Source organism: Rhopalosiphum padi, chromosome 3 (assembly GCF_020882245.1).
Source record: "Rhopalosiphum padi isolate XX-2018 chromosome 3, ASM2088224v1, whole genome shotgun sequence".
Classification (NCBI taxonomy): Eukaryota; Metazoa; Arthropoda; class Insecta; order Hemiptera; family Aphididae; genus Rhopalosiphum; species Rhopalosiphum padi.
Window position 1 is genome coordinate 52,837,936 of NC_083599.1, and position 244,054 is coordinate 53,081,989.

General features: G+C 27.2%; 7 protein-coding genes across 14 annotated transcripts; 4 read left to right on the forward strand and 3 right to left on the reverse strand.

The window, feature by feature from the left end:
- The first annotated feature begins 7,443 nt into the window (after positions 1–7,443).
- On the forward strand, positions 7,444–28,479 carry LOC132924510 (uncharacterized). Of its 2 annotated transcripts, none has more exons than XM_060988875.1 (19): positions 7,444–7,906; positions 14,571–14,656; positions 16,329–16,590; positions 21,455–21,736; positions 21,835–21,967; positions 22,047–22,189; positions 22,280–22,597; positions 22,778–22,885; positions 22,950–23,413; positions 23,486–23,610; positions 23,831–23,991; positions 24,091–24,269; positions 24,717–24,856; positions 24,942–25,178; positions 25,293–25,443; positions 25,513–25,671; positions 25,755–25,921; positions 26,473–26,634; positions 27,145–28,479. In XM_060988875.1, the coding sequence occupies exons 1-19, from the start codon at positions 7,831–7,833 to the stop codon at positions 27,374–27,376; spliced, it is 3,585 nt and encodes a 1,194-aa protein (XP_060844858.1). In that variant the 5' UTR covers positions 7,444–7,830; the 3' UTR covers positions 27,377–28,479. The 2 variants fall into 2 exon arrangements, with proteins under 2 accessions (XP_060844858.1, XP_060844859.1); XM_060988876.1 differs by having other exon boundaries at positions 22,298–22,597.
- Positions 28,480–30,176: 1,697 nt separating this feature from the next.
- Positions 30,177–35,455, reverse strand: LOC132925181 (uncharacterized). Its single transcript, XM_060989596.1, has 5 exons — positions 35,414–35,455; positions 33,749–33,877; positions 33,508–33,635; positions 31,514–31,801; positions 30,177–30,662 (listed from the first exon to the last, which is right to left on the reverse strand). Exons 1-5 carry the CDS (start codon positions 35,453–35,455, stop codon positions 30,431–30,433), a joined length of 819 nt encoding a protein of 272 aa, XP_060845579.1. The 3' UTR covers positions 30,177–30,430.
- Positions 35,456–40,192: 4,737 nt separating this feature from the next.
- LOC132924466 (filamin-A) lies at positions 40,193–148,442 on the forward strand. Of its 5 annotated transcripts, XM_060988800.1 has the most exons (41): positions 40,193–40,339; positions 40,437–40,601; positions 51,244–51,933; positions 93,130–93,280; positions 94,031–94,140; positions 94,226–94,323; positions 94,387–94,514; positions 94,611–94,749; positions 94,807–95,047; positions 95,119–95,319; positions 95,393–95,530; positions 97,165–97,422; positions 98,342–98,532; positions 98,603–98,710; positions 99,209–99,316; positions 99,914–100,076; positions 101,479–101,703; positions 103,258–103,839; positions 104,567–104,740; positions 104,818–104,982; positions 105,878–106,050; positions 106,698–106,854; positions 107,463–107,592; positions 107,932–108,091; positions 108,176–108,340; positions 111,492–111,622; positions 113,007–113,145; positions 124,097–124,280; positions 137,401–137,541; positions 139,036–139,164; positions 140,302–140,475; positions 140,622–140,786; positions 140,854–141,057; positions 141,860–142,141; positions 142,627–142,791; positions 142,858–143,097; positions 145,360–145,553; positions 145,740–145,965; positions 146,501–146,716; positions 146,860–147,069; positions 147,489–148,442. In XM_060988800.1, the coding sequence occupies exons 3-41, from the start codon at positions 51,552–51,554 to the stop codon at positions 147,671–147,673; spliced, it is 7,332 nt and encodes a 2,443-aa protein (XP_060844783.1). In that variant the 5' UTR covers positions 40,193–40,339; positions 40,437–40,601; positions 51,244–51,551; the 3' UTR covers positions 147,674–148,442. The 5 variants fall into 5 exon arrangements, with proteins under 5 accessions (XP_060844783.1, XP_060844786.1, XP_060844785.1 ...); XM_060988803.1 differs by lacking the exon at positions 103,258–103,839 and having other exon boundaries at positions 40,193–40,601; XM_060988802.1 differs by lacking the exons at positions 111,492–111,622; positions 113,007–113,145 and having other exon boundaries at positions 40,193–40,601.
- A 1,611-nt stretch (positions 148,443–150,053) lies between these two features.
- Positions 150,054–193,110, reverse strand: LOC132927615 (uncharacterized). Of its 2 annotated transcripts, XM_060992181.1 has the most exons (11): positions 192,653–193,110; positions 170,062–170,226; positions 169,881–169,991; positions 158,607–158,749; positions 158,128–158,310; positions 157,729–158,017; positions 156,064–156,218; positions 155,886–155,999; positions 154,406–154,570; positions 152,271–152,605; positions 150,054–152,194 (listed from the first exon to the last, which is right to left on the reverse strand). In XM_060992181.1, exons 1-10 carry the CDS (start codon positions 192,672–192,674, stop codon positions 152,276–152,278), a joined length of 1,677 nt encoding a protein of 558 aa, XP_060848164.1. In that variant the 5' UTR covers positions 192,675–193,110; the 3' UTR covers positions 150,054–152,194; positions 152,271–152,275. The 2 variants fall into 2 exon arrangements, with proteins under 2 accessions (XP_060848164.1, XP_060848163.1); XM_060992180.1 differs by having other exon boundaries at positions 150,054–152,605.
- Positions 193,111–202,352: 9,242 nt separating this feature from the next.
- On the forward strand, positions 202,353–230,075 carry LOC132924694 (E3 ubiquitin-protein ligase MARCHF2-like). 2 transcript variants are annotated; one of them, XM_060989134.1, is made up of 5 exons: positions 202,353–202,573; positions 217,565–217,699; positions 223,166–223,329; positions 228,004–228,227; positions 229,857–230,075. In XM_060989134.1, the coding sequence occupies exons 1-5, from the start codon at positions 202,546–202,548 to the stop codon at positions 229,942–229,944; spliced, it is 639 nt and encodes a 212-aa protein (XP_060845117.1). In that variant the 5' UTR covers positions 202,353–202,545; the 3' UTR covers positions 229,945–230,075. The 2 variants fall into 2 exon arrangements, with proteins under 2 accessions (XP_060845117.1, XP_060845116.1); XM_060989133.1 differs by lacking the exon at positions 202,353–202,573 and adding an exon at positions 214,713–215,107.
- Positions 230,076–235,023: 4,948 nt separating this feature from the next.
- On the forward strand, positions 235,024–240,569 carry LOC132927266 (oxysterol-binding protein-related protein 11-like). Its single transcript, XM_060991767.1, has 5 exons — positions 235,024–235,336; positions 235,462–235,617; positions 237,511–237,708; positions 237,777–237,930; positions 238,435–240,569. Exons 2-5 carry the CDS (start codon positions 235,483–235,485, stop codon positions 238,638–238,640), a joined length of 693 nt encoding a protein of 230 aa, XP_060847750.1. The 5' UTR covers positions 235,024–235,336; positions 235,462–235,482; the 3' UTR covers positions 238,641–240,569.
- Positions 240,267–241,715, reverse strand: LOC132925182 (uncharacterized). Its single transcript, XM_060989597.1, has 2 exons — positions 240,776–241,715; positions 240,267–240,720 (listed from the first exon to the last, which is right to left on the reverse strand). The coding sequence occupies exons 1-2, from the start codon at positions 241,061–241,063 to the stop codon at positions 240,586–240,588; spliced, it is 423 nt and encodes a 140-aa protein (XP_060845580.1). The 5' UTR covers positions 241,064–241,715; the 3' UTR covers positions 240,267–240,585.
- Between the last annotated feature and the right edge of the window lie 2,339 nt (positions 241,716–244,054).

Genomic DNA, 244,054 nt, shown 5'->3' on the forward strand with positions numbered 1-244,054 from the left:
TAGATAATAAATTCCTATAAATTGTCATTTCAAATTGTATTTTCCTGATTAATAGGTAATTATTAATTTTCCGATTAAGGTTTTTCCATAGTACAATTTTCCTGGTTATTAATTTCCTATATTTTACATTTTAAGTGTTATTTTTATATTTCATTATAATTATAAGAAAGGTTATTGTAGTATTAAATTATATTTATTTTGTTACTAGTAATTTCTAGATTAGAACGTTATGAAAAGGTTCATTATCGTAAGTAGCTTAAAGTGTATTTACATTTTTTTAAATAATTACCTTGTTGGCTTGTGTAAAGTAAATAATAATTAAATAATTGGTACCTTTAAACTATGAAAAGCTTTAAGTCCCTATGGTTATAGTTTTTTTTTAATTACAAGAAAATTAACGGATATTATTGTTACTTATCTTTCAAATAAATAATTAAAATAAACCTTATATGTTGAATTTTTAAATTGAAATATCTATAAAAAAATAATTAATTAAAGTAATTTGTACCTATTCATGCTTTTGACAGATATCATCATTCATCATCATTTTAACTTCAAATGCTTATAAATAAAACTGGGTCTTTGAATTTCGAAATTTGAAAATTAATTTTGAACGAAGACGGTCTATTAGACTATTATTACTAAATATATTTTATAATATATATATATTATTATTGAAATAATATTAATTTTACTATTGCTTATACGGTAAATTGAATTAATTTTTCAGAAAACATTGCACTATAATTATTCTTTAATATTAAAAAGACGTAGTACCCGCATGTGTTGTCTCCGTCTTACACACGTGCGATATAGCAAATTTCCATTCACCAGTTTCAATATTGTGCTGTTAGTTTTGATATTGGAGTGAACTGATCTATTATAAAATTCAAATGTAAGATTATTGTCCAGGGCCCCACGTAGCCTTTTACTGATATTATTATTTTTAAGTAAATTGTGATCTTTTTGAAACTGTAAACTTACAGCATACTATTATTGAAACTGGTAAACGAAAATTTGCTGTCACGCGTGTGTAAGACGGAGACAACACATACGGGTTCTACGTCCTCTTAAATAATATTTGATTATTATAAAATATGTAGTGTACCTGTATATTAATTGTAAAATATATTATTTTTATTAATTTTTGAGTGAATACTGCTTTATCGCTATGTGAATAGTATATGTTGGTTATGTAATTCATTGAGATATTTTTTTATGTAAAATATGATAATATAGAATATAGATACGTAAAAGTTTCAAGTTCCTATTAATAATAATTTTGAATTGCAACTAAATAATTAAAATGAGTAATCTCCATAAAATTTAAACTTCATATATCTATATAAAAAAAAAATAATGGTTATATATATTTTAGATTTTTTGGTTTCTGTATGAACCATTTATGAGAAATATTGTATTTATATAATACTATTATTTCCCATGGCCTCTCTACTGGGATTGATAACTCAAATATGTTTTTGTATAAATATTTATGTACATCATTAAAATATATTGTTAAAGATCATTGATGGTTATAATAAAAAAGCCTTTGATGGATTTTTTTAAAAAAATGAGTATAATATAATATCTAGACAATACAAAATATATGAATACAAGTCTCCATCCATAAGCAGTAATTCATTATTAAATTATTACAACAATAAAACAAACCCGATTTTGTTGAAATCAGGGTTTGCTTGAAAATTCCCGTTTTTTCTTTATTGTTTTTTTTTGTTGTTTTTGATTATTATGAAAAGTGCTTGTGATTTTTCACTTTTAACCTTATCAAATTTCCATAAGATTCTATTTACTATAGCAGAACCAACCTCAAAGGTTATTACCGAACTATCTTTTCTGATATAATAATAGTGTTTAGACAAAAAAAAAAAAACAACACGTCTTTATAAAACCAATACATTTACCTTTCTACACAGATTAATAAGTTTAGGTACAATAGATACTTAATATTATTATTAATAAATAATAATATAATAATATATATAATAATTTATTATACAAGGTGACCCATTCTTTTGATTTTGAAATTTTTTGAAAATACTATTTTTATATAATTTGATATTAATTTTTATACATTAAAGAACGCCAAAAAATATTCTACTATGAAATTAAAATTTGTGTTGTTAATCAAAAAAATTTAATTTTAGAAAATGATCAAAATTTAAAAAAATATTTTCTTTAAAAAACGTTATTTTACAATGACGTAAAAAAATTAGTATAGACGTAGACACTTAAATGAATTACCTTGTATATAGCACTATAATAATATTCAGTCAAACTATATTGTTTGTGTATTTGTTTCTACATATTTTGTTATTATAGTATTTTAATATTCAGTTATTCATTCCACCTATTATATTGTTCCATTACTTCGCAAGGTTATAGGCACATGTGCAAAATTCCAATGCCGACATATATAATGATTATAGAGTAAAACGAGATTTGTCGGAATGTAACTAATTATTCGGTCATTTAATTGACTTTTGTCTGAAAATATTCATTTTCAAATAGATTTGTGTGTTGCAGGGCCTTCAGATTTGGGTCTATAATATCACCAGAATAAATTACTTTGATTGTGCTTTTAATTACATCAAACAAATACCTAAACGAGTTTTAATTAGAGATCATGATTGTGTCGTGTTTTTAAAAAAATGACGAGTGACAAAAATTTAGTTTAATGAGCTTAATATAATATAGTATGTATAATTTATAGGAATTTTTTAAAATACAAAATAAATATTTATGCAAACTTTGGCTAAATGCTAAAAGATAGAACTAAGCGATATTCGTGAACTAGTATTATTTGGACGAGAAGGATCTATGGCTGCTATGGCCTACGGTTTTTGGTGTATCGGTGTAGAAAAACTAACGTAAATTAAATTATTGATATAGGTAGATAGAGTACGTGAATTGGTCGTATAAAACTGGTCGTTTGGTAAATTGATCGAAGTATATTTACTGTAGCCCAGGTAGAGAAGATAAAAGGCTCTATAAAACAAGAAAAATGCCTTAAAAATACGATTTAATGCATTCATAACAGAATTTTTTAAATGCTCTTAAAATTATTTAATTACTCGTATAATTGTATATAGTATATACTAAAGTTAGGTTAGTCTACATGTATTAACAATAATTTCATCCGGCACCACATTTATCTGATCGGTAAAAACATGATAAATAATAAAAAATAGAAGTACGAAATATTATACGATAAATGATATTTAATTTTATTCTTTTAGAATGAATGTTAAATAAATCTAACAACTCTTAGTGCTTACATAGAAATACAATTGCATTTCCAACAACACTGAATGTCTGAATATTAATGTTTGCTGTAAATTTATTTACTGTTTAAAGTAAAAAATATACTTAAAAGATCACTACACCAGTATTTGTTTTCTCTGTCTATCTTCCACATAATATAGGAACAAAGATACTCCGTATTTCTATGATTACGACTCTCTCGTTCAGTTTAGGGCAAAAGCACCTATTATATATTTTATAAAAAAGAGTATTTCCTGTGCATTGGCCGGATGGATTTTTAATATTTAATTTTTTTTATAAATATAAGCATCTTTTAATTTAAAATAATTTTGATTATTTTTAACTATTAATAATTTATTCAAAATTATAAATATTAAAAATCTATCCGGTAAATGCACAGGAAATGCTCTTTTGTATAAAATATATAATAGGTGCTTTTACTCTAAACTGAACCAAAGAGTCGTAATCATAGAAATACGGAGTATCTTTGTTCCTATATTATGTGGGAGATTTTATTGTTCTAATTATTATTTTGAATTGGGTTTATTATTTAACCGCGAAAGATATTGAAGTTATGAATATTTATTTTTATACTGATTGTTCGAAATATATTAGCTTGAGTTTAAATCAGATTTGGAGAATTTTAATTACTTTTGTCATATCCTTGAATTGCAGTGCAAATAATTGCAATTTAATTTATTCAAACCCTGCAGTGACCTGTGTAATGATATTTAAAAATGCATTAAAATTGACATTGCCCTATAAAAAAGAAAGCAATTTGCATTAATTAAGGTAGGCTAGGTTAGTACGTATTTAATGAAAATTAAATTAGAAATGATTGCAAACTTTATCGAGTGTAAAAATAATGGTTATTAGTTTGGAACACTATAATAAAATAAATTTGACTTATTTTTATTTATTTTATCAAGGATTAAATAATTAAAAAGTATATCTTATCTTTAAAATGATTTATACATTTACAAATGTGAAATGTTTTGCTTTTATTGGCAATGTAGTTTTCACGAATATTTCCATTACAACGATCAACGGCCAACAGCCCACAGCCATGGTGCAGTCTTTGTTCATTGTTCGCTTAGTCGCATTGCCATATATTTTTTTAACACAATTGATTTTAAGATGATTTTATTCAAACCACAACCATATCAGGTCTTAACTGCATTATTTACACTTTTCAGGAGATGCAATCAATATTTTAAACGCATATAGCAAAACTATAGACATTGATTTAAATATATATTTTTATTACTCAATAACGTAAGATTAATATTGATTTTCATTGTAATTTAAAAAAATACGATTATTAAATTCCAAAATTAAAGATATCACATATTGGAATTAGGCATACTATTATAAAATGTTAAAGCATATAATTTTAAGTTTAAATAAAAACTACCTTCTATTAAGATTGCCTAAATAGGTATAAAAAGTGTTGGTTTCAAGCAGTAGGTATTATTTTTATATAGTTTGCTAATACAGAGGGTAAAATTAAACATAAAGTAACAACTAATCATTTTTTTATTATATTTTGTTAGTCAATAGTTCTACTCATAGAAGTAGACACAAGAGAGGTAATACACTAACCTAACAGTAATTTATTATTTAAATAAAGAGAGCAATAAAAAGTAATGGAATAATAGTAAAACTATGATTCTAATAATACTATAAGTTATAACAGAAAAAACTTAAGAATACGTTATTACTAATTTATCATAGTAAAAAAAATTCGTTAAGATTTGTCCCCATTAATTTAGTATAAGTAGTTTTTGCTTATTTATATGGTATTAGTATTTATTATTGAATAAAATCGATAAAATTAAATATTATATTGTTTTTTAGTTTTGTACTACATATAAAAAATTGTTTATACCTTTTAGCTATTTCTTATAATAATATAAAATTACATAATTTATTGAATTATTATTAACAATAATAAATTAGCGTAACTATATTACGTATGTTGATGACTTTTGTGTTTTTCTTTTTTTTTATACAATTCTAAAAAGTTCTTATGAAGCTATAAATGCGTTTTATAAATTCTGGGCGTTTCGATATTATCAAATTTTTTGTATAAACGTTTGAAGTTATTTTTTTTTATAAAATTCGTAAATTGATTAATTGTTCAATCTTTATAGCTAATAGATTTTAAAATATAATACAAGATTTCTCACCAATATTTCATACTAAATTAAACAATTTAAAAAGTATATATACAATTTTTTTCATAGACATTTGAAGTTAAAATCGTTTTAGAAATTAGATATTTATATAATATGAAGAATAACGATTTTAGTTAAGGCAGAATTTGTAACTCTTATGTATATTACAATACTTTATAAAAGGCATTAAATTTAGAAAAAAGCATATAATAATTAATTGTAATAAGTCACTAATATTGTATAAACTGTTTTTTTTCCTATTCTAAGTATATATTTTTAAGTATATAATTGTATAAAACTCAAAGCTAATGGCCTATGCTGCCGAAGCTGTAATGTTCAATTAAAAAAAAAAAAAAATACTTTATAATATATTTAATGCTATTTTCAAAACATTTATTTTAATTTTAATATAATACGTTATACAGTAATTTCCTATTGACTCAAAAGTTTATAACTACAATATTTGATATAAATATTGTAATTGGTATTAAAATAACTAAATATTAAAAATAAATGTAATTAATGCAATGTTTTCGACAAAATTTTAATAATAGTAAAATAAACTATTATTATAGCAATATAAATATATGATAAAATAAACTAAGTAGTAAGCATTAAATTTCGTAAAAGTTAATTTTTAAAAGAATTAAAATATAGATACAGATACTTATTGAAAAAATATATTTATGATACGTATTTGAACACTCAGTAACTCGGTAAAGAAATAACATTTGAAAACTGCAAGTAAGAACTCTTTAAATAATATTTATAAATACTTTTACATTTTTATAAACAATTTTGTTTACCTATTTTAATGACTCAATAAAATGAACAATTTTTTTTTAGTTTATAATTGTTTGTTGATATTATTTTTTTTTTTGAAATTTTGTTTAACAGCATGCATACATAACTTATGAACGTGATTGTACAATGTCGCATTGTCACTCATTATTATTAATATATTAATACATCGTTCACTGCAGTACAGAACTACATCAGTATTGACTTACACTAACTTGTTATGGGTACCTATGCAAAAAATACAATACCAGGATTTGTGCGTAACGTAATTGTGTTATAAGAAACACCGGTTCGGTCGCATCTAGCGCGTATAATACATAAAATGTAATATTTTCCCAACATATAGGTATTCGCTAGAATAGATTATTACCGGCAAGTATACAGGCATATCAGCGATGTGATCTATAGGCACCGCCCAGATCCGCCCGCCCACGGCACGGCGTCTTGGTCTTGCGAGAACCTTAAAGACATAATTTCGATAGACGCTGAGCGTTCTTAGATGCGTGACGGCATGGCGTAACCGTGCTATTTCATTGGTAGACACGTTTGCCGCTCTTGACGTGCAGATAAAAAAAAAATAAAAACAATCGATCCACATAACATTATACCTATAAAACAACAATACTTACCCAGTGAAATACCGGAGATAACCGTTGCTGCAGTAGTTTTAATTTTTTAAACATATTTTTTTTCCGTTTCAGTCACCAAAAGAAAATTTTGCATATCGAAAAAATATATATTAAAACACGTTAGGATATTTTGTATTTATATTTTACTTTGAACTAACCATTTCTTAATCCAATTATTAGCCACGCCCCGGCAATAATAACCTAACCCATGCCCTCTCCTCTAAATACGGCTTACACACAGTAGTTTTATTACAATGTGTATAACAAGATATATATATATATATATATATACATATTTAATATTTAATGTATACATTTATGGACAGCGATGGAAATTCGTGCGGTGACAGCTGAATCGGTTCGACGAACTCACGATATCGGTCCCCTCTGCTATGTTCGTCGTACAAAAACCACATACATACACACACAAACGCGAGTTCACACCTCGCGGAGCCGGCGGCGCTATTTTCCCGGAAGTCGGATCTCCCGGACACAATAGTCGCGCGCACTTCCGGATTCGTGCGTGGACGTTGGCCCAAGGACAGTGGATATTCACCCGTGGAGATCCCGAGCGCTCGCATCACAGTTCACAGCGTCCGCCGATCTTTTAGCTCCGCGCCGTCGATCCGGTCGGTTGTGTTTTTCAGTCGTCCGAAATCCGACCCATCCACCATACGCCGCGTGTCTCCCGTTAAAGTCGTCAAGTACATAGTTTTTCGTTATTTATTTCCGCGGACATCGACGGGACATCGAACGTTTTTTTTTTGCCAATTTCGATACTTGATTTTTTTACCATCATATATATTTTATTCGATTGTACATCAGATCCACGCGCACACAACTCTTACTAGCGTGGACCGTCGTCAAACACTTGTTGTTCGTAGTGTCGGACACTCGGAACATGTGCTAGCACTTTTTAATTTGTGATTTACGCGAAAATGACATCAACAAATTATTTACCAAATATGGTTCAAGCTATCACGGTTCTCACTGTTTTAAAAATGCTAACAAACGGTATGTTGTAATGTTATAATATGTTCATACTTATTTAGTTATTTATTATTATATGATTATTATTATTGACATTTTTATATTTAAATTATGATATCTCGACAATTTATATTATTGGTACTATTATATACAGCTACATATATTTATGAATATTGTTGTGCACACTCCATAGGTATTACTAGCTACTGGAAATTGACACGTTTTAATCCAATGATATATAACTATAAAAACTATACATTATTTTAGGATATAAATTTCACGTGATAAAAATTTTATTGGATTTTATAGAATTATAAGTACGAAAACGGATATAATTTTGAGTAAATTGCGCTTATATCGCTCGGCATGTAAAATTTAACAGCGAATCCTAAGTATAAAATTTGGGTAGTTTTGTATAGTGTGTTCGAAAATTCGTTAACTCAAAATATGTTTTTTAAGTCTGGTTTCACTCTCCCCCTCAGCACACCACCGATAATATCCGTCGCAATTTCGCGGAATATACGCGCCGACTTCGAGGGGCTGTAGCTACTGGTCAACAATAGTAATTAGTCCTTCCGGTCGGTGCAGTCACAGTGGTTGCGCACATAATGCAAACTCAGGGTCCAATGGCCCTGTAATTAAATTACCAAACGATCCGTGGAATTCGAATAGAACAAAAAAACGTTCAATATCGTATACCCATAAACTCATTACACAATGTTATGGCTTGTATATGCATAGACACTGAGATTTTTAATCATTGTAATTATTTATCTGTGATTTTACAATGACGCGTTTGGGTGAAAGATTTGACGGGATGACGCGTACCACCACATCTGTAGATTATTTTTAAATACATATAATTTTCCATTTTTACGCATGCCTATACGATTTTCTACCGGGCTAGCCACGAATACAGGTTTAGCGAACCGGTAATAAAAAAGAAAAAATATGCAATTAGGGATGTAACTAGGTCCTTGACATAAATACGTATAAATTAATTAATTTTCATTTTGGTCGTTATTTTTGTTATAATTGCATCATGTTTATTAAATTTCTATTAGATATATTGATTTACGACATTATATACCAACAAAACAGTATTTAAAATTAATAAAATAGTATTTTTGGCTGTTAATTTGGTCATAAACAACAATAACAGTAATTGAAATTTTATGAATTTATATTATAATACGTGAATTCGTAATACCTAAGAATATATAACATACAAATGTATTGAAAAAATTTTTTTTGTTCAGATTTTGAATTTAGCACATATTTACTAAACTATAATTTAAACCTAAGTCTATTATCATGATTAAAAACGTTTTATTTATTCATCTTCTGTTGATATTATTATTTTGATTTTTGTTGGAAATAATATTATACCTTATTTTGTATCTATTTTCATTTTTTATTCAGTAGATATAAAGAACTTTTATTTACATTAGTACATTACACTATCATTGAGTTATTAAATTATATTCAGAGTATTTAAAATATACGAGTTTCGTTCTAACCAATAATCTTTATATTGTTTTTCTTTTTTTTCTTTAAAAGATCCTTAGTATTAATAGTATTAAAAATAATAATTTGTTTACACTTTAGTGTAACGTAAGTAAAAATATAATTTGTATCTTATACAATATAATAGCTATTATATGATTAAAGTTCGAGCTTTGTAAAACTATCCAAGCTAAATTTTAATAGTATAATACTATGATATTTTTAACTTATATAATCATATGATACATATGGTTATCATAAATGACATATAAAAATTTTTGTAGTTGGTAAAATTACATTTATGTCCACAGTAAGTTTTGCATGTATAACATTAAAGTTTATAATTGAGTTTTCTATGTAACGTTATAAGTACTCTAATGAATTTCACTACTATACCACATATTTATGTCAAAGAAATAAAAAAAGTTAGATCATATTTATTTTTAGTCACTGGGATCAGGTGAAAAATCAATCATTATACGATTTTATGTGCAGTGACGTTGTAAAGAATATTGTTTTTTAAGTTCAATTTAATATATTATTGCAATATCCAGTCAGATTTTTGGTCACAAATTTGAAACGCAGATACTAAATGTATTATGTTTAAATAAAATAATTTCATTTTCATACTTGCAGATTCTTCCTAGGCTTCATTTAGACCTAAATCTGGCAATCTACTAAACTAAATGATCTCAAAACCAAATTATGACACATAATGATATAATGTACACGAACGAAAAATTTTGAATATCACGATAGAAATATATGCATGGAAGTAGGTTTAAAAAGGTTAGACACAAGAAATGCACCCTGTTTAAGTCAAAAAAGTTATAAAAAAAAACCGAGTAAGTCGATCTGTTATATTGTAAGCATCAGAAGCATCAGGTGAATTTCGTATTGAGTAAATATTTGTTATAAATGAGTTAAATTTTAATTCAATAATAAATTATAATATGGCATATGTAAAATTATTCTGAGTACCTTCTATCAGTCTATATTACTATCAAGGATTTCATTGCATATTATTTTATATTGTTAAAGTAATTTATTTTAAATGAGTATATTATCTATTAAGGTATAGATCGAAAAATATTATTCAAAAAATAAATAGCATATATTTTGTTTTATTAAGTTATCATTTAATATTATATTGGTATTTAATTATACATAATTATTTTATATACATTATTAACTGTTAATAACTTTTTATTAAGTGTGAATAGGTAACATTATTGAATATTTTTAAAATATCAATGTGTTTAGTTAATGAAAATATACTTAATGGTTTTAAGTTTTCAAGTGCCAACGAATAATATTATTTGAATTAAATATTTAATTGTTATCAAAATTTGAACTTGAAATGTATATTAACAAATTGTGCATGTATTTTTGAAGTTTAATGATTATTGTAATTTTCATATGAAGAACTTTGTTAAATATATTTTTTTAAATTGAAATAATTACAATTTAAAATATTATAAATGTTTAACTACAAAATAATTTTCAAATTTTCGTGATTTTGACGTATTTTAAAAAAAGGATATAGCTTTACGCTAAACTTTTTTTTAAATTCCAGTAAGAAAAATTTATGAGTAACCGTACATTATATTTACATACCTTTTTACTCACAAACAAAAAATATGTGATCATACATAAAGTAAAGAATTTCAAAAGTCTATAAAAAGCCAAAATATTTGGAGTCATATGTTGTCTAGAAAATAGTAAATGACAAAATATAAATATTCGGTGAATATTCACAGCAATTTCTGTCTGCCAATTGTAGTCTATATATTAACTGCGTTAAAAAATTAATATCGGGCGAAATTCATTTATTGGGATTTACGATTAGTAGTTATATTTTATTTTCTTATCGTCTATAAATTACAATGTCGGCCAATAATATCTAAACTATTTCCCCCGTATTTCCACGTATTATAATATGAGATATATATATGTATACATAATATTGTGAATCGGTTCCGACTTTGCGAACGTTTCATGGCCGCCGAGAGTGCGTATAGATCGTAACGATAACACCCCGCGGTTCGTTGCACTCTTTTGTCGGATAGATCCAAACGCCACAAGTTATTGCATGAGTGATTCGCAATAGAGAACAAGTGTTAAAGGACCAAATTATTATAATAAGCTCCACACATATTATAACTAATACAGTACGTATATTATGTGTGTGTGTGTGTATAATTGTGTATGTTTACGAATGTATTGTGTTTATGAAATGCGAGTTTTTACATTAAATAAAAATTTAATAATTGTAAAAATTTGTTAAAACCAACACTGGGTATTACATTTTTTAGATATACATAGTAAATAAAAATCCGTGTTATATTTATGAACTCGTCGAAGGAAATAGGAACGCTCATGTTGAGTGCAGAAACGCGTCTTACTGATTATCGACAATTTCATAACCTCATATCCGTCACATCGATTCACCGGAAATGAGAACATTATGTACATGCTTATTTTGATATTATACGTATGTATAATGCCATTAGTTTAGATGTTTGACGATTAGTCACTGAAATTTGACACAAGATCAAATAATAATAAAAAAAAAAAAAATTGTAAAAATGTGTAAAACATATTTTGTCTGAAAGGACCTGTATTGCGGACGATATTGCAATGCAAAAATATAAAAGTATACTTAAAATTTTACCCAAAAAGTGACGCGATTGATTTCAATAAGATATCGTCAAGTTTTTATCACTAATTATATTGGAGAGTGACATTTTAAATTTTATTTTTTAATATATTATAAAGTATAGCAATAATAACTGAATAATTCGACGGTAAAGAAGTCGAATAGTTTTACAAATTGAATACAATTAATAATTGATTAAGTGAAGAATATGTATTAGACAATAATTTATAAAAATCACTGTTAAGTAAAAAAATATCTACATATTATTATGTTTTATATTTTTTCATACATTTGAGAGTCCATCATTTATTTTTTTTAGTTCATATATTATATTTTAATATTATAAAATCTCATTGATAAAATGTATAACATAATAATGACATACAAAATTAATATTTTACGAATACAAACTATACATAGTTTTTACTATAAATTCACCTTGTAGTATATTAATAATGTTTAATAAAATATTGAAATATTCTTTTAAACTTCAACTCAAACATAAAAAAAATTTATATATTAAGAAATTAAGAGGGTTGCGGGGGTCGGTACTGCTATTTCAGATCAAAAATTTCCCTCGATCGTTTTGTTCTCGTTGTGCTGTTATCGTACCCTCGAAATGTTCACTGCCACGAAAAACACTCGTAATTGTCCTGACATAATCTCAAATTCTGTTCAATTGTCTTTAATTATACGAGTAATTGTTACCAGTCGCGAAATTCGATCTCCGCAAACAATACACCATTAGATTATTATTGGGAGTTGTGACACATTGTGAGTAACCGGATTAACACACGGTTATGGTGGACTTTTGTGCACAATAACGGATTTCGGGTATTGTACTTTTTTACCAACGATAATGGGCCTGCCAAACTGTGTCAAATAACAATCGAACGTTGACTGGCGGTCTGCAGGAAGTCACGGTGAGTTTTCCTTGTTTCCGGTCCTGTTACCGCTGGGTTTACCAACCTCTGCACGCAGACATTTCCCCTCGTCTCCACTATTGACCTAGCCCAAACATTTTATCCAACATAGTAATTATTATTTAATATTAAAAAAGATTATGAATCCTTATTTTCATAAAGTCGTAACGATCATTGGACGACGAGTTAATTAATGCACTAATTATAATAATATTATTATAAAATAAATTGTCTTGAATAAAATTAACAACGATGCCTTACTCTTACGCGTATTACTTTTGCCTATTTGACACGCCGTCTTAAAACCAAAACGATTGTTAATTTTATTATAATTGTAATAGTAATTATTATTTTTTAAGTTAAAACAGATTTAATATTTAGCGTATAAAATTTCTTAAGCTATTTATAACTATCAAAAAATATTATTGATAAAAAGTTAAAGAAAAAGGTTGTTAGAAAATATATTATAGTATAATAAAAGTGTATACTAAACTGTTAAAATTTATTTGTATATTTTTATTTTTGTTGACATGTTAATAAAATGATAAGACAGAGAAAAAATTTTTTGTTAGCTCTCTGTCGTCATTTTTGTTGCATATTATGGAGCTAATTATTATTTTATCATAATTATGATATATTGATCGACATTCGTCAATTTATTATCAGTTTGTTGATAATTTAATAATAATTATGTTTATTAAAATAACACCAAAACTGTTCAAAACGTAAAAATTTAAATGTATTAGTAACAATTCAGATATACTATAATATTTTTAATGCTACTTTTGATAACCTCAATTTAATGATAATGATAGTTTAAACATATTTCTATATTCTAGCGTATTCTATTGCATTATTTACAGTTTCACCAAGTAATAATGACAATCGCGATATCGCATTAGTTTTAAATTACATATGTATCGATAATTTAATTGATAAATTGTACTTGACACAAATTAATAACCCCCTACTCACTAAAACCCACACCATAACTGACACGTATGATTTGCATTTATTTATTTTTTCATACTATTGAAATTTTATCGTGGACGGAAAGGACATGTATAAAACCATAACTAGTTCGCGTCACACTATGACGATGAAAACATTATTTACTGTTTTTCGATTTCATATATGATTATAGTATACCTATCGCCTCTGCGCGCATATCTACATATTACCTATATAGTCTCCTATATCACTAATTCTCGTACAGTTTCAGTATTTCGTCGAGTGATGTAAATTTTTCATCGTTACAAACGATTATCCATCAAATTTTTATAAGTTTTAAAAATTTAATTTAATTTCAACACAGAACTGCATGCATGCAGATCTGATTTAATATTCATTCGTACATTGTGCAATCATGATAACAAAAATGAAGCGAACTCATTACGTGTCGTACGTAATGAGTCTTATGCTGTTTTCGGCTGCACATTCCGCCGGTAAATACGACTGCCGTATAAACGCGCGATTTAATTTTAATTTTAATATTATTTAATATTAAGGCACATACTAAATCATATTTTTATAAAATAAAACGGTTATAATACGTAGCTCTGACAATATTGTAATGTACTTGAAAATTCATTTTTTTCAGCACAAACAACGTGCAATCAAGGCGTCGGCCGAATTGTTTACGAAAGATTACCAGACCAACAGTTACAAGGATTCGACGACGACGTGGTGAGTATATATTATTAGCTTATAATCTACATTAATTGCGTAGGAATGATGTAAAAAGGTTCCACTTTGATTTTTTACTTATAGTCACTTTTTAGAAATTGAGATTATATTTCTATTATTGACCTATAACACTTCTATAAAATTATTGAATTCGTCAAAATGTATATAATATATAATTATAAATTACCTATAAATTATTATAAGCGTACACTTTGTTTTTAATTCATAATTTTTCAAAAATAATATTATACAATAGATATACAGATATATATATATAAATTAAAAAAAAAACAAATTATTCAGAAGATTGGTAACTATTATAATATTTTATTTTGAAGCTTCTTCATATTGGAAGCTATTGTTCATACTACATACCTATGATTCCATACAGCCTTAAACTTATAAAAATTAAGTTAAATTTAATTTGTAGAAATTATCCATACATTTTTTATTGTATTTATATTTTATTATTTACTAATTCATAATTTCAACTTCATTAATGTATTGTTTATTTAAAAACCATTATGATATATATATAATTTATATTAATTAAACAATACATTTATAATAATATATAATTATAATAGCTATAATTTATCAAAAAAGAAAAAAAAAGTGCATATTTAATCCAAAATAATGATTTACTGTAATAAGTGTTATTAAATATTAGTACATTGTATCGTTTATAGTTAATAATTTTAAAGATTAAATCTACCTAGTGGAATAAATAGTCGACCAAAATTATATAAATTTATTAAAATTGATTTACAGCATTTTTTTGTATACCGAGACTAACCAAAATGTCGTTTATATTTTCATGTCTCATTTACGAGAAAAAAATCACCACGTAAAATTAATTTTATAACAAAAATTATAACTAAAAAATCTGGAAATTCTAAAATCTCTCTCACAAACTAACAAATAGTTTGGTGGGTATATGATTAATAATATAATAGAGTTTACATAACTTATACAGGATAATGAGAACGACTAAAACCAGATTGAAAATGTAAGTATTGTGATTTTAATTTTAACGGGTAGGTAACAAATTAAATTTCAATAGATATATGATGTACATTAACTTTGATTCATATTTTGTGAACTTTATTTAAATCACATAATTGGTAAACAATTTAGTTGAAAAAAATTATGTATAAGTATAATAATTGAGTTTCGACATAATTGATTTGCTCATTTCAGATTTTAAAATTGTTTGCAGCTATATTTTACAAATTCGTTTTTATGATTATTAAACCTGGACATACATACAGTCTCACATAATATAGTTCTTGTACTTCTACTAATTACTCGGAGATACCACGGATAAAGGCTCTTAACAATAAAGGAATATAATTATAAGATATTTTTCATAATTTTGTTATTAACATTTTATGATGATTTTTTAAACATTCATGTAACATGAAAATTATTAAAAAATAAAAACGAATGAATAGAATGGTACAAGTCGGTAATTAATTATTCCATAGGGACTTAAGCAACGATCTATGCGACTGTACCTCCACCCCCCACCCCCCATTCGCCTTAATAAAATGACTATGATCTCGACCCAGGCCAGTGTAAGGGTGTGAAAATTCTAATTTCGGCCCCGTAATACACTGCGGTACGTGTTCACCTTCGACGTCATAAATTTATACTTAATAATATTGCACAGGTACGCGACACGGCCCCGCCATTCCGAGTACTGGAAAAGTGCCAAGAGCTGTGCTTGCGCGACCGCACGGCCACCAACAATCTTGTACGGACATGCACATCATTCGACTTCCAGCCGGGCAGCAGGATCGCGTCGTTTAGTGGCACGGTCGAGTACGAAGAGTCCACGTGCTATTTGACAAGGGAACAGGCGCACCCCGAAGGCATCGGCGTTCTGGTGCTGGTGCCCAACAGCGTGCACTATACCGAAGTCTGTCTGTCGTGTAAGTACTCAAATATACACAGTGTAATATTAATTTTTTTTTTTATCACTGAGCCCTGTCTTACGTATAACTGCTAGCCGCGAACGCTGAACTTTCATTAATACGTATTATAATCGATCACCCGGGAAATAATTTAATAATGTTACGGTTTAACTTTTATTTTTTATTAAGATAACAATGGCGCGTGATTTCATAATATTATACCTACAATAATGTTCAAAAAATAACAAATACGAATAAGTATAAGAACAATTGTTTGACGGCTAAAGACAAAATTATGAATTATCATAGGCAATCTTAAGTAGGGCGGAAAACGGGATAATTCGAAAGATTGTTAGATGGAGATAGAGAAATATGAATAGTAACATTATTTTTATATGCGACTTGTGAGGGCTCTGAAACTCTAATTTTAGCTAGTAAAGAAGGGAAATCAATAAAATTAGAAAGGAGTCTGGAGAGAAATTCAAATCAAATACTTGACTAATTAATATCTATTATTAAATTAAATATTATAAAAATATAATAATAACCATAGCAATTGACTTTGGACGAGATTTTAACACGAATCAGCTTAATCGTTTTGTAGTAGTATACGCCATTGGCATTCGACAACACGACGATTTGATAATAGAATTAGCTTCTTTTTGCCTACACACCTATATTATACAATAAAAGCTCGAAAACACACAGGCTTATTGAATTTGTTTCAAGTAATTTCGGTTTAGAGTTATACAATTTTCACCAGCAATACGAAAAAAGCGACTTCTCAAAATTTTTAATATTATCTATTTCACTCGTTGTTTGTACCCGTCGTTTATAATTAATTTAGTGATCTGTTTTTTATTATACTCGTTTATTATGATCAAGGTTCTTATATCAATAGTGGAGGACGATGTCACGTATAGCTATAATTTTATAATGTATAAATTATTGTCACCTCTCCTGGTTAATTAGACATGCTCATGCGCAGTGGATAGATTATAAAATAATTGATATTTATATATATTGTATAACAGCCCACCTATCGCCAATAATCGATTCCGTGTACGTGATGTTTAATACCGGTAATAAGTACATACTATGTACATATATTGATATATTATATTATTATTACATCGTTAGCTTCGTTTTTTTTTTTAAATTCGTATACAATTTTAGCTGTACAGTGTTGTTGTTATATTATAGTCTTACAATAACCATTAATAAGTTTAAATATCTTACTTATTTTTACAGTTTGATTTGTTTAAAAAATTTAAAAAATGTCTACATAATTGCATAAAACGATAATATACTTATGATTTCAATACCTACTGTTTATGTTAAAATGTTCTAATTATTATTAGTAGTAGAAATTTAAACATTTCAATCATGGTATAAATTCATTTTTAAACAATTGTTGACAATTTCTAATCATTAAGTTCTGTACACATTTTTAAAACAAAATACCGCTATGTATTGACATTTTTTTTTTTTGTTATTGTTAATTTTTCGTTCAAAACTGTATTATTTAAAATATGTACATTTAGTCAACTGAAAATATTAACATATAATGATATTATAAACTTGATTTCTAAATTTGATATGAAATAAAGTATTATTTAAAATATTATTAACTGTCGTAAATTTGAAGTCGATATTGTTAGGTTACTGACAATAGCGATAAATTAGCTTCATAGAATGATTTGATTTAGATATTAAAAAAATAAATAAATAAAGGAAAGGAAATGCTTAAATAGTCCCAAGAAAATAATTTTTTACTAATTACGTAATTTTTAAGTGACCTTTTATTTTTCTCGTTATATTTTAGGGCTAAATATAATTTAAAATATTGTTAACTAAAATGTTACAGACTAATAAATTTGTTCAAATATTGGTATTTACTTATTTATATAATGTTAATTTTAAATTTATTTCAGAATATATTACTATTACTATTGTCTTTATAGAGTTAATATTTCAAAACTAAAATATATTTAACTCTTGCAAATTATCAGTGTAAATACCACAGATAATAAAAATAACTAAAATATTTTACAGTAAATTGTAATATTCCAAAACTATAATGGCAGGTACATGGTATTTATTTTATTAGGAATAAGTAGACTTTTTAAACATAAGCAAACATTTAAACAAAATATTAAAATACTGTGTACGAGTAGTTTGTTTAGCCGTTTAGTCTTTTCATAATATATTGATATTATTTATAATATGGTTTACCTATTTTTCCTGATTTTATCAATATACGTACAGTACATTTTTTACCTTTAAACATAAAATAACCAAATCTGATTGCAGAGACGATTTAATATAGGTACTCGTATATCTCTGCATATTATACTAAAATAAACAATATTACACTTTTTCCACAGAATTATATAAACGTGATTATATCATTATATAAACATACATAGTTTACGTGATGCTATATATTAAAATATGCATTTGGATCCTCTAATATCCCATTGTATTCCATAAGTTCAATTTTTATTTTTTACTTCGACCTCGATTGACGGATAAATTATCTTTGTTCTGGACAATAATAATCACCCCCGGTCAAACACACCATGTGCAACCAACCATAATGTTGCGTTATGTGATCGACATGAGGTTAATGACCTCATATGTGATACCGATCGCGATTTAAATTGCTGGGAAGTTCAATTTAGATCATTATTTTCAAATACATATAAAGTTATTTTTTTACTGACATAATAATTATGATTAATAATTAGATAATTTGAATTGAATAAAATTATTGTTTAGAAACACATTTAAAAGGTATGCATATAATAATTATAATAAATAAGAATGTAGCTGCATATAAAAAATTTAAAAATACACTAAACATACTACATAATATTATAACTGTTACATATTATGGGTTTTTTTTGTTCTTCAGTAAAGTAGAATGAATAAAATAGTTTGATGGCATTTAGTAGATATATTACATACTACACATCAATGAAATTTGTTATTTTATAGAGTTGAAAATGCATGCATATTTTAAATTTCCTTTGAACCATTGAACAATAAATTAGATTTGTTTTTATAATATTATTCGGTTAATTTTTTTTTCTTAAAAATAGTCTCTTTACTTTTTAATCGTTAAATAGGTGTCTATACCTTGCAGTAGAAAGATTTTTTAATTAAAAAACAATTTTAGTCTTTCGGCTATTTATTTATAGACAAAATTGTATATATTATTTTATTTACTTTTATGTTTTTGAACAAATATATAACATTCTTTAAAAATAGGTATTATAAACTTGTATGCGATCATGGTATAGCTAAATTTATTTTTTTGATTTTCTATACATATATGCTATGTAATAATCGCATATTCATGTTCAGCTTGACTTTTCTCTGCCTGTCATGTAATATTATAATTAGATTCGTAAATTATACTTTATTTTTACCATTAAATTTCTGCCCATAACTTATTTATCATATTTTACTTCAATGTAAATATTAACTATTAACAATTTTTCAAGAAACGTTAGACCAGCACACATTAACACTGTTATTTTTATTATTATTATTGCATTTTTGGTAGACGTTTACGGGTGTTTTCAAATGTTTTATTAAATGTATACATTTCTAGGCCGTAATGCATTTTTATAAATAAAATAATACTTATTATTAGTGGGACTGATATTTTGAATATATAAATTATATAAATAATAAATAATAAATACCTATACATCAATAATGAAAAACGAACAATTATTGTGCTCTGAGTCTAAGATTTTTCGTACACAACAATTACTTAGATTAATAGTTTAAGAGACTGAGATATACTCGTATGAATAAATTAGACACATTGTTTTTTTGTTTCTAGATTAATTTTCGGCTTTGATTCTACACCTCCCTCCCACCAAATTAAAACTGTAAATACGAAAGCCACAAACCGATTTATTTTTTTATTATTACTTTTATAAAATGTAATATTAATAGATAATACTTATTAGCTATAGCTTTAAAATTATAAATTATTATGTAACTTTTATAAACAATCCTGATAGACAAATATAATAATAATCAGTCTTCAACTCTTGAAGTAAATTTTGTTAAGTATATTATTTGATAAATACTAAGAAATACTTTTAAATTTAAGAACCTATTAGGTTTGTGTTATTTTTGTTAGTTATATAGAGTCGAGGATCTTTTTATTAGTTTTACATACGTTTCAGAAAAGACTCCTTAACACCATTATTAAAATTAATTGTACATAACTGTATCATCAGCACTTTGTACAACAAGATTTTTTTTCACTAACAAGTTATAAGATATATTATTAATTATAATATATAATAGTTACAGTCTATACTCTATAGAATAAATATATAAATGTACCCATCGATTTAAATTTTAAATAAATTAAAAGAAGATTTAATACTTATTATACGAGTTGATATACAAATATACAATAGATACATACAAATGTTAAAAGCCACAAATCACAACTTCGAGTAATAGTAATGCACATTGTATTTATTATTTACATTGTACAATTATGCATTTATATTATATTTAATAACTATCAGTGAATTTACAAAAAAAGGCTATAATAGTATTAGGTAAATTAATTGTTTATTCCATTTGAGTTGATTCCAAACATCAAGATAAATATAAACATACTAATCTAACACTAGATTTACTACGCACCTAATTTAAAATAAAATCAAATTATTAATAATTAACTAGCTACCTACCTTTTGCTTGTTATTAGGTAAAGTTATATAATATATATTATAACTAATAGTAGGAATACAATTTAAATATACAACATTTTACTAACTCAAAATTTCGCTACTTCACACAATTGTAGTAACAATCAAGTTGATGTTATGCCTTTTATTTACAGCTAGTAGAATTGAAAGAGAATGTGCGAACAGGCATTATGTTTTCGAAAGACACACCAGAAAGAAACTTAAGTTACCATCTAGTGAATACAAGGAAATGATAGCAGCCAACCGTACAGATTGCGAAGATAAGTGTTTAAATGAATTTACGTTTGTTTGCCGATCGGCTACTTATGACTCAGCCTCCAAGACTTGTTGGTTAAGCCGGTTCACCAGAAGATCACATCCGGAATTACTAGAAGAAGATCCTAGTTCCGATTATTTAGAAAACACATGTCTCAATGGTAAATAGGAATTGTTTTTAATAAATATTATTTTAACTGAAATATTTGTTTAATAATATTTATTAAACCATAATATAACGAAATTTGTATATTTACAGTTGAAAGACGTTGTGATGGTCCGGTTATATTTGTAAAAGAAGAAAATAAACGATTGGGTGGACCTTTTGAAGTGGACATATTCGCCAATTTATCGTTGATCGAATGTCAAGCGCAATGTTTACGAGCTGAAAAGTGAAAAAAACATTACGATTTTTAATATCTTATTAAAATCAAAATTAAATAACAATCGCATTTTTTATTGTTCGTTTAGATATTTTTGTCGGTCAGTGGAGTACGACGAACAAATTCGTCGATGCATTATATTTGAAGAGGATTCGATGTCACAGAAAGATGATTTGAGAGTGAGCAGTAGTCCAACACACGACCTATACGACCTAGTCTGTTTAGACAACCGTAAGTCTTTATGATTTGTTTAACACCCCCCCACTTTTATAATCAATCACCTACCCAATGTGTGTGCGCAAATCTCTAACGAAATATCAGGTGGTGATTTGCTTACAGCCAAGGGAAACGAGTTCTCGGACAACACATTGACGTCACACCTTTTCGCTGATGGACGACGACCAGATACGGCATTTCAACGGTACAGGAACAGCAGACTTGGCGGTGAATTTCACTCGGAAATTACTGGACGGTCGTTGAGTGAATGTCTGGACGAATGTTTGAGACAAGTGAGCTTCCAATGCCGATCTGCCGTCTACAGCGAACGTTTTAGAATTTGTAGACTCAGTCGTTTCAACCAGAGAGACGGACATCGTGTGATATATGACGCAGATTACGATTACTACGAAAACTTAATGAGTGAGTACTAACAATTAATAAACTCAAATATTACTTGATTTGTATATATAATATATACCCTATTATATAATTATATTTAGTAATACTACACTTTAACATGATTAAAATATTTTCATTTTAAAATTAATCAATAATACTTATCTATGGCATATATTTTTACATAAAAAAATGTATTTCTAGATGGAGGTGCTACGTCACCGCCATTTACAAGGCCTGATCCTTTAGGCCAAGGATCAAATTTCCTAGGCAGTGGTAAACCACCTTATCCAACACCTGGGAAACCAATAGGTGAGTTTTAAACTAACTAACTAAAATAGTAAAATAACGTGAATAATAATTAATGTAATAATAGGAGGCGGTTTTGGTGGCGTTTATGGAGGAGGATCGTATCCTGGTTATTCTAGTACTGCAGGAAGTGGAATTGGTGGAGGAGTAGGTGGAGGAGGAGTAGTAAGTTCAAGTATTGGACCCTATCCAAGTGAAGCACCTGGAGGATATTGGGGGCATGTTGGAGGTCATGGAGCGGACATACCTCCTTTTCTGGGACAAGGAGGTGGAGGAATAGGTGTCAATAATTATGGATTTGGATCTACACCAGCTGTTATTGGATCTTCAATACCACCCTACACACCTTCGGCTATACCAGGTGGATTACCACCAATTGGAGGATCACCTCTTGGACCTCCTTTAGGTATACCTTCTATACCGGGATATTATGGCGGAGGTGTTGGTGGAATTGGCGGAATTGGCGGAAATGGGATCGATGCTAATAGACCATTCAACATAAGATGTGATGACACTGATGGATTTAAACAGGTTAAATTCCAAAATATATTGAATTTATATTTAAATTGAATGTGTGTTAATATATTTTTCGATATATAATAGATGGGTGTGCGAATGCGAATGGCAAGAGGATTGATCAAGCGTTTTATTACTGCACCTACATTATCACATTGTGAACGTGAATGCTCGATGGTCAGAGACTTTAACTGCCGATCATTCAATTACAGGTGAGTAACGTGCTTTATATTTTATTTAATAATTTCTATTGATCAGATAAAACCCACTTGTTGAATGATTTCAAAAATAAATAAATAATAGTGACCTAAAATAATATAATAGAGAAACAGACTATTTCAATAAAACCGTCGAACTGGAAAATTCGATATTAGAAATAGTTTATTATTGAATTCTGTATATAGGTTATTAATTTTCTATTGACATTTATAGAACCGCGCCATATGGGACACAAAGAGAAAATTGTGAGTTGAGCGACCAGGAAACGCGATTTGTTGATATGGGAAATCCGGCATTCTTTGAAAACGCGCCAGAGTACGATTTTTACGAAAAATCAGCTATGGGCAGTAGAAGCAGTCAAGAATGTTTGGATGGTACATTTTTTATTCACTTCTACCAAAAACAAAATTAATTTTCATCGTATTAATTTACGCGATATTTATTCATTTTCCTATGGTTTTCATTGTTTACAGTGACCCAAGTATGCAGCGAAGACGGAATGGAATTTACGTTGCGTACACCGGAAGGATTCTTAGGGAGAATATATACGCATGGATTTTACGACAGATGTTTCTACAGAGGAAATGGCGGAACTGCAAATGTTTTACGGATCAGTGGTGCACAGGGATATCCAGATTGTGGAACGCAACGGGTAATATTATCATGATACATTTATTTACGCTTAATTAAACGTATACATATTGCACACAACCCGTGTAATCTCAAGAAACACGAGAACTATAATGTCTATAATAATATTATTATTTCGATTTCCTATAGTGTTATCACATATCAAACATAATTCGTACAATAACAAATTATTACACTGACTCTAAAACAATATTTATAATTATATCGTATAACATTTTAAATTTAAAGTCTATAACTTATAACTTATAATTGCTTAAGTTACTTATAAGTAATTTATGCTTATAAGTTAAGTATGATATTGAATACAATACGAATTATTAATATTAAGAATATTTTCTAACAAATGTAATTTTATGCAATTCTACTATTTACTTCGTTTTTTCATTCTTTATGAATCATATTTTAAATAAAAAATAACTTATCTGGCACTTATAATTGTTCACTTTAGTATGGAGATACAATGACCAATATAGTTGTAGTACAATTCAGTGATTACGTACAAACCAGCCGAGACAAACGATACAACCTTACTTGTTTATTTCGAGGCCCAGGGGAGGCTGTCGTCACTTCGAGTTACATGACTGCAAAGTGAGTGGCGTAATTTCATACACGACGAGAATCTATATCGTGTACGTTACATAAACCTATCTGAATACTTGATTTCCATTTACAGTTCTGGAAGTCCGATTCCAATTGAATACTTACCAGCAGAGAATTCGCTAAGTTCGCGTGTGCGGCTGATGATACTATTCCAGGGCCGACCTACGCAAACAATTGCTGTGGGAGATCCGTTGACATTCCGGTTAGAAGCTCAGGATGGATACAACTACGCTAGTGATATATTCGCCACTAACGTCATCGCTAGGGACCCATACAGTGGTAGAAGTGTGCAGTTGATAGATCGTTACGGGTAAGTCCTATAAACAGTTCTCTCTAGAAACTAGTACTTTAGACATTAGTTTTATTATTATATTGAAAATAATTCAATAAAACACGAAATAATTGTTTCGGTTTTTATTCTTAGATGTCCTGTGGATAACTTTGTATTCCCCGGGTTGGATAAGGCTCGGGAAGGTGATGGATTGGAAGCGAGATTTAACGCTTTCAAAATTCCAGAATCGAATTTTTTGGTATTTGAAGCGACTGTCAGAACATGTCGCGACGGCTGTCAACCGGTAATAATATTTTAATCATATTATTGTCGACGTAATTATAACGGTGACATATTTATGTAAACTTTACAGGCGTATTGTACATTGCACGCTGGGCGAACAGAACCGTCATTGGGTAGACGCCGTAGGGACGTGGGTGGTACCGACAAAAATAAAACGGCAGTGGAAAAACCAAAAGAATCAGCGGAGACGACACCAGGCGAAGAAGAGAAAGTGCGACAAGTCATTGAGGTGCGTTTTGGTGCAAACATTAATCGTGTTAAGCCTATAACTATTACCTATAACACTTTTTACGCAATTGGTATATTTTCCAGGTATATGAAAGTCGATACGACATGCCTTTGGAACAACTTCTGACGTCGGAACCGGCACCTCAGAGCGTTTGTTTGACGAGCAGAGAATATTATAGTATGGTATTTTCGCTGTTCATGTTTTTCGTACTCTTGATCACGGTATCTATGTCGGCCGGAATATACTACAAGTAAGCAAATTACACTAGTCGCGATTATAATTTTATTATGTATCAACTTTTAATGAACTTAATTTATTCTAAAAAATGAAGACAAAATATTCTTAGTTTTTTCTCACGGTTTTTTTTTTATCAAAATCTATATACGTAATTATCATAGAATCTTCAAAACTTACATACATGTTGTAAACAGATTTTATTAAAGATTAAAATAAAACATAAACTTTGTAATTTAATTAAAAAATTAAATAAAATACTGTCCAAATGCGTCCTCATTAAAAAAGTAGAGTACCTACGTTTAAATATCTAAAAACTTAGTTGAGGTACTCCATCCTCCTGTGCCTCCCCTCCCATCAAAGTCAAGCCCCAAATTGCTGAATTTGACTAATGATTTATCATTAAGTTGAAGTGTACTTCTACAACTTATTAACATGTACAATGGATATTTTTATCATATACTTATGCCGAAAAACTCGGATTGCAATTAATAGCCATTTCAACTGTACAGAATGTGTACTGTGTTATATTATATTTATAATTATAATAATTGCCATTTATCACAGGCGCTATTGGCTGTTGACGACTAAAAATGAATTGGCGAACAATAGTTGCCTAGGAAGCACGACCAACTGTAGCAACGAGTCAACGGGGAGAATGTCGTTTTCGGGCCGTAGCTTCTTCTCGAACATGTCCTTTGGAAAACGCAAACCGTTCCTAAACATAAGGTTGGTACTTATTATATAGTAAAGTTATTAGTATCGTTTATTGGTCAAAATTCAACCATTAACCTAAACCTACAACCTAAACCGTTTTAGTTCTAAAAATCTAAGATATTGCATTTCTTATCGTACACAAATTTATATGGACGCAATTTGTTTGTCGCATAATAATATTAAATGCATTATTTTATATTACACTCTCGGCAACCAACTTTTTTATTTGAATATGAAATGTTTATATATTTTAGAAGCGAATGCAGTGTATAGTATAAAATACATATTTATTAAAATGTTTGAATGAGTTAATGTAATATTCGACATGTGGCATATTAGAATTATGACCCTATAATATTTTTTTTAAACTACAGTTGTTTTGATATAATTCATATCTATCAACGTGCTTATACCTTTTCTTATTTTTTTTCAAAAGAAAGTCGTTTTGTTACTATCAATTCGTTTTAAATGTTGTTATTTTTAATTTATTAAATTCCATTTGTTATTATTTTCGCTCCATAGAGCTCCGGTGGAATCAATGGAAACGGGATCGACCAACCCGACCGCGATGATAGTGGGTGGCGGAATCAGTAGCGGTGGCGGCGGTGGCAACGGCAGCAGAAAAGGATTCGAAGACCCGAGCGAACCGATTTACACAGACCCGTCGCTTTTCGAGCGATCTCGGAGCTTGCGCAGCATCGCGTACTCATCGGCTGGTCAAAACGTATTCAAAAACGAAGCCTTCTGTCACTGATGCCGATTACATCCATTTGATTTATATAGATTTATACCTACAAATTATTTATATATTTTTATAATATGTAACTTTTTTTATTCAATGCGTCCAAATCAGATCGTCCACGTCATAAACGCTATACCGGTAATGTGACGAGTTACCTCCTATTCGAGTTTCGCCGAACCTATCACAACAGTGTAACACGCGTACTATAATATACCAAATATTATGATCATAATAATATTGTTTTGTCCTTCCTCGCCTATCTAATTGTAATCGAATGTAATTTTTTTTTTTTTGTGAGTGTGTGTGTTTTTATCTGTCGATATTATTTTTTATCTCTTAGGTTTAAAAATTAATCGCACACGTCGTTTTGCTACTATTACTTAAGTTTATTCGCGCAATTTTTATTTTTATTTTAATTCTTAGATTTTTTTTTTGGTAGTAGGTTAGATATATATTTATGTATAGGTACACAGTTTGAATTCAACTTACGCATGTTCGTTATCACGTTTTTTAGTCATCATCTCTATCGAAATTGAAGCTTTCATTGTAATTGAATACATAAAGCTCAGTTTTAATGTCACACGTTGAATAAAAAATACTCTTAACACAATATTAGATTTAAACGATGGTAGATTTAACGTCGTGTATCCGTTATTATAATAATAATAACTTTTTTTTTTACTTATTTAATAATTTTCACAATCAATTATTTTTCGTATGATTTTAGTTTTGTTAAGGTGGACGTCAGGGGTGTCTCAGTAAAAAGCACATCGTGTGGAGATAATACACTTACATTTGCCGATTAAAAATACATGTTTCTATACGCAACAGCTTTAACTATATTTCATTGGTCCATCGAATATTTTCTTAATATATCTAATACCTAATGCTTTTTCTTTATCCGGGTAAACATAATATGTACGTAACGTACATTTATGAATATATTATATATTATTAACTTAACATCATGTACTACACGACTGCTTTTCACTGAGGTACTTATGGATGTTATTACTTATTATAATATTGTTTTTTACATAAATATTACCATAATTTATAACTATTATTATTTATTATTATTAATACAACTATATATTATAATTGTTTATTCCTTATAGGTTATTTATTTTATGAATACTTTAGTTAGGTAACCGTCACAGTTATTAAAGCCAATAAAATATATCTTTAAAAAAAATATTGATTCGTATTTTTTGTTTATAAATACTTAATAACTCTACATTTTTACATAATAAACTATTTATACTTTGTATAGCAGACACTATTAATATCGACAAAGTAGATATTAAGTGGATAATACATCCATAAGTATATGTAGGTATGCTGCTGTGAATAAGAAATGTGGACAATGTGATAAGTATATGATACATGTTAATAAATTAAAAACTTTTTAACATTTTCTAGTTAATGTTAAATGTGTTAACATGTCAGCACAATAAGATGGCATACTTTAAAAAAATGTAGTCTATAATATATATATGCATATTATGTATACAAATATAAAATTGTCCTTGCCTGTCCATTTATTTTGACTTTGTCCATTAATACTCAAAAACTAAACCATTTTTAATAAAAAATTATATCAATAGATTTCTCGAGACTAGCGTGATAGCTTATTTAATTGACTCCTCTAAGTTGCTTTAAGGGGAATCAAACAAGAATTTGGTTATGACTAACGAAAATCGAATATTTTTTTTTTTTTTGATTTAAATTGTTGTCATTGTTTACAGATTTTATTAATATTTATATATCTATTGAAAATATTATGGCATTTTACAGATTTGTTAAAAATAAAAACCATTCATAAAACGAAATACTTATGAACAAAATTACAATGATTACCTTTTATGATTTGCTTTCTCAATTCTGGACATATTTAAGATGTAAACACAATAAGATGAATACCAATCTTAACAATATTATATTTTCGTTGATTATCAAACATTTGTCAAACATGTTTCCAGTTTAATGTTTAAATAAAAAATAGGTGCAGAATTAAGAAATAGAAAATATTGTATAATTAATAATTTATTAGTATTTAATTATTATAATATATATTTAATATGTATACCATATTTCATATAACTCGAAATTTAATTTAATTCATTATAATGACAACGTTGCATAATAAAATTATGCGGAATCGTGTGTGTAACTACAATAATATTTATTAAAAACTTCACGATTTAACAAATTTTCAGAATGGTTCAATGATTCAATGCCGTCTGTAATCACTATTTAAATAACGTATTCGGATATTTTTAGAAGATATATCTCGTATATATATATTTGACTGCTGATTTATCCCAATTTTATAATGGTTAGAAACTAACGTTTATAGTTAATGAATCATAGCCTATAGTCAAATATAGAAATAAATATTTATGTAGTGCCTATAATAAATAATAGTCATAGTAAAAATTATATAAATAAATTGATTGGAAAAATTTGTTTTGTCACAATTTTAATATGGTTTTTTTTGGTTTGGAAACATAAAAAAAAATATTAAAAAAATATATCCAGAATTTGTATTTGAATATTTTTTTAAAAAATAATTTATAAATTATTGAATTTTTATTTAAAATAATTCTTTACAAGACTGTAACAGATCGTATATTGCTTATCAAAAAAATATCGACGATATGTGTTTGCAAATCGTTTATTGATTTCTATATAGTTTTTCTAAATATTTTACTTAGTACCTTTCACAAATAAACGATGTATAATGTATATAGTAGGCATCATCAATAAGTACATATAATATTATAATACGTCACGACTCGTCTGTATACATTATCATTAATATCGTTATTATTATTATTACCGTCGTCGTCTTTGTCATTCGTAGTAAAACCTATACCCATCTATCTGCATATGTGTGTTACACGTTTATAATATGACATAGCACCCATGCAAGGTGCCTAGTGAATTGGGGTGTAACAGCTGTGCATATGCATAACGGTAGGTACAAGACGTATGATTGTGCAATAATTAATAATATTATCACGAGACGACGGGCGGCGCTTGCGGCCTGCACACCGTGGACCGTCAGAAAAACGACACCTCGTCGCACTCGTTGAAACCGGTGTGATAGCCGCCGTACCGCACCATGAACTTGTTGTGCACCTCGTAGTGGATGCGACTGCTGTTCTTTTTGACGAAGAAATGGTGATTGATGCCGTGCGACGCCGTGCAGTCCACTGCGTCCGAGTACAGATTTATCGTGCCGACGGACGCCGAAGACCGGATCTCGAACTTCTCGCGCCCGTCCTTGATCACTCTGCGTTAAATAAATAATATTCCCGATGTTAAGACTGAAGGACTACTGGGACTAGAAACTACAATCTTACAGAACTATGGAGGAATTTTTTTTTTAACAAATTTTTTTAATGCGTTTTCAAATTTTCCAAATATTTGATAGCATTTAAAATTTTTTTTTATAAAGCATTAATTAACCACTCGCCCATTACGAGTAAAAGTGATATTTTTTTTTTTTTTTAAATCGTAATTCATTATTTTTATTATAAAATAAAATAACGCAATCAATTTATTTTGTATTTTTTCCAATATTGGTCTTATTTCTAAAACGGCAATGTCAATAATCGGTGAAACTCATAAAAATGAATACTTGTAATGTAATGTAATATTATATTATTTTATAACTGTTGAGCCCAGATAAAGGATTTTCCCAGGAATAAGGATGTTGAAATTGATTATATTATATTAAGGATTAAAAATTCAGTTAATTTTTAATTATATAATGGCGTATAGATATATAATAAGTCATAAAATGGTATAAAAAAAATGAAACCATTTCAAGAATTAAAACCAAATTACAGGAAAAATAATCACAGCTCGTAGAATCGTCAGATTTTGATATTGATATTGATCATAATATTTTTATTTGAAAGGGAAAACTTTATTTGGTCATACACTCACATTGAAATACAAGTTTTATGACACCCCCCCTCCATTACACTCGAGAACATGTCCCTCACTCCCTTACTCGCTTACGCCTTTATCTAGGCTAATTCATTGTCGAAATATTATTAAACCAAATATTAAAGTACCGAAATTTTGATTAAAACCATAACGAAAAGTGAAAAAAAGATAATTATGTTTTCTACATACCTGACAAAACCGTGAACGTTCTCTTGTACGACCGATACGTCGTACAGTTTCCATTCTGTACCGGTCTCGAGCACTGTGCACTTGATGTCCGACAGCAAATCATTGCACACATTCACGTACATGGCCCCGTGACGACAGTCTTTGTACAGCACATCCAACGTGATGTCTCGGTCCATGCGCATAAAGTTCTCCGAGAAGTTCGTCCTCACACCCGCTTCGTCTACCAAGTACACCAGCGGGCTTTTGACGGCCTTGAAGTGGATGCCCGTAGGCCTTATTTTCGCCATCCTCAATGGAAGGTAATACAACACGCGTTAATCGCAAAAGTGTACGTTGGGTGGATTATATTATAATTATTATGTATAGATAAATTAGTTAGGTATTACATTTTACGATTTTATTTTTCGTGTCAGGTCTACCGACTAACCTTTAACCATTGTATAATGGTGTATTGCAGTGTTTGGAAAAAAACGCGTTCGTATATTCAGCGAACGACACGTGTACGTCACTTATTTAGATTAAATAAAATGTGAACGCTAATAATTTTTTTTAAATGAATTTTCAATATTATTATTTATTATTTTGTTATTTTTAACGACATTTTATCTAGACTTTGGTATTAAAAAAATTCATATTTCTATTATACAAAAAAGTTTCAAACAAAGGTATCGTTGAGTAATTTCCATATAAACTAAAATTAGTTATTCTTTATATTTTAAGATAAATAAAAAAATGCCTCAAATAGTAGATAAAAAGAGTGCGTTATAAATAAGCGAATAAAATAACAATATCAAATACTAGAAAAAAAACCCAACAGATAAAATAATAAATAAAAATTCGAATAAGATCACATCAAATAATAATAGGAATACAAATTATAGAAAAAGCAAATAGATAAACCTGAATACTTATACTTAGCTACTTTCATGAATTATTTACTATACTATATAACATATAATATAATAAAATATGGTATAATATTATATACAATAAAAATCACTACAACGAGCATTTTTTTTGAACGAGTTAAATGCCAAAGTGAGTAAGATACATCGAATTGTAGAACAAATTTCAGGTTATTACGAGTAAATCGTTATCTTTTCCTATTATATACAATACCTATGCATACATATTTAGGCAAACCTGCTCATTATATTTTACAGATAATATATATTTTATCCATAATTCTATTAATATGTATTATTTACATATTATGTTTTGTACTTTTGTGTTATATAGATAAACGTAATTTTTACGAGTTTTGTCGTTTTCAAGTGTATAATAATCAATAATCATTATTTATTAATCAGTTATTACGAATAGCGTCAGTTGTGTTTCGTACGAGTGGTAAAATAAAATCATCTGTTTTTTACTATTTACAACGAGCACTCGTTTTGAATGTATATACCAGCCTATTAGTTAAAACAAAGAAAATTCGTTGGTCCTTGAAACTTATTGTAACCGATTTCCACTGTATTGTGTTTATTTGATTAATTAAAAACCTATCAACTCAAAAATTATAATTAAATACTTATTTGGTATATTTAATGCATGTTATAACTATAATGTATACTGATTAAATTAGGTACTAATAAGTAATAACTATAGAATGGGGACAATTTGATTTACGACATGTATAATATAGGTACACTAATATTTTGTCTATTGACTATAAAACAGATAAGTGATGCGGATCAAATTTATAAAAAACTACATAATATGATTTTCTCTAGGTAGATTTGAAATCGACTTTTCCACTATTTTGAATTATAAAATTTAACCTCTGCTATATCTGATTTCAATATCTTAAATTAAAACATGAACCTATTAATAGAATTTATATGAAATTATTGCAAAAAAAAGTCGTTTTAAAAGTAAAATTAATAATGTATTCATTGCCATTTCCGGAAGTCTCGTTAATAAACCATAAAATCGATATGGCGTAGTTATAGTTTAAATATTTTCATCACAATTTACCAAATTTGAGTTCTTACTTGTGATTCCCCAAGTGAATGTCGTTCGCCTGTATGTGTACGATTTCGTCTTTTTTGTACATAAAACCGACAGGGTGCATAACGGCCGATATGTTGCCGGATGCATTTACGGCTGCCACAGCGTTCGCCTGCAACCGTCGTAATAAGAACAGGTAAGTATAATATTGTTTGTTTGGTTTTATTTTTAAATCGTTGTAAGTACGAAAATGATTTAGTCATTTATTTATTGTATAGGCGTTACCGTTTTATTGGTCACTCTGATCGATCCATCAAGAGTAATGTCTACGGAAATCCCGTTTTTGAATTGAAATGATATTGTACCCTGTGCGGTATTCTTAACAATATCACCATTATTACTGTTTTTCAATTTCTAAAACGAAACATAAAAAAATTACGCTTTGCCAATAGATATTTTGCCGCGATGCGCTTACTATGACTGTCGTCATCACACACAATTACTTGATAAATTTAATAACAAAAAATATTAAGACGAATATAGAACAATTTCGAAACGATTTTTTTGTGTGACTTTTGTCACTAATTATCGATACAACACGTAACCATAACGATTGGTGATATTAAATTAAATTTAATGCACTAAACGTTATAATATAATGGATCCAAAAATAATCTGTATTTTATATAAAGATAAAGCTTACCGCTATAAATACTTTTAAATGTCATGTTAGCTAAGAATTGTTGGGATTTTCTCATATAAATTGTTATGAATTCAAATTTCAGACGAAAAATTAAAAAATTATAAACTTGTAAGTTATAATACATATTGCATCATAAAAATACGATGTTCAAGTTATATAGGTACATTTAAATATAAAAATAAAATGATATCGTTATTATTTAGATTTTTTTTTTCTTAAGTTGTATTGTATATGTGCCAACAAATAATAATAAAATACGAATATTGTCAAATAAAATAATATTCACATTTAATTTAGGTCAGCAAAACAGATGAGCTGAGATAGCAAAATTTAATTAAAGGCCGACACGAACTAGGAGTTCTCTAAATTGTAGTAAGTACACACTATTTAATTATTTTTTTTGAATTGAATCTGAAATCGATCAATTCGTGGTGGTCGATGATTAAAAATTTAAACGGTGAAGGTAGTCTTATTGACTCTTGAGAGCTAAACTTTACAGTAACTATACTCAATATTTACTCTCAGTAGTACTCAGTTAAGTCAATCAAGTGTAGATATAAGTGCATCAACAAAAAAATATTAGTAGTAGTAGTATTTAGTAGTAGTTAGAACTTTATAAACACTCAATTACTTATACTACGAACTATTATGGTCATAAGTCATAACAAAAAATATTTTTTCAGTCCGTTAAATAATTAATATAGCCCAAAAAGTTGTAATCGATATCAACTTCTAACCGTGAACTAAAAAAAACATTCAATATTTTTTGAAAAATATCTATTTGTTTTTAATATTAAATCAAATAATAATTGGTAATGAATTTTTAAGGATGTATTAGATTATTATTTTATTACCAATACAAGATGTTACAGTTACGCGCGGGTACTTAATATGCTGAAAAATCTAATATCGAATTTTGAGTTAATAAAATGCCCAATATATTGGTACTTACATCGATTTGAAAAAGCCGTATCTATAAAAAAACTTCACTCAAAATCAATTCGCTGTTAATGTGAAACATTTTTAATTTCGTCAAATCTGACCAGAGAAAGTATTATTTACCTTCAATAATATTGTTTTTAATTTTTAAGTATCATAATATCATCCACGAACGCCGTGCGGTACAGCTAGAGTTCCTTCCCCAGTGGTTTGGTGTGAAAACATGAGTGTAAGACTAGTTGCCTACACCAAGACATTTCGGGCGTATGTAGTTGTAATAACGGTTATATGGAACGACCTCCTCTCACCACCAAAATGAACGTGCCTCCGATGAAAGGTATAAATACCATGGTACAATGGTACATATATAGTACTTAATCTAGGAGGCAGATAACATTAATAATAATATTATAGTTTACAATAACCTTCTCTATTATACCTACCAGTTACCATATTATACACTGTAACGATATTATAAATTTGACAAGTTAGTAATTCTTTTCAACTATATAATTAAAGTTAATTGATAATGTTTAATAAAAACAAAGTGTAAAAATAAGAATAATTTATAATATAATATGAATATTTTTAATTAATTTTCGAATTTTACTACCTAATATCATCGCTTTTAAGCACAATACTCGTAGAGCTTGGTTTTTGTAAATAAAACTGTTAGTAACAAATATTTTTAAAATTATGGCTGCAGATGACAATGACGTATCTGAATCTCTGTTCAGTGAGGTTAAAATTGTTTTATCAGTCATTGGTACAAAAGGCTCCTTGACCATGTTTCACATTAATCTATTTCCTTTCTATATCGCTCCTTTTCAGTAAAATCTGAAAATGTTAGTTAAGGGTATTATGTTTTTATTGCATCACGCCTATTAGGTTCGTACCTATAACTTAACTATAGATTTCAATCTTTCTTAAAATACTAAAACACAAACATTTGAATCGTGATTTTTGGAATTTCATCTCAACACTTACCACATGAAATTTTTTCTTTTAGAAATTGCACAATTTTCTCTCTACTCCCACTTTAAAGTTAAACAGTCGACTATAACCTACCTACAATATTTGTAAATAGTTATAAATCAGTTGTAAGACATTTACACTGCAGGTTCCTAACTCAAAGTATATAGGGGTGCTAATGTCACGAATATCACAGCATCACATTACGTATCGTATCGAATTCCTATTTACGCGGCGAGTTTCTGTTTTTCGATCCAATTTATGTTGTATACAAGACTGAAGGTTCTTTTACTTGACACGCGTTTACGTTAATTTCGACGGAATGATGACACAATGTTGTCTCACAAGCAGACGGCAAACCGCCAAACTAGCAAGTCGTAATATAATATATTGTAGAGTGGTCGGTGGATGGGATTGCGAACATTTTGAGGCCAACGCACCATACACGGACCCTGTACATTTCGACGTGGGCATTCCAACGCAGAGGAGGAGGGCTAAGAACAAAAACTAAAACTCGAATACTGAGGTTTAAATTATGTAATAACTCGCGGATCAATGCTTTGCAGTGTATGTTTATTATTAACAAATGGTTTGGTGGCTTATTATTGGTGCAAAAAGAGTAAATGCAAATAATGAATATTGTTAGGCAATTTAATTTTAAACAGACCAATTAAAAAATCAAAATCATAATAGTTATGAATAATAAATATTATTAATATTTGACGTTAGCCAAAAAAACGCGTTAGAATAAACAAAAAACAGATTTTTAATAATTAAACAACCAAACTTTTTTTATTACAACCTAATAATAATATCAAATCGCAAATAATTTTGGTAACTTATTATGATAAACTGTTATCCAAATAGTGAAATTCGTTTAAAAAAAAAATATAACTCGACACTTGTTGCGTTAAATAATTTAAAAAAAACTTAACTTTTTTGCTGAATTTTTAACAATTTTTTTTTTAATTTTTAAATTAAATTTATAATTTGTACCTTTTGGTACAATTAATAAATGCAACACAGGAATATATACATATCAGGTAATAAAACAATTAGAAAAAAAAGTTTACGATTATTACTTGTACGCAACACATGAATCATTTATCATTTGTGGAAAGCAGCCACCCATTAGCGACACTTTCGGATAACAGATAACTTTCTAACAAATTAAAACACTAATAAATAAAAAAAATATACGATTATAGAAAAACATTTTTTTTTAATTATATCACATTCAAGTTTGTGGACAGTGACTGCGATGTATTTAGTCATGACGCCTTTACAACTTTCATCAAATCAGTCAAACACACTCAGCCGTGCAATATATAATCGAATAGGCTATACATACTAGTTACAAAGATAACTACAAAAAAAGGTAAAACTCTAATAGCAGTCCGGATTTATGTATGTTAATATATCCTAGTTGCAGCCCGATAAATATATTTTACCAATTTAAGATGTATATACGCTATTACACCTATAATATTATCGTAGGCCGTCTAATAATTATGACCATCGTGAGAACTACTAATAGCTGCGAGGTTTTGTGCAATGGCTTGTTCTACAGTGCACGAGCAAATATTTTTGTGATAACCGATGTTCTGAAAACTATATAATATAAGATACTTATTTATTCGTAAAACCAAGAATCATTCACTTAAATTATTACTGAACAAAATATGTAATAGACAAAACATTCATAAGAAACTCTGTCACAATTAAAAGAAAACAAAATTTATAAATGTGAATTAAAAAAAAAAATGTTATTATTAAGTTTTTATCAGTACCATAATATGACATAATCAAAAATAAAATGAATATAAAAATATAACATACAATATTTAAATAAAAATATAATATTTTTATCTTACTTGTAGTAATTACATTAGCATTATGTTACATATACAATCCTAATTCTATGTAAAAATGGGAAGAAAAATTAAGTTTTGAATAATATTAAACTTATATATTTATGTATATTAATTTATAATTTTTATATTATATTTTTAATACAAAATTTTTTATTTTTTTTATGTTTTTATTTTTCCACAACCATCTTAAAATATAAATATTTAATAAATAATAATAGATTAATTTAATTTAATTTATTTCATTCATTGTGTCAACAATTATTAAACAATTTTAATATAAATAATTTATAATCATTGAATAAAAAAATTAATCAATTGTGTCTCATGTGCAATATAATAAGTAATATTTTTTTTATTAATGTAAGATGAAGTAATATACATCATACTGATGTAAAGCTTATGTTTATTACTCTAATTTAAAATGTTATAAATGTTACTTTAAATACTTATAATTCATAAGCTCTTCATTCGAAAGTTGGTTCCATATTTATCGAAGTACGGCAACAAATATTTTCCTTTGGAATAAGAAATCAAAAATTAATATTAGCATTGTAAAAAATAAAAATAAACAATTTTAAAATTGGCAACGATAAAAAAAAATGTTGTTTTTTACCAACTTAGAATAATGTAAAAAAATATTTTTAAATGATAATAATTTTGTTTGAATAATAAATGTCTTACGTTTAATGGATTATCCGATAAATATGTTTTTTTTATATTGAACGCTTTTTTTTTTAGAGAGACAGTAGGTACATTCATCATAGCCCCGCGTACGCTCGTCATCGTGACAATCGATATCAATGATAGTATAGGCTGCCGACCTTAATCATATGTCGTATAATGTATACTATAATATAATAATAATATTTATATATATGTGCATATTATAGGTACCTTCACACACACACACACACACACACACACACACACACACACACATACACACACATAAATATATAAATTATAGGCCTATTTTGAAACGGTCCGGCAGGCAGGTCGCTAAAGTATGTTTCGAGACCATATTTGGCCGTGTAGGATTTGTAACTGTTTGCCCGGACCTGGTGCAATGTTCAGCATAATATTATAATTTACATTATACACATTCACATTGGTACAACTTACACGTGTATTATACTATTAAACAGTTTGTAATGACGTAGGAAAGTGGGTGTCGTTGTAGCACGTGTGCAGCATTGTAAGCAAGGTATAATATACCTATATACCTAATAGTCAATTGAGTAAAAGTGCAGTTTAAATATAGTACTTATATTATTATTCATTGGTGTTATAGGTACTTTTATAGTGATTAGGTGAAGTACTCATTGCCATTATCCAGTTGTTGACCACAAGTACACAAAGAAGTATTTCCCCGGAATTTAATTAAAATTTTTTTTATCATTTTGATCAAGTGTCCACTACCTACTATATTATATATTTTATCTTAAACAATTACAAGTAAAAACTTTTACCTTAATAATATTTTATACTTACGAGATACCTATTTCCAAAAAAAAAAAAAAATTACATTAGGTTATGAAATATAAGTTTTACAAAAACATTTGGTGAATTATGAATAAAAGGTACATAAACTTAAGCTGTTCAAGAACCTTTTTTCTTCCAAGATAATATACGAAATTTAACTTGGAAAAATAGCGTTGGTACGCGGTAGCCAGTCAATAGGATCTTCTCAGGTATTATTAGAAACAGAAAAATGCTATGCTAGTATTGTCAATATTGTTCTATAGATAATAAATATCATCTCAAAAAACATTAGAACATTATGAGAAATTACTACGAATCTCAAAGATTAAAGCGTCACGCCGTGGTGGTGTATTATTCGCCAAAACCAATTTATAGTAAAATTTGTGTATCTATTTGAAAATTGGACGCTTCGCTCTACTACCCTACTTTCAGTTCATGTTATGCAAATTATAATATTTATATATACATATATACATTATTGTTATTATTGTAAACATTAGGATGTGACGGTGGTCGTCCGTGGAATTGCGTTGAAAATTACACACTCGAGTGAGTGTGTCTAAGTCCGTTTCTTGGTGTGAGTCCGCCGTGTGTGCGTGCGCGTCCCGTGAGAGTCACAGCTACAGCCGCCGCCGCCGCCGCCGCGAAGGATTTATTTTTAAATCTCCCGCCGCCTCCGTCTCGCAGCGGCCATCAAAACATCCCAAAGCCACGCGACTTTGGCGGGTCGACGACAACCGTACACGGCCGCTCCTCCTCAGTGTCGCACCAGCAGTAGCTACAGCAACAACAAGAACAGCGACGGCAGCACCGACTCACTGTTCTCGTCCAAAGACAATCGAAATATTAAAGAAAATTTAAGTTGGCGTCGCGTTTTTCGCGCTAATTTATAACATCTTTTGAACGGTATTACGCGCGCGCCGTCAACGCATCTCAGAATAAAACAAAACCGTATCGATTTCGTATATTTTATTTGCTTATCGTTTTTTTTTTTAATTTTTAGTAAACTTTCTTTCAAAACTACAACGGTCGCGATTGACTTCGTATGATATAAGTAGACGTTTATAAATTGTTCCGTCGGCACTTTCGACAGGGTTTTAATAGCACTGTTGGCACTCAGCAGAGATCCGGCCGGAGCCGAACACAGACCGTTTCACGGGTCTTACCGGTACGTATATGTGATTAAATGAAATCATATATTATTATAATATAGTTTTGTAACCGAAACTGTAGACTGATCGATAACAAAAAAAAAAAACCGATTGCGACAGTGAATATTGATTGGTGTACGAATTATTGGCTTTAATTAAATCGGTAAAAACAATTATTAACGTTGTGGAACATCACATATTTTTTTCAGTTATTACATATTTTATTATCTTAACTGTGGTAAATTATACGTAGACTCACGTGATCAAACTTATAACTATAAATAATTGTGAGGCACAACGCTGCTCGTTTTTCAGTTTATAATCCCATCAGGTGATAATGATGGCCTTCTAGTTTTTTTATCTAGATTCCATATGGTGTTACGACCTATACGCAACTTAAATATTATTTTCTACAACAGTCTTTCCAGAAAAAATTTGAATTGTATACAACAACATCAAAACTTTACTTTCGTTGATCATTAAAACGCCTTTTCGTAACTATTATTATCTCATGTGCCTATATTATATACCTAACGTTAACATTATAATATAATGTATAAAGTACCTACTCTACTATGTATATATTCAATATTGTATTACAGTTATATTTCGATTTCGATTGATCAATATTATATTATCATGTACGTATGCAATACTTAGATAAAATAAGTCATAAAAAAATATGTCTGAAAAAATCAGATGTGAGCAATTGTGAAACTTTTAATTCTTAAAATTTAATTTGTCATTTTATCTGTATAACTACCATCGTAAGCCAGTAATTATTATTATACATCCACTCGTTGTTTGCACAGGCGTTAATCACCATTAGAAAAAAAGGTTATATGTATACGTATTAGATAATAGGTACTTACTAAAAGCAGATAAGGAAAGAAATGTATGAAGAATGCAAGAATAATTATAATAATATGGTATGCGTATGTGCTAAAGCCATATTGATCATTACTGCAAGTCTGCAGCAATTATTGTGTGTTACATAACTTTCGTACCAGTGTATTACACATGCAACTATACTATCAATTTTTAGTACGTTAACTCGTGTTTAGATTTATCATATTATCATACTACATACAGGATAAATCATAAACCTAACAATATCTTAAATCAAAGTACAAGGCATACCTAAATGTTAAGTTAAAATACTATAATATCTCTAACCATTAAACAATTTAAAATAAAATCCGATCTTAATAGGATGACAGGGCATTGTCTTCTCTCGCTAGCCCACATACAACATACCTAGACAAAACGTATTCACGCAATCATTATTTTTTTTTTATGTGTTTTTGAGTAATCTAAGAGTAAGATCATCCATTACAAAAATTATAGAGAATAATATTGTTGAAAGTATAACATATAGATTTGTGTCAATATTGTTTCAAAATAATTTAATAATAATTTTTATTTTTAAGTCAAATAAAAATTCAAGTAATAATTCAATATAAAACTGTTAAATCAAACTTTGAAAAATATTATCCCCTTTAATTTGTTTAATAAAATTGATTATTTTACTTTAAGATTATTAAAAAACCACAAAGGACGATTTTATATGCAAATGTATTTTATCTATGCTGCGCGTGAGTCTGAAAGAGGAAATAATTAATATTATGCAGACATCCTCTTAAGTTTAAAAAAATAAATATTTTGTGTCATCTTAAAGTATATTAATAAATAAAAATAACTATCCGGCATCCTGTATATTATATATTTATATTTAATACTTTTACATTCAGAAGTAACCATATCGGTACAAACGGCGCGCGTGTTTTCTCCCGGAGAATTATTTCTACGGTACCCATATATACATATATATATATACATAAGTGTGTATAATTATATATTAATACAGCATACGCGTACAATATATATTATAACGTCGACCTCGGATCACCAATAATATGAAACCATGAATAGACATATCATGACCAATACACTAAATATTAACGTTACGTCGCTACGTATTTCTGTTTAGGAATTGTCAAGACGTATTCGCGTCCATATATGGACAATAATATTATACACCAAACGCTCTATGTATTTAGTTGACGGGTTTGCACTGCACATTGCGTCACGCATAATATATTTTCGTTTGGGCATATAAATAACATTAACAACATTGTACGCGGCGCCGCGCCATAGGTACACATTTAGTCTTGTGTGGTGCGTAAAGTGACGATGAAATCGCCTTCTCCATAACTGCCGTAACATAAAATTTTTTTTTTTGGTTTTATAGTATTTTTATTTTATTTTTTGAATAATTATAGAATAAAAATAAATAATAATTTAATTATTGCAACTTTTTGTAAGAGTATTTTATTGTGATTTATGAGTATAATTTATACTCAATGATATAAATATTCGTAATTCGTATAATATATATATTGTATAAAGAATACGTATATTATAACTGAGCACCAACTGCAGCTTAACTTGTATACTAAATTATAAAGTTAGATAGTTAGTCTCTAATTATTATTTTATTCTAAATTATTTATGAGTAAAAAAAAAGTTATTTTCAGTAGTGAGTGCACAATTTATAATAACAGACTCGCCGCTAGAATGCTGTCCGTCTGCTATATTTAGTGACTATTTTCGAATTTTTACTAAAGATACGATAATCATCACGTTTTTTCATTTCGTCTATATTTAAATCAGTATTCAACAAATGTATACCGTGGCACATCATCCGTTTGCAATTGTAAATTATAATAGTATAAAAAAATATTGGTGATGGGTCAATAACTACTCGAGGTTGATGAGGGTTAACGTGCAATTAACATAACAATATTATTGTGAATTACTGCTCAATGAAACAACGTCAAAACTTATCTATACAACGATATTAATAATCGCTCATTAATGATTAGTCAGTAACAAAATATTCACGATTTACATAAGTAGCGTAATATTATAATAATATAATCCTATATATATTGTTAAACTGAACAGATGGCAATTCATAAGATTATATAATTGGTTATTAATATAAAGTTATTTAATTTATGATAATATGTGTTCATTGTGTCCAGGTAACAATAGAAACTATTTTTAAATAAAAACTTCCCTTAATACTGTAGTAATTTATACAATGTTTTTCAAAATTTTAATGTACACCTAATTCAAAATTCACACAAATAGTTTTTCAAATATTAAAATATTTATACAAAGAATAATGGTCTCTTTAAAAATGAGTTTTCAAAAATATGTAATTGGTACATGTGATGTTGGATTTAATATTTATAAATGTATAATAGTAGTAATTACGCTATGTTTTTAAAATACTTGCAACATTTTTAAAATTATAATTGTTAATAGACTATTATTAATCACTAAAATTTTCTAATCATACCTTCATATTTTCCAAGCCCATTATCAAGAACCTATTATTCATAGATCGTAGCACAAAAGTTACTTGTTCAAATTCTGAATTGTTGATAGTCAGAAAAATTGTCCGCTAATAATTTACAGTACAACAACAGTTTTCATTTGGAAACCAAAAGTTTATGTATCCACAAGATACTCTTTAAGTTTTAAGTAATACAAAAAATTTCAAGAATTTTAAAATTTGTTCTTAAAGAATATTATTAAAAATTCCAAAAATCAGATTTTGAATAATTGCTGCATGTGAAGTTTTTCTTCCTTTTTTTAGGGGCAAGCATGGTTAGTGAATCACTCTGTTTATAATAACTATAGTGTATTTTATATATTTTCTGCACTGCGTATTATTAGTTATTTGAAATGCACTTGTGGTATTTTTTATTGCCCAATTTGGATTTTACTGTCCGTTGGAATAAGGTGTATTTAAATAATTTTCCCACAATCTAATTTACTTATCCGATTCTTGTTGAAAATCGGTGTACAGGTTAAAATTGTCTTGGAAACTTCTCTTATTTTCTGTTAGTTTATGTATCCCGCTTTTATATTATGATAATACGTATTTACGGATTTAGGTATATGATATAATATGATGATAATATTATCATGTTTAGTAATAATTTAAAATATTATTAGGTATTCGATGTTAGGTGATTTGTAGGAATTTTATTGTGCTGCAGTGTTACGGCAACGAAATACGTATATTCATAAATCGTCGGAAGTCTTAAACGGTCAAAACTTATCGTTTATCATTCGTGTGAGATATATTTTAGTTTATAAACGCATATTAATTAATCATCGAATATATTATGGGAATCGAGTATTTTGTTTAAAAGAAGATAAATTAATATACCTTTACATGTACACTTGTTTACACAATATGGCTGCTGTTTGTTTAACATATGTTAGTGTTAAAACGAATTGACGCTTTAAATATTTGTAGTACTAAAAAAAAATATATCAATAAAATAGTTGTTATATTTTTTTTTCTGTGTTTTATGGAGTCGTATGTAACAAACGCCGAGTATACGTCCTTCTACAAATGTAATTATATTTAAATTTAAAAAAAACGACCATTTATTTCGCCTGCTGGTCAGACTTGTATAAGGGTGGGCATTAAAGTGTTAAGAGTTAAACGAACTCAATCAACATTTATTGTTAGACCCATTTTTATCAGTCCTTTATAAAAAAAAAAAATATTATAAACTTGTGACTTTATGAGTTAATAATTAATATTATCAAACAATTAATGATATTAAAAATTAAATTACAAATATTTGATTTTACGATTAGTTACACTTTACCGTTTGATTGGTTCAAATACATATTTTTGTGAAATAATTTATATATATTAATTTATTAATTATAAACATATTAAATTTTCTACTGCTTGACTGTAATACTATAGATCTATTTTCATGATTATTGAAAATTGTATGATAATTGTGAATTAAACAAATAAAAATGGCAATGAGGATTGAATTCAAAAAACCATACCAATTCCCTTAAATATGGTCGTGTCTGTTTCAAAATCGATTTAATATACGTATACATACATTAAATTTCTGTGTCATTTTTTAATCACATTAATTAAATCAAAAAAGTATTGTACAAAATAAAAATAAACTGTTGTTAGTTAATATTAAAGTATTTACAAATTTACAAAACTTTATAGTTTTTGGTAATGTCTCATTTTGTTTTAGTTGTCGGCTATTAAAATTTTGCTCTCGCCTATAAAAATTGTATGAAATTATGAACTATTTAGGTTCTGCAGCTAGTTATAAATAATATAATTTGTTAAAAAAAAAGCTTATTTATAAACAAACTATATTATAACTGTTATAGATTTATTATTATGGCTTTATGAACTTGTAATATATTTTTGCAGGACTCAAATTATTTAATTTAAATTCAATAAGTTAAACAATAGAAAAATGTCGTTCCAATGACCTCTATGGACCGTGTGGTACCTAACTTATTTAATAACGCGGATGGTTAAAGTTCGTTCAAATATTGGTTTAATTGATGCAAAATCTTTCGGCTGACCGTTAAATCGTTTTCATATGTTTCCTAATTGTATAAGAACGTATACAGGTAAAACTAAAACTTAAAAGACGTAAACAAGAATAAAAATTCAAAAAATGCCAAAAAGTGTTATAAAAAAAGCACGGCACTTACAAAAATATAAACGTTGTTTAATCAGTATTATTCGATATTCATCAAAGTAAATTTGTTGTTATCGGCTATTGAAAGAGAATCTAATATCGGCAAAAATAGATGTTCCAAATTAAAAAAAAAAAACTTCTTGCGTTATATATGAGTATATTACAAAGTAGTATTAACGATTTGAAACGCTGCCAATACTCGCATTACCTTAACCTCCTTTGTCTCCCAAAATCTCGCGTTCAAATTCATGAACGTTCGATGTTTAGAAACACACATTACACATAACAAATGTCACGTTATACTAAAAGCGCAAATCTCAAAATTTTAAATTTACTGTATTCGTATATATCAGTTTAATCGTTTGGTACGTTTACATTTGTAAATTATTAATCATAATACTCGTAATGGTGATAAAACATTATTTAATTCATTATTTATTTAATTTATTAGTACTAATTTAGTATTTTATACTCACTACATTTTTTAACAATAATAAACCTATTCATAGGTATTTTTTAAAATGTCTTTTTATATATTTTTAAAATAATATAAACTTAAAAATATGGAATACAAAATCTGTAAAAATGTAAGCCATTTTGGAATATTATTCTTCTTAATTAGAATTATTAGATTCCGTTCAAACCCACTGTCCCACAAAAGCTAAAGGTTATATGTTATAACAACATATCATAATATCTTGGATATTTATATGACACTTTGGTATCATTTTTTTTTTGTGTTTTTGTGTTTTTGAAGTTAAGAAATAAACAAATTATGGCTGGGTTATTAATAAAAAGTACGTAAAATTAACGTTTTAAAATAATTTGTATAGTTAAAAAATTAAAATCTGAATCTGAATCTAAGAGTTGGAAGCGGACCGATTTTAAGGAGTTTAATATAGGCAGCATTACGTACGTATGTGTATGATGTGCGAACGAGAGTGTAAATAATATAAAAAAATGTAATAACAATAAATAATAATACGAGTGGAACCTGATTTATCGAACACCTACCTATTTATAAGGAACACCTCTTTTAATGTACAAAACAGACAAGGTTCCTACGATATTTTAACGGTTTTTACCTGTCTATAACTGCCTCTTTAAATAGACAGTAATATTTTGCACAGTTTCAACGGTATGTTAACGGACAGTATCAGTTCAAACTCAAATTGACTTAACGAGATCCAAAAAAATTCGTATATTATAAATATTTAAACTATTATGTACAAAGTATGAACAATCTTATTTTATTCAAAAATAAACGCCATTATATTATGTATAAAACGAAGACTTCTTAAAAAAACTATTTGCAATTATTATTTTTCTAATACACCATAATATAGATTTTTATTTATTAGTATTAATTATTAAATTACATATGCATCAATTATAATAATATATTAGGGATATTATATACGTATATGTAATTCTTATATATTTCAAAAAAACATTTTCATTACATATTATGTACAATTGTACACATACATTTTACTATAAAAACTGCCTATATAATGGTCACCTGTCTATAAAGAACTACATTTATAGTTCCGTGAGTGTCCGTAATAGACGGATTTCATTATAATTTATAATAATATGATCATTAGTGTTTAAATGTGTGTGTGTACAGTTTTCAACCAACGCATAATACTTCGTAAGTCATCAACGATGTGTGTAGAAACTAAAAATATATTTTGTTCTAGCATGACCATGAAAAATAAATAGTGGGACAAAAATTCACCTAGTTTCGGTTATACGATTCTTATTAAAATAGATAGGATTTCTTGTCTTGGACATACAGGTGGTTAAAATTATTCAGGAAAACTGTAGGTTTTGTAAAAAAATAAATGAAAAATGTTTTGGATCATAGATACTACACTCCCTCCCTTATTATTCCATATTAAGGATCGTAGCTTGATTTAAAATTTGAAATCGTACTTTTAAAATTATATTTTGGCTTATTGTATTAGGACCATCAATTAACAAACGTAATAAACAATTTTGAGTTAATGTTATTTAACTGTACGTTGTAAAAAATTATTCCGGAATTTGGTTCGTTTTTACGAAATCGTAAAAACTATATTAACTATGAAACCGATAGTTACGAAATCACTTAACTGCCCGTGGTTACATTCACCTACAGCGAGCTTGGCCACAACTAATAAACGCGAAATAAAATCCCCTTGTGAGTTTTGTTAATATATTATTCAATATAGAAACATTAAAAAAAACTGAAGTTAAAGTTCAAATATATTCATCCAAGTGTTGAAGTGTGTACCTATATTATAATATTATATAGTTTTAAAATCATTGAGTTCGGATAAAGGGTATCTTAGTCGTTATTTATGAAGGGCTACTAGCTACAAAGTAGGACAATTTATAATAACGTGGTGTGGTGGATATACACATTTTAGACGTTTAGACTCTAAAGTCTAAGGGAAATCTAGCGTTTTTAATCATTCATTCCACTATATCTTCAAGATAAGTTTCAAATACATCAGTTGATCAATATTATTACGTATTTAATGACATAAAAATATAATATACAATAATAAACATGTGATTGTAAGCTAATTTTACAATATTTGAAAAGTCTGTGCCAATACCAAAATTTTTAAAGGGAATACTTAAGCTCCTCATAATATTGATGAAAGGAATGCGTAGTCCCCACCACATCCTTTTTATAGTTATTGACATACAAATACAAATTATATCATTTATATTCAATGTATATTTTATCTATATTAAACAAGTAGTCTATAGAGTAAAATATATTCAGCTGATAAACACACATATGCTGCGGTAAAATTTTAAAAACATTTTCTACAGAAAACACAAAGATTCTTATTGTCTGTGTATTTATCTATTTAGAAATACCGTGGATACCACAGAAACAACAATTTAATTAATTTTGTTTTTCAATGGATTTATAATTAAAAAATTGTAGAAAAATAAAGATATTAATTTAGTAATTTTTTGATGATGACTTGATTTGAGAGAACTTATTAACAATTTTGGGTCTAAGTTCCCCCTAAGACCCCTAGTTTTTTGCAATACTATGCAAATATGCAATGTAGAATCTATGTAATCGATATGATTGTGAAGAATACTAATCCCCCTCGGCTGTTTTTAATATTATATTAGCTGACGAAGTGTCCCGTTGGCGCTCAATGTGTAATATTTTTATGTACATAATTATAATGATTTTTCATGTCGTAACTCGTTATTTTAGTACATCTCAAAACCCAACACATCATAAGAAAATATATTTATAATAAATGTTGCACCAAGGCGAACAAAACGAAATGGGCGCCAAACTTTTTATTTTTATAAATGTATTAAAAAAACATTGAAACAATAATATTGTTATGACTGTTACGAGAATACTTACGTTTAGGCTAAACGAAACAAGAAAAAACTATTAACAGCAGTGTGGATATCTAGAATTAAAATAATGTAATAATGTTATAAAAAAAATATATATTACTATTATTATTGCTCAATAATATTTTAGATTTTGAACTGAGCGATAAATGTATGGATTTAACAATTAAGTGTTAGAATTACAAATTTGAAGGACATTTGTAGCAAGTATAATTTATAATTGTAATACTTTTGGGAGGTTAAAATTGAAAATGTTCAGTATCTATACTTGTTAAAGTAATTTGAAAAAAAAAACGAACATTTGTTAGAATTGTAACGTAGTTATTAAAATAGCTGTTTGGTAATCTGATTAGAATTATTGGTTAAACTGTCTGTTTTTTTTTTTAAATATCGATAGCAATTTTTTGGCTCAGTCAAAAGCTAAATGATTGAACACAATATTTTTTATAAATTCTTAATTTAATTTTTTTTTTTAAATGTATTTTACCATAATAATGTTTTACTGTTCTACGAGTGTTTAATGATAAAATAATTTTGATGAATTTCTTCAAAATCGAAAAATTTGAAAATTATTTTTTATATTTTTATAAATATTTTTTTTTACATAATATTACATTAAATTAAATTGTCATTACAATATTAATATTATATAATGTTTTAAACATAAGGTTTGAAAATTTAATAAAAAGCCTCATAAGTTTAGTTAGTTGGTTCACGTTCATTACTGACATTAAAAAAAAAAATTGATAAATTTTAATTTAAATAAACCTACCATGATATTAATAGTAAAATAAATTACAATCAATATCAATACAATTAAATTCAATATTAAATAATATAGCTTATGAATTCGTTTTTATATGCAATGATTTATCATTGAATTACAATTTAATACATACATTTTAGTGACTTACTCAATATCTACTGGATAGTATTTACCTACTTTTTAATAATTTTATTACTGTACGAATAATAAAAAATAGTTAATAAAATTATTGCATTAAAAATGTAAAAATATATAACTAATACTCGTATGACGTATGAATGCTCTAATAATACATATAGTTTGACAGTACAGACTGATAAGTATGTAGGAATATAATATGTGTCAGATGTATAAAAAATAATAATCAATATTTTAATATAATTTATTTTCTATTGATATAATGAAAAATCTAATGGTATAATATAATATATACGAGTACTTTTAGGTAGGTATAATTACTATGAATACACTGTTTTTCGATGTTATAGGCAGATAGGTAGTGAAATAAGTTAGAATAGAGCATATTATAGTTGATTCTAGAGTATATCATGACGTTCAAATTTGTGCTGATTACGTAATTTTGCAATATTTACTGCCAAGTAGGAAATAGTAGTTTGTGGGAGGAGATACATTTACTTGCACGATAGTCCTCTCAGTTTATTTATTTTTTTTTTTGTCATAATACCTAAACTAACCACCTAGTTAACTACATACCAATATATATAATATTGCACACTAAATATTTAAAAAATATATATATTATATTAAATCGTGGTAGCGTAGAATGTAAAACGCGATGGTTAGTCGTAGCCGGCATTCCACTTTGGTTGGCGTCGGAAAAATAAATAAACTGTACATGAAACGTCTTTAATAATATTAATAAATATAATATTCAATTATTGTGTCTTTGTATTGTTATTATTTTATTATTAATATTCGATTATATCACAGGTACGCCACCGGCAGAGGGCGCGGTACACGCAGCCCGACGGCGACAACGACGACGACCATCACCACCACCACCACCACCGACCCACCACCGACAAGACCCAACGTCAGTCGGTGTCGTTTTTTACGAATATAATAATAATAATAATATAATACCTACCTACCTGCATACCTATATATTATTATTTGTTTCGCGTGTCTACGTCGAAATCTCGTAATCATATCGTACACACGCACAGGCGCTCGCATACGCCCGCACACCTCACACCAATACTAGCGCACGCGCACGCACGCACACACGCGAAACCGGTATGTCAGCTGTAGCGGCAGTGGCGGTGGCGTCGGCGGCGGCGACCGCGACGGACGACCCGGACGGATACGAAGCCGGCAGTCAGGAGGACGACATGGGAGCCGCCGAACGGGACTTGGCCGAGGACGCGCGCTGGAAGCTTATCCAGCAGAACACGTTTACCCGATGGGCAAATGAGCACTTGAAGACGGCCGGTAAGGCCATCGGCAATCTGGAAACAGACTTAGGCGACGGACTTCGGTTAATTACGCTCATTGAGGTGCTCAGCGGCAAACGATTACCCAAGCACAACAAACGGCCAACATTCCGGTCGCAGAAGCTGGAGAACGTGTCTGTGGCGCTCAAGTTTCTCGATGACGAAAACATAAAGCTGGTCAACATAGGTATGTACAGCACAACAATAGCAATAATAATATAGGTAAAATATTTAGCTTTACCGGACGCCTATTTTTATTTTTTTGAACGATAAGAATTTGGCAGTAGGACGTAGTTTTAAAGTTTTAGCGATTCAATTCGAAGTTCGTTATGGATTCTGTGGATTTTGTGTTATAAATATAATATAGTTAGTGCTGGATTTTAATGCAGAGCATTAATTTTTGGGTTGTCTGATTCTAATTACATAATCCGTTTCATGTAACAGATGTTTCAAATTAAAACTTTAGTTTAATTTTTCTGTGTTTTTCAATTTATAGAGCATTTTTTTTTTTTGCATTTTTGTGTCATCTTATTAATTTGAATTCATATTAAATTAAAATATTGTACAATAATTTAATGTAAATTAAGAAAATCAAAATATTAATATATTATAACAAGAAATATTGTTTTTATAATTATGATTTGCTATAATATAGTTTTTAGTTATTTTTCGTCCGTACCAAATAATTTCAATTGGTATACAACATTTGAATGTGATAACTTTTTTTATCTATCTCTTGCATTTATCGGATGTAGTATCTTATACCGAACCTCAAACCAAATTTAACGGCTATAATTGGTCAGTTAAATATAGGTAAATTTGTTTAGTTAAGTATCAAGTAAATAATCTGAAAGTTAATTCGTTGTTTTTTTACCACTTGCATTGGTTTTTTTTAAGAGCATTATTGTGTTGAAAAGGCTAAAAGGCTATTCTTTGGGTATTTTTGTTATTTTAGTTAAAATTTTGCAGACATAGATAATACCTAGAAAACTTTACTATTTGCATACAAATATAATATTTAATTAACCTTCTTTTCGATTTCAATTGTCCACCGAAACATGAAATTCGATAATATTATTGTGCATTATTAAAGCTATGATGTCGCTCTGCTGTAGATATCATGCTTGAGTCATTGAGTAGTAATAGTAATTTTGTAAATTTGAATTCAATGATAAATTATTGCGTACAAAAATAATTTTTTTTATTTATCGTTTAAATACCAAATTTCGTAATTATTTGTATTGAATTGCTATAAAAAAAATTACCATTTTTATAAAATACTAATAAACAACAATTTTATCTAAATTTCAAACATCTACCTACTGTTATTTATTTTTGAATTGTACAAAATCGATTTTGTCAGAACTTGGAGCTGTGTATATATTACTATTTTTCATTATTTTTATTTTTACCGATTTTAATACATCCATTGATCCGTTTGAAGTCTAAAACATGTTTACTGATACGAGTATGTTAGTATCTTGTACTATACTTGTATCTATAATACAAATGGTCTTGTTAAAAAAGTCCCACAGTCCCATTAACTTCCCACGACGTATCAAACATAAACAGTGTCGAGGTCTGCTCGATGCCTATAATATAATACACATTGACATCGAGTAACTGCTATCCTTAAAAATGGGACAAGGATTTTTTTATGTTATCCCTAATTCTTTGTACTTCCAAATTTAAATATTTATTTTAAAAATAATATGTTGTTAACTAGATGGTTGATTGTATGGACATTTTAAATAATTTTTAAATAATTAAAATAAATTGTAGAACAATGATTTTTATACCTATTAATACAATTACAAATAAACAAAAAATAATTCCATTTACAACCAACATAACTATAATTATTTTACCAAAATAACTTTGGTAATTATTTCGACTTTTAAGTCATGTTTTTTTTTTGATTAATAAGTATTTGAATACACAAAATCACTTCTTGTTATTCTTTATATAGTTATTAGATATATACTGTTTTTTGCTTTGTCAGTTCCACGATTATAAAATATAAGATACCTAGATATATTTATAAAAATATACAATTTGTAAAATATTGGAATATAACATAAAAAGTTTTAAAGTACTTTAAATAATTAATAAGACTAAATATAACATAATCCTAACTTGATAAATACTAAATTAATGCAATTTATGTAAAAATAAGCAATTAAAATGTTCAAATTTTCATTTACAACCTTATGAAACGCATTTTGTGCTTATCCAGCATACAATGTACCGTTGATCAGAAAATAAATGCAAATGAGCAAATATGTATGAAAGTCCTTGCTCTAATTAATAACATAAGTGAGTACACGTAAAAATTTGTTTGTATGCCCATGTATGTGTTAGTAGAATGCGTATTAAAATGTAAATGAGTATACTAATAGTACTAACTATTTTTTTTTCAAATTCGCTGTATATTTTTGTCTGCAAATAAAAAGATTTTACATAGGCGATATTATAATATTACCTAATGTAATATGTCAGCTGTCAACGCAACAAATTACTTTTGGATTATGCAGGTCATTTTAAGGGCGTTTTACAAATCAGTGGTGTTAAATGCTAACTTTAAACTCTTTTAAGTAACCTATCTTTATTTTATAGTATATATATGTTTATGTGTTTATATTATAAATTATGCTTTTTAATTTTATTATCCAAACTCACAACGTTCAAACTTGTATTTGCAATACTTTTAAACGCGTTTATTATTTCATCAAGAGTTCAAATATTGTTTTTAAAACAAATCATAGTGGACATTTGTATGTTTATTTATACTACTATACAGTGTGATGTAATATGTCTTTCCTTGCTGTTTAAAATCATACAACTACGTAGATATATTATATACTATATAGGTATACAGAGTCAATCATGGTCAATCACTTCGAGACCCCTCTCTATCTATATTAAGTATACATTTGAACAATAAAAGTATCATATCGTTGGGAAAGCCAAATTTTGAATGAAAAGGTTCATTTTGTTAATCGGCAATCGGGACCCCTCGGTTGAACAACGGTGATGTAGAAAACTCTTAATATAAAATTCGATTTTTGAATTCTCTTATAGTCTTGATTAAATTTTATTGATTTTGATGATGCGGTAGGTTATTTAATTTGTGATTCCATATTTCAAAGAAAAACGTTTTATTTTTAAATATTAACCTATACAATACAATTATAATTTATAATAATTGTTTTTATTTACGAGAATTCATAAAATTTAGGAAAGGCGTGTGAAGTGATTGTGTAAATTATATAGTATCCACAGTTTTGCTGCTCTACTTCTCCAAAGGTCTACTTAGACTTTCTTAAAGTTATTCATAACTTATTGTATTCTAAACAATTTTAATTGGACGTTGACATTTTTAGAAAAGTGTACTGATAAGGTTGTGTTACCAAATCCATATACAAGTACACAACTAGACAGGGATAACGATTGTTTTATTTTCCAAAATTTTATTCTTAATAATATAATCATATAAACCATATATTTTAAACTTTAAAATATGGTTCAAAGTGCTATACTAAAATTAACGACTAAAACAATAAATGTAGCTTAGCAGTTTTGTTACAAGCTATGTACTTTCAGGGCTGAAGGCAAAATTCAAATTGATTATTTGTAAAATATACAGCTAAGGCGTGTTTCTACTGCAGCATTCGATAGGTTCATACTGAAAATATATTTAAATGCCTATATTATATGTGTTCTAGACATGATTAATTTTTACCCTTGAAGTTGTTTCATTTATATTATATTATAGTGGGTAGTATACCTAATGGTTATTTTTAAAGGCACTCTAAAACACTTTGTGGAAACAAATCGATAACAAACAGCTATTAAAATTTAGCTTGTAAACCGCCGTTATCATATATCACTTATTATGTATGATGGTAGTATATGTTAGTAGTTTACGCTGAGTTTGTTTGTTTTTACGATATTTTACGACGTCATAAAAAAACTACCCAGCGCACATACATCGATGTTTATGTTGTATACAGTTTTTCGCGCGACTTGTGGTGTCCTCATGGCTAGGTAGGTGTATTTAATACGGCTGATACTACAGCAAGCTATTCTGCGCTATGTCGCAAATAAATATTTGCTTTTTCGTAAAATCAATTGAAGAGAATGTCACGTCGTAAATGCCGCGATAATAATAAATTAATAATACAGATGCATTTTTGTGGGTATAATAAATTAATAAACTTTGTTATAATGTTATATAATATATATCATTTATAATCTTATATTATTGCGTTTATACTTTATATTATTTGGTGTGGCATAGGTCACCGGTCAAAGGTTATTTATTTTATCATTTCTCTGTTGACACACGCTGTCGTATACGTCGTAAGTATGAATTTTATTTTACTCGATACTTATCGGTCTACAAATAAAAATACCATATTACCTCTTATTATTGTTATCGTATCGTTATTATAATAATGCATGAAAAACTTACGTTGTTATAACATTGAAATGTACAAAGATAAAATCACAATATTAGTTGTACACATTTAGAACATTTCTATGTTTAAAATCATGCATTACCTAGGTACAACGTTGCTTAAGATTTACACATTTTTGTAGATTGGTATATGGAGATTGCCATATTTAAGGGTAGGCATAAATGCATGAGGTAGGTAAAATACTGTTCATACTATTCTAGTATGGTGCGAATCTTATATTATTATAGAGGCGGGTACGCATCGTTTAACTGGTATCGACAGGTGCAGATCGGAAATCTAGCGATCCGAGACGGTAGCGCAATTGCTCGAAATGTTCGTAAATCTACGACTTATTTTGTTTTTCATAATATAGATACTTGAAGTTACAAGTTAAACCGTTTACTCAATGGCTACACATTTTTAGAACAATTTTACTTTTTGTTTTATCAACTTAAAACTATAGATTAACTAAAATTAAAATCTAAAAAGATCGATATATTATTTTGATAACAATATCATACATTTTTTTCAAAATACAAAAATTAGAGCATTGTATTCACCTATTAAACGTTTATATAATGTATAATATGATACCATTAACCAGGGAATGTACGACGTGTATAATATATATTATTTATTTTATTATATTAAAAAAAGGATTGCACTAGTATAAAAAAATGATATTATAACTCATAAAAATTTATAGGTACAAATAAATTGTATATACAAATTATAATTATTATTGTGTATTTTAGCCGAAATATTCGCAATGCTTTTTCACTTTCCATGCTATTATAAAGGTACCACTACAAACGGTCTATGACTACGGCATTGCGCGCACAATAATTTAAAATGATGTATATTTATATCAGTACACAAAGGGACATAATACATAAGGCATATAATTACATACCTAATATTATATTATATATCACATCTTTTAAACTTTTGATTCGTTTTTTTTTTCGGTCACCTAAAATTGTTATCTTTTGTTCGATATTTCTATAACAAATGGCACAGCTACTTATTATCAGCTTGGTGTATAAATGTATAATATTAAATATGTACACCATTCATATTATTTTTACAACCACAGAATATTATAATAGAAATTTATTATTTTTTCTAATCTTAGCACATTATATTTTTACCCGAATTCTAAATAAAACGTCGCCAACCGGCATTGAATAATTAAAAAAATATATACATGGTATATGCAGACTATATGCTGCAGTGCCTGAAAGCCCGTCCCAGAGTAGGTGGGCGCCATTTGTTATTGCTACTTTTCCGTGTTTTTTTAAAAAAAACGGGCATGATCTCATGATTTATACGTCACACAGTTACTACATACATAACTCAAAAATATGACGTATTGCTCATAGTAATATTTTTATACTTGTAACTATAATATTGTTACAAAAATCTAAATAAAGACAAAATATTTTAATACATCATCTAGACGGCGAATCGTTGTAATAAAAATAATAAGCTAGATACTATATAGTCGTAGTAGGTTAGTATATAGGTACCTACGCTCTTCCACGGTAAATTATTATCATATTTAAGTTACATATTATGTACTCATAGTAGTTAAATCTAGATATTATGTAAACATTCAAACAAATTGTCATGATTCGAAAACAAACAATATTATTATATTGTTGCTTACATAATAGATTAGACACTTAACAACTGCACACATAAAAAGTAAAATTAAGTATATATTATAACATTTGTAACAAGTTTAATTTGGATTAACAATTCTCTTATTATACCTATTATTTATTTTTTTGGATTAACTTGCCTTCAATGAATTATTCAAAGTTGTATATTTTGTTGTCACCGTGATGAACACACTCTCTGTATCCAACCGGCGACCGTTGACTTAAATAATGGGTTGAGAAAGGGGGGAATTCGTCTGGATCATATACCTAAACTTTGATTATCTTTGCTGTAATATTATTCTTTCGTTTTTTCTGTTTATGTGTTATGTGTGGCTAAATTCCTTATGGGAATATTAATTTCTCCCTCAAGCTTCTTAAAATCATGCAAGCTTTGCATCACACACTATACAAAGTAGTTAGGTAGGTACTGTTTAATATGTATAATAGTCAATAGATAGTTATATAATACCAAATCCAGTTATAAATCAATAACCGTATAATCATCATCCATATGCCAATTGTTTAATTCAACCATCGTCCCCAGAGTCATAAACTCATAACATATATACGTATACACATTTAATTGCGTATTTTCAGCCATTTTTATTTTATTCGTGTAGCTATTAACCACAAAAATTTAGACATCCGTGAACGTGACGAATTTCTTAAGGGGATTCGATAACGACTGTTTTTATCTTTGTTTAACACATGTGGAACATAGAAATTTAAGTGTTTTTTTCCAATGTTCCGATTCATATAGTGAAGTGATAAGAAATTTGAAAACAGATTTGGATTTGTTGTTAAGTCTACTTGAGATCGATTTTCCGAAATTTTTTTTTTTTGCTTATAATTTCTTCAATATATCAATTTTTAATTTCTACTTTTTTAATATATATATATTTTTGGATTTTTGATACATTAAAAAATGTGGGAAAGTTGATCTCAAGTAGACTTAACGGTAAATTCAAATCTGTTTTCAGATTTCTTATCGTTTCACTAGATCAATAGGTACATTTAGCAAAAAAACTCGTCTTAATGTCTATGTTTCACGTGTGTTAGACTAAGACAAAAACGGTCGATATCGAACTCTCTTAATAACAGTTGCAAAATTTATTTGACCATTCTCGGAATTTGTACTATTGTCAGTAATAACACACATATATAATCACCAGTGACAATATATTATGTACGTCACAAATTATTTTTAATTTGCGAAATATATTAACTATTTGCGTTGTTTTTAATTTTTAAACATTCGAGGCAATTTTCTTTCAAATAAAACTTATATTTTAATTTTTTATTGTTTTAACAATAAAATACGTTTTCATTTTGGACATTAATCGATTCACCAAAATAGTGGCAAATCCGCAAAAGACTATGAAATAACTATCGAAAGTTAATGTTTTAATTAATAAATCATTAATTTAGAATCTTGTCATTTATAATGATCCCACTTTAACGTGGTATAGACGTAGAGTTCTCGAATGATTTCAAAAATGTATATAGATATAACCGAAACAAAAATCGGTCTTTGAAAAGAAAATTACTTGTTTATATAAATTATTTTAAAGAAAACTTTGGATAAGTCTATGAAAGCAGAAAGTATAAAATATTAAATAAACATTTTGAGTTAAATATAGGTATATCGTATATATATATAATATAATTGTTTTACTTACATAACTTATTCGCAATTTATTATCTATTATATGTATATTATTGTATTGTGATATTATGCTAGTTTATGATTACTAATTCACCATCATACCCACTATTGGCGTATAATAATAGAAACTATTATAATCTCATCGTATAGTAAAAATTTAATATATTAATATAAAATGAATGTATTCAACATCGAAACATTTTCTAACAAATCAAAACCAAAAACTTAAGGCCTATACATTATAAAATAATAACTATTAATAATAATATCAATAGTTGTGTTACACACTTACATTTTAATTTGATCAGATCTCGTGCGTACGAGACTCGATCATGAGCACCCGGTGTTAAAACATTATAAATTTATAACGCATACATGCTAGTCTCATAAATCATAAATTCATCATAAGTAGATTGGTACCTATAGGGCTATAGATATGAAGTAATGACAAGTGGAATATTATTGTGTCATAATACAAGATGAATGTCAAATAATCGTTAATCTATATTTTATTCTTTGGTTTTTAAACACGGTTCTTTGGCCTTATTGAGAGCTCAATTTTTAATCCATTCAATCATCGTAAGTAAATTGAAAACCAAAGTCAGCCATTAACTTACGAAAAAAATATTTCATAATACCAGCTTTAGTAATGTAGGTGTTAATTATTATTGACTATAATATAGTATATTACTCGTACACGAACACGGCACACCTAAATGTACTTTTATTAATTGTTTATTATATTATTTCTTCAATATTATATACATATCTATATGATAACAAACAAGTCACAAGTCTGTATTCCGATTTTCAAGATCCGTGTTAGTTATTATATTTCAATCTCAATTTGGTATTGCTAATATTAATATTAAGTACCATATTTTACGATGAATTTTGAAAATTGTTCATTTTAATCAATTTATTTTACGTTTTTTAAGGCTATTTTTGAAGTTATAATGAATAGATAGGTAGGTATAGTGAATAATTATTGAGATACTAATTTTTACGGTGTTTATTATACTTATTAGGTATGTCGTATAGAGATATGAAATATATACACCAACAAGTGCGTTCGTAAATCTCTCGGTTAGTATATGTCTAGTGTAGGTACCTACATTTTTTTCTCACCAAAATTTTCGGTTCTTCGTCTTTGTATAACACACGCATTCGTGTTTCGTCACGTTTAGAAATGATTACGGTTTTTGTTCGCAAACCATTTCAATATGATATTGAATTATTAATACAACAAATTATTTTTGTATAATGTGTGTGCCACTCCTACAATACTACACACACCTATATAATAGAAATATATCATAACAATAACTACGGTAATAAATAATAATTTTCATAGGATTTATTTTGTAATGCATAATCATAAATAATTTAGAACAATTCATTTTTAAGATACGAAAAAGTAAAAATGTAATATTATTTATGTATATTATTATAATATAAATGTGTGTAATATATGATTGTATGACTAAGAGTTAAATATTTTGGAACATAATCAAAATATACAAACGATAAAATTGTAAACGAAACTTGAGATATTTTCGTACTTACTAGTATTTATAGTTAAATTTAAACAGATCGACTAAATTTAGTACATTATAATATAATCTATATTATTAGAGCGTGGAGTGTAGATGCAAGTAAAATATAATATTCGAAAGTAAAACCCTAATTTTCATACCTTAAACACTAAACAATTTTCTACAAATTTATATTTCAATCTACGTTTTAAATTATATTTGTATTATACAATTTAAATATATTTTAAGTGAAACCCTGGATTTTTGGACTAACAAGGTTAATGCAAGCACCTCGTAGATGGATGCATAATAAAATATTTAGAGCTGTCTGTTGTTTACATATTAAAACCTTTTAAGTGGTTTCCAATTTTTTTGGATGTACACAAATCATAAATCCACGGGTTTTCCATTATCTTAATAATCGTTGTTGAATAGTGTGTATAAGGTATCAATAAATATATTTAAAAAATATTTTTCTGATAGCAATTTAAAAAAACCTCGCTTATGGCAGTTATCGTTACTATTAGACTATATACTATATATTTACCTACCTAGTACCTACTTATTTATTGGCGAACACTGTTGAATCGGGTATTTGGCGTAACTATTTTCTTCTTCTAAAAAAAGACCACTGACTGCCAATTTAATAATATAGAACCAAGTGTACGAAAAAAAATATAAGATGAATGTCTTGATATGTGTTGATAAGTTGATGTAATATTCACACACAGACAATGTGGCGGGCATAAGTAATGTCACGTTGTTCAGTATTCGCGAAATTGTAGCATAATAATACTAATACGTATGTCAGTATAATATGATATAATATATATAGCCATATAGGTAATAGGCTTAGGTACATATTATTATATTATGTATAAACCGATTAACGAACGAAATGTATATAATATATTTACGCAAAAACTATTAACCCGTGACCATTTGTACTGCTATAATCGCAGAGCAGTAATGTGTGTGTGTGTGAAAGAGAGCGAGTGTATCGAGAATATGAAACCCGATTTTTTTTTTTTTTTATGGTTCACCGCAGTTTGCTGGTGGTTCATAAGCATATATGTACATAAATTTATAGTTTTATTAATCTTAAATAAGACGTCCTTAACTTATTTTCTATCTACATGTACAGATACTATAGTAAGTTTTAAATTTGAATTTCACTAGAACATGGTACATCGTGTGGATTAATGAAAACCGTTTTATGACCACAATCTGTTGACGAGTATATGTAAATTAATATAATTATCGTACATTTGTCACCGAGTATGATTATTGTTGCCGTCAATGAATAATGACTTAAAATCTTACCAAGTGTTATTAAATATTCAACATAATTATTAAATTAAAGTACTCCAAAAATAATCATTGTCAGTAAGGTTATATTTGCAAAGTTGTTAGATGGAAAAAAGTGCTACTGTGTTGATGAAGACAAAATATGTTGCAAGATATAATTTTGCGCATAACATTAATATGTTTTATTTTAGTGTAATCGACGGGAAGTAGCTGTTCTAATAATCATTATTTTACGAAAATGTTGATGAATAAATATAACAAAACATTGTAATATATAAATATTGATCAGTTTTTGATGATTATTTCTCTACACGCAGTCAAACTCACATTATATTGGTATGCGCTTAACGGTTTTTTAATGTCATCCAAATACCTTAACACGGGCGTAGTCCCTAAATAATATAATACTGCAGTTAGGTATTTTTCATCCAAAAAATTTGTTTTTATCGTACAACATTTAAACGATAGTAATAATACCACATTCCGCGTAATACACATATGTTTATAATTTAATATATTTGGTCTTTAACTTTACTATCTTTCTTATATTTTAATATAGTATTAACCTACATAAATTCATAATATAGATATACATAGCAATGTTTAAATTACGAAATTTAGTAAGAGATTTTGCTACGTTACAGCGTTTAATTGATATCGTATTTATTTTTCATCCGTTTGTCTAATAATGATAGATAGTACCTACCTATATAGGTACAACTAGGAAACGTTTTTATCATACAAAAATATTTTCTTACAATTTATTTTCTGGAACATTTGGTAAATGGTCTAAATGTGATAAATATTATTATGATGTGCTATTTGAATTTTTCCTTTATTACCTTCATGAGATTTCCAAATTTATAAGATTATAATAGCTATTCATTTTTTAACAGTGATACCTATACTATAATTCTGTGTAATATGTTAGGTAATATTTTTGTTGACCTTTAGTATTTTTATGTTTATAGAGTTCTATTATAACCGTGATCCTAGTATATCTTTATCCTGTGTATATTATGGATATTAGTTTAACTCGTAGTGATCGTACGTATCATAATATGCTGCACATTAATGTAGGCATTAGTCTTGGTCAGATTCTTGCAGCCTCACGACATTATAGTATATTATTATAATATTACAGTCGTATATGTATAGCCGAAACGCTGGTAGGTATACAAAATAAAATTATAACATATTATTAAACAGTTGGCACATATTTGTTAAAATCGCTTATTTAAAAAAAAAAAAATTACATTAGTAGTATTTGCTACAGGTCAACGCGCCGAATAGGTTTTTTTTTTCAATTTTTCGTCTGTTGTCTTCTGCCGAGTGCTAGCCGACTAATTCGCTGTAAGCCAAACTATTATCATATTATTATGTTTGGAGGTTACCTACCTACCTATATTATTGCAGACCGGAGTATTTTTCTATTTCGTTCTCCCCGCGCCCCGTTACCCATGCAAAACAAAACACCTAATCGTTTCCATTGTATTCAGCTTCGTCGCGAGACTGTCTACCACGCGCGTGTACTGATGGCGGGAGGGGGAAGAAAGTTTCTAGATAATTAGACGCACGCGTATACTACATAATATACTTGCATTATTGTGAGTTTTTAAAACGTCATGGCCCACAGGTACATGTATATTATTATTATTATTGTTAGGATGTTTTTACTCTACAAGACTTAAAAAAAAAAAACAATAGTTACCTATAAATAAAACATCAAAAATCATTTCAAATGCTAAAAAGCAAAAAAAAAATAATTAAAAAAAAAATTATGATTTGACTTAAAATTATATGGTTTTGTGGTTTTTAAATTATGAAATTAAAATATAATATACTTAAATGATTTATAGTTTATATTATACCGTAATGTATATAAAAAATAAATACAAAAATAAGATGTTTAAAAATGAATAGGTATTAACTAAACGTTTTTAACCTTTAAATAGATGTTGTAAAGTGACAATTTTATATAAACGAAAGTGATCAAAGTGCTAAGTGTACAACATTGTATTGTATAATTTTTTGTGTGATGGTGTATTAATAATAATATTTTACATTAGTATGTCGTGAGCTCAAGATGATATTCGTTATATTGCGTGGGTGGCAGTAAGAGTGTAATTTTATAATTGGAAAATCGGATAGTGCTCACGATATTAGCATTGTGTTTTGGAATTCAAAATGCCATTACAAATATTCAGATGAATTGAAAAAAGTCTAGTTAGTACGCCTATAAAAATAAGATAATATTTACTACCGAAAGGTGCTCGTATGTATATCATATTATTATTGATGTTATGGATTTGAGATTATCGCTTTTAAAAAACGGTGAGGGTCATAATTCGAGTTCAGTAAGTTTGCTTACTTTTTTTGGAAGTCTTTCTTACTCTATCCCCAGGGGAATTATGTTACAATAATATAAGAAAAAAAATCATCATTATATTTGCAACTTGGATAATAATTATTATACCTATAAGTATGATATTTTGTACTCTGTATATTTGTACAGTATTATAGATCCATCGAGTGAATTTAAATGATCAATTGTAGAGTGCTTGTATAAGGCAGTTAAAAGTTGAATCCTAGTTATAATTTATTGATATTCGTATTTTTTAATCACAAATCAATTTTACTATGATAAAATTACACCTAAATGAAAAATCGTGTAGACGTCTTATGCAAATTTGATCATATTTTTATGTTTTTATTTGAGAAAAGAGATTATTATTTTTTATTTTTTTTTCTATTTAATGTATTGAATAAAGTTTATGATAAATATATTTATTTGGTTATTTTAATCATCTTAAATCAATAATCTTAGAGTTAAATCGACATAATCTCTGATTATTTTATATTCATATAATTAAATTATATTATGATAATATAATAATTGGTATAGCGTGGTTTTTGTGCGAAGTATTGAAATTATCATTAGGTATGATTGTTATGTTTAACTTGTCTTTTCTCAAATGTGTACCATACAAATTACTAATTAGTACATGCTAGTGAAGTAGTGAAATGGTGAAAAATCCAACTACATATAGTTGTGGTAAACTTTTGTATGGTTATCAAGTTGAGTTATGCCTTTAGTAGTGAAGTATAGGTATTATGTATCAATGACCATTGGTATTATAATATATGGATTCGGCGACCATTTGACATTTCACTAACCAGTGTTGTAATTACTTTCATTTAAAACCATAATATCTCTATTCTACCCCTTAATTAATTATTTAGGTTGAACTTGAAAGGTACTTAAACTGCGTCACGGCTTAATAAAAATGTTTCGCAATAAATATGACAGTAATAAGTATAATATATTTTCTTATAATAGGTAATTTTATTATTATGTAAAATCATTGGTATGTACACAAATTTACTTTCGCGATCAGTGTTTATTTCAGGGGGTGACGAAGGAGATGAAATATCCCCCTCAGAGAAAAATGTATACCCCCCGCCCGTTAATCATACAATTAACCAAAGTTAGATTTTTAATAGTTTATGTATTTTTAGGTATCTGATACCAATAAATTAAGCTTAAAATTATATTTTTACTTCCCTTAATTATGTTTTTCTAAGGCATACCTCATTGAAAATGTACGATACCCCCCCCCCCCCGGTATAGAAGGTCTGAATTAAACACTGCTCGCGATACAACCGGTGTTGGTTGTATGCTATGTTATATAAACATCATCGTATACCTACAATAGTTCTTCCGATATCCTTCAAAAAAAATATTTTTATGACTTATCTTTACCTACTAAAGTTAAATTTAACTTGGTCTATTGATTGAAATAATCCAATGCTACAAAAGTTAATGACTTTAAAATACTATTTCCATGTAAAAATAAATCTTATACATATTTATAGTTAATGATGTATAATATAATATGACGTAAAAGGTACAACCTTCATAAGTTACGTCTTTGTCACCGCCTTTATTCGTTTTTTAAATTTTCATTTTCTTATATTAAAAACCGTGACAATCATTTTAGTTACTGAAGAATTTTGGACATTGATAAATGTCAGATAATGAAATAATTGATCTAACACTACTTGGAATTTACATCTATTTTATAATTCTATTATTGTAGACCAAATACTTAAGATTATAAGCTTGTATTGTTTAAAATACCTACAACGTAATTTTATTATAGACACAATATAAAGAAACATAAGTAGATACTTAACTAAGACGTGTATTACATTTTTGCATGATAAATGTTAATTATTGATTGTAAAATAAATATACCTATACTACCCTTTGTTTAATTTAATTTGATCTTTTTGAAAATAAATTGTCTTCTTATTTAACAGTAAAGTAGTACATATTGTAATCGCGGGAGGTGAAGGACATTTTAAGGCATTGTTAACATTTCTTGTTTATTTTTCATTTTTTTTTTAACGATAAATAATAATAACTAATATGAAATAATAAATCGTAAAGTAGACATGCTCGTCGAATTTTGTAAATTTTCTTCGATTCTTAGTTATTACTGCGTTGTTTAAAATCGTAATAATGTGTTTTGCTCAACGACAAAAATAAAAACAGTAGAGTAGGGATTAAACGGGAATGATACTTAGTGCTCGGATGAGAGCGAAAGTGAATACCGTGACCTTGCAGAAGCCGAAGAATCGGGCAACTCGAATATTGTAATACAATTTTATGACATAATTATTCGCATAATGTCCCGATGACCTCGAGAATTTTTCCATTTCAGTCTGCCTAGCCGTCTACGTACACTAATCGATGTATATATAATAAAAATATATACTTCGTCTATTACATTTTCGGCATTTCAACTCGTTAGTCGCGCGGACACAGACTTATTATTATTGTATAATAGGTATATTGTTTGTATCACAAGTCACACGCGCTTCGAAATTCACATAATAAAAAAGTCTGCACCACGCCGAGAGAGTACATAAAAACAACACTTGTGTTGTGAGGGATGGTGACGAGGAGGGAAACTGCGACTACAAAATATAATTTTTTTTCTTCATCTCGTCCGTATGAAATCATTATTGCCTGTATTATACGACACAGAGGTATAGAAATCTAACCTATCTATACCTGTGATATTATATATTATTGTGCAGATCACACCGTGGTTGGGTCGTAGTGAATTTTTTTCCGTTTCACTCCGACGACCGACCGGTCCGACCGAGGTAAATGTGTAATAGATACGCGTGTGCACGGACCAAAAATGGCAATCGTTGCGTATGATGTCTTAGATCCACAATGTTCCAGGTAAACGCGACAAGAACGTCGTGGTCGTTGATGAATTTTGCCTCGTCTGTGTTTTTGTAATTATATCTGGTTATCATCTATATATATACCGTAGTATTTATGCGACACGTATCACCGGCGCCACCGCTGCATCATCCGTTGACGGTCATGTCCCAGATTATCAGTGTCGACGGATACGGTGGATATCGCATGGTAGTAGACCTATATATACCCAAACTTACCACGGGGCTCGAGGTTTGAGATTTCACCGAATCTGGTATGTTCTCGCTGGTCGGAATTGCTTGGTTAGGCTCATTCTTATATATTCTTTTATCAGTAAATTAAAATGATAACAACAGAAACGGGACAAAATTATTACTGAACTGTGGTTGATCGATTTCCAACAATGGTATATCATACCTAGCTGCAGAGTCAAGCGTAGAACCTATGTGCCACGAAGAAAAACAATTAAAAAATTTCTCAGACAAACGGTTAAAGATCATTTGCATCCATGATTACCCAAAATGAATTATCAACTGATGCATCGCATATGTCTTGTTTGTGTAATCTAAATTTGTTGTTGCGTCTCATCAGACGCGTATTATTACATAATATTTAAGATCAATATTGTGCGCGGTCTTCTGTTCTGTAACCTTTTACTTTTGAGCTATAATTTAGTAACTGCTCGTCTTATACATTGAATAGTTTAAAGTTTTATCCAAGTTTGGTACGTCAGAAATGATAAAATAGATAGACGCGATCTGCATTAATAGTTTGCTCCTGATGCTGCATGTCAAACGCATATATTAATTAACTAACTACGGCAAGCCATCCACGCAGTTAATACATGGTAAATGATTTTAGGAGCTTCGTCATATAATAATATTCAAACTATGCTATTTATTTGGGTCTATTAGCTTAAAAATAATTATTTGTTTATCATATTATATAAAAAGTGTTAAATAATAATAAACAAGAATTTTTTTACTAAAATAACTATATAACTACAAAATAAAATGTTTAATATGATAGGTATGCACTATGTATCACTAAACTGTATAATATTAAATTATAATTATAACACCAACTAAAAAAAAAAAAGCTACTCATTATTATATTAAACATTCTAATACTAGATATAAAAAGTTACACAAAGTATCTGCGGAATTATAAATGATAAAATCGATTTCAAAAAATTATACATTGACGGTTGGAATTGTTACAATATATATTTTTCTACGGACAATCAAGTCCAAATATTTATTTAGAATTGATCCATTTTTTTCTTTAAAATATTTTTTTACGATTATTATGTGACGATAGTTATTATAATATCAAGAATTTACGCCCCTTTTCGTGTATGAATGTAGCCACAGACTAAGTAAAATACTTTTGAAAAATTAATTGAAATAATTACTAGAATACTTCAAAAAACTAATAAATTATTTAAAACACTATAAAAGTATTACAAAACTTATTACTATTTTTCGTCTTGAATAATAAAAAAAAAATGATTCTTGTATTTGAAAGTATTTAAAATTATATCCAATTTTAAAATATATTGCATTTTATAACCGTGATAATTTATGATGTAAGATATACAAATATTAAAATAAAAATCGAATTTTAAGGCTATAAAAGAATTCTGAATAAAATATACACACACTTTCAACTAAAAATGTAGCATTTTAAACGTTTTGGGAAATAGTATTCTATTTAATAATAATTCTAGCTACTTTCCAAGTAGGTACTATTAGTTTGATTCTGGCTAAAAAATTGTACACAAAAATCGACATTGCCGTCCGTTTCCGTTTTAACTGCCGGACGCGACTAGCCGAGCTTACCAATTCATGTCGTCCCTCTCCCCTTTTTTCGGCGGATGATATATAGTCACGACAGCGTTTATAGTCACAACCGGATTTGTTTTCGTATCGTATATTATTATAAGCGTCGAGACGCCGAGGTAGGTATACAAAATATGCTAATGCTGTATTGTAGAAACTATTGCACCGCCGTCGTCGATTTTTTTTTCCTTAGAACAGATGAGCTCAGACTGGCGGTGCTAACCATCATGTAGCACGAAAAAAACAGAAAAGAAATCGCATTGTAATTTGTATTATTTTTATATCATTATTTGATTGCTCGCGAAAAGAAATTGGTGTGCGCGTGTACATATTCTCGATCATCCTGTTTCTCATTTTTTACCATCTTAGAATTTGGGTCAGAATACCACGACGTGTACCTTTATATTATTATAGCCTTATCACCGCCGTCGACATTTTTTACAACCACTCGATAAATGCATCTCAGTGTGAATATTAATATCTTTATATTATGTACCTACTCGTATTATATAAAGTTTATCGGACGCGCGTCAACGTTTAAACCGGTCAATCTCTAAAAGTTATGATGTGAGAATTGAGTGAGCCGTCATCACGATGTAATGCTACTAATACGCCGTGGCGGGTGTTACGTTTGATAAACAATACATATTAATAAAATGCTTCTTATCTGATACATTTTTTTCTCTAGGTAAATAGTTTTGAGTAAGCCAATGATAAAAAAATAGTCAATCTTCAACTGATCCACTAAATATTCAGAGCACTTTTCACGGCACTTAACCAAGTTTTAACTTAAAATTAATTAAATTATTGCTTATAAAAATAATTCAGAAAAGCCTATTCTGTTGTAATCATACTAAATTTCTGAGTGTCTTTACGCATTTTAAATTATAATTTATAATTATATCGACTAATTGCTCAAACTTATGTATAGAAACCTAAATAAATTAAATATTTTTATTTACTTACAGAGTACCTATGAAATGACAGAACATTTAAGAAATTCTTAAAGTACTTACTCATATTTTGGCATTAATTAAATATTTAAATATTAAATATTAAATATTTTTAAACATATTTTATATTAAATTCATATATTTTGGTTCTTTTTTTAATATCGACTAAAAACTTTAAATTTGGCTTGATTTGAAATGATTATACATTTTTTTCATAATACATTTAATATTAATTTCAATATTTACCATTAGTTAAATATATTTTTCTTTTTATGAGGTATCAATATTCAATAATAATAATAAATAAATGGTAAATATTGATATCGGTAATCACAAAAACCTACCGATTGGATCGTTAGGCAAACAGACAGACAGCTGTGGGGATGTCAGGTGTCTCACTATGTTTAGAAACAATTAATATTAGAGCTTAGTTCAAAATCTAAAAATTAAAATATTAAATATTGATTGTGCAGTAGTAAACGTATTATTGAATTGGTATTTCAGTGATGGTACAATAAGTGTAAACGTGTATTTATAATGTTAAATCGACTTACGTCCAATTATTGTTTTTTTTACGAAAGTTTATAAATGGCAATGCATTCAAAATAATAACTATTAATACTATACTTAGCTGGACATAGATACTATTTATTATTTTATTATTTAGGTAAATCGATTGTACTTTTGCTCGAAACAATAATGCCGCTTTAACGTCCTATTTAAAATTTTTAATGTCACCAAAGAATTACAACGCACAATTAACTTTAAAAAAAACTTATATTTTGAGCAATTCGTAAACTATAAAAATGACTCAACGACGTTATTAATTTAAATCAAAAATATTTAAATAAGATAATATATTATAACATATTATTTAACTAATTTGTCCATATTATTAATTATAGTTTGAATACAAATTCGTAGTATGTTTTGTTAATATTGGTTTTGAATACGAATACCTAAAGTTCGGAGCAATAATTTTGATTCTATTATTCTAAGTCTAATTTAAAATATTTCACATCTGCGATTGTCGATTTCAAACGCATGTTTTGTTTATTTTGTATACTAGAAAAATCTACTAACACGCAACATCAAATATCGGTTTGGGTACATTTTCTTAATTTCTTATAGATAGAATTATGTCGTTGAGTGGCTTTACATCATATCGAGTACATTATTATACATATTATACTGAAATTATATTATTATTATTTTTATTACTTTATTATACTGAACCATATTTGTAAATAATATAATTGTACGTTTACTGCCATATACGGATTAAGAAGTATTTCCTTTTACGATTTATCGATATAAAATTTGATCGCGAGATTAGACGCACATCAATAATAATAAGTATGATCATTATAATTTGTATTCTATATTATTTGTATTATTGAGGTATTGAATTTGATCGTTTTCTACATAGATAATTATTGTAAATTACATGCGTTACGTGATTACCTATTGTAATTTTCGTAGTTATAACGAAATAAATAGATACTGTGTGGTGATGACATCGTTTGTTTTATTTGGATTTTCGGGTTTAAAAAAAAATATTTTAAGTTTCAAGTTACTATTATAAATACACTTATTAGTAGATCAAGTTAAGCCACGTGAGTTAACTAAATTAATTTTTAAAACTTATCTATTCGGCACAAAACACAATATTGTGTAAACTACAACCTTGCACGAATCTATGCAACCTCCTAATTTTAATGACGTGCTAAAAACAAAGAATTTTACCGACCCGACATTATATTTTAGTCTCTAACGAAGTAGGTATATAGTATAATAGAAGTACATGTATAGGTGTGTTGACATGACGTATACAATGGACACGTATTTTTTTCTTATGATACGAATTTAAAATTTCCGATTACTACCTACATAATAATAATATATTATAGAAATGAAGTTGAAATCGAACACTATATTATAATATAAATATAATAGCTTAGTATAATGCTAAAGAACTGTACGCTTATCAACATGCATTATAACGTGATCTGCCCTTGTTGAAAAAAATATATTATATTATTATGGTGTAATTAATATTTATCATTTTTATTTTTTTTCGCGTCATAGCAAGTTTTTTATACATATAAATATAATTTTATATTATAATTATATAATGTACAAAGATACTTCCAGTGGCTTACATATAAAAGGGTGGCTTGGGATTTTAACTACAATCTCGTCGGAATGTCATATTATAACATAATAATAGGATATAATACACTTTTTTTTAGTAGAAAATGAGAACAATATTCACTTTTCTTTTATCCAAAGTAAAAGCCTTACCTTATGCTTACGCTTTGATATGTCCAACACATTATATGATCCAAACCTGCCCGAATGGTACCTTCTTCCAAATTTGACGTGCGCTAATGTCTGCTGTTGTAAATATAACATAATAGGTATATTATTATATAAATGTGATTACGCGATATGCGACGATATCAATTTATTGAAAAAGTGGTTTTTGATGTAAATTTTCGTTCTTCTGTATAGATAATTATTCTCTTTGAGTCAGAATATCATATTTGAGACAGAATATAAGTTATAGTTGAGCCGTTGAGTGGTCTAACCTTTTGTAGTTGGTGTGCCACTTCAAACATATTAAAATAATGCATAAGTTATCAGTTATCACATTACAGATCAATATTAGTATTTCATTATGATGATAAGGTTACTTGGGTATATTTTGAATTTTGAATTTAGATAATTAACTCGATGATTGACATTGTTTTTCAGATCCCAACTTTTCATTATCAATCAAACACCCCGTGGTGATTAATCTGATGCATCATTTTAATAACGAATTGTCAATACGGTTTCTTAATTTAGATTTTATTAAATTCATAGTAGAAAATGTTGATTCATAAATATACGTGCTTCCAAATAATGATAAAATTCCAATTGTTATTTATTATTGATTATATTATGTATTACATAACACATCTTCTAGGTGACTAGGTAGGCCAAAAAAAAAAAGGCCTCGAAGGTTATAAGCTTATTATTGTTATATTATATCAGTGTAGTACCTATATGTATCATAACACATTCCCTGATTTTATTTCATTTTCACAGCTCATGAATTTACATCATGATGACAGTTGTAGTTATTTTCAACTAGGTACGTTAAGCGGTCGTTCACTCGACCCTTATAAATATTATCGTTCGTTTTATTTTTAATCTCGTATAATATGTTACACAAACTTAAGCACAAAAAATGGTCCACAGATAAACTTCAAACAAGTATATATATTTATAAAAAAGAAATAGTACCATAGTTTTGTAAAATACGTACGAAAATATTAATTGCAGCGATAACAATGTGTTGTTAAATTCAAGTTTTGGATACAATCCAAAATCACATAAATATTAATATATATTGTATTTATTATAGTGAAATTGAACGTTTATAAAAAGTTGTATTATTGTTTATCCGAATAGTACGTACGCATAAATACGCGTATAAATAGGTACATACATAGAGTGATGCATCAAAAATGTTTACACTATTTTTTTCATTTAATATTTAATAGTATGATAAACTCTTACCCCGAGTTCTAATTTTTGAAGTTTTAGAAAATATAAATATATATTTAAGTATTATTAACATCATTCAAAGAGTGACCTATGGTGATAATAAAAACGAAATTATCTTTTTATAAATGAATTTTTACTGTCAATTATAAAGCAGATGATTTTCTTGAAAATGTCGATATATCCAAATAGACATTTTAATTAGTAGTTAAATTAGTAGCCTCGAGAGACTCATTGATTGACGTGAAAAATCTACGTTATAGGTCTATAATACTTAAACATTTAAAAAGTCAGAATTTTAATTAATTTATTGTTAAATGTAAAATGGATATAAGTATGCTTGTCGAATCATTCAGTTTAATATTATACAGTCATAATACAATTATATAGGCTATAATATTGCTATTTTTTTTTAAAAAAGATTTTAAACTGACCGTTTCTTTTATAATTTATAAATATATGATGAAAATCCCACATTTTGTTTTCCGGTTGTTTATATATCAAGTTGGGTTAGGTTAGGTAGGTACTTACCACGAAATATCGTGCCCGAATATAAGGCTAAGATAGATAGGAAATACAGAGAAATCGTCTATCGTCTGATGTTTTCGCGTAGGTCATGCTATAGCATCGCAACATTTTTACTGGTTTATTTTCTGTTTTACGTGAAAATATTGACGACGATAATCGCATGGTAAACAAAAATCTGACGTTTTGGAGGACGCGTAAAACAGTACGGGACATAATATAATATGTCTATGTGGTTTATTATGTATAATATATTTGATATATAATATATTATTTTTTTTTATTATTATTATTATCGCCGTTTCTGTCGCCGTCTCGTGATTTTACTTTCGGCGTGACCGTGATTTTTTTTCCATTTCTATTGTCTAAAATAAACATGTAAAGCATAATATACAGAGTGATTCACCAAAAATGTTCAACCCCTGTTTTTCTGAAATAGTGAATTTATTTAAGTTCTGATTTTGGTGATTTTTAAATGTACTTAAGAATCGTATTTTAAAATTATTGAATTTTTTGTACTACTTAAAACCTTCTGTTTTTCAAACAAGAACCCTCTTTTTCTATTATAAATATTATTTAGCGGATAATTTTTTTGAAAATTTTGATATTCCTAACTCAGAATTTGAACGAGTAGTTTAATAATTAGAATGTTTATACTAAGGATAATAGTCCTTAAAAATGATCTTACAAAAGTATAAAATATACGTAATATTAGATTTGGAATTTAATATACTTCGATCATTTTTAAAAATTATTAATGTTGATAGATTAATATTAATTACTAACATTTTTTAAATCCATTATCATACCTATTATAATTATCTTTAGTAGGTACATTAAGTTAAATAATTCAAAAATTACTCGTTTGAATTTTAATTCTGGTATGTCAAAATTTGTAGAAAAATTATCTGCTAAATAATTTACAGTAGAAAGCAGGTTTCTCATTTGAAAAATAATAGTTTTTCTGCAAGTACACAAAAAATTCTAGAAAATCGTAAGAACTTGAAAATGTGATATTAAGGTAAATTTAAAATTGTCCAACCATCAGATTTTGAATAACGGTATTATTGAAGAAAAAAAGGGGTAAATATTCTTGGTGATTCACTCTATATAGCTACGTCTAAAATAGGATGAAATTTCTTTTACATCGAGACGGTTTTATTTTTACATTAAATTCAATAAATCTATACATATGAAGTGTGTATTATCACCTGATCGTGGTACCGCTAATAATTATAATACAGCACACAGAATAGAACACGACAAAGGTTGTCCTCGCTGCGCCGATCACGCGCTGTTGAGAGGTATATTATATTATAGGTAGGTCCACGGCCGAGTATTATTGGCTCGGGCACGCGTATTGAACAACTGATCAAGAGTTTCGATTTTTATTTTTTTTTCCACCTGTACACACACACATGCACGTAACTACTGTGTCCGTAGCCAGCATACGGTAATCCTGTTAATAATATTTAAGATTAGATCATCGTTTATTTCTGGTAGCCAATTCGTGAGTTGTGATGACTAATGCAATATTTCAACAGATATTTCAATGATAAATCGCGTTCTGTCATATAGCTATAACTGCAATCTACGGCGAGCGCAGTGCGCCAGTGCCGTTAAGAGGATGCCAGCGTAGTATTTGTTATCTCTCTCTAACCCACGCGCAACACGGCAAATTTTACGTTCACAAAAATGACTATAACCATATTAATTTCTCAAATTAGAATGAAATGACCTATTATAGAATTAAAAAACCTTAAAGAACATTATTTAGGGTATCTCATAACCATTTTATTATATTTTTGTTTTAAAGCGAGTTATGAGTTTTTTAAGGTGTATAAACAATTTACAATTTTAAAATACTCATATATAAATACTTTATATAGTTTTCTTGAAATTATTTTTATTCATATTAACTATTAAGAATTAGGGTAATTGGTATTTACTTATATGCACACTATTTTATTAAATATTATTAATTTATGATGAAAAATTGGAGACAAATAAAACAAATTTCAAGTCTCGTGACTCGTGGGTCGTGGCCCCCACTACCCTTCCTCTAAATATAGCTTGCTATTACTATACTTATAGTATTAGTTTGGTTCTACCTTTTTTTTTTATCAAAGTAACTTGTGTATATTTTTAAAGTTACTTAAATTTAAATAATTTATGTATTTTTTTTATTAGCTATAATTAGCACGATTTAATAAGTAGTATAAGTACTAAGTACCTATTATAGTAAATAGTAATAGAAAGAATATATACGTCAACAGACAGCTCATATAGCCTTTACTGACTGGTATATGTATTTAATCAACTATATTGCCTGTATACTTGTTTTCATTCTCAAATTTATTTGACATAACTTACAGTCGATTATTTAAGTTAATTAAATATATTATATTAATCCGAATTTGAGTAATTTGTAGCTTGTTGGTGGTTAGATTATATATATTATAAGTTATTACATGTATACCTAATGTCCATGCAAGAATGCTTCTAATGGTCGTACGTTACTTATTATCTAATTTATTTTTATTTTTTCCAATCTCTAAATCATTATGTGTTTATGTTAAACATATTTTATTCATTTCAAGAATTTAAACAAATAGTTATAGCCGGTATAGGTAATAAATAATAAATTAAAATAGCATTTTTTCAATGTTTTTGTAAAGCTTTCATTCGCGTTTCTATCGACGATTGGTTTTGACGGTAACTCGCGTGGCTATTTCGTGCGTCAATATATATATATATAGCTAACATATTATTAAGTTCGTTTATTCGTCTGACATTTTGAACATTTATCGATGTGGTAATGGATCAACGACGACATTTGAGTCAGCTTTTACACCGGTTACCATACTATAATATAATTATTGTGAAGTCTATACTTTGACAACGAAGACCCCAAAGATAATTGTGTATACTAACGGTCAGTTTATTATTTAGTAGTCGGTCGATAAGTCAGAAAAAAAAAGTAATACATGGCGCGGTGCCGCGAAGTTTATTTCAATCATCGAAACGTTTGTTGTTTGTATTACACGTCACTATAATATATTATAGTCTAATTAAAAATATTAGTATACCTACTGTAGTCGCCGCTTTTAGATTCACAGTCTGGTCTTGATTTACGCATTTGCGCAAACTTATAGGAAAAAAATCTTAAAAATACTACATTTCACCGAGTTTTAAACGAACCAACGATAATAAACTATAGTATATTTTATAATTATTATTATTTTATTGTGTTTTACTAAAAATTGTTACACGTTACGTTATTATCTTATCTAGGTTTTCCTTGAATTTTAAAAACCTACCCATATTATAATATGTAAACACAATAAATTCTAATTTATAAATAACGGTCGTAGAGGAGTTAAAACTGTTTCTGTAGAGAACCTGTGAATAATTTAGTTGACTTTGTTCAACCTACCTTGACGAGCTATCTGTCGCATTATAGTTCTCGGAAAACGGTTAGGACTTGTTTCATCGTTGCACAGCACTATTAAATTATATTACACTCTCTCAAACAGTGATGCGAAAACGGTAGGTTATTAGTGATTCGCTACTGAAATATTATCGCATTCGCGGAAGCAAAAAATATAGAAAAATAATGGATTTTATAAGTGATGTTTTTTAGCTCTAACCTGATAATTCTGACCACACTCCATATCTTTACAAAGATCACTTTTTATTTTTCAATAAGATATTGGCTTTTGCAAAAATTGTTCAAGATATATTTCCGGGCTAAATGTATACACAAATAAACTTAAAATAAATTAAGTTTAATTACCTACACAGTGTAAGCTACACTGAGTCTTTTATCTGACTTAAAAAAAATTGTGTAATCTGCTTCGCACAACCTTTTCACTTAATTACATAACTTTAGAATGTTAAAAAACCTCGGCCTTTAGTATAACAAATTTAATTGTTATTACATAACACATTAAACAATTAAAAAAATTTAAATAAAATTTAGTAAAAATAATTTAAGCTGCTATTTTTATAGATAATTTAAAGTAGCGACCCGTATAAACTTGACATTTTCACCAAACATTTATATGTATTAGTATTTTTTAGAAATTTTATAATTTCAAAATACTATGAACTAATTATAAACATTTAATGGTTGTGAAATTTTTAATTTATGTTTTTTCATAGCAATAAAAATATATTGATAATTATATATTATAGTCATAATTGTTGTCAATAATTTTTTTATTATGTTATTATTATTATTTATTTTTATTCATATAACGGAATAGGGTTTTTTAATTTGTAATATTGGATTATAATATTATGTGTCCGATATTTCTAAAAGAAAATGTGAATATATTTTTTTCAAAATATTTCATTTAATATGACTTGTAGGAGTTAACATTATGTAATGTTAGATTTAACACTTTATAATACACTATGTCTTGTGTGTATTAGGTAATTACCTACCTATTTTACTATTCCTCCATTTTTCGTTTTTAATGAATACCTATGTACAATCATAACCATAATCATAATACTAATCAAGTCTTACCCCCAAAACACTAAAAAACTAATTACACAAACATTTGTAGGTAATTTAAAATATTTCTAAAAATAAATTAATGTTTAAATGAATGTCGAGTACATAAAAATTATTTGAATACATCATATCTGTATTTTAGAAATTCTATATCTAAACATATCATAGTATTTTTAATGATTTATAGTTTATACGTATAAAGTTATTAATATGTAAAAGAATATTGCGAAAATATTGTATGAACATCTATTATCAAACATTATTATTTATTAAACTTATATATTGGTGATTAAGTGTATTAAGATTTAGATTTTAGTATCTATTGCACAAAAATATTTTTCCGATAATTTAAAAATATTTTTGATACTACGAGTATATTTTTATGGTAACAAGGATTCTGCAGTTCGTTAAGAGTTCGCCAGTAAGCAACATCATACTAGGTATACGTATTAAAACACAACAATTATTATTGTACCCGGCGTTTGCTCCTGTGATTAACGTTATATTATCATAATATTATATGGACTAATTGATTGTTCTATTGTTGTCCAATGAGTTCGTGTCAGCAAAAAGTTCTTATCCGTGCACATTTCTTCCGATTATTGTTATTGGCACGTGACGTCAGCTGTCGTGGAATGCGTACGGGTCTGCTAAAATAATAATAATATTTAAAATCGGTACACATATTACACGACTCGATTTGAAATAAATAGAATTTAATTATGTCAATACGAATTATAACGACAAAAAATATTAAATATCACTTTCTTCATAAAACACGTATGAATTAAAAATATAATATTATGATAATAACATTGTTTAAAAATAGGATCTTAAACTAGATGACCTAGAAAAATTAGAAAAACTCTATAAATTGACATAACACTCAAACAGTGTATATTTTACTGTGGAAATTATTAAAATAAATTAAGAAACATTATTTTATATTTTATACTAAAATTTATTTTTTGCACATATAATATTATTATGTAAATATTTTTATCAAATTAAATTTATTTGGGTTTAATGAATAGTTAAATTATATTTCAAATTATATTCTACACACAAAATTCCATTTGTATTTTTATGCTTATTTAAAATAATTAATAACAATTTAATATACATATACTCACAGAAGTATAAAAATTAAAATGTATTGTACGATCAAATTATATAAAAAAAAATAACTATAAAGCAAAGGTTTCCGTAATAAGGTAAAATAAAACTTGTGCCATTAAATTCCAATTATATACTCTATGAATCTAATTCTATAGATATCAGTCATCAGGTAGGTATTATAGAGGGAAAAAATATAAATACATTAAGTATCAGATTTTATTAATTGTAACTTAAAATATACAAATGTCACCAAAAATAAATTACGTTCATTATTAATACAATATTCTTTACAATTTACAGACAGTAATTTATCCAATTCAGGCTAACTAGTAAAAAATTGATAATATGTATAAATTCATGTTTGTGATAATTATATGTATATGATATTATATTTGTATAATACATATTGATACTGAAAATCAAATTATTCTATTCATTCAAAATTAAGATGCAAATATCGTTTTTTAGAGTTCTTATATTTTTCGTTATCCTTTCTCTGTTACAAACGTACTATTAAGTTCCTTTGTTCATAAAATAAAATATGCAAATTATAAGCTTAGTTATCTATATTATAGTTTCTACAGAAAGAAATAAAGAATTTAATAGTAAAAAAATGTTTGAAGTACATTTATGTAGGAATGATACACATTTTAAATTATATTATTATTTCTAGTAACTATTAAAGTGATGCTTTAATAATTATAATACTTTTCCAGGCATCAGTAGTTTGGTACCACTTATTCTAATTGTATAAATTTAAAACTTAAAATGTATGTCAATGTGTTTTTTATTTGATATTTTTTGAAATTTTAACATAATATGATTCAATCCAAAGGTTAGGTTCATTTAGGATTATACAAAAAAAAAAATGAATGTAATTAGAATATTTTGGGAAAAAAACTTAGCATTAAAAGGGTTAAAAGTTAAAACGTTATACTTCTCTAACATAGCCTTTGTTATCGACCGTTACTCGAATAATCACTGCAGACGAGTAATTGATAAATTACCCTTTCGGCGTACCACACAATAACTAAACACGTTTTCTCAATGGTTACTGATTCGACACGATTTACGCGTAGGTTAAGTTATGGTTAGGAATTTAGGATACACACGCCGCGCAAAACTATTACACGGGTGTGTAGTATACTAAAATAATGCGTTAGACTAACGTAAAATCTGACGCGGATCATTCGAATAATTTCCGTCGTACGGTAATCGTGCTTGGGATAAAATAAAAAATAAAAAACAGAGTCGTCTAATATAATCGGCACATTGTTGCGGGATACAGTTTCTGGTTCAGCAGTATAAGGAATAATAGAGAACGAGACCAAGATGAAGAAGAAGAAGTAAGTAAAGGGAAAAAAATGAATAACCTGTTATTCGTAGAGCATTCGTACCCCTTGGGCAATTTTTATATCTTCGACGTCGAGAGCAGTCAGACGAGAATTATCTCATTTAAAGTATCTAAACGTTCCTCTACCGGCTAAATCGTATTGGTAACTATATAATCATGATTGAATTTTATTTATAAACGGACCTATTAATTTATTTTCATCATTTGGCGTAACAGCTTGTTTGACAAAAATTTCTATTATCAGATACTATTTCATATTATACAATCCACGAAACAGTGGTGCGAATTGTGTCCAGTGCAAAATATCTACAATATGATAATATATACTCGATGAGCAAACTGAAATAATACAATATTTTCTTTTAACAATTTATTATAGTGTCTGTATTTTATTCAAACGATCTTAAACCATTTGATGTATACGAAATACTGTGTTTAAATAATAGAAGTTACAACACGTTAGAATGTATTTTTGCAAGAATTTCGAGCGCTTTTATTATGAAATTATATCATCAACGAAATGTTGCAAATAGGTTCTGATCTAAGAAAGTAAAAATGACATCGGAGAACGATTTAAGGTTGAATAATGTATACATATATATATTATATTAATAATTTTACGGTCTAATATTTTAATACTATAATCGACTGATAGATTAATAAAACGATTCAGTTATCGAATAATGTAACAACTGTTTAAACATTTTGAACATTAATTTATCATGAATTACTCGTATAATAAAAATTAAAGTTTCTAATAGAAAAAAAATATCCAATTTCCAACTATGTAAATTAAATATTAGAATATTTATTTTTGATAATATGTTTTCTTAGAGGTGTCAAAGTTTTAACAACTAACATAAATAATTGTTACGCAATATTAAATTTTAATTTTAATAAACCTTTTTTTTTTAATATGATTTGGAACCTTCTCATGGTCTTTGATGTATATTTTAATAGTTATAAATATATCGTCAGTTTATGAATTGTATAGGTAGTAGGTATATAGGTTATGAATTACTATGGAATTTAAAGCAACGGATTATTGTAAAATGAATAAATAACTTGTAGGGCTTATAAATTTAGGTTAATTGAAGTATTTTATTCTTTTAACTCTGTCAAGTTTTATAGTTTTAGTAGAGGTACTCAATATAATAATATTGATATTTTATTCGCAATCTTTAGTAAAAAAATTTAAATATTAAAATCTGTTAAATTTTCGGTTTAGAAAGAATTTTATTTTTTGTATGTATAACCCGTTAATATATATTCCCTTTTAAAAATTAAACTTGACATAAAACTATTAATTCATTTTTAATACAATTTATGAACTTTAGATTTAAGTAATATATTATCAAATATTTACATTATGTTGATCGGCAAAATGCCATCGAAATGTTAAGGTAATCATATTGAGTTACGTAAAACGAAATAAAACTAATTATGTTTACTTAATTATTTTGGTATTTCATGCTATATGACTATTATTATTATAAGGTCTTTTGGGACTAATTCAAGGTTTAAGTCAAAATAACGTTAAATTTTTTCAAATGTACAATAAATTATTAAAAGTATGTCAAATAAGAAATATATTTTAAAACAATTTTCATCATTTAATTGCATTTTTACATTTAAAAAGAAAATGTACAGTCAATTTGAAAAAAATATTACATTTTTTGAACAATTTTAAAATAAATTGGAAATTGAACAAAGGCATTAACGGATATTTTGTTGAATGTGTAAGACCTAAGACCTGTAAGAGTGCTTTATACGTTCATCTGTTATTAAATGAAAGCTGCAGGCTTCAAGTTGAAGGTTACTAGTTGTTTAAATTGTATCATGAGTTATGCTTAGGTATATAATATATTTATATATATATATATATGTACATTTAAATAAGGTAAATAAATAAATAATAAGTTATAATATGCTCATTGTACTGTATACTAATATATCTATCATTATTATTATAAATGTTATGGACGCGTACTAAACCTTAGGAAAGGGGCTAGAAAACGTCATCTTAAGAGTAGTTTGACCATCTCAAAATCCACCCCCTCCCATAGCAATCAATGACAGTAGTACTTATTAGTTAGTTATTCATTATAAAAAAAATATGTTTAGAATTTTCCGAAATACATTTAAACAGCAATATCACGCACTATTCAAGAGATACTCGTATATTATAAATAAATGATGGTATTAACCAAAGCATTGCCTATATAGTTTGTTCAGTATGTTGATCTGTAAGCAATTTAATATTATATAAACAATTATATATTATATCTTTATTGTACCGTAATCCATTGCGCACAACCCAATTAGAAGTCGTGTATTATTGTAATAAAAAATATTTGTACACATTTAAATTGGTTACACAATGCTGTGATTGACAAAAATATTATGTTTAATATTGCCTGAACACGACCCGCGACCGTCCACACTCCACACAATATATTAGTCTCCGCTGAATTAAATTATGTTCGCAATCACACAATCAAACATGGGTACTTAACTATTATTGACCATTATCTATATATAAAAGAAGTGAATAATTTCTCGTTTCAAAAATCGATTGTCAAAAGGACGATCTACGCCGATAAAAAAAAACATGATTATAATTTATAATATTTCTCTGTCGAAGGATAATTATAGGGTAATTCTGCAAGTGGGCAAAACGCTGTGAGTATAGGCACTAATGTATATATTATAGGTATGTATCTACTATTATACACGAACGCAAATGCTTCTCACAGTTGTAGTCTTCTTATAAGCTATTTTACATGGCCAAAATAAATATTAATGCTAACTGTTAATGGATCATTCAAATTTAAAATAATTACATCAATATTAAACGTGAAAACAAAAATTTCAATTTAACTATATTACCTAGTACATAAAAATTAAAAAAAACCGTTATAAATCAAATTCATATTATATACCTATTGTGGAAATACAAGAATTGCTCATTATTTTTCAAAAGTATTAATGTTAAAAAATATTGACTGTGACGAACTATTCACTTGTATACATTAATAATAAAAATAATATAATATTAGATATGTAAAGTGTCCATATATTCCGGTTTGCCATGTCCAGCAGCGTAGCCATAAGTTATAAATTATACCCATAATATTAATTGTATACATTTTAAATGGACATTTCTCAGAATTCGTATCGAATGATTACAGATGTACATACATCAACGTAATTGCAAAATTATAATAGGCGAGTATATTATTATATACTCAAACTTATTATAATATTATGTAGGTAGCGTATAAAACAAACGATTGGCCATTATTGACAATATAATCGGAACGGTTGTCACTCGTCAGATGTTAACAACAATAAAGGGTTTGGAAATTCCTAGTTGCAAATTACCATTCATTTAATATACGATGTAGGTATTTACCGTTTCAATGAATTTTATATTATCGATCGGGTATAGGCTTACCGAAATTGTATGTAGATGTAGATCTAGAAATATGTAATATAATTCGAGAGAGGCAGGGCGGGAAGACCACGTTTTTCAGAAAGTCAACAAATATATTATTTTAAATATTTAAATTAGATATAACATATTTTTCAATATAATGACGAATTTGTAAATTTAACTGAAATACTGTATAAGTATACGAGATGTAAGCGCACGATTTTCTTCTCTCTCTGGCGCACGTACAACAAAGCAACTTTGGGTTCGGCAAAATCAATCTTATGTTGTAAACTTTAATACCAGAGTGAATTGACCTATTATCAAACTCAATATTAGTAACATTATAATATATTTGTGTACGTTGTTTTTTTAACGAAATTATAATTTGTATGCAATTTATTGATATGTAAAATATTATACTTAAAAAATGTACAGATAATATTCATAACATACATACGTTTTCTATGTAAGTGAGAGAAAATAAGTGCATTGATATATCCTCTCGATGAGTTGTATTTTGGTCAGTCTTTAACTTTCATCCGTCTTTGATGGTAGTTGACGTATAAGAAATCCAGCCGTTGTTCAATCTCAATTATTCATATAAAAATGGAAGTAGTGAAATCGGAAAAAAAAATAACTTATCATGGTTTTACATAAACAATAATTATAATCTCGATTTGTCAATAATCGTCCGCTGAAAATGGCTCTCAATAAATTTCTAATAAGTTTTTTATCACTTCAAAAGGTAAATACATTATATTATAGTCTATTAATTTAGATCAGTGATAAAAAATAACATATTTAAATATTTTTAATAATCTTACATTATATTGTTTATTATTATTATATCACTAATAAATCTTTTTTTTATTAAAAAAAAATAAACAGACTTTTTTTCGTTTAGTAATTTTATGGTCGGACTTTTTTTTCTGAAAAATTAAATCAGATATTTTTTTAAACTCTCGTGTACGGTGGTATACATGTAACATGTTTACAAATAATATAATATGTACACCATCGCGGGAGTATATTATTATTATACGAAGTTTATACGATTATAAGATTGTATTTTAAAATATCGATGTGTGATATCGGTAGGAACTAACATGATATTATAATATATAGTATGACGTCGTCCTATATACGACGAGGTGTAATATGATGTTGTAATACATTATACAGTAATATTTTGGTCCGATAGAACATATTATTATTATTATTTTAGCGTAGGTACTAGATAGGCGAATAATTTGCCTATGACTGTGTAGTGGCACTTCCATACATGAAACACCGAGTTTTACATTATTTTCGTTTGTTGCTGCACCGCTGGTCAGCGGATTCTTTTTGGTAACTATACCGGAACAATACACACATAGCACGTTTTGTACACACTCATACTGTTATGAATGTAACAAGTACGCGTGCGCAGGTCTAACTATGCGTCTATGCGTCCGATAAAAATTACCATAATACGTATTACTGGTTGCGGTCCGAAAACCAAACCCATATGGTATAATAATAAGTACCTACCTATACGATATACGTAATATATATATATATATCGTGTACTATGCAGGCATACATTAATATCATATTATTATTATTAATAATATATACGCAAGTCGTCGAATGTAACGTTATTGTGACGATAAAGATTATTAAATTTTGATTACTTGTCTATCGTCCCATAGCTATGTATAGCGAAACCTCTGAATACCGGACATTTTCGGTCAGAGGATTTAGTTTGTAGTATGTAGTTTTTATCCAATAAAAAGTCAGGTGGCCGTTATGGGAGGTATAATTATGTTATACTGGTGGAATTTTGTGGCTCACGGAACGTTAAAACTCAGAGGTAGATATGATGGAAATAATAGTGGTTGAATTGATTGAAGCTCCGACACTTGTCAACTAGGATGATATGATTAACTTGTTATAAAGCAAAATTTTAAATCGGTCCAATAACTCTGAATAAATGAGTATAATATACTCAGAATTAGGTCGGTCGTAATTTTTTATTTTTTACTTTTTAAGATTTCAGTATTTGTAGTATTCAATTGTATTGTTATGGAACTTACACGGCATGCGTTTTAAATAATAATAAAAAAAAAATTATCAACGATTAGGTGTACAAAATTAAACTTGTTGCCATTTGAACTTTGGAGTCTGCTCCTGTATAGTATAATTGAAAGTAAAAACAAATGGGTGCATTATTTGTAGAAGTAAAAATAATAATAATTTTCATATTAAAATTTATTTTTGGACCAATCAAAAACGGTGGCAATTGATGTTAGTGTATTGATTATGTAATCTGTTGTATTAGTACCTATATGTAATCTTAACTTAACCATATACTAAAAAGATGTTTTACAGAATATATCAAATATAATATAAAGACGTCGCGATGACTCGTCGTTTTGCTGTTTTAAAAAAATAATGAAAAAAAATGTATACGTTGTAAGCGCGTAATTACATTTTTTTATGATTTCTGTTATATTATGGATATTATGCTTGTTAATATTATATAAAACTTCACTAGTCTTACGGTGTTTTATCTTGTTTATCTCCTATACGATTTATACCATTCATTTATCATCACTTCAACCTACGCCTCTGTTTTCTTTTTAACTGGATTTCATAGATATTATACCGAATTCAAATTATTCTTGTTTCTTGTACAGTGATACATGACTTGGATAAAACCTGAATCGTCGCACACACAATCGTATTCTTCCATATAAAATAATATATACCTAGAGGGTTTGTCGTTGTTTATTCTCGAACATACGACCCGCAAACTACTATTATACTAAGATGTATAAAATATATTAACCCTTCCTGTCGGTTAGTTTTAAAACCTTTAAATTTTAAGAAACACGAAATAAACTGTTTTTTTGACGACTTTAGTGTCGACTTTGATGACTTTACTAACGACAAAAACATCGCCATAAAACTGAACTCTTTTAGTCCTCAAACCTCTAAACCTCTAGTTAGTATCACTACTATCACTAGTAGTTATATTATGTTAGTTGTTATTCTTTTTTTGATACCGAGTACACTTGATCTTTGTATGATATTTTTTAAGAAATGTATTTTTAATTGATAATGATTTTATATCGCATTAAAAAATCTTTACAAAAATTCAAGTACTTGTATCTATTTGGTTATTTACATTTTTATTGAAAATATTAATACAATTTTATAGATTAAGATCGGAATTGAAATTAGCTATTGTATAATAATTAAAAATCAAACCACTCTATTTACATGTCGAATACGAATTGAGTGTACACTGTACATAGTATAGTTATAATAATATGCACTATATTCGACGAGCCACTTTCTGCCAGGTTAAAAGATTTAATTAGTTTACGTCTGACGTTTGATTTACTTATAATTTTAAAAGGCTATTACAATATTATAATCATCAATTATAGTTAAAACGATTTCAAAATGATTTGAATTTCAAGTATTTCAATTATAATTTATAAAACATGATTTTTATTTAGTAGATATTATACCAAAAATTAGTTATTTACATATAATTATAATACTTAAATCAAAAGAATTTGGCTTGAAAATGACTTCTTATAATATAGTTCGTTTTAAATATTTCGTTATATTTACGAAGGTTCTACGCGATAAAGATTTTTTCTAGTTTCGTGCATGAGGGTGAAATATTGAAAAATTTGATTGCAGTAAAAAAAACTTATTGCTATATAATGTAATTGTATAAATAATTCAAACATTATATTATTGTTCAGTGTAAACCCTCGAGTATGATGTATTATTGCGTTATTAAACCTAATAATCCACACGTGTTTTATTTTATAGGCGTGCATATAATTTTTGTTTACAGTTATCTAAATATATATAAATATGAAAAATACTTATCAATAAAATTTCGTATGGCTTATACATATATATATACATATATATATTATGGTCGTATTATAGATAAAATTATAAATTGCTAGTTATTTCCCTATTTTTGTATGTAATAATATACATACCTGCAATATTTTAGACACACGCCATCGATTGTTGGTGACTTGTATGATATTCCATATATATATATAAATATTTAGCGCACTTTAAATAGGTATATTACGATTTCTTCCCTAACATTTAACAACGATTGTACTATATATTACTACTACGTCTACGTGTATAGTATTAGTACTATTAGTAGACTAATATTATGCACAAAACAAAGTAATTTTGAAATGATTTTTCCATCTGGGTGATTGGTTACGAATAATTAATAATAATCTATAGAACAGATTAGATTCCACAGATAAAAGGTCTTATGGCCGATCAGAAATAATTCACCACTTATAGGTATGTGGAAATTTAAAAAAAAAACAGTAAAATGCACTTAACACTAACTAAATATAATTTTACTTGTAAGTTATTCTGGTTTCGTGATTTAGTGTTTGTAAATCGGTCAGTAAATTCGGTGTATACTAATTATTTATTAAATTAATGATAAAATGTTTATGACTAGTAAAATACAATATTGTATAATTAGACTTAAATTAGTAAATTTATAAGGGTGTATAATAAGCATAACGGATAAATTAAACTGCAGGAAGATCCATTTATATTAACCTGATACACTACCAATATAGTTTTACTGATTAATTTTTTAAATATTTTTCGGGTTTTCTTTTAGCTATATAATATTATTATATACTAATATGCGTTTAAAGTGTAGATGAGACTGGCACTTAATTTATCCTCTGACGTTTAAATTAATTATTATTAATAAAAAAAAAAAAATGCTTATTATAATTGTCTTTTATTCATTTATGCGTTAAAACTTCCAAATATAAATGAATTGCTGTTTCGGCACACAAGATAAAAAAAATATATATATAAATCATGGATTGTTAAAAACGAATAGAATGGCTGATTGAATGAATTGTAGTATTACATAATATAATTATACGTACGGAAGAAGTATACTTCACAATCTGCACAAAGAATGAGACAACAAGTGTATAGCATGTCTGCAGGTGATGGATAAACGGATCACCCGGTAGGTTCGGCAGATACTTATATATATATATATAATATATAAGGTACGCGTATGGTTTCGTTGTTTTACATATATTTATAATATACCTTAACGTGCATAATATATATATATATATTGTACATAGTAAAAAATTACGTGGTACCTATAATACGTACACAAGCGCGCGCGCGTTACGCTTTATGCTTCAGATACCAGAGCATCGAATTCTCTACAGTATGCAGTAACTATATATAGACGATATTTTTTTTTAACTCGCACCAAACCGTCATCGAACCGATTATGATGTCATGCCGCTTCGCCGTTGTTCCATTAGTATAGGTACCTCCTACCTATGCTTTTGAATAATTTTTGTATTATTGTTTTTACATACTATAGGTATTGATAGATACTATTATTACATCACTGATTAATTCCACCATGTGTCTATAACAGTATATTATTATGCAGTCATACCTAGGAACGCAAATCATATAAACATTAATCACATATTAAATGCCTAGTCTTGAAAAGTGATGAAATACAAAAAAAATACTGTATATTATTGCAGGTAGATACTATACATGTATAAACATATGTATACGCCTATTTTTATAAAATATCTATAGACTATAGAGAGGTATCTTTAAAATAGTATAGGTATCTACTACCCTTTGCGCTTACTCCTGAGTCGTACTTATTCGTTACCCTTCCACCTGATGACGGGAAAATATATTCACTTCACAAGCTATTCTTTTAAATTCAAATCAGTGAAAGTGTTTATAAAATGTAAGATATACTAGTATTAATATATTATCTACCTACCTAAATATTAAATAATATTGATTATACCTATAAGGTTTTTTTTATCGGTACAATATAGTCGAGTTTAATGTCTTATAAAAAAATTAGTTTTTATTGTAAAACAAAAAAAATCTATTTGAATTAGTAAGTGTAGTGTTGACATCTACATTATAATTTAAAATACCTGCGAATCTGTGTTATTAGAGTGTAATAATAAATTAATACTCTTATTATATTAAACTCTTATCGCAGAACCACTTTAAATTCAGATGAAAATAAAATATCTTGACAGTATTATACATGTGATATTATATTATGTAACATAATTTATGTTTATCAAAAGGGTATTGGAGATCCAATTTGATGGCTAAAATGTTTTTAAATAGCTTACTTATATGAAAAATACCTATTGAATTAAACTTTAAAGGACATTTTGGTTTTATTTTGAAGGTTAAAAGTTGTACCGAATTTGATTTTTAGCTTGTATATCTAGTAAAATGAGCTCAACTGTAAGAATCGTTGATAGGTATAGAAAATAAAAATTTTTTATTGACAGCTGAGACTTATCAGTTTATAGTTATTCGTTAATATTTGCAGTGTTAGGTATTAAATACAATTTGATAATAAAGTTTTATACTTCTATAGTGTATATAAAATTTAAATGGAAAACAAAATTTGAATAATTACATATCATAATAAAGGTATAAAAAACTATAATCAATTGAAATAAATGTAGTTCTTTTGATAAAGACTATAAATGTCTTATGAGTTACGAAGCATTGATTTGGAGAACGATGGTAATACCTATGTTTTAAATGTCATCGTCTAACGGTTTTATAGTAATTAAACCCACGTGGTAGATATCACATAAAATGAGAAAATAAATATAAAAATATTATATATACCTTTATTATAATATATTATTGTTTTAAATCAATATTGGACTTTGTACATATAATTAACAGTTATTTTTTGTTTCTATAATATAATAGCATGCATGTTTAATTTAAATTATTTCGTATAGTCGTTAATCACATTTTGACAATTTCTTTAAATTTAAAATAATATTATTTTACCTCTGTTGATATTTCTATACGTTCTACGTACAATAATTTTGCCTACACTAATAATTTATTACAAGCAGTGCGTGTACAGCGAATGCCGTCTATTATTAAAGTCCATCAAAGAAAATGACTTTCGATATTGCATTATTGTCATATTTTATGTTTAAAACACGAATATTATTTATCACTGTCCGCTCAATTAACTATTGCATGCCGAATATGGTCGGTTAAGGAATTACCAAGAATGCGTGTGTCTGCCATATAATACAATATTATTGTATAAAAAATATATCATATTATTATACTATTGCTGTTAAAATATATTTTATGGTATTAAACCGTGATTATGTGTTTGACATATCTTGTTTTATATGCGTTTATCGCTACGTTAAAAACAAAATGACGTTTAACATTGACTCGTGCGCATTTTTTACACCGAACATTATTATTTTTTATTTCTTTAACCGTAAAGTCATTTAATGTTGATTTTAATAACGTTATATTATTATATGCTGCCAGTTTTAAACGGGAAATTCAATTTCGCCGACGATATAACTAACATTTTAAGCATAATATAATAGCAAATAAAATTATGCATTACTACCATAAACATTACACAACTATTTATAGGCGATTATTGTTAATTTCATTAACTTATAACGTAAATTTAAATAAATATTTTTTTAATTGTCTAGTAAATTTTTCACAGTAAAATTATATTACGATTGTTACATTATTATTTTTTCAATATAATAACGGTGTCTGTTAGTTTTTGGATTATGATTTTGTTCTGAAGCGATAACGTTAAATTTGAAAAACATCGACGATTCTTACTTATTTATAAACTTTTTTAATACCTATCTAGTTATTTTCGAATAAATTGCAGAAAATGAATAACTATGAATAATAAAATATTTATTGAAATGTTGATTTTAAAACAACCGTACGTGTTTAGTTATGATAAGTTTTCCGGAATTTCCCACCTGATAACAATCATATTTTTGATAACCAAATAATCAGACAATTTCTACCAATCCACAATTATAATTACGAAATAATATAGTAATTTAAAAGTAGCATACCTACAGTTAAATTTAAAAATTACTTATGAAATGTTTGATTATTAAATTAATATTTTAGTTAAAAAATCATAACGCGAAAGTTTTCAGATAACGGTACCTATTTAATGTTATTTAATAGAAATAATAATATTATTATTAGTCACGTTTAAAATAGTACTTTGTAATATGTAGAAACAACTATTATATTATATAATGAAAATATTTTCTTAGTCTTAAAATAATATTGTATTATAATTATTTTACAGATTCTTCCGATATTGTCGATTGCAAATTGAAATTGATTTTGGGATTAATATGGACGTTGATTTTACATTACTCTATATCGATGCCAATGTGGGATGGCGAATTTGGCGGCGAGCAAGTACCAAACGAAAAAGGGCCGACACCGAAACAAAGGTAATATACAGACACACAATATAATTTAAATATAATATTCATAAAAATTAATCACTTTTCTCTCTAACACCATACTTTTCTTATTATTGTTGAACAAAGTTTAAACTATGTGTACATATTTGGAAAATTAAATTTTCTTTTGCCTGTAGTTTTGACTTTTGAATCCAAATATTTTGTTAGAATTTTGTTTCATTTTTATAAATTTCTGTCTATGTTGTACAGTATAAAAAACGAATAAAAATAAAATCAAGGTCGTGCCGGTATAAAAGAAACGTAAATGTTTTTACATGTCAAGATGCATGTATTATGCCCTAACTGTTATAGAGTTAAGGGTGCAGACGGTGTGGAATGTTAAGTAGATAGGTAGTGTACAGATACCAGACGAATAAGAACGCGTACAGTCGAAGGGTGGTGTTTTGAGTATACGAAAAGATGAAAGGATTAAAGCATTGTTGTCTGCTTCGACTAAATAAATATAAACTCAAACCCTGTTATCGTTTGTAGACGCTTTAAACGTTAAAATGCACTGGACGAAATGAAATGAATAAAAAAAAAAAATTAACGGATTTAATGCGTTTTTCGTGTAAGCGGTACCTGGGGCATTATAATATCTGGGATACTGTAGCTATGATTAAATCTAACAAAGGATACATAATATGTATACATGTAACGACGAATCGACGAATTTTATTTTTTTTATTGTAGACGCAAAGAAATATATTATAATACTAAAATATACGTGTCGTTTAGGTTGCTGAACTGGATCCAGAGTAAGGTACCGGATATACCGATTTCGAATTTCACTACAGATTGGAATGACGGAAAGGCCGTCGGTGCTTTGGTCGACGCTGTGGCTCCGGGTAATTTTGATAAGACAACGTCATTATTTTGCAAAAAAAATATTCAATGGCCTTTCAACTTTTAATTATTATTATAAATGTATAGGATTGTGTCCGGACTGGCAGGATTGGAAATCCGACAACGCACTTAAGAATGCATCAGAAGCTATGGGCTTGGCTGACGATTGGCTTAACATAAAACAAGTAATTTGTCACAATGACGTTTGAACGAACGTTTCAAAAATCGTTAATAAACTATTTTTGTAGCTTATCAAACCTGAAGAATTGGTCAGTCCTAACATGGACGAGCAATCTATGATGACCTATCTATCTCAGTATCCGAACGCAAAGTTGAAACAAGGAGCACCGATTAGATCGAAAACCAACCCAAGCCGGTATAAATATTATTGTATTTTATTTCGATTTAGTAAAAAGGCGTTTTTAAAGTTCAAATATTCTGAATGTATAATATTATCTTTATTTCCGTTTAGCGTTCGTGTGTATGGTCCCGGAATTGAACCCACCGGACCAGTTGTGGGAGCCAAAACGAATTTCACCGTCGAAACGTTTTCCGCTGGCAAAGGCACAGTCAATGTTACTGTGGAAAATCCCAAAGGAAAAGCTGAACCGGTAAGCACCTCATCACCACTCAAATTGTGATTATTCATAATTGAATATATTTTTAAGGTTGATCTGGTTTTCAACAATGACCGAAGTCAAACTTACACAGCTACGTACAAGCCGGTTGTCGAAGGACCGCATAAAGTACATGTGAACTTTTCCGGTGTCCCGACTCCGAAATCTCCGTATCAAGTTAATGTGGATGCATCGGCTGGTGATCCAAACAAAGTTAATGTATTCGGGCCTGGTATACAGCCTGAAGGTGTATTCACGAGCAGACCTACTTATTTCGAAATTCATACAAAAGGTAAATATACTTATTTTTTAAATTATTTATTATATTAAGATCGTTAAAATTTAAACATCGTGTTTTTTAAGATGCCGGAAAAGGTGTTCCTGAGGTGATAATTCTCGATCCTGCTGGCAGAGAGAATACGATACCGGTGAAACTCAAGAAAGAACCTAACGGAGTGTATATTTGCGATTACACGCCGGTCGTTCAAGGAGTGCACTCTGTTAATGTTTTCTTCGCAAATCAACCTATCCCGCTGAGTCCATTCGCTGTCGGCGTATCGAATGGTATGGAATAACACATTAGGAAATATTATTATTTTTCAATTTGATTTAAATATTTGTATGAATTTTTGTATAGCATCGGATGCTAAACGCGTAAGGGCCTTTGGGCGTGGTATACAACCGCATGGCCTTAGAGTCCAAGATGAAGCTAAATTCAAAATAGTCACAGACGGAGCAGGCGAAGGCGTTCCCGAAGTGAACGTAATCGGACCGGGTAAAAACTTTATCAGTGTTTATATTACGTTAATTCCTAATTTCAGGTTAAGTCCACATAATAATCTGCCAAATATGAGATCAATATTACTTTCGTATTAAATTATTTTTAATTATCAACTGGAAAATAATAAATGTTAGTTATTGCCAGCATTTGAATTTTTGCAAAATAAATTATTAAAAAGTATTGATTTCTAAAAAAAAATTACAAAATATAAAATAAAATGAGAAAATTAATAGCAAATATTTGCTGTGTATTAAGTGTTGTTATATTTACTTCATCATTAAGTAACTCTATGAAATGTTAAATTTTCGATGATAAAAATAATTTTAATCAAAATTATTGCATAAAAAAAACTATTCTGATCGAAGAAATTCTGTCAACCTATATGGCTATATTACTGGGTATATTTAATAGTATAAATGGTATAGTTATTAAAATAAGTGATTTATTTTACTATAAGTAATACGGTAGATTTCATTATTAGTAATACGATACATTTTTGCCAAAAACAATGTATTTTTTATTCTATTATAATAATTAATTATTATAATAGTGTAATATATTTAAATCATATACAATTGTTATTAACTTATAAATTAAAACCAGATAGCTGTAAAACAATAATAGATTTGTGGTAAAATTGCATACAATTAATCTTCATTTCTATATTCAATTTTGTATAAATTTTAACAAATATCTACATGTAAAAAAAGTTGTTACAATATTTATTGGTTATACTATATAAAATACTTATGATAAATCTTGTGTTAAATTTTCAACAATGCTTATATATGAAAATTAAATATTTAATATATTTTTAACTACAAAATTATTTACAAATTGTGTAATTTTAATTAATTTCGTCAATATTTAAAGTTCAAATTCTTATAAATAAAAATCGTGACTTTAATATTTATAAGTGACAATAATAATAACTTATAAAACATCTTGTACTAATTTTTCAAGCACTTTTACCCATTATTTTTAACATTTATAGGAAAAAAAACGAAAAAAAATTGAAAGCTTTAAATAAATAGCATATAAGAACCTTACATTTTTAAAATACAAAATTAAATTACCATCCTTAGTAAATTTAATATAAACATTTAGTGAAAATTGTTAGTATCAAAAGTTATTTGTTTTTGAGTTACATCAAATATATTAAATGTTAAATACTAGTTTTGTTTAAAAATTTTCAGTTTTTTTTCTGGTTATATTGAAAATTATTGAGGATATTTCAGTTTAAAGTCCAGCATTAAAGTTTTGAAAGAGTTTATTGTCATAAATTTCGACAGTTATAAAAATAAAAATAAACATCGTTTTAAAAATAATACATTCAATACTTCGCTTAATACCTAAAATTGGTGAAATATTCGTGAAATTTGTGTAAAAATAACAAAAAAAGAGACATTATGCAAAAAACAAAATAAAGTTAATAATACTAGAATAATTTGGACCAAAATAATTAAAATATGATTTTGCTTTTGAATTTAATCTAGGAATGTTTACTTTTCTAAACAGAAATTACCCGTAACATAAACAATACATTTTTTCTAGATTCTTATTATTATTGTAATAAACTTAGACAAAGAGAGTGTAGCTAATAAACAAAATAATTGATTTATGCGTAGGTGGAGTCAAAGAACCTGTAAACATGAAAAAACTCGACGCGCACACGTATGAAGCTACATACTATCCAAGAAAAGTTGGACGGCATGTGGTTATGGTGACCTTTGGAGGAGTGGAAATTCCAAAAGCACCGTTCGAAGTTCACGTAAACCCGTTCAAGGAGACTTTGATTCGTGCTTATGGTCCTGGACTTACTGATGGCGTAGTTTCGCACCCAGCGATGTTCACAGTCGAAACCAACGGAGAAACTGGTTCGCTAGGCAAGTAAAAAAATCAGTAAAGGTGCTTTTGTAGTGGTGCACAACACTTTCCCAAAAAAAGTTTGAGACGAGGTCTTAGAGAATAAATTAAAATTAGCTAAGATCCTATATTATATTTAATAATATTATCCAAAAGAATATCTATAACTCGTCAGTTTAATTTTCAAAATTTGTATTTTTATTTTTGCGTTTTTGTTATTATTTAAATTAAAATTTATAATTAATTAAATTTAAAAATGTTAATGATTGTGTAAGAAATAATAAATAATATATACGTTTATAATGGCTATATCAAACCTCCAGATACGGGCTATCAACAGTGTTAAAGTTATATTATTGTATAGTGCAATTGAGTATTTTGTGGATGCTTAACTAAATTGGCATCATAATTTATAATAGGCAAATAACTAAATTATTTTTTTGGCGCTCCACTGATTATTTCTATAAGAAAATTGCTACATATCACAAATCTATGCAATATTATTGAAAAACATGTGATAAAAATAACATGTTACAAATTCTATAATGTAATTGGGTATTAGTCATAAGCGGTAGATGATTTCAATTTATTACTTTTTATAAAATGTACAGTTTTTGAATAGACGTATATACTTATATTTTTCTTTTAATTTACTATTTCTGAGTTCATTGTTGGCACATTACTTAGTAACGGGTTAAATTTGAATACACTTATTTCCCAATTACTTTATAATATAACAATACAATATCGATGTCACTATAAATACTTGAATTTGAAATATTGTTGTCTTGAATAAATAAAAACAACAAACAGACTATTAGATCCAATAACGTGACTTCTATGTTATTAAATATTACTAATACACTATGTAGTATGTATTAACAATTTATAACTGACATATTACCTGTTCATTTTGTAATGAAAAATATTGCATTTCAGGATTCAGTATTGAAGGACCATCAAAGGCGAAAATTGATTGTCAGGACAATGGCGACGGATCGGCGGATGTCAGGTATTATCCGATGGCGCCAGGAGAGTACGCCGTGCATATATTATGCGATAACGAGGACATACCGAAGTCGCCCTACATGGCAAACATTGTACCTAGTACGGATTTCTATCCTGACAAAGTAAGACAACAATTATTATTGATAATTATTATGTTATTATAAATTTCTAATATATTGATAACGTGTACAGGTGAACTGTTACGGTAGTGGACTGCAACCAAATGGTGTCATACAAGGAAAACCGGCCGAATTTGTCATAGATACGAAAAAGGCTGGGGTAGCTCCACTTGACGTAAAGGTAATAAATTCTAGAAAAAAAAATACCTGTTCAATATATTATTATTTTTAATATTTAAATATATTACGAGTATACTACATGTGATAATAAAGTCAGTTGCGATGATGTTTTTATTTAGCTTTTCTTTAATTTGGTTTATCGCTGTAATACACTTATTAACCCATACACCTGACAAATTTGTCATCCACAGTTTATACTACTACTTGCGAGGAAAGATTATGTACAAAATAAGAAATATTAAATCAAATGTAGTTAATGATTTATGCTTTAAAATTAACTTATAAATTATTATTTCCTTTTTCTACAATCCCCTTCGTGTTGTTATTTATATATAAAGTTACTATATGATTGCTATGATATGCTGATCGCTACAATAGTACATATAATCATTAAAAAAATATTCAAATATAAATTAGAAAATTGTATGCAATCATATTTAAAAAGTAAAAATAGTTAATATTTTGTTCGATGCAACACTTTTAAACTTTGATTTTACAGGTCATCGATTCAAGTGGCAACTTTGTAGAACCCATTTTGAAAGACAACAGAGACGGCACATTTTCGTGCAAGTACGTTCCGAAAGCGATTGGTAAACACACGCTACAGGTAAATCATAAAAATAACAACATACTTTATCAAAAAAATGATGTCTAATCTATTAATAAAGTAAAATGGCAGTTTACTAATTACGCTTAAAATTATATTTTAATATATCGATTGCGCTAAAAACATTTTACAATACCTGAGTAAAACTTATTAGTTAGTATAATAATTATATAATAAATGAATACACTTACCGATTATTTTGTGAGTATTAATACATAATATAATATAAATAAATAATTATTTTTCTTCACATTTAACAATTGACTTTACTTACGTGATTTAAATGTGCGTAATAATAATAACGTTTCATACATTTCCCGATACTGTTACAAAATATATATTATAACCAGTCACTCAAACCAGTAATAAATAAATAAATTAATTAATAAGTTTTTAATTTTCATATAAGCGTATTAGTGTGTAAAATTTATGTTTATGAAATTAGATCGAACAACAATATTTTTATATTTGAAAGTAGGTAAATTTGGATTTAAGCGCATTGGTACACTGATCTTAAACAAAAAAATTGTTTTAGGCACAATTGTTCCACGCTAAAAAAAATAACTATCGCTCATGTTTTGTACTGTTTCTATATAGGTGAGTTACGGAGGCGTTGCTGTACCACAAAGTCCATTCCGCGTTTTCGTGTCACAGCCATTGAACGCGAACAAAGTACAAATATTTGGACCCGGTATCGAATCCGGCGTCAAGACCAATAAACCCAATCATTTTACCATCGATTGTTCGAATGCCGGAATTGGTAAATTTGCGTAGAGATCATAATAATATATTATTATTTTACACAATACGCGATTGAATTTTACTTGGGACTTCACTTCTTTACATTGTTATAATGACGCAATCCATATTATTATACTATGCAATGCCTTCTTAAACATTTCATTCAAAATGTTATTTGGAACCGACTAAAATCAAATTAACAAATTCATACAGTATTTTTAATTTTTTACTTGTAACTTATCTGATGAAACAGATGATATTATTATTCATTAAAAATTAGGCCATAAAAAAAACAATTTCATGATAACGATAATTATTAGTTTATGTCATTCATTTATCTAAGCGTCTGGATTATTAAAAAAAAAAGAATGTTGTCTAAAGAATTTTATAAATATTATATTGGTAGGTATTATAATATATGGTTAAATTAAAGAAATTACAATGGTAGTAAAAAACAATTCTACTGATAAATATTAATGTAACTGACAACTAAGCTCTACAGAGTCTTATGCAACATATTTGTAATATAATATAATAATGTGCTTTATTTTCAAATTGAAAACAACGATTATGCAACATTGTGGAAACTGGTATCTATTGTTGTACCGTTTTAGTTCGAAATAGACATCACATAATAATATTTGAGATTCTAGAACCTTGTAAGATAACATTAATAATCTTTAGAATGTTATTATGGAGCAGTCGTGATGCAATTTTAGATTACTAAAAATAATATAAATTTTTTTTTAAATAAAACATTAATTATGTTCAAGCAAATTTACTACACGCTTATACCAAAGTCGACGACCCTGGCTCGGTAAAACATTTTTCACATTAATCTCTGCGAACATTTGTTTTTATAAATAATTAAAAATACAATCAAATAAACTGTGTGCATATTAACGATGAGAAAACTTCCAACGAAGCAACTTAAGTCAATATAATTTATAACAACCATGTTTTTGTTTAAATACCTTTGCATATAACATAATTTGTTCTTATTATTGAACCATGAATGAAAGTTTTGTACTAGCTGACATAAGCACAACAAGAGGGGGGGGTATTAATATGAAAATATTTATTAGGTAACAAAAATAAGAGAAAATAGAAACTTGAGTAAATTAGTATTTTTTTTTTTTGTATGTGTTATATTTTAAGTGAATATATAGGGGTGTGGGGCAACGCCCCCATGGGTTACTTTTCATGTAATATCAGGTGGCGGCTATAGCACCTCAAAATTTTAGCCACTGCCTGCTGATATATTTTAATGGAATTATGCAAATATGTTTACCTAACAATATTCATAAGTTGTAAAATGTATACTCAAAACAGTCAAAACCCATAATGAGAACGTCGTATTGTACAATAATATAATACAGTAAATGCAAATTATAATTGATGTGAGTTTATCAATTTCTTAGGCGAATTGAACGTAAATCTTGTCAACGAAAAAGGAGTCAACGTGCCATTGCAAGTCAACGACAACGAAGACGGTTCGTTCCTTATTGACTATGTCCCGACCACTTCAGGTGTTCATAATTTGAATTGCACTTATGGTGGAGTGAAGGTGCCTGATTGCCCAATCAAGATCAATGTACAATCTCCGGTAGACTTGTCCAAAGTAAAAGTGGATGGTCTCGAAACGCGTAAGTTATTTCAAACGTAGAGTGATTTTATAATGTATTATTAAGAGATTTTTATCGATACATTTGTTTAAAATCTAGCGTTATAGCGTTTATTACTTAATGATCTCTATATGATAGGTACCTATTTATTTCTGCTTTTTTACTATATTAATAATATGTATTGTCAATTTGGTGCAAGTGTCATGATATATGTTCATGTGCAATGGGAAAATACATAAAAACACAAAGCTGGGAAAATGATGATTACGAGTTAATAAGTAAATTTTAATTTACTAGCATAATTCATCGGTATAATATTTTATTAATTTAACTGTGATTTACCTAATTAGATTTTTTGCCTCTACGTAAATTTAAATTCAACTTATAATTTTCTATGTTAGATCATATTCAAAAGGTTCCTAATTAATATTTTATACTTAAATAGTTAAATGTGATTACTTATTATAAATTTACAATGTCAGCATAAATGTAGATTTAATTGAGTTTTATTGAAAGGACTAGAATATTTCTACATAAAATGGGCGAATTAATATAATAACCTAAAATAAAATAATAATAATTTTAATTTTGGACAAATCAGTGATCGTTTCTCTTGTAACTACATTTTTTATCATTAAAATGGTTTGATTTTATTCATTTATACAGATTATTCTATGGCTGCCGTCCCATGTAACTAGAAATTGTCTGGTTTTTTGCCCCTGAATAAAAAACCGGCTCCGACACAGAGGTCACGAGAAAAAATATTTTTAGCATATTTGAGTACATTTCAGGGGTATTTAATTTCGTTAAAATAGTGTATCGTATATTGTAATTGTGGGTAAAACACTAATTTATTTTTATACAATACAAGAAAAGTATATTTCGTAGGTTTTCTTAGAGAATATTAGCTGCATACCTTCTACTTTTTAGTATACAAATCCGGACTTTTGTCATATATTTGCTTATATTAAAACTATAAAATATATAATCAACACGTGAATGTCACGGTGAAAAAAAATATTGAATGTTAATATTGTATAATGACTTTTAAAATTTGAAAAAATAATTACACCTGTATACGTCTGAAACTTGTGTTTCATTATGTCATACACGTAAAAGCCTTAATTACAAGGCAGGAAATTGACAAATAAGTTAATTTATTTTTAATACAAACTACGTACATTTAAATATACCTTATTTTGTATAAATTATTTTTTTATGGATAAAAAATAATAATCGCAAAAAGGTATTATTTATAAGTGTTGTAAATAATAAATTTTGTATTGTCCAAAAATTGATTGTACTATTTCTGGATTTCATTTGGGATTAACATAAACTAACATATACATACCGCTGCCCAAATAATTGTCCATAAAATATCGATCCTGCCCAATTGGTTAGGTGATTATCTAACCTACCCAATTCAAACCTCACTATACAATAAAACTATATAATACATAACCCAGTTTAAGTTAAAACTGAACTATAATTAATAGTCTTAAAAAACTTATTGAGCTAATTATTATTATTATTATTATTATTATTACTATTATTCGTCTTCGGGTGACCACGCAGTGGCGCCGGTCAACAGTCTTCAGCAGTTTCGGGTGATAACGCGGGAAGCGGGTCGTGCGGAATTCGCGGTGGTGATCACCAGCCCGTCCGGTGGTTCGGTAACGGCGCACGTGGTGCCCGTAGTCGACGGTTACGTGGTCAACTTCACGCCGACCGAGGTGGGCGAGTACCGACTGAGCGTGACGCTGGGCGGCGAACCGGCGGGCCGCCAGTACCGGATGACGTGCACGCGGGCCAGCGACCCGACCAAGGTGACGGCCCGCGGGCCCGGGCTGGCCGGCGGTCCGGTCAACCGACCCGCCGAGTTTACCATCGACACGAAGCGCGCCGGCCAGGGCGGCCTGGGCGTGACTGTCGAGGGCCCGTGCGAAGCGGCCATCAATTGCCGGGACAACGGGGACGGCACGTGCTCGGTGGCGTACATGCCCGTCGAGGCCGGCCACTACGTCATAAACATCACGTTCGACGACCACCCGATTCCAGGGTCGCCGTTCAACGCGCTGGTCGGTGGCCGGGCGGCCGGCGATGCGCCGCGTCCGCCCAACAACGTTAAGGCGTCCGGCAACGGTCTGCTGGCCAACGGTAAACACGTACCACAAGTCGTCGTCGCTAACCGCAGTGTTCCAAGCGTGTTACCGTGTGTCCGCGATGTGTGTGCCGAGCGTGTTCGCGTGTTGTGCGGTTTTTTTTGGTTTTGATTTGCGACCAGTTTTTTGACTTTAAAGCTTATAATATAATGAATACGCCAGGCTGACAAATAAACAATTATTAACATGTATTTTTTTTTTTTTTATTAATCGTTTACTACAGTTTGTTAAAATGTGTTACTATTTGTCTGTATTATCGTTGTACATACGTTCTACTGTATACAATACATCGATGCTTTGAAAAGCAAAATCTCGTGACCATTAACATCATAAGTAGATTCGGAAACATCGAAAACGTAACTACATTACTGATGCTATTCTACTTACTGCTACTATACCTACTGCCACATTAACCATAAATACGGTGTATTATTATTATATTCCAGTGTGAGTGAAATGTACCTAAGCCGCGTATAAAATAAATGTAATTATTACTATTTTTTCAGCTTAGACCTTTCCGTAGTTAATTGATCTAATAGATTATTGTGTTATTTTTTTATGCTGTTTAATAACTTGCTATAGCAATACAGAGTACACTCTGTGTATCATTATAGTTGATTTTGACTTTTTGTTTGATTTTGTAGTACTTACTCGTTTTTGATGGATTTTAGTTGAATCGCAAAAATCAGTAATTTATTATTTTTTTTTTAAATTTAATTTAGGCGTATTTTTGGGATCGCCGACTGACTTCTCCGTGGATTCACGAGCCGTCGCCAAGTACGGCCAAGGAGTTGTTACGTGTACAGTTACTAATCCATCTGGCAGCCGGACCGAAACGTTCATAACGCCTCAAAGCGACGGAACATACAAAATCAGTTACACCCCGTTCGAAGAAGGTATTATTTTCGTCTTAACTCTTAATCTTTGATCATGTTATACAATAATACGTTTAAATTTGTTTTCAATTTTATAGGACCACATACCATTGACATTTATTACGATGGCGTGCCCATAGTTGGCTCACCGTTTTCCGTGAACGTGAAACGAGGTACTGACGCCAGCAAGTGCAGAGCGTTCGGACCTGGTCTGACTAAAGGAATAATCAACAAAGTCAACGCTTTTACCGTCGAAACAAAAGGTGATTCGTTTAGGATTTTTTTGATTGTTTTCAAATCAGAAATCCTATCGCCTTTAAAATACAAATTTTAATTTAAATCATGCAAATATACTGTTAAGGCCATAGGTTGTTGCGTAATATCGAAATTATATAAAAATGCATTAAATTTGTATTAGAGCTTAAACACTTATTCTAAAAAATATCGGACAAATTGACTGATTCATAGTTTTTTTCAATAATATTAAAATTAACTATTATGCACCATCTTGAAAATAATATAAGTTATTGTTCCAAATATTGTTTAAATTAAATAGTTTAATTTGTGATAATTAAAATTATTGCCATATTGTATTATAATATTTTCTATAATTCAATACTTTATTAGAGTTATCTAATATTTTTTTTAATTGTAAATCTTACGTACATTAATGTTATTACACATTTACACATACTATTGACAAAAGTTTAAGCAAATCGATATTTTAAAATGTTTATTATTTGAACCTTAAACGGCTTAAATATATATTAATTATTTCGCATTTTATTTGTTACCAATATTATACTATATTAAAGTATGAAGTAGAAAAATAATCCGTGCTCACAAAAGCAATACATTATTGTTTGTATTAAAAATGTATTTGTCATTTTGCTTGAATTTTATTTCACTATTAATATATTATATTATTGCTATTTAATCATGTATATTATGATAAAAATGTAATTTAATTACATAACTCTTTAAAAATATAACTAAAGTAATAAATTACATCTTAAAACGAAAATATTAAAATGATTAGGAATGATATAGTTAGTCTCTATGTCAACTTACTGATATAACCGATACGAGAATACGTAATGTAACTGTGTAAAAATTGCTTTTGAAAAACTTAAACATAATATTTTTGTAATTATATAGGTGCTGGCACTGGAAGCTTAGGTTTGGCCATCGAAGGACCGTCTGAGGCCAAAATGACGTGCAAAGACAATCGTGATGGTTCATGTTCGGTTGAATATACGCCTACAGAATCTGGTGATTACGATGTGAGCATTCAGTTTGCTGAAAAACACATTCCTGGATCACCATTTAAGGTATTATTCAAATGTTAACTATAATTTTATTATTTATTAACCATCGTTAGTCAGTATTTGTCCCATTTTGATCTCAATTTAAACACAGCAAATCTTACATTAACAAAACCTCAATAATTTCGGATGATATAAAACTATTGGCTATATAAATATGTATTGTTGCGTGTCAAATATATCAAAGACTGTACACTTTTTCGAGCTGACCTCAAGCAACTGCTGGAATTTTGAACTGATTTACTCGAGCTTATACTCAACGTTGTTTTCACTCAGATTGTGATAACTACTTAGTCTGAGAATAAAAATCCACTAGTATAAAACGAATTTATACAAAAATTTAACATTTGCTATCATCATTTTACTTAAACACTGAGTATTACCGTTGGATATTTCCGTAATCCGATTTTTTGTACATTCGAAGTTGCATAAGATTATATAATGATGACCCCTATTCTATATTACTTGTTGTCCTCAGTTTCGTGGTACCTATTTTCATAAAATCACATTTTTCTAACAAATATCCTACAAGTTAATTTAAATACGTCAAATATTAATAATTGTACCTTAGTACATATTAGTAAGACTGTACATTTTACTCCAACCTGTGTTAGTTATTATAATTTTGTTATTGTTTAACCTACGAATTACAGGTTACAGTCGATCGTCCTGCATCTGTAAATGATATCAAAGTGAGCGGACCAGGCATCAACCCGAAATATTGTAGAGCTAACACGCCCATCACGTTCAAAGTGGACGCAACAAAATCTGCTAAAGGAAATGTAGACGTAAAAATGGTTACTGATAAAGGTAAAATCACACAGTTCGTTTATTTATTAATACTTAGACTATAATGTATTATTATTTGAAACGGTTCTTAGGAATATAATAATTAATATTCACAACACAGAAAAATATAATTATATAATAGTAGACAATATTTTAGGCAAAACAATAATGTATAGCTTCTAGTTTAATTGTTTTGTTAGTTGTTGATATAATATAACCACCTTTAGTTTATTGTTCAATAATTTGTTTAGTTAAACAGTTGTATATTATATTATGCATTATGCATTAAACTATTATAAATCTGTTAGTGGTATAATTAAAGAAATATCGAACTTAAAATTTAAATGTTCACAAATTCCAACTCTAATTTCACTTTTTACTCGGAGTACCTATACTCAAATTTCAATATTATTTGCATTTTTTATGAAATTTTGAAATTATTTGATTTAAAAAAATATATTCATAAGAATTAAGAAGTTTTAAAATTAGTAATTTAGTTTTTTATTATGTTGAGCTTTTTATATTTACTATTTATTTATTGATTTTTTAAACTTTAAATGTGTACCTATTAGAGTAAGTTACATGATTTTTTTTACATTATCATTTAATGCATTACATTCATTCACCAGGTCCGTTACAACAGAAACCGATTATTCGAGACAATGAAGACGGAACCTACGATGTAACTTACACTCCTAATCCAGAAGGTGCTCTACTTACAGCTAACGTATTGTACAACGGACATCAAGTACCAGACAGGTAAATATAATATATATCACAATTTAATTTAATACTACTCATACGTGTACTAGCAGAGCGTGCGTAGACATATTATAAACATATTGATACATTTATACTTATATTTCGAGCGTCACAACCACATAAGTTAAATAAAACAAAATAGTAAATATTACAATTTTAAGTAAATAATAAACATATGAAGTGGATTGTGGATAGTGTTAAATTATAATAATACTTAGCGGGTGTAAATTTGTGATTCGTTTATAAATTATAATTTATATTAATATATACAATAATATAGGTACGTAAGGCCATTTTATAATAGGCGTCTATATTTTTGTTTTTTTTTTTATTCAGCCCTTTCAAGCTTAGAGTTCGACCAAAATTCGAATTAGATAAAATCAAGATCGAAGGCCCCGGCGTTTCCGACTCTCGAGGTGTTAAAGCTTCTGTTCCCACGTATTTCGTTGTGGACGCTACTGACGCGGGTTCCGGAAAACTGGATTTAAGAATTATGGTGAGCTATAAAGAGAGTATTATGCATGTCATATGTTCGTAGATAGATATGTATTGTAAAATCATGAGACCGTAAATTTTGCAGGGACCTGATGGTTTTCCTAGGCCTGTGGATATCGAAAAGAAAGATAATTTATACAAAATCAAGTATACTCCAGATGACTGTGGTCGGTACACGATTGAAGCGCTATATGACGGAAAATCGTTACCGCAATCGCCGATTCACGTACAGTCATACTCCACTGGAAATGTAAGTTTATTGTTGCACGATCACTGTAAAATTCTAACGCTGAACTTTTTACGCTTATATATAATATTATTGAACTAACTATTTAAGTATGCGTGCATTGTTGTATATCACACGACGTTACAATAATATTATACTACAGCTTACTAACGCATTTTTTATTCGAATTAAGTGCAGTTATTTTGGTGACTAGCTGAATATTTTTAGAATATCGTTTAGCAACTATATACATAGGCGTGCGCACGGGATGTACAGTGTATTCAGATGATACTTTAAATTTTCGATTTATTTACATGCATTGTAATAATAAATTTTGAATTTTAAGTAAGATGTAAAACATAATAGGTAACTGCTCACTGCTCAGCTACACAGTAGAATTTGAGCATACCTCGTCATTAAGTAGATTACTGTAACGTATTCTTTTTTCAATTATTTTAAAAATGTCTACAAACTAGATTTAATTTTCTATCAAAAATGTCCTTTAGACCTAACACAAATTGATGATTGAAGCATTTTTTATAGCAGAAAAAATAGAAACTAGACACAAAAAATACTTATCATTATAAAATCAATACGTTCATCATCGCTCTTCTTAGAATATAAAATACCTATTTAACATAAAAAAGTTAAAGAAGAGTTTTCTTACTAAAATTACTCTGTATCATTAACTAGCGCACGCCTATACGCCATATCATATTATTAAGTATAGTGTATTTTTTGTACAAAAAAAAAAACAATTTCCGTTAAATGATTTTATTTTTATTCAATTTATTACCGACAATATTTTAAAGCTAGTTGTGCACACGTGGGTGATCCACCATTGTCTGTTGAAGTTTTTACAAACTATGTTATGCCGTTATGAGCTAAACATTTTTGAGAGGTGTTTGTAATAATAATATACCTTTAGTTCGGTATATGAAGAGCGAACTCAAATACTATTAAAAATATATTTATAAAACGTATTATTGTTCGGTGTCACGTGTTTCGACTGTAAGTGTTTTTTAAACGTGAAAAAAAGTTACTACAGTAACCGAAGAAGAAATAAGTATTAAAATATAAATTGCAATTTGGAGAACATCAATCATTGATTTATTCGATATGATTCCCGATCACCTGAAAATGATACATACCAGCGAATAATGGACAGAGAAAAAACAAACAATTTCAGTCTTATAATGACCATCATTTTTGAAAATGCCACACAGCTTAACTGAAAACGATATAAAAAAAAAGCGACACATACCATTAAAATACGTGTGGTTTCTTCAACGTATTGTTATGAGACACGTGTACCCAACTATGTCGTGCAGTACCAGTAACCATAGTGCACATATTATATCGTGAACTATCTAAAATATTATTAACGAGTAGAACATAACAACTCGAACATAATATTGCAGGTATAATATTACGTACTACATCAATATAATATCATATTATTATACACTTTCATAATACTTAATGTATGTTTTCGTTTACGCCTCGTTTCGCTTGTTTGATTTGATTTGTTTTCATTAAACGTTTGTTGTAGGTAAATGGTTTTATTTTTACTAATGTTTTGACATCGATTGTCGGCCATAGCCGAAGGCGCGTGTTCGCAGACCACCAACGCTAACGGTATCGATACGTCATATTCTAATAATGTATAGCAAAAATAAATGTGTGATCGATATTTTATTTATAATTCTTATCTCTTATGCAATTTTGTATTATATACTTGACAATTGAATATTTTTCGAGAAAAAAACAGTAATACCTATAGAAATTGTATTTAACACAATCCCACAAAACTATTTAACGCTTCGAATTGTGTGTTGTGGTTGTCGATTTTAAACAATACGTGGAGTGTTGTGCATATTATAATATTAGACTTTTCATCAGTACACCGAACTTCAGCTTCTTCGTACTCATCATACTATTTTAATATATAATAATATTAAATTATTATGTTATAAAATTGACTGATTACGACGGAAGTGACGGTAAAATTAACTCCGAAAAAAATATCTCTATTATAAATTATCTCAACAATATCTCATGGATAATAGAAAATCTTCAATTAAAAAACGTTCCTAAAAATACATATAATTATAACGTTAAAAATTGATATATTTTGTAAATTATTAGTAAAAATATATATAAAATAGGTACGAAAAAAACATTTTAAATAACTACCACTTTATATTTATTATTAAATAATATGAGCAAAGCCTCTCAAATATAATCCTTCATAGAAATTTTTTTAAGACTTAAGATTTCCAAGACTTATTTCTTATTTTGCTTAGGTATCTAATCGAACTTTCAAGTCCACCAGTTATGTATATATATATATATATATAATATCGAATATCTATAAATAAATTATTCTCAGCTATGCTATTTAATATTTGGACTTGGACATATGCTATTTGATAGCTTTAGAGTACATATACCATAGTAGTAACTAATAACTTATTTTAAATTTTTATTTTTTTTATACATAAATATTTTTTCTTATATCATAGATAGGTATACATAAATTATAAGTAAAAGTATATATTACCGCTGTACAATCTAAAAAAAACTTAATTATGCAGTATAATACAATTGGATTCAAAAATATATATTTAATGAATAAAAACCTCAAAATATGTAAAAAAAAATATAAAAATATCCAACATATAGTTTTATTTTTAATTCTTTAGGGTGTAATTAAACTTTGTAGCGTATCTATCAAATTTTCAGACCATGCAAATAAAAATATGGATATTCATGAAATTTTGGGCTTTAATTATAATAAAGCATTGTTCCATTACGTTTATTGAAATTATTTTAAAATTTTCAACAATAATTACAAATTATACTATACTATGTAATTTATAGACTACTTCCTCTACCATATTATTCTCAGCCTTAACATTTCTCTAGACAGTTAATGTTTTTTTCTTTAAAATGTTTATACATTCCCGAATGTAAGCTGCACAAGATTATCTCCATCAGGTGCATTATTAAACTGAAATGTGCGATTTTTCAATCAGGATATTTATTTGACCAGACCTTTTTATTCGGAGTTATTTTCACCGTGAATATAATAAATAATAATATATTATGACCATGGTGTCGTCGTCGTTTTCATTTTGTTTTAATTTGTTTTTTTCCGTGTAACCGTCCGAAGGCGGACAATTGTCGTATCATGGGGAACATAGAGAGCCGAATACTGACGGGTAAAAACCACAGCATCAACGTGAACGCCAGGAACTGCGGTGATGGAAATGTGACGTGCCGGATAAGACCGGTAGACGGGCAGTAAGTCCGAATCATATCCATCAATATGTACAAACACGATAATAATAATCAAGGCTCGAAACTTTAAGTACTAAAAATGACTGGATTATGTGTTTATGTATGCAATAAAAATTGAGATAATATGCAAAAATATGCAAACTTTGAACTTAAAAATAAATGAATTGCTAAATCTGAAAGGGCTCACCTTAAAGTTTTTATCAAAATTGACTTTGCCGCTTATTTCATGCATATATATATATATCAATTGATGTTTTGGCCCGTCGCCTATATCTGGTTGAATATGTGAATTGCTAAAACAACACAATTTGTTTCAACAGAAAATTAGTTTTGTGTTTTTTAAGAATTCTAAGTTTAAAATTTAAATGGAGAAAATTGAAAATTGAAATTTTAAATATATTTTAGTTAGAAAAAATATCGACATAAAAATAATTAAATAATAAATAAACAAATTAAAAAATGGAGTATAAAGTAAAAATCTGTATTACATATATATATATTATAATATTATATAGGTGTGTACTAAGTACATTGTACTTATTTGTCTTCATTTCTTCTTTTTCTTGTATGGGACCTACCTACGTAAAACTAAACTCTTATCGACTTTTCGTGTTCATAAAAAAATTAGATGAACTACCGTAGAGTTCTAGAAATTAATATATTATCAAATCCATATTCAAACAAGACTGAACAGAAAGGGTGTTTATAATATTGGTACGATTACTCGCGATCACTATTAAAGATTATCTTATGAGTTTTCGATAGAATAGGAACTCATATATGTACACATATAATTGCGGTTGCAATAAAACAAATAACTTTTGATAAACAATACGAAAAAAATAAATACTTAGCCGTTTTATAATTTTTTTTAAGCCTGCCCATTAATCTGTGTATTTGAATTGATTTTTTTTTAATTTTTCTGTACCCTTTATATGTTAGTGGCATATAATATGTATGTCACTTGTCAAAAGACAGTGAATACACAGTACTGTCAGAATTGTTTTTTATTAGAGCTGTAATACGAAATTTTTTGCACAAAAGTAACTGAATATATAAAATTAATCGATACAAATTTTTTATACTTTAAATTTATATCAAACCGAAATGCTAATACTCACTTTCCAAGAATATATATGAATAAAATAAAATAAAATAAAGTTCCGAGCTTTGATAATAACAAAAACAATAAAAATAGATTATTGTTATCGTGTTAGTGTATAATATTATATTGTTTTCTTTTTCAATATTATACCCACCACATCAGAATTTATGCGCCTAACACCCCAACTTTAATTTATAATATAGTATTTAAAGTGTGTGGTTGCGAAGAATTTTGCGAAATATTTAAGTGACGTTGTATGTTCGCGCGTCTGTATTATTTCAGTTATTTCGTAAACACAGAAGTCGTGCCGAAAAACGATGGCACGTACTTGGTCAACTATTCGATCAAAGAGCCCGGGGACTACACGTTGACGATGAAGTACGGTGGTCAGCCGGTCAATGACGGGTTTTACAAATTTACGGTAACGCCATGAACAAACGAAAAATGTATAACATAAAAAGAAAAAAATAATAATAATCGTATAATATTATTGTTCATTATTATATCGTACAAAATATATATTATAACGTAGTCGGAGGGTCGACGATAATATTGGATCACTTCGTGTGGAGGGAGCTGTATTATAATATTATTGTGACGATGATAATAATATTGTTTTTTTATTATTATAATTAAATCAGGCACGTCTACAGGAGGGGTTTGGGGGTTAACCCCCTTCCCCCGAAATTGTTTTCTGTATACGTGCCTGCATTAAGTCATTGCTTTTCATGTTGCTTGGGCATTATAATGTTACATTTAAGTTAGTATAACGGAGCATGATGGTGTTAAAAATATATACATATTAATATTATATTATTATTATTATTACTTTTTATTCTTTAATTATTATTATTATTACTATTATATATCATTATTAATAACGGGAGCACGCAGCACACTATACATTTGTTACAATAATAATATTATTAATATCGATTTATATGCATGTATAATTTACATATAATATTTTCTTTTACCCAATATCGTCGTAATCTGGTGTAGGTAAAATTGTTGACAATCTACACGACATTGATGTACGATTTAATAATATTATTAAATAGAGTTAATAAAGTCTAGTCATTATGATATTATGTATTAACCGCATATATTTTTTTTTTTACTCAACGTGACACACGGGCGTTGTTGTTTTTTCTTTGGTAAATCTGCAGTGTGTAAATGTTTGTATTTTGGGATTTTTTCTATAGAAAAATTGTTTTTGAAGATCACTGGAAATACTACACTCTCCCCAAAAATATTTGACAAATCGTTTAAAAAACATATGTAAAAGTAGCACTCAAATAATTAACAATACCTATTATTATATAAATACATTTTTACGATATTTTCGTTAAAATTATATCGCCTATTTTATAACTTAAAAAAATATTTACCTAAAGAAAAAAACTTCACAAAACAGCTTGATACGTTTGGGTGCTTATGTAAAATTGTATAAATATAATATAACATAATATAATGTTGGAATATTAAGTATCTTTTAAAGGTCGAAATGTACTTATTATACCTACCACTACATTATCATAATAGTGTGCAGAACATTAGTGAATATTATTGCTTACCTATTGAATAGTCTATTCTATAATCAATGGTAAATACTTAAGCAAATAAATTGACATCCTACAGAAATATTTTCAGCAGTGTATAGCAGTGTTAGTCAAACGTAAAGATTTTCAATATTTATATACGAAATATTCCGGTCTTAAAAGAGGATGCCACACACCCACCAAATATTTGTAAAAACCATTTCTTACGAAAAAAAAAAACAATTTAGATCGGCCAACTTATTCGTATTTAGATCTAGTCTCAGATAACAAACCAAATTTATACTCTATGCACAACTGCAGCCAATTATCTGTGGTTTTATCATGTTTTTTTCATCGATATAAAGAAAAGTTATTATTGTTATAAAATAGTTCGTTATTCCTATGTTTTTCACACTCCATAATAGGTATAAATGGTATAATATTTAAAAAGTATAAATGGACCCGGAATATATTTGCTTTTGTATCGTGCATAAATTTGGTTTCTTAACAAACGATTGTAGTAATATTTGTACCTATATAGTCTTAGTCGTTCTTTTTCGCGAGCTATTGTTTATTTATATTATAATCTCGTAATTACACAACAGCCAACAATGGCACTGAAATGGTACCACTTGTAAGTTACTTTGAACAAGTATTTAAATATAATAATTTTATTATGGATTAAAATTGTATTTCTTGTCATAATTTCTCTAAAACCATTTACACCAAAGCTCATAAAATGCGAATTGTGTCTTCTTAATTAAATCAACACAAATAAATCTACATTTGTCTTTCATCCATTTGCAGTTAGTAGGTACGTTTAAGAAGGTACTTATAATAAATACAACTATATTATCGTAAGATAATTACTTACATTAACTATATCTTACTCATTCTATACTATATTATCTTAAACAATAATGACAGTATGTGTAATGTGTGGTATCGATGAGAATTGTCAACTGCGCGTCTCTAACTTTAGCGGATACACCTGGAAAACATACTTAAAACGAACAAATTTACTCTACAAACAACATGATCAGGTCAGTTTGAGGTGGTATAATATATATATATATATTTCTTCAGTACTGTGTTGACTGACTATGACTAACTTTTGTTTCGCTTATGTTATGTAGTAGTGTGGAGACTAAACATACTGTAGGCATATTATTATGTTGTTTAATTATTGAAATTTGTAATTTTGTTATTTTTACGCCTCTTGTTCTTATATTACATTATTATATTATTTAATAGATAAAGGACTTTCGTGCACAAAAACTATTTAAATTTACGATCAAATATTCAAACTGGCGTACCTATAATTTTTTAGGTGTCCGACTGTTTTTCTCTGCACTTCGAGAGAATAATATTGAACATCTTAAATACAAACCCTTAAAATACTAATTGAACGAAACATTTCCATTCGAGATAGATAGGGCTAGGCCCGAGACATCGTACTTAATTTTCTTAACAGGATGTAGCTATTGGCTATTATAAGTTGCAACACGTCTAATTATAGTAATTACTGTATAATATAATTTGATTACATTTATTTTGAGGTACAACCGCTGTGATAAGCTTCATGTGGATCTTTCATTTACCAGTAATAAATTAATTTCGAGTTTTTTACGTTTTTGTAACATACTATACGTGATTCACCTTATTATTTCTTCTATGTCGGAGTTAAATATTATCGCTGCATATTTTATTATAATATTAATAGCTATTAGCTATAAAACGTAATATAATTTATTGTAGCTAGCTGTTAACAATATTACAACCCACAAAATTTTTACTACAAATTCTACTTATTAAACAAAAGAAAATGTTTGTAAAATACCAAATAATACTAACATAATAGCATAGTCGATTAAATATTATTTTATCATAAATACGTAATTTTGATTTAACAATTCCAGTGAAAATGCTCTGTGCACAATGTACGTCGTGTTTTTATTATGGTTTCTTTCATTATATTCGATTATAAAAAAATTACAATTTAATTTGTTTTTCACTTATAATTCAACTATTTATGAAATTATTTTTGTAAAATAAATTTGAACACCTAATTATTTTTTAAATAATCATTCTTGATTCATGTAAATTTTTCGATATTCTCGGCTACTGCAGGAGTTACGTTCCTGAAAATTGCCCAATCTTATAATATAACACTAATTTTTTAAAATTTTTTTTTATTGTTGTAAAACAACTGATTATAGTTATTTATTATCACAAGGATAGTTTTAATGATTTGGACCTGACCGCTATTGTGTTGAATCATCAGATTTTTTCAAATATTCTAATATTTGTAATATTGAGAACTGATAAGATATTATATTAAATATTACTTATTATTATTCTATATAAAATATCAAAACCTCGTTGTAAACATTTTCGAACTTTAGCACGAAAGTCCTATGTCATGGTTCGTGATGATCGCTGTATTATATAATTCTTTTATGTCGAATAATGTTTGTTGTATTTAAAAATATTATAATTATAGGTATTATGTAGGTAATTAGATCGATTAAAATCGCAATTTGGTTTATCACACGATGTGATATAATTACTACCTAAGTAATATATTATATTTGATCAAAAAATCTCAATTATCTAATTGAAATATTATGCCATTAATTATTAATTGGTTATAGTGAATTGTTTCGATATTTTCAGAAATCACGTTTCATGAAATTTTTCATAGTTGTAATCTTTTTGGGGGTATTTTTTTAAAATATATTTAAAAGAACGATTTTATTTATTTATAAAAATAATAATCTCCGATACGGTCTTGTTCTAATGATTCGACACTTCGACCTACTTTTGTTTACTATTGCGCTGAACAACTTTAATCGTAAATAAAGATATTTTTTAAACATACCAATATTAAAAATTATCGAAACTAATGAAAGTTATCGTTTTAAATATAATTATTTTGTGCGAAATACCAAAAGCATGTCATAAATATTTTTGAATTCGTGAACGAAAACTCTAATTCTGGCGCGTGATAATCGCCGTGTTATATATTATGCTATTATTACGCGTGATCGCGGGCGTGTATTTTCATTTTGACGTCAGTCCGTACGAATAAATAACCGTCGTCGAAAAAACTAAAACTTGCGCCGAACGAGAAAACAGACAAAACGGTATTTACAGTCGTCGCCGTTTCGAGTACACATTATATAATTATTAATAATTATTAAAGTGCACGGTTTCCCGACAACCAGACGTAATTAATTATCATTTTTATTCAAACTACCGTCGTTGCAGACTACCAGGCCTCGTTGAAATAACAATACCTCAAGTATCCTTGAATAGTTCTTTTATTTTTCGCTTTTATAGTGAAACGAATATTATTACTGAATAGTCGTGTAAGGTCTTTTTTTTAAATTCTTTTCTTTTTTTCTTTAGATCCGCTATAGATTATATAATTTTGGGAAAGACGTGGCGTCCACATTTTTAATAATAATAATAATAATTCACTGTCAGTATCCCGGGGAGCACAATATATTTATGCATTTCAACGCTATCGTCAATTTCATTAGAATTTTATTATTAGCAACTTTTCTCGTGTAGTGCTTCATCAGTACCTATTCGCAATTTTTCGCCGTTATGGCCACTTTATTTATAAATAAATAAACAGTATATCAGCATATCACAATGGTCTGGCGTATTCAAATGTAATTTTAATTGCCATATCTCCATGATACACCTATATATATATATCGTTTATACAAATAGTCCAATATAATAGAAGACGTAGTAGTGGTCGAATTCATAATTAGGTTATAACGTTGGAGTAAATTTAAAGTTACTTAGAGAGTTGAATATTTTTGTAAATAATAAATAACATCTAAAATATATACCTAGTTTTATTGATAATAAGAAAAGTCTCAATTTTACTTTCAATTAACTTGGTGAACAAAAAAAAAATAATAATTAAGTCACTTAATTTTTTTCTATTACAATATCACTAAAATTATATTTAAACAACTTTCAGCATATTAGGTATATCGTATACGATATTGTATATTTTATGTAGTTTTGTTTCAGTCAGTTTTGAGTGTATAACTTTTAAATTGTATTTACTTATAAATACGATTCGTTTGTTTGTTAATTTACTGTGGATAATTGTGAAATAAACCGTATAGGTATATTTACTAAGCGTCAAATAAATCAATAAAGACATTCAACAAATAATAATAGTAAACATTTTGAATAATATAGCAACATAATAATAATATTATATTCATAGTATTGAATATTTTAAATAAAATATATTATTAGTTGTACGCACAGATACTTGATTTATGTAACAATTTCGTTTTCCAATAAAGACTTTATACTTTATAAAATATCAATATATATTTTGTGATCAATTTTAATTTACATTGAATACATTATTATATGATTTATTTGACACACGTTTTATTAATTATGATATTAAATAATGTGTTAATGCTATTAGTTATAACTATACATCCTAACTTGCAGGTTTTGCTACTATTACCTATTCTGTAATATCATACCTTATTTACTTATTATTAGAGATTGAGCGAGTATGTGGCACTTGAGAGGGCGTCACACCCGTATGTGTTGTCTCCGTCTTACAAGTTCGCAACATAGCAAATTTACGCTCAGCAGATCACGTTTAGCTCCGTGTTAGTTTAAAAATTAGAATGCATTGATCTATTACGAAACTTGATTATAAGAACATTATTCGTGTTTGAAATATTGGTTTTTATGATAGTTTAATTTTTTAGCAAGTTATGCGTATATAATGTAAATTTGCTATGTTACCTAGGTATACCTGTAAGACGGCGACAAAACATACGGGTGTGAAGCCCTCTTAAATACGCGAGTTTTAAGCTTTGATTCATTTTTTATTGATTTTTTATCATCAATATTTTGTTGTAGTTGTCTATATTAACACACATGCAATAAGACGGTCATGTTTGTTTCTACTGATATTTTCCATCGTAAAATTCATAACACAACGTGCAGATCGCGATTACGACTTCTATATTTAAAATATGGTCGCGAATTATGGAAAACACGTGGTATATAGTTCGTAGAAACGCTTAAAAATTAATTTTATTTCGTAGTAATTCGAACCACAATGCATACGAAGATCTAAAATTAGCACTTGAGATATTTTTTCATCATATTTGGTCTTTGGTTAGAACTATACAATAATAATATACAAGTTTTACTATTGCCTTAACGAACGATTTCACGATTTACCACATATTTTGTTTTTTTCGGTTCTACAGGCTAGTTGAATAAACAAAATCATGATATATACAATGCACCTAAACAGTTTCATTTCAAAATTGTTTCGGTGATATTTATTGCATTGTCATATTAGATTTTGGTACTCGAGATAATTATATTACTACAGTAAATTAGTGACAATAATATTTTTTAGAATTTTTTTCGCTTGAATATTATTATATTTTAATTACATTTTAGAGAATATTCAACGGACAAATAATTTATTAAATGGTTAGTGGGTAATGCGTGAAATATAATATACATAAATCAACGATAGTGTTTTTGGTTTAGGTATAAATCCGTTAAACCTACTTAATGTTGTAACGATTATAAAAAAAATATTACCTATTTAGACATTTAACGTTTTGTGTTCTTCAACATAAGTTCACTAAGCATAAACATTTTCGATTTCACTCGAAAATAAACGTGCAAATAAATATTATAAATGTGCTTTAATCTAATTAATTTTTTAATACGTTGAATTTAATTGTTAAAAATTATAATATGCGTTCGTTAAATTAAAATTAGATGATAATAATAAAACTCTTGGACTTAAATAATTTTTAAATTGTTCCTTTTCTCTTGGCATATCAAACCGTAATTAAAAACGTGTGTCAAACGATGTCAGCTATTACGCTCGTTTACCTTACGTGAAAATAATTTGTTTATACAACTTTTGTTTATTATTATTTATTTGTCTTACACTCGTTTACGGAAAAATTAAGATGCCAAAAGACCATCTTTATCCCAAATAACCGTTAAAATTCCATTTAATAATAGTTCATCGCGCATAAACGTTATAAAAACCGAAACCATCGACCTGAGACATTTATTAGCCAATAACTTCCTTTAAACGCTATATAAATTTTAGTAAGTGGCAAGCGCTTAGCTTCGCGTTTGGCGTTCATCCCATAATAATATAATAATATACTACCATTATAATAATATGATAATACTATTCGTCATTTGAGTGCCTGATATCTACTTATATTGTTGTGGTCGTGGCTTAATCGAAATATTACAATAATTTAATACTTTGTGAACATATAGCTATAGATTGCAAATACGTTATGTAATTAAAAAAAAAAATTCAACAGGATACACCAAAGGCGGATGTATCAATGCACTCAAGTTAAAATCAGCAATATAATAACTTAAATAATAATATAATATACTGTTATTTTATATACATTGTTGTATGAATTTTTTAATTTACAAATACTATGTCCAAGAATTTAGATTTTAATTAAAACACTTTTTCCCGTATTCGAATTTCCAAACCGAAATCTTGTGCAGAACCGCCACCGTTCTCGTGTTGTATCTCACGTTTATCGACAGTAGGTACTTTTTAATCGGATCGGAAGTCGGAACATTTAATTTTTAAAAGTTTTATTAAAATATACTGAATATAAACATTAAACACGTTCCTCGGGTGTTTGGTGCAGCTTATAGAAATTGTTTCTAAGAAATATAAACTGATCACACGATCTCGTAAAGTCATAAAAATAATTAAAAAAAAAAAATGAATAATTATTAAAACTGATATATAATATTTTTAAATTTTTAACTGGTTTTAGTTTTGTCTTTGCATCTCCAATCGACACAGATTATGATAGGAAAGGCACATCGTTAAATATAACAATAAATATTACATTCATAATCTAAAACCTACTAATTTACCTATTACGACAAGAGGTTTGGAATTTTTGGTTGAAATTCACATGAAATTCACAATCGAAGTTTATATATTTTGTAATTTTCATCTAACCCATAGTCTACTAGGTTAATTCAAAATTATGTATTGAACTACATTAAAATTATACCTATAAGACACTTCAGTGCTAAATACTCCCTGGCACATTCGTATAATATGTGCTCTAATGGCGCTGACCGAAATTCGTATTGTGTAGAGAACGGCGGCGGCGCTGGAATCGGAAATAACGTCACCACCACGGTCTTGATGTGTAAAAATAATAATTCGTCGGGCCATGGACGGTTTGGGCGATTGCCAGCGACGGTGGCGTTCTGCACGGACCGTCGACGACGTCTCCTCGACAATAATAATAATAATAATAATAATAATAATAATAATATAATCTCGTGACACCCACAATCCTGCTGCAGCTGCGTATCCACCCACCTCGGTCACACCATGGCCTGGATCATTAACACCACTCGTCGGCCCTTCTTCTACTATGTCGGAGGATAAAACGCGTATCCATCTCGACACTCGACACAACGCGTCATATTATATATATATATATATATATATACAGGGTGATTCACCTCACATGATCACCCTCGCCCTATTTTTAATAATAAAAATCCAAAATCTAATTTTCAGGATTTTTAAACATTCTCTAAAACCATATTTTTAAATTCCTGAATTTTTACTAATTAGAGCGTGTTTTTTGGAGTTATAAACTTTTGTTTTTCAAATGAAAACCATCTTTTTCTACTATAAGTTATTTAGTGAATAATTTTTCTGAAAATGTTGACGTGTACAAATCAAAATTTGAACGAGTACCTAGTTTTTGAGTTATTTAACTTTTTGTATTTAGGATCATAAGACCACAATATATATATACTTTATGCGTTTGAAATATATGGGAGCTATGGTAATTTTAAAATGTTAATCTATATCTTTTTATAATTTTTAAAAGTGGTCCATCTAGTCCAAGTATATAATACTAGATCCAATTTTACATATATTCTATATTTTTTTAAGACTTTTTTTAAAAACTAATATTTTTAGTATAAAGATTTTAATATAACTAAAAAACTAAAAGTTTGAATATTTTGAATTAATTATATAAAAATTTTAAAAATATTACCCACTCAATGATTTATAGTAATTATTTGAAAAAAAAATGTTTATATTGCCACAGAACACTCCAAATAAGTAGTACTAAAAATCTCAAAAATTCAAAAATCTGGTCTTTATATTCATAAATTCCAAAAATCATAATTAAATTGAATGCATTATTAAGGTAATACATGGGGGTGCTCATGCTTGGCAATCATCCTGTATGTATAATAATATACAATGATATAGTATTATAAAAATATCACACGCACAACAATATAATTACGCCGACTCGGTGGCACTCCGAGCCAGCTCCTCAAAGCCGTGTATAATATTTATATAAATAAATTGCATACAGCTTTCCACCGATTTCGTTAATGTTTTTCTCCCCATTTATTTTTGCTTTACACATTTGATTTTTTTTCTTTCTTTATTTTCCGTTTTCTCATTCCTCTCCGTCGCGATCTAGATTTCATTCGAATGACGGCCCCTATAGTAATCCCGTAACCGAGTACGCCGTCGTACGCTGCACTCGTCTGCCGCAGCACAGCAAAAACGAAATAATAATAATAATATTAATAAATTGCCGACGACGCCGCCGCAGGCGTAACTCCATCCGGAAGAATTGCCGAGTCGTCGTCGCCGAGTCCGTCCGCCACGCGTACACCGTCCACTTGTATAATATTATATAGTACATCGCTGAGACCGAATTTCCGCGCCGGCCGATAACATAATATTATCATCGCCGAAAACCCAGTGCACTAGGTGAATATTATATTATTATATAATGTTATACTTATCGTTTTTTGTGTGTTAAACCATTTTACGACTAGGTGAAGTAACCTTATTGAAAAATAACACTACAATTAATATTGATCTAGCCCAACTGTAGTTGGCCCACTAACACCACAGAACATACGAGTTTGGTTTTAACTGAGTTTTTCGATTTTGTATTTTTTTTTTTTGTATTTTGATCGTACCGTCGGTGCATATAATATTAGGTAGATCTATAGAGACCGGAATTATATGCACTAAAAAGTTACATACGCGATATATATATATATGCGTTATAAAAATATTAAATTTAAATATAATTTAAAAATGAAAAAATATGTAACAGTATGCACTAAAACTTTCAAAATATGCAGTATTTTATGGAATAAAACATTTATACAAAATTAATGAACACTGATAACAAGACAAGAACAACCAGAATAAACCAAAATATGTCTGTCATAAGTCATGGCAGCAACTGTGTAATCATTTCTTTTCTATGATATCAATAAAATCAATATTAAATAAACATAAATATTTTTCCTAAAGTAAGAAATATTATTTTTAATTATCAAAAATGACGTGGTTCATGATAATTTCTAATTAATTTTTGACTGACATATTAGTTTTTGTCAAAATTGTCAATAATAAGACGAGGAAATAGTTTCTTTATTTACTAAGAGTGTATAAAATATGCAAATTGTAAATTCAATTAGGTTTATGAAATCAGTTTGATAATATGAAGCACTCACACTTCAATGCCCTCATAGTCATGCATGTAATTACGGTCTCTAATTATTTATGTGAAATATGTAATGGGCTTGTAATTATTTCCAATCGATAATAATGTAATAATATTGTAATATCAATTAATTATATTATCTTCTCCTGGCACCGCTGTCCGGTAACCGCCGCACTTGTGGCTTATGTTTGCTTATTATTAATGAAATCACATTTTTATTACCGTTTATCGACAGGCCACCGAAGGAACGGTCGGAGCAAAACGGTTGCCTAGAGACTTTGCCGAGCAACTGCGCTTCGACGAGTACGCGCAACAGACGACCACCACCACCTCGACAACCACCACAACCAACGGCAACGAGTATAGACCCGTGTCTTTGGACAAGATACCGGTACCTTCGTGCGGTGGACATTTGACAGGTGAGAATTATTGAATAATAAATCGTAGTGAAGGTGTACGATAATATGCATTTCATTTACGTGCGAGGAATCGAACAGCATTTAAATATTATATTTATTCAGCCGCGTGACGCAAATCGAGTCCGACAATGGTGTGCAAGTTTTCGTCGCAGAGCTAATGAAGTAAATTAGACGAATGGCATTCTCGCGGTTTTCGGTGTAAATGCGGAGGCGAATATAAATTATATTATACACCTAACGATTTATTAACGTACGCCGCACATAAATAGATTTAACTCTGTCTTTTTTTTTATATTTCATACCTTTGGACTGAGTCCTCGCGTATTATTAATCTCGTTGTGCTCTCTCTCTCTCCTCTTTATTTCTTTTAAAAAAACAAACATTAAACTTATTTTATATCATCATCGTAGTAGGACATATATTGTTGTAACAATATTGTATACATAGGTCGAGAGAGGGTCTGTGATTTTTTTTCGTTTTAAAAAATTACGGAAATTGTTCGTGCGACGTCCACCACAGACAATAATATAATGCGGCGATATTACATTTTAATATATTTTATTCTCCTAGGCTGTATCATATAGCGCGTGTTGGCACGTAAAATCGTGTATCGTTTTCGAATCGGAACAGCCTCGTACAGCTGCAAGCCTCGTATTCGTCATGATATATTATATTATTATTAGCCACGATGTGAAAAGATAAAAAATAAATAAACTCGTGCATGTGTAACATTTAGCAGCTCTTGTTTACACGGAGAGCAGTGACATTTGGCACATCTTCCGGCGTGGCAATATATTTAATCTATATTTTATAATGTATTATAATAATATTGAGTAAATAAAATAATACGCATGTCGTTACACGTACGGCATAATATTGTTATAATTATTAGCGGTGACAAATCCGACGTGTTTCTATTACGAAAACCTGTTTCACAGGAACAGTAACTCCTGAATGTGTGTTTGTTTTTTTTATTTTGTTTATGTAATATACACTCTATACACACAATAATTAGTCAAAAAATACTTCGATTTTCACCTATGAGCGTGATTTTTAAAAGAAAATTGTATTTAGTTTATATTTTGAACGGGTAATAACTAATAATGTTCAGTATTTTTAAAAATAATCTGGGAAAAAACAAATAAAAAATTACGCAAAATCAGTTTTTGAACAATTGGTGTAATTCAAAAACAAATAACTGTAGATAGGTACTTCCTATTTTAACCTAATATCTATGTTATAATATCCTACACATAGTATTATTTACCAAGTATTTTAAATCTTTTTGAAGTAATAATAGACTTTTAAATTCAATGTCTATAGTTTTTATTTATAAATTTCGATGAAAAAATGTATTGTTAGGTAAAAATGATTGAAAATTAAGTATAAGATCAAAAATAATTATTCTTATATCTGTATAAAAATAAATAACCTCTTTTTTGATATGTATTTGAAATTAAAATGTTGACAAAATTCGTCAACATCACGATAATTTATAAACTATATGAGTAATTTTTAGTAAAATATTTATAAAAATCTTCAATTTTAAAACTACGGTTTGGAAATGTAATAGGTACAAGTAATTTTTACTGGAACCAAATAATCTAAAAAATATACAAACATAATTATTTTTTATATTTATTTTAATTTAAAATGTATATGAAATTTCATATTCTAACTATAATAGATGATATTCATTATTTTGTTATAATTCAAAAATATTATTAATTGGGTTATAAGACTTTTACATATATTTTTATACATCCGATGACATTTTCAAATGCAACGATTTTTTCAAAACTTAATTCAACCTACCATATTGTTAATAGTAAAATAAATATTTAACCTAATAGGTAGATATATTAAAAAAAACATAACCAATAAATATGCAATATAGGCTAGTAATAGACAGTTTTCACTCGGAGTCGTTTTTGTTTACTATATAATATGTCATTGGATTTAAATTTAACACATCCATTAAATTCGCGCTTATTGTATAGTACAGTGGTACCCAGATGCCCATCTTTTTATTTGAAAGGGTCTTCAACTTTAAAATAATATTCTATTTTCAGAAGTCGTACTGAAGTTTATAAATTTACTAATTGTTGAATATTTTGATGTATATATTTCTGGCGTTATTTACAGTTAATTGAAAAATAAATGTTCCATTATGAGACCTAAATCAATTTTTCCTCTTTCATATAAAAATAATCAAAATTTTGCGAAGCGTAATAGTTTTTCTTGCTACGTAATGTTTAATTATAATTTAATTTTCTAAAAGGATTATTTTTAGGCCGCCATATCGCGTAAATAAAAATTGTGTGAAATAATCGTTGTGGAGGTGAGGTGCAATGATATCGAGTAATTATTAACTGCCAGTCATACAATACACCGCACAACAAAATAAACATCAAGCCAAAAACAAATGTTTAGGAAAAACAATCACGCCCTGTAAATTATTCTCCGGATATTGATTTTTTTTTTATATATAGGAATAGGTGATAGAGCTTTTTTATGAGAACAAAGACTTCGTGACAGATTTAGAAGTATTACGATAGTTGGGTTGGTAGATACAATTGGTGATAGATATACAATATATATTAAATTTGGTACAAATTTGAAATTATTACAACCGATTGAATTTCTTTAATCAAATTCCGATACTTCATTCTCTAAAATATAATATTCTTTCGATTTTATTTCAATTGTTATAACTTTAAAATTACATTAGACATATTCAATCTGCGTCTATATAATAACACTGTGTTAATGCATGTTCTATATAATTTTTAGTTTCGCGCAACAATCAATAATGATAATACAATTGTATTCACAAGCAAGTTATTTAACATATTTAATTTTAAACTTCGTTGAAATGGACTTTGTTAAACCATTTTATAACGCCCATGAAACGTAATGATATTAATGATAATAATGTATATATTTTTTAATATCGATAAATTTTTAGTTTTTCTCGTAAATATGCGCTCCCGTGACTGAGAAATATGAAGTATATTCATAATTTAACTTTTATAAAATGCACAAAAGTATCCATCCAACAATTAACTTAAGTCTAGTCAAAAAATGTTTTTAAAAAAAACATCTAATATTTTACGAATATATTATATTATATGCGAATAACCAATATTATATAGTTTTATTGGTCTTAAATTAATTATGTGTAACAACACATACCATTTCCCTCCTATATGTGATAAAGTAATAACAATGCGAGACGAATTTTCGCTCAATATCCGGTATTTGTTTCCTGTCCTGTTTTCATTTCTCTTTAGGCGATATTCGATGCAATTCGTAAAATAATTTAGTACCCGTTCAAATTATAAAATATACCTAAAATTTAAATTTTGAATTTTAATAAAAGTCCTTCAACCATCAAAACTCAATAAATCATTTTATTTAATCTATAATATTGTATGTATCGGCGTGATAAATATGTTATTTAAAAATAAAATTAATAGAAAGATTAGTTCAGGCTTATATTATAGGAACATACAACATATTTGAAAAATTGTCGTTTTTAAAATGAAAATTTTTGTTTACAAACTTAATATTGTGGTAACATAATTATAAATTGTTGCTGAAAAAATGGCTAACCATTATAATTGATCTAAGGGGCTTTTACTCTGCATCGTTGAATTGACAAAACATTTGATTTCACACGGAAATCTACTAATTATTTGAAACCAACCGAATCGTATAATTATTGTTATGTGCGTAACTATATTATTACGTAGACTGTCGAGATTAATAAATAGACGAAAATTTGATTACATTCCAAATCATATATATATTTACGAAAGAACAATTCGCAAATAGTCAAGTTTCGAGGTTGTTCTATTTTAAAAAGCAATTTTCCCTAAAATGTTTGAGAGACATTTAAATGAAATTAGATACATATTATAAGTTTTACCTAGCTGGTGTGTTTTTATAAATTTTAATTTATTTATTTATATTTTTGATACAATTTTGACAATTTTGGTGATAATTTGTTATCGATCTTCACATTTTAATTTTTCATTTATTTTTTTTTTTTTTAATAGTACGGTTTGTTGCTCAAAATAATTTAAAATAAAAATAAATACAACAATAAAATATAAGTGGTTACTTTATTACCTAATTAATGTAACCATAAATTCTTTATAAAACTTGTAAATTCAAACTTGCCTCATACAGATATTATATTCCTCATATTTTTAAAACCCTGTCCATGAGCTTGAATGCTGTATAATAATATGGTACCAGCCGTTTTTCCCGACGGTTATTTGTTTCCTTAAAAATTTTTTTTAAATTTAGGTATGCATTATAATTTATCGATTTTAAAATATTTAATGATAACACTACAGTATTTATTATGTTATTAATTTTATTAACTAATTTTTATTTTTTATATATTGTATTATAGTTTATCGTTTTTAATGTCGATTGGGGTAAAAGGTGTTCAGGAAATAGTTAATTTGAAAATTTTGATTCGGGAAAAATACCGGTAACCGTATAATATAGAAATTTGTAATTCTAAGGTTGTATGACTAGTACTTAGTAGTATGTATTTTTATGTTCATAGCACTTTTCAGCAAGGAGATTTTAAAAGTTTAAGCAGGAATATCCTCAACACCATTTATTGTTTTTGTATACCACAAAATTATAATAATTTTGAAACTACATTCTCAAACAAACCTTTTTTTCAAAATTGTTATGATTTTGTGTTATACGGAAAAAATAAATGGTTTTGAACCGGAAATTTCTCATTGGATTTTTAAAATTTCTCTACTAAAAAGTGCTGTGAACATACAAATACATACTACTTGGACCCGATTCAAATTGTATGAAAAACTATTATCACAATGACCTCGTAATCTAAAACTCGTCTTAAGTTCTTATATTGATACGGTTCAATTTCTAATAGAGAATACAAAATATTATCCAACGAAATTTTAATAAAACTATATAAAAAATAAACTATTCAAATTATTTATTATTAGAATATATTTTAACTTTGATTAATTCAATAAACAATTTCATAAATACATAATATTTTTTGTCTGTTTTATGAAATTAATAATAGAAAATATAAAAATTATTTTTAAATTGGGTCGCCTTGAAATATTTCTAGTAGCTCGCCACTGCATAACATTAAACAACGTGTCATGATATCAATCTTGAGTAGGCGATTTATAATATTAATTTTATTATTATGATATTATCAGATTAAATGTAACATTGGTTGTTAATTTTAGTCGAATCAAACAAACAAAGCGAGTCATAATTATTGAAATATTTTATGTTTATGAATTGACGTAATATTGTGAATATAATTTTACTACTTTTACTATTACTCGAATTATAAGTCTTATTAATACCTATAAGTTAAAAAAAAAACTTCTACCCACAACAAACGAGCCATTTATGTTTTATATTTTAATGTTTACTATATTTTATTTTAAAAAACAATGTTGTATAGGTACGTTTATGAAAATACCAATTAGCAAAACGTGAAGTATAATTATTTTATTAGTTTGTAGGTAGGTACTTTTCACAAACACTTACATTTAAATTGTTTGCCCAACATTGTTTCATACACATTATATTATTATTTTAATAGAATACGCGTGTTATGAACTACGTTTCAGTGTTTACCTTTGAATTCTATGCCAAGAATTTTTTTTTATTTATCATTAATCTGAACGGATTTTTTCTTACCATTTTTTTATGAGATAGTTTTAAAAATAATGTTTTCTTTGTGACAAAAAAAAATACAAGTTTCATTAAAATTATAAACATCTTACAATTTTATTTTTACAAAATATGTTATTTATATTTTTTCATGCAATCTATTTAATATTACCTAATAAAGTATAGTATTATAGAAAAAAAAAATATGGTTTTAATATTAGCGTTAGTGCGAATTACTTTTGAACTACGATGACTTCATAGACTAAATGACAAAATCATGTTTAGTATTTTACAGTGGATGTATGTAATTAATAATATATTTAAATTTAAATAAATACATTCAAAAAATACCTGAAATATTTTTAATATCGATGAATAACAATTATAATTTTATACAAATATTAACGAATACAAATTGTATTAACAGTATTTACATACAATGTATAGGTATTCTTTAAGCAGTCGGCCCTAAAAAATATTTAAAACCTTATTCTAATTTTTAATTGGCGTAAAAACGTAGAATGTAGCTAATGTATCTGTTCAAGTATAAATCAATAGTTATTTGTCATATTTTAACTTTTCTGCCAATATAGTTTATTTTCCAATTTAAATAATATACAAAATATACATATGTATATAGGTAAAAAACAGATTTTTTAGGTACATATTTAATTTTAACACTGTTATTGATGAATTTAAGTTTTAATATTTTAATTTAGTTTTGAGTTATCTATAGATATTCTTTTGTATATTAATAATTATTTTTAATGTATTAGGAAGTTAATACTACATAATTTGCTGAATAAATAAAAACCTTTTATAAATATACGTGACTTGTGGATACAATTGTATATTCTATACGTCACAGTTTTGAAATGTATACAAGGAAACATCACATTTTAAAATTTGAAAAATTATATTTAGGCAACTGCAAATAAACCGATTAATATTACACAGACATAATTAAAAAACAAGTTGTGACCTATTATTTCAATCAATTATTACGAGTTTATTCGAAACTCATATTTATTTACAAGTATATACAAATAAAATACTCAATAGATGTTAATGTTTTACTTCAAAGTGTGTGATTTAACACAGAATCTCACAATAAATAATTAAAAAGTATTTTTCGAATAAACATTTATAATACGTTCATTAATCTTTGTACCAATAAAAAAAAAAGCAAAAAATATTTTAGTAATTAGTAAGTTAGCAATTTGTATTTATAAGAATTTATCTCAACACCATATGTTATTTTTATTCTTTATTTCAATAGTCAATAACCATGTGTCAAAACAATAATTAAAGGCTATACATCGAGTTATTTATTTATCTAATTGTATTGGTGCAAGTGTAGATATATTATGTTTTTATGATTTATCGTATACAAAAGACACGACATATTGTATTGGTACAATACACATAACATCCATAAAATACCTATGGTATTTTTTTTTCAAACAATAATCTTTAATAAAAACAACAATTTCAAAATACAGTAAAAAAAAAGTTCTACATAGTTGTGAGTAAATTATTTTTATGTTTTTGCTAAATAATTTATATAACTACGTTACATAATAATGTGTTTTTCTTTAAGTTTGACGCTCCTTAAAAACTAAATGCAATCGATCGTAAACAAAAACTAATAATAAAAACAAACAACAAGTGTATACATTTTGGAACAGTTGTCGCGGTGATTCAATTATTGTTATATTGTCCCAACACTTGGGTGTTCCGTTATTTGTTCCGCTCTGAGATTTGGCATCCATATGACCAATATGACGTTATGATAATTGCGGTTTTCAAGCGTAATACTTAGGTATTTTTTTTTCTACTTCACCATCGTCACCGTTTTATTTTTTCATCTCATTATATGTATATTAAATTTTTTACGTCTCAGAAATGTTTAACGAGCGATGAAAACATCAACGGCTATTAAACAATTGTTCTGACACCAATGTGTTTATCCTCCGTAACCAATAAATTTACTATACTTTGGAATCGGTACACAATTATGTATTGGCGCCATACAGAGTATTCTATTTACTGTACATTATTATTATATTTTCGATAAAAATACCAACAGTTAAAAATGTACTTAAAAATAATATTTTTAGTGTTTACAAACAACATTGTTGATTTGAATTTCATTTGTTTTGTTGTATAACAATTCTGCAGTAATTTGATTTGACGTGCAAGACAACAAATTATACCTTTATATTAAATAAATATTTAATACATTATAATAATATATTCTTCGATTTAATTTTTCTTTAGACGAAACACAATTTTCAAAACATTTGCACTGGTCGTATTATAAATGATGTATTCTATGTTTGTTTTAATGCACAAGGTTTTTCTGGAAAAATAGTCATCAAAATCTTAGAAAAAAATTGGAAACGCATACATTTTTGAAAGTTTTTTTTAATATCACCAAATAACATTTTCTATAATCTACTTTTCAAAAATAAATCGTCGTTTACATCTTAACAGTCAATTGAATTGCTATTTCAAATTTAATATCTAAAATAATTTGAGTAAATCTATATACACTGATACCCTTTGTTTCAATACATAATGACATTATTTGATACATATCGCTATCGTCCATCGAGGAATGATTAAAAATTAAATTAAAATTATTTACGTTAATCAAAATTAAAGGTGCTAGCGCGTTTTTAACTCAACTCAAAAGCTTCGTGCAACTCCTTGCACATGGCTTTTGGAATACAAACAAAACACAACTAATCACCAATTTTGTTTTTACGAAATTTACTTAAATTAGAGAGGAATAGAAGGATGGGGCATGCTATATATCTCTAACAGCTACAACTTAATAACCTCTTGTAACTTGTATAGCTTTTGGTGCAAAAAATGAAATTCCCCGGTACAAACGGAGCACGACCAATCGCCCCGTGTTTTTAGAAAAGCTCAAAGTGGGGGCGACGTGCAGCAAACGTCCGTGTCGTACAGATCATTAAACAATCGCGCGTGCGCGCGTTGCCGAATATAAATTATCATTATTATTTTTATCGTCTTCGTCGTCGTTATCGTTATGATTATAAAAATATAAATTTTACACGCCCGGTCGTGTATTCATTCGGACGTGAAAAATAAAAACTCTGTTTCTCTCTCTCTCTCTCTCTCTAAGTCTTTCTCGAGGCGACATCGTTTTAAAATTAGACCACTTTCGCCGGGGCACACGACATATTATTATATTAATGTCACATAGGTGTGCGTGTGCATTACGATATACGCAATTATCCCTATTAATATGTCGACCGCGACCCCCTCCCGTTTTTCCTTTTTTCCTCGTTGTTTTTTGCGCCGAAAAAAAATAATAATAAATTTAAATTAATAACTCGCCGCCGCGGCCGCTATTGGCTTTTGGCCCGCCGAATTCCCCGGTGTGACCCTCCTTTTGATGTACCGGCCGACCCTTCGAGATAAGGCGATAATCCGGTCCAGATATCAGTCGCACCGCGGACACGCTTTTACACGCTTCGCAGACATTTCCGTCACCGTCGTCGCCCTGTACCACGCGGTATTCAGTTTATATATATATATATAGCGTAATATTATAATATCGCATACCGCCGTCGCTTCGCCGTAACAACATTATATTATACCGACGACATGGTATACCTGTTCCACTTCGAGCTGCCCGTGGAGGAGGCCACGTGGACGTGCCTAGCCACGGCCTACCGGTCGTACCTCAAATGCCTGACCGTCAGCGAAGTGGACGCGTGCGCCGCGGCCGTGATGCACCTGTCCCGGGGCTACGACCGCGTGAACCGGCGGCCTGGCCCGTCCGGGGACGACGAGGGCGGCGGCGACGACGTGGAATGCAAGAGCGCGTGTAACGGCGCCGACGACGACCAATCCGAAATCACCTTTTTGACGTTTTACTACGTTAACACCAAAAAAGGTATAATCGCGTCGTCACGGCATTTGCGTCCGTCGTCGTCGGTTCGTTTGTGTTTGTTGATTTGTTTGCGCGACACGCGGACACGTCGCAGTAGTCGAAATTAAGACAGTACCTATACCCATCGTGTGCACGAAATAGGAAACTTGTGTGCTATGCATTGCTGGACTTTGAGGGAGTGCAGGTGGTGCAGAGGTAAAGTCTCGAGGCTGAGTTTGTTTTTCGGGGTCTCGGGTCGACGATTATGTCATCGATTTTCTTCAACTCCGTAAAGTGATCAATTTTTAAGAATATTGACAAATGATGGCTGTGAAAAAAAAGTGTTTTTAGTAAATTACCTGACGGTTTGGCTGTCGGCCTGCTGTGCAGACGGCGATACGTGCACGCGTCGAAACCATTAACTATGTTGTCGGGCGATTACGATCGTGACGAAAAATATACGCGTACCTATACATGATTGCGACGATGCGATCTCGTAATGTTATCTGAGTCACGTCCGATTTCGTATGTGGCGACAGTATCCGGCAATGCGAATGGCCGAGCAAGAGCAATTTTTGGCCCGACACGTTCTTTTTTTTTAATTAAACGCGGTCGTTACAAGACTGAGTACAATAATCGATACATCCGATGATAATACACAATCGCCAATTTATAATAATATTCAAGTCAATAAAAACGTCGGCAATTTTCAAAATCGGTCACGTCATATTGTGTGTTTAACAATTTAACCAATACAACTCCTTATGCTAAATTTTGCTCTTTGGGCATTTAAACATATTTATTTCGTTATAATTGTTGTTTACGTGTTGTTATAATATATTTCAATCAAAGTGTCATTTTATTATCACATCTGCGGACTGCGGAGTCGTGTATAAACCCGAATTTTAAAAAATTGTTTTTTTTTCGTTCGATCCACATATTTTTGCATTTCTCACTCTCTATTTTTTCGTTTTGTTTTTGTTTTCCGATTGAAATGCCAAGGGAAGGGAAGCTTTTGCTGTCAAATTTATGTTAAACATTTTTTGCAATTCAAAGTTCTATATGACTATCGTATATCAAATATAATATGCAAATTTGCAAATAGTTGAAGCTTTTTTTTTTGAAAATATACTAGTATTCGCCTGATAACAAAAAAATTTACGTTTGTACGTTTGTTGATAATAAACTTTTATTTAGGAATTTTATTTTTAGTACATGGTAAAAATAAATGTTTTTTAACTCTACGCATAAACGTATTGTATTTCTGACATGCATTGTAAGAGTTATAAAGACATAAAAATCATATAATAAAATATACTTTAGATTTGACGAAGCATATTTATACTTTATATTCTGTATTTGGTATATTACACTAAATAATATGGTACATCAAATTTATTATTTGAGGGCTAATTCCAAAGTTCGAAAAACATATTTCTAAAAACGAATTTGTTAGACCTAACCTCTATTATTGTTTATTGGTAATAATTATTTGAAATAAATTATTTTTTAATGAAAACGTTATAATACCCTATTCTGTCTGGTTAGATTATTATAAGTTAAGACACCAATACCTAATCCCCTAATTATCAACCACAGGAAAACGTTTTATTTTCACGTAGCTATTTGAAACTTATTCATCGACTAATTAATACCTGAACATTATCGCAAACAACGTTATGTCTAAATAACAATATATTATATTTGTTTATGGTAAAATTATAAATATCGACACGACAATATTCGAAAACTTTTTTTTGGACAGATTTTAGACATTTAGCGGGGTGTTAACAATCAACATCGTTTTCCACTGACCTATAGAGATAAGAGATCGAATATTATATATTATGATCGCACAAAATGTATGGCATTCACATCATCGATCAATCTCCTATTCGCCAATTTTGGCTATATTATTATACAGTTAAATCAAATTAAGCCAGTAAAATCATATGATATTCGTAATCAATGAATCATTTGAAACATGCTTTTTTCTAAGAAAAACACACTTTTGTCTGCAATATGTAAGTGCTGACAAACCTAAAAATAAAATATTCACGCGTCTAATGTTGACATATTAATATGGAGCTATTTGTCATTTCCACACTTAACATATAAAATATAAAGTGTCAAAGTTTGTTCAGAAAACTAACAAAAATAAAAAAAAACCCAACAATTTTTTATTTTAAGACGAAGTGAATATTTCTTCCCTAAATATCTAAGAGTTACATAATATTCTACTATATTATTTTATTAGTTATTATAATACTTTACTGATGAATAAATGTATTTAATCGATATGACTTAGTTCATAGTTGAGTCATTTATATCATGGTTCGACAAGAGCACACCATTTGATATAACAATAAAATATTAAAATATATTATAGACAATATATAGATAATATACTTACATGGATAATATTCATTGGATGAACTACATAGTGAAATTTAATTCAAAATAATTTAAATTTTTCATTAATCGTCATAAGGAAATTAAAAAAAAAAATTGAATTTAAAATATACAAATAACTATTAGATACAAGATGATTCACCAAACATGCTCAACACGTTTTTTTCTTCTTTGATTATTCAAAATATAACTTTCGAAATTTTTAAATATACTTGGAGATCATATTTTTCTAAATTCTTGATTTTTTTTTTAGTTATTTTCTAATTATAATTTATAAGGATTTTCCTGTGGAATTTCTGTTTTTCAAATAAAAATTGTTCCTTTCTACTGTAAATTATTTAGCGGATAATTGTTTTGAAAAATGTTGACGTATAAAATTCAAAATTCGGACGATTAGTTTTGTGTTATTTAATTTTATATTCTAAGGATAATAGATCCATGATAATACATTTAAAAAATATAGTAATGTTAATTTATAGTAATATTTAAGATGTATAAAAAACGGTCCAAGTATAATAAATATTATAACAACATTAACAATATTATATATGTTTTAGATTTTCATAAAACTATTTTTAGAATAAACATTTTAATAATTGAAAGACTATTTATTCAAATTTTTATTAATAGATAGATACATTACAATTTTCAAAAAGTTATTAATTAAATAATCTAAAATACAAAAGGTGGTTTTTATGTGAACAACTTTATTTTGCCAAAAGACACTTCTTAAATAGTGCAAAAAATTCAAAAGTTTGAAAATATGAACTTGAATTATATTTAAATATTCAAACATTTTAAACATATTTTCAAAAATAAGAATTTGATTAACTGCATTACAATTGAAAAAAACAAGGTGTGGTAAATATAATTGATAGATCGCCTCTATATGTACCTATAATACTTCCAAGTATTACATTTGGATATTTTTCGTGCGTATTTTAATAAACAATTGAAACTATAATTCAATCTATATAAAATTCAAGTATATTTATTTAATATTTTAGTCTATTTTTAATATCAGTTAGTATTTAAAAATGCATATATTTATATTTGAAAATGAAAAGCTTAAAATCTTAACTTATTTTCAATTTAAATTTTTGCTTTCAGCTGATATTACGATGCCGAGTGGTAAACGAGATCAACCGTCCGTCGAGGATAATCACGATGGAACTGTCTCACTTAAATATGATCCCAAGGAAGAAGGCTTGCACGAGTTATTCGTTAAGTACAATGGAGAAAACGTTCAAGGTAAACCCGTTGCAAACTTATTATTGTCATCGTTCAAAATCATAGATAATAATATATAGCTGAAAGCGTCGCAGTACTATTGTGTGGATTTTGAAAACATTTTAATAATTTGTATAAAAAAAAAATCTAATTTTAGATGTGTTCCTTAAAATTTATTCGCTCAGCTGACGGTTTTGAATTCTATTTCAATTTCATACAAAAATACATTGCGCATAATATTGTATGACAAAAATTTAAAAAAAAAATGTATATATAATAATATACACGTTAAATTCTTGCAGAGAATTATAACCAACGTCCCCTACACTTTACGTCATTAGTTTTTATTATAATGATCACTCTCCGCGAACGAAAATAAACTTAGTATTGTCTATCCGATCGCAATAATTATCATGCATACACTATTATACATCAGACTCCCATGGCTTAATTTTAGTGTTATTCGGGAAAAAGATGCTATAGTATTCGTTGCCAATTTTTAAGGTTCGCTTTTGAATATCAGAAGTGTCATTTAAAAAAAAATATATCGTATACAATAAATCGTAATTTTAGAATATACGATGGATCTAATTAAAATCAACATTTTCCACCTGAGTATTATTTTACATGTATTTATGGAACTCAGATGTGAATATTATATTATAAAAATAACCTATAATTTATTATGAAATCTTAACTAATTTAGTTTATTTTTATCACAAAACGTATATTATACAACCTCGTATTTGTAACCGTTTTATGTACAAGAAAAATGTTGAAAAACATGTTTTTCTGAAATCACCTAAGTATTAAATTGGACGATTTATTTAGCGTGTTAAGTTTTTGACTGCAGAGGCCAATATACTGGCAATATAGTCACTATAATGTACTCATACACGATCATAAAAAAAAGGAAACTTTTCAGAATTCATCTGTGTCACCACAAATTGAACGTAAAAACTAAAAACATGTGACAGCCAATTTTTTTTATATTTTTTATGATTTTTCTGTCCTTTCAACTTGATTGTATAAGAGTGTGTAGATCTCTAAGTAAAAAGAAAAAAAAATATGTAATTATAATCAGAAATAGTTTTTATCATATTTCCTTACTAATGGTCAAGAATAATAGTGTAATTAATACCTACATTATTATTTTCATAATTTTATTTTATTTGCAAATTCAATTGAAAATTTGTTTTATATTGTTTATGATGATCGACAACAAAAAATAGTTTTCACCCACTTTGTTTTTATTCTTACGATTAATTCATACTATATATCATCAAAATACAATTTTATAATAATACGAAAGAGGTCACCAAAAATATTAAATACATTTACGTCTAGTGTTTTCAGTAAAATAAAAATAATAAATAATATTTTTAAACATCATCATTGCAAAAACGGTGTCATATTTTATTTGTAAAATACGGCTTTCCATGAAAAATATTTAAAATATGAGCAGTGATCAGATCAAATAGTAATTATACAATAAACGTTTTTATCATCAAACAGGTTCGCCGTTCAAATTCCATGTCGACTCAATCACTAGTGGACACATAACAGCGTACGGACCGGGACTCACACACGGCGTCAGCGGAGAACCGTCGGACTTCACCATATACACGAAAGGAGCCGGAGCCGGTACGTACATCTTCTTATTTAATCTATTTATGATAAAGATAACTTAAATAAATCGACTGCCGCTATATCATACGAAGCTAGTGGCGAATTTGAGTGGGTGGCTATATTATATTAATATGCTGTTTTTTTGGACTTTTTTTTTAATCGTTAGTCGCACTAAATCGATATTCAGCATAATATTATAATATTCAGTATCTTAATAATTCGATTAATAATAGTTGTCTTAAAAAGTTTAAATTAGGCACAAACAGATTCAATACTAAATCATTTATTTTTAATTTTTTGAAATTGCTTTATTGATTTGGTCTTTTTTCCTTTGTTAATTCTATTTTTCTCCAAAATTTTTTAAACTTTCCGTCAATTAAAACAATTTACATACATTTTATAAACTGTTTATTAATTTTTGTTTTAAAACTATTTTTATATCATAATACTTTTTAATATTTATTACCTACATGCCTAATTTATTATTTTTAAAGAACCATCTAAAAAAAAAATAAATATGTTTTCTTTTTTTTACAAGCTATATAAAATAACTAAAATGTCTATATAGAAATTTTCTTTTCAATAAAATTTGGTAGATAATTAAATTTTTTGAATTTTTATATTTTAATGCATTTTATATCAATATTTAATTACATTTTTAAGATTTGTTATTGCATTAAATTCACTGCTATAATAATATATAAATATTGAAATTTGTGACGTACAATTTAAGCAACATTTTGTAAAATTATTTGTACCTGTCTGGCTGGCTACCTACCTATGTATAGGTACATAATTAAAATTTGGGAAGAAAATTAATGGAAACTTATTATTTGAAATACTTATAAATCTTTTTCGATCTGTACCTAAAGAATTCTTTAATTATATAGATATCCAAGATTGTTTCACGGGGAATATACCGAACTTAATACCTAAAATTTTTTAAAAGTTAGAAAAAAATATTTATTTAAACATAAAAATATATATAAGCGCGTAATATATTAAAAAACTTCTGACCTTTTCTACCAGAAATTTGGTTTTAGTGTTATAACATTGTATAGTTACCTATGTTAACTGTTTTCACTATACCGTTAAATTAACTACAGATCCACAAAAAATTCATTGATTTAATTGTCTTTCCGTTTACTTCAGGTGGACTTTCGTTGGCCGTAGAAGGTCCCAGCAAGGCTGACATCAGTTGTCACGATAACAAGGATGGCACAGTGTCCGTCACGTACCTGCCGACAGCGCCCGGCGAATACAGGATTTCTGTCAAGTTCGGCGACAAGCACATCAAAGGAAGCCCATACAATTCAAAAGTCACAGGTTCGTATTGTCCTTTGAACAGGACATGATCCATAGAATACGCGTTCAGTTGTGCATAATATATGCTTATATCTCCATTGTACCACTTAAATATATATTATAAGATGTACTTTAAAATAAATATTTTTATTTTTGTGTACTTACAGGCGAAGGCCGAAAGAGAAACCAGATATCCGTGGGCTCTTGCAGCGAGGTATCGTTGCCCGGCAAAGTTCTTGACAAGGACTTCCGGCTGTTGAACGCATCGATCCAAGCGCCGAGTGGTCTCGAAGAACCTTGTTTCTTGAAACGCCTGCCAAACGGAAACTTAGGTATGCCGTTTGCTGGTCTCGAGACTCGCAGTGAACCCCTTTTACACTTACGCGTTTACGTTTTCAGGTATATCGTTCACGCCGAGAGAAATCGGCCAACACGTAGTGTCTGTGAAACGAATGGGCCAGCACATCGTCAACTCGCCTTTTAAAATCACTGTAGGTGAGCGAGAAGTCGGCGACGCGAAAAAAGTCAAAGTTACTGGCAACGGATTGAAAGAAGGCAAAACACATATTGAGAATTTGTTCACAGTGGATACAAGAAGCGCCGGTGGGTGATGTTTATGATTAAATGTTGTTTTGATAATATTATATTTCATAACATAATATTATAATATAATAGTATATGTTTAGTTCTTGTGTTTAAAACTCGTTAACAATATTTATTCTTTATTATTTCAAAATCAAAATAACAAAAATAAATACAAAATATACTATAATTTGTAATAAGTAAATTATATTTATACGTTTTACATTATTATTGTTGAGCCGATAAACTCGTTTAAACTAAAACGTTACGTGTAAAAATTTTTTATGCGTTTTGACCATAATTATCTTTATTTATTAGGAATTAATTAATAATATATAAATAGATTATGCCGTTATCATTATAATTCATCATTTTATAATCGTAATTACAAAATCACTTTTACTAAAATTTTAGTTTTATAATTATTAGTTCAAATTACATAAAAGAAAAAAATAAATATTAAAAAAATACGTGGGTGTGTTGTATATATTATATATTTATATTAGTAACCATTACTTAAAATTATTCATAATATAACCATAATCAATATCAGTTTCTGTGTATATTTATTGCTATTTTTAAATCATTACAAAACAGTTGAAATGATTTTGAATAATTCTAAACATGCAAGTATTAAAAAATGTGATATTTAACGTTTAATTTAATTTGTACGGAATCGTTCACTAACATATTTTATATATTTTTTTTTCATTTAAACTTAATAATACTTAATTTATTCGTTTCATTGTATTGTTCTAGATTTAATTCTTTGCATATTGTCTGTATAATAATATTATATAACCGTATCGTTTATTATGTATAGGTTATGGTGGATTATCGCTTTCCATCGAAGGTCCTAGCAAAGCAGAGATCCAATGTAAGGACAACGAAGACGGTACATTGAACATATCGTACAGGCCAACAGAACCAGGATACTATATCGTGAATTTGAAATTCGCCGACCATCACGTCGATGGTTCACCGTTCACCGTTAAAGTCACAGGTGAAGGAAGCAACTGCCAGCGTGAGAAAATTGAACGGAGGCGAGAAGCTGTACCTCTTACCGAGGTGGGCAGCAACTGCAAACTTACGTTCAAGATGCCGGGTAAGCTATAACATATATTATGTTTCTTTAGAATTTTTATAGCTTTTGGAATTTTTTTTTTTTAAGACATACTCTAATTTCAAAGATCCAAAATGTCTTGACATGCCCTACAGTGCATTATTTACTAATGAGATTGATTCTACATAAACATAGATTAGTGGTGTGTAAAGTGTTGCTTAATCGAAAAACTTGATATTAAGTGTTTATTTCAAAATAAATATGAATAATTATACATTTTCTGTCAATTTCCAATAATAAATAATAATTTTCACTGTATCTTTACCACATGCAAATTTTAAAGTATTAAATAAATAAATTATTAATTTAAACATCTTTTTGTGATTAGAATGTTTTTGCTTATAATTATTATACAGAGTTTGTCAAATAGTCTTGTTACACCTTATATATTATGTATATTGTATATGTGAGTTGTCTGTCTCTAACTTGGCTTTTTAAAATATAATTGATTGACCCGTATATTGTAGGTGTGTTGCCATATGATTTATCGTCGACTGTGACATCACCTGGTGGCATCACGGAAGATGCCGAAATCAACGAAATCGAAGATGGACTCTATGCCGTTCATTTTGTACCGAAAGAATTGGGCGTACACACGGTGTCGGTCCGGTATAAGGAAGTCCACATACCCGGTAAGTTTTAATTACGACCGCTGTAATTTTCGATTTGATCGATGTTGACCGTTTATCGTATTGCAGGATCGCCATTCCAATTTACCGTCGGTCCTTTGAGCGATGGTGGAGCTCATCGTGTACATGCTGGAGGTTCTGGTCTAGAACGCGGTGAACAAGGGCAACCGTGTGAATTTAACGTGTGGACTAGGGAAGCTGGCCCGGGCTCATTAGCCATATCAGTCGAAGGTCCTAGTAAGGCGGAAATTGATTTCAAAGACCGCAAGGATGGCTCATGTTATGTCAGTTACGTCGTAGGTGAACCAGGTTCGTCGATTAGTTTCATTAAAAATATTTATTTTTTGTATATCATGCTATATTTATCGGAAACGACTTGTGAAAGGAAGTTTGAATTTATCAAAAGATTAGGTACTGAATAATTTTTTTTATTTTAATATTAGATCCATAAATATTTATTATTTTATATTTAAATATTGTTAGTAAGTTAAAAAAAGCGGAGAGAAATTCAAAAACAGAAAAGAATATTATGGTCTGAAATAAAATGATTGAAAAATTCAAGTCAATTTTAAAAATAAATTATTTTTAATTAAAATATAAAATAACTTAAGAAAAAAAAAATATTGTACTTTTGATAAGCTACAAATCGTTACTAACAGCTGTTTACGATATAGTCTATAATAGTCTATACATAACCGATATTTTGCGTTGAATAATATTATTTTTAAATAATTATTTACATTACTTATCATGGACCCATCTTATTGACTTCAATAATGACTAAAGGTTTCAAACTATTTACGTTTTTAATTGAAGTGAATTACATTTTTAATTTTGGAATATAAAAAAAAATATAAAGAGGAATATTTTTTTTATAGTTTCAACATATTTATTTAATCCAATTCTAATATAAGTATTTTTTACAATTATTCTAAATACAATTATGGGTCATTCGCATAAGACTCGTAACTTCTATACAAGCTATACATAATTTTCAGAAAAATAATTTATAACATTTATTAAAATTAAAACGATTAGATGTACTATTTTCTAGTTAATTACTAATGTTATAAATTAAGTTGATTGAATTTTTTTATTTTTGCTGTTGCACTCCAATTAATATAAACTTTAATGCAAATTGTAACGGATTTATGACTTGGTACTTTGCCATGGACTCCAATTACATATTATGTGGTCTAAAAATGTATGGAGTTGAAATAGGAGAAACATTAGTTATAAAATAAATTTCAATCGTTAAACCCATTTAACGGTGTTTTTAGTCCAAATGATCCAATACTTCATAAACAAATACAACTAGTGTATTTTATTTATTTATTTTATCTAAAAACGCGTCTGAAGCTTTATAATTACTTTATAACTTATGCTGACACGTATACGAAAGTTTGAAAGTGCATTAAACTATGATCTTTGTCCAATCTACATAAAAAAGTATCTACAATTGTTGCATTCGATTCAAACATTCGATATTTAATATATTTATTTACTGAGAAAAGTTCTCAAACAACAATTTGAATAGTATAGTATTTAAATTATTAAGCTTTTAAAATACTAAAGAAAATTGTTCTTTATAATTTTTTTTAGATAAAATTAAAAATGAATGTAATAATAGTTAATAAGTAATTATATTATACTTGTTTTTAAGTTTGAATTTCGATTAATAGACAATACTAGTTTGAACAATTACATTACTAAATTAAAACATTGTAGTAAGACCTACTAAATACATCGCCCATATAAGATAATAAAATCACATGCAATAATTGTACGTATATAATTAACTATAATTAATATTTGGTTCCTAGTGTTCCTACCTGATTTCTTAATTAGTAAGACTTTTCTAAGATATACAAATTATAGAAAATTTAATTTAAAATTAAAAAGTAAAATTATATTGAAAATGAGGTAGGTACGATACAATTTTTTCTAAATGTAATATAATTATTAGTATTACTTTTTTATTATTATTGACGAATTGGGATAGACTTTATTTATTACATTTTAGGATATTAAAACTTACAATATTAAATAAAATACAAATGTTGATACCTACTAATAGAATGTAATATTAAATATATAATATAATATTAATCTATTAAGTCAATATATTTATATTTATATTTAATCGCACAACATAATGAATTATCTATAATAATATATTTAGACCAATAATAAAGTGATTAAATCAAAATTTCAGTTAAATTAGTTGATAATATTTGAATAATATTAGAACTATCTAGTTTTCTAGTTTCGATTGTAGAAGTACCGAGTTAGACTTGTAGACTACACTATTATAAATTTATAATGTATAAGGGAAATGAATAAAATAAAATATTATAAGCATTACTAGTTCATATAACTGAAATTTCAAAAAAATAAAATCATCACATGTAGTAAAATATAATTACAAAAACATTGAATTTGTATGGAACATTTTACGAACACTTTCTGCTATAATTCGTTGAAGTCAGGATAATAATATGCATAAATGAATTTATTGTAATTATGTCACTTCATAAAACAAATGTTCAAAATATTTTTTCTGTTCTACAGGAGAATACCGAATTGGTATTAAGTTTAACGATCAGCACATACCTGACTCACCGTACAAGCTGTTTATATCGCCAGCAATGGGTGACGCGCACAAACTTGAAGTGGCGCAATTCCCGACGTCTGGAGTCCAAGCCGATTACCCCGCACAATTCATTGTTCGCAAAAACGGCGCTGTCGGCCAACTCGACGCGAAGGTATTTATGAATAATAATATTATTATGTATTATAATTATTCACTAGATCAAAGAATCGATATTATAATAATAGTTTTTGGGCGTTTAAAATATTTATATTTCTGATTTTTACCGACGCCGCTATTACGTGATTATCATAATACACTATAACGGACTGAAATAATTGTCGCGATCGTTATTTTGCAGGTGGTGTCGCCGTCCGGAACCGAAGACGACTGTTTCATCCAATCAATCGATCAAGACGAGTACTCTGTTCGTTTCATGCCCCGCGATAATGGCGTTCACAATATACACGTCAAATTCAACGGGGTTCACATTCCAGGATCGCCGTACCGCCTAAAGGTTGGCAAAGGAGACGCTGACCCAGCTGCCGTGCACGCCACTGGCAGTGGTTTGGGAGACGTCAAGACAGGTATCTTATCATATATATATACAATAAATAATAACCTATAATACCCGAAAATAAATACGTTCTTAGTCTCACATTAGGGCAAAAGCATCGTAATATAATTAATTTTAGTTTGAAAATCAAAATTCCTTTTTACTTTCCGTTGACTTTTTTTTTTTTCCGGTCAACAAAATATAATGATTAAGATTAACACAGACACACAGTAAAAAAAACGTCGATATTTTTAGATCAAACTCTTTTTTTACGAATATTAACTGCTAATTGAAATATTTTACGGATTTATCATGCTCTTCGAACATTAGTAAAATATGATGAATGATGATAGGCAGTTAAATTATTTTAGAATCTGAATGGAATGTGTATTATATTAGTTTTATACTTCTATAGAGACGTTTTTATTTTTATTTTCACAAAGTGTTTTTTTTCCGAGAACATTGTTTCGCATTACCTGCTTGGTTTTAAAAAATATATATATTTATTCAATTCTAAGAAAAAATTGGTCGAAATTCGTTAAACTCATTATTGGTAAATGTTATAGGACACAAGACGGATTTCATTGTGGACACTTGCAACGCGGGTGCCGGTACATTGGCTGTAACCATAGACGGACCAAGTAAGGTTTCTATGGACTGTACCGAAGTCGAAGAAGGCTACAAAGTCAGATATACGCCGCTGGTGCCAGGCGAATATTATATCAGTTTGAAATACAACGGATATCATATTGTCGGTTCGCCGTTCAAAGTCACCTGTACTGGTACGTTATGTGTAATACGATTAAAGTTATATCGAAACATATTATTAACGATAAGACTGTAGTCTGTAACTAATGCAATATTTTAAACAACAATTAGAACATTTTTATTGAAACAATTAAAATAATGTTTGATCGCTTTTCAGGCGAGGATTTGGCTGAGCGCGGACCACAAGAAACAAGCTCGGTGGTAGTGGAAACCGTACACAAAGTGTCTAAAGGTCACAAGGGTGGATCCGGTGTTGTTCTACCACACTTCAAGTCGAACGCCACACTCGTCACAAGCAAAGGAATGGGCTTGAAGAAAGCGTACGTGGGAAAACAAAATCTATTCAGCATAAGTGCTACAGATGCCGGTAAGTCACCATATACAATTGATTGTATATTATATCGGAAATATGTAGTCCAATATAATGCATGACTTAAGCGAAATCGTATATGAGTAGACATTTTGAATCTCAGTTGCCCAAAGAGAAAGGGCCTTGCGCTCCCAAATTAACTAAATATTAATCTCCAGAGACATTAAGATACTAAAATTACTATATTAAGTAGATAATATTATGGTGAGCGGTCAGATTATCTAATAATTTGACTAATGAAGTAATGACAATATTTACTCGTACTCATATTATAATATAGGGTATAGAATAAATTAATTTTCTGTTATTTTATTAGATTTTAAATGGTTTTTCTCGTTTATAATTGATATAATATTATTTCATACGTACATTTTATTGTTAAATCTACTAAAATGTGTCATGCTTTTGTTTCACAGGCAACAATATGTTATTCGTTGGTATTTATGGACCTAAGGGACCGTGTGAGGAGATATTTATCAAACACATGAAACAGAATAATTTCCAAGTGAGCTATATCGTCCGAGAACGTGGTGAATACATTCTACTGGTCAAGTGGGGCGATGATCACATACCTGGCTCACCGTTCAAAATCGAAACCTAAATTTAAAGAAAAAAATGAAAACAAAAAAAAAATACAAAAAAAAAACAACAAATGGTTCGAAGCTAGATTACGTCGATCTTATCAATCTATGATATGGACAGGTGAACTCAATCATTATCATCACCATAATCACAAATAAGAAGAAACAAGAAACAGGTGTCCGTCCATCGGAATAAAATTATGGTTCTACCAGATTTATTTGCTGCAATTTATTATAGTTAGCTTCCGACTTAATATTATCATTTAAAACTTGTTTACAAAAAAAAAAAAAAAAAACACTTTCATTATAGTTTTAGCAAATAATTATTTACGTTCATTCGAAATTTCGAATCTTATCTTATTTATTTTATATACTATACTCATCGTGACTATATTATAATGTTCATTAGTCAGAATATTAATCATTTTATTTATTTATATTATATTATTAAACAATATATTATTATTATTATTATTCAACATTGTAATAAGTTAGTGTTCAACGAAACGTTCCGTAAGATTTAATATTGATTTGCCCGAAACATAATTATCTAATATTATTATATACCTACTTCGAAATAGTTATAATAGCATTCGTCGTCTAACCAATTATTAAACAACATTCAGTGTGGTATAAGGTATTTAACTTATAGCTAACCACTTCGTATCTTCGTTATGTGTACTGTGTACTGATTCAATATGATTTTATACAATATACATTAATATTATACCTAAATATATTTATACAAAATGGGATGCCTGTAAATAAAGATTCTATATCATTACGTTATATGCCATGTATTATTGTGTCAATGTATGATTATTACTACGTACTCCGGTCGATCTTTCCTATACATATTATTATATAACATTATAAATTATAATATACTTTAGTAGCAGGTAAAGGAATTATATCCTAAGTATTTTTCGTGTCACTCAAAATAGATTTTGGCGATTTGAAATTCCTTATACCCGAATAGATAAAACAGCAGTGGCGGATTTACCGGGGGGTCATGGGGTCTGATTCCCATCCAGACAGCATCCAGACGCTTATATAATTTATAATAAATACAAATACATATAATAAAATATAATTTTTACATATTATTTTTTAGGACCTCCCCCCCAAAAAAAATGTTGAAAATCTACCACTGCAAGATAGTAAAGAGATTTTTAAAATAAAGGAGAAAAGCAGATAACCGTTTTTATGTACAGTAGAAGACGTCTACTCGTCATTGAGTCACTGTAATAGATGCGTTAAATTTGAATAGCGATAAATAAATGTATACAATAAAACGATTGTAAGCTGAAACAGTACGTCATCAGCTTATTACCATACAAATAAATTGCTACCTATTATAATTTTGTATTATTATATTAAAGCAATTTATATATTATAATCATTTATATCTAGACCAAATTTTAATTTCAAATGTCAATGAAAAAAAAATTAAGTTAATATATGTTTTACACTTTGCAGGTTCCTTAAGAATTAATTGTGAAAAACCTTGGATTACATTTTCAAGTCTTAGCTTAGTGAAAAATCTTCCCGATAAAAAGTACTGTAAATGTACAAAGTCATAGGTTCAACTTAAGCACATGAATAGCTTATTAAGAACCTATTGTATTTGGTTTTAAAAATGTTTAGCCATTTATTATTCCACATAAATCGACTGTATGGAAAATGTCAAACACCTTAATATAGCTCAAAATATTTAAAACTATTATGCGGTATGGAAATGCGTGAACACTGGAATTAAAAATAATATATTATTGTCATTGCCTATATATAATTATATTATTCTAACTATTCAATTGTTTGAGTTCAGCATAATTTTTAAAGTAAAAAAAAAAAGATAGGAAAACTAGAAGATGATGAAAATTATACGAATAAATAATACCCGAGAATATCAACTTATATAATTAAACTAATATTTTCAATGTCAAAAATAATTTTAAGACCTTTTTTTTAGTACATTTTTAAAAAAATGTCTGTTAGAGTGCATTAATACATATAATAAAGCTTTAATTTATTTTTTTTAACAGTTACGCGTATTTTCAACAGCAGATCTGGACATACCAATTTTTTTGATTAATTTTGCACTTTAAAACCAAAATCGACTGATTTACAACCAGCTCAAGTTTTAATTTATATGACTAAGTTATTGCATTTTTCAACGACCATTCTTTGATTTTCTCTATTTCCACGTGATTTCATTTATTTTTAACCTAACCCGTTATAACTCAATCACTAATTTCGGATACACAAAGAAAAACTGTTTGCTGGCACTTTTTACACAAACACCGTCCATACCACCGTCTCATAGGTAGTTGTATAATATTATAAAATATAAGATACGTGTACACAAGTCACAAGTAGTAACAGAAAACGTTCACAGTATAAAATGACAAAAATCATTTTTATTCAAGTAGAATATATAACAATAAAAACATATCAAAAGTACATGACAATATACAAACGAATTGATCATTACTCATCACATTTATTTGTACACCAAGTTATTCAATGTTGTCGCATTCGCAGAAAAAATAAAAACACAGACGAAACAAACATATTAAAAAAAAAAAAACATATTCGTAGTTGTTCTATTACCATTTTCATTATTATTATTATAACAGAAGTAGTACGTATAGTTATATTAAAGACTCGATTTCCGCGATCGGCGCGCCGTTTGGCATTCGATCCGTGTGGCACGCGACGGATGGTAATTTGCATTTCTCAAAGCATAAGCGTGCGCACGGCCGTGCAGCGAATGGTGTTCTCACCTTTCGTTGCACCTGTCAGTTTATTTCGGATTTAGTCGACACCGATGAATATAGCTTATCTGTAATAAAGCTTACCGTATATATTACGGATAGTTAAAAAAAAAAAAATAATGAATTTATAATAGAATTGAAATATGGAATGTCCGCCAATAATAATATGTTAATCAAACGAAAAGTAATACAATTATTTAGCAATTCGAGATGTCTAAAAATAGATGGATTTTTTTATTGACAGACGTATTCACGCGTATACCGTTTACACCAGGAGCGTCCTTGACCCATTTGAAGGAGCGGTGAAAACTCAAGATATAAACTCAGTCTTTGCATATTATAGTTTTTGATTGATTATTATAAAATATATATTTGTTTTTATAAATAGACTTTAATGGGAGTATGGGACGCCGTACCCACATGTATTGTATTCGTTTTATTAAAGCATATCAAATTTTACGTTCAGAATAATTCATTTTACTCTGTTATTTTGAATTTTATAGTGAGTTGACCATTCATCAAATAGTTAAGCGTAAAAATATTATTTAATGTCAATCGTAAGCATTTTTTTTTTTTTGATATTCTAATTTTAAAACAAGTTATGGATGGACGAGTATTTTAAAATTAAAAAAAAAATGTACATTTTTTAAAACACTCATAACATGTTTTAAAATTAAACTATCAAAACACTCTCTTCCGGTGCCGTAAATAATATTCTTACCTAACCGGTGAAAATACCATAATAATATAATATTAAAAACAACAGAATAAAATGGATTATTTTAAACGTAAAATTTGTTATGTTGACTTGTGCGTTAATTAGACAACGTGTGCGTGTACGACATAACGTCCTCTCAAGAGGTTACGGATAGACGATTTTAACCTCTCGCTCAATATTATAAATACAACTAAATAAAATATAATATCTATTAAAATGTAATAATTTAATTTGATTATCACCTATATAGTAATTCGTATGGATAGGTACGCATTAATCGTTCTCGATATTATTATCGTATTTACATTGACATATAGTAAAAAACGGTTCAGTTACAGAAAAATTAACTATAAACACTAAGAAATTTCTTAAAAACCTACAAGGTGTGCCACAGGAGTCAGGACGACTGGCCACATATCCCACCCCACGGAGACACCCCTGGCGTTGGGCCATACACAACCGTGTACATCGCTCAATCAGCAGTAACGACACAGCCCACATAAATAGATATCATCGAAGGCGTAGCTAGAATTTTTTGATGGGGGGGGGGGGACTAAATACTTTTAACTTGAGTTATTGAAAATAAAAAACAGCAACAAAACAAAAATGCTGATAACATATTAACATTGATTTGTCGTTGACGTATTTATACTATTTTAAATAACTAAAATTTTCATGTTTAGATTTAAATGTTTTAAAACAATATAAAAAATACGGGCCTTTGGCCGTTTGGCCCTCCCTCCCTTGACTACGCCACTGGATAGTATTATAATATCATCTCGTCTATAGACTATAAATTAGTCACAACCCGTTTTTACCTATATAATATTATAATAAATGCGTCTCGATACCGAAGGACGCGTTTTCGTCTCCGCGAAACAGCCGAACGCGATAAAACGAGCGCATCGCGTTTACCTCGCGCACATTTCGCCAGTGTCAAAATGAGGAAAACCGGTGGGATCGCGAAGTCCTGCGCACGCCTATACGTCTTATATAGAGTGAGCGCCGCTGTGCGTGTTGTTTGCCTACGAAGTTTGGGCGTAACTCTACAACAACATTATAATATTATATGATATTATGAGAATAATAATAATAATAATGTCATTGGTTTACGGCAATTACAGTGTTTATGGGTTGTACAGCGACGGATCGTTGGCATATGATCCTATTTGAGCGTACATGTTCCGCACGTCGTAACGCATAGTCTGTCCGCGATTGTCGTGCTCTTCGTTGGTGTCGTTCGGTAGATGACCGTTTTGACGCGGCACCGCCGGCCCCGTAACCGCGTGCCCCGCCACCGCCGCCGTCGACGTGGTTCGCTTTTCCGTGTCCCGGCGCGGATCGGTGTCGTCGTCGTCGTCCCGATGGTAAACCGGAAAATTCTCTCCCTTCATCGTCTCCACCAGAGTGCTGATGAACGTCTCTTGCACGCGCTTGTCGTCGGTGTTACCGTCCACCTGAGTTATTAACACACACACACAGTATATGATATTGTCATCGTAACAAACGCATACATAATATATATTAGGTATACAGTGATTCTTTTATCGCGAAACACTCATTATTTCAAAATGTATTCATGTTTTTTAAAACATTTTTTTACATAGTTTCAAGTTGTTAAAAAAACAAAGTTTTTATTAAAAAAATTATATTTTTTTAAGTTTTTTACTTTTTTGAATGACAACATAGAATTTTAATTTCATATTCCAAAGCAGATTATTTTTTTGAGTATTTTGATGCATTATAATCGAATTCAGGGCAAGTAGTTATGAGTTATAAGTATTTAAAGTTTCGATTCGCAGAGTGGAGTGGTACGGGGTTACCCCGCAAAATGTTTGTCCACTACTCCGCTTGTCTAAACTTTAAATACGTACAACTCATAAACTACTCGCCCTAAATTCGATTTTATATATTGAAATACTCAGAAAAATATTCTGCTTTGGAATATGAAAAAAAAACTTAATAAAATATAAGGATAAATAATATTTAAAAATATAATTTTTTAATAAAAACGTTTTTTAACAACTTGAAACTATGTAAAAAAATTTTTTTCAAAAACATGCATACATTTTGAAATAATGAGTGTTTCATGATAAAAGAATCACCCTGTATATATGGCATAGGTGTTAAACTACCATTAAACTATAAGGATGAAATATTATCAAACAATATTATTAAATTACAATAAATAATTCATATTATGCACGATAATGACAATAAGTGTGTATACTAAGTATTATACTTTAATGATACATTTATATTTTCTAATAAAAAGGATACTCTTTTCATTTTTTTATATTTATTTAAAAATTGAATGATACTTTTTTTTTAGTAATTGGGAAAAACGAAAAAAAAATAAAGAAAAACGAGATTTTCACGCAAATCTAATTTTCGACAAAATTAATTTTCTTTTTAGTTTCTTTTTTATACATTTTAATAAAAAAAAATTTACTAAATAATTTTTGAAAATTCAATACATAGATTATTCTTATATATTGTTAATTTCTTAATTAAAAAATTTTGAAAATCTTTAATCATAATATTTTTAGTAATTATGGTTAAATCACAACATGATTGCACAATTTTTAATCCATTTATCAGCAAAAATGGTTTACATGTGTAGGTAGCGATAGGATATTAAAAAAAATATGAGTATGTTCTTGTCAGTTATCCTTTTTACCAATCTCATAAACAACACGAATATGCGTCGAAAAATACTATCTATATTTTTAAATTCTCTTGGCCGATTACTATTCTATATGATATTTTAACAATTGAATATTGATTTTATTGACTCAATAGAGTTGATGTTTAAATATAAGATATTAATTAAAGAATATATGTATTTTGGTTATTAAAAACATCACTTTCTATTTTATTATACTCATTTAAAAAAAATAAAAAAAATAAAAATATTCTAACTAAAAGTAAATCGTAAAAAAAATCAGATTTTAATATAATCAAGTAAATTCTATAATATATTTTTTTTTTTAACACAAACATTGGATATTTTAATATTTACAAGAAGCTTAAAACCATTAATATTAAGGGAATCATATCATATTTGACTTTTCTTCAATTTGTAGACAACAAATACGAGCACTTTTAAATTGATTGCTGTCATAATAATATTTTTATAATCTTTATATTGTTTCTAACTTGCTTTCGCGAACCGACTAAACTCTAATTCTCAATTTTTTTTCATACCACAATAATACTAAAAAATCGCATGTTTAATTTCAATAATGTTTACTCACTACGGCTAAGCGGTTGTCTTTATCCAGTGCCTTGAGCATCGGTAGAGTTTGTTCGCGGAAACTCTGCAGACGCCGGCGAAACGCCGACACGCTGTCGTCTAACCTTCCGCGACCTAACTGCAACTTTGAGCAATCCAATAGTATCAACTTCGGCCGTTGAGCATACTGAAAAATAATTTCGTTCACATCGTCAAACATACGAACAACATCATAATATTGTTATTTTCGTAGGTATATAGATAGTTTCAAAATAACATATTATATTAAATATATAAACTATATTAAATTGTTATAATTTACGTAGATATAATATTATTATAATAAATTCATATTATAAACATTCGTCTAAAATATTATTATGGCGAAAATTCAAAATTCATATTGACAAATTACCGAAACAGCGTTTAACTAAACAGGATGATTATTGAACGATTTTAAATCATTAAGGGAGTGTTTTAAACATATTAATTTAAGAAGTGAATCGTTCGAATTATTTCGAAAACTTTTGCGTAAAATCATTTAAATTACTCTTTGATGCGATTAAAAAAATTTTCATTTGACAAAAAAAAACCGTAATTATTGTGAAACCATTTGAAAATATATCGATTCACCAATAATTGAATAAAAACATTTTACACATATTATGATTTTACTTATGTTTACAGCAGTGAGGCAGATTGCAGATAACAGGTTAGATGATACATAAATATTTTGTATTCCTACCCGTCAGGTAGGCGTGCAACACGAAGGTAATCAAAACCAAACTCTGCGAAACTAACCACAAATCGGTAGTAAAATGTATCATCGAGTGGATGAACGAAAACCTAAACGCTTAGTATATTTATTATTCAATAATAATAATGCATTTAGGAAAACTAGGGACAAATTTGCCTTGGTATATTCAAATATTCTATCAGCCACCCAAGTATTTTGATTATAGATGAACTTGAACTCGTAACTAAAAGATATAATCTGTAAGTCGATCTTAGTCCTTCAAAATTATTGAAAATAATGACTGAATCTCTGTATAATTATTGACGACTGTTGGGAATCAACTATCGTTAGTCTATCAAGGAAGGATTTGGAAACAATCTTAGTTAAGTAAGATTAATTATAATATATTGATTGTAACAATATTACTTTATCACGATTAATACAATTAATACTATTTGCATTTTTTTAGCTTACTGCAAAACGTAGTTTTCAATGGAAATTTTTTACAAAATTTGTCGGCCAAATTATTTTACAAAGTGAGGTATTATACAGACATCGATTTTCGTGAACTTGTGAACTCGTTTTTTGAGATATACTAAAATAGCAATAAAACGATCGATACATATTATGTATTCGTATATTTTTCCTGACTAACAGTAAGTATAATATATATATAATAGATTAAATAGATTAAATAATTTATTTAAAAAAAATACATTTTTATTATTCTATAATAATATTATAATGTCGTTATCACGGTAGGTACCTTTTTTTCAAAATAGTTGAGCTGTCCAATATTCCTTGGATAACCATCGATCACTATACCCTCTGCATTATTATACTTGAGTAACTCTTTATCTAATATTTCGTGAACTATCGACTGTAATGATATAAAAACAACAATATATAGTCAGTGATATGAATAGAGATAATATTGTCGTCACCTCTTCGAGGATGTATCCACTGCTTATCGTTTCTTGCAGCGGCTCTTGAGACGACGCCAGAGATCTCATTAAAGGTCCAACGCTGACATGCCCCCAACCGGCGTTGGCCCTAAGCACTTTTTGGCACAGTGAACTCTTGTTGCTGCCGGGGCCACCTGTGTACATCAATAAATTAATCAATGATTTGCGTCTAAAAAATTGAAGTCCGAAATAAAATAACATAGTATAATATAAAGTAGTAAAGGGCAAAGGCTACAAAAAAATTTCGTTTTAAAATAATTTTTAAGCTTATGAATTATTCTTAACACATAGAAAGGTTGAAAAATTGCTTTTATTAAACTTTTCTAAAAATATAGATTAGTAATTTTAGTCTACAAAGCGAAATCATTCTTATAAAAATCGATTTCAACTATATTAATCAATAGGTTATCGGTTATCATAAATAATATCAGAACATACTTTGAATATATTATACTTAATCATTGAATGCAAGAACCTTTCTTAAACTATAAATGGCTTTGGCAATAAGAATATTTTTATTCTAAAAAAGGTAGGTAAGTGAGTATCGCTCTTCTGTACATAACGAATTTAAATTGATATAAACTCGTATCATTGTACACGATTTTTATTGGAACCGGTCTTATCAGCCTATATCACTAAATGATAGTGTTTTTTTTTTTTAATATAGTTAATAAAGTTATTTATTTTATTTTATTATTATAATAAGTCGATAATACTGCATTTATTATTTTATTAATATGTAATTAGATATTATAATAAAATATATTTATACCATATTATATCAACTTAATAATCCAAAATTGAATAACATCTTTTTTTAAATTTCGTAACACAGTAAAAATAGATTTAAAGTAAAATTAGATAATATATTTAAAAAAATTAAAAATAACATTACATGTAGTACAATTCATAATAATATAATATTTGTAAGTTTTAATTTTTCACAAATAATGTTTTAAAATTATAAAAACATCGTTAGGTATTTATCGTTTAATAATTAAGTAATATAGTTTAAATTTTACATTAATAAAATAATTGTATTTATATATCTTTTAGATTTTGTGGTTTCTGTTTGATTTCGATTTTCCAAACATAGATATAAAATGAAAAAATGTATGCATTTCTAACTTCAAATGCCTTTATATACTCCACCGTGTAATCTATTATCTGTTGTATTTTCTATTTGATCACATTATCTTTGCCAAAGCCAATAAATTAATGATTACATAGAATAATAACCTGATTAATGATTAGCCAGAGAAACCTTTAATATTTTAAACATTTCATCATTAGTAATTTTTGATAATCATTTTATCACTGTAACCAAACATCGATAAGTTAAATATTTTTCAATTTAACGGTAACGCCTATAGGTTTTCCAGGTTTTGATAAAATACCTATACTAAGAAAATTAACCACAAAACTCGGTAACCGATTTAAACACTGGTACCTATTTTAACACGACGTGCTAAATTATGGATGACATCAAGCTAGTGTTTAATCGTACCTCTGAGGTATTAATTTGGCAGATTGTATATATTATAAACAAATTATAACTGTCGAACTGGCACTAAATGTCAAAAATGCGAACCGTTCATAATTTCGTATGGTCTACGACGTTTTTGTTATTGCCAAAGCACTCACCTACTACGAAAATGACTCGCGGAAACGTTTCCGTTTCCGAAACGTGGTCCGCGACCCGTGGTTCCGAGACGCGGTCTGTGGCCCGTGGTTCCGGCACGAGATTGACAGAGAGGTGGCTGTTTGGACGCTCGGCGGCGTCGACTTCCGGTTGTTCGGTACCCGGATTGTCTGCAGGCACGGTACCGTTAGCCACTACAACTGGCGCAGGGCTTTTGTAGGCGCTCAATATTTGCAGTACCGAAGACCGGAAGTCGTTATACACTTCCGTCGGACTCCGTTCGCCGTTCACCTTCGAACATGACAACGTGTGGTCACGACATTATAATATACAAATGCCGATCTGCGATCTGCCATTATATTTATAATTAATATATCTATTTGTCTCGATTCAACACTCACCGAAATGAGCATTCCCCTCTGGTCGTAAAAGTCCGACACCGGAGTGACATTTTTGTAGAAGTTGTTCAACTCCATTCTGGCCAGACTTAAAACGACATGCCCTAATTTTGCACCGTAATCGATTTGTCGTTCCAACACATTTTGATTCCACGATATTAGAATAACGCCGTTTACGATTTTGATCTAAATAATACGAACATATAAATAAATAATAGTTAATAGAGTTCTCGTAATTTATTAATGTTCGTTTGAATATGTTTTGTTTAGTCTATTGGAATTATATTATGTACGTTAATTTTAAAAATTTCAAATAAACTGATAGATCCCACCCTATATATATATATATATATTTCTTTTACTGATCACAGTAGATTAAATGCATCTACGCCAATATTATTTTCAAGTTTAAAAGAATACTGAAAAACTACTCAAATAACTTAATACAATTTTAAAACAAAATAGAGATTTTACTACAATACCTTATTTGTGTATTCAACTACATCGCGCATATTTCTTGGAAATCCCGATACCAAAAACGTTTTGGCTGCAGGAGACATTTTCAACTCCAACATCAATACTTCAGTAACTGTTTTACTGGAAAGTTTGCTGAAGTCTTCCATATCTAAATAATGATTAGACAAACATATTTATGCGTACGTTGCACAAAATACATTAATTTATAAAATTAATATTATTCAGACAAATTTTTGTGTGAAAAATTCAAATGGTTTGTAATTCAAAATAAAAATTGTTAGTACATGCAACGTGTAGTTTGACGCTAAAAAATATTGTGCCAAGTGGATGAAATATTTTGTGGTGAACTTATATATTAAAAATTAGGTATATTCTAAGACATTCCTCTATTTCAATGATATTTTACTTATTTCAATAAGATTCACAATCATTTTAAAAGTGTTTAAATTCTAAATACAACTAAAAATTAATTTTAGTAAAAGATAGATACCTAAAGTTATTCTAATTCCAAATATAATGCAAAAATATTTTTGATTTAAATTTTTAAATTTTAACTTTGATAGCCCACAACATTGGTACTAATAATAAACATTTTGTTTTGTAATTATTAATTTACTATCTTTGTTCGATAACTTGTAGTCTGACAGCACTGTAATGACGCGTAACTATTACAGTTTAATTGTCGCGGATAATAAATAAATTCAAACGTACAATAACTACAATATTACCTATAGTTACATGAAAAATGCTGAATCATATTTATTTTATTTGTACAAACATTTTTTTTATTCAAATATATATATATATACATGTTGTATAGTAAATTTGATATCAAGTATTTTATAGTATTGTAAAAAAATATATTAATTTTATATAATAAATTAGTAACACACAGCCCGGGAACCATTCTGTGGAATGACCATTGTTGTACCTATTCCTCAATATGCAGTCGATGCGCTGTATATATAAACCCCTCTGGATGAACAATATTACTTGTATAATATAAATATTCTATAATAATAATGATACAATTAAATTAAATTATCAGTTTATTTTTAGATGTATAATATAATTATTTCTATTGGTCTACATTATAATATTATGAGCAGTCGTTAGTCGGGTTTTTTTTTTTTGTAATACAATGAAACTTGTGAAGGATTTCACACTCCAACAATGTAACCGTCAATTGTTTTAATAAATTATAATATGCGTTTAATGTCCAAAAATGTATTTAAAATAAATTGTTTTACTTTTTCATAAATAATTATAATGCAATTATTAACAATAGTATTTATATTAGTCTAATGCGCCATATTTTTCTAGCCATATTTTCTATATTTTCTTAAACAGATACTTCTATGTCACAGTGAATGTTCAATAATGTTAACCCGTTAAGTTGATTTTCACTTATTGTATATTTGTATTCCTCAAATATGTTTTCAACCGCTTAAGAGTCGAAAATGATCTTTCACTAGTTGCAGTATAGTAATTGGTAAATTAACTCAAATAAGTCTAAATATAATAAGTCTATATATTGAAGTATATTAAATTCAGCTAAAGCAGCTACTATATTTTTATGGATTTTGTTTTAATTTGTTCTTTTTATAATGAAAATTCCCCCAAAGCCGATATAGTCATTAACTTCAATGTCAACTACGTATGTTTTCAAAATAATATAGTATTACGCGAATTAAAATTAATATATAAATATCTAAATTCGTGGTAGTGTGGTACTATACTAAATGTATAACTAATAAGTGTGAATCAATCGTAATATTATGACACATGATAAGAAGTGTGCACTATTTATATCTTAAACCTAACCTACGGCATAACAGAATACATTTTTCCACGACCAAATTGGTTATATCCCTGTATTGTATAAACATTATATTTTTGACGTAAATACGCCGAGGAAGGGGGTGTTCCAACACTTAAAACGCCCCCAGGCTAAGCCACTGCCTCTCTACGACTCAAATTATATTTCATTAGTTCATTACCGTCATATCTTCATGTAAATATACCATCTCGAAAACAGTAGATACCCTTTATTAACGTAAACTAAGCTAACGCTAAGCTTTTTCATTGTCTCAGTAAATAAACATTATACTTTAAAACTTATTACGTGTTATTATTTACTTCAAACTTCATACCACCGAAGCAGACCTACGAAAAAGTGGACTTCGTTCTATAAATCGTGTTGAGCCTATCTTCACAGAGATCGGCTCACTACAATGTCTATAAATAAAATTGGTTATTTTTAAGGGCATTATTGTATTGAAAATTCATTTTTTAAGGAACTATTGATTATTTTTTATTATTTAAATCCAGAATCTAATAATAGGTAAATAATACTTAATTAAAAAAAAAAGTGAATCTCAAAATTCGTGTTTACTTGTGAGTTATGGGTTAAAATCGCTTTAAAATCGAATTATCTGCAACAACCTATAATGTGTTTATTTTCAAAACACCCGAATACAACATTCAGGTCAAAGGTATTTATTAGAATATTATTTAATATAGAAACGTTCAGAGAAACGTTTAAGTTCAAATCAATTTGTGTAAGTGTTGAAGGGCGTACCTAAATAATATTTCATAGTTTTATAACTGTTAAGCTCGGGTTAAGGGCATCGGTGCCTACTATTTATTAAAAAATTAAAATTTAGGACAATTTTAGTTACACTGCAAATTTACTATACAATCGGTTGTATGGTATACAAAAATTATACCATCTCTATAACCAAAAATTAAATTGCAAGAAAGCCCACACCTCATACGTAGAATACTCTGATCATAACTTTTTTTTTAAGAGGAAAACTTTATTCAATACGATTTAAGATCCAAATTCTAGTAAAATAATCAACAACATGTGATAAATGTACTTTTTTTGTATTCTGAAAATAATATTTTTTAAACTGTAGTTCAATATTACCCGCATGAAGTAAAAAAAAAAAAATAATTACTTATAAAAATCTAAATATTTCATGAAGCTTAAGATTTTTCCCTATAGACGCGTTTTCAAACTAAATATGTATCAGTTACTCTAAACCAAAACTAAAATACATTTTTATTAAAAATATATTTATTAGGTATATCATGTATTTTGCAGTTAATTTAATTTTATAATTAGTTAAATTTAATCATCATTAAATTTGAAAATAAGTTATTTATTAGTTTCTAACTGAACTTAACTTCTTGATAGATAATACTTGATTGAACGTTTCACTGGAATTTGCAAAGAGTGTCGAGTATAAAAAATACTAACGAAACTTAAAGAAAAATTTTAATTTAACAATGAAAATACATCTTACTAATATTTTTTTTTTTTTTTTTTAAATAGCGTTTATTGAATATTTACAATCTATACAAGTTATGTACAATGAGTAAATTGGAAGAGGGATGACAGTGATAGGGCAGTGAAGGAAAGCTCACAGTTGAGCTACCTTTTAGTGAGTCTTAAATCTAATTAAGTAAGTAAAGTATTTTGGATAAGGTCTCTCGACCAATTTCTGTTAAGTCGGCGAGTGGGGTTGCCGGGAAGATCTTACTAATCTAAAAATGTTTACAGGTGATTTGATTACTTGTCTTTACTCTGGTTGGTTATTAAGCAAAATTACAAAATCATATACAAAATTCACCAAAAATAGTCATGTAGATACGAATCGACTATTATTATACTAATAAATTATAAGATAAATATCTATTTATTATTTATTTCCAAATTAGGTTGGTACAAAAACTAATTTAATGTATGTGTAAATAATATATATTTAATTAGTTGTAACAATTTGTTTATGCACTATATAGTATATATTTATATAAATGAATATTTCATTATTTCCAAAATATTTTTTTCTTTGTTTAAATTGTTTAACTTAACATGTTTATCCTGAATTAAAACAACTATTAAGTGATTACAATATTCTCTAAATGTGATCTTTTTGCCAGAAAATAACGTTTTAACAAAAAAAAATGTATTTAAAATACCATCAATTATCAGAATAATTGTAAACATTTAAAATTCAATAATAGCTCTTACGGTATTGGTATACAAATGCTTTTATTTATGCATTTTACAAGATCAATTACTATTCAATAACATTATATTATTTTATCAATATCATAATCATAATTTAGCTTAGATATTTTACTCTCACAATTTGCACCTACTGTTAATTAGTATATAATAATGAGACTCCGAACAAAAATGTTTCATAATATTCTGTTGTTATATAATACACTTCATTGTTTCATTTTTTTATTTTTCATTTTTTATTTTGTACAATATAATATATAAAATATAAATGACCCGTTAAAACAATTCGTTGCGGGAACTGCTCCACCCGTCTTATATTTGATATATATCTTAAAATTATAGACTGTCTGTTTGAGTGTTTACTTAGAGTTTCGTAGAAACCGATATGTATTACGATCAAATATTTTTCATTCATACATTACCGTCAACCTTGATTAAAACTTTATATTTACCAAAGCCCGGACTTTGGGTACTATTATATTAGTGTTGTTTTTAGTTTTTACTGTTTAAAGGAGTAGAGACCTTTCCAGACCTTTGGTAAACACATCACATTTAATTTTTAAACCAAAACGCCGAGCTGTTCCCAATTCAATTTAAATAGGTCAGGGACAACCATAGGCACATTATAATATTATTACGGCCTGATCGATAGGTAATTGGCCTTCGTAAAAGTAAAACGTTTGGTCACAATCAATATAAGAAATTCATTATTTTATACATCCCATTTTCATTTTTAAAACAGCCGTATAAATGTAACGTGTTGAAAAATTTTTTTTCTAAAAATATTTAAACTCAGAGATAAAGAAAGTGTCCTCAAAAAATATTTTTTAAATTTTAACATAATTCAAATTTTTTGGAAGAAAACTGTTTAAAATCACGCTGACAAAATTTATAGAATGGAAAATAAAAACCACCCTTATAATTTTCCAATAAATTTAAACGACCTAAAAACCTAAAATGTTTTATAATAGTATCGTAAAGATCTCGATATTTTATTGTATAAATTATTATCAAACAATTCGAATTATGGTTTTTAAAAAATCAATTATTAGTGGAACTCTGTCAAGAGTTAAGACCATGGGATCGCGGTTTTTATATTAATGGAATATGTTTAATATTTTTCGACGGTTGTTATATGTTGTTATTATCCATACTTTATATGAAAAAAAAACCTATCTTAATAATCGAACAAAAGTCTTCTCAAATATTGATAAATATAAAATCAATGTTATTGAATATTTGAAACTAATTGACAATTATATACAATTATTTTCCCTTGACTACGATTAGTATACGACGATGAAAAACTTTCTCGGAAAAAAATTTCACTGCTACCAATTATACGTTTTATCTATTAATCTTTCATCTTTATATTTTATAGAATTTATAACAATATTGCTTCAGAATATTAATATATTTACCTATTGAGATACAGTAATATCATTATACGTCACACAGACATACATAACATAAAAATCATTTTTATACATTTGTAGCTGACTGTTCTATTTGTAATTATCACTAGCCACAAAAAATGTAATTTCAATATGATGATATGAACCTAAGTACAACACAACTTTTTTACAGAACTACAGCTGATACACACACACACACACACTGACTCTAGTCTATCCCCACTGTTCAGTAGAGTTTAACAGAGCCGATAGCGTAATAATATTAAGTCTACTTGTTCTGACATGTCAAGGTTGGCTTAAAGTCAATGGACACAATAAATAGTTGTATAGTTCCATCATTGATTTATTTCTATATTTCGTATTATTATCATTGATTATATTAATAGCATAGTTAAACTTTTAAAATGCATAATAGTACGTCGATGAATAATATATGAATCGTATATTTTATCGATTTTGAACAAAAAATTATAATTCATTTATTTATTTGATCTTATCATTTTTATTTTAAGATTTTTCAATTTATTTTATTTTACTCTATTGTCAAAATATTAATTTAAAAACACATTTCTGTATGGGAAAAATATTGTTTAACTATTTTTCTTTGTATACTTTTTTCTTTTACTTTAGGAGCAATGGCTTTGAAGAACGTAGGTCATTAGCCTTTCACATTTTTTTTCTTTTTTATATAAAAGTATTTTTCACAACTCCTATATATTTTCTAATGGCCACCTTTCTTTATAATTACATATTCGTAAGCATAATGTTTTCCAGAAAATATTTACGCACAATAACTAATTAATAATAACATTTTAAATGTTATTATAAGCAGTGAAATGTTGATGAAAATCGGTGAAATAATTTTTAATTGACATTTTATAAAAAAGAAACTAAAAAAAAATTGTCTAATGACTATAAGCTTAAATATATTTTTAAAATTTTATCGTAAATATAAAATAATAATATAAACATTTAGTAAAAGTTTCAAATATCTACGGTTATTCGTTTTCAAAAAATCGAAATCGATTTTGTCAAAATTTTAATAAAATAATTATAGGAATGTAATATAATAATTAAAATTTAATATAATAAAGTAGTTACAAATATAAAATTAAAAAATTAAAAAACTGGTAAAAACTTGAACGGAAAACCTAATCTTTTTTTGTGTTATTGATTCATACCAACCGTTTGAATTTTTCTCCACCAATTTTTACCTAAATGAAAACGGCATCCTTTCATATAACTGATGGTCACGCAATTAACGATGATGAGTGTATTGCTTTTTCAAATTCGGCAAATATTATTTTAAGTGAAAAAAAATAAATAAATAAACACCAGTGGTGTTATTTTTCAAGCCATGGATTGTAAAAAATTGTGTAAACAGTTTTGGGCAACTTTTAAAAGTTCCATCCCCATAATATATTGAATCAACTTCACTTAAAAATTTTAAAAACCGGACGCAATATAATCGTTTAGATAAAGCTGGACGCAATTCGTGTACCTACTTATCAAATTTTTTAATTTCGGAACGCAATTCGTGTGTAGCATCTATTACAGCAGTACATACACATGTATATTATATTTTTGTTAATATTATTTATTTAATACCCTTTATTTCTTTGTAGTACAATTATATAAATATAATCAACTGGATTTTGACTAGTGGTTAGGATATTTTTGTTTATAGCATGAACCGGTGAACCTATAGGTTCAAATATAGTTCAATTATAACACCGTACATGAATACATATTATAACAAAGGTATAGTGATGAATACTTAATCACCGTTTTGTATTGTTTAAATTATAATACCCATGACTTACATATATATTATATTTATATACAAGGTGTCAAGGTGTCCCGTGAAGATTTAACCATTGTTATATCTCTTGGTATAATGGAGATATCATAATTTTGATTTTTTAATAAGATTCACAAGGATAAGAACTTCAAATATTTCATATTTTAATGTATTTTAATGTTTTGGTAAAAAAGTTAAAAAATATATTTTTTTTTATTTAATTATTTTCAAAAAAATTTAAGATAGCCATTTTATATAGCTTATTTTTCTGAAAATATTGACGTTTCAACATTTTAATTTCATTAATCTCTTTATTTTTAAAAATTTTCCTTATTTCGAAATAATAAACTGCGAATTATTTAATACGATAGCGGTATCAATGTATCCAACATGTGGCCCGCGTGATCGTACGGCCGGCGAACGCTTTTAGTGTAATTCGCAGTTTTTCTCGAAACTAGAAAAAATATTAAAAACCAGGAGATTAATGAAATTAAAATTTTGAAACGTCAATATTTTCAGAAAAATGAACTCTACAAAATGTCTATCTTCATTTTTTTTGAAAATAATTAAATAAAAAATATATTTTTTAACTTCTTTGCCATATCATTAAAATAAATTAAAACATGAAATAGTTGTAGTTCTTGCTCCTGTGAATCTTATTAAAAAATCAAAATTATGATATATCCATTATTTCAAGAGATATCTCAATGGGTAAATTCTCACGGGACACTGTTTATATATTATATATAATATATATATATTTTTACATAATATATAACAGGGGTGGCCAAACTTTTTTTGGTCACGATCTAACTAAAACTATACTTTACCTTTGAGGATCGAATTCCATCGAAAATTTTATAATTATTGAATAACTATAATTATTAAGAAACAATAAACATATTTGCATAAAGTGTGTATATATATACAAAAATAATTATATAGTAATTACTAAAATAAATTCTAACATGATCAACTTTGAAATTACCCACGATCAACCGTTTGGCCGTCCCGAAGGTTCAAACTATTAAAAATAAATGTATATTTAAAATAATGAAAAACTGTCGATTGATGTTTGATAAAAACAATAAGTATTGTTATATTTATTTCAGTGAAATGACTTTATATCTTTATAAAGTTTCTCAATTATTAATATTAATATTACATATTAGATTTTGCATTTTATTTAGCCTTGTGATATTGAAATTTAAATTATGTAATAATAAATTAAACTTGGAAAACTTTTTATTTTGTTATATGAATATAAAATGATTTACATATTTTAATATGGTAAATGTCTATCTAAATAAGTTAAATAATCTATTTATATATTATATTTGTATGATAAATATAAACATAAAAAAATATTTTTTATAATAAGAAATTAAACTTTTATATTTCTAGACATTTTTTCAAAATAATTTCAATGCATATTATAAATGTATTGATATTATACAATATTGTATGCTTTTTAATATTTTTTTTTTTTTTTTTTTTTTTATTGTTTGCCTAAAGATACTTTATTCTAAAAGAAAATAAACATTTGAAGTTCTAATTTTTATGAAATTGGATATTCAATTGAAATAGATTATTTATTTATTTATTAGAATAAACGTTTACAACTTTTTAATAGTAATATGATTATTAGTTCAATACTAAGATAAGTAATAAGAAAAAAATATGGGCCAACGTTTTTTTTAAAACAAGCAATAACAGAGTGGTCTTGTGGTTCAATAAATGTTAATCATAAAGACTTGTAACTTTCAGAGAAACTGCGAATTATTTATTAACCTAAAAAGCACGTGGGCCACATGTTTTATACAATGATACCACTATTGTACTAAATAATTCGGAGATTTTTCGAAACTAGAAAAAATATTAAAAATCAAGAGATTAAGAAAATTAAAATGTTGAAACGTCAATGTTTACAGAAAAATGAACTCTACAAAATGGCTATCTTCTTTTTTTTTCAAATAATTAAATAAAAAAATATATTTTTTAACTTTTTCACCAAAACATCAAAATAAATTAAAACATGAAATATTTGTAGTTCTTGTCCCTGTGAATCTTATTAAAAACCAAAATTATGATATCTCGGGCCTAGGTAAACTGAGTCCCTGATTATAATAGGTTTAGTTTCCAAAACAGAACATTTTCTTTCTCATTTTTACAGGCTTAGTACTATCTGTTATGTTAACACAATTGGCGTGGTTAAAAATGTGCTTTTTTTGTTTTTAATATCTAATATAATTCACTAGGTTGTACATAAAAATCACAATTAATTAAATATATAATATTTTTTTTCATTTATTACTATTTATTATTATTATGTACATGGTAAAAATGTATTTGATATATTCTTAACAAATTCAAATCTTGAAATATTTTTATTTTCATATTTCAACATTTCTTGTCTCAAAAAAAAAATTTCCATTGTTTTTTTTTTCATTTTAATTATCTCTTTGTTACGTATTTTTATATTTGTATCAATTTGAATGTAATATTTAAGTAAGCAAATCGATAATCATTAACTAGTCACTATACAGCACTCATTGCATGTAGAGACTTTTTATTTTTAAATAATTACATCGTCGTTATGTATAATTTATTCTTTCGAAAAATATTATTACTCAGGACTCAGTTTATCTAGCATGTTAAAGTTTTCCGTACTCAATTTACCTAGCCCCAATATCCACCCAATTATTTGGGAATCAGTTTACCACTCCCGGATATCTCCATTATTTCAGGAAATTTCGCAATGGGTAAATCCTCAAGGGACATTCTGTATAGTATTACAGTAGTATATTGATGAAATTTATGAAATACAGTAACATTTTTGGATTTTGAGTGGAACAATAAATGCATTAATTTTACAACGATGTATCTGTTTTTTCTGTATATGTGTACACGAAAATACACAATAAGTAATCGATAAAAAAATTCTCGTCGGGCCAAAATTCTTGAAAACTATTAATAAATTTAAAATTGTAAAAAATAGCGAACTCTTTGAAGTTAGAAATAATTTCTAGAGTAAGTTTTGAAAGTATAATACAAGATTCCTTTATAAGTAATTTATACTGAAATCGTTAAATCTAAAAAATATGTAAAGACAATTATTTTTTTTAGACCTTTTAAATTCAAATTTAGTCGAAATTACTTATTTTAACTATAAATAATGATGTTAATTATTTTGTTATAATTTAAAAACATTATTCGTGGAAAATTAAAACTTTTACTTATTTTATATTAATATAAATTTTACTAGGTATGCGCAATGACGTTTTTGATTTATTTTAAGTTCTTATCTATTTATACTATGAATATATTTTTGCTATTTTATAGTATTTACAGAAAGGTGTTATTGAATTTTGTGTTATATAAATTGATATATTATCATAATAATTAAATGTTTCAGTATCTATAAGAATCAACATAGGTTAGGTTAGGTTATACCGTAATACTATAAGTAAAATAAATCACTTTAATAGGTATATAAAAATAACATGTCACGACTTACAACATATACTATTATGATTTATGGTGATACAGTTGAGACTTTGAGAGACTGTCTCCGCTCAGAATCATTTTTCGTAGGTACCCAATGATTTATCATTGAATTTAAATTTAATACACCATTAATAGCGACCCACTCGACACCCATTGTACAATTGAGTGGTACATTTTCCTTCCTTTTTTTGTAATTTAAAATGCATTTTTAATATCGCATAGTGCATAAACGTACAAAACATGAAATTTAAAATTCCAAACGAATGTTAATTATTAATGCGTGTTTATAGTTTGTATAAGCTGGTACTCAACAATTTTTTCTCTAAACGCCCTAAAAATGAATAAATGACTATATGTGTATTGGATTTGAGTGCAAACATGTGCAAACCGTACATTATCGATTAACAATAAATAACGTAACCAACAACTAATTGCCAGCAGCTACCGTAGACGTTCAACCGAAACCTTCAACTCGAACGTATAATCGTTTCATTGTTGACGAAAAATAAAATGAACTTACCGTTTCCAACTGTGTACTGTTGTAGTAAGTCGGTCATGTTAATATGGACAATACCGCGCTTTTCTATCATCAAGTTGTCACAGTGCGTGACCTTGCCACTTCCAGGTCCACCTATATACGAAAACGTTCAGTCACAATGCCGAACGCCGCGAAACTATTGCAACCACTTATATATTCTTACCGAGTACGAAAATTACTGGAACTTTCGGCGTGTCAAATTTGACGTGACCGTTTGTGTACGCGAACATTCCAGTATCATTTCTGTTTGAATTGTCAATGTCATCTGCTTCCCAATTTTGTCTATCTTTGGAACCATTTTTAAAATGCTCGTCATCGGGAATTTTGTCTGTAATAAAAATATTAAAACACATAAATATTATAAGTAACGCGTGTTAGTGGTAATAATGTTAAAATTTAAATATAGTATCGGCAATTTATAGAAAACATCATTAGAGATTTTAGGAAATAATGATAATCCGTAATAATTTACATCATTGGCTTATTCAAATATGCCGTTTTTTCAAATGTATATAATATATAAATGGATTATAATGCGATGGATCAGCCTGAAATCAAAACTATTGACTAAAAAATAGACCAAAATTCCCCCCAAAAAAATCAAATTCATAAATAATTTTAAAATACCAACAAATCGTTACAATAAGCAACTATATGTATAGAAAAATGATGGACATAAAACGGTCATAATTTTTAATGACATACATTTTTTGAGATGTCTAAGCCACCACAAGTCCACAAGACACCATGTAATCTCTATCTAAGACTGTTGAAACAGTAATTATTATCGATAAGAATCATGCATAGGGTTTGTATTCGCAGAAATTATTAAAAATGTGTACACTCTTAGGAATTGATTGAAGGTCACGGGATCGGGATCGATCCCATATTAAAAATTATGTAATTTAACTATTGTTGTTAAACTCTGTTGTTATTTTACACTCATTTACTATTATCAAATTATTATAGTAAACAATAAATAAGACACTGGGTCACTGTTATTTGCGGAATGCATTGATTACTATACTGTGGTAAACATCACGTGGATGTTAATTTAAAAAAATGATAACTTAATTGTTCACAAAAATCCAATGCCTTACTGTGGGCCTCTAAATCATATTCGAAATGTGAGCTCACTGTTTATTTATTATTTATTGAATTTTTAGTAATTGTTTATGCAGTCATGAGTCTATTAGTTTGCACACATGATACATATTTCATTTTTTGCTGTCACAATGTAATTTTTTATTTTCATTATACATTTTATGATTTAAATTGTATACCATTAAAAGAAAATGACGAGTAATTTTTTTCTTCACTCATAAATTAATCATGAATAACATTTTGAATATAAAATTGTGATACGCTATTATAAAATATAATGATTAATAAATGATAGATGATTACAGCGAATTACTCGATATTACCGTCAATTTTCGATCATTTCCGGTAATTCATAGTAATTTCCCAACCCTGCAATCATGCATATATGTACACGAATTTTAAAATAATATCGTAATCCTTGTCAATATAATATAACATAATCCACTATATTATACGTAGGTAAATTATACTATACGTTAACATAACACGGTATAGTTGCATGCCACATTGTATAAGTACGAAAGGTTTTTTTTTCTTTTTATTCTCAGTGTTATTTTAACGCTTTGTGCGTGACACTACATTTTCGTACAGCCATGTAAAGGCATACTACATAGGTAGCAAATATAAAGGTCAATGGCTTTTTTTTTATCATTTATTTTACACTACAGGTTTTATTATAACACACCACGTGCTCACTATTCAAACGTACCGTATTTCTTCAAACACCACAATTGCAATACCGTTATAATCACTATAGGTACCTCAATATAAATTCTAACTATAGATAAACACGATATCTGAAGTATACAGTAAAGGCAACCATAAAATTATAGACATTTTATTTATTTGTTCAAAAAAAAATCTATTGTGTAAATGTGTAATTAATGAGTATTAAAAGAATGTTTAGGACAATTTTCAATAAAAAAAAAAACTTGAAAGTATGATCTACTTACTAAATGCCCCTATTGCCCCTAATTGAAAAATTAACTCTTATAATGCATTAGAAGAGGATTTGCATTTTATATCAATGACGTACGTTCTGTGTTAATTTATTTGGTAGAGTCCTATATTTGAATAAAAAAAAACATTTAATTATGTTTAAGAGAGATATTGTAAATGTTAATTTTAGTTTTTAATTTGTCGGAAGTTATGCTTAGGAATTAGTTGTGACGCCAAAGTCGTATTGTTTATGAACCTAAGAGAAAACAACAACAACATTTTATTCTCTTCGTTATAAAACATATTTTTCATCAGTAACACGCAGAGGCCTTATTACAATTCACACACCGATTAAACGTAAAAAATTAAAATCATTACATTATTGCAATGGTATCGTATTTTTTTTTTTATATTGTTAAGTGCATCCAAATTGCGTGTGATGCTCGGTGGATAAGAAAAATTAATTAAAATTCAAAACACCGAAATCGCGTGCGATAATTATTATTACTCCCTAAGCACATGTCAGACCAGACCTATAATAATTGCTTATATTAATTCCATGTTTCAAATTAATATATAAAAAAGACATGGGCTTTTACTTAATTATTCACTACAGATAAGTTGGCAGCTATTTATCAATTTTTGGTTGTAATATTTAATAGTTAATTTCTGTAATAAATTTTGTAATAAAAATAACTATAGTAATATTTATTATTAAATTGAAAACAATGAATTAATTGTAATAATAATAAAATATACCATCAATAATAGTATGTACTACGCATTGTTATTAACTTTTATCTAACGAATTGTTTACAGTGAAATCATAATCTTATTATAAAACAAATAGGTAGTCAAATATCGCAATAAAAATTTAAATATCAACATTCTCTATAAATACTCATTGTTTATGTCAGAAAATACCAGAAAATGTAAGCATTGTTGTACCATTCGTATAAAATGTTTACAGACGTCGATGACTATCAGCATATCGCACTCACCACTAAGCAGTCATAGACTATCGTTCAATCATATAATATATAGATAAAATATTATAATATTTTACAAGGTGCTATCGATAGCTGCATATTATATTTACTGAAATTGTGTCTAAAACACTGTCAGTGTAGGTAGTCTAAAAATGTCTGAGAAAAAATTCCAAGGATTAATATGAAAAATTAAGAATTTTGTGGTAAAATTGTTCAAAATCTAAATCATTTTTAAAATTTAAAAATTATCAAAGTTGAATAAAAAAAAGAAATTAGTGAACATTTTTAAACATTGTAAAACATCTTATGTCTTATTAATACCTATAATAGCTGCAAATAAAAGGATAATTTCCACAAAAAAAAATTATTTTTTAAACTAAAATTATATTTTAAATTTAATAATGAAAAAATTAAGATAATTTTTAATAATTATTATTATTATTATTGTTGTTATTTGATTTTGTTTTTTTATTATTATTTATTTTTTTAAATATAAATTATAAATGTTAATGCCTTTGTAGTTTTAAACGAATATGTGGATGATTATTGATTATATTATATTATTATGTCTGTTGCATCAGTTCATTTATCCTATTTTTGATTTCAGACAACCTTGCTGAGAATAATTTATCATTTTTCACTTAGGAATATTTTTTTCGTGTAAGTTTTTACCTAGATTTGCCAATGTCATTTAATATTAGTATAACGATTATATTAAAACGAAAAATATATATGAAAAAAAAAACGATTTGGTACTTATTATAAAACTATAGATATTCATTTTGTTTTATACATAACTACTATCAACATGCTAAGTAAATAATGATTATCATCTATTATTATATAGTAGCTATATATAGTTAGACTACTGCGAAAAATTGGAAAATAACGATATCATATTATATCAATATACAGTAGTGAATAATGTTGAATTTGTATAAATGTACATATTTTATTTTTAATATAATACAATAAAGATACATTATTATAATTTATTATAAGTACTTGACGTGTTTTAGTTTATAGAACACATGTAAAACATGCATATCGTAAAGAAATTATTATATTTTTGTGTGTATTACGTGCATATTATAAGCTAAAACACAAAAAAATAATAATTTCTTTGAAACACGAATTTTAAATTTTTAACACGTATTATTAACAATATTTTACACACGAAATGGTGACTATGGGTCATTGACTTGTATATTTTCGTCGTAAGTAGTTTTAAACAGACTGTATTGTGGAAAAAAAACAATAAATATAAAAATAAACTAACATTTTGTTATTTCATTGCGTCTGGTAGTTCTAAAAAATATAAATTTTAAATGAACAATATATGTTAATTTTTGCCTAAAAATTATAGACATTGTATAATATTTATTATTAAAAAAATGAATAAATATTACAATAATTTTGACCATAATTTATTTTGGACGCTCGAGATCGACAAATAAATTGTATTTGTCTTTACTCAATTTCTAAATCTAAACGATAGTTTTGAGAATGACCAACAATTCAAAATCATCTTTATTGATAATGGTCGTTGACTAATTAAAATATTTTTTAAAAATATACCAACATCTTTTAGCTTATAAAACATAACTTACAACATTATTTTTATATGAGCTAATACTGACCGTTTAACCTAACCTATTTAAAATTGTTTCTTATAAGATTTAAATATAATATTAAGACAAACAAATACTATCAAAATAATGTTATAACGTTGAAGATAAAAAAAAAAAGACTGTAGACGTTATTTTAATAAAATAAAATATAGAAAAAAAATATTCATTAAATGCTATTAATTTTTAATAATTAGAATTGTGTGTTTACATAAAATAAAATTATGGTATGGTCATTTGTATTTCAATTTGTTTATATATTATTTTGTTCGTTATTATTAGTTCAAGGTAAAATACATTGATGCCGATGACAGATACTAACTAAAAAAACCTCTATGACAATATTTCAAACAATCAATAATATTTTAACAGTACTTACAATGTGAATTACACATATATACTATATAGCATTATACACGAATCACGATGTACTCGTATAATACAATTATTTTTTAAAAATGATTTTTATAAAAAAAAAACCATTGTATTATAACTTATTTTTGTCAAAATATTCCTAACCTACAAATATTTATATTTTATTTACTTAATTATCATGATTATTAACAATTTTGTTAATTTCATAATAATAATTAATACCTATCTAATGATTTATTGAACATAAAATAAAACACTACGTCTCCTATCACTTACTATCATTGTCAAAACCATGGACGTAGACGCATGACCTTTATATATATATATATATATATGTATTATATATACTTTATACATTATAACAATAATAGAAAAAATGATATAATCTTATGCTATAATTTTTTTTTTTACGAAAATTAACTAGTTTTTTGGGGTATCATCTCTCCCATCAATCAAAATTCTCGCCTATGCCACCGGTTAAATCTTGAATATTATGTTATAATATATGAAATGTGTATAATAAAAAAAATGTTGTGTCTATGTATTTTTAATATTTTTAACTTCTATATTAAATTTTTCAAATTTATTTACTAAAATTAATAAAAAATTCTATCATACATAATAGCAAAAAAAATATTATAATAATAATAATTATAATAATTATTTGTTTATAAACTGTCTAAAAAATAAAAAATATATTTTAAATTGAACTGTTATAAGAAAATTTTTTAGTAAATGTTTGATAAAAACGTCAAATTTAATTTTTATTTTATCCAGTGATCTTGTAATGTATCTACTAGGAAATTTCCTCTTTTGACTTAAATATAAATAATATCCAATTTTCCACTATAGATATCTATAGGAGTTCGTTAAATACTGGAGAATTATTTCTGTTAGAAAAAAAAAATATATATATAAAGTATTTAGGTATTAAAACATAGATATCATTTTAAAATCAGTTAATTAATTACACAACCTATAGTCTAAAAAAACAAAGTATTCTTACATAACTAAGTAAAACTGTACCTAATCGTCCCGATCATTTAAGTTTACATTATACATTAAACATGAAATTTTATAAAAGCCATGTTATTATACTAAGGTAAATCATATTAAAATATAAAAATACAAACATTAAGCGTTTTGCATTTTTATGTCAATAATCACAATGGGCGGTACGGTTAACACATGTAATATTGTAAATGGTTGTTACTTATGAGTTAAAATAAATACATACATTAAATTCACTAATATAAAATTATCCGCGATGCACTCTGAAACTATTAAACTGATTTTGAAATTACGATTAATGTGTGTGATTTGGTCTCCATCGCACTAGATAGAATTGTTATTGTCCCGATTGATTACCTACTTAAATTTACATCTTTATTATGTTTTTAGGGTTGAACGATTATTTAATCGATTATTTTTAACAAATGATACATTATCGTTTAATTTATTGAAAAAATGCAACGCTGGTACAATATTGTGTACCTAAAGTTGATATGTCGGAAACATCATCAATACACCAAAATCAGAAAACCAAAAATAGTATTTATCCTCCTGCTAAATGTTAGCATTAGACAAGTGAATTTAACATGGATGCATTTTATACAGGCAACAAAGTAGACAAAGTTTAGCTAGTATAATAATATATTATTATAATAAATTAGACATTTATTTAATATTTGAATATATTTGGTTAAAACAATGTAGGTACAGACGTACAGTAAAACCTCAATAAGACGGAACTTCGGTAAAACGGAAACGCTGTTAACACGGAAAAATTGCATGATCCCAAGCGATTCCATTTTATCGAGGTTTCATTGTATTAGTAGCTACATATAATATAGTGTATTATTATTATTATTATTATGATTAATGTATAGCAATGTTTAACAATAAAATAATGATTTTATCAATCAAATGAATACCAATGAACAATAGACAATAATTATTTAGTCACACCGATTAATTAAAATTATTACAAAACAGTAAATATAAAATATGAATATAATTAGGTACTATAATATTTAGTTGTGAATTAAATTTCACCTATTATATAATATGTATTTACATAATTATCAGTTAGTACGTCTTTATATTTTTTATTTGTATTTTGTAACAGTAACACACATTAAACTATAAGCGTACTTTTTTATGTTAGGCTTATAAATATTTTATGAATTTTAATACAGGATTTATATTATTCGATCACTCACATTTATAATAGCGTGTAATAAATAATAATAAATTGTTATTGATGAATAATAAACTTATGCATGAATATTATTGAGATCATTTTGTACATTTCATAATAATTAGTTCAAAAAACCAATGCGTATGGCTTAGTTAAGTACCTATTGAGGATCGTTGTCATGCTATTGTAACTAAACTAATTCATATAGATTAATTTAGGAAGCCTTTACGTGTATAGGCCTATACTTACCTAAAACTTATACATTGTTCTTAAATTAAAATGTACATAACACTGTAGGTAGAAAAATAAAATTATTTTCAGAATTTATTGTGTATTATATAATAATACAACGTCGTTAAATTTACGAAATACTGTGTAAACATTATCCACGGCTTTGATGTAGCTAAATTACCTATCCAGAACGCCGTGTGATCATACTTCGATAATTTATTGAAATACACGAAAAAATAAATAGTATATGCGCCTTAGGAAATACCGGAAATGTCCATTAATCAATTAAGGTATGTATTACTTAAGATAAGTCTATAAAATAGATATTTTAAATTCATAAAAAAAAAGCAATTTAAAAATAATTATGTTGATAAATGTCGTAATCATTTGATTACATTTTGAATAAAACCACCATTATTTTTAAATTCTACGGGTGGTTTAGTAATATTTAACTATAGATTGCTCCATTAAAAAGAAAAATAATACTTTCAAAATTTCAAAATTCAAATACGGTATCTTAATTCGTTGATTGTTTGATATACAAATAATATTAATTATAGACACCAGACGTGTATACAAATAACAATATGAATAACGACACTTACACCTAGTGACATAAATAATCATTCAACATTTAACAGATTAATAATCAGTCGTGCATCATTTGTGCAAGTGGTTTCGCATAATTGTATTATTTATAGTTTAAAGCTAATATAAATAGGCTAGAAAGTTTAAAAATACGTCAAAAATAGTAAAATTAAAATAAATAATTAAGTAATTAAAATAAAATAGATTTAATCAAATTAATGTACGTTACCTACCTAATCGTTATATAGTTACTTTATCTCTGAGATGACTATTTATAGTATCCATTTTCTAATATATAACCGCACGAGATAATAATACGACAGTTACTATTTAGATACTGTTGAACATTGACCTCAATGTACCACAAGGGTCTCGGTCATCTTCGATAATCAATGCAATTCGAAATCAATTGTATTTTGCAGGTCGTAACCACTGTAGTTTCGGTTACCTATTATTATTTTTATTCACTGTTCCGATGACGCATTGTGGTGGTGGAGTTATTAGATTGTCCAATTATCGTAATTGCTTGTGTAAAAGTAAAAAAGGGGTTGGTCGGTCGCCGCGATTCTTTCGAACTTTCTAAATGGGGTGTTGAGTACATGTGGACAATAGGTATAAGCAGACTTGCATATATAGTCTACATTTTAGACTCTACAACATTACGCTACACTGGTGAAACAGAAAATAATAATAATAATAATAAATAAATAATACGAAACAGAAATAGGTCATGGTTATATCGCCTGACCCCGTAAAAACATTCGGCAATGAGCAGCAAAATACGAGTATAGATATTGGGTATATATATATAGGATGATTCACCAAGCATGGCCGCCCTCATTTTTTTTATCGTATTCATTTGAAATCAACAGTTTTTAAATATGCTGAAATAAAAAAATACAAACATGAGTCCCTTTTATAGAGTAAATTATCTACCGGTTAATTGTTCTGAAAAATTGGACGCACCAAAATCAAAATTCAAACGACTACTCTTTGAGTAACTTAAATTTGTATATTGAAGATAATAGTTCCATGATGATGCATTTGGAAGATATGGAGGCTATGATAATTTAAAAATGTTAGTAATTAATATTAATCTATCAATATTTATCATTTTTAAAAATGGGTCAAATAATTTAAACACTAGACTACATCTGTTTCATATTTTTGTAAAATTATTTTTAAGGAATATTATTCTTAGTATATAATAGCTTAAGATTACGTGTTTGAGTTAGGTACATTACAATTTTCATAAAAAAAATATCACCAAATAATTTACTGTAAAAAAGAGAATTTTCATTTGAAAAATAAAAGTCTGAATTGCCACAGTGCAATCCATAAGTAGTACAAAAAATACAAAGTTTTTTAAAATATTATCTTTAAGTAGTTATATTTAAAAGTTCCAAAACTCAGAATTTGAATAAATGTATTCATAAAGGAAAAAAAGTAGTTACCATACTCGGTGAATCACTCTGTATATAGTATTATAATATGTGTGTTTTCCTATATAATAATATGATTGGCCCGGCTATATCGGATACTATGCTTGTAGAGAAACAATCAATATCTGACCTCTAATGTACATTACACGAGTTTGAATTACACTTATAATATATTATAATTATATCCTGATTGTCATCGTTTTGCCGCCGCAGTTTTATCTAATGCTTTACTATACGATTAAGACTGAGAATCATGAGTTAAAAAGTTATGTTACTCTAAATTAAGTCACATAACGAGATAATTTTTTTTAAATTAATTCCAAACTTGACAAGTTTATTTATTTATTTATTTTTTTTTTTTTGTTTGAAAAGGAAGAATTTTTAATATTGCTATTTTTTAATTTGATTTTATTATTTCTTGAAAAGGTTATAAAATAGATTTGAATTTATATAAAATTTTGTATTAAATATTGATAGATCATCAATATTATAAGCTATAAAAGATAAATAATAACAAAATAAGGAATAGTATTTATAATAACTGTAGTAATTTTTCTAGTATTAAATTAAGATTCATCGGAAATTTCAGAAAAAAATTCTTCTAAATCTGATATAAAATTAGTTAACTTTATAGGTTGCTATCAGGAAAACAATGTGCATATTAGTTGTTATACCTAATGTCGTTGAACGGTACTAAAATTAATTTTAAAATAAAGTTAAGATCATAGTAATGACTCATGATGCACATTCGATGAATCTAAAAACGTTGACTGTTTAATCAATGTAATTTGCCTTCAAATTTTAGAAAAATAACTTTTCTTAAAAGCCACACACGGCTGTCTAAAAAAAAATTATAATAAAACTAATTAGATAAGAACATTTCAATTTTACAATGATGATTGACGTATTGTTCATAAGGTATTTTAAATCCTGTTACGTAGGAAGTATATTATAGCAAATAACGTTAATACTGACCTGTCTTAAGTTTCTGACACTTGTCGAATTAATATGAATGCATAACGAGTATTGACTATATTATAATCTATACATAAAAAATAAACTACTTATTGATACGGAAAACGATATTTAATCTCTAATAGGGACTGACCTATTTAAAGTTTTTGGCAAAGGAGTAGGTTTTAATTATGAAATAATAAATTATCTATATTATATAATATAATATGACACGGAAACACCAATAATATGAACATTTCTATTTTATGATCAAATTAATTTTCGTAAAATACTATGTGTAATTATGTGTTATAACATTTTTATCGAGTATTAAAACCAAATTGAACAGAACCGGCTCTGAAGCTTAAAAACTCTAGAAATATTAAAAATTAGGACATATTTTAAATATTATCAAAACGATTCCGTAACCTATATTTTTAAACGAAAACTATCAAGTCTTACAATAATTATAAAGTTTGTTTTTACCTCCATTATCATTTTTTTTCTAGTATAAGAAGTGCTCTGATAAATTAATATTATTATTTTTTGATATATTTAATTTTTGTAGTATCTTTAAATTTAAATGGGTATTTATAATTGTATATTATTTTAATATAATATATTCGGTTATTTTATTTATGAATAACAATTAAACAGAAAATAAATTATACAATATAAAAACCTAATCTTAAAAAAACAATTATTGAAACCATAACCGGCTTAACCTTTTAATGAAATTAATTAGTACCATAACTAGATAACCGAAAAACAAAAGGTATGATATGGTAGTTAATCAGGGGTCGAACTACTGCCGATCCGAAAACGTGCAAATCAATCGATTATTTTTCAATTCGATATATATTATAGAATTTTACCATGTAACTCGTTGTACTTATATACTCGTATAATATTGCGTGACATCGGATCGTGGACATTTCAATTCAATCAATTCATAGCCCGACAATATTCAAATTCACCATAGGGATATAATTCACTATAATTTGAATATTGTATAAAATAAAATAATAATTACAATTAAATACAAATTAAAAGGAGAAATAATTAATTAAATAATCTACTGTCATTATAACAACCAAAAATATTAAAAAATGATATCTAATTTAATATAAATTTATAGAATAAAATAAGCGTTATATTGTTACATTTAATTCGTAATTGTGTGCACAATGTCATAAATACATTAAATAATCATTGCATTTATTTAATAAGTTATCTTTCTTTTTTTTTAACCTCTCGACAGCTAGATAGGTACATTATCAAATACTTGGATGACGGATATTTACAAACTAAGCAAAATAACGCGAGTGGACATTTTTAAATGGAGTGGGTCATGTATCCGTTCCAAAAAACAAACAATGAAAATCGAAAGTCATATAACACATAAAATTACGTGTAAAAAAATACATATAACTCGCACTTTGTTTGAAACTATTTGCATAAATTTGGTGACATTTATATACTTATATTATTTGTATATCGATATCGCCGAAATTTCCTTTAATAATATATTATATAAGTATATATTATGTTAAATAATAAATTTGAAAGGAATAGCAAAAAATGTTGATATTTGTCTCCAAAAAATAATTAATTATGTACGATAATACAAATATTTTATCATGGTTTTCAGAAATGTAAACTATAAAATATCAATAAGGCACATTAGAGAAATGTTTTTTATGCTCCACCACGACGTGCATAGAGTTTTGAATTAAAATATCATCGATACGTCAGATGGAAAATATTAATTAAATTTATTTTAATATTACACATAATAATATTGTCCACGTGTATTTTATTATTATTATAACTTACAAACCGTCAAGTCCAATATTTTCGTCGCAACAATATTAAAATATAGTCTAAAATGCATGCAGTTTTTTTCAACAATCGTGCCGTGTTCATATAGGCGAAACAAAAGTACGCAAAGTAATTTCCATTCCGCATCAATGATATTATAATAAATGATAACGACATAAGCTCGAATTTATAAACGAATGAATATTTTTATAAATTTGACTTAGAACAGTTCTGATGAACCGTCTTATCAGGGGTCACCAAATGACTACCCGGGAACAAAATATTTTATCCAACCTGCAGGCAAAGAATAACTACTATACTATACTATACTACGACAAGATTATAATATGTGTTATTACGAGATGAACTCAGAATTTTGATGGCCCGCGAAAAATTGTCCTTTTCCTAATTTGGCCCAAGAAAATTTTAAACCTGATACCTGATCTATATGCTTCATATTGTGTAGATTATAAGAGTAATACAATTAATATCAATAGTAAAACAAAAAATGTCAATTTCTATATTTTTGCATATTTTAGAGAAATGCATATATCTAAGCTATTTTTTTTATCTACATCGACAGTTCTATAATTTTTCTAGAACAAAGTTAACAAACATACTGTCAAAGATTTATAGTACTCAATTCAATATATTGATAAAATATTAAACAGAAAAATGATTTGATTGGATGAGGAGATGGTATTTTACGTCAATTCTATTACCTGTAATTTGCGACACCAATAGGTAAATTTAAGTACGTATATAATTTGAGCCAAACTACAATAATATAACATATGTATATTGCGCATATGCGCCACATCTATGAAGTAAAAATTAATTTTGGTAATTTGCACCACGTTAAAAAACGAAATGGGTTATGTAATCTGTGCCATACTTTTAACTTAAATTGTTGGAATTTATGTATACATTTACTTATAATTATAATATGACTGAGTTATATACTTTGAAATTATACTTATTTAATAATTTTTTTTTTTTTTTTAATTGCTTTCAATAATTGTATAGAAATGTATATAACTATTATAAAATTAACTTGATTGATCAATAATTAAAAATACAATATTATGTTAATTTGTAAAAAATATAATTCAGTTATTTAAAAGTGGCGCAAATTACAATTTTTGAAGGTTAAAGGATTGTTTTTGACGCAAATTACAGATGCCCGTGAATTTTGGTTTAAACGTCTTTAAAAAATATCTAAAATAATATAATATTAATTTATAACCGTGAAACTTTGAATATAATATACTATCTATAGATACAATCAAATCGTACAATAAACGTTATGTTATACTTATATTATGGAATTTTGTTTAATATGTAGTATGCTTCACGTGTGTGAAGATTACTATCTATTTCGTATTTTCAAGATAATATTTATTTATAATATGTTTTTTATTAAACGATAATTTGAAAGCTTTTATATATATTTTTACATATTAAATATGGATTTGTAAGTGCATATTTTTTTTCCAGCAATTCATAATAAATAATTCTTGGTCTTGTAAAAAATACTTTTAAAATCGTATAATTATTAATGTATATATACAAATAAACCTTTATGAATAAGTATATTTCATGATATATTTTATATTTTATAAATTTATACCCTATTATTATATTATTGTTATTAGCTTTTGAGTCAATACCACATTACCGTAAAATAGTGTCAATAAGTTCATGATATAAATAGATAGGTAATATCTTAAAATTGATTTACATGTTTTTAAGATTGCAATTCATATAACTAATAATAATATACCTAAGAGCTTTAAGGTAACCATTATTACAAAATAATTAATTTAATAATAATATCGAATTTGTGTAAAATTCCCGTTTTCCTTAATTTTTATTTGCTTATCATAATTACTAAGAAAAATACTAGGAATTTTTACTTTTGACCCCCAAAGTTGAAAGTACCAACAAGATTCAATGCCATAAAAGTTGCTGAAGTTGAAAATTGAAACAATGTCATGCCTAACGTGTCTCCAGCCACAATATAAACATACATTGTTGTAAAATCAATACATTCCTTACTCCACTCAGAATCTCAAAGTGTTTAAAATTCAAACTACTATGGTATTTAAATATATTATTTACTCATTACTTTAAACAGTTTAAACGACTGGTAATTATTTTCATATGCTGTGTTGTATCCACATATTATGTTAATTTTTTTTTTATGTTTTAGATACACAGATTTTGAAGAAAACTTTGGGTTGGCTCAAACAACACAAGAAATTCAAAAAAAGAAATATTTTTTTTTTTTCGAAAAAAGTCAGTAGGAAATTATCACACTTATCTTCTTAGGTTTAAAAGTTGATGGCAATACATTTTATTAAAAACTAATAATTTCAGTGGATCGTGTTATATTTTTTGTAATGTAGAAAGAAAAAATAAACGTTTTTCGAAAATTATATAGTCTTTTTTAAATTAGTAAACGGAAAAGAAAAAATATGTTTTTTGTACACCCGTTTAAAAGCTCAAGAATATACCATAAGCCATAAAATAATGATTAGTCTTCAATAGGTCTACATTGTTTTAAATAATTTGAATACATTAAAGGTCTTATCTTTTCGAATGATATAAAATGGACGTACGACGTAGTACGTTTCAAAGTGCATTGACTTTGCGATGGCGCTTCGTCTACTCACCACGATGTTTGGATTTATTTTCAGCGATGGGCACTATGGGAACTCAAATAAAACATCTACTTCCAAAAACATAGTAATAGGTACGTACACTGTACAGTACTGACATTACTTACCGGGTGATCAATTAAACTATTAATGGTTTTGAAAATATTTTTTTTTCAATTAAAAAACAACGATTTTCTGAAAAAAAATTTATTTTCAATATTATTTGTTATCGTTTTTAATGGTTTTTTTTTAATAATAACATTCATTATAAGTAATTTATTATTTAAAAGCAAAATATTTTTTAAACTACTTTGATATATAAAAACGAAAAAAGTTGGTCCACTATAATACTTAGTAGGTACTCACTCATCTACTCGGCTTGTATATATTTCAAATTCAAATACTTATATAATTAATAAACTAATTATCCGAAATTTAATTTTTAATTAAATTAAATACTCCGAATAATATTTTGCTTTTGAAAATAAAAAACTGTTATAAAAATGTATTTTGTCATTCAAAAAAGTAAAAAAAAAAAACTTAAAATATATAATGTTTTTTTTTTGTAACGATTTAAAATACTGTAAGTATCACATACTTAAAATAGCATTGTTCAAAGTATCTTGTTATTTTATTTACTTACAGAAGTAATTGTTGAAATTGTTTCACATTAAGTACTAAAAAATAACTAACAAAATTATAAGATACATATTTTAATTCAAAAATAACCTTGATTTTTTATAGATTATTCAATAGAATAAAAAGAAAAGGCATTAATGACTGCCATAGAGAAAATATCTGACCAATAATCACTTACCGACGTGTAAATATAATAGATAATATTATACACATCTTACAATTCATACTAATATAATGTTCTCAGATTTATATCAATTTTTTTAATGTATTATTTTTAGAAAATTAATTCTCTTACATAAACTAAAACGTATAGTCATAATATTTTAATAATTTAATATTATATCAAACAAACGTGATAATAAACATAAGTTATTATGTATTTTGTCATTCAAAAAAGTAAAAAAAAAAAACTTTAAATATATAATGTTTTAACAGTGTTACACCTTTTGCATACAAATTTATCCATTCGAATAATACTATATAATAGACGAAAAACCAAAAATTAGATCAATAGTACACATATTAAAAATTTTCAAATAGTAACCATAATTAAACACGCAAATATAGAATGGTTAGGTTAGATGGATTCTTGATAAATTAAAACTTTTTTTTTTAATATAAAAATATATTTAAAATCAGGACTGAAATTTGTGAAATTCGCGAGGAACATTAAAGGTAAATTTTAAATATAATTGAAATAATATTATATTGTAGAGACCGTAAAAACCATGTGCACCTAAAATACTAATAATTATTTTAGTTTTATTGTTTTAAAAGAAAACTGTGACAGCTTGAATGTATTGAATATTATAATACATTCATAATTACAAATTAATCAATTTACGTTGAAAATAATAGCTAATTTAAAAAATGTATATATTATAATATAATATTGTAATCTATATATTGTTTATACGGATCGTGGTACAAGTGGTGGACAACTTGACAAATTCGTTTTTATATTTTACGATTCTTGCTGCAAATGAAACTCAAAATATATTGCAAAACATATCTATGTATGATAAAGTCATTATATTTGTTCATGGCTACTATTTAAACATGAAAAAAAAAAAATACTGAAGACGAAACAAATATTGTTTTACTAAATTATTCACGCGATTGTTATAAAATGAAACGTTTTTGAAAGTTAGCTACTAGTATTATAGTAGAAATAAATGTCGATGAACTTATAACTTACAAGGTCTATTTATTTATCGTTAAACCTTATTAAATTATGATAAAAATGATACTCTCAATCTTGTAGTGGTACTTTTCTCCAGTAGTAATAATTTATATTTTTTTTAATACCGTTTAAATATTAGTGTCCATCACGTAAACAACAAATGTTTACGTTATACTTGCATTTTAAAGATGTGGAGAAGTATGTTGTTTAGAAATGAATTATTAATGACAATTTTCAAATTGCTTTATTAGTAAAATTATACTTCTTAATTAAATATAATAAAATGTGTTAATTGAGTTAATATGTCCAATCTTATAATACTTATTGAACAAATTAAAAACGAATACGATATGTATTAATTTAATGTAAGCACACAGTAAATGTAAGTACCTCATAAATGCTTACACATAAAGATCATAAACAGTTATATAAATAATTTATATAAGAATTGTTTCATTCCAATAATTTTTGAGTGATGACAACATAGCTAATTTTGTGGTGGTTGTCGTTTTTACTTTTAGTCCCAATATAAATAACATAATATAATATAATAAAACTGATTAAGTAATAAAAATATTATATCGATACAGTTATAAAAATATATATAATTTATTAATATTTATTTTTACATTACATATTATGTACATTATATTTCCGATAATAAAATGATATTTAAAAATTAATAATAAATTTAAAATTAGATACTAAATAAATACTTATATCAATAATAAATATTTGAAAATATAATCATTAATAATTACATTTATACTATTTACCTACCGTCTACCACAAAAATTGAAGTATTTGACATTGAAAATTAATATTCTTAACTCCATTAAAAACGTTCAAAAACCAAATTATTCAAATTAGATACCTGCGTCATGTTTGTATAAAAGAATGTTTTGTATTAGTTTTGAGTACAATCAGGTAAAAAGGTACCCAAAGTTTATTTCAACTATTTTATGTGCTAGTCAGTAAATACATAAAATAGGCTAAACTAAAAATAATTCTTTCGTGACAATAGTTTCAGATAAATCGAAGTATTAATTAAGTTTATTTTATTTTACCATGTTACATTAACATTATCACCTATACCTAAAAACCAATAGTTTCATTCGTAAGTATATAAAGGATACAGCCACTGTTTTACAAATCATTTTACTATAATTTTAAATTCCAATAGCTAATAACGTTTACGCCATTTATAGTTATAACATTAATATATTATGAACATATTGTTTTCATCATTATTTATTACCTGTTAATTATCTGGTATTTAACAAATGAATATTTAAAAAACCTGATTAGTCACTTAACTGTTTATTTGTGTAACGTGTTAATGAGTAGACTAAGTAAGTAACGTCAACATAACGAACGTGTTAAATTTGAATTCGATGTTAGAAAAAAAATCACGAAAAATATCTCTGAACAGACACTGTCCATTTCAGCCTATTTCTCAAAATAGGTACTTTATTTTAGATTTTGAGTAGAGCAAAGAATGTATCGATTTACAATGATGTGAATTTTTTGTTTATTTTTGTGTCTGATTTTTTTTTCTAGTAAAAAATGCTTAGATCATTTCAAGATACCACCGAGAGGATAGTAACTAATATCAAATTGAAGCTAGTAATTATTTTAGAGATGTCAAACTTTAAAATATTCAGTAATTATTAATAAGACATGGGTTAAACTAACTGTTATCAAAAACAAATCGTAGGTATATCTCATATATTATAATTATATATAGATATTAAAAATTTTGTAAGATATTATTTTTATCATTATTAACTTCATAAGTTCAAATTTACAAGTATATTTTTTTTTAAGTATCAAACTTTTTGACCAAGCTTATTATTGTTTATTTTTAAATAAGAATAATACTTAATGTTTTGTTCTTAACGTATAAAAATATTATTTGTGTATTCGAGATAACGAAAAACGATTAATTCCATTTCGAGTTATCGAGAGCAAAACACTTCTATGTGTAATGGTAGTTTCGAGGGGATTTCAATGTAGTTTGAGATAACGAAGTTGGACATAATAAGAATCTACTGTATTAAAAGGAAAATTAGGATTTTACTTATTTTGTTGTAATTCTACAATTATTATTCATTGGTATTCGAATTTTTTATTGTGTGAACGGCGTATACTATAATTTAAAACTAACTATAAACATTGGCATTTTCCATACGTTCATATTATTTTAATAGATTAACTACAACGCTAAAACTATGAGACTTGTATATTATCGCAATGTAAGATCTAATAACCCGAAAGTATACTTTTACTACAAAGCTTTGTAAGGTCTTCAAACCCTACCGTTTAAATTCAAATATAATATGCTGCGTAGAGTTCTGAGAACCGTTACAATACATAGTTTTATAATATATAGAAAAATATTTAGGAATGGCCTCCTTAGAAATTCTTTGAAAACGTTTTAAAAAAATTAATATTGCCCTGTGATATTTTTTTTTTGTAAAACGGGTATTTTTAATGTAAATTAATAATCAAAATACAAGAAATCTTGAAAAATTATTATAGCTATCTCATCAAAGTTAATGTTATTGGGTCAATTCATCCTGCGTGGCAGTCAACCTGTCAAGCTATTCATACCAAAACGTGTTTGTCATGTAAACTATTCTTCGTATAGTACATCTGTATTGACTCATTACAACGTATAACAGCTAGCAATAAAATTTTAAATTATGTTGAATTAATTATTTTTATAAATTATTATGTTACCCATTTATTTAAGACAAAAATTAGTTTAACTTATTTTTAAGAATGCATTGTATAAAATATTGACATTTTTAGGTATTTTACTTGAATAATTTATTTTCAAATACTAGAATTTGGTGTAATATTCATCCTATAAAAAGATAAAATAGTAAACAATATTATTTTATAGGACACTCTGTCACTCTCTGTCACCATCAATTTACGATGTTATTTTTATATTTTGTAAACATTTAGTTCAAATATTATGTTATGATTCAATTTACTTAATCTGTGATTAGTACTTTTCTTCATATTTGATTAAATTTTACATTTTAATATTTTCCATAGAATACAGAAATCAAGAAAATGTGTAGGTATTCACATTTTTATAGATAAGTATTTTCATTGGCAATATATATGCAGTAGATTCTCGTTATGTCGAATATCAAAGGAGACAGAAAAAGTTCTATGCATCAAAAATTTCGATATATTGAGTTTTATTAAAATTCTTAAAAAAATTGGTAAATAATAATAAATATCAATAAATTACAATAATGAATAAATTCATTTTTTTTAAAATCTGCCATTACAGTTTCTTTAATATTACTTTTGTTTTTGTAAGAATCTAAAAATTAATTTGTGCTCGAGATAACGAACAAATTGAGATATCAACGTTCGACATTTTAATATGGTCATTAACTAGTTAAAAAGTTAAGTTTTTTTTAGCTTTTTAGCTTAACAGGTTTGATTGATTTAGTAAAAATAATCGATCTAACTAAAATTAAAAATGTTTTTGAAATTATTAGTGTTAATGGTTTTATTTTTGATTATTGTATTGAAATTTAAAAATCAAAATAATCTAAGACTATAATAATAATATTACTAACTCATAAGAGGACGTCTCACTAGCATGTGTTGTCTCCGTCTTACACGCGTACGACATAGTAAATTTTCGTTCACCAGTTTCAATAATGTGTTTTTAGTTTTAATATTAGAGTGAATTGACCTATTATCAAACTTTTAAGTAAGAACATTATCTGTGTTCTCTTGTTGGCTTTTTACGATATTTTAATTTTTAGGTAAGTTCTGATCATTTTCAAATATTTAATAATTTCATACTCATAACTCACCTAAAAATTAAAATATCGTAAAAATCTAACGAGAGAACACTGATAATGTTCTTACCTAAAAGTTTGATAATAGGTCAATTCACTCTAATATTAAAACTAAAAGCACACTATTGAAACTGGTGAACGAAAATTTACTATGTCGTACTTGTGTAAGACGGAGACAACACATTCGGGTGAAACGTCCTTATAAGTAATAATGCTACAATTTTTTTTATGTTATTTGATCAAATAATATAATACATGAATGAGAAGAACATATTTTTTACCCGACCCACGTACTAATTAAAAATGTAGGTTAATTTTTTGTTAAACTTAAATGTTATTATTTTCCATACTAATTTTAAACTTAGTGAGCTTAGTTTATTATTTGTCAATTACTAACTTCTAACATACCTAACAATCTTGTTTTTATTCAATATAACCTAACTTGAATTAATTATTTTTATTAACTTACTCGCCTTTGTAATATTATATCTATGTATACATTAAGTTAGGGTACAGGTTGCTACCTGTTGCAATACATAAACATTATTATAATAATTCAAAACTAGGCAAAGAAAACATTTATGTTATAATATATGTAACAATATTTATAATTATATTCTCGGTCATTAAATATTAGAAGGTCAATAAAAATTATGTATTAACATAGAAAACTAGGTTATAATATTATGATTTAGATACATGATGAGAAGACAAAAAATTATTTTTTGGCAGCGGTTGTTATCGACAATCGGCCATTTAATAAAGCACTGGTGTCAATAAAGTGATTTTATTTTAATTATGTGCATTTTGTTTTATTAATAACCGTTGAAAATTCTGTGTGAGTCGTGGAATAGAGCCAAAATTAAACAGTTTTTCGACGATGGATGGCTTTGGAGAGGACTGGATACTACTAGCTATATATTATTGACTATAACGATTTTTCGATCCGTTAGATAATTTGGTTTAGCTACCACCGTGGAGTAGTGGAGTGTCGTTCACCGTGTAATCGGGTACAAAATTCAACTTGAGCAAAAACTGCACTAATTTACGAATTCTATTTTTCAAATTCGAAATGGTACTTATTTCCACACCAGAAAATAAAGATTAAATGTTGTACTCGAACGTCTAAACTATCCTGAGATATATGAATCTGTATCTCAACATTTGAACCCATTATACCCAAGTCCCATAGTTTTGTTCCGGATTTTGGCCCATCAAATGGATTTATTTATATCGACTGTAACCACCTTTCATCGAGTAGGTAGTACTTATTGTAAAAATAAATATAAAAACCACTCGCACAATATTACCGTTTAAAGTTTTTACGTAAAATATTGTTGTATAATAACGATATTTTCCCGGAATTGTGGACACAATTTCGTCATTTTACAGAACATAATTATATAATATCAAAATCAATACAGTTGAAAATTACCGGAAATAAACTATCGGATATCAAGTGTCACGACCAATGAAAGCTTAATACGCATAATAATTATATGCACATAATATAGTATATACCATATTATGTACAATGTTATACATCTGTCTTTAGTGCCATTTAAAATATGTTTGCCCTCAAAAACGAATATTGTACATAATATATTGTTTCGTCTACAACTTATTGAGATTGGTAAAGATCATTTAAAAAATTCTTGAACGTTAATCAACTCAATATGATGCCAATTATTCCATCGATACAAAAAACGTTCAGTACATTTTTTCTCATCAAATTATATGTATTATGTGTAAAAAAAAGCGTTAAAAATAATAAGCTGTAGTTAATTATTCATAATACGACTATACATTTTTTAAGCTCCAGACACTGCGTCGAGTGCACGAATGATAGTGTAACCTTGACCAAATCTAGAGTTAGGGGTGGTCCCAAAATTATATATAAGGACGAACAGGGTTAACTAATCTCATATTTATTAATTCATTACAAGCGAGACGAAACGAAAATTATATTGTTTTTTACCTATTAATAGATTAATTTCGCGTTTATCGAGCAGTTCGGCTATCAGTAGCGTGCAAGTCTGCAGTATGTCGTACTAAATGTAATATTATTGTCGATCGTCATAATTATACTATCGTTAAAAAAATCACGATCGTGATTATCACACACTGCCGTGAAGTCGACAAAAAATACACCGATAGTGTGCGTTTACCTGTGTCCAGACAAATTCCCATAGTCCCATTCACCGGGTTTCAATTCGAACGGCACGACTCGCGGACCGCAGGCATCACGTCTACGGTCGCCCTGTGTACGCGCGGACAGCTATAGAGTCGGCCTTCGGTCTGACGTGCGCGGTTCCCTGCAGCGGGTGCGGGTGGGCGCACGCCGGCGTGTGTGTCTCGCTTAACCGGGTTCGCTGGGGTCGCACATGTCCAGACACCGCCGCTGAAATCGGGTATGCACGTTGTTCTGATAACGGTCGTGCGCGTTATTAGTGGAACGACGACGACTCGGGAACGGAACTCGGACGACGGATAGGCGTCAGGTCAGGCGGGGTCCTATAGAAACTACGATTATTATATTATTATTATTTTCACTACTATAGATACCGTAACGATATTATGTTATGCCGTTCGGACGATCGGCGACGAACGGTGACGGACGAACACTGACTCAGCGGGTGTGTGTATGCGCCTACCTGCCGACTTTTTTTTATATATACCGTAATTATGACTCGGTCTTGACCGCACCGTCGCCCGCGGACGCCTATCGTCGGCAACCAGCGCCGATGCGCCCTCAGTGGCCGATGCGCCCTCGGTGACCGATGCCTTGTGTTCACACGACGTCACGTCACGTAAAAAATAAAAGCCAGAAAATTCCGGTCTGTACCTACAATAGATGATTAGAATATTTCGTCGTTGAGTTATTTGGCCCAACGGCATGACAAAAAGAGGGGGGGGGTACAGGGGACTTGTGCACCCCCAAAAAATAAAATACTTTTTCTATTATATTTTGATTATTATTATCAAGTAAATATTATCATATAAATAAATTGTCTTGATTCATTAGATATAGTAATTTATTTAACTTTTTACAATAAGGCAATATCATAAAATTAATCTAAAATCTAAATATTTCAAAAATGTCTTTTTACATTGTACATATTATACATTTTATATAAAATATAATTATTTACGAAAACGTTTCAAATGCCAACAAATAAAAAGTTTAGTCACAACAAAATAACTATAATTGTAGTTCTTTGTTTAAATATCCAATTTCAACAAAATTTTATCCAACTTTAATCGCTCATATAAATTATTTGTTTTAGGTATCTCAAATACTGAAAAACTAAATACATTATTGTAAAACTAATACATTTATCGTTCCGCTCAGAATCTAAAGTTGAACATTTCGAATATTTTCAAAATTTTTATGAAAACTTTCTACTATAAAAAAATATGTAAAATAGTATGATAAATTTAAAAAAATGTTAATGTTTAAATTTAAATTAGTAGTTAAATCACGCTCTTGCACATAAGTCGGCTGTTGAATTTTCACTTTAACTTGAAGAGTATAAAAAGATATATACTAAAATTTTCCGCAGCTTAAAATAATAAGTTGCATCCAAAAACCGCACTTTCTTTAAATCGACAGTCGAATATCAATATACTACACACTATAATATCAGTTCATTGTGCATCAGCAAAATATCACACATTATATTCAATCTCGATCTACAGACCAGCACAGGCATGTCAAATTGTCAAACACAACTCATTTTTTTGTGGCCCGCGACTACCAATATTATTACACAAGCAAAAATAATAGTAAAATATTAATGTCGTGTCACAACTATCTTAGATTCTTAGAGAATTGTGTAATGTTAATGTTAACTTTTTTTTAGCTTTTTTAATTTAGCTGTGAAGTTATTTAAGACGGTTTTACCCAGAAATTTAAATATATTAATTTTTTTAATTCTTTATTTTAACATTATAAAAGTACCTAATATTATTATTTGTTTATTTTTATACGAGTACTTAATATCATTATGTTTTTATTATTATTTAAGTGTATTCAATTATATTTGTACAATAATATTTATTTTATGATTATTTGTATTTAATATTAGCGAACGCATTTAAGACACTACGGTTTTGCCCAAATGAGGTTGGTCTTAACTAGGTTTGCCTGGTCAAAAGCCGAAATATGACATTTTACCAAAAGATTATGGGCAGTTCGCGTTTTGTCTGGGCATTTCTGAGGTTTGCCCGATTTTGACTTTTGCTGTAACATATATGTATATATAATATATGAATAGATTCCTAGATTCCTAATATGGGAGCCATGATGATTAAATTGTTCAAAAATTATAGTCATCTATTAATATTTTAAAATTATCAAAAACTATCTAAATCTAATAAAAGTAAGTACTACATTAAATATTATATTTATGTATATCTATTGTATATATTTTAAAACTATGTTTAAGGACTTTTAAAATTCATAATATATACTTTAAATAACACTAAAAATTCTTGTTTGAATTTTGGTTCAGATATATTAACATTTATCATACAAATCGTCAGCTTTTAATTTACAGTAAAAAAGATACTCAATGACAAAGTATACACTTGAAGCCTGCTACAGACATTAAAAATTAAATCGCAGGCTATTTATTCTGGCAGTTATATACGTATAAGTAATAGCGTAATGCATACGGAGTGATCCGTTTAAGGCAAGTTAATTTCAACAACCACTAAAGGTTTTTGAAAATATTTTTTTACATAATTATAATTCTTACTCTATTCTTAGTTTTTACTCTTTTGAACAACAATATGCATTTTTAATTTCATATCTCGAAGCATAGTATTATACGGAGTATTTATATTTTAAATCTATAAAAATAAAATATCGGACAAATAGTTTATTGGTTATGACTTTATGAGTTTTTAAAATTGAAATGAGTGGAGTAGTGTGCCAACATTTTGCACTCTACTCTACTCAGCTAAACTTATACTTATAAGTTATAATTCATAAACTACTCATAAAAAATTGATTTTTTATACATCGAAGTACTCCAAAAAATATTTTTCATTGAAACAAAAAATAAATGATAAAAAATGTAATTAAAAATGATAACGAGAAAAAATAAAAAATAAATTTATTTTAAAAAAAAATTGTTTCTTGATCATCCGGTATGTTAGGGCAAGTAATGCTCTATTACTAGAAACACTTGATAAATAAAAAATCAATCGAAACAAATATTATCAAAAGAAATTACATATTTATTCTCACTCACAGTAATATTATAATATATTATATTGTCGTATCTTTTTACGTTCGTTTCAAACTGCCCAAATTATTTTGATAGGTATAGGTCATAATGGAACACTGATAAGTCTATTATTTTATAAGGTACACACCTATGTTATTGTATATGTCCTCGAATTTAATCTGATAATATAAATTGATTTATTCCAAAAGAAAATTATATATAATAATATAATAGTCATATTTTATTATTTTTATTATAGGGCAGGTACTGATATTTGATAGCGATCAGGACGAGGAGTGTATTAGTATTAATATTTTACTATAATGCGTTTTATGTAACTTTTTGTTTCAATAAAAGCTTGGATTTAACAGCAAGTGGCCCTTATCAGAGCGTATTTATTTTATAGGAATGAATGAGCGGGTTACAGCCCCTCCCCCATCCACCCACCAACAATGAAAATTATTTCTGAGAACATTTGTAAAAATTAAGTATTTTATATATATTACATTGTCGGTATCAGAATATAAATATCATTGACACATTAACTATTAACTAGTTTTTCCTAGAAATTGGACCAAAAGTTTTTTCAGTAAATAATGGACTAATAGATGTTATAATTAGAAGTTCTAATCAATACGTCATACTAATTTATTTTAATATTATGTTTTTTCTTTTTGTATATAAATCATACTATTTATAATATATTTATTATTTTTACTAACTCTCGTGAAATAAAAATCTTGATATGCCCCAAACACTTACTTTTTATTTTAGAAATTTTCTCGATTTAGTGTTGTGAAGAAGTAGCTTTTTAAATTTTAAATAATTTTTACTCAAACCCTAAGAAAAATTACTGATAAATTCCCAAAAGACATTTAATATTTAAAAAAATATTTTTATAAATTTGTTGTAGTCAAAAATTATTTATTCTATATCTTAGACTTGAAATTTTCATAATTCGTTTATTTCAGTTATGTATTATCTTTTGTAAAAATAACATAAACATAATTTTATAATTTGAATTCAACTTTAAATAAAAAAAAATCACTACGGAACTAGGAGTGTTTACTGCAAAATTCAATAAATTTTAAATCATATTGTGCATCATACATCGTCTATTTTTATTTAGTATGCTAAGAAAAAAAGTATAAAAATTTGTGAAAATCAAATTCACTCGAGTAGCTATAGTATCAGTACATTTTTCAATTATCAAAAATAACGTGTATAATACAAACAATACTACAATATAAACGATAATTTTGAATAATTTCACACATAATATTTTTGTGATTTCGTAATTAATTCCCTGAAAAGCCTATAAAAATCGACTGTAAATAATTATTTTATAATATTAGTGTGCTAATATACATACAATTAATAGAGAAAAATAATAAAACGTTTTTAAACACATTAAAACTGTGCGTGTGGAAAATGTCTTATCTACATTAGCAATGAATGTTATTAAAATAATAAGCACTGTTACGCAAGTTAATTATTAGATTGAATATTATAAAAATATTATATTTTGCAAAAACGTGCAATTCTGGAAACAGAGCTTTTATTGTAAAGCAAACTTATATCGTGACATCGTGTATAAATTGGTGTCTAATTGTCTAGTATTATTTGACTTAGAAATGTTGATTTCTGATTACCAGGTTAACAGATCTTTTACTACCGATTAATTCTGTTCAGTCGCGTTTTGTTAAGGTCAGGCATTTCTGAAATTATACACTTATCACTTAATGCATCCTGATGAAGTCTTTAAGAGAAAATAATTTTAGAAGTTTCTTCTTGGTATTAAATGTCAAGATTTAATGTTCAATAGCTTCAAATTCAATTAACTTTTAAAATTATAAACAAACAACAAACTATAACTAAAAATAATAGCCACACCTGTTAGTTCAAAAAATAAACCTAAAAAAGCTGGTAATTAATTTAACTCCAAACTGTTAGAATTTAGTAAGACCGATGTACGCCAATAATCAATATAATATATAAAATTAATTAAATAATAATTGGTCAAAATATTATAGAAATTATATTATTTTGTGATTTACAAATGTTTAAAGTCATAAGTTTCGTGGTTTTGCAGCGGATTTTTCAAATGCTTACATAAAAAATGACCTCTAACTAAAACGTCAAATTAAAAAATAATGAGGTCATACGAAACTTTTAGAATACCACTACTAATGACATATCTGAAAAATGATAAGAGATAAGACAGGACAGGTAACAAAAAAAAGAAAAACCTATTGTAAATTAAATACATAACCTCTCTTTTCTAAAGAACCGAATAACAATTTAATCGAATAATCTTGTTAACTTCGATTGAATAAAATCATTAGAGTATAAGCAATTAAATTTAGAAAAATATATATTTAAATGTATTATAACATAATGCATAAAATGTATTCCATAAGGTACTCAGGACTCAGCAGTGCCACCCGATCAGGAACTTTTTGAGTACCAATTCTATAAAGTAAATCTCTATGCCAATTTCTTCGAAGTCTTCTATACACATTACCAAGAAGTCATATGGGTAATAACTAATAGTTGTTTAATTAGTGGATTACTACGAGAGTTCAAAATTGAAAAAAAATTATATTAATAATTTAATTTGGCTAACTGTTAAAGGGTAGGATTTTTTAGATTTTCATGAAAATTACGTTTATAATAATTATTAATGATACACAATGGAATTTTAGATTCTGAGTGCTCCACTCCGATAAATTAATACATTTTTCTCTACTCGGGTACTCAGATTCATTTTTCGTATACAATGGTATATCATTGAACTCAAACTTAACACACCCATAATAGTGACCCATTCGACATCTTATTTACACCATAAGATTCTATACCTTATTAAAATATTTAGCTAATTGAACCATTTAATCTACGAACCTATTCACAATAATATACTATAATACGAGGTATATTGTTGACTTTTAAGTCAATAACAATAATATATTAGGTAATGATATTATAATAAATAATAATATTCTGTATGAGATGTTTTTGACAATAATTAGTTTAATAATACCGAACGGGGGTACGGAAAAATAAATTACTTATAATAATATAAATTATTTATAAAAAATCCCTAGAAATAGATGAGGATAAATGCTGACGGCGTGTCTCCGCTCAGAATATTGTTTCGTATGTAATTTTTGTTTAATTTAAAATAATAATTCTCTCGCTTGTCCCGCCGATAATAATTTTGAATACCTCATATTATACACCCAAGTGTGATATTTAATATGACGTCCATATTTAGATTAATAAAATTTTAAATTTTTTATCAAAAAATACGCAAAACAAGTGATATTATAACGACATTTTTCACCAGCATAATATGTTTTTAGTGTTTTTTACAAATTAATAAATGTACATGTATAGTAAGCGATTTATTGATCAAGTCAATCTAGTCTATGATCAGGTAATGATTTGAAAACGGCCTGCAAACATTTTGACATTAATCATTTGAAAACTTTAATCACTACGTCTCTACATTGCACACGGAAAATATTTTTGGGAAGAAACTGACCACCTGCAGGCTATAATTCTAAGAATTTTATTTAATAAATGTATATTCTTAAAAGTAATACGGTGGGTCAATAAACTTTCGCAAAAAAAAATAATCGCATTTATCGTATAATATTACAAGATGTTATTAAATTATAAACCAAATATTAATTTACAATAGGGACGGTGTCAATAGATTCTTAGTATACACAATAGTAGTACACTTCTTAAAATCAATATTTACATTTTGAAAATTTCATTGTAAATAATAATATACATAGCTAGTGGCAAAAAGTGAAAAGTTCTTACGAATCATATTTTTAGATTACAATAAAATAACTGAAATATTTATTTTTCGTTTAAATATTATTAAATTTTGTCGAAATTTGAAATGGTAATGTCTATAAAAACAATATTTTGCAATTTATTTTTGATAATATATTTAGGCGTATATATAAGAAAACCTTTGTAAAACCTTGTACTCTATTTCAAATCATAGTTTTTCAAATAGAAAATTTTATAGATTATTGACCGAAACATAATTTGCATCATTTTCGTGATTTTGATGAATTTCGTAAAAATTTTAACTTTGAATGCGGTTTGTAAAATAAAACGATTGATTTCGTTTATTTTTGATATATTAATTTTCAATAAGAAAAAATGTGCGAGAAATCGTGTGCTAAATGATCAAACTTTGTACTAACAGACATACGGCTTTTTTAAACTTCAGCCAATGAACATTACCAAATAATTTTTATACTTATCAATAGTGTATTGATATAATATTGCAATATGACGTATTTATCCACGAGTACGACATACACGTGTACTATTTTTAATGTATACATATTATTATTATTATTATTATCATTATAATTAGTGACGAGTTTTAGATTTCGATTTAAATTTGTTTAATACGTTTGCGATAATCAGACGTTCTCGGGATGACGGTAATTTATTATGACTAAGCACTAATTGACATTATTAATATCACTTGTTCACAGATGATAAAAAGAAAAAATATCAATTGCGCGTGTCAAACAACAAATTATTATTATACTACACGCGTACACGTGTGTATAGTATGCACCTTCTACCTACAACGACTATATATCACAATATATTGTTTTCATCGTCGACGTGAAATTGCATATAAAGTGCACTGTAAAAAGAAAAAAAAATTGCTAAAACTGATTCGAACGCGTTCCTTCGAGATTTGCTTACGGTTTATTGCGTCTGCTATATTATTATTAATTACCATAATAGTGTTACCATGCAGTTTAATATTATTATTTATTTATTTATTATTATTATTACACGCGGTAGGTATTTGCATTTTTTTTTTCAAATTGAAATGATACTTTCATATAAATATATATACATGTATTGTGTCCTTGATTTGTGAACGGTTTATAAACAATAACGTCGAGAAATCGTACGCGTTATTAATAATACGTATAATATACGGTGATGGTTATAACTCCGGTTTTCACGAGAAACAAATCTCGTGATCAGTGTGATGCGTTTATTGACATTTGACAGTCAACGATCACGACCATAATATTATATTACCTATATCGCTATGATATAAGGCGGTCGAACGACTGTCTCGAAGACGCGTAAATATATCATTCACGTCTCAGTCTATGTACGACATTATGATTCAATTTTTTTTTTTCAGTTGTTATTGGCTGTCAGCTCTTTTTTCAACCCTTATCGACTCATTCCGTTATATTATATTATGTTCAACGATGCCATTACATGTACAAATCTTACATGACATTAAATTAATTGTAAAAACAATATTTTTAAACGAATAATAATAATAATAATATAAATGAGGTATTGACATTATGCGGTCACGGATCCAGTGGGGCCTTAGTGTCTTTACGTGGAGAGTGGGGCTTTAAAAATGTTATATATTATATATAGATTTTTGTATAATAAATAGTTCATACGTCTTAAAGTCCATACATTTAAAAAAATAAATACAATTATTCATATCGTTATCAAATATATTCTATTGTATACTAAAATTATAATTAAACTTTATAGCCGAAATAAGTGTAGCCCTCTCGCTGTATTAGATTCCTAGATCGGCTAGATCTACACCAACTTTACTATCTATACTTAATCGGTAAATATTCACATAAATATATTGTTCACTACATACAAAATACTGATTTATAAACCTATTTCAATAATATACTCTCCGAGACTCATCACTCATCAGTCGTATTTATCAACCAAAATATGTCATCATTATTATAAATTATTATTATGGTAATATTATTTTATTATTATTTTATTTTTATATGTTATTTGATCTTTTCCGTGACTGTTGCTGTGTATGCATTACACAGATATCATATGATATTATATTAAATACATTGTAATTAAGACTTATTAAAACCTTAGGGGTTATTGGGTTCAACATTTTTTTATTCGAACAATTTCTCTTCTAAAATGTGATGAATATTTCAATTTATCAGTTGTAGTTTTCGTTTACACATAATTTATAACTATTAGGTGAATTCACAATTCAGTGCGAATATTGTCTTTGGTTTATGTTACAACACCGTATGATATATGATATCATACAATACAAACAGTAAATGTCAATGTTCTTTGATAATTTATTGTTATTGGTTCGAATCTTAGTGGAAATAATTAACTTACATAATCAAAGTTCTAAGTTGAAACCGTTCTTCAAACCTATTAGTCTAATAACAATATTCAATAAATAACAATGGTTTTTATTTTTTTTTAATATATATATACACATCGTATTCGTTTACTTCCTTTTACTAGCTGATTTGTCCCTGTCAAATGGCATGACAATAATATGTATGCAAGGAACACACCGATGATATTTATAAACAGCAATTATAGTGATATAGTGATATAATAGACTTACAATCCTATCAGAATGGACAGAATGACTAACAAATAATTGACAATACAAGTTAATAATAAAAAAAACTGCGTTTTTTTTATTAAATGCTCTGTTATCAAAGATAGATTACAATGTTTATCATAATAATATTACTAACAATTATCCATACCATTTATCGTCTATATTCTAAATTCACTTAAACCGATCTGTACCTACGCTGTATTCGGGTCCCGCAAGTTCATCGATTATATCCATAGTTGCCTTCCAATGTAATATCTAATTAAATCAGTTATAATTACCTTACTTATTTATTTGTTTTGATAAAATATTATTATTATAAGTATTATTAAAGACTTCAATTCATTTTTGGATTTTATGCGTTTCAATAATTAAATAAACGAATATTATGACGTATGACAACAAGTATTGCGCTGGTAAATATGAAATATGTTATATGGATATTATAATATTTTATTCTAATGTAATAGATTTTTGTCGGTGTTAATCTGAGAAAATAGTAGTTTTAAAAATAAATGTCATTTTCCGACATTTGTGCATTGAAACATATGAAACATAATTAAAATAAGACAAAAATTATGTAAAATATATTAATATGATTATTAGGTATAATTTGTTTAATATTCTAATAATTTCTATAAATTTCAAGTCACTATAAATAAATTATTATTTTATTTTAAAATTATATAATAAAAATATTTAAATGTTTACATATGTTAAAAATATTATCAGCTGGTTTTAAGTTAGTTTTAAAATAAAAGACTAATAATTATTATCTCAATTAAATTAAATTACATTTATTAACTACTGCAATAGTTATTAATAATCATGAATCGCTTAAAATATTTTAGGTGCACACATGACGAAATAAATCTTTACAACGCGTTATGGTAAAATATTTATATGACCAGGTACCATTAACGCGGTGAAAAGAATATTAACAAAAATATATTTATGTAGGTACAATGTTATGTATTATTTGTAAATTATTAACCACCTAAATAACTATTGTAAAATGTATTAATTACAAACGCAAAATTTATATTGTAATAATATTATGGCATATTAAAATATAATAAACCAATTTATAATTGGTTGTCAACTGTAATTACAAATTTAACTTTTAAGCAATAAGATTCATAATCAAATGGACATTATAGTGACATAAACAGAATCAAACAGCTTGTTTCATTAATATAAATAACTTTGTGTAAAATAAAAAACCATAAAACGTTTTTTATTATACAAAAAAAATATTTTTTATTTTATTTCTGAATAAAAGTATTATTATAAGTATTCTAATAATACGTATAGAATATGAAATTAATAATGAGTAATGACTAACGTACTATTTCATTGGATTCGAGTCCTTTAAAGTGTATTTTCTTATTTCAAATTTAGGAACTTAAAACTTAGGAAATGTATAGAGAAAGCGATCGCCAATCGGGAAGATGAAATGGGTGGTTATCTATTCTATCCACTTAAAATGTATCTTTTGTTTTTCAACCAACACCTATTTCTACCAAAAATGTATCTTTCCCTTTTCCACCGATACTTGTTTCCATTAAATTAAATATTGACCAAATTTACTCATCAAAATAATGTCTATGTTATTAAAAGCTATAATACAGTAAGTTTATTAAAATATTAAATATTCATAAAATATTACAAACAATGAATACAATAATTTGTATATAATTATATTATTATAATACCTATCCCTTAAATAAAATCCCAACAAAGACCTAATCACCTAATGAATGAAGCTCAAAAAACGAATAATAAAAACATAGCAAAACCATTGGGATTTTATTCCAGACAACAAAAACTGAGGAACGTCTAAAGAATTGTTACCAAATGAATTTAGCCTAACAACTCATTTAGAAGAGAACAAATAGTTATAAACAGAGCCAGAACAGGCCACTCCAAACTTATTCACTTATATTTAATAACTAATAGAAACTCGGTCCATCGTGCGATATGCAAGACTCCCCTTACAATTGCACTCATAATTATCTACTGACCCAAATACTCAACTACACGTCTTCTCCTTAATAATCCTTCATTACTTGAAGAAGCACTCATTCAATACAATACCGTCAATAGTTTTAAATTTTTCAAACAGACTTAGATAAAAGAAAAAATCTAAAATTAAATTTTTAATTCAATAATTAATAATTATATTATATTAGTAGCTACAATATAAAATATAATATAATAAATCATCTGTAATTCATAAATATTAAATAATATTTATGTTTTCAATTTGGGATCACATATTAATATTAATGACAGAGCAGTAAGTTAAATAAATATTAAATTCACGGTTTTCGTTATTTTTTCGAAAACAGTTTATCCATAAAATATAATTATTTTTCTAATATTTTGTTATCGCTATATGGCTATATCGGCTTTGTTAAAGCAAGACAAAGAAACGCCAGTCAAGTGACCTGGTAAATCAAAAACAGTGAAAATGTCCCGTATTGTTTGATTATTTTTTTCATTTTATTATTATTATTATTATTATTATTACAGGGCTTAGACTATGTCAAATGTGCATGTTATAGGCCCGAAATGGAACATGCTTTTGAAATGTTTAAATTTACAGTGTCATATGACAAAGCCGTTTATCGTTGACATTATTTTTTTGTAATAGGTATTGTAATATATCTAATTTTTTTTTTTGCTTTATTAATCGGCAAAGGTAATGACAGTAACAAACATTCAACATAATGAAGTAAATACATAATTATTATGGATGATGAGTGAACACAACCGCTACAATATAATATGAATATAAACTAAACATATAATATACTTTTAATAATAATAATAATAATATTTTCTTTGCTTAGCAGTAATAAAAATGAATAATACAATAGACAATAATACTGCTTTGCCTATCACTAAGGTAAACTTTGTGACGAAAAGCAGTCTCTAATAAATAGCGAAAAAAACTAATTATATTATATGATAAAAATAAATGAAATACTAAATATTAAAATATCGAACATACGAGTAAATACGTAATAATGTGTAAATAAATAATTGAATGGCTGTTATATTCGTATATTGTATAACCAATAATTCATAACATAATTTAATTAATACGAGTCAAAATAAAATTATTCTTTTTTAAAGCCCTATATTTTCACACATTAAAAAAAAATCAGCTTTTTTTAGTTGTATAGTCTTTTAAAATGTACTATGTTTTTTTTAAAGATGCTATTATTATCAAGTAACCATTTTTTTTTTTCATTAACTATTTTAAAACGAATATTATACTATTTACAATTTTGTATACTGTGCACTAGAAGTTTTTCATATAATTGTAATTCAGTTGTTAGATAACTGTCATACAATCTGGTAGTTTTTATTTTAGGAATTATGAAATATTCAGATTGAGTATTAATACGCTAAATAGTATTATATTTATGGATAACCTATATTACATTTTTTTATGGACATATATATTTTTTATTTTTTAAAGTAAAGTTGTATAACAATTAATATTTTGGTATCAATAATGTAATTGTCTACATTTTAACATAATGGTCTGTACTGCCCGTGTTATTATAGAGTTTGATCAGCTTTATGTTATTAGTGTTATTACTAATATTACTATGAAGAACACCGTTCAAGAAGTTTGATTTTAGTATATAACTATCGACCATCAATGCTTTCACTTCTGAATCCTACCACATGTAATTTGCCTAATCGATCATATTCATGATATCGAATATTGGGGCATGATACGGCACGATACGGCAATATATCTTATGATGGTTTTCTCACTGATGCAGTTCGACAAATCGCATGAGCCTCGTGACATTTTTCTACCCATTAAATCTCACAACTATAGTCTATAACGATTACATTTTTTTCTATTGCTTTTATTAAATCAATGAGTACGTAAGTACGTTTCGGGTACTAAATATTATGCTGTCTGATTATAAATTCTCGCGTGCGAGTCTTTCGGAGGTATAATAGGTTTCAATATGATCTGCCGACCTTTACTAATATAATATGACGTTCTATAATACCACTACTATCTACATATTTACCTAATTAATAACGTAAAATTCAGTAACTAATAAAAATAATAACCAGAATTCGTATTTTATATATTTAAAAAATGTAAGCATTTAAATTGTATTTGTACATATCCGTAACCTATGTATTTTGTTTTAAATGATTAAATGTACGCCTATCGTGGGTGCTTTTTAACTGGCAATCGGGCGTTGTTTTAAGTCAAACATATATTAATTAATTCGAGACGATATCAATTTCGATAAGACAGCATGTGACAGAAATACGCGTATGTATACCTAAATCTATACGCAAACATTTGTCCGTGAATTACAACAACATTCTGGTTACTTACAAAGTACACATTTTCTATGTATTTAAGAATTCAAGTTCTTTTAATCGTATGCTATCATTTTACTACTATAATATTTAGTAGATAGACACGGCGTATGCCGAAGTTTATTGAACTGTAAAATGACTATTTGTCTGCTAAAAACGCTTTTTTTTCTATGAAAAAAGCTAAACACCAATTATAATGGTCAAATAAATATACATTAAACAAATACCTCTATTTATTTTATAATTTTAAAAAGTTATAAACTTTAAACATATAAAATATTTTTAAAATTTTTACTTATATATGAAACATATACTTATATATTTAACTTTAGTTATGTACATTATAAACCTGTACACGCGATTTTACATAATTTTTGAGATTTAAATAATAGTTATACAGATCATTTTCGACATCCTTAATGACACTATTATATTATAAAAGAAAATATTGTTATTCAAGAAAACTAATATTCAGAAATATTATACACATATTATAATTAAAATAAACTAGAGGAATTCATATATTTTAATATTTACATAAAAAGTTCATAAATTACATTCACGGACAAACGGTAAAGAAATCACCGTCATAAAATAAATAATAATGATGGCGGTAAGTATACATTAAATCAACACAACGTGATCAAAGTTTAATAATATTATCATTTATGTATGTAAAATGTTAAATAAATGTTGTCAAAGATAAAGCTTTGTTCGGTTTCCTGTACGGACACGAACCGTATTGAGGTCTTTGTTGCTTGATAATATCTATTATGTTTTAAAATTAATAATTATTATTATAATAGCGTGGATCAGATTTTAAAAAAAAATAACGAATACAATTTTGTTTGAACGAGCCACGAGTAATTTATTTTTCTATTAGTAGTTCGGTATTTTTAAAACTAATTTTTACCAAATACATTGCATATTATAATATAAAAAAATTAATATAATAATATTACTATAATAGTTATTAACTTAAAAACCGATGACATGAATGACCAGCATAAAATACCAGTTACCAAAAATTCGAATGACGTTAATTCTTATAAATTAATTAATAAATAATAACTTAACAATAATTACGCTGAATAAAATTTGAAAATAATAACATACATTATATGTCATGTTGTATATTGTATAAAAAGTACTACCTAAGTATTTTAGTAATTTACTTTTTTTTTTTTATTATTTATTTAATATACCTAACCCTCGGCAGCAAAAGCCATTGGGATTTACAAAAGAAATTTACAGTATATAATATACAATAGAGGATTATAAATCTTGTAAAATAATTAATTCATTCATTTTATAGTTTATTAATTTTGACGAGAATATGAAGTCGACTATTGATTTATTTGAATCCAAAGAATTTCTAAGCGATGTGGATATGTATTCTGATTGGTTAGCCTTTTCCCTGAACTCATTGTATGTGAGGCATTCTGTTAAGATATGTTTAATAGTCAATTGGACTACACACGAAAGGAAAATTGGTGGGTTTTCATTGTTCATAAGGAAGTTGTGCGATATTTGTAAATATGGTCATTGCATTGCAAAACCTGTTTATTGTTACCTCAAGTTTACTGAGTATATCCAGTGGATATGGCCAATATTTTGTTTTATCTCGTAGAACTTGATAATTTGAAGATTTCCAGCCTGCTTACCAAATGTGATGACATTTAATTTTAATCGATAATTGAACATCGTTTGGTTAGTTGGCAATATTATTGGTTAGTAAAAATATCGTTGTTTTTTTTTTTGCTTCCAGGACTACCTTTTTGTTTCCTTCAATATTACAGTACTCCAAATCACTCTTTTGAACCCTTTATTTATTATTTCGAAAATAAGGTTTTAAATATTTCAGATGATATCTGATGAATTATGTACATTTTTAAGTCATTTATGGTGCTGTATTTTTTATATTATGTTCTTGAATTAATCGAATGAATTAATATTACGAAAACTTCAACAGTAAATATTAAGCATGAGTCAAGAAGTTTAAACTTTCGCACGGTATTTTTCCAGATTATCACGACCCCGGCCATCTCTCATGAATTTTTCGTCACTGATTTCGTTATTTAAAGAGAACATTTTTTGCTTGAATATAATTATTATTATTTAATAAAATTAAAAATGAATATTAAAATAATCAATAAATAATAATTTAGAAAACTATTTCACTGCATTTAAAAATTGCATTTTTACTTTTAATAAACATACCTATTAGCGTTTTAAAGTTTTTATTTTTTATCAATTATTTTATGACAAACATGGTGCACGATTATAGCCTATAAGCACTCCTTTTTATCATCAAATGTTTCTGATATGGGACTAGGTACTACCAATATGTACTATGCCTACCAGCCATGTAATAATATTATAAACACGCCTACATAGGTCTAGCACCGCCGATACAGCCGATTTTAATGTCATCACAAGTGCAGTATAGGTAATACGATATAACACTATGATAATACAACATACACACCAAACATGACGGCTGAAAGTTTAAAACGATGAGGGTGTTGACATATTGAAAAAAAAAATGAAAACGAAAAGTAGAGCACGTCACGCGTGCATCTATTGGACTAGACCTTGACACTTCTGTGGTGGCCGAATCTCTATGGCAACAGTCCCGATTCTTCGTTACATGCAAATAGTCACAATCTCACCATCTGAGTCCTCGCCAAATCGAATGGGGTAAAATATTAAATAGGTAGGTACATAACATCCAACCACATAATAATATATAAATATATTATGGTTGGTCAGTCAATCATTTATTATTATTATTATTATTATTGCATTTACTCGGACCACGTATATGTAGATACAATGTGCATGTCACGATAAAATACATTTTATCTGTTATCAATTACTCATCTACATTAACTTAACGCCTAATAATTATTGAATACCTATTATTATATTTTCTGGATTCCCAGACCAAGCCAATGCCTATATGCGTGTATAATTTCGACGATCGATGCTAGAAAAAAAAAACTGTAAAATTATAAAGGTAATATCACACATAGAGAATATAATATTATTATAATTCAATCCAACTCATCCTATATTTAAATATAAATAAAAAATGTATTATATTTTATATTGTAGCTGCTTATTGAGTCTTGAGTAAAGAGCATAATATAATATAATAAATTATATTATGCCATTTGCCGTGACCAAGGCTAGGGATTTATTAGTATTTCTTATAAACCCAAGTCCTTAGTATATTGGTTTTGTTTTATTATCGACCGATAAAACTAAACGGATACCATATAAAGTTTAAAAATAATATTGATACAGGGTTACTGTATAGAACTTTCGACAGCGAATTTTGACCTGGCCTCGAATATAAATATAAATTATACGTATATTTTTGTTTTTAGCTCAGCAAATCCGTGATGCATCCCATCGAAATCGGCGTTACAGTTGTATAAACCATAAATAATTCGAAGACTTGTTTTAACTGCTTTTGGAACTGTTCGTGTTTATAATAGCCTGGAAAAGTCGATAAAAACGAATCAAAACCGCCATAAGTGTAAATATTATAATTGTAGGTACCTACTATTTACATTTAACGTAACATAATAATATAAAGTGCCTATGTGCATAATGTATAGGTACATTATAATATACATAGTAAAAATACGAATTTATCAACCAATTAACGACAACAATCTATTATAGTGACCATAATGTTATAAGTATATACCGACAATTTTCCCTACCAATAATGTATAGCCTTGTACACATGTCTGATTTTATCAATCGATGGCCGAAAAAAATAAATATAAACAATAACTGTGGACTGAGAAATATAAAAACATTTGAAACCACCTACTTTAAATAAAATATGAATTCTGTGGTATATTTTTTTTTCAAATTTGAACTAATTCGATCGCGCAATAGTGCTTTATGTCTGATAAAACAAACTCTGATTTCGTCTATAGAATTTATAACGGTATATATTGTATTATCGTCATTTATATACGATTAAACATTAGGGTATATCATTATCACAATATATCACAATATAACGTATTATTCTGAATTATAATCAATATTCATGGAGAACGTTTACACGGTAAAGCATAATATGATCATAAAACTGCAATTAAAATAATTAGCGTTGGTTTAGTCATATCATGTCCAGAAATACAGTTAAATTATCAGCAAATATATAATAGAAATTATAATTTCTCGGATCACTAAAATATATTATTAATATTGACAATATGAAAACAACAAAAACCTAATCTTTTTTTATTATTCATCTATGTATAGTGTATCTTTTTTTTCTACATTGTGAAATTCAAATTGTATTCTCAAATAGTGTTGGGAAGTAATTTATACATCATTTTATGCCTATACATTCTACAACATACGCCCAACATTTACTATATTTTCTATATTAGGATTATATATTATAAACTCGACTACTACTACTACTACTACTACAGTACTACCTACTATTACATACAATTCTATAGTCTTACCAATATATCTTATCGTATTCAAATAATATATTATTCTAAGATATACCTATACGAGTTTAATATAAAATGTGTTGGATGAAAAGGCTCAAAGGTATAATATAAATAAAAACGTTTTTTTGAAACAATAACCTTTTTTCGATTTTAAATATTGTAATATCCTATATTCCTTTGTTATTATATACTTTAAAAACGTTTAATTTCTTTGTCTTATTACAAAATACGACTTCTGAAAATACTTTGTATTAGGTGTTATTATTTGTCAATTTCATTGTTTGCGCACGATTATTCACCAATAATATAACCCCATTGTTTTCTTTATTTATTTAAATTCTGAATTTTTAAGTATACTTGTATTAAAGACTGTTTTTTATAATATTAGTATTTATAAGAAGTGTCCTAGCTGTGATGATACAATTTTTTTCAAATAAAACACAACCTTCTTACTGAATATTACTAGTATAAATCAAATATTATGGTTTTTTGGAAAATTTTGATATTTCTTTTAGGGTAGTTTTAAGATAGCATAATGTATTTAGTTAATATTATAATCTAATAAAAGATCAAAATAAAAAAAAATTCGAGTACTTTATCAAACAATCGAGAAAAACAAAAACAAAATGAAGTCAAAACTTAAATAATACGCAAAACCTATTTTTAACATAATGAATTTTGTTTTTGGTTGTAATTTAAAAAAATGTATAACTATAAAGAGACTTTGATCTTTTACCAATAATTTTTTAAGTACCTATCTTTTAGTTATTATTTAATATTATATTATATATTTAAATATGCAAACTATTTTATAGTTAAAATTGTTATGCATTTCAAACTATAGTCTATAACACCTAAAACTTTGAAACATATTTCGGGCTTCCTCATTAGTTTATTTCACTTGATTTAAAAATAAAGATTAGCGTTAAACCACAAATATTTTTTATGAACGATTCAAGTTTAAATTTTGACGTAATTGGATATATTCAAACTTCAAACCTAAACTAAATAACTTTATTCTCAGCCGGTTTTTACTGTTTTGTTAGTGTTAAATATATTATAGTGAAAAATATTTACTGAAACAAAATGAAACATTCCGTTTTTACTGAATTTATTGTTTTTTGTAAACAATGCATTTTTTAAAATATTTAGATCAAATTTAAGCTATTTATCATGATTATTTGACCTATTATTTATTGAAAAAAATAAAACTTATTAGGACTTGATTTCATATAATAGTACTAACTAAATACTTATTATTAAATATTATTTTTATTAAGATGTGTAGCAGTATAAAACAAACAAAAAAAAAAAATGTAAAAACTAAGAAAATATTGATTTTTTTTTATTATTGTCTAAAAAGGCTATATAAAAATGTTTGTTTATTGCTTATCAATTGATCATGTTTATTAAGTGCAAACTAGACACATTAATGATCAATGATTCATATTAATTTAAAATATTTTAGACTTTAAGACGCTTGTACTAACATACGTCACAGGAGCGGATTCAGAACTATTTACAGGGGGGAGTTATCTTGGATAAAATGTCAGCCAAAACCTGATAAAAGTAGTATAAATACTATGTAAACGCTAAACTAATAGGTAAATATTAATATTCAATTATTATTTTGTCTGTATATTTAGATAAATAAAATACCTAAAAGGTGAATAATTTTTAGGTTGAATTAATTTATTAATACAATATATTGTAATTTAAGATTAAATATAAAAAAAAAATGAAAACTGAACAAAATCATATCATCTAAATAATTGCTTTATTTTGTAAATAATATTGACTCAATATAATTAAATTATATAATAATAATAATTAACAAAAAATATTATACCTAAAGAAAAAATATTTAAAAAAAATGGTCACATAACAAAATCGTTTCGTCTTATTATTGAGTCGTCATAATTAATACTAAAATTTCTATAACAATGAAGTAATGCAAGTCCATTTAATCACTCTTCTAGTATTCTTGATCGCATCCAAGTTTTTAATCAGTGAAGAGAGAAAATTGCTGAAATAACTGGTAATGTTGGTAGATAATACGTATATATGAAAAAACAACTGTTGATTTTGAACTTAATACGATTCCTATATTATCGGCTATATCTATAATTACATTTTCTATATTACCTATGTTTTGATTCGGAATAACTGGCAATGTTTGAATTGGATCAGTACCTAAACTTTTATTTGGTTAATTTGACGCAATGGGAGTTGGATCGTCATCATGACTGGGATTTTTGTATATAGTTTTCAATAACACATTTTTTTTTTTTTTAAGAACATTTTGCATAATATTAGCACTACGATAAGCTAAGTTTTGAAATTTTAATAAATAACTATTATTCACGTTTAATGTAGATATCGAAAGTCAAAGCAATCGTATCGCATCTTATCATCAACTAAATTTATATTTTTACATACAAATTATCATTACACAAAAAATATCATCAAATTATATTAATAATAAAATAGATACTACAAGTAACCGAACATCATGTATCTCAATCAGTGATATTCTAATAATCACGGGTATCGTTATTATAAAGCTTTTATGAAAGACAATTAGATGCCCATACATTTTAATACAAATAATTAATACAATATTTTATTGCGTCAAACAAGTTTTGGTGTTCAATTAGAATAGCGTTTAACGTCGACCGATAAAAACGATAACGTTTGAGACGCAATCGGCAAGACCATTCGCCGTTTGGCAAGATATACGTTTTATCGGCTGCCAAAAACGGACATCCTATAATTCGCAATAGTCTACTACAAGGGGAGGGAGCTCCCTGCCCCTAGCCTTGGATCCGCACCTAACACATCACCAATATCGACATTTAATAGTTATCTTTATGTTTGATCGTTAAACTTTCATTAATTTCATTAAATTTGACCGACGCTATTAATATATTAATTATTTAATGTAATCCTAACGTTGTAAAATATAAAAATACTGCATCATAACTATTTATCTCTCCCTCACTCTCCCTTACTAATTACCCCAATAAGAAAGCTTAAAATATTATCTTATTTTAAAGTTTAATATGATATAATATATAATATATTAATATATATGTATAAGTAAACACGACCATTATTGGATCTAAATTCTAAACCATATGTGTGAGCCACTCTTTAATAGTAACCTACCCCTATATGGGTTAAAAATCGAAATTTCTAACCCTCCTCGAGTTTCAAGTATTCTGTAATATAATTTAAATAACTTTTATTGAAAACGATCCAGTAGTTTTTGAGTCTATGGAGGACAAAAAAAAAATATTCATCGGTATGTATATAAATAACGCTATCCCTCATCCGTTATTATATTATTATAGTGACAGTGAATATAATAATTATCGTAGCACCGATTACACGTCGTATAATGTATGAAGATTGTGTGGAAGCCGCGTGATGGCAATGCGAAAAAAACGTAAAAAAAACTTACCAAGAATAATGACACTACTTGCAAATTGCAATTTTTGTGATGCCGTGTGCGTTATGACTGATTCGTGTGAAAATGTGATGATTAGATCAATGAACTACAAGAAGGGGTATAACTATAACAACGGTTATGGCGCCCACGGTAATACATTGAGGTCGAGAAAAAAAATCACTGGAAAGCAAATTTTTTCTGTGCTTCTTACACATTTATTAAGTCATTTCCATTTTCCACATGCCACATGCCACATTATCATTTTGCCAATTCGAACACTGTGGTAACAGATGATGATATTGTCTCAACAAATAATTGTGGAGAAAATAAAATACCGAGATACATTATACTGACACTCACACCTACATATTATTATAATTATTGTGACAAGACTCGATGAAACCGCAGTTGTTAAGAACGCGCCGACAAAATCGCAGTAGGCCCGTCACTACAAGAACACCATTTTAAAATTTTAAGAAAATTGTATACGTCGGGACCGATTCAGTTATTCGATTATTTAGTGAACATAAATTTAAAATAAAATAACATGTATATTATAATGATCGTTAAAAAATCGTTAATTTTATTTTTATGTTCTATATCAAATAAAAACAGGAATGAGAGTGACATTCATTTTGGTAATTATTGTTTTATAATTATTATTATTATTATTATTATCGATATTTATTTTGTAATAGTATAATAGTTTATTTATTTATCAAGTTATATTATATCATATACACTTAAGCACGTATTTTATATCGGTTATTATAGAAGGAAAATTGATATAAATAACACTGTTTGGTATTTTTATAATCGACTTTTTGATATTTTGTCGTAAGCGTTATAATTATACATCAATTAATATTTCTTTAAAAATTATCATTTTATTTTTTTCAAAGCTCAGAAATATTAATAACATATATTATAAATTAAATAAATATTAGTTATTTTTTTAATTTCTCTACAGTCTCCGAAAACGTTTTGAAAATTTTTTATTAAAATAATTAGTAATAAGCCAATCTATTTTAATGAAAATTTTTTTTTAATTATTTAATAACTTATACTGTAAATAAATATCTAATAACTATAAATTCCAGAGACTTTAAATGTTGATCAATTAATAAAATATTTACTTACTTTCAAATTTAATAAGGCAATAATTCTAATTTATCGAAAATTACTTAAATTCCTACCAGGCACACAAGGCGATAATAATAATAATTGTATTTATTTTAACCCTCTGGGCTAGTGCAATAATACGTAGATAACAACTATTTACTATTTTTTTTAAATTTATTTTATAGTGCCAAATGGTTCAAGAAACATGACATTTATTTAATTTTTAATTAACGTGTCATAAAACTAGATAATTTGTCTAGCCTTGAACACTGGATTATATATTATAATATAATGAATACGTTTAGACAACATTAGGATATTTATCAAAAATTTCTAAATAGATGCAAGTAAAGTTACGAGAACGTTAACAATAATAACTAGGTCAGTAAAACAAACAAATACAAACAAAAAAAGCCATATTCGTTTTTTATGAGCGTTTGGAGATCACTTCTTTATGAAATGTATAGGATTGGTTAATATCTATTAATGATACGAAATATTATTGACAATCTGTTTTGTTGAATTCAGTGCTCATTGACTAAAAAATTTTTTTTACAATCCAAATTTCCAAATCAAATTTTAATCTATAACCCACTACATTTAAATTATCAGTACTAACTAAAAAGTCCCAAGTCAGATTAAAGTAAGATAATTTGGTATACTATAAAAATGCCATTTTCATGTTGGAATATAATTTTGGACATAACAAATAGCATAAGAAATTTTAATTTTTTAATCATATTGGAACTTAAACGATGTAGGTATTACAATGTCAGCCTGGTATACCAAAGGTCTTTGGAGAATAATTTTAAGGGTCCTGAACTTACTTATTCGCTTTTATAACTAACTGTAGGTCTCTTACGTGTCAGTAAAACGCCGATCAATAATATTCCTAAAAATTACATTGGATTTCACGACGATACGGTTATATGTCTTAAATTAACAATTGAAATAACACAATTATTATGAATTATAAATGGATTTCCACGTTTCAGTATTTTGTTTACAAATTTACTCACTCATACAAATAATAAATTATTATAATATTATATTTTATTATTTTACTGCTGTCAGCAATAGTCAACTAACAAAACATTATGTACCTATACCTATAATTGAATCTATGAGTAAATGCATGTCAGTTAATAGTTATATAACGATGTTTTGTAAGTCTTTGTATTGTTTAAGAGCTAAAAGACACACCTTAAGTAGTGTATAAACTTCAAGTTTTAAAATATGGTCTTGAAGTATAATTTAATAGTACAAAAATCAAAATTTTAATAAATTGATTATTCAATGAAAAACGGAGGTGAGCATGTTAAGTGAATCATGCTGTATATATTTTATATTACCTAGTCAGTTGTTCTTACGGTCATCTCGCGCTTTTGTCATAATTGTTTAACGAAATCAAATCTAAATATTAGTAGGTAAATATGTTATTATTTTCTAGTAAACGCGAAACGTCACAATAATTTATTCAACTATTGAACTATGTTCGTTTATAATATAAAAAAATAAATAAATAAACGATCTGCAGCGTATAAAACACATGTAATGCGGTATTATAGCAATATCGGTGACACGCTACGAGAAAAAAAAATTGTAATAATTACGATAAAAGTGTTAACACTGTGAAAACAAACGCGTTCAGAGAATTATATTATTATTTTATACGCGACCACAAAATATTATGTTCTCGGTAAATCATACGTGCACAATATTATATAGTAATACTATAGTATATTCCACGGCGTTGCGTTCAAACGGAGAAAAAATTATGATACATATACATTATTTTTGCCGATTTTTGATACACGTCTGATTTTAATTGATATTATATACCAAGCACCTAAGCCGTGCCTGTCTGCTGTGTCGCAAACGGCATTATACCTGTGCTAAGTGCTAAGTAGCGAAGTTTTATAATATTAATAATTAACTTTTTTGTTTTTTTTTTTTTTTATTCGACAATTAAGTTAAACAGTCCGAGGAGGTGGCTGTACAAATGGAACCGTTCTCGGACAACAAGAAAAGATACGGCCGAGGCGCAAACGATTACGATGAACCCGACGAGAACGATAAGTTAATAACGTGCCGCATTTGCTACGATGGTATGTACATAATAATATACTATACCAATAATGTGTAGTAGTTACTTGTATAGACAGCTAGGTAATGATAACGAAATTGATAATATAAAACATCATATTTTCAAAAGCGCTTCCCATCATCACAATATATTGTGTTCTATTTTTTAAAAAAAAAACTACCAATGTTTCACAAAACAGCCAAGTTTAGTCAAATTAAAACAAATCTCAGTCCTAATATAAACGAACATAACATTAATATAAATTCATACTACAGAACTAATATTTAAAAATTAATTTTGAAAGGAATAATTTAATAAAAAAATAAAACAACTTTAGTTTTTGACACGGGTGTATCTACTGCAGTAGTTAGAAAAAGTATTATTATAGACACATACAACATAACATGCCGCTATATTATAACGGTAGCTCATTAACATAGACGCAAATAGTGTTTGAAATTTAGATTCGTACTAGATCCTTATGAGGCCTTTTTGGCATTATAAAACCCTTAAATTAATACATACACATACATTTAAGCATATATAATTTATATTTAGTATGTAAAATATGTATAATTGTTAAACATATTTTTAAAGACCTTTGAGTCGTTTAAATAATAAAGCCCTAGGGCATTTGAAAAAAAATACACTTACATTTTTTTTTTTAATACTTTAAATGTTATTTTTAATTTTTAAATGCTATAAAAGTACGTTAGTTAATATAACAATAATACATAATATGAGTATATTAAATTCTGTACACAAAAGACTATAATAATTATCATATCAATTTTGTTCATCTCTCAGATATGTGCTTTCAACGTCAACAAAAATGTCTTTAACAATCTTAATTATACCTTAATCGCTAAACCTGTTTTGAGTTCATAGAATATCTTAAATATTATGTGGGGTATTATAAAAATTATAATATTTCGCATTGCAGATAAAAGCCTGAAAATAAATACTCAATAATACCTATATTAACTATTTTTAGTACTTCGCGCAAAATAAATAAGTATACAATAATAATTTTTATATTTTTAATAATTGCAAACACCTAAAACAATCTTATTTTTAAAAAATTAATAAATTGTTTTTTTTAAGTATCAAATATTAATGTATAACTTATACCAATTACTTTTGAGCTAGCACAATTTTTAATTCTTGATCTTCTATTCCCTTAGTTAAGATACATACTACGACATATCCTACGTGTATCACTCAGATAAAAAAATGTTGTTCTTCTAAAATTAGTTTAATTAGCATTTAATTTAATTTATTACTGGTTGATCAACATGAAAAATGAACATACACAACTTGTAATCTAGTAAACTTCTAGTACTCTATAAAATAATTTAAAAAACAAAATTGATTATAAAATATTAAATTATGTTCATGGATATAATTTATTATTTATACCTTTAAGTGTTTGCATATATCAACTATAACGAGAATCAATTTATGTGTCACTTGTGGTTTTTATTAATCATTGGGTATTAAAAAACGAACAACTGTTTGAACACCAATATTAATATAGAGATGAAATCATTTTCACATTTCCAATGAAGTGTAAAATCTTCATATTTTTGGGGAGGAAGCTCCTAGTCCCCTAGACTGCTCCCTACTTTCTTCCATCATAATAATTATCTTTAAAAATTAATATCGGAAATTCTAATACTATACCTTATACCTACTAAGTTGTAGACTCTTCATGTATACCGCGGTATTAATCGGATTAAATTATATTACATAAACTTAAGTAATTTTAAATTTCAATAACATAACGCTGTAATTAAAAAATGAAAAGCCTCTTTATAAATCTGATACATATAAGCCGATATTCAAAAACAGGTATATAAATAATGTAAATAATAAAATAAAGAATGTCTTTAAAGACTTCGAAAAGACATTCAAGTATTAAGCGACGAAGTTTGTAGTTTATACGCGTCAGAAACAGTATCGAAATATACAAGCATGAAAACGGCCTTTCACAAACTATTTAAACTTTTAAATTCCTAAAAAATATTAAAAATATATATAGTATTGAATATAATTTAATAAATGAAGATTCAACAGTAATTTTTGATCTCTAAACCTGAAAATTATTATGAAATCAATAAATGAAAATAAAAAACCTAATTATTTATATTATAAAAATGTGAACGATTAATTTTCTCAGTATTTGTTATGAAAATAATAGTACTAAAAGTCCTAAGCGTTTCAATAAAATCATACCCGACTATAAGCAATTACAAGAATACAACGCGATATTTATAAAAAAACACCAAGTATAATAACAATAATAATATAATGGATAGGTATATCTAAACACTTTCATCTGAAGAATGAAAATTTTAAAATTAATAACCAACACCTACCTATAGAAAACATAAAAAAAACCAATATAATCCAATTAAAAACCTAACAAAATAATCTTACCACAAAAAGAAATCACGCACAAAGTACAAATTAACATACCCAGACTAATATAGCCAATAGCTATATTATAATTATAGAGACGATCGCTTTGCTCGCAAAATATAATCAGATTTAAAAATTATTATCATCTAAACGTGAATAATTACCTATTAATAACAATATAATAGCCGTTTTTTTGTTTTAAATCAATTAAAATAAATACATACAAAATGCGAAAATATTATTAAAACATTTTTTTTAATTTAAAATGATTTAGCAGATGAAAATTCACAAGATAAATGAAAAGAATTTATAACGTTAACGGACAGAATAAATAAATTCTATATTTCATGATTACAATGATTTATTATAATATTCGAGAAATATCAGAAAATGTTTTTAAAAAAAATCATTTTATCGTTTTTAAATGTCCACAATACCATAATTATTTTAATATTTGTTGGAAATTAATTATAATAATTATATAATTTATTATAATTATGATAAAAAAACAATCAAAAAAACATATATAAAATATAATGATTATTTGTGGGATACCTTTAGGCTTTGCATCCCGCTACAAACCACACCCCTCATCACTATTTAATATGATATAGGTACTTATGCCCAATTATAAGTGTAGATACTACACGTACCGACAAGTACTAACAATAACAAATAATAGTAAATTATCAAGCGTGATCTGTCGTTTTGTGTAGGTGCATAAAATGTAACAAATAACGTTATCGATATTTAGATGTACATTATGCGCACGCTGCATATTATAATATTTTATATTTTTACAGCACATATCATATATTGCATCATCGTATACTTATTGAGATCAAATAAACGAAAATATAACATTACAATGATTAATTATTCAATAACCGATTACACAAATAATATAAACAGTATAAAATACAAAATAAAACAAACTTATCATTTTATCTAAAACTTTGTGTTAATCAATTATTTAAAACAGATCGAATGGCAGTGGTAATGTTTAAAATGGTTACGTTAACTTCAGTTGACATAATCTATACGATATTCATCACCACAATGAGTTCGTCCTTAATGCTAAAAATTATTGCAAATACTTCACAAACTTTATTACATATAAAAGCAGTAGAAACCTTTATTATACACATTTAGTTTTCATTTTTTTCTTTATTATAATGTGTCATAAAAGTTAATTTGTTGCACTTTCCAATCATCGTAATAATTTTATTGTTACACATAATCATATACTATTCCTAACACTATAATCAGACATTAACAATAAGTAACGACTATTGAGCAATTAATTATACAAAAAAACAAACACAATGCATTTAACAATGTCCTTTACAAGTACAATGAATGTTCATAATAATTACAATCCTGGTTGTAAATTACATTATCTATACATTTATAATATTCAAGGCTCAGATTTGTATTTATTTGTAAGCAAATATTAGTCCATCGTACTTTATGCCTTATGGTAAGTAAGATAATATGTGTCCTGAAAATATGATTTAAAATACCAATTATTTTAGAGCATATTTCACTATTTTGCAATTTTTAGCGCATATTTTACTATTATTATGTCATATTTTGTCTTTTTTTTATAACATAATGCACAGTTCTATAACTTAAGAAACAAAAGTATAGTTTCGAAAAAATATACATTTTATTTTAAATAAATACTAACAATTCTAAAGGAAACAAAATGATTAAAGTCAAAGACAACCCACATATCCAATGTTTATTTTGTACAATATAATTTTTTTTCTTGCGTTATACTATATTTTTTTAGTTAATTAATTGTAGTCATACAATAATAAATGAATAAATACGATATACATTAAGGTATTTTGATGCATAATTGCATAAACGCCATAAACACATTTAATTTAAGGAAGTATATTTCTTGATTTTTTCGTATATATAAATCCGAGTCCTACAAGTAATATAGTAATATATTAATATTCACAACTTATCAGCAAAGATCATGTTGATGACTTGCATTTTTCGATCTGCGTATATAGTACTAACAGTTTTGTATTGACCTACACAAATCCGTTACGTTGTTCGTTGTATTCTAATAATATTATATTATTGTGCATTAATGCTGTTTTGCAGTTTTATTTTTATCTTTCGCGTTGCACAAGACATACATAACCGGTGCAAATTATATTATTATGCGTATTCCACTATTTTTGCATTTCAAATAAAAATGTTATGTATTTTTAATATAGGCTAACTCCGTGTGCAAAAAAAATGTGTTTTAATTTATCAAATACGTACAATATTATAAGCTACTGTCACAACAATATAATATGTTATTGTTTTCATATTGCACCTCACTGTAGTTATAATACCCATTATATAATTTATAAGCATAAATTATATATTATTATAATAATTATAATAATTTATAAATAGGCCTACTAACTCTACTAAGAACTAAGCGGACTGCATTTGATATTATAATAACTTATAAGTAATAACGAATGCATATTTTAATTATCAAATGATCGATGATTTATTATAGTGGTGTATGATTGTATGAAGGTATACGGCGTATAAATATAAAATGTAAATGTATGATGGGGGACGCGCAGGATTGCAGGAATATGACCAAAAGACCACCTGTTAGAATTTTATAGTGACAAAAACAAAATATTTTATAATTTTCTTAAATTTTTAATTCCCAGAATATGATATTTAATAGATATTGGGTGATTAAAAAAAAAATGTTTTTGAGAACTAATGACTTTATTATACTGTTATTGAGATACACTGTTTCTCTGAATTTACGTGTCTAAAGATAGAAAATGTCAAAGATACATGGCTTTTTTACTATCGAGATTTTTATGGTTTTTTTTTGGAAATTAATTACAATTCACATCTACAAGAGACTATCTTCAAAAGAATTTAAGTAGTCGTTTAGTGAAAAAGACTACTCACGAATAAGTCCTTATAAATAATATTGTCTTACGGTATATAGTGATGTTGTATATGACTTTAATATAGCTACATGTTTTATGAACTCGTTACTCATCATTGCGATTTTTATATTTTTTAGAAGAAAAAAATGAAAGCACAGTATCGCCGTGCAATTGTGTCGGTTCTCATGCACATGTCCACGTCACGTGCCTAGAACAATGGCTGTCGGTATCGAAGTCGAATAGATGTGACATATGCAGTTATTCCTTCAAGACGGTCAATCGGTCTTTGACTGTATTCGAGGTAAACTAACATATTATAATATAGGTATGCACCAAGAAAAAACATCAATCATGTTATTACTTAATAACTATATTAGTTTACCCCTTTTATTTACTTTAGTGGTATGATACCTACAACAGAGTCAACCAAATCAGCAGAACACGATATTATTATTATTATACTTTAAGTGTATAGGTTATAATTAGGGGCCGGAATTATATTCTTTTGCACAGTTTTTTGAGGCTATGCATTCAGACGGGGGTTTGAAATCTTTACAAACCATGAAACCGGTTAATTAATGGCAAAAGTTTTTTTTTGCATATTTGAGAGTAATTCAAGATAAAAGAATATTTTATATAATAAAGAATATTAGAGAATATTTCGATTAATTTTTATAGATATTAGATATTTTTTGTTGCACTAGCGTAAATAATATAAATTATATGTCCAATAATACTCGTAATAGTGATATGATATTGATATATTATATACGTATTATAACCATCGTATATCGTATGATCATTATGCCCTAATTAGTAATGAACTGTTGGTCAACTTCAAAAATTACCCGGAGAAAATGGAAATAAAATAAAAAAATAAAAATTGATCAACTCCAACAAAAATGTCAAGGGCTCATCATTTTGAAAAACGTAGTTAAAGTTTTGGATGGAAATAATGAAATTCAACTTATAGACAATTTTTCACCGGCTATGATTCCTGTATTACTGATTTGCAAAATTCTCCCGTGACTTCAGTTGACGTCGAACGTTCATTTAGCGCGTATAAAAACATATTAACAGACTATCGTACAAATATGATACCAGAGCACATAGAACAAAATATAGTTGTCATTTTGTCAACTGTCAAAAATTTTCTTAATTAAAAATACCTTATATTAATATAATTTAATCAAATTTACTTTAACATGTATTATTTTTTATTATGTGCGTATTTATATACGGTTTTTGTATTATTTTGCATATAAATGCATATTTTTTGCAAGAGAATATATTAATAAAAAAGCAGATTTTTTGAAAAATATTGGAAGAATATTTTCAACTTTTTAAAAAATTATTAGCATTTCTTCATTTTGGCTATTTTAAAAGAATATAATTGCGGCCCCTAGTTATTATTAATTTAGTATAATAATATAGTAACAATTTAAATTTGTTTACAACAAATTAAAATACAATTTTATTTTACAATCTCTCTCTCTATTTTTATTGATTTGTTTAATTTAATAAACATTTTTGCAGGATATAATATAAAACAAAAATTATATAGGTACTTCAGTATATTTCATAGAACAACAATTTCCGAATATTTTCAATTTATTAATAACTATTAATTCATTATTTTATATTTTTTTAACATTAAAATCCATTAATGTCTAGTATAATATTATTCAGGTACAGATTGAAGTAACTTACAATACAAAAACAACTTTTGTCAGAAATTGTTAGATTAGTATAGATAATGATAAAATTATTTCTGAGATGAAATGTTTGGAATGTGTTTATGTTTTGGAACAAATGATAAATAAAAAAGTCAAACTTCTAAAAATAATCAAAGTATTTTGAACTATTTTTCATTATTAAAAAATATATTCTAATGAAGACACTAGAAAATAATGTATAGCTTTGCTTTATAATTTAAGCATTCTTCATTTATTGTTGATTGCATATTATAATATACATTTGTATTTTATATTTGACTATTTTCAAAATTTAAATTAATCAAGCCATTACAATATTTTAGACTATACGTCTATATGTACTGTTTCCCATAATATTATTCTACACAATCGATGTTTGTTCATAAAATTATGTTGAAATTACAATTACCTAATACTTATTTTTGTTAACTTTAGGTATAATAAATAATGATATACTCATCAATAGAAAACAACAGTTTTGTGACCGACTTTTAATTTTAAATTAATTATTTTCAATTTATATTCCATTATCATCACGACTCATCAAACATTTCTTGTGTGTTTTGTTTGAAATAATTGAGCTTATTATCTATATTTTTGCCGTGTCTTTTTTATTATACCTTTATAAAAAAAAATTTTTAATTTCAATTTAAAATTTGTGATTATTATGATTTTTGATAAATTTTTAATAGTCGCATAAAAAAGTATTGCGCTCATCTAATTAAAAAAAAACAGGTTTTTACATTTCAACGAAAAAAATATATCAATCTATATAACAATTTAAACTACTCAACAAATGATAAATTACGAAAACATAATTTTAATAAAACTTGATTATATATTCAAAAATTGTAGATACTGATATAATAATATAATATTATGGTATAATTTGAAACTAATTTTAACTTTTAAATTTCTGATCAGAAATCATCTAAAAACCTTTAAGAATAGTTCTCAATTTGTTTACTTTTTAGAGATAGTTTCTGGTAGTAAATTGGATCTAATTTGTACTTTGGAGCGTCAAAAATAAAAATTAGAAAACGTTCAATGGCCAGTATTATTTTAAAAAAATCGATAAAACTAAAAAAAAAAAGTATTAACATTTACACAACACTAGATTTGACAAAATCTATTTAGTTGTTTAGCTATAATGTAACAATAAATAACTGTAAAAACCTGACATTTTCACCAAATATTTATAATAGCATTTTTCAGAGTTGATATAAGTTTCAAAATTATTTAAATTATTTATATAAGCTTTGACATTTTTGAATTTAAAAAGATCATAAAACTTGAAAGTATATATATAGTTTCTCACAAGTTATTCTTTTAGTAATACAGTAAATTCCCGTTACAACGAATACCAATACAACGAAACTCCCGTTATAACGAAAGTCATAAAAGTCCCCTGCCGAAAAGCAGGGCTTATAAAGAGCTTATTCGAATTTTCGTTACAACGAAATGTCCGTTATAACGAAAAAAAATTCGGTCCCCTGGAGTTCGTTGTAACGGGATTTTACTGTAATTTAAAAATATCAAAAATATAGGTTAATTTTAAGCTGTTGTACACATTAAATCACTAAACTATTCAGTTTTTGCACCGTTCTATGGTTCATCGGTACTGAATTTCTATAGTAAGCTAATAGTAATTAACAATAATTAAATTCTATGATACAATAATATATTACTAATAATTATTAAATTAATTAGTTACCAAATATTTTTTTCAGATATTGGTTTAATTTACTGTACATCTCGTATGTAGTTATGCCTAATAAATAACAATATAAAGTACCTATAAATACGTATCGTTATAGAATTGATGGTGAGTGCTGTCATGTTCCTGCTCAGAATCATTTTTCGGATGATTAAATTTAAATTAAAACATGCCTATTATTGACAATTACAGTCAATTTATAGACATTATATTATTGACAATTATACTATTATAGTCTATAATACGCGGTATAAGTTATTTTATCAAGTAGTAATTTTTTTCTGATAACATAACATCTGATTTAAAATTTTTCTATTGATAGGTATGCAAAAGAGATTCGGTTACTAATTTTAGCATTACAAAAAAATTACATAATTTTTAAACTCTGTATTTGGATTATATAATAAAAATGTGCATTTTAATTATTAGTTTATTGGGTATTTATATTTTTCATTAGATAATAATAAAAAAATTAACTATCTGATGTAACAGTTAATTACTGATACTTCAGCATAAAATTTGTCAATTATATTTTCAAAATCGATAGGATATATTCTTTTTGTGTATATAACACTGCTAAACTAATCAATTATTCTTAGAAATTTCCCGTTAAGCACTTAAGTATAATAACACTAATAATCACAAGAGATTAGAAGCTCTTAGTTTGTACAGCAGTTATACAGTTTCTTATAATTAAATAATACTGATCATCAATATCATAAATATAAAATATATACAATTGTTTAAGTAGGTAAAACTAATTATTTCCATTTATCATTTATTACTTACTCATTTATAGTTTATACACTATTATACTACTACGATTTGTCGTATTGTATTTTTAATTTTTATATATTATTTATAAAAATGTAGTGTTATAATTGTATGAGAGTGACTCTGTAGTCTGTACCATACCTTATTTTACTATCCAAAAATGTTAAGAGTTAAGACTCAATTCCCCTCTCACCCATAACTTAAAGTCTTAGCTATTGTAGTAACGTAATTGGTGTATTATGAAGTTTGACAGTTTTACACTGAAATCATATGTTATTTTGTGTATATATGTATATATTATATATTAGAGTGCCATGATAAAAAAAATGTGTCCGTATGAACTGATAAGAAAATTGTCATTTGTATAGGCCAATAAATTAATAATAGCTCATACTTGACAGTTGATATTACGAGTATAATAATGGTATTATATTACCTAAGTCGTTTTTTTTATTACTTTCTTAGTGATATTTGATTTTGATCTAACTTATACATTTATTTTCAATATTTTCTTTTGATTATTTACTTTTCACGATAAAGACTATACATTTTGAATCCTTTTTTTCTTTTAAATAAAGTACTTAGTTGTAGATTCATTGATTAATAATGTTTATTTGTTACCATTATCATATAATATTTTTTTTAGATCTCTTTATCAAGGCATTCTAATACAGGTTAATGGTTATCCGTACAGAATTATAATATTATTATTATTTATAACCTTTTTACAAAAAATTATAATCATCGTCAAAATATTGTTTGTACGCAGTGGTTTCAGGAGAAAAGAAATTGCCAAGGCTTCTTTGGCCAGTTCATGGTGATGTTTTTTTTCGTTACAATATGGTGTTTTGTACTCACTGCGTGTGGAATGAAAACCGTTGAATATTTCTTAGACAAAAAAGATAAAAATTCATTTTACAATGGGCTTTTAATGTGTATCATCACGTTCGCAATGACTGCAATGTTGTGGTTTTGGCTGATAATTTTTTCATCGTCAGTATATCAAATTATCATATTATATCTAAAATACGCACTAAAAATTATTGGTGCCCGGATTTATAAGCAAATGTATAATATGTATATACTTTTATTTATTTGATTTAAAATAATTCTGATTGAAACTTTATATGTTTCATAATGTGTAGATTCAAATGTTAGTTTAGTACAAATGTGCAAATATTTTTGCTTGTTTCTGAATAAATACCTGCACATAACGTATTTTATAATATTATTATTACTTTTTTTAATTATCTTCAAATTAAATTTTATTATTATATCTAAACTACTTACTGTAATTTTAAAATAAATAATTCTATGATTCTTTTTGGACTAAGCTAACAAATATTGTCTATTATCTACATTTTATATTGATAAATGATAATACAAATTAAAAACATAATACTTGTAAATACAAAAATGAGTGGATTGAATAAAATTTAAGAACTCTCAGTTAAAAGTTTATTCAGCTTTAGTACGCATTTGTATCATTTTACATCACAAAAATTCCGTGATGTACAAAGTATATTCCAAGACGTAATCATAAGAATTTAAAATTTGAAAATCTTAAACTAATATTCGTGTAATGCGCATAACATTATAATTCATACAGCATGGGCACATTTTATAACAATAAATATATGAGTAATCAAAATAGTGTTGCTATACATAGTATTACATTTTGATTTTCTTACATATTATCGTAAATATTTAAATAATTTCATGCAAATGTATCAAATTATTATTATTAAAAATATATAAAAGAGGTGATCCATTATAAACATAAAATACTCATTTTATAATTTTTAAGTGTTAAAAAAAGTTGATTTTCATAAAAAAAAATGTATAAGTTTAAATTTTATAAGTTACTCTTTGAATAACAACATACATTTTTAATTAATTTCATATTTCAAAGAACATATTATTCGGTGTATTTTTAATTATAAAAATCTAATTTTTGACAAGTAGGTATAATCTATTAGTTAGGAATAAGTATTTAAATTTGAAAGTTTAGATGAGCAAAGTAATAGACCGACATTTTATGGGATACCTTTAAAGAACTCTACTCCGTTTATAATCCTTAAATACCTATTACCTACCTATGTATGCATAATGTCACTAAAAAAAAATTATAATAACAAAAAATAGTAAAACATATAATATATTTTTTTAAATGTTTTTTTTAACGTCTTAAAGTTAGGTATATAAAATAATGAGTGTCTTACATAAAACGTATCACCGATATATAGTCGTATTAGTTAATAATTGAGTACATGCAGAACCAGTGATTCTACGTATTAATATAAAATGTGTATTTTACAATTTTATTATTATTTTTTAAAACTTTTATGCTTATAGTGATATAATAGCGTTATGTTATTAATTTAAAACTAAAAAAAATGCCACTGCGATTGTGCCATATCTCGTAGTTACTTATTGAATAATAAAAAAATATATAAATATGATTATAAATTCGATATTAAGCGATTATCATTTTGTATATTTATACATCTTCAAGTGCATATTTTACGCATTTTTTGTATGTAAATCCGGACCCGATAAACTTTTAGGCAATGTACCATATAATCTAACGCCATAATTAACAATGAAACATTTTATTTACAGAATATGGAAGCGTAGGAATATGGTGATACGCTTGGACAAGAATTACTTAAACGGAGCTGATGACATCAACAATGCGTTTGCTGTCTGATAAGACTAGCTAATTTATATTTTTTAATTTAAGATTAATATATACTTATTACTTAATTGTTTATTTTTGTCTAATAATAATGGAAAACTCAAAACTATCGTTACCTATTAAAAAAAATAATAAATCCAAAATACATGGGTATCATAATTCATAACAATATAATATAATTAATATAATCATTAATAATTATTGAATGTATATAGTAGGTACCTAACCTATTTAAGTTACATGGAAAAATTATGAAAAATAAAATGTATGGACTAAAATATAAAAATAATTATCAATATTTAGCTAGTGTATATTTGTGATGAAATAGAATATTATTTAATGTTAATAATACTATCCTTGTAATCCTTTGAGTAGATCGTTGATGGTAGATGCTTAGTGCATAATACAAATATATCTGTCATAATATATCTATATCATGCTGGAAATGAATATTTATGTTTATATAGATTATTCATATATTTGTCTATATTTAGGTTCCTACAACCTCCCAATAGCTTGATGTTACTTTTGTTCGCATACACTATATTTTTACTTATTTTTAATGACATACGGGATTTGTTTGTACCATTTTCGAATTACCTATACGGCTATTAACTAATTATTTTTTACTTGGTATTTTTGTGAAAAGTTGTACTATTCAATAATTTCAAACAATTACTCAGTAACTATATTTTTAATCACAAAAAATCTATTGGCCAACAATAAAAAAGTAAATTTCAAAATGTGTGAATGTAGTGCCATAAAATATTTTACAAAAAAAATAGCAAAGGAATTAATGAAAATTGTTATGTATTTACGTTGTAAAAGGAAATATTGCCGAAAAACACTAAGTAGAAGGGTAAATAATTTAATTTTAATTTGTTTTTTTACCTGTACTTTTTTTCTTGTAATAGTACATAAATGCATTACAATTAAAGAAAAAAGACAACGCTTTTTGGACGTACAGTTCTGTTTCAGCATCCTAAATAAATAAAGGAATAATGGGATTGTATCAATAAAATAAAAATTATTATTATTAATTATTCTAATAAAAAAATGAATTAAATGTAGGTATAATAGGTACATGCTATTATGTATTTTAAAATTGAAATTATTTTTAATTTACTTAAAAAAATGATTACATTATAAAAATACGAATTACATTATTTTATGTATTATTATTATATCAGTATAGCTAGTATAGGTAGAGCAAAGCATATTCATGATACAACATAGTATTAATCATCCGTAGACTGCCACCTACTGCATATATATCACCGGTATAGCGCATGATAGTCCTCGTACTATTATATTCACTCACCTAATTAGTGCATTATTACCAGCAAGTAGTGTTTAATACGTAATATTATTTTGAACAAGATAAGTAGGTATTATCAAGAGCCGAGGAGGTTAATTCCTAATTAGGTTAGGTTTTTTCAGTGACGTATTTACTCTAAGGTTAACCAGGACTATAAAGTGAGTGGCAAATTTTAAACCAAACACTTATTATTAGAAGCATGACATGACATTAATATAACCGGATGGTTATTGACAATAATGACGATTTACGAATAAAACGAATTGTTTTCAATCATATTTTACAGTAAGTAGTGTATGGATTACGCCACTACGGGCATCAACCATGATATTTCCAAATTCTTAATTTGGCAATATTTAATATTATAATAAAAATAAAGTGTAGCCAGCGACATTATTATACCTACCTATCGGAAAAAAAATACCAAGGGGGATCCATCCACCATGTCACCCCCGTAAACACGAAACTGATCTACTCTATACTTTTTAAAGGTCAAAATTACATAGAAATATGTAAGTGTTATAAAAAATATGTGGAATAAAGACTAAAATTTGTACAAACTATATGGTTGACTTTTTTAAATCGGTATGTTCATTGTTTATAATGTTTATATTATAACAATTTATAAACATTAAATTATAATAATATAATTATAATGTAGAAGCCAAGTTATTAAACACTTCAAAGAGTTTACATATTATACTTATTTTATCTTTCAGGTATAATAATTCTGAAGAAGACCTGGTAGAGTGTACAGGTAATAAAAATTGGGAGTTTAGTAAGCGTGCACACGCCCACGTTTTAATTGTTTAAGATTTGGACTTTAAACAGTGTTTACACAAACAGTGATATTTTCTATGATTTACAAGAAAATAGATTAGGTATACACATTATATATGCATATTAGTCTATTATTAGTTATTACCTTCTTATTCTGTGTTAAATCTACAGTATCATATTTAATTAAATAATATAAATACTTAATAATTAATTCAATACCAATAAAAATATAAATTTATATAAATATATAAATATACCAACCTGTATAAAGTATAATATGTCAAACTCAAAAAGGATTATACATTTTACTGTTTTAGAAATTTTCTGTATAGTCTCTTATTTTATATACCACATTCACACGAACGGTATGCTTAAAAAACCTAGATAATATATACAAATATTAGGTGTTTATATATAAAATAAAAGTTATTTAAGTATTAAAAAATACTTTTGACCAATACTCAATTACCCAAAATCCACATCAAGTTTATTAACTAAAATACATGAGCGTGTAACAGGACGAAAATGTTATTCATTTATGACAGTAACTTTCATAAGCCTACTACTTTCGATAGAAGTTTCTTTAGAATATTTTAGATTATCATGATATTAGCTAGCCGTTACAATAGTCAATAGCAACTACCTATATTGTGTTTCACTATGGTAAACAACTAAAATTCCATACGTACCTACTCAATAAATAAACAACAACTTATATTGATATTTTAATTTTATATTTTACCGTACGGTAAGTCCAGCACCAGACGTTTGGACACAAATTAATAACAAATACAAAGTAATTAAGTAGGTACTGAATATCAGAACATCACCATCGCATTGGGACAACTCGAACCCGGAAAATTCGCAGCGACCTATTCAGCATTCGTCCGTTTTACCGTCAGATAATTATATCATTTTATTGCAAATCGATTCGCCGTGAAGAATTAACTTCTCTTCGAAATATCAATAATAACAATTACTTACTTATCATTAATATTCAACAATATGAAGATTATGGAATTTTTTCAAACCTTAAGACCTGACAATTTGCGTACGTTCCTCCTTGATTATCACACTCTGAGTTGTGAAACATACAGTTTGATATTTTGTTTCTCAATTAAAATCAGGTAGGTACATTTTATCACCTCCACACTAGAATTTACTCTGAGGGCAAACACTTGTCAAAATGATTTGCTTTTATAACATACAAATTCTTTTGCTAACGGCGCTAACGCGTTTAGTTCAAATATGTGTTTACGCTCCTCAAAAGGTATTCAATCAATTCAGTTCCTTGAATAAGATATTAAAAATCTTTTGCCATTGGATTGAGTTTGAATTTGTATGGAAATTCAGCACTCTTTATGAATATATTATTGTCGCCTTCTAAAATGGATGAGGTATCCTGGCCCAGAACATGCTCGTCCAATTGCATTTTGTCAATTACATTTGCAATTTTATTTATATTAAGAACTAGTCTAAATATGTGAAACCCTTTCTAGGTATAAACTTGGTTTAGGAGTATTTTTACACGTTCCAGCCTTCGGGCTTGTAGTTATCGCCCCCCAAGAGGTATTCAATCAACTCAGTTCCTCGACTAAGACATATGAATTCTTCAGCCATTGGATTTAGCTTATGTTTTGGTAGAAAATCAGCTTTATTTATTTATAGATATTTGTTGTTTTCTAGAATTGAATTATGTTAGTCCAGAACTGGCTTGTTCAATTGCATTTCATCTATAACATTAGCAATTTAATTTGTAAACAAATTTTTTCTTGTTGGTCAGAAGAATACCTTTCTATTAAATGAACAATATAATGTGGACTAAGGTACCTACTTAGTTAACATATAACCAGTCTTGTGCTTGTAAATGGTTCTCCACTAGGTAAATGGATACCTACAAATCAGGTATATCAGTAGTTGGTTGGTAAATCATAAAACTGCTGAAGATACTAGAACAAAAAACAAAAATTCAATAAGGAAGGAGAAACAAGAAAAGAAAAAAAGTTTACGGAAAATACTTTAGATTATAATAATAGTAATTAAAGTGATTAAAATATGCATTATTATTATATTATTTATTCGATAAATTATTTTATTGTTATTATAATATAATAATATTAAAAATAATGTAACTATAAATTGATTAAATTGTTATTAACTTTTTGAAATAGTTAGTAATTTTGGTTTGCGATTTGTATTAAATAATCCAATAAGTATTTAATGGATTTCGAAAATTAATTTGTTATAATATTTACTTTAATATTAAGGAATCAAATGACAATAGATATAAACTATGAAGGTATAATCGTAACAACTAAATTGTTAGTTTGTCGATTATTACTTTTAAGTCCACAACAATGGTTAACTAATTAATTGGAACTATTTAGTCATATATTATTTATTCTAAGTAGTCCAAGCAAGGCCATAGCCAGAAAAATATTTATTATTTATTAAGTAAGAGGTTTCGTAATTCATTATGTGTAATTATAATTTTTTTTTTAAATGTTTAATGTATTATTTTCGATAGTAATTTAGAATTTCTAAATAAGTAAAGATTACTTACATAATCCTAAAAACCGGCCAAGCTGTAGGTACATATTGATTTTATCGAATGCGATCGATCATTATTCGTTATTATTGTTTTTATCTCACCACTAGGTACTATTAAACTATCTAAACAGTAAACCACTCTTTTTCGAATTCAAATCTTCCTCTAAGGATTAAGCTTAACCTGAAGCTGATGCTTAAGCTCTAACTAAACACAATATTGTAATTTGTAACTGTAAGTGCAATGTGTACCTGCTTAATCATAAAATAATCATATCTAGTTCACCGAAAGGTTGAAATTAGTAACTACTACAGAGCTATGGAGGTAAGGCAGAAACTCGCGAATGTTGTTATCAATATTTTTTTGTTTTTTACTACGACTGCAGCAGCTGACAAGGGCCAAATAAACTTGTATTATCGCTGTTAGTGTTATAGTATTATTATGTTATCGGTCTAGCGTTTACAACACAACTGCTGCGATAGTGCGATCAGTAATCGGGTTTCGACTGAAACTTTGAATAGCGATAACGAGTAAATCGAAACTAATCGAACTAACAACAATAATAATAGTCTAATAGTTAGACTATAATTTATAGTTATAAGAAGTGACGGAAGTGACTAATAGTTACCTATTAGCTAATATCTAGCGATTAAATTTTTAAAATCTATAACGCAATACGCCCGAACTGTTGCAATTTTAAAAGTGACTGCACTCACCACGCCCGTCTGTGCTTAAAATTTACTGCGAACAAATACTAGGTAATCATAATTATTAACATTGTTGTATTGTTGTACACGTTATATGTGTCCATAAGTTCTCGTCCTTACATTTGTCGGTATTGACCGCCCAGCTGTTATTGATAATATCATCCGATCGTTCACAGCCAGTGTGTCAAGTATACGTCATGGATTCGGGTGGCATAGAATTTTTATCCCAAATTCAAGAAGGACAACTGTACAAGTACACAAATGTAGTTAAAGGATGGCAACACAGATGGTTTATAGTGGACCCAAGAGAAGGAACACTGAGTTACTTTTTGGTAAGCTACATATTATGTATTATTGTAATACTATTGAAACGGGTATACTTAATATATCGCCTAGGTTATCTTTTGAAATCTTAGACTTAGATTATCATACTTTCTTAATCAATCATTTAATATTGTTTTGCATACAATTATTCGTATAAATATATTACTAATGACATTTAACATCACTTAATTTTTTTTATAGGTCAATACAATAATCATAACACATTTATGCAAATTTATTAAGTTTTGAAACAACATAACTGAGTAAAAAAATCATAATTTACATTATATGTTGTGTTGCATGCAAGTTCACTAAATATTTAATGAATCCGTAGTTGACTGAATTGAAACCTCTCTTAAACATAATTTAGTGGTTAGTCTATATAATTTGTATGAACAATAATTTATTCAAATTTTCATGAAACCCGGCAAAATAATATATTAATTTAATTCAAAATAAAATAAACTGTCGCTGTTGTGGGTAGGTAATTTTTAAATTTTTTATAAAAAAAAATTCAAAGAAAAATTATTTTAAATTAAAAATTATTCAATTTTTTAATAGGAAAATACTTCTAAATATGTCTATAGGTAATAATACTAAAAATTTTGAGTTTGTGGATTGCGTCCCAGACACAGGTGAGCAATTTTTTCCCACCTTTTCTGTGTTCCAATTGCATCTAATGTATAGTAGGTAAGCGTTAATGTGACACATAAATTGATATATTAAATCTAATATATTTGTCATATATGGTGTTAGGAATGTTTTATTTAAATGATTTATTCCTATGTATTTGAAATTATTTTTATTGGTTTTTGTATTATTATTATTTTACAACACTAACTAGAAATGTATTATTTAAGTTATTTAATAATTACAAAATAATTATTAATTATGACTAATCATTTTCCAATATATCAAACCTAGAACTACGAATGTATTCAATAGTCATTATTAAAATATTGTAATTGAATGCTTAATTTATATAAATTAATTAATGCTATATTATACAATAAGAAGCAATAAGAACATAAAAAGGTAAAAAAAGATAATTTACCTATCCGACTTGTGGATGCAATCAACACACTAAAAAGGTATAAAAGGTTGAATGACACCCAAAAAATTAATGCTAATGTAGTCATAAATATATTTGATTAACATTTTAAGAAATTATTGTTTTAAAAAACCTTAAAACTTAGATTAAATTTTTATTAGTAATTAAACTAAAAACAATAAATTACAAATGATATGCTATCCCTATCTATAATGATGGATTATAATTTTTAATTTTGGTAAATTTAATTTGATACCTGTTTCAGAAAGCATGGTGGTTATGGTATATATAACTATATAAGTGTATAACTAAGTAAAATTTATAATATGTAATTTTATTTATAAAAATCAATTTAAACAATCTGTCATTTTAATATTATTATTTGTAATATCAATTCTCTATTAACCCACATAAATATAACTTATTAATGGTTATACTTGTTTTGTATTGGTTTATAATATTTAAAAAAAAACCCTATTCAAAATAATTTTCTGGTATAACATTACTCACTAAATATAAATACAAAATTAAATACTTATAAATCTTTATTTTTATTGAATTTAAACATTGTTCTGAAAGATGAGATCTATATTTCTATTAGTCTTAACTTAAAATGATTGATAATTTATTTAATTTGTTTAAAAAATGATATTTACTATTTTATATTTCTTATTACTAATATTTATGCTAATTGCTAACTAAAACAATTGTATGCTTTAACTCATGTATCTAAACAAACATAAATTCAACTTATATATATATATATATATATATATATATATATATATATTATATTATAGTAGTAAATTGATACTTTAAATTTTTAAAATTTTATTGTTTCATTATGCAGAGTGAAAATGATACAAAACAACAACCACGGGGATTTATTTTTTTGGAATCCGCTGTTGTATCTCCAAGTGATGAAGATTCAAATACATTTTCTGTGAACTCTTGGAATGGCGAATGTTATAAGTTAAGGGCTGTTGATGCACGAGCTAGACAAGATTGGGTGAATCGTTTGAGAGCTGCTGCAGAGTTTCATTCCCAAGTATTTATTAAATAAACATTAAAATAATTTATTTAAATCAATTTTGTAACTTACTTTTCTACTTATAGAAAAACGTACAAAAATATTCACGAACAAATTATGTGTATGATTTTTGCCCAAGTGGGGTTAAAAGATCTTTGGCCAATGCACGACAGTATTTATCTCAGGCTGAAAATAATTTTATTGACATGGCTCGAGTCATAGAGAAGCTACCATCTCAAGGTTAGTTATTTGAAACAATTTTTATAGTGTAGGTTTTTAAAACATTTTTGGTACATTTAAAGTCATTATCCTATCTCTAGTTATTAATAATAGATACCTACCAATTTTTTCCTCTTTGTATTAACTTTTCAGCCACCATCAGAATGATTATAAAATAAATGTTAATGATAAATAAAAATAACCCTAGTGCAGCTGTAGTGTATATTGTTTACTCTTATTGTACTTGGTAATTATGAAGTATTGTGAACTACCACAACAACATTATATCAATAATTGCAACTTCCAAAGTCTGTTATAGACATTACTATGTTATTCCAAATATTTCCATCCAATTATCAAAAAATTATATTAATTATTCTTTATACATTTTTATTATTTAATAAAATATAGAATAATTATATAATATATTTATAATAAAATTGATTAAGTAGTAAACATTAATGTATATTTTAGTAAATTGTTTCTTTTGTAATAATAATAATTTGTTTTTATTTCAAAAAATAGGTCCACGCTTAAGGAATACTGATCCCGACTTGTTAATAATAAAGGCAACATCGCAGTCAATGATGTGTGCATTAGAAAACTGTTATAAGATTCTACAACATTCAAGCATCGAACAACCAATCATTCGAACTTATTCATTTTTGAATTCCAAACAATCTTCCTCATCATCACATTCTAAAAGAAAATCCCACACAACAAGTACTTAACTAATAAGTAATAAATTGGCATCATGTTTCTCTCTTATTTTTATACCGTGATTTATGTATATTCCATTGATTATATTTGATTATTTATAACAGTATTGAATTTTTAAAAACTTGTTGTTATTTATGGATATTTTTTTTCTATTTTTATGTACCTTCATTTTATTGTATTATTATATAACATATTTAATCATTCACAAATTTATAATAAGTTTTTTAATTCTAGAGACAGGAGGTATAATAGTTTAGTTACTGAAATCTCTATAAAATGAATCAAAAGTTTCAACAGTTTTTGATTAAATATAAAATATAATTGTATGTTATAATAATATATTATTAAGGATTATAAAATTAGACTTAATCGGTTGGTTCGTTTTGTACACTACATTCCGGTTTTTTAAACTATTATTGCAGGTAGACTATTTTACTCTATGATCTAAAGCTTCTTCATTTTTATTCTATCGAGGGTACTATTACTTTTAGAGCTTCTTATTGTATTTTTAGTTAAATCAGCCTATTAGTTTATATTATCATCTTTATTTCAAACTTTTCAAGGGAGTAAAGAAGCAATTAATATAATGATATATTTATTTTATTTTTATAAGAAAAACTACTATGGTTTTTGAAAATGTATCAGCGAATGTATGTAGCATATCATTTTAATAATAACAAATTTAGTATTAGTTTAATATATTTTGTAAGTGTTATGGAAACAATGAAATCACAATGTATTAAATATTATATTAAATAGTAAGAACTGAGATTATGATCATAAACATAAAACAATTATGTGTTAGTTTATATAAAATAAAATTATGTTATATATTTACAAATAAACTGTTTTACAATGGTATATATTTTGATATTTACAAAATATTGAATGAAATTAAAATATAATTTGTACTTTAACCTAACTGATGAGATATATACACTTTTAAGGTACAAACCCATAATTTTATTTGTATTTCACAATCATTATATTATTGTTGCATATCTGTGTCAGTAATGTTAAGGCACATAATGTCATAACTACTGAATATTGTTTATGTCCAATGTATATTTCTAAAATTTCACGAAAAAAAATTGTGTTATAATTATTTTTTAATATAATAGATATAATAGATGTTTAATATAAATTAGGTAATTCATTAGATGATCTAATATTGATATGAAATCACTATGACCAACTAATTAAGATAGGTAACTTTCATGCATTTTAAACAACAAAATGATTTACAGTTTTTTTATATTTTAACATAGTTCCATCAACATTTATAAAAAAAAAAGTGAATATGTATTATCGATACATTTTAATTGTAGTGGGGAAAACTTATAACAGGAACGCATTGTATTCAAGATCTTTATGTGCAGACAAACCTTTTACTTTAACAATTTTCTACTATATCTATACATTTATACTTTTATAAGTCAACGTACAAGAAGTATTCATATAAGAAAATAATAGAAACAAATAAAATAATTTGAAATTTACTTACATAGTTTGTTTATTACTTAACTGTATATCAGCACACTGTCAGGGAACACTATACTTATATATTATTAAAGAAAAACACAATACTATACTTCAAGTTCTTAATCTATCTAATCTATTTAAATTTAAAAGTCCAATTTTTATATTTTTTTATTCTAACCTTTTTACATTTCAATACATAAATTAATTCTTGTATTAATTGATACTAGCATAATAATTGTTTTTAAAAATATGATAAATAAATGATTTTACAATTAATAGACTTGATCAAATTAATTTATTAATGTATACAAATTTTAAGTCTGTATGTAAAAACATAATATTATAGTGTAAAATAAAATTAGAAATTTAAAATTAGCAATCCTTTAATCAATAATAGAATTCATTTATGTACCAATTAAAATGTAAAAAAGTTGGAATAAAAAAAATTCAGATATAAATATTATTATTTTTTTTTTATTTACACAAATTTGTTAAACAAGACCACGCTTCGGGAAAAAAATTTCCGTTTCGTTTTCGCTGTTTTCTCTTGCAGTGGTTATGAATACAACAAATTCTTGTTTGTGTGGCTTTGTTTTCAAAACCATTCGGCTATCGAAACAGATGAACATAATATATGTTATTTATTATTTTTTCATTTCATTATTTTTATTACCATTTTAGAATTATCATCTTGTGTTATTGTTTCTTTTTGCTCATTATGGTCGTGATTAATTTTATCATCTACCTTTTTTGGTTTATTGTGGAAACCAACCTCTGACTTTCTGTGATGTTCTTGAGGTTCCTGGTATTCATGCACTTTCGTCTCTATTTTCACATCTTTTTTTGTCTCTCTTTTTGGCTCGTTTCCTTTTTGATTCGAATTAAACGGCTTTCTCTTAAAGCTGAATCTTTTAGTTTTATGCCTTATGGCATCACAAGTGTTATTAGACATATTTATATAATAAGCATGTTCGTAAACTATACCGGTACCTTTTTTTGAATTTGATAAAAAAAAGAAAAAATTTTTAAAAAAAATAATAAAATAAACTATTTATGTAAAATATTTCCATAGAAACAAAAAAATATATTATTCGGTAATAGATGTTATTTATTATTTTAAAACGCAAAAAAGTAAATGTACTATGCTTTGGTGTGCGCCCGGCCTAAACATGATGCCAAAATGCACTCCGACCAGTATAGTGATGTTGTTTTTGTAAAATATACAGCATAAATCATTTTATTGGTTTTTGATATTCAATTAATATACTTGTTAGTTGTTTGTCAATTTTTTTCGATCTAATGAATGTATTTCTAAGAGCAACCGATTGATTTATTTAAACAAGACGCAATTGAAATATAATTCAATAGATACCTATACAAATAGGTACATCCGATTTTATTGTTGATAAATAATAATATCAGAGCGCTATTTAAAATGCTTCCAGTGTTCTGTCGTTCTGTGAACATAACAACATATTAATTATATTACATAAAGTTTATTAAAATTGTAATTTGTATAAAAATTTCTGAAAAAGTCTAAAATACTATGCATAGGTAGATAGGTACCCACTGTATTAGCGTACCAAACTTATTAGAAATCCTATGTTAAGTCACCACTATTTGCACTATTTAGCAAATTAATTAGTCGCTATCAATATAGGTAACTTTGAAATATTAAGACGGTCAACGTTTTGGAACCAGAGTAGGTACATATTCAAAAAAATGTACACTCCTACAAACATTGTTTCGGTGTGGTGGGGTTTTTAAAAATGTTTTCAAAAATTGTTTAATATCAGGTGTATAATTTTGTTAGTTTAAAAAACAAACGACGTTAACTCATCTATTATAAATTTAATTTCCACTGTGCTCTGTTTTAATTTGATCGCATTCATTAAATGTTCGAAAATAAACAAATGCGCTTACATAAATATTGAGTGTAGAAAGCTGAAAGATTAATATTTTTCATTAAAATATGTAACTAGGTAAACAAGATTGAACTATGAGCTAAACAATGTTTTCACGTGCCTTTAAAATTTGAGATCGTGCCATAAGTCCGCTACTTCTAACCCATATAATATACGTCTAATAAAGTTATAAAATATAAGAGAGAGTTCATTATTGCGGAAGTTTGGGAATCTGTTTTTGCTACCTACCAAATTGTAAGTCTGCAGAACACCTTCAAACCGGTCGTCAGCAATAATTATTTTATTACATATTCATATTCTTAATATATATTATTTGATCTTTAGAACTATTCATTAAATACTTTAACTATACTTTACTAGTTTACTATAGACACTGGATAGGTACTGGAATGTCTGGAATTAGTGGAATTAACAATGATAATAAAGTATGTGTTTGTTACTTTGTTAGCAAAAATCGAGTGCTTAGCCACTTAGATATCAGACGGCTAGCAACACTAACTACCTATAAATTACAATATCATTGATAATCAATGTTAATGTGTAGTTATTTTATTATTTATATATAAAACTAAGACTCAAGTAGGTACCTCTATACGACTATACCCGGTTAACACTGTGATGTATATATTTCTATATTAGACGTTTAATATACCAATTCATCATATAAACGTAAGACGTACATAATATGATGTTAATGTAGATGTGTATATTAGTATGTCATGATGTTAAGTACACAGATTTTAATTAATGACAAAGATACTAATGTTTCTTATGTCTCCAATAAAACAAAATAAATGCATATCTTAAAAAACGAATATTTATTAATATTATCCTTAAATGTTTTTGAACTTAATTAACAATCGTTACAACAAATATTATAATAAAATGTGTAATATTTACCATAAATCAATAAAATTTTATATAATTTACATATTACAAAGTTTAACTTATGAAATATGAGAATGAATATTTTTAATTTAAAAATTTATAAAACAAGATGTTTGATGAAATTTTTGCATAAGTTGAATATACTATATGTTTTTAATAATTTTATGTCAAACAAATAATAATACATTATTTATATAATCTATTTGTGCATAAAATAATTAAGACTAATAATGGTGCTAAATCCCATTAATTTGTTTAAAACTATAATATGTACACTGCATAGTGCATAATGATACATGTTATATTTTTTATTTTCTACTATTCTGTTTTGTCTGCAAAATGTCAATTAACTGACTTCATTTTTGTACATTTTATTTCATTTTTATTTTTTTATTTATATAATGGTTTAAATAAACTAAGTTTAAAAATATATTAGTTTTTAAACTAAATTAGAAGTTGAATATAATTGGTGTTACAAACTAATAATTGTCAAAGTTATACATTTCAAGATACATTTAGAGCCTAGAGGGGGTATTATCTTAATAATTTGTTGTTATGAGGCTGGGTATTTTTTTTTGTTTGTTTGTTTATTATTTATATTAAGATATGGTAAATCTACTTGCTTTATTACTGTATGAGTTATTTTATTTGCCAGTAAAAATATAATTATCTGTGGATTTAATACTAACATATTGTAGTAAGCAATAGTAATTATAAGTACCTATTATTGGATATACATAAAATTAGAAAATAAAACCAATTAGATTTGTATAAAATATAGTGTCATGAGCTTTTTGTTGTTTAAAATCATAAAAAGAACATAACATGTTGTACCTATACACAAATCAAATTATCCTAGACTTTATAACTTCTTGTATACTTTTCACTTTTTCAGGACACTATGACTAAATACATACGTTGCAATATTATTGATAAAATTTAATTATCAATATTTTCTTTCAACAAGTGTATTTTTTGGCGTTGATACTTTAGTTACATTGAAAGAAATGTAATTGTATCATATCATTCATACATTCATATTCAATTATTATTGTTTTAATTTATCATGCAACCATAGAAGTGAAATGACAAAATATTTTGTCTTTATCTCCAGAATCCTAAGGAACCAA

Bases quoted from the DNA above. Each gene is read 5' to 3' on its own strand.
- LOC132924510 (XM_060988875.1), top strand. From the start codon at position 7,831: ATGACATCAACAAATTATTTACCAAATATGGTTCAAGCTATCACGGTT. The intron at 22,886-22,949 runs GTGAGTTTTAAA...ATGTAATAATAG, and splicing joins AACACCTGGGAAACCAATAG to GAGGCGGTTTTGGTGGCGTT. The intron at 23,992-24,090 runs GTACATTTTTTA...CATTGTTTACAG, and splicing joins CAGTCAAGAATGTTTGGATG to TGACCCAAGTATGCAGCGAA.
- LOC132925181 (XM_060989596.1), bottom strand. From the start codon at position 35,455: ATGGTATTTATACCTTTCATCGGAGGCACGTTCATTTTGGTG. The intron at 31,802-33,507 runs GTAAGAACTCAA...CCTTCCATTGAG, and splicing joins ATTCACTTGGGGAATCACAA to GATGGCGAAAATAAGGCCTA. The intron at 30,663-31,513 runs GTATGTAGAAAA...TATTTAACGCAG, and splicing joins AACGTTCACGGTTTTGTCAG to AGTGATCAAGGACGGGCGCG.
- LOC132924466 (XM_060988800.1), top strand. From the start codon at position 51,552: ATGTCAGCTGTAGCGGCAGTGGCGGTGGCGTCGGCGGCGGCGACCGCG. The intron at 113,146-124,096 runs GTAACGCCATGA...GTTTATCGACAG, and splicing joins ACGGGTTTTACAAATTTACG to GCCACCGAAGGAACGGTCGG. The intron at 145,966-146,500 runs GTATCTTATCAT...TAAATGTTATAG, and splicing joins TTTGGGAGACGTCAAGACAG to GACACAAGACGGATTTCATT.
- LOC132927615 (XM_060992181.1), bottom strand. From the start codon at position 192,674: ATGGGAATTTGTCTGGACACAG. The intron at 156,219-157,728 runs GTGAGTGCTTTG...TGATGTACACAG, and splicing joins GCGAGTCATTTTCGTAGTAG to GTGGCCCCGGCAGCAACAAG. The intron at 152,606-154,405 runs GTGAGTAAACAT...TTAATAACTCAG, and splicing joins AAGACAACCGCTTAGCCGTA to GTGGACGGTAACACCGACGA.
- LOC132924694 (XM_060989133.1), top strand. From the start codon at position 215,017: ATGTATATTATAATGATCGTTAAAAAATCGTTAATTTTATTTTTATGT. The intron at 215,108-217,564 runs GTAATTATTGTT...TCGACAATTAAG, and splicing joins TGAGAGTGACATTCATTTTG to TTAAACAGTCCGAGGAGGTG. The intron at 217,700-223,165 runs GTATGTACATAA...TATATTTTTTAG, and splicing joins GTGCCGCATTTGCTACGATG to AAGAAAAAAATGAAAGCACA.
- LOC132927266 (XM_060991767.1), top strand. From the start codon at position 235,483: ATGGATTCGGGTGGCATAGAATTTTTATCCCAAATTCAAGAAGGACAA. The intron at 235,618-237,510 runs GTAAGCTACATA...TTCATTATGCAG, and splicing joins GAACACTGAGTTACTTTTTG to AGTGAAAATGATACAAAACA. The intron at 237,931-238,434 runs GTTAGTTATTTG...TTCAAAAAATAG, and splicing joins AGAGAAGCTACCATCTCAAG to GTCCACGCTTAAGGAATACT.
- LOC132925182 (XM_060989597.1), bottom strand. From the start codon at position 241,063: ATGTCTAATAACACTTGTGATGCCATAAGGCATAAAACTAAAAGATTC. The intron at 240,721-240,775 runs ATAATGAAATGA...CTGTTTCGATAG, and splicing joins ATTCTAAAATGGTAATAAAA to CCGAATGGTTTTGAAAACAA.